Source organism: Vicugna pacos, chromosome 12 (assembly GCF_048564905.1).
Source record: "Vicugna pacos chromosome 12, VicPac4, whole genome shotgun sequence".
NCBI classification, from domain to species: domain Eukaryota; kingdom Metazoa; phylum Chordata; class Mammalia; order Artiodactyla; family Camelidae; genus Vicugna; species Vicugna pacos.
Genome location: NC_132998.1, coordinates 32,908,282 through 33,196,639, shown reverse-complemented (window position 1 = coordinate 33,196,639; position 288,358 = coordinate 32,908,282). Strand labels below are relative to the sequence as shown.

Sequence of the window (288,358 nt, the reverse complement as noted above, 5' to 3'; positions counted from 1 at the left end):
ACACCACCAGCTTTCCTGGGCCTCCAGCTTGCAGATGGCAAACTGTGGGTCCCCATAATGGTGTGACTCAATCCTTATAATAAGTCACATGTATTATGTGTAGTAAAGATAGACAACAGATAGATAGATAGATAGACAGACAGACAGACAGACAATCCCCAATTGGTCCCATTTCTCTGGAGAACCTTGACTAATGCACTGCACGTCTGATACTTGAGTGAATAGCAAACATGGTCCTGGAACAGTAGTAAGAAATTAGGCCAGAATTTTGGTATTAGATCTGGGTGACATGCAGTTTGCACAAGAGGCTTGAGAAGGCACTTCTCAGGGCTTTCCAATATCTGGGCTTCTCCATTCTCAACAGGAGACAATCACACCATTAAATCTCTCAGGAGGGAGTTGGGGGAACTCCAGAAGTTCTGCTCACCCTACAGCCTCCAAGTTGGAAGCCTTCTCATGTACTGTGCTGAAAACTCTGCCATTTGTTCTTAGCTCAGGAGGGTGTAGCTTGTAGCAGGTATGTGCCAGTGTGCATACCAACTTCAGGACAGGTTCCATGCCTGTCTTTTTGACTGAAGGAGATCTAGCTCTGAGCCAGGCCTGGTAGATCTGAAGGGAATGGGCACTACTTCTGTGAGAAGTCGTAAACAGGTATTTTCTGCTTCTGTCTCTTTAGCAGGGATCTTGTCCATTCCCCAAGAAGCTGTGTCCCACTTCCTTGAGGCCAGACAAGAATCTGGGGGTAGATAGGGTTTCTCTCTCTCTCCCCTTCCCCCTTCCCTTCCCTTTCCTTTCCCTTCCATCCTTCCCTCCTTCCTTTCTTTCTACATTCAAATTTATTTTTGTTTTGGGTACCCATAAAAATTTTCCTGAACTGGACCTGATCTGAGGCCTAAAATATGCGAAACTCTTACCCAAGCAAATAAGAAAATCTTCTAGTGATTGAAATACACAAAGTAGTATCTGATGTTTATAAAATAATGAAAATATATACTACTTTTGTTAATAAAATGTCTCGGTAGATTAGAATTTTGAAGTAGCTATTCAACAATCTCCTCAGTTAGATAAGGATCTTCTTCTTTGCAATATGTAACTCGTTGTAAGAACTCTGGTCAAAAACAGAGTCAGCAAGGTCTTAGAATAGGATAACTGTTAGCTATGTCATAAAGACAGCAGTGATAGAGGACATATCTTTAAGCATAGATCCATATGGCTGGATTTGAAAGAATGTGTGTGTATATGATCTGTCTAAACTGATCTCTCCTTCTGCTCTTTGGAATTTTACCATTAGAGATTCAGTTCTTTTCCATAGATCTTGCCCAGTCTCTGCATTTAACATGTAGCTATTTCTGAAAGAACTAACATAGTGTTTAAGAAAGCATGCATATACTAGAAGTGAGATAGAAATAAGAGGCAAAATGCAACGAAGACCCATTCCCAAGGGTTTACACGAAGGTGTTTTTAATCAGGTTTGATTTTTTTTTGCAAATGAAAAGTAATTAAAGTAGGAATCTAGTAAAGGCTTCCATCAAATATTTTTAAAATGAAAAAAAATACGCATTCACAGTGATATTTGATTAGCATTTTCATTACCAAGTTTCCTTTATCCTTGTCTACAAATGTCAGCATATAAACTGGGCTTCTTTGGTTTTGCTTTCTTTCATAGCTTCATGTTTTAAGCCCAGAAAATCTGGCCATTAGAAATTTATTTTTAAATGGATTAAGTGCTCTCCCAGGAGCGATCTTTAAACTTTTCCATCTATATTTTGATAAAACTCCACATGAAGTCAATAACAAATTAGAACATAAATATTTAAGCAGCTCAAAGATAAAATGAGAGCTTCCCTCTTTCTCTCTTTTTTATGATGCTGGTAATGTGCCAAATAGAGAGGAATTAAGGGTCTTGGGGAATATGTCAAAAGCCTTTGCTTGTGCAAACAAGAAAAACCAAGCAAAAGGTCACTAATCCAAGAGAGGTTGATGTCACCTTGGAGCTGATCTCATTCACTTCAGGAATTCCTAATACTCTCAAACAATTTCTCTCCATCTTCTTTCTAGGAGATTCTGATGCAGGAGGAAGGGCACTACAATTTTTCATGTGGAGCTTTGCCCTTAATGAGGGCTTGCTATTAGAACTCTTGCTTTTTTTTTTATAAATAAATAGAATTTATTTTCAAAGGACACCTGAAGAAAAAAAGGGTTCTTGGCTTCAAAAGCAAAGCAGATGAAATAAGGAGCAGACAGAGTATCCCCCATCAAAAGAAACAAAGAATCAGTGAAATGAATATATGCTAATATATGCAAAGACGATTTCAGAGAGTGATGAACTTAAACAGATAAACCCCTGAATAAGCCACCCATTTGCTAAAAGTCACTCCAAAAAGACTGTTTACTGGGATCACATGGGCATGGAGATCGTCTATCAAGGAATGAATCTTATCTGTTCTGTGTGCCAAGATAAGATCTCATGCCAGGGAGGATTTTTCTCAGGCTTTCATGATAATTGTAGATATTTGATTGCATATCAGAATGTTTGTTCTATCTAATGAACAAAAGCACTGGATTAGTCATAGCTGGTATTATAAAAGTTGTTTTTGTTTTCAGCATGGTTTAGGCTTTAATGTTCGCGGAGTACTCAAAGAACGTTCTCAAAAGTCATGTTTGTAGCACACGCTGGTTCCCACTTTGAATGAGCTGGAAACTGACAAATTAAGCCTCTGCTTCCCCTTGACTATCAGAAGCATCTCCACTCTGCTCTGACTAACAGGCAAGTGCAGCGAACTGTCCGGGAGGCAGCAGTTTGTTCTGAATCACTTCCATTTCATTAAGGCCAGGAGAAGGCATTCAGTGTCATGTCATGTCATTAAATGTGTACTTTCAGAGGTAACTTCATGATGTTTCCATTTAGCTGAACGATAGTAACACAAGGAATACTGAGTGGGGATGCCCAGCCAATCTCTCTAATCCATCTCCACGGGAAGGTAGGATGACAAGAATGCATTCATTCATTTATTCATCCAACAAATACAGATTAAGCAAGTTTCAGGCACTAAGCTTGATGCTGCAGATATAACAACAGTCCGCAAGAGAAACACATCTCCTGACCAACTCTCCAGACACACACACCTGAGCTCATATAGTCCAGCTGTATGAAATTTGAGCAAAAACAAACACAAAGGCAATGGCTTTTGTATTCAACTGTCAATTATTAGCAAAGTAGAGAGTCAGTGTCTGCCTCATAGAAACCAGCATGTTAGCACCGAGAGAAAACATTAGGACCACCTCTGTCACAGGAGATGATGAAACAGGATCAGAAAGCTTAAAGATCTCAAGTGAGTATTTGAGCGGTAAAGTCGAGACTCGAACTCAGACTTTCTACTCTTCATCTGTGGCTTCTACTCTACCCCTTGGGGCCTCCTTCTGCTACCTCTCACTATTCTGTGTTTACTCCAGAGAAAGAGAAAGTCTAATTTTTGAATGATGTCTACACAGATTACACCACGATGTAGTTAATGATAAAAGCAAGACTTCAATACATGCATATTTTAAATAACACATTAGGCTTATCACTGCTGATATCTTTAATTATGCCAAGGCAAAACTGGAGACAGTCTAATGGGAAATACAGATTACTTGTTAAAATTATTAACAGAGTTAATGTGCTTACATTTGTTTACGTGTACTGGAATCAGCTCAGATATTTGACTGCAGTGACAATATGTGTAAAGATCAATTAAAAGTCATAGAGATGAGATATTGGATTTCCAGACCTTAATAGGATTTCATCTGCACTTGCTATATTACGTTATACAATTATAATTGAGCTTCCATCAAAGCACAGAATCTGTCACCTCGCCAATTTATTTTCCAAGCACTAATGAAACTTACCTCCTGTTGAGAATGCTTTCAAAAGCATAACCCTGAGGAAGAGGAGTGACACACGAGGTGTTACGCTTCTATTTACTTAGCAAACCTGGGCAAAAAGTTGGACATAAGTAAAATGAATTTGACAGTTTTAGGAGGGTCCTCAGTAGCTGTTTGTCCATATTATGAAGAGCACCTAAGTGCTTTCAGAAGGAATCATAAACAACACAAATAACTCGTGCTCACTTTAAGCCCTAACATCAGATTGATTCTCTGCATCTTTATTGTAAGGTAGTCAACATAGAGGCAGAATTGATACAATATTTTCCTCTGGACCTTTCTTAATTGTATCTCTCAACTTGCTATCATGCATTGAATCATAAAACAAATGTCTCCATGAAAGAACTTAGGGGGATCACTTTTGCTTGAAAAAATGGGAATTCTCTTTTCAATTTCATTCAGAGAAGCAAAGACGGTATCTAGAGACCGCAGTGCAGTGCAGCTGTAAGACAGCAAATACCTGGAACAACAGAGCAATGGTGATCTTTGGAGAGACTCAAAGCCTCTGTAACAATAATCTTGTGCTCCTCACACTGACTTGTGATAGTGCAGCAGCAAGTGAGAGATGGACAGCTTCCCCTCGCTAGCAGGGAGCGTGATTCCTTAGAATCATTTATTCTCAGACAGTCATGAGACACTAGAGACCATGTGATGTGGACCTCAGTAAGAAACACCCCTGCCTGACAGACGTATGGTCACATTCACCTGAACACATTCAGGAATAAGGCACTCACCTCACTGAAACAACTGCCAGACAATCTGCAAAAAGTTCTTCCTTGTGCCTTGCTGGTATCTGGCTCCTTTCAACTTTACCTCTACCCTCTGAAGCCCCACAGTACAGCTCAGTTTGAGAAGCACCTACTCTGCACCCACGTGTACCCAACAGCTGCAGCAGACCCCTGGAGCTCAGCTGCCCTTTTCACCAGCACCCTGACTCCTCTTCCTCACCCCTAGGTTTGTGCTGGAGAATATTTGGACTGGGACATACTTCCCGGCCTCTCCTAATTTTCTACGATGCAAGGCAGGAGTTCAGAGAACACCTACACACAACTCATTGTCTTTGGTTAACACAGCAATTTAATAGATGCACTCTTAGCTGGTCACTCAGAGGGAGACAATAAATTTAATCAGAACATTTTTAAAGCAATACTACTCTAAATATTTGAAAATACCTCTCATGTCTCCTCTTCACTCTTCCTCTCCTGACTAAATATGCTCAATTCTCTTAATGAATCTATTCTCAGTTCTCTGAGAGAGAGTTTTTCTGAAGGTTCCCAGTCACCCCTCACATCCAGTCAGCCACAGAGTCCTGCTGATAGTCCCTCCTCCAAATCTCTCCATCCCATAGTCCTGCCTACCTCCAGGCCACTGCTATCCCTCATCAGGTGACTGCAGCCTCTGCCCATCCTCTCTGCCTTCATCCTCGCACCCTTCCAATTACTGCTATAGACTGTCACCAGTGATCTTTAATCTCACCATACCACACCCCTGCTGAAAACCCTTAATAGCTCCCGACTGCTCTGAGCATGAAGTTCAAACCCTTTACCTTTTCTAACATAAACTCTTTCTTTTTTTTTTTACTTTTTGTGACCAGTTTATTTCACTTGGAATAATGTCCTCAAGATTCATCCTTAACATCAACTCTTTATAATCTAATCTCTTCTTAACTTCTATCTTCTCATCTCTCTCCAACCTCCCCCTTGGAAATATTAGACCCAGGCATAGAAAACTCTTCAATTTCTACAACAAGCTACACTCTCTCTTGCCCCTAGGCCTTTGCTCATGCTGTTTTCTGTCCATGAAACACTCTTCCTAAGTCTTCACCAACGACGCCAACTCCCAGCTAATGCAAGCTTTTAGTCCTGGCTTCCTCAAGGGCAACTTTTCTGACACTTAGGATGCCCAGCCATGCACTCCAAGGGCACCTGGCAATTCCCCAGGCCTCGTGCTTTGAGCACATGTTTGGTCATCACTTATTATATTGCCTCTTCCTCTCTAAAACATCAGCTATCTTAGGGCAAAGCCCATGCTGTCTTGTTTACTGTTGAATCTCAGAGCTTAGCCTGGTGCCTGGCAGATAGCATATGCCTAGAAATATTTTTGAAGGAAGAGGGGGAAAGAAAGGAAGGACAGGGGACAAGGACAACTCTGAAGATAGACTCTGCCTTCTTCACCATTTTGCCCAAGGCTGACTCTGGCGACTTCCTATACCTTTATTGAGCTACCATTCTTTAAAGTTGGATTGTCAGCAAGAATTCAAGTGTTATCTATTGAATTTCAGCAGAGCTCACTTCCCTAGGTGTGCACTGTTGACGTTTAGTTTATCCTTCTCTCTCTCTTTTAATCTATTATCTAAAGGATCCTCAGAAAAGAAACATTGCCGGTAACTGATGGTTCCATTTGCCTTAAAATTTTCCCTTCAAGGCATGGGTGTACCTATGCTATCAGTGGTTGCTGAAAGTGTACCATGCACAGTTCATGGAGGGAGGGGGAACGTACTAGTTTTACCATATTTCTATGGTGAACTTAAAATGCTAAAGTGGTATGAGATACATTGTCCTGGAAATTGCTCTCAGGCTTCAGATGACTTGGACAGAATCTGGATGAGACTATGAGATTTAATAACACCGTGGTTACAACTGTAGTTTAAAGCCATAAACCACAAATGCACGTCTGACCGGAAATAAAAAGGATCTGAGCGTTACATCCTCCTAAGCGGATTCTTCCATAGAGTAATGTTGGAGAAGAGAATAGCCCCGAGCGCTTAACTTTGCAATTCAAAAGAGTTGTGACTTAGCTTCCCTTATATAACATGGGCAGCTTTTCATTATGTTTATTTGATGCAGTGTTATTGAGGCAATATTTCATATGAATAATTCATTTCTACTCCAACTTTATCTAGCAAAGTCAAAAGCAGAATCCTAAATTTCAAAACAGATCAAAGAGTTCCTTAAATAAATTGGAAATGCCTGCTTTCTGAATCTCCCTGTCTTGTCTATGCATTAAGCAAGCACTTACTATGGGCAGTTAGATACCAAAGTTATTAAATGTTCACAGCTCTCCCTGCATTTTGTTCGGCAAAGATGAATTTTTGTGCCCCAGTTTTGCACTGTTTCCTCTTGTTCTTATCCAGAAATTGAGTTCTATGAGAGCAAGTCACATCCAAGTCATTTTTTTACATATTTTTAACTTTGGTTGTACGTGCCTGACTTTCTGAGGCCATCTCGGCCCTGATTACCTTCTGTTCACTGGGCAGTTTGATGAACACAGCGGGCAGGCTGCAGTGAATAAAATAGAGCAATTACATTTGGATGCTTAAGACGGCCAGCTGCCTAGGGACGCCTCACCACAGCCTCCCCATTGTGGTTATCCTCTTTTCAGATCTTACCAAGTCATGCAAGAAAGTCATCCTTCAAAATGAATGACATCCAAAGACTTGCTCTGGCGTTATCCAGCCACGGGAGTTGCAAACAAGAGTGGAGCAGTCAGAAAGAAAAATTAAAAAAGGAGGGAAAAAAAGTATTCAGAATCACTGAATCATACCTAAGCACACTTTAAAAAAAATAGTTTTAGGTCAACAGGAGAAAAATAAAAATAATTAAAAGACCTCTTCAAGCCATTAAAGAATGCTTGCTTCATAGATGACTTGTGTTTGAAAAGGCCCCAGAGGCAGTCATTTGGCTGTCTTACTGCCTCTGAGAGGAAGATCTTCTTTCCTGGCCAGGGCAGGTAGGCATCTGGGGAAGAGTGTGGTGGAGGCAAAAAAGTATAACAAACACAAGGAGTGAGAAAAATCTAGCTCAGCCACTTACTAGCTGGGGGCCTTTGGCAACTTGCTATAAATTTCTGGGTCTCTTTAATAGAGAAATAATACTACCCACTTTATGAGATACTGCTGGAAAACATACATACATTTGTGTTTATAAAGCATCTCGTACATAGTAGGAAATGGTGACTCTCATTCAGTAACCTGGATTAAGAGCCTACTCTTCAGACTTACGCAAAGATATTCTGGCGTGGTCTACCGTTGCCCGGTCAGTACCATGTGTTGAAGATGAATGACAGTATCTGCTCCAAACATATTCCCTATCCGCTTGATCTCTGGAGTTGATATTGTTTAATTGTCTACCCAATAGCCAGTCTATCCACTGCTTCCTCTGGGTGGAGCCTGCTTCCATGCTGGAGGCTGGAAATGCCACACACTCATTTCCCAGCATTCCTTGTGGCTAAGCATAAATGACAGTTGTTGGGAACCTCTGGGAAGGGGTCTCTTCCCTGATTAAAGGAAGAAGAATGTGAGAAGAAACCCTGTTCCTGTTCTCTAACCTTCCTGTCATGTTAGGATATCCTTCAGAGCTGCTGTAGCCATCTTAAACCTTGAGGAAACAGCCCAAACAAGACTTTGACTTTGCTCATTAACATTACAGAGTCATTGAACTAACCCAGAAATTACTCAGCACCACACTCCTTATCCTGTGAGATAATGAAGTGCTTTTATCATTTAAAATATAGCCCCTCTGATTATTTATAACTGAATAATATAGCCCTTGTTTCCTTCTCTTCCCCCAGGGCACTGACTTTCTATTTTATGCTTGAGTAGTTGAGGAGAAATATACAGATGTCACTAAACATAGGTTCATCTTTATGAATAATGCTAATTAATTTTCAGAGAGGTTGAGAAACGTATCCAATGTCACACAGCCAAGAGCAGAAAAGAATAGGAACTCAGGTCTGTCTGACTCAAAGGCCAGTCTTTTCAGAACACTGCTACTATCATGTAGCTGTTAGCCAGAGCAAGAAGGAATATTTTCAGTAAGTAAAGTTCCTTTTCCTTTTCTATCTCTCCTTTCAGTTTATATTCTGAGCTGCAGAATCCCAAGACTCCCCAAGTTTGACCTTCTTAAGCAAACCCTTATTCTCAAATTTCCCCTTCTTTTTCCTCCTTTGTATCAAAATGTTCCTGTTCTGGGTTCCATTTCCTTAAGAGGCAGGAAGCCAATATATTTATAAAGTTAAAGCTATTTAATAAGTTAAGTAAATTTCTTTTCATAGGATCCTAGTTTGGAAAATCCCTTCAGTGGAAGTTTTCAGTGCCCTAGAAAGTGAGATGATCCTTTCATGTCACCTGGTCAGAGAGCTTCAGGCACAAAGGGCTGGTTCTGCCAACAGGAATTAACTGGGGTGTGAAGCATGCTTAGAATTCATTTTTCCTTAAGCAGGTACTTATTAACACCTCATTTACTATGCCAACAGTATTTGAGGTGCTAGGAATATAGCACTAAAAACAAACCAATCCTCTCCTTTCATTAAATTTAAACTCTAGCTGTGGGGGAGGGTAGAAGGGATAACTAAAAAATAAATATATAGTATTTCAAGTAGTGAAAAATGCTCTAGAGAAAAATGAAGCAGGCTACCATGGATAGATTGGTGGGGGCAGACTGTCTCATCCAGAGTGAGCAGGACACACAATATAAAGAAAAGGATGCCGACGTTAACAATATCACAATATAAAAGTCATGGGAAAGTAAAACGAGGGAGGAAAATGAAGAAGCTACAAGAAAGCTATTACCCCCTTCTTATGAAGTATGAGATCAAGAAATATTGTTAAACTTGATTGAACAAAAAAGAGGAAATTAACTGTATTACTTAAAATTACAAAGAGCTTTGGTAGGAAAACTAAAAAGTCCTGGAAGAGAAAGGGTAGGAGAAGGGATATTGTAAGTGAGCTAAATCCTCATTTTTCATTTCCCGAAGTCAATAGAAACTGCTTAATTGGGAAAATAGGTTTTCTCTCCCATGCTAACTTTCACTGATCAGTGGTGGCTGCCTGGGGCTCTCCTGAGTAGAACTTCATGCACAAGACCCAGCTCTCTGAGAAAGTGTGCTGTGATCAGTTAATTAGTGCCGGCTGCCATGGGGGCAGAGAGGATCGATGATAGCCCATATGCCAAGAACTGTCATGTCCTTGGAGCAACACCAGGTCATCTGGATATGGGATGACCCAGGGCAAGGAGGAAGCAATAGCAACAGTAAGAATAGGCTGGAAACAGAAACACAATAGTGACGGGCTTAGTGATGTGATGGATTCTTACGTCATACTTTTCTTTCGGACTGACAACAGTCTGAAGTGTACCAAGGCAATAAGCTAAAGAGTATTCTGAAAGAAAAGAGTGAGCATTACATCTTTAATGTTAAGAATTGGCTGTGTTGGGTTTTGAATTCTGCCTTTCCCAACTCTCAGAGAAGAATTTAAGCAACAGAGTTTCTAAGATATGTGCCTTCCTTGGCTGGATTGTGTCTAGTGACTCATTTAAAATCAGTGAAACGTATTTTGGGTATTGTAAACCTTCAGTGGAGAAAACTTACGATTGGTCCAATGAAGCCCTCCCTGCTGTACCAATTACCTAAACAGAGGATGCCGAGATACCAGGGTCCCAGCTGTACCATCATGCCAAATTCTGGGAACACAAAGAAAGCTTGAAATCTTGTCTCTAATTAAATCATGTGGTGCCTAGTGACTTTGCTGGCCTCCTGCTCAGCAGAAAATCATGTGAAACTCTTAGCAGGCTCCCTTGGTGGCTAATGTTTCTAATAAAGACACAACCCCCAGCCTGTCTGTGCTCCCCAGGACTGGCACCAAAGGAAGAGGACAGGAACACTTGTGATTATCAGAGGGGCACAGTCAGAGAGCTGGGTGCTCACTAAACAAAGCAACAGTGACACTTCATATTTATTTGGCACCCTAAGTCTGTCTCCACCTCAGTGAGAAGTGCCCAGAGAGGTGACTGTTGCAAAGAGCCCTACCCTAGAGTTCTCATTCACATTCCAGCTCTGATACCCTCACTTACTCATTCAACCCATGTTCTGTCCACCCCTATGCTGTGTGATAGATGACTCAGGCACTCCCACTCCAGTACCCTAGGCTCTACCAGTAGCCAGAGCACTTCAGTCTACAATGTTAATGCCAGCAGGCATGCATTCCAGCAGCTGCCCCCTCACCCTGTGCTGATAGTCCCATTGTCCATGTGGGATGATTAGAGGGGCCCAGTCCCCAAATACCTCTCCCATTTAGTCCAGGAACCTTAAAACTAGACACTTATCCTTCCAGGTTTTTTACTAAATGCCCCCATAGAAACGTCTCTGCAGAGTTATCAGCCATTAACAGCTTAGCATGATAGGTTTCTGGAGGAATGCCTACTGTGTGCCTTAAATAGACTCTATCATCATTAAAACATTCTAGCAGGGTCTAACCATTCAATATACACCCGTGCACACACAAACACAGATTTTTTGAGGACCTACTATGTGCAGGACATTTTTGCTCAGGTAGAAGATGGTTTGGCATGTGGTAGATAAAGGTGAGTCATGTATGGTCCTGATCACCATCTAGTAAGAATGATGTGACATATACATAAACAAATATAATACATTTTACAGTGAATTTATTACAGTAACAAGTACAAAGTATTACGTCTGGGATTTAGATGTGCTAGAGATCAGGCTACGACCTAGTCACTCATTCAACACTGATTTATGAAGCACAAATGGACTCACTCACATGAGAGGCTATGCAGGACCAAAGACTTTAATGTCAGAAAAAACATAGTAGGTATGGGATGCATATGCAAGTGAGGGGTAAGGAAGGAGAATATGGAGAGACTCAGAGTATTAGGTTGGAATGGGATGATGCATGAAAGGGGAAAGCGGGATATAAGATTAGAAAGCTCAAGAGGGGCCAGATCACGGAAGGTTTTGTATGTCACACTAGAGAGTCTGGACCTAACTCTACAGTCAGTAGGGGGCTATAGAAAATTTAGAGCTAGAGTTGATATAATCAAGGCTCTGCTTTCTAAAGATTAACCTGACAACAATGTATGGAAGCAATTAAACTAAAGATAGATAAGGAAGCAGAGCAATGAGGAAATTACTGAGTGTTCTAAGCAAGAGGGGACAAGGGCCTGAGCTGGAACATTTGGCGATGGAAACAGAGAGGAGGATAAATGGGTTCAGAAATAGGCACCATGAGCTCCTTCAGCCCAAGTCCTGGGTCATATTTCTACCAAGCAGACCACATAGTGCCTGGCACTGAGTAGGAACAGGATAAATGTCAGAGGTGGATAAATAGATGGATAGGGGAGAGGGAGGAACTGAAGATGATGGTGTCTGGGGTTAGATGTCTGGCACTATCTTTGGAACAGGTTTGAGAAAATGAACCATGATGGGCCCATGTTGTCAATGGAGGGAAACAGGAGATCAGAAAAGATCTGAATCATGGGGCCTGGGGCCAGCACCAGAGGCCCGGGAGTTGGCAGGGGAGAGGGGAAGGCAGGAAAGGAGAACAACAGTGACTGAGCCTAGGCTGCCTCTCACAACAGGGTGTGTAGACTTGACACCCCGCAGTTTCAGGGGTGGCTGACCCCCACCACCCTTCCCCGAGAACCATCAGGTGAAAAGGAGGTTGATAAGTATTGCACCAGGACCAGTGCTGGCAGTGAGACATGGTTACAAAGACGGAATTTGCAATCAGAGAGAATTCTGACAGGGTTGTACAGGAATCCTGATTATGCCATTCACTTAACCAGGTCACTTATGAGGAATTTCCAGGTCTTGATTTGTTCATCGATAAATAAGAGATAATCTTACCAAATAGGGTTATTCAAAGAATGGACGAGATGGCAGCAGTCAACCCAAAACTCTCACTCTCCAAAATATTCTCAGTCTGAGTCATTACTGGGAGGTAACCACCCAGCCAGGCAGCTGCATATCCCAGTCCCCGTTGTGGCCAAGTATTCCATGTATTGGACAAGAGAATGTGAGCAGAAAACACCTGTGCTTCTTCTGACCAGAATTTTCTGGTCAGAAGCATGTGAACCTTCTTTACTCATTTTTTCCCAATTAGTTGCTGGATTCAAAGGATCCTGGGTCCTGGAGGATGTGGGGCAGCACCATGGACAAGGCCTTCATAGCAAAGCATCCTGTGGAGGAAAGCTGCCCTGGGACCAGAGCTCCGGCATCACAGGGCCATGCGGACAAGAAATAGCCTTTGTGGTGTTGAACCTTGCAGTTTACTTGTGATGTCAGGCAGCCTCATGCTAACAAATGCAGCAAGAGTTAAAAGATAAATAAGAAATAAAGTATATATATAGCACTCTGTCTACTCATGGAAAGTACTCAGTAATGGTACATAGGGAAAAAAATTAGAAGGAAAAAAAAGAAAGAAATAGAGAAAGAAATAGAAATAGAGCTAGGGAGCTAGGGATGTGGGGCAGCTCTGTGGTCCGTGGGGTCTGGCTGTTCTTTCTTTTGTTTGGGGCCTAAAGCACAGGTCTTAACCTAGTAGAAGTAAAGATACCTTTGAGAATTTAAAGAGAAGAACACTTTCAAAGGAATGAATGAATGAATGGTAATTCATGGGCCTCCTGAACCCTATCTTTGCACAATACACACACACACACACTCTCACACTCACTGCTCCCCCACCCTCCACTTAGACACACACATACTCACCCACCTCCCCACCCTCAAGGCAGGTTAAATTCCTTGGCCTGGACTTTGGAGCTGCTGACAGCCTCCTACATCCCGGCCTTACAGACCATCTGCCTTACAGCCCAAGAGCCTCTTGAAAGATGTTCATAACCCAGTCTCCAGAACCTGGGACTATGTCACCTTACCTGGCAGAAGGGATTCTGCAGATGTGATTAAGTTAAGGATCTTGAGATGAGATTATCCTGGATTATCCAGGTGGACCCAGTGTAATCACAAGGGTCCCTTATAAGTGAAAAAAGGAAGCAAGAGAGTCAGACTGAGAGAAAATGTGATAATGGGAGCAAGGTCAGAGAATCAGAAAGAGATCTGAAGACACTATGCTTCTGCCTTTGAAGATGGAGGAAGGAGCCACTAGCCAAGGAATCCAGGTGTCCTACAGAAGCCAGAAAAGGCAAGGAGACAGATTCTCCTCTAGAGCTTCCAGAAGGAACAAGCCTACAAACAGCTTGATTTTAGCCCCGTGAAATGGATTTGGGACTTCTGACTTCCAGAAATGGAAGATAATAAGTGTCTGAAGCCACTGAATTTGTAATGATTTGCTATGGCAGTCGTAGGAAACTAATACGCCTCCCCAGAACTGGTCTCCATGGCCCTGCTGCTGGGCTCACCCCTGCCTTGGCTTACTGCACTCGCCACACAGTAATAAAAAAGCCACTCTGGTCCTCAACCCTTAGTCCCTGGAGCAGACAAGCAAGTCCCTGTACTGATGTTCAGAGCCTCTCCACAGCACAGCTGTCCAACTCTGTGATCCAGCCATTATCCATCACGGGCCAAACCAACCATGACGACAAACTAGATAACCACCAGCTCTATTAACCGGGAAATGACTTCTTGGCAACCTAAAGGATTTCACAGTCATCAGCTTACTAATCCATTACTGGGAAGGCTTGAGACTTTTTCTTAAGTTCTTCACTAGGTAGTCAATTAGACAGAGGCTCTCATAAGAATATACTATTTTTATTGAAACTTCTACATCCCTAGATTTGTTTCATGTGTTAAACAATATAATGGGTGAGTTTCCAAATTCACTTCATATTTTAAAAGGTTATAAAGAGCACATCATGGCACCTAGACTCACATAAAACCTCCTCAAGTGGAATCAGGCCCTCTCATCCCCCTTCCATTGCTAAAACAGGGTTGGCAAGGAAGGAGAGTGTTGCAGGCTGAATTTCGTGCCCCTGAAATTCACATGTTGAAGTCCTAAGCTCAGTGGCTCAGTGTGACTGTACTTGGAGGCAGGGTCTTCCAAGAGATAATTAAGTAAAGTGAGGTCATCCTGGTGGGCTTTAATCCAGTATGACTGGTGTCCTTGCAAGAAGAGGAGATTAAGATACAGACACACCCAGAGGGAAGATCATGTGAAGACACAGGCAGAAGACGGTCATCTACAAGCCAAGGAGAGAGGCCTCAGAGAAAACCAAATCTGCTGACACCTCGATGTTGTGCTTCCAGCCTCCAGAACCAGGAGAAAGTTAATTTCTGTTACTTAAGCCACCCAGTCTGTGACACTTCGTCCTGGCAGCCCTAGCAAACTAATACAGGGGATTCTGCTTATCTGCACCCTAGAAGTTGCCCTGAAGATTTCTTTACTAGGCAAATATTAATGGAATTAATGTACTTAGATTTTGTTTCCAAAATATTCAACTCTTTTGTAAAAGTAGCAAATTGGTATCTTATATTCTGCCAGTGCACCAATTAGGCAGAAGGAACTAACATTTTTCAAATTCCTGCTGTAAAATCAGTCATTGTAATCGGCTTTTTATGTCTGTTATCTCACTTACTCCTCCAAAAGGCATTGTTGTTTCTAAAAAAACAAAAATAAAAACAACACAAGCAAACAAAAACACAAATGAGGAAATGAAGGCTCAAATAACCTGCCCAAGGCCACATGGATGCTTTGTGAAAATTAACATCTCAATCTACAGGGCTCTCAAATTCATATGTTTACCCCAGATTTTGCACAGCCTTTCCCACACAGCTGCATGTTATTTTTGTGCTGAAAGTAGCAAGAGGTCCCAAGGAGGTATGAAGATTAATAGAGCCCTATTCTGTCGTCTTTGAGCTCGCGAGCTATTTCTGGGGAGAAGGGTAGAGTAGTCAGAGGATGAAAAAAAGAAAAGCATCCTCTTTTATGTATACATAGGAAACAAAACTCTGGCTGCCTATCGAGAGGATACGTGCATCATTTCCCCTCCCTTGGTGACACTGCTGACGCCGCGGCTGCTTGGAAGTGCGATAAACAAGTTGTAATATATTAGCAGGAACCATTGCAGGGCGCTCATATGGCTGGCAGAATTCCTGAGAAATAGTTTTTATGGCACCGATCTCCTTGGAGACCTTAAATAACGGCCTAAAATGTATGGTACAGAGATCACAGGGTTTATTACTTTAGTTTCAGCCTGGTGTTCTGCAATTTATAGTTTTCCTGATAAATTGGGATCCATTCAGCTGGTACATATTATGTGGGACAGTGGAATTGTCTCTCTTCACTGAAGAATTAGAAATGGGCAGATGCCTTGATTGGGTAATAACGATGTCAGCCCAAGCTGTGCATGTCAGACAGAGCCCGGCTGGCTGCACATCTGGGCTCATTTTAAAGAGGAACGGGCTCGCACAGTAGGACTGCACCCCTTCCTCTGTCTCCAAACGCCTTCTAATCCCAGAGGAGACAGACACTTAGGTAGAAGTGTTTTTTCACTACAACCTGGCTAAAGGCAAACAAATTCCACACATCATACTCTCTTTTGGGGAGCATGGAGGGGGGTCTCTACTAAAATATGCAAATAAAAATTGCACTTCTGAATCTAGCAATAGTGGGATGGCTTTTTATGTAGAACCTAGGAGTACACTGTTCCCTATTTTCCATGGATTAAGTTAAAGTAAAATCTGCTTTCAGTGGCTGTGGCTGCTCTGTATACACTTAATTAATTTGATGTTGTTAGAAATCAGATTTTACATGCAATGAACAAAGCACATTTCAGAGAAAGCTGTTCCTATTTCTGATTTTCAACCAGTTGATCAGTCTCTTGGCTTTAAAAAACAAACAAAAAAAACCTCTTTTTTTTTTTTTAGGAAAGGAAAGGGACATCAATTGAATTATGTTGTGTTGGTGGTGTTCTAGTTTTTAAAAAATCAAGCTAGTAGGCAGGAATAGTAACTTTTCTTTAGCTGAAAGTCTGGTATAGATTTTAGTATTTGGACACTGGAGCCCTTTCAAATCCCATCTGGCTGTTAATCTGCAAAGGATGAAGGATTTACAAAAAGGGCCTCAACTCTGAGGTGTCATTAAGTTCTATTGGGCCAATAGTTTCTGAAAATGAATTTAAACAACAAAGCTCAATAATTCTATGGACGTTGTTAGCCTGTTTCTTTGGGGGGAAAAGAGGGGGTGGGGGAGGAAGGAAATGGGTTTGGGTATGAGAGACTGGAAAAATGATTAGAAAAGAAGAAACAGCTCCCACCCACCATGAATTCTAGATTTTCCTTTGAGCTCAGAAGGTGCCCAGTTTTCTGCAGTAAGAAATGTTTTCCAATGTGTGAATGTGCTTTGGGCTCAGTTCTGGGTAACCTGCCTTCTTCCTAATGGGTCTGGTCCTGAGATAGTTAACACCCCTTTATGATGTCATTGGGCTCTCTGAAAAGGAGATGGGGCAGAGGGTGAAAGGGACGTCCAGTGTTGTAAGGAGTTGCCTCAGTTACATTAACTGATGCTGCAGAACCATTCAGAGCCAGCTCTGTTGAAGGCCCATGCCTGGTCAGGTAAAAGGTCATGAGCATCCTCACTGGAAATTTATCAAGGATCAAGCTAACTGTTTTTGGTAAATGGAAAGACAACCCAGGATGCTTACTATGGTATAACCTATGGCAAGATTCTCATTGGTCTTGTCTCCTGGAAAAGATGCATTCTGGAAATAACTCCTATGAAAGCAAAGATCTCATGTGCAGTAACCATTCAAGTAGAGAGGGAGGAGAAGGTGATGAGATGGGGAAAAAAGATGCAGTGATTGTCCCAAAGGGTCTGTCCCATGCGCCAGGCAGGAAGCACTTCCCCCAGATCCTCTCAGTCCCACAACAATCTCACAAGATAAGAATTCCGACAGTTACTGCCATTTTACTCGTGAGGAAATAGACATTTAGGCAAAATGACTCATTCCGAGACCCACAAATGCTAAATAATGGAAGCAAGGTTTGATATCAGAAGGTCTGGGTCCACTGTGAGCATTTTCACTAGTAGGATTTGCCCTTTGATGGAGAAAACTGTTACAAAGTTCACTAACAACTTAGGATCTAACCTTTGGAGCATAATTTATTCACCATTAGGGACCGCCTATAGAGTAACGTAATAGAGACACGTGGACACCAAGACCTACCAATGCGTCTACACATAAGAAAAAACCCATTCAGAGCTCAAGATTCTTAGCGCTGACAGCTAGATGATTTACGATGGCCATTTTAACTTTGCTGTGGGGCCATCAAAAGTGTAGCCACGTCTTTAAAACAGCCTCCTCTGTGATATTTTTAGTAACTTTAATAACTTAAAGAAAGGTGGGAACCCTTTCTTTTCCTTCATTCCCAGTTATCCTTCAATGGCTAATCCCTCCCTCTTGTCACAGGTTCCTTTCACCCTGAATACTTCCAATTACTGAGTTGTTAACTGGAATAAAACCACCTCACAAGCCTTCCAGGGTAAGCCAGGAGGAACAGCAATCACCGCAAGCAAGAGATGGTCTCATCTTACAAGAAAACGAATTAAAAACACACAGGATTTACACCGACTGCTTCTCAGAGGAGAGCCAGCCATCCACTGGAGCGATTCTATACTTTTTTCCTTTCTTCCTTTCTTCCTTTCTCTCTTTCTCTCTTTCTGTCTTTCTTTCAAGTAAAACTTCCAGCCATGCTTACAGAGATAGATAAGCAAAGGCCGGGAAAACCATTAACATTACAACCAACAACTTGAAGGACTAGGGGTCCTTTGAGCTCTCACGATGACGGAAAGTAGCCACTTCCTGAAGAAAAAAATAGGTGCCTTCTGTGACCAGAGACAGAGAAGATGCTGCCTGTGTTCATTAGCAGCCAAGTCTGGCCTTCCAGGCAGAGTGACGCGTCCGCTTCAGTGTGCAGCCAAGGCCCTCCCACACCTATATTCCTGGTGAGGAATTAGTTTCTTTGTCCAGGTGTGGGGAAGTAGTTTGAAAGGCCAGTTATCCCCACCTCATGTTGAAATGGGAGGAGGCCAGAGATCCATCCCCTCCTCCCCAGCAAAGCCCCTTCGTCCTGACATTCTTCAGCAGCTCCCACACTCTCCTGTGCTTTACTTGGAGGGACAGTGTGGGATGGCCCTCCCAGCCTCTGGAGATGACTCTGCTATGGATTCAGATTAGGCATTCATTCCCTCAGCAGAGATACATGTGGAGCAACTGTGATGTATCAGAAAATGTACAGATCAAACACACCAAAGACCTAGTCCCCACCATGGCAAGGAGCTCACAGACTGGTTGGAGGGAGGGATAAACAGAGGATTACCCTAAAACACAGCAAGTGCTATGACAGGGGCAGGTGTGGATTCTATGGGCACAGACAAGGAGGGGCAGTAAATCAGACCAGGGCTATGAAGAGGCACCTGGAGATGACGACTAAGTTGAGTCTCAAAAGACAAGTAGGAGCGTGTCAAGCAGAAAACGGGGCCAACAACAGACGGCCCAATCATTATTCTTAACCTAGAAAAAACGTAAGTCTGTTTAGCCCATAGGCTAAACTGTGTCCTCTCAAAATTCATACGCTCACATCCTAAATCCAGTACTTCAGAATGTGATTGTATTTGAAGATAGGGCATTTAAAAAGATAATTAAGGTAAAATGAGATCATACAGATGGGCCTAATCCAATATGACTGGTGTCTAAAGAAGAGGTGATTAGGACATAGAGGGAAAAAAACATGTGAGGAGAAGACCGTTACCTACAGGCCAAAGAGAGGCCTCAGAAGAAGGTAACCCTGCTGGCATCTTGATCTTGGGCGTCTAGTCTCCAGGACTGTGAGAAAACACATTTTTGATGTTTAAGCCGCCCAGCCTGTGTACTTTGTCATGGCAGCCCTAGCAAACTAATATACCCTCTAAGAAAGAAACTGACAAAAGATAGTACATCATGAAGGTGTTTCTTATTAAGAGCAGCAATCTTGCCTCCCTTTGTTACCGTTCTATTCTAGCAACTCCAGGATGATGCATGGCAGGTGCCCCACAAATGCCTGTTATCTGCACATGCCAAGCACACCTTGTCTCAGGACACTTGCATGTCTTGTTCCCTCTACCTGGATGTTCCCACTCTTCCATCTGCATTGCTCACTCTCACTCTTCCTCCCAATCTCAACGACTCCTCCTTACTAGAGCTTTTCCACAGCACCTACCACCTGTCATAGCATATGGCTGTTTACTGTCTGTCCCCTACACCACCTGCCCCCACTGGAATATAAACTCCAAGAGAGTAGAAACTTCATCTTTTCTGTGAAGTTGATATCTTCAGCATTTAAACAGTACCTGGCACAGAGTAAGCACCAATAAATACTTGTTGAGCAAAGAATGCCCTGTTTATACACTCACACTCTCCCCCAAAGCCATCCTAATAACTTTCACTCCAATGCTGTGTTGATCAAACCACCTGTAGTCCTAATTCAGTGATCTTGACACCAGGAGATTTCTCTGGAGAGCTTTTTTCCCCCCTTCTTTTTTTCACTTTAATAATCAGGCTCAGACAACAGACAACAGTTTGATAGGTGAGTTATAATAAATATGAAAGGGCTTCCCATTGTCCACAAGGTCAAGGCCAAATCTTTAGGATGTTATACTGTGCTATTCGTGATCAGGCTCCTGCCCTCCCTGTACCCTCATGCTCGCTGCTCTCTGCCTCCTACTTCAGGTTTTGACTCATTGAGCTACTCATGACTTACCCATACACTGACCCAATACTAAGTGGGACCTCCTCTGTGCCCGGAACAGTCATTCCCTGCACAGTGACCTTTGCATGTGCTATTTCTTCCCTTCACCAACCCCCTCCCTCTGGCTTTGCCAAGTATTCTTTCATGGGCAGAATATCAGAATGGAGATTCAGATATTGAGGCCAGAGGAAGATCAGAGAAGACCATGAGAGAAATGGATCTCTAGGTTTCTGGGGAGCTTTAGGATCGTGAAGTCTATCCACAAAGAAGGCAGAGGGAGAAGAAAGATAGCTACTTTATTTATTTTATATGGTCACTTGATATCTATTTATTACCTGCATTGTCTTTCATATCTGTCTCCATCAATGAAAATTTATTAAAAAAAAAAACAAGGGATGGTGGTGATTTAACTCAACTTGTACATTTCATCCACAACAGAGTATAAATGGGTATTTTATGAAAACTTGATTGACGTTAAATAACAGCAAGGTATCACTTTGCATTCATGAGATGGGTAAAATGCATAAAATTTGCATGATATCAAGCATTGGTAAAGTTGTGCAAAAGTGAGTCCTCTCATACACGCTGCTGGAAGTGCTGGAACCTCTTTGGAGGGCACTTGGCTCAGCAGCTCCACTTCTTGGCATTTACCCCTGAGAGACACACACATTTGTCCACAGAGGCAACTATGATGGTGTCTATGGTGGTTTTGTCATAGCCATAGACAATCTAAATGTCCATCAATACAGGAATGGCTAGATAAACTCCATGCCCATCCTATGGAATACTACATAGTCACTGAAAAACATGAGATGTATCTATTTGTACTACATGAATAGATTGTCCATGCAAACTCCATTAAGGCAAGGTTTGATTTTCTCTATCGGTTGTCCAGTGTATTCCTAACAATTTAGACCAGTGCCTGGCACCTAGCCACTACCCAATAAATACTCACTGAATAAATGGAAATTGAGTAAACAAATCACATCATGAGTATGTATCTACTTTTATATGTGATCATTGTATTAGAAAAAAGGAAAGCAACAGTATTTTCTATGAATGCTTGTATGTGTGTTAAAGCTTAGGAAAAGATCTGGAAGGATACAAACAAACTGGGAATTCACTGGGAGCAAAGTAGGGAGGGTCAATGGGGACTTTAGATTTAATGGTAATGTTTTAATCATTACAAGGAGAATATTTACTTATAATTTGACTAATAAAAAAGTTAATTAAAAAAATTTTAAATGCATGATTAAAACTATGATGCTTGCTCCTGACGGGGAGAAAAACAATTAGTCCAGTATTCTTTCATTTTCCTTTGTCTAGAAATGGGATGAGTTCCAGAACTTGAAGACAGAACCCAGTCTGCAGGTGCAAGAGAATCGGGGTCTAGCAGGGCAGGAGCCAGGCCATTTACAGGGCAGAGTGGTGTCCATGGAATTCAGTATAAGGAAATGGGCCCCAGAAATTTTACTTAGGAAGGAAAGTAAGGGATGAGGAAGAGAGATGGATCATAAAGGATTCCAAAGTAAGGACGTCTAGCATGTTGAGTTATCAGCAGGTGGACTGTTTGGGAGAAAAACCTTGCTTCAAGGGGAGATAATTAGTGGTTTTGAAAATTCTGGGCTTGAAGTGACTGTGAGATGTCCAATTGGAAATATCTGGTAGGCAGGGGGATGTTTATGGAAACAGAACAGAGGTGATGTCAATTTGAGGTTATTTGTTTAGAAAGGATAATAAAGCCATGGAATTTGAACAAGCTCTCCACTGGGGAGAGTATGAGGACTGAAGAGGAGGGGGCAGGTATCTGGTCAACAGCCACCCAGTTAGGAAATACCCAGGTATGGTGCTTCTCTAGCAGTACCTCTATCACATCACTCAAAAAGTCAAGCATTCAAATGGGACCTAATTACACTTAGAAGCTTTTGCACAGCAAAGGAAACTATAAACAAAACAAAAAGACAACCAACAGAATAGGAGAAAATATTTGCAAACGATGTGACTGACAAGGGCTTAATTTCCAAAATATACAAATAGCTCATACAGCTTCATTACAAAAAAAAAAATCAAAAAATGGGCAGAAGACCTAAATAGATATTTCTCCAAAGAAGACATACAGATGGCCAATAGGTACATGAAAAGATGCTCAGTATGGCTAAATATTAGAGAAATGCAAATCAAAACTACAATGAGGTATCACCTCACACCAATCATTTAAAAATCTACAAATAATAAATGCTGGAGAGGGTGTGGAAAAAAAGGAACCCTTCTACAAGTGTTGGTGAGAATGTAAATTGGTTCAGCCACTACAGAGAACAGTGTGCAGGTTCCTTAAAAAACTAAAAATAGAGTTACCATATGATCCAGCAATCCAATTCCTGAGCATACATCCAGAGAAAGTTCTAATTCGAAGAGAGACATGCACCCCAATGTTCATAGTAGCTCTATATACAACAGCCAAGACATGGAAGCAAACCAAATGTCCATCACCAGATAAACAGATAAAGATGCTGTGGCGTGTGTACATATGAATATTACTCAGCCATAAAAAAGAACAGAATAATGTGATTGGCAACAACATGAATGGACCTAGAGATGATCTATGAAGTGATCAAATCAGGTAAAGACAAATATCATATGATATCACTTATATGTGGAATCTAAAAAAAATGATACAAATGAACTTATTTACAAACCAGAAAGAGATTCACAGACATAGAAAACAAACTATGGTTACCAAAAGAGAAAGGGGTTGAGGGGGAAGATAAATTAGGAGTTTGGGATTAGCATATATACACCACTATATATAAAATACATAAACAATAAAGACTCACTCTATAGCACAGGGAACTGTATTCAACATCTTGCAGTGACCTATAATAGAAAAGAATCTGAAAGAGAATATATACATATATATATATCACTTTGCTGTATACCTGAAACTAACACAACATTATACATCAACTATACCTCAATTAAAAAAAAAACCTTTTAAAAAAAAAGTCAAGCATTCAGACAGTAATGCAATGACTGAACTTTAACCAGTGTAAGTCAAAAGTAAGCAACTATTAGCAAATTCATTAAAAAGAGTCCTGTTTATATCTGTGGTCAATTGCACTCAATTGCCTAGACAGAGATGCCCTTGCTTAGTAGGTCATCCCTGTCTGTAAGAGTTATGGCTTGTACGAAATGTATCAATCGTGTGTTTCCTGGGAAGGGCCTCTCCCTTCATGTAGCACAAAACTAGTTTTACTGGACCACCAGGGCAGATTTTCCACAGAGGAACATCAAATTACTACTTCCATGCCATAATTTCAGGACAAGGATTCCTCACAGGAAACATCAGATTGATGCCCAAAACTCTACTGAAAGACTGAATTCCTTCTTGTTGAGACTCTCTGTTAAAATGCATGTAACCTCGATGGCAGTGGCACCTTGGAAAGCATGCTGACTTTGGAATCAGCCCAGCTGGAAGTCAAATCCCAATTTTACTGCTTTAGCTCTTTCAGCTTGCCTCTCAAAGCCTCTGTTTACACATCTGTTAGACAGGGTAATAATGTCTCTCTGGCAGAGTTTTTATAAGAAATAAAAGAAGCAGTGGATGTAGACCACACAGCACATGAGAACCTTAGAATCGATATTTGCCACTCATCCCCTGTCCCCTCTCTACAGGAACAAAAGGGAGCAATTCCTGAAGACTAGGAGTAAGAGGGACAAGCCTGACCTACCCCATGGATTTGCTTCACCACAGATCTGCAGACAACTCTAAGTGATGACTATGCTGATAACTAATCCCTGATGAGGTAGGGCTGTGCTCTCCTGGGTCTTGCACATCACTAAAGGGAAAAAAAAATCAACCTGTCTGACAATAAGAAAGAAATACATAACTAAGCAGTATTATAGATCTTTTTCTTGGAGTCCTAGGTGTGAGAAGAGGAAGAAGAAAGAAAACAGACAAACTCTTAACTGAAAGAAGACAGTCCCAAAGCATCTCCACTCTACATTTGATCACTAACTCATTAGGCTTCTTCTCCTGCTCTTCTTGGCGAGGCCACCCAGAATGTGCTGGAAGTAGAAGGGATTAGGAAGAAAGAGGAGGGGCGAGAATGGCAATTAGAGTGGCGCCAAGAACCCAGGGCCCGCTTGCTGTCTCGCTGCACCTGCATGGTGCCAGAGCACCTGGCCTCACAGTGAAACAGCTCAGCCATCAGTATGCTCCTTCCACATGGTGCCAGACGCCTCAGTAACTGCCCAGACTTTTCATGTTGTGTTTGCATGTGTGGCTGTCAAATAACGTAGTCATTGTAGAGGGTCAGAAATAAATAAAAGATGCAGAAAAGAAAAGGATCCCCTCCTCATGTACCTTTTCCAATAACCCCTAGCAAGAAAGTGAATACACACATCCTAGTTACCCACACACCCTATTTCAGAGACATTTTAACTGGTCTTCTCAGCCTACCTTACATTTCATTACAGAACATATAGCCAAATACGTGGTGACATTATATTCACTATGATGATGACACAGAAGTTAAGAGAACAGGTTCTGGGGTCTAAACACCAACAGTCCATCCCTGCTTTGTCATTTATCAAGTTGTGTGACTCTGAGCTTGTTAGCTAATTTCTCTATACTTCAGTTTCCTCGTCTGTAAAATCGTAAAATGTGGATATTAGCACATACTTTACTATTATGACCAGTGTCATAGGTTTATTTTGAGGACTAAGGGAATAGACATAAAGCTAGTGGATCAGTAGATTCTACTATTGCAATAGCATAGATCAGGCATATAGTTAGAGTTTAGTAAATATTAGTTATTACTATTATTATTGTTAATATGAACAACAGTTTAATATCACAAATTGTGAGGGATCGTGAAAGACCATCCAATCCCTGAATTCTGAGTATCATTTTCAACTCTACTTCTCATCACTCATCATTCTATGATTAACCTTCATTTTTAGGATATTCTTGAGTTTATATATATATATGTGTGTGTGTGTGTGTATGTATATATATTTATAATTTATCTATGGCTTTTAGTAATGCTGTCAAAGCATAATACAGTGACCACATGTCCCAGATTTTTTTGGATAACCTAATTTTATTCTTTTTTCATAAGAGGTTTGATTTTCTAAATACATAGCTAAATGGGATTTAATTTTTGTATCATGGCAAGATTTCCAAATACATAATTTAAAAAAATCAAGCAGAAATCTTTTGGCCCTGACTTTTCCTTCTGAAAATGGTTATAATGAGTATGTGTAGTTTTAAAAGAATAGGTTCTAATGGTTCCCATGTTGGTAACAACACAACTAAGAATTACAAAAAAAAAAAAATGTGGTGAGGGCTTTTGACCTAGAGATTCGTTTTGTCGCCAAGGAAGCTTGTTTGCACCTTAGCCAACAGAGTGCTTTATGCAGGATGTAAGCAATTAGAGTACAACCTTTCTCATTCACACTAATGACCACAAGACCCAATGAATACATGATCTACTGACTTTGGCTTATTAGTGAGAACGTAAAAAGATGAGATGAAAAACAACAGGCTATTTTATGCATTAAAAATATGAGAAATACATCTTAGTGTTATTTGTACTTATTTTCCAATTCAGGATATTCATGCCAAAGGCATTTGAGAATCCAAAGACTCTTTAAGTAAATTTTTTGTCATCCTCGCTATTAATTAGAATGTGGAGGGGTTCACAGAAGGAGATTAAATTGGCTGTATCTCAACAGGAAATACTAGAAGAAACTGCTCTTTAGGTTTTGAGTGAGAAGTCTCCATTCCTGACTGTCATGGTGCAACTATGTGGCCTTAAACAAATCATACACTCATCTTTATGACTGGACTGAAAGATGGCTGAGCTCCTTTAGTGCTCAGCAACCTATGAATTATAAGACTGCTGAATTTTATAAAGTAAAAAAAGTTACAAACAAACAAAAAAGCTCGTGCTGGATGCAGGTATTTCAAAAGGATTTTTCTGGATTCTTCTTTTGAAATTTTGCCTGTCTCTTTGAGATTAATGGAGATTGCTTGGCCGCTTCACCTTGTTTAAACTGCATCGCTCTCTGAATAGGGCAGAAGAAAGCACAGCTCCATTCAGCCCATAGAGATCCCCTCTGCCTGCCCATGGACGTGAAGTCCCCCACACAAGAGTCATGCCCTTACAGTTTATTCAACTCAGCTAATGCACAAATGGCTCCAACTCAGAAATTTCTGGTGGAGGCTATAAAGGTGGTCTTGCCTCCCAAAACTGAAAGTCTTTTGAAGAAGAAAGATAGATAAGTTCAAAAATACTTCTGCCTCAAGACATATGATGGTAGGTTCTACAGTAAGAGGTACAAGGTATTCTGAGAGTTTTTAAAAGACAGTAATTCTAGAGGACTCTGGGGAATTCTCATGGTGAAGCTGGGATTTGAGTTAGGTTTCAAAACTGAGTTGGAGTTAGACAAGCTAAAATGGCAAGGAGGCCATTTCAGAAAGGCTGTTGTAAAGGAAAAATTCAGAGGAGGGAGGAGTAATGAGTTAAATACTACCCCCCTGCCCCAGCCACCCGCCAAGATATGTCCAAGTGCTAACCTCCAGTACCTGTGAATGTGACCTTTAGAAAGAGGGTCCTTACAGATGTGGATCTCTGTAAAGGATGTGAAGATGAGATCACCTTGAGCATTAGGATAAATCCAAGAGACAGAGAAGGAGAGGTCACATGGAGACAAAGCAAGGAAGGCCATGTAATACTGAAGGCAGGGATTAGAGCCATGCTGCCACAAGCCAAGGACAACCAGGAGTCATCAGAAGCTGGAAGAGGTAAGGAAGAATTCTTCCCTATAGCCTTCAGAGGGAGTGCAGCCCTGCCAACAGCTTGATTTTGGACTTGCAGATCCCAGAATTTTGAGAGAATAAGTTTCTGGGCTTTGTTTGTTTGTTTGTTTGTTTTTGCCACCTAGCTTGTGGTAATTTGTTATAGAAGCCCTGAGGAACAAATACAGGGGATGGTCTCAGGAATGGAATATGAGAGGTGCACCTGGCTCTCTCTGGAGTGGTGTTTTTTGGAAAGGTGGAGACTAAGGGGGAAAGGGAAAGAGAATAATGAAAGTATAAGACTTCAAAGAAAGCCACAGTGATGTGGTAAGCTCTTTGAATAGGAAATGGAGAAACACACAAACATCTGAGACATAGTAGGAGTATCAAGACTGGATAATTCTGGTTTTGTGTGAGAGAGATTCACAGGAGAAGAAGCTATTGAAAAAGTTCAAGGAAAAGTAACATGGGATTAAATGGAAGTGATGACGACAGAGTTGAGATCTAGCAGGGGCTGGGCTGAGGATTTTGTGATTAGCTAGATGCATTAGGTAGCATGAGAGAAAAGGTCAAGTGATTCTCATGGGAGTTCCAGTTTTAAGGGTTTAAACAAAGGAAGAAGAGCCAGTAAACAAGATTTGGATTCCTCCAGAGAAGGAGAAAGAGAACTAGTGGAGTACCAAAGGAGGCTGAAGATTGGAGGAGCAGGCACTGTCTAACGTTACAGACAGGTCAACAGGCTTAACAGAGAGTTTGGTGATTAGGTGGTTGAGAGTGATTTGTGAGAGCCCAGTAGCTGTGGAATAGCAGGAAGAACATAGAAATTATAAGAGAGTAAGAAATCAAATGGAAATATCAAGTATAATGTACTCCCTTAAGATTATTTTGGTACATGAGAATGTTGTAAGAGGTAGTCTGAAGTAAACAGTGTGAAGAAAAAGTCCTTTAGACTTTGATTAGGCTTTAGCATGTTAACAAGCTATCTCCAGAGAGCCCCTGCTAACCTGCAAATGATATGGGAAACACAACTGAATGGCTTTGCCAGATGAGCTGTCACTCATAAAGAGCTATCATTCAAGAAGGATGCCTAAGGGACTGAAATATAGCACAAATCTGTGTTTACCAGGAAAGTGATCAGAGCAGACCAGCTTATGTTTCAATGGAGTGTATAGCTGATGGGTCCTGGAGAGCAGGGGATAGCATGAAGCCATGGGAAAACTAGAGGTGGGAAGTGGGGATGGAAATGGGCAAACCAAATGCACCAAATGACAACTTTGCGTACTTTGCCATTCTGTCAAGGGACATCCTTTGCCTTGCGGGTCTTCCAGTCACTCAGTGATTTGTTCTGGTAATTATCTAGTAAGTATCCTCCAAAGAGAATTCAAAGCATGGGTAATAATCTGAAAGTACACACTGCCTCTGATTTCTGGGTCATTTCATATACTCAAGAGTATTTTTCAAGAGTGTTCAAGAAAGTGCAAGACAATTGCTGCCAGTCCAAGAAGATATTGTGCAAAGATCTTCACAGAGCATCAGAAACAGAGAATTGCTAAGTGGAAGGGACCAGAGGTCACCCAGCCCTGCTCTCTGCAGCAATGCGGGTCATTATCAATATGTATAACATAATACAAGCCCTCAGCTCCTCAATTCCTCCTGTTTGTTTACCACCTTAAATTTGGGGGCCCATCATGCACAAGTTTCCTGGTAGCAGAAAATAACCAGATATTTAATGACATTTATAAAGAAACATAAATAAGGTTAGAAAATCAGGATATCCAATGGTCATTCGAAAGACCCCTCAGCCTCTCCTCTTCCTATCCCAGCAACTCTGCATATGCCCTCAAAACTGGTAAGTTTATTGTAGTTTTACAATATTTTCTTCAAAATTCCACACCCATACTTAGTAGCTGAGGACTACGCAGAGGGAGGAAGTATGGAAAAACAGAAGGTCTTCGTTTTGTAGAAGATTACACAATTCATAATAATGGTTGACCTGGTTATTGTAAGGTTTGAATGAAGAACACAGATTGAAGGAGCACCTACAAGCCGAGGGTTTCATGGAACACAGGAGGTGCCTCAACCCCTGGGAATCTCTGTGAAGAAGGGATGACAAGAAAGATCCAGTGACAATGAGGTTAAGAATGGACAAAGAATGGCAACAAATATTCACCCCAAGCCCAGAAGTCAAAGACTTCCATTCACTCAACAAATAATTGCTGATGCCCTGCCATGAATTAGACCCTGGGCCAGAAAGGCAAGAACTCATTATGAATCAGGAAGAAGTCATAAGATTCAGCCCTTATTACAGTATGAATCACTTTTAATGTGACATTGCATGGCCTTCCTCAAATGTGGTAAGAATTTTCCCCAAGTTTCAGAAGTGGTGACGCATGAGGGTAGTGAAAGAGGCTATGGAACAGGTGGTGGCAATAGCCCACATGGTGGCTGGAGACAAGGAAGAGTCGAACATCTCTTAGAAGTATGTGCCTCCACTGGAAAGGCAACAAGTAGACTGTGATTTGTTGTCAAGTGAAGACTCGTTATCCAGTTGTCCCAAGCCAGGGTCCTGCATAGATCCGATGGATGGCTCCTGTATTCCCTGCACAGTGTCTCTTCTCCCTTCCTCTGCTAACAGAACCCCTATTTCCTCTAGAAAAGCCATTCCACATAACTTGGGTGAGACTAAATCTGCCTTCAGTCTGATGTTTCAGAATATTCATCTCCCTGGTTCCTGTGACCAGATTATCAGAGTCCTAGACTTTACTGTCAGAGTTCTCTTTCTGCTGCACTTGAAAGAGAGCTTGTTCAAGAGGTGGAGAGAAATATGGAGCCATAAAGACATGGTCAGGGCACTTGGATCCAGCCCTACCTGAAGCTAGAATCTACCCCTGGGCTTTTTACTTGAGACGTAGCGACTTTGAAATCAGATTTGTTACTTGAAACTGCACAAGTCATATATAACACAAAAGAAAGTATGCTCCAAATGCATTACTAAGCCAGGTTTGGTGAAAAACAATTAAGAAATAGGAGGAAAAACAATTAAGAAATAGAAGGAAATTAAAATCATAGAGTCCCATTTCCAAGCCAGCAAAATGGTGAGTCTTTTGAAAGAAAGAAGCTCTGTTTGATGCATAACCTCAAACTGCCCCTTCACCAGCAACTCGGCACAATATCAAGCTATTCTATTTATTTTTGTAATGACATTTATATGATTCATTTCTAATTACAAAAGTTACATATTTTCATCATAGAAAGTGTTGAAAAACAGAAAATGTGTTCCCACCATCTAGAGGGAAACAGCATTAAACAATTTAACATGCCTCCAACTTTTTAAATGTATATGTATCTTTTAAAATTATTCTTCCCCCTTTTAACTTATATACAACATGAACATTTTCCCAGATCAATATTTTTATGCAGCGTAACTTTAATGAAGCATAATATTCTATCAAACAGATATTCCATAATTTATTTAACAAGAACCCTGTTGCCAAAATTTGAGACTGTTCCCAATATTGTGCTGGCATACATAATATTACACACATTATAAACTTTTACATAGATCTTCATCCTCAAGATATACTCCTGGAACCTACATGCTTGCTAAAGGGTATGAAGTTTTCAAGAATTTTGATAAATGAAAATGGGATTTTTAAAAGTCACCCAAAGAACTCCTTTCCTGGCCCTTTTTGCACCACTGGGAAAGAAGATTCACTAACAAGCTACATTCCTAACATAAAAGTTTTGGGGTACATATTAGTTTCCTATTGTTGTAGTTAATATACTGCCACAAATTTCTCAGTTTACAGCAGCCATTCATTATCTCACCGTTCTCTAGGTCAGAAGTCAGGTGGGCTTGGCTGGGTGCTCTGTTTAGGGTCTTACAAGGCCAAAATGTAGGTCAGCCTGGGTTCTTATCTGGAGGCTCTAGGGGACCCTCTTGTTTCCACACTTGTTTCAGGCTCATCCTATTGTTGGCAGAATTCATTTTCTTCTCACAGTTTCCACATGACTCCCTCCAACTTCAAACCAACAACTGGAGTTCTTCTCACACTTGGAATGTCTGGCTTTTTCAGCTACATCTCTCTGACTCCAGACAAGAACATTCTCTGATTTTAAGGGCTCCTATGATTAGAATGGGCCCACCCATTAATCCAGAATCATCTCCCTCTTTTAAGATCCATAACCTTAATTACCTCAGCAAAGTCACTTTAGGCATGTAACGTGATGTATTACAGTTTCCAGGGATTAGAGTGTGAATACTTTCTGAGGTGGCTATCCTGCCTACCACAGGGTAGAGCCACAAAACTGCACTGAGGAACTTTGTATCTACCAGTCACTGGAATAGCCGTCTTCTCCACCCCACAGCAATATTTGGGGTACTAGTTCAGTCTTTTCAAGCACTTGTGGAGAGATGTTCTCTTCACACCTACTGCACACACACCAGCAAGCTCCCAATTGGTCAAAAGGATTGTCTTGTGAAACTGCAACATTTCTCGTTGCTAGGAAACCACGGTACCCATTCCCTGAGGAGCATTCTTCCCTTCAGATTTACATGCAGTGCTACACCACTGTAATAAACCACACTGGGTCATGTGCTCAGGCTGTTGCCAGTCAAAACAGAATGTAAAAACTCAAATGATTTTACATACAAATACAGACCTATGGGTGGCAAAGCTGCCCCCAAACACATGTATCGGTGTTTACATACACATAAATGTTATTGTGACCTGCTAAGTTTGTTTCCCCGCCTCCCCTTGAATCTAACTCATTTATTCCTTATTAGTTTTCTGCAAAGGTTTTCTTCTCTGTGGCTAATTTCGAAGGAAATAGTGTGAGAGTTTTCAGCAAAAGCAGTTTCCATGGTTACACTGAAATCTTACTAAAAATAGCACATGATGTAATCAGCAAAACTTTAGCTGCTAAAGTAACTAGACAAAATGGATCTGCATTTCTGTAGGAAGTTTGCTCTGTCGTCCAAGCTGTGTCTATGACACATGAAAAGAATAGTCTGAATTATTTTTAATGCCCGAGATTCCAGCTCCTTAGACACTTCTGTGGGCAGCTCCCAAGCTGTTCATGCTCTGGAATTATTTCTAACACTGTGTGAAGGAGAGAGGCAGAGAGAGATGGGGAAGAAGGGACAGGAGGGGGAGAAGGGAATGGAAGGAGATAAGTACTTACCTCCTCAATTTCTCACCATGAGATAACATCTCCCTTTTCTCAGACAGTCCCTTTAAACCCACCACCTTGTGGCATAATAATATAGGGAAAAGGTGTTACTCTCATTTGATTCATCTACACCCTCTAAATACTATTATAGCAAGCTACCTACTCCATCTTCTTCGCTTCATCTCATGGGCTTTCTCTTGAGTGACTGATTCGAGATTTGGAACCAGAAGGAACTACAAGGGGGACCCATTCATGTGATTATTTCTCCTCTGTTACTTCTGCTTGCTCCCTTTTATACAACACTGGAAGAGCACAGACACCTGAGATTTAAACATCTTCCCTCTTGCACTTGCTGTTCTTCGTCCTCATTACATTTGAACTGTCACTCTGCACAGCTGGGTCTCTGTTTCTAATATCCCTTTTCCCTACACTTCATATAATTAGAAAAGAGGATGAAGAATGGCAGTCCCACCTGCTTCCAAGGCCATCCCCCCACTCCCAAATCTTTTGAAGCTGGAAGTAAAAAAAGTGTGGCTGCATCTTCCCTGCTCGAGCACCACACTCGGTGTCACCCTGTCTGACCACAAAGCTGACTCTGGCCTCAGAGGCTGCCTGTTTGTTCTTTCTGCCAGTGTCTTCCTCAGACGCCATTCTCTCTCTTCTCCCTATAGTTGTTCAAGGGGACACTTTCAAAACAAAATTCAATCTCCAAACCAAGTTTTTCTCACTAAGTTGCCATCTAGAAAAGCCCTGGAAATAGTCCTGGTTTTCCTTTTGGAGCCAAAATAGCACTGCTTGTTTCTTGTCAGTGTGGGGACTCAGCAGAACACCATCATTTTTATTCAGAGTCCTAGCACTGGAAAGAGAAAGCTGGAAATGATTTTTAGAAGGGTATGGCCATTGTATGTGTTGGCAATTTCTTTAATGTATTTTTATATCAGGGACATTGTTAACAACTGTAGGGCCAAAAGCAACTTAAAAGTCTATAGTTATGCTAGACTGAACTAACATGACAACATTTCTTTAAAAACACTGTCTTCTTAAGAAACTGGCTTTAGAAGGGCACTTGGAGCTAACATTTTAAAATGGCTTTTTATGGCACAGCTTTAAGATTCATTTGATTCTCATTACCTCCTGCAGAACACTAACTCCTGCATATCGTCAGACATGGTACCAGACCTGGTCCAGGAACTCTCAAAGTAATACACGTAGACAGTGTAATTCAAATGTAAAGTACATTAGGTGGGAAGGAGATGCTGTGAGTTGAATGCATTTAAGTTCCTACAGTTTTATTTATTGAGCTGCTTGGATGAAGACCTTCAGTGAAGGGTTCTCATTTAAGGCCTAGTTAAATAAATCCATTTTCAAAAGAGAGGGAGGCGAGAGGAGAACAGATACGTGAGGGCTGAAGACCAATGTTACAGTGACGGTAGCCCAGGTGTGCCGCGTAGGGGGCTCGGGAGATGTACAGGGCTTCTTCCTGCAGGAGATGTTTGTATTGAGAGCAGGTGTTCAGTAGGCATTGTGCCAGAGATCTTTACTGAGTTACTGATCCCTCCAGACGCATTCTAAATCCTCCTCCCTGCTCCCTGCCCAGAGAGTGCTAGCCTGGGTGGCAGACCCTGTCAGTGGGCTCCCACACCCTCTGGCTTCCAGCTGGGTCAGTCCATAGGGAGTCCTGACAGGAGATGTGGGGTGTAGCAGTGGGAGGGGAGTGAGGTCAGGATATTTCCCTGGTCCCTTGACTGTAGGGTCTTCATGTGCTGAGTCCAGTCATTGACCTTTCCCCTGATCTCTTCAAATCTACAGCATCTCTGCTAGTAGCCCTGGGTTACTGCACTGTTTCTGGGGGTTCTCACACGCTATCCAACTCTTTGCTTTTTGTTTTTGTTCTTTGTTTTTTTAAAAAAAAAAGCCCTCTTCAAATTTATCTAATTTGCATCATCTATTGTTGGTGCTCTAATTAATCTCAGAATCTTTAGGAAATGAATCCTTGTCCCCATTCAAGCGGCTATAACAGAACACCATAGACTGGGTGGCTTATAAACAACATTCATCTCTCACAGCTCTGGAGGCAGGAAGTCTGAGACCAGGGCCCTGGCAGTCTGCTGAGAGTCCTCTTCCTGTTTCACAGACAGATGTTGTTTGCTGTGTCCTCACATGGAAGAACGGGTAAGGGGTTTCTCTGGGATCTTTTTTTTTTTCCAGTTTTATTGATAAATAAATTTATAAAATATTTAAAGTGTACAAGCTAATGATTTGACATAGATATATGTTGTGAAAGGAGTTCTGCCATTGAGTTAATTAACACATCCATGTCTCCTATATTTACCCTTTTTGGAGGGGTGGGGGAGAACACTTAAGTTCTACTTTCTTAGCAAATTTCTATTATACAATAGTGTTCTCAACTATAGTCACCATGTTTTACATTAGATCCTCAGACCTTATTCATCCTATAACTGAAAGTTTGTACTCTTTTATCAACTTCTATTTCCCCCACCCCCTGGCAACTAGTTTTCTATTCTCCATTTCTATGGGGAATAGAACCCCCTTTTTTTTTTATTCCATATATAAGTGATACCATGCAGGATTTGTCTTTCTCCCTCTGGCTCTCTTTCAATCAGCATAATGTCCTCCAGTTTCATCTATGTTGCCACAAATGACAGAATCTCCTTCTTTCTTAAGGCTGAAAAATATTCCACTGTGTGTGTGTGTGTGTGTGTGTGTGTGTGTGTGTGTGTACACCACATTTTCTTGATCTTTTATCCACTGACTGACACTTACATTATTTCCATACTTTGACTATCGTGAATAATGCTGCAATGAACATGGGAGTACAGATATCTCTTTGAGATAGTGGTTTCATTTCCTTTGGAGTTATACCCAGAAGTGGGATTGCTGGATCATATGACAGTTCTGTTTTTAATTTCTTAAGAAACTTTCATTCTGTTTTCCATAGTGGCAATACCAGTTTACATTCCTACAAACAGTGCACAGGAGTTCCCTTTTCTCCAAATCTTTGCCAACACTTGTCTCTTTTTTAAAAAAAGAAAATAATAGCCATATGATCTTTTTTCATAAAGGCACTAATCTCATTCATGAGGATTCCACCCTCATGATCAAATAACCTCCTAAAGGTCCCACCTCCTAATACCACCACATTGGAATTAGGTTTCAACACATGAATTTCGGGGGACAAACATTCAGTCTATGGCAACTCTTGACCCTTGATTATTTCATTCCTTCAGAGTGCCTTCTATGACAGGTGGAGGGGTATATATACTATATAGTATATATACACACACTTCTTCAGAATAAGGAGTCATATGAAAGGTACCAAAGTGCTATAGAGAAAGGGACACTAAGTATAATTAATAGCATTTAGAAATAAGCAGAGAAGATGAGGAGAGTGTAGAAATCAGTAGAATTCATCAGAACTAGATGTGAAATACAAAGAACTGGTTAAAGCACAGGGAAAGGAGAGTGAGGTCATCTGGACATCTAAAAAAATATTATTTCATGAGTGATTTACTTCAACATGAAGTCAAAATACTCACTTCACATTACTGTTTGTCATTTTTAGAGACATATTCCCAACGTGTTATTCCTTAAAAATAAGTTCAATGCTTTGGGACACTAAAATGCAGTGTTATTGATCAAGATGATGGTGATGATAAAAACCATCACTGTCATCCCTGCTGCCAACCATTGGGCTCTTATTCTGCTCAAGATGTGGAACCAAGCCCTTTGTATCCTTTATCCTCACAAAAGTCCCTAAAAATTGGTGTTGCTGTTGTCCCCACTGTCAGGAAAATGGAGCTAAGGAAAGCTGCAGGCTATAACATGGAAGTTAAGAACTAGAATTCCAATCCAGAGCTCCTAAATCCTTGTTGCAGTCATCTTCCAAGTGCATGTGGCTGAAGGAGAACACACAGCAGTGCTAACATGTATTACCTTAAATGACCCCAAAGCTCAAAGGTCCCTCAGCATCACTCAGCAAGCAAGTCACTCTTCCACTCTTCAATACTCACACCCAGTCTCCATGCATAAACCATCCATACACTGATTACTTCCAAATTCATATCTCTAGACCTAACCTCTTCCTAAATTCCAGTTTCAGGTATCCAGCTGTCTTCAAACCATCTCCACTTGGATCTCTAATAAATACCCTACATGTCCAACATTCCTCATGATTTCACCAGTCCCCAAAATCTGTTCCTTCCTAGAACTTCCCATCTCTGTGTCAGAATGTAGAAGTGATTATCTCATTGCTCAAGCTGAAAACATAAGGCACACTCTCATTCCTCTGTGTCCCTCTATGACCCATGGCAAGTTCTGTCTTGAATCGAATATCTTACCAGCTCCATGACTCACCACCAGAGTCCAAGGCATCATAATCTTTTGTTTAGATTATTGTAGGGGTATTTTGGGTGGTCTTCCTGCTTCCATTTTTACCTTCTCAAAGGCATTTGACCATATACTAGGCAGAATGATCTTTTCAAAATGCAAATCAGATCACAGTCATTCCTTGGATCAAAATCTCTGATTCCTCCCTAGAGCCTCCAGAAGGAAACACAGCCATGCCAAAAAACCCTAATGTTAGCCAGTAAAACTAATGTTGAACTTTGAACCGACAGAACTGTAAAAATAATAATTTGTGTTGTTTGAAGCTACTAAGCTTGTGATAATTTATTACAGCAGAAATGGAAAACCAATACATCTATACACTTATGTTCCAGGCTATACTACCTCTCCTGATTGTCCCCGTTACTCTCTTAGTGATTTGCAGCTATTCTTTTGCCAATATACTTATATAGTTATAGTTCCCTCTTTCCCAACACAAAAAACGCACATTCTCCATCTCCCATCTATATATTAACTATTAAACATGATAAGCATATTTTTGAATCAACACTGAGATGAAAACTGTAGGTATGTGTCCTAGCAATGTGACTTTGGACAAGTTACTCAACCTTTCTATGCCTCAGTGTTCCCACTTATAAAATGTGTATTATAATAATAGTTCACTGTCTCCCAGACACTTAGAAGTAGGTCACAAATACTCAGTAAGTATTAGCTACTATTATCATTAATGCATCCAATAGTACAGATTATTGGTGACAAGCCTGCTTTAGAAAACCCAAGAAGTATTATAGATCATGCACTGTTAAGCCACATTACCACCAAATTCTATACTTTTCCTTTTTTTTTTTTTTGTACTCGATAGCTTTCTCATGCTTTCAAGAATGATTTAACCTATCACCTGAGCAAGGATTTTAAGTTTGACACTACTCGGTGTGGGCAAAGATATGGGGAGATGGGCACTCTCCCACTCTTTTGTCCTGAGTGTTACATGTAAGTCTATCTTATTTTTGCTTTTCTGTATTGTTCAAACTTTATAAGTATAAATGATATTTAACATAAAAATTAAAAAACTGTTTTTATTTTGCACAAAACAAAAACAATTTAGCCTCACAGATAAAAGTTTAGTAATTATCTCTCAGCCTTATCTGAAGTGTATCTGTGGAGGAGAAAATATGACCACAGCACATTCAAAGTTCTTGTCCTCAACCCAGACCAAGGACTAATACTTAGAATTTCCAAAGAGCACAAAAAAAAAAAAAAGAAAAGAAAGAAAAAAACAAAATCCTGAGAGCTTGAGGCTGTAAATATGTATTGAGAAGTAATAATCTCTATTATATTTTTCCCACACAGAATGAGATTGTTGTAAAACTCAGTAATGTGGTTCTTTCTGGAGTGGTACAAAGAGTCCATGGGTTACACTGTAACAATGAAGAAATAGAGCAATGAAAAGGAGACATTTGGTCCAATTGTTTGAGTCAACTCTCCTCTTTTGAGTAAACCAAATTCATTAGCATGTATTATGAGGATCTGTGAGTTCTACAGCTGCTTCCTGCTTTTCAAATTTGACACTAGATAGTGCTTCTGACACATTTCTAATGAGTTCTCCCAACTTTGGGGAATTAAAAAATCAACTTTGGTGGCTAATTTAATATTATTGGGGGGAATGGACTGGGGTGTTGAATTGGTCAGCAGGAAGATTTTAAATGCTTCACTCTGTTGTTGAACTGAAGGGTATAGAGTGACCATTTTCTACTTGTTGACTTATTATTTTATTCACCCACTCATTTATATACTCAGTCATTTATTCATTTAGCAGTTACTTGCAGTCCAAACACTGTGCTAGGTGTGGCGATGCAGCAGTGGACAAGACAGACACAGTAGTTTCCTTACCCTTCATGTAAAAATGGAAAAGAAGAATCAAAATTAAAATTTCCCTGGAAATCTGTTGACAAGGACTAGTAAAGATTCCCATTGCATAGCTCCATATTCTTTGATTCTTCATATTCTTTCAACTTTATTAAAAAGAAAAGGAGACCTATACCTGTCTCCCAAAAAGGACATATGGATATGCGACAAAGTGCAGTATAAAGAGATCAGGGGCAGGCATTTTGTCCATTCATTAATTTATTCACTCTTTAAACAAAACTTTGGGGACATCTACTGTGTTCCAGGCACTTTTCTAGGTGATAGGGATACAGCAGTGAACAAAACAGATAATATGCCCATTCTACAGGAGCCTGACATTCTAGGGAAGAATGTTAACTACGCACATTTAGGAAGATTAAATACTAACATTTACCAAGAGAGTAAAAAACTTAGGGAAATAGGTCTCTGAGTGCCCTTTCTCCTCCACCCTTCCCTGTTGAAATACTGCCTTTTTGTAAAGAGTCAGCTCAGATACCAATGTTTTCCCTCCTCTATATCCGTTTTATAAATATCTTGCTTATTCAGAGCTCTACCTTGTGTTGTATTCATGTTTTAAATCCATTATATATTACAGGTCTCTTGTCCATCCTTTAACACAGCACCTAGTATTTAGCACAGACTTAATAAATTATCCTTCAATTAAGCAGATGTAAATAAAAGGATAATTGTATATCACAATGGTTAAGTTTATTTCTTCCTTTCCTAGAAGAAAGCTAGATTTGATTAATGCTACTCCAGTCCATAAGTAAAATTATTTTTATGATAGAATTTCAACTTGCTTCTATATGGTAATATTAATGTCAATTATATTTGACAAGCTTTCCCAAACTCAACAGAATCAAAACTTTTTACTTTGTTTCCAAACCTACTTCTCCTGTTGTTTTCATATCATTTAATGGCACTGAAATCCTCCCTGCTGCTCAAATTAGAAACTCTGGTCCCTCCTGACTCACCACATTCTTTTTTGGTTGTCGTTTATTTACTCTCCAATCCTCACCAACTCCTTTATGTTTTTTCTCATAAATATTATTTCATTAGTTGAATTCTTCTCTTCCCCTCAGTCCCCACTGTGACAGCCTTAGCAAGCCTAATTATGTCTTGCTTGAACCACTGAAGTGGCTTCCAGTAATCCCCGTCAACATTCCTTACAACCTTCAATTTCATCTTTCACACATTTTAGGTCATTCTCATAAAAATCTTCAGTGACGCCCAAATTACATCGTTAGAAGGTGTTTCACTGAGGAAGTGTCCTATGGTGAAATAACTTGGGGCAGCATTGGCTTAAACACACTTAAACAGGTTTCTTTGTTGCAGGACTTCTTAAGGACTTTGATACCCTATCCTGTATGGTGCGTCTCCAAGAGGAAGAAACATTTCTGAACATATTTGATTTGAGACGTTTTTTCATGAGGAACTGAGTCTAATATCATAGGTTGGCTCACTTGTTATCTGTGTTCACCTCTTAATTCTCTGTATTCCTCTATTACAGAAGTTAGAAAAATAACAATACTCATTTTCTAAACTTGCTGGCTTCCAGGGGTGCCTAAGTGACAGTTCTGGTCAATGGAAAGTAGACAGAAGCCATGGAGGGCACTCCCTTCTACCCCTTTTCCCATCTTCTCTTCCTGAGGAATGGGAGCCATCTATGGAAGAGCAAGAACACTGGAGGAGCCTGTTTCCCTAATGACATCATTGACCCATGAGCCAATCCCGGACTTCCCACAAGAAATTTAACTTCCTTTATCATTTAAGCTACTCTGTGTTGGATGTTCTGTTCCTTATAGCTGAATGCAATCCTAAGCAATTACAGAGGGAGTGATATAGCTCAGTGGAAGAGCACCTGATGAGCATGCATGAGGTCCTGGGTTCAGTCTTCAGTACCTCCATCAAAAAAATAATAAAATGGTTTAAATGATGAATTACATGCTATATGTATTTTTTTAAAAGACCACTCTAATCAATTACAAACATCTTACAGATACTGAGCACTGTTCAGGAAATAATGAAATGCAAAATACAGTTTAGATTTCTAAGTATGGCATACTGTTTTTCATCTCTCTCTCTCACTTCCAACCCTTCAATGGCACTAAAATTCTTAATAGTCCCAAATCTCTCTCCCTATGACTTTATATGATGTATATAACAAGTATGTAATTCATGTAATATGTATGTTGTTTACCAGGTCTGTCCACTATGGCACCAGAATCTTAACTGTGATCATTAGCTGTGTCCTTCTGTTTCAGATGCCTCTTTTCAGAAACATCTGTAAGCACCGTTAATGAACTAACCATAGCCATGTCTGTTGCTGTTAGTAACTACAGATTTGGGAACTTCAGAGAATACATCTTTCCTTTACTGCTCACTCTGAAAGCTATGCCTGCTACAAGTGCAAAGAAATGCTTTCTTTTCTCTCCTAAGTTAGAAGTGTTGATGCCCACTTAGACTCTGTGGCAACAGACCCTTCTGGGCTGAGCACTGCCTCAGAATGTTTTATATACATATTACATAAATGTTTAGTCAATGAATGAATAAATGACTCAACCAATAAATGATATGTAGTTGATAAGAATATGGTGCTTGCAAATTTTTCAATTTAGCCAAGAGAATTCATTCTCTTAGCAAAACTGTGTTAATCACCAAGAAGATCAGTGAAAGGACAGAACCCAATTCTAAACTGACCACATAGTCATAGCTTTATCATCACATATTAGGTAATACATATTATTTTATGAAATACAGCCGGCTCTTGAACAACAGGAGCTTGAACTGCAGAGGTCCACTTAAATGCAGATTTTTTTCGGTTAATATGCACAGTACTACATGATCCACATTCCACTGAGTCCACAGATGCAGATAAGGAGGGATGGCTATGGGACTTGAACATCAAAAGATTTTGGTATCCATGGGGGCGTCTAAAGTCAATCTCATGCCTAAAACAAGGGACAACTGTACTTATACATGAATTATAGCATAATTGTTATCAAGATGTAAAAAGTTTTTATTTACTTTGAAGAACATGTAAGTTACCCATTGAAAATAATTTTTGTTAAATCTCACTGGTAAGAAACACTCCCAAAAATAACAGTACAAGTCAAACCTCTTTCATTGTTGCCAATAATCACTTAATTTCCCACCTGCCATACAAGCGAGAAGTCCAATATTATCCTGTGTCCCTGCCAGCTGTCCAAGAACTCCTGAGAGCTTCCAAAGGTAAATCCCTTCTCCTCCTTTCCCAGGTGCACAGAGAACTCTGCGGGTCACCACCACCACAGTTCCTCATTGACTGAGTAGTGTCAATGTTAAAGTTCATCCTTACACAGTCACACAGTCCCTGGGCTCAGGTCCCCTGTAGGTGATGACATGTCCAGGGCCTGTGGCCTCATTTCCTCAGTGCTCCAAGATCGTAACTCTGGTGGACATCCTTTCAGTTCACATAATTCCCAACTGCGAGGGTACAAGTCAGCATATGGCACCTAAACTAATCCCTTCCCACCAAAGGTATGAGGTCTAAATCATCCCTATACCTAAAACCATTTTTATATCTCCCAAAGGATGAGGATGCTTCCCTGCCACCCAAAATACAAAAAAAAAAGTCTCTTTATACCCTTGTTTCCTGATCATTCCAGCCACTTTTCTTACATAACTCTACTAGAGAAGCTATTAGTGCTTCTACGGTGCCTGTCGTGGACTGAATGTGTCTCCTGCCTCCCCACATTCATTTGTTGAAATGCTAACTCCTGTTGTGCTGGGATTAGGAGGTGGAGCCCTTGGGGTGATCAGGTCATGAGGATGGAGCCCTCATGAATAGGGCTCATGCCCTCACGAAGACACCCCAGAGAGCTCCCTCACCCCTTCTGCCAGATGAGGACACTGCAGTCTGTGAGGAAGCAGGCCCTCACCAGACACCAGACCTGCCAGTGCCTTGATCTAGAACTTCTCAGCCTCCAGAACTGTGAGAAGTAAGTTTGCTGTTTATAAGCCACCTTGTCTATCTTATTGTGTTACAGCAGCCTGAACAGACTAAGTGCCAAAAGCTACCTTTCTGAGAAAAGCTAAAATCCATGATTACCACGTGATGTTAACCCTTGCATGGTCTGATCCCTAACAGGCAACTTCTGTAGGTAATGAAGTGGGGATCAGGGTGGGGGTGGGGTGTCCCAGGCATGACATTCCCCAGGTAAGACATCCAGCTACATAAAAAGGAACATAAGGCCTTTGAGGCAACTGTCTTTTATTTCCATGGAGGACAAGGGAAGGAGAAAGTAGCATATGAAGACTAAGAAGATGAGTATTTTCAACAGTGCAGAATACACAGGCACACACACATGGAGCAACACGGTAACTCTGGGCAATGTTCCCGGCTAATTGTGCTTTAAGGACTATGTATCTTTGGAGAGATGACATCAAACTTGCTGTTTAAAAACACTGGCTTATATTCTTATCAGCATCTAGTTTTCCCTGCTCAAATCTAATTTAAATTGTCTAGAAAAGAGACTGTGCAGTAAAATCCTGATATATGTCATCGCATGTGATTTGCTTGTCAGAACTTTTTTGCTTGAAAAAATAGAATTTTTTTTCAGGTAGTAAGATTCAGAATAGACTTGCCAATATTTCACCCTCTGATAAACATTGATAATTTTACTATCCACAAATAGAGTCATCAAGACAGATGCCTTTGGGTGACTGAAGTTCCTCTGTATGAAGTATTATTTACTGGCTAAAGAGTCTTCAAACTGATTCTATTTTTAAAATCTCTCATAGGTGAGTCACCATGCAGAAGCTACGGGCTATGGATGGTGAGAAGGGTGTCTTTTTCATTCTTCTAATAATGCTTTTCACAGTTAACAATATCTATTGTGCCAGAGGGAGCCTTCTTCTACAAATCTTCACAAAATATTTTCAGAACCACAAATAAAAATTAAGACTGAAATTAAGACATGTAACAAAATTCCCTTCTCTCTCTCCTCCCATCCCCTCTTGCTCTTTTTCTTCTTTCTCTCCTTTACTTATTTATTTTCTTCAATAATCTTATTCAGCTATTTCTCCCTTCAAGTTCATTAAACTCTGAAACCCTGTAGAAATTGCCTGTGGAAGTAAGAAAGGTAAGATCAGGGTTTTAGTACTGGCACTTGTATATAGTTAATTCTGGCAAACCCAAAGCTCTCAGAACACACCAGGGAAGCTCTCCATGAGTTGTGTTCTCCCTGAGGGCTGTGGCCATACTTCTAGTGCACTTTTCCTTGCTACCTGCAATCCATTTCCCCACTTCTGATACTAATCCCATCTGATACGGTTCTCTGATTGCAAGATTCAGAAACCAACTCTGCTAATTTAGGCAAAAAAGGATTTTATTTTAAATATATGGAGAAGCCCATAGATAGAGGACTTGGCTTGGAAAGGCCAGAAACCAGGGAAGCTCTGAGAATGTAGGTCCAGCACCCTGAGAACTAGCTTTTCAGGACACCATCGCTGGGGACAAATCAGCGATTCAGTCTTTTTGCAGTTTTTCTCATGACTGAAATTCCAGAGAGAGAACATCCAATTGGCTGTGCTTTAGTCTGCACCCACTCTTTGTAAGGGAAATCAAGGAGCCTCAATTCACAGTCCGTCCATATGATACCCGATGGGTAGCTTGTAGCTACTCAAAGTTGAAAAGAGGTGCTGTTACTAGGAAAAAGGGAAACGGATGCTGAAGAGCAAAAAGGGGAAAAAAAAAAGGTAAATGACACAAGTTCCAGAGGCTCTGAATGCCTCTTAGGAAGCTTTACTGTCCCATATTTCTCTGGTATTCCCCAGAGTACCTAGCCACAAAGTAAGCGCAGAACACAGAGCAGGAACTCAGTATACACATTTTACTACTTCCCTTCACCGCTCACTAGACTATTACCTCCATGACGGTGGGGACTGTATCTTTTATGTATTACTTTTATGTATCCTCAATCCCTAGCGGAGTATCCAGAATAAGGGGCCTTTAATAAATATTTGAAAAATTAATAAATGAATTTTTAGAATGACATTCTTCAGAAGTAAGCTAGAAAGAGAAAGAAAAATACCATTTGATGTCATTCATATGTGGCATCTTAAAAAAAAAAGACAAACGAACTTATTTACAAAATAGAAACAGATTCACAGACATAGAAAACAAACTTATGGTTACCGGGGTTGAGGGGAAGAGGGCAGGAAGGGATAAATTGGGAGTTAGAGTTAGTATTTGCAGATACTAACTACTATATATAAAATAGATAAACAACAAGTTTATATTGAATAGCACAGGGAACTATATTCAATATCTTGTAGTAACTTATGGTGAAAAAGAATATATGTATGTATATGTATGCTCCTATATGACTTAAGCATTATGCTGTACACCAGAAATTGACACAACATTGTAAACCAACTATACTTCAATAAATATATATATTAAAATCTCTCCAAAAATGAATTTTTCAAACTGTCCCCAATATTTAGATCAGTTTACTTTCCTTCCTCCTTGTGACTTTTTTACCTTTCTGTATTCATTTTTCTCATCTACTCATCTTTTGCTCTCCTTAACTGTAGCCTGGACCAGTTTATCAGAGACATAAACACTCTTAAGTGTCTGAATATTAGGAACATGAAAATCCACAAGAACAAGGAGTTTTGCCTGAACATCATGTTGGTGGCAGGATGGATTATTCCATCACATTTTCTATCATCTGAACAAGAGAATCTGGAATAATACATTTTCTAAAAATCAACTTGTAAGCAAATCAGAAACCCTTAACAAAAATTTGCTCTCAGCAAGTCACCACAGGCAGACCACATTCTCCATATGCTTATAACAATCTCAGGACTCAGAAAAGCGGCTTATTATAGGAGACAGTAACTTGGAAAAACCCTTTCATTGGAAATAAATACTATATAGGTCTGATATCTGAATTTCACCTTTCACGTAGCCCAGCTATGCTTTAAAAAGAAATGAGAGAGAGAGAAATAATTGTGTTCTTGACAGATCATTTAGTAGTTCAAAGTTTAATTCTATTTTGTCATTTGGAAAGATACACATTCTCAAGGAACATTCTCTCTGCAGCCTTCCAGTCACAATGAGCCTAACTAGCCTTTTGTATAATTAACAGAGTTCACTGGATGCCATCGCTGCCACTTGGCACAGCCTCTGTGTTTTGACAATGCAGCAACAATTTATGATTGGACTTGCTAACACATGGGGCAAAATCTTAGAGGGAAGGTCAAGGGAAAGTTTCATTAGATAGCCTCAGTCTTTGTCTGCCTTTTTGAAGAAAAATATTTGCCAGACAGCATGGGTTTGAGATCTCTTTACTGTATGGTGGATTGAAAAGTAAGTAAGTGGTGGGAGGAAAAGGTGAGACACCTAATATCTCAAAGTACTGGACTCTATTGGTACTTCTCAAACTTTAATGTGCATACAAGTCACTAGAGATTTTGTTAAAAATTCACATTCTGATTCAATGAGTAGGGCTGAGAGTCTGCATATCAAACAAGTTCCCACATGGAGCCACTGTAAGTAGCAAGAACCTGAATGAGTTCTGATCCACCCAGAGCATTGTCAACTGGTCTGCTTAGAACATTCTCCCTTTTGCTAAAACTTTTGACACATCTTCCTCGCACACCCCAATTTTCTTTCAAGCTTCAGACTGTGTAAATTAGCAGATACAAAGAGTTTGCTCTCCAATCCCACATTTGTTTCTGAGTTTCACATGCCACTCTCAATTTTGCATGAGCTATGAACCTAATGTTATATTATTCCAATTTGCCTCACACCTCAAATTTAATATGAATTTGAAATTCTTCATGAAAGTGTAGAACTACTTTATTCTTTTCATGATTTCTTTCCTAATAAAATCTTCACTTCTTATAAGGATAAAGGGGCACTCTCAGATATACACAGGGTATTATTTAAAGTGTTTCCTTATCTATTTATCCAAAAAAAAAAGCAAGAATAATCAGCCTGACCCATATGAAGAGTCACCATGTTTAGTTTGATTATTTTTAAATTTCAACCCACATCTACTGAAGGCAATAGAATCTCTGTTTAACTTTCGGTTCTTACATCTTTTACAACTCAGTATTATGCAGCGGTACTTTTTCATCTGTGCTCAGAAATGGAGATGGCATTCCGTCCACAGTGAACTTCTTTCCACAATGCAAAGAAGTCATTTCAAAGGCACTCATTAGCTACTGCCAGGCTCTGTGTTAACAATGGACTGAGACAAAAAACTCTGCCAGAGCTGCTGCCCTGTTAGTTCACAGCACATCCTTGGGAGATTCCCTGAGTCCTCCTGGGACCAGAATAGTTAAGTTCACAAGTCCTCCTGCCCTCTCTGCTAGAGTGGATTGATGGCTGGCTGCTTTTTTCTCCTCCAAAGATGACGTTTGTCACCAGGCAGGGGGATCAGGATTGTAATCCTTCTTAGATTCTCTTGAATTGGAGTTTACTGATATGACCTTTGCAATGATACATTTTTTTTTTAATGACTGCATGTTCCATTTCTTCAGGGGATTTGAAGTGATGAGAGCCAAGGAGCTAGCGGTGACGGGGAGGGACGCTGGATGAGGGATCTAGACTGATGGTGATGTGGTTTTTGACCTTCTAGACCAGAGATTTGTACTCTTATGACTGAAAATATCCTGTGGCTATATGGATTAACATTGCAGAGGCTAAATGGCAACCCTGAATTGCATGTAGCAGGAAACTAGGGAATTTTTCAAGTCTAACCAAGTACTGTATTGAGGACAATGAGATCATCCATAATGGCAGTCTGGCACACCATGTCAGCCCAGACGGTTTGTCTCCATTTTACACCCTCTGCCCTGAAAGCCACAGTGGGCTTATTCATGTGCCACGATGGGACATTATTCCATCAGATAAGAAGTCACGGAATGCCAGCAAGGATTGAGGAGGGGTAGACATGCTGCCCACAGATGTTTTTGACATTATAACTAGATAGCCATAAGCCAGGCAGGAGGATAAAAATCCACAACATAAACTACAAAGTGCATGCTCTTCTTCTATTTCTTGATTTTTCAGATCTGACTTTGCAGAGAAAAACACTGACATCAAGATTTAGAGTCGAGATACATTTCCAGGTACCACTCTGCCCCTAAGCATTGTGCTAGACCTCAGAAGGCCTTACAGACTCCAGAGATGGTCAGCCCAGGGGGTTTCACAGACATGCCTCTGTGCATGATCTTGGGAAATTATTGAACTGGGTTTCCTTATCTGTCAAAGAGAAAATGATTCCTATCTCACACCGGTTGTTATAAGGATTAAACAACTAGATAGATGATAGATAGATAGATAGATAGATAGATCGATCAAGAGAGATCAAGATAGATAGATATAAATATTTCTCAGGATAGTAAAGGGAGCTATTATTATTCAGAATGTTGCATTTAATTCTTAAATCAAGGAAGGTAAAATTTGTTGTGCTCACGTCTCAGTCTGTTCAGACTGCTATAAAGAAAAGCCAGAGACTATACGGCTTATGAACAACAGAATTTTATTTCTCACAGTTCTGGAGGTTGGTAGTCCGAGATCAAGGCACAGGCAGATTCAGTGTCAGGTGAAAGCCTGCCTCCTAGAGGGTTATCTTTTCACTGTGCCGTCACACAATGCAAGTAGCTAGGGAACTCTGGGGGACCTCTTTAATAAGGGCAGTAATCCCACTCATGTGGGCTCCACCCTCATAATCGAAACATCTCCCAGAGGTTCCACCTCCTAATACCATTGCATTGGCCATTAGGATTTTAACATTATGTGTTTGGGGAGCACACAAACATTCAGACCATAGCAGCCCATTTTACAAATGAGAAAACTGAGACTCAAAGAGAGAGATTGATGGGGAATTGCATTAACTCTTTCAAGCCATTTGATGCCCTGAAGTTAAGTCCAAATGAAAATAGGACACCTTCCCTTAAAAAAAAAAGGAATAAAGGACTTTGCAACAGTGTCAGAAGTTGCTGAATATTGCAGAATCCCAGCTTGGATGGTGTCCTGTAAAACTTTCCTTCTGTGGGCAATGTGTAACTTTTGCTACTCACTAAGGATTGGTTGATTTGAGGAATATAGTAAGTTAAAGGAAATTCTTGTGTGTCAGCCACTTCAAACTCTTACAAACTAGTGTGAGATAGAATAAAACTTGCTTGGAAGTGAAAAGCTCCAACATGGGAGTATAAATCACATGCCCTTCAGAGACAAAGGTGGCAATAACTACATGTGGCTGGAGAAACCCAGGAGGACTGTCATTTCTCTTTTTAGCTGTAGCCTCACCAGCTACAAATTGACAGACCAGCTGGACAAGATGGTCTCCGAAGGCCAACAGTAGCCCCAGTTGGCTATGATTTTAAGAAACACCCTGGAGGAGCATCGACTTTTCAGACCCAAGTGTGGGAAAACCCTGGTTAGGATGGGTGGAGAGTAGGGTTACGGTGAAGGTCGGGATGAGGGGCCACATGCGTGGCCTCTCCCCTCGACAGTGCAACCCACACCACCTCCCAAACGCAGCTCACATGGGTCAGCGCCCTTGTTGCACTTTTGCTCACTACTTTGCAGAAATAAGTCAAAACATCTTTCAGCCAAAAGGTGGAGATCTGTGACCTTACAGAAAAGCAAGACTATACATGACTCTGCAAGCTGAATAGTGTGGCCAAGTTCTGGCCTGGTTTGTAGTCAGGATGTAGGAAAAAACACAGGTGAAAGAGAAATTGGTAGATTAAAAGACAACCCCTGGTCAAGCAACATAGAGACAAACGGCTAACACGCCTGAACTGGCCCACTCCCGAACAGAAGCAGGAACGCTCCAGCTCACAATGCCAAATCTCTGCCTCCGCCACCCTTCAGGTATTTGGGGGACGGTTTCACTTTTATTGTGCTTGGAAACGATTCCGTGACTCAATTCTATTGTTGTTCTGTGTGTGATGAGTAATGAAACATTTTTAACAGCATCTTTTGGGCACTTTGGGCACAGCATCTTTCTCTGATTTCTCCAGCTTAATGACATTATTGTGCAGGCGTCCGGGACTGTTATGCAGATGCACTTCCTGGCTAAGCTGCTGCTTCAAGAGAAGTCATTACTTTTTGTGGGGCCCACAGGCACTGGAGAGCTGCTCTGACAAACAGCTTCCTGCGACAGTTACCTCATGAAAAATATGTTATGTGTCAAATTAACTTCGCAGTGCAGACCTCAGCTTAGCAGACCCAGGACATCTTCCTAACGGATCTTGAAAGGTACCCAGAGTTTTAATTAAAATCAAGAATGTAATTGTGCTTAGTTTACTCCTCAGAGATTACTCACAAAATAATATGAAGCGCTTGCCTTCGGTTTCTGACAGAATAAATGAAACTTGATTTGTTCCTCCCCGTAATGTTTATTACCAGGGAAACTACATTTTAATTGTTGTTGACAAATATTCTGATTTATGGGGTGCATAAAACGGAACGCCGTCTAGATAGCATGTGTCTACTTAACTTTTTCTTTGCAAAATTTTGCTCCAGGAGGCTGTGCTAGCTGTCTGTCATGGGTATTCTTTAGGCCAAAGCATATTAAAGTAAATCACCAGATTGGATCTTGACTAGTAAAAAGAACCATCTGTTAGGGAAAGATGTAAGCAGTGGGCACGAGAGAGCTGGTACTTGCCAACACAGGGAGGGCAAAAAGATCAGCTGGAAGAATGGCAGTGTCCAGGGGATTCTGTCCAGAAGCTGGTTAGATTTCCAACATCCAAATCATGCATTTTTAATTCATCATATGGCAAAAAGACAAGTCAGACACTAATTGGCACCATAAAAGAAAATTCGCACCATACCAGGAACTGTTCGGCCAGGGAGACTTTCCCATTCCACATGGAAAATTTTGTATTCTGTTTAAAGTTTTAAACTGAAACCTGAGGGTGCAGACATGGCTAAAGCATCTATTTAAATCACAGATACCATTCATAACACTCATTCATTACTAGGAAAACATTTGGTGGTAAATATGCCCATGAACTTTTTCCAAACAAAATCAGAACATAGTAAGTGGCTGGAATACAGGGAATGTTCCAATTTATATATACCTAATCTTTCACATATATTATAAACATTTAATATACTATATAATCTTTAATTTTCTTGTGTAGTATATATATAATTTCACATTTTTCTATATTTTATACATATATATATATATATTCTTTCAGGTGTTAATGACAGAAAACATTTGCCTCCATATCAACAGTGTGTTGGTTCTGATAGTGGTCATCTTTTACATGTGTGTCTTTAAGGAAACTAGAATAAGGATTGATTACTTTTACTGTTATATGTTAAAATATACATTAATATATTTGAGAACTAGTAAGTTGAACAATCTTAAGACTAGCAATATTCTTTTCACTGAGGATGGTTAAGCCTCAATAATACACAAAATTACTGTTCTGACTCCCAAGTCTTTGTCCTAGAAAAAGTAAAATGGATGTTAATGGAGGGTCCTCTTTGCCCTTAGCATGGCTGTGGGTGATTACAGACACTGCATACTTTGGTCTCGAGATTTTTCTTACAGCTCCTTTCTCAAACTTGTATCCAGACACATTTCGCTTTTACTGCATTTTTAGCTCAAAAAGCTCTTTCAGGCATAATTAAATCATTTAATGTTCCTGAGTGTTATTTCCCTCCTTAAGAAATGCAATTTTGTGTCATTTCTTTAATTTGAACTCCTACTAGTGTTTCTGCCTTGGAATGTACCTGTCTTCATGAAGTTCCTGGAGGTACATTTCCAACGCCTGGGGCTGTAAGAAATTAACCCACTATTGCCCCACTACAGGTGGGACGGGCCAGACCACTCACTACACCATCTAGTGCACTTTCTGTGGTACATTTTGAGACCTGAACATCACCGTGGGGACTTAGCCTTACATCTTAGCCAAGTTCTCCATCCCTGTCCCCTGGGAGAGAACAATGTGACAATCAAAGCTTTTCTTAGAGTTGACATTTGCAGAGTTGAAATAGGAAAAAAATGGATTTTTTCTTCTTCTTTAGCCTTGAAGTTTTTCAACTCCTATGGCAAGTATGGGAAGAAGTTAAAGAATTTTGATCACAGAGGCACAAAAGAATGGCTGGACTCAAAGGGGCCATGTGCAGAAACTGGAGGAGAATTTGGGGATAACTGCTCAATTTGGCAACTTTACCAAAAATGAAACAGTAACAAAAACAGCTGCTGTCTTAGTCAGCTTGGGCTGCCCTAGCAAAATACCACAGCCTAGGTGGCTTAAGCAACAGAAATGTATTTTCTCACAGTTCTGGAGGACAGAAGTCCAAGATCAAGGTGTCGGCAGGGCTGGTTTCTCCCAAGATCTTTCCTCGGCTTGCAGACAGTGTTTTCTCACTGTGTCCTCACGTGGCCTTTCCTCCGAGTGTGTGTGTCCCTTGTCCCCTTCCTCTTCTTACAAGGAAACCAGGCATGTTGGATTAGGGCCCACGTATATGACCTCTTTAACCTTAATTACCTCTTCAAACACCTTGTCTACAAATATAGTCATATTCTAAGGTACTAGGGGTTAGGACTTCAATGTATGAATTTTGAGGGGGCATAATTCAGTCCATACCAGCTGCAAATGATCTTAAGTGTGGAGAGAGCAGCCAGGGAGGGTAAAATTAATTAAATGTGCCCAAGATGCAGTGTCCCACTGGACAACAATAAAGAAAGGCCCATCCTTTGGACTTGAAGTATTTTATTTCTGTGCCTGAAAAGGTTACATGAAAATCTATGGAATTCACAGCCCAAGACAGTGTCTTCAAAAAAAAAAAAAAGAAAGATTCAAGAAATAGATAATCAAAGCTAAGTTACTGTTCACAGGATGTTCCTGGTTAATCTAGCCTCAAATGCATTCTAAGCCCAGTATTAGGGCATCAGATAAACCTCACAGCAGCTCTAGACTGTGAGTCCTCTGAGGCAGGGACTCTGCGTACATCCCTCACATCCCCCATGCCCAGAGAAGAACCTGACACGTTCTAGGGAGATGTGTTTCCTAAACAGAAGCAAAGCCTTTGTTAGCAGAGCAAATGAAGAGACTGTGGAGAGCCTCAAGTCCTGCTGATTTCATTAAATTAGGTGGAACTATCTGGTGTTTCTCACAAATTAGAGCTTTTTCTGCCAGAGTGGTATTTGAAATTGAATGCATGACAACTGTGAATAAAATGAAGAATTCACTTTAAAATTCAATTTATTCATTCCCAGTGTTTACTCAGAAAGTATTTGCAGAGCATATTAAGGCATTAAAAGTTTCAGAGGGATTAACAGGCCCATTGGAATGTCAGGGACCCCATGGAAATGATCTAAATATTTCCCAAAATCTCTCATTAGACTTCACACCACTTCTTTTACCTTTATATCCTTTCTTAGAGAAATATCTGACATGTGCTTTCTCTCCCCAGCTTCTATATCTCTTTATCTATTGTGCCAGATGGAAATTTCCACTAAGTTCCTAATTTTACCCCTTATTGGTTTTATTAAGTACCAGCCATTCAGCCAACTCACCCTCAGACAAATAATTATATTTTAGTAACGAATTCTGATTCTCACTTATTAGCATGGCAATAGAGGGAATCGTAAATGTTTTAGGTCTAACATACTAACTTTTCAGTTGAAGACTTAGCTGGTAAGCATGAATGCAGAGCCCATGAAAGAATCAGGCCCAGCCTTCAGACTCCAAGTGTTTTCTTAAAAGAACAGCTGGAGTAAATCTTGGCTTGACTGTCCAAGGTTTCCTTTATTTCTTCTAAATACTCAAAGCAATTTCACAAGTGTTCTCTTTTATCTTTACAACATCCCTCTGCAGAAAACCAACCTAGTTGCCTCTGGTGAATGGAAACTCTCACACAAGGCAAGGTATGTGTTTTCCTACAAGCTATGGAGTGCACAGAGCTGGGCTCCAGACCTTCACTAGCTGTAGGGGCAGATATGATATTAACAGCTTGGGATGGAACCTTCTTGAAGGTGCCTGTCATCTGCAAAGCTCCTGGCATTCTGTGGGCACTCAGTCTTCCTCAACTTGATGTGGCAATAGATTTCAAGTGAACTGAACCTCAATAAAAACCCTCTACAGTGGTTCAGGACCACTTATAAAGCAAAGCCCTCTCGTGAATATGGTCTTCATGATAGAAAATTATCGGCAGATCCACTTTTAGCAACCTAGAGATGACAGCTGGGAAGCGTCAATAACCCCTGTCTATAAGGAGCAGAACAGTGACTACTACTGAAAAGCTGGAAGAGACTTTTCTCATCCACCACAGGACTCTGTCTTCAATGCCACTGATGACCCTAGCTCTAGATGAAGTTCAAGTTAGAACCATATAAATGTAAGCACAGAATCTTAGAGTTGTAAGGAGTCTTATCCAGCATTCCATCCAACGCTTGAATTTCCTCTCTAATATCCCCCAACTGATAGTCACTCACTCTTGGCTTAAACATTTCCACTGCTGTACGGGGCATTTCTCCTTTAAACATCTCTGACAGATGAGGGACTTCTGGACATTTCATTGTCATATAATGAACAGAAATGTCTTACTCTAACTTCGACCTATCTATTCCAGTCCCACCTGGTGGACTCCCAGAAAACTGATCTAATCCTTCTACAAAACAGTACTTTCAATATTTGGTGATACTCATCTTGTCTCCTTTTCTCCCAGCTAAACAATCCCAGCTCCTCTAACCACTTTTACTAGGGCCTGGATTCTGGTTACCATCTCTCCTTGTGGTCATGCCACAGAATGCATACATTTCAATATTTACTCATTTGACAGATATTTATTGAGTGCCTACTGCATGCCATGAACTCTCCCAATAGGTCCATATATTCTTGTGTGAAGCCAAGAACTAAAAATCATGCTACAGATGTGATCTATAGTTCTGCTATCAGACAACAAAAACTTAGTCCAGTCATTTAGTGTCTTTCTGGATGAGTTTCTTCCAGAATATCATTTCCCATTAATCTGGAAGCCATACTTTTATTAATGTAACTGAAGACTACAGCAGTTTCGTTTTGTTCCTATTTTTATTTCTACCGTTGTTGTTTTTAATCAGGAAAAATGGTGGTCACTGTGGCAACAATCCCCAAATCTCCACTTCTTAATCCTTTAATGGTTTGCTTTTGCTCACTTTTTTGGTAACATGAGGCCACAGGTCAGGAGGCAAGGGCAGGGGAGGGGCTCTGCTCCACACAATCTTTGATGGGCCCAGACTTTGGCATCTCTTAGGTTCTCAGGGCGCCCCAGTGGAATGAGCCCTAAGTCAAAGGAAAAGAGAAATTATGGAGGAGGCTTAGTATGCTTAACTCTCTTAACCCAGAAGGGAAGCACATCTTCTCATGTTCTAAGGTCAAAAACCAGTCACAAGAGAGGTTGGGAAATGTAGTCTAGATGGTTTCTGTACCCAGAAAGAAGAGAGAACCTGAAGTATGTTGATTATAGCAGTGTCCACACAGCTTTTTCGGCAGCTGTCACTCACCATGGCCTTGAGAACTCATTGCCCGTTTAAACCCTAAATCTCTTACAAAAAGCCACATGAATTACATTGCCCTAAATTTGTACAGTTGATTTATTAGACTCAAGAGTAGATATTTGTTAAATTTTTGTCTGATTCAATTCAGACTATTTGTTCTGTTTGGTTTATAATCTTTATTGTCACAAGTTATATTTACCATCGCTTCCATGTTCATATCATCGTATCATCTGTAAATTCATAAAATTGTTGTTATATCCCCATTGAAGACATTAATGAAAAAGTTACACTATCTGGGGCAGAGGGCGGAGCACAGTATTGGAAACCCCCTTGGAAGGTACCAGAAATGAGTGTCCCTTGTATTTACCCTCCTTTCAATGATGAAGTGATAGAAAGAGAGAGAGAGATACATAGATATAGTCACTCTGCTAAAATGCACATCTCTTCATCATTCCCTTGCTTAAAGTCCAAAATTTATTTATTGAATGAACATTTGTTAACCTTTACTGTGGACCAGTTACCATGCTAAACTTTTGATACATTCATCTTTAATACTCAAAAGTACCTAAAAAGTAGTTACGCTTATCTTCCAGATAAAGAAACAAACTTAGGAAAATAAATCCACTCAAGCTATGCAGTTTGAAGTCAGAGTTTAAACCCTGGTGTCTACCTCCAAGCCTCCTTTTACATGGACTTCATACCCTTCATTACCTCAGTGGGTCCTCTGCTCTCCTTCCTCTCTGGGCCCTACAGGGACGGGGTTGCGGAGGGAGGGATAATCTCAGTAGGACATACCTCCATTATTCTCCAGGGACTGTTGTTATGTTCATCATCACTCATTATTTTTCCAAAATCCAATGTCAAATTAACCAAACCATGGATTTCTCCATATCCAGTAGGTCTGGCCTTTTCTCTGGATATACTTTGACTCTTTTGGCCCCTCCTGCACTCTTGAAATACCTTCTTTCCTTGGCTTCAGCGATACCCCACTCTCCTGATTTCCTTCTCTCCCTCTGGCCATTCTTCCTTTATCTTCTCCTCTACTTAGAATTAAATGTTTTTGGTCCTTAAAGTCTAGGCCCCCAGCTTCTCATCCATGCCTGTGGCTACATCACCACATACGTGCATACAAGTGCATACGTACATATGCCATTTCAGACTTTTCTCTGACCACCAGGCCCAAATATCCAGCTACTTCCTTGGCTCATCACACTCAACAGCCTAAAAAGAAACATGAGCTTCCCTGGTGAACCTGGTTTTCTTTCAGGGGTCCATTTAGCTCACTGAACAGCACCCCTATGTACACCAGAATCTGAGAATCACCTCTCTGCCCATCACCATCCTGTTGTTTTTGTCTCGTAATTATCTCTACTCACTCACTCTCCCCATCTCTGCCACTCCTATCCCAATCCAACCTTTCTGTGCCATCTCTCCTGAAGTAGCCTGCTGGCTGGTCTGCCCGCATCCATCCTGACAATCCACGCCCCACACTACAACCAGAGTGATCTTACCCTAACTTAAATCTATTTACATCTTCCTCTGCTTTAAACTCTTCAATGGCTCCTCACTGTTCCCTGACCTCTAGCCACCCTTTCTCAGGCCCCCTTAGATACCACGCTCCCTCCTGCCACAGGACATTTGTACATGTTGTCCCTTCTGCCTAAAATGCCCTTTCCCATGACCATCCCACCCCCTTACCAGAAATAAATCACATTCCTGCCTCGCTTTAGGGAAACACCACTTCTTAGGAAAGACCAGGTCAATTTCCCAGTTATATGCTCCGTTCCTCTGTAACAGTTATCATGGCTGTCATTTTACATTTGTTCCAGTGACTCTTTGATTAACATCTGTCCTCCCCACCAGACTGTAAGCTCCACAGGGGCAAGGCCAGTGTCTCCTTGTACCCTCTTTGTATTCCCATTGCCTAACAGAGTGCCTAGCACATTTCTGCTGAATAAATGAATGACCCAACCCACATGCCAGCTCTAATCATTTGATTCCCAGGAAACTGTCCCGATTTAATGAAAACGAAAATATCTGCTTCATTATTAAATTTTGTCTTCATGAGAATTCTACTGTGGGTGAGGCTGGAGCCAGCATTTCACCTAACCAGTAGGTGCATATGCATCCATGTGCATGAAATCTGTCATATTAGTGCACAGCACATGATGCAACATAAACTCCAATGCTGGAATGTTTTCCAATCATGAGCTATTAATAATTTAACAAAATTAATTCAAAACACTTCAGTCACCAGTGAAATAGAGATGAGGAGGAAATGAGGCGTGTGCCAGTCTTCCAGGGTTGAATTAAACAGTAAAACAAGTAAAAAGGGGAAAAAAGCCACCGACCTTTGTTTAAAGTGAACGTCCCTGTTTAGAATTTAATATAAGTTCTATGTTTTTCTAAAGATGTTAAAGAACAAACATCAGAGACATGGGTAAAAATCTTTGCTTTACACAGGTGAGTGATTTAACATGGTAATAGTCATTTGTCAGACCTCAGAAAAGGAAAGAAAAATAGAAGGGATTTTTTTTCTTCAGCATGAGGCAGTAATCAAGTCAAAGAAAAGCTTTCAGTAATTATTATTATTAGGAGTGATCATTAGGAGTAAAAAGTGGGACGAACAATCCACAGAGCATGGAATTAGCTCCTACCCGGAGGATCCCACAATTTTCACTAGAACAGTGTAGGGAGACAGGAGACATTTATTAGAAAAACAAGTGAGCCCCTAATGGAGCAAAGTTTTCCCCTTAAAATTTCCCTCTGGATAGGGAAGCCAGCTGAATTCCCACCCCCAGGCACCAAGAGTGAAGAGGAGAAAGATGTTGGGCAAGCTGCCACCATCATTCTCCAGACAACAGGGTGGGGAAGTCAAAACGTTAACTCTGGTCATTGAGAAACCTTGGAACGTAGACCAGTGGTCCCCAAACACTAGAGGATCACAATCACTTGAGGACTCGTTACAATGCAATGACTGGGACCCACCCCCAGGATTTCCAGTTGAGTAGGTCAAGGGTGGGCCCAGGAACTTGCACTTCTAACATGTTCACAGGTAATGCTGCTGCTGCAACTGCTGCTCTGAGGACCTCCATTTGAAAACCACATGCAAAACTTCTAATAGTATTGATTGCTTACACTGTGCTGAGACTTTTATGTATGTCATCTCACTTAATTTTTATGACAATACTGTCAAGGGGAAATAAATATCCCCATCTTACAAGGAGGAAACAGGCTGGGGCATTAGGTGACAGGCCAGCTCAATAAGTGGAAAGTACGGTCTAATTATAAAGCCCAGTCTTAACTGCTCTTCTGTACAGTCTTCTTGGCATTAGGCTGAAATTTAAGAAGCCCTCCTATAAACCAGGGCACTGTCAATTCCAAATAAATCATCATCAACCTCCTCCTGACCCGCCGAACATTAAAAATCACTAAATTGACTTTCAAAGTCTATGGCAGCAGTAAGCCCACAGACACACTGAAAGATGCTTATGGTTAAATGTTATTGGTCTGTAGTAATGCACTGTGAAAGGATAATTAAGGACACTGCATACAGCAGCTGGATGGATGTGCGAGGACATAAGGGAGAGAGAAATGGAATAAAAGAATAGAAGGCGCCAATGGAATCATGTTAGGGACTGAGAAGTGTGGATCTTACCGCGAATGAGTAACAGAGAAGACCACCAGGGAGCCATCAAGGGTCCTGGAGAAGAGACGGGGACAGTCAAAATAGAAAGAACTTAGAAATCAGAGTTCAGGTCTTGAAGAACACTGCCAAGGTGACATAATGACCAATGCAGGAACCAGGGAACGGCAGCAGGGAGGTTGTAGAAGTGCTGCTATGTCATGTAAATGAATTCTTCTTCTTCACAGTTACCGTCGTTGCTCTCCAAAGAGACCTACATCCTAGAAAATAGGCAGCAGTCAGGAGACGGGCTTTAGAGTGTAACAGTTGGTGCCTGGGTAACACTGGTTACAACACCCCTCCATACCTCAATGACTCATCCATTTAATGGAACTAATAATTCCTACCTCAAAGGGTTGTAAGAATTAAATGAGGTAATGTATGTAAAGCACTTGGTACCTGGGGCATTGTACCAGCTCAGAAGATGCTGGATCTTTTATTATTATTGCTATTGTTGCTCGGTTATTATCATCATTAATATCATCATCCTCAAGGGAAGAACAATTATTTTTAAAGGCAAGATATAATGGCTTAGATCATCTTCAGTGAAAAGTTCACGGGTATTCCTTCTGTTAATCAGAAGCTTGGCAGTTCGGGTCGTGTGGTTTCTAATGACACAGGTGTGCCTGATAGAATTAGCAAAAAGTAAGATAAAATAAATAAAGCAGCATTTGGTGCCCTACTTTTCTCCAGTACCATTTACATGTTCTCCTAATTAAATTTCTGAGTAAACTCCATTCCACAACCGTGCTGGGTTTGCTCGGATGCACTATAGAATGATTCACAGCCTCGACAGAAACTTCTCCGTTCCAAGTGCCAAATTCCTTGCTGTAGGTGCGATATCAGAATCCATTTATTATTTTACCCTCACTTAATTAATTCCACTGCCAGCTACCTGTTGATGATGGAGCTCTGTTGACAATGCTGAACAAAGTTTTAATCTAAAGAGTTTTAATAACGTGTTTACTGCTGGGTGGTCTGCCACTTTTGATTAAACTTCATGAGGATTTATAACCATCTTTCCCCCTACATGCCTGTAACCTTTAAGGGATGGCTGATAAAAAGCAGAGGTCGTGGGTTCCAAAAGCCCTTGTTCTAATAAATACGTTAGACAGCTGATCCTGAACATGCAGCTGTTTCTCATTCTTCCTCCACCCTCCCCTCACTTATTTTTTACAGCGCTTCCGAACAAGGATAAAAATTAACACAAGTAGAATTAATGGTTTAATTTTGCAAGAGAAAGGGGAGAGTTTACGATGTCTCACTGAGGGAAGGGGCTCCTGTCTTTGCCGATGACCCAAACATGTCTGCCAAGGAGAAATATGGTGTCCAGTCTCCCAATGAACTGCCACAGGAATGGATTGGCCGTGCCTTCTGGCTTGACAGGTGCAATAAATATTAATTAGTGTGCTTGGCTACAGAGGGAGTAATGATATACACTGCTCCTCTGAAGCGTTAAATTGTAGTGTTAGTCTTGATAATGCCTCATCTTCTCCATCACGGCAGGAAAACATTTTGAGTTACATGCGCCCCAGTATGGGCAAAGGAATAAAGGTTTATCTGTTGTCAGGACTTACAGGTGTGAAAAGTGGAGGTTAAGACTGATGGTGAGTTAGGCACTAGGCATTCCCTGTGTGATTGTTGCGTTCTTTTTTTAAATCAACATTTCAGGTGGCACGACCAATTTCCGAAATGTTTGCTGTTGTTACGGGATAAAGCAAGACATTCTGCTATTGTCAAGATATTTGATTACACTGGAAATGGATTTGAAAACTCCTTATCTGAAACAACCACCGCAAATATGCATAAATATTAGAGGAACTGTGTTTATTAGATTATGGGGGAGTAGGTATTTTATGATGTTGGACTGAATTATTAGGATGTTCCTGAGTGTTTGTGAAGAAGTACTTATAACAGCCTGGGAGCTAAAGATGGCTGTATTTGGGAACTAAAGATAAAACCTGCTCTTAAAATTCAGCTCTGATCACAAACAAAAAAGCAGGCGAGGAAGCCGTGATAAGAAAATTAACATTAGCACTGATTCTAGGCTTGCAACAAAACGTGTTTTTGAAATGGGTATGTTTAGTTGTTTACACCTGAAGTTACAGCAAAACAACAGCATTTTACCAAGAAAAGAGGCTCTAATTAAATACTGATATTTTCCAAATCCTTAATTATAATGGCTTACTGTTCTGCCCAAGGGCTTCTCTAGGAGCTAATTTACTGGAATATTACCATTTACACTTTTTTCATTTGCTGAAGATCTTGCTCCCTCGTGAATTGTCTTTTTTAGTTTGTTGTAACTTCATTTGGCATTCTCTTTCTGGGAATGTTTCCTATACCCTGTATAGGAAAGACTAGCAAGAAATTTGGCAAACAAAGTTTCATTCTGGGTGGAATTCTTCCCCCTCCTGCATGGCTTAAATGTGTTGATATCTGTTTCTGTACTGCAGCTGCAAAGAAATGGTTTTTGGCAATGCAAATGCATACATGTTTCTTATTCTCTCCTGGAGCTCTGGTTCTAGCAGCATATCCCCAAGCAAGCATTTATAGAGCTACAGCAAGCACAGGGAAGCAGCACCCAATGGGCACTGAAATATTAACTAATGATGAGTTGCCCTGAGTCAGCAGGTACCTGGGGCTTAGGGCCAGACCACTTCTGCAAATGTATGCCAGGCAATCTCCCAGGACACAGGCAGCTGCAGTCAATGGGACATGACTTCTCCCTATTCCCTCCTCCCCACAACACTCCCACCTGCTTTCCCAAAGAGAAGCAGAGTCCATCTTCCCCCCATGTCCTTGAAAAAGATTTAGCTACCTTCTGAAGGTGGGTTCCACAACTACAGTCCTCTATGTTTATTGCCTACAAGATCCTAAAGCAGAGATCACTGTGTATAGATAGCTGATAGGAAGTAGGAACTAATATGTGAATGTCACCTCTTGTCCCCAACATAAAGTCAGACCCTAGAACTTCATCCTTGGCAGGCTGGACCAAGAGGTGAACAGGGAGGGCAATGGGGTAAGAGCAGGCCATATTCTCTAGCCTCAAGTAATAATATGCCCCTGGACTAGAAGGTTCTCTTTAGGGGTTATGAAAAAATTCATAGAAATGACCAAGATTCTGTCATTAAAATACAGATAATTAATGAGGTCCTTGAAGAAGATTAGAAGATGGATACTATGGTCCCGTTATTAAACACTGGTGTGTGTTTGCTACCTACTTTGAAAAATTTTCAAAGTTCAGTCCCCTCAACCAAATCAAGGTATTTATTTCCAAAGTCAAACCAGGAGATAGTATTCAGGAATGCACTGGTCCCATGAAAATTAAAAGTCTACCAACCAAATATTAAGAAAAGTATATCAAAAATTGAGCAAGCTTTGATCTTTTCCTTTGAGTTCCAGTAATTCCTTAAAACTCTCTTCCACACATAAGAAGCCATCTCTGCTCTAGTCCTGAGCTATGACCTAATGATTGGAATTACCAAGCTCCCCCTAGGCATGGTTAAGAGACTCAAACAGAAAAATGTCTAGTTAGATGCAATTATGCATTTTCCCATAAGAACAGAAAAGCTCCTATTGAAACCTCTAAAAATATATATCTCAGAAGCCTAAATAGGGGGGATTTTAAATTAAAATGCTAATAATTTGGAACCAGACAGATCTGGGTTTAAACGTGGGATTCATCACACATCAAGGAGATATGTGGTCCTTGGTAAGTTGCTTGAGCCTCAGTTTCCTCATCTGTAAATTAAGTTCAGTGGTACTTCTCTCAAGGGGCCATTCGGAGGATCAAATGAGTCTATGTTTATAGTGTCTGGCACAGTGCTTAGTGCTAATGCATAGATGCTACTCATAGCAGTTACATGATAATAGTAAATACTATAATTATTGCCATTAAATTAAATTTCAGAACCTTCATCATGACCCTGCATTGACAGATGCCTTTCCATAGTCATCATAGCTTGTGGTAGGGAGCAATACAGCTGCAAGAAGATTCCATGCCCCAATCCCCAATCCAAGGCTGTGAATCTGATGAGACATCACACCCATGAATATGTTACAATCAGTATATTTAAAGGACTAATCAATTGACTTTAAAATAGAGTATCATAGATAATCCAAAGCAGGTCCAATAAAAATCATACAAGCCCTTAAAAGCAAAGGCAGTCAAGACAGAGAACTGAAATCTGAGAAGGACTTAACCTGTTGTTGCTGGCTTGAAGATAGAAGGCGTGTGTGAGAAAGAAATGAATTCTGCCAACCACCAGCGAGGCCTCCCAAGTTCCCAGATAAGAAGTGCATCATGACCAACATCCTGATTTCAGCCTTAGGAGACACTAAGCAGAAAACTCAGCTGTGCCCAGACTTCTGACCCATAGAAACTGTGGGATAATAAACGGATGTTGTTTTAGGCACCTAAGTTTGTGGTCACGTGTTAGGGCAGTAATGGAAACTACTATAGCCATCTGTCCCTTATTATAAGAGACAGTTTTTGAACATGCCATCATCTTTCTACCTCAGGGCCTTTGCAAAGGCTGATTCCTCCATCTATGAGCTCTTTCCCCAACTCTTCACCCAGCTAACACTGTTTATGCATACTTGGTGTCAGGTCAAATTTTACCACTTCATAGAAGCAGTCTTTGACTTTCTAAAGGGGATCCCACTGCTACCTCCCCCCCACCATTTAGACTCTCTTTCAAGACCCTATTGGCCTCTTCCCAAGCTTTTGTCAGAGTTTGTAATTATTTTGTCTTTTTTCTCATTCATTTTTCTCTACTTGTCTGTAAATGCAGCACATACCATGACCCAATAAATAGTTACTGAATGAACATGGTTTAATACTCTATCGCACTTGATCTTTATGAATTGTATCTGCTTCCATGAGGTATTATTATCCCCATTTTACAGATGTGGAACCTGAAAAGTACAGAGATTGAGTAATGTTCCCAGGACCACACAGCCCTTAAGTGATTCAGCCTGAGCATGACCCCAAAGTGATTGTTCTCAGTCTCCAAGCTTTCATGCCCCTCTGATGTAAGGTCTACAGATAGGAAAATATAACATCAGAGCAAGCCAACAGATTTCATTCCCCCAAACTCAGATTTTTGGAGTGCTCTGAGATGTAACAGACCCTTACATTCAAACCTTCACCTCAAGCCACAGCGACTGAGGCATGGTCTCTGTATCAGTGTCAGGGCTGCCAAAACAAAATGAGTGGCTTAACACAACAGAAATTTATTATCTCACAGTTCTGGAGGCTAGAAGTCTGAAATCAAAGTGCCAGCAGGGCCGTGTTCCCTCCAAGACCTGATGGGGAGAGTCCTTCCTTGCCTCCTGCTAGATTCCGGTGGATGCTACGATCCTTGGTGTTCCTTGGCTTGTAGCTCCCTCACTCCAGCACTCCCTCTGTCTTCACGTGGCATGCTCCCCTTGTGTATCTGTTTCCAAATTTCCCCTTTTTATAAAGACATATAAGTCATACTGGATCAAAGGACCACCCTGGTCTAGTATGACCTCATCATTACTTAACTAATGACACCTGTAAAGACCCTATTTCCAAAGAAGGTACATTCTCAGGTACTGAAGATTAGGATTTTGACATATGAATTTGGGGGCCACAATTCCACCACTAACAATCTTCATACTACAAATATGTGATTTTGATGTTTATCTCTATGTCTGTGCAGGTCCTACTCCTCTCTGCTGATGCGCAGCTCCTTGTTACCCGGGTAGACCACAGTGGCTGAGGTCAGAGGCTGCCACTGCTGCCACGGTGGCTGCGACAGGAGGGAGCAATTAGAGAAAAGCCTTGTTTGTGAAAGCCGAGCTCTGCCGCCTCATTACTTTCTCCCCCACTTCCTGCTTCCTCCTTGCTCTCTGGTCAGGCTCTTGGGTGGTCATTTACGGGAAAGCACGTAATAGGCATGATTCACTGTGAAAGTGTGATCACTGTCTTGGACATTTGATTTTTGTAAATGAGAGTTTTACAAAAGCATCTGCGGTTGACTCCTTTCTTGATGATTCTAACTGGAGACAAAAATAGAAACATGTACAGCAACCACCAAAATTAATGGCGCCAGATTATTAAAACACTAAAATGCCCGCTCCTGACACTGCAGCCAGTCATGACTCATATATGTTTTATTGTACTAGCAAGAGACCACCGCACAGCTTGAAGTGTGACTTCGAGGTCACTGAACATGGGGAATTCTCCAACTGTTTCACAGCTACCACAGGGTATGTCTGCAGAGCCTGCATATTTGCAGGGGGAGAAAAAAAATCTGTTTTAAAATTAGCCAGTCAAAAATTTCCAATAATAGAAAAATTGTGAGACGAAACCCATAAAATACGCTTTAGGGCATCTACTATCTATTGGATATATTGGGACTGGAGCAAAGGACCCCTGGCTTTTAGTAAAATAAGTGTTGCATTTCTTAAGCTGTTTGTTCTCACTCATCTCAGGCTTCCCGATAGCCCATGGTTACTAAAAGGAAAGCAGTAAGAATAAAACATTCTAATAATCAAACCACACTGCTGTTCATGAAGTCCTGGCATTCTGGGTCACATGTTCCAAAATAATAATTAGATATTTGCTACTGGTATGGCTTGGAAACAGGAAAAGACAATGGACTCTCTGCAATACAGGGACAGGCATTAACCCGTTAGTGCCTGGATGCTGGAGGAGGTTTGAGGCGTCCAGAAGACGGATGTCCAAGAAGGGGCACTCGAGGGACAAAGGATCATATTTACCAACTGATCAATTGTACCCGTGAGAACCAGGTACAGCCCAACACTGCAAATTTATATCCCAAAGCTCGCCTTGGATGTAAGTATCTGTAGACACACTTTACCATAAAGGATATTGGTTGGTATTTTCTTGGGGGTACAATGTGAGGTTCTCCCAGCTATCCCTTGCTATGTCCCTCTAAGGTCCTATTAAGCCACTGAATTGTGGCATTGTTTTACCTGAGCCTCAGCTGTCCGTATGAGGGGAGTCTTGCTGAGTCAGAGGAGTCCCTATGTCACTAGACGGTTAGCCCCTATTCACAAAAGGTGGTGTTTCCCAGACATTTCCAATACAAGATGTGGCGTTTTTACAGGAAGCACTAATTTTACAGGAAATAAATATATTCAAAGACACTCATACAGATTTTCTGCTCAATAGATGATGCTTACTTTAAACATAGCTTCAGACATTCCCCCAGGTAATTTCCCACTATACCTTGTGATATAGCTGTCACAGGTCAAAATGGAATAATGGTTCATTACTGTAGTAAAAAAAACAATAGTTGGAAAATCCATAAACTGTTTCTCTGTAAGCTTAAAGGAAGAAAACAGATAGCCATGAGAATAATCCATATTCTTTAATTAGTTGTCAACAACTGAAGCTCAAATCTCACATTTAAATAAAATCTGAATTTCCAGATTGGCTTTAAAAATTGATGACCTGGCCACCCTGGACCTGCCTTCCCACATTACAGCAGTCAGGAAGGGCTGGCCCAGTGGTCAGCCCCAATTCACCACAATCCCCACCTACTTGACTCATTTCCATTACCCGCCTGACCTCTGTGGGCACTTGATTATGTCTGCTATTGCCAAGGCCAATTTCCTTCTGTAAGGAAAGGCCTCTTTATTGATTAAAACTTTTCAGAACATTAACCTGAATTTTCTTATTCTTGGTCACTGCATGTGAAATTCAATACTCAAACTATCCCAAAACATCCTCAATTGCTATTCAAGTCAGATGCACTTACTTAAATAAGCAATTAGCCTTGGCAATAAAAGCCTGAAAAGAAATGAAGTTCTTCCCTAGATGATGCCATTAGTCAGTGTCCAAGTGTCGATGTGTAGCAAATATTGTGCCAGTTCTGGTACCAAGGAGGTTGAAGACAGGAGCGTCTAATGTTTCAGAAAACTCAAAAGGGGCAGAAGGTGAGGTTGGCTGAGAAGTGGTAAATGAATCTACTAAATGTCTGCTGTGTATACAGTGCTCTACTAGGCAGGCTGTGAGCTTGGGAGGAGGGGTAGAAAATTGAGACAATGGACCCCCATTTTCTTGGGAGTACAATGTGAGGTTCTCCCAGCTGTCCCTTGCTATAGCCCCCCAAGGTCCTATTAAGCCACTGATCTGCGGCATTGTTTTACCAGGACCTTGGCTGTCCATGTGAGGAGAGTCTTGCTGAGTCAGAGGAGTACCTATGTCACTAGCTGGTTAGCTGGTTTTCTTGGGGGTACAATTTGAGGTTCTCCCAGTTGTCCCTTGCTACGACCTTAAATATATGAATGGTTAATAATATATAATGTGCATATATGTGAATATGAATATGCATTTATACATATATATTCATATATGTATATATATGATATATGACTTGCCACTGGTTGGGAAATCAAAATAACCATAAAATACATCTGTAAATCAATGGCTGGTATTTAGGGTACTAGTATAACTTAAATATTACAGCCTTAATATTTTATAAATAGGAAAAGCAAATTCCCTGTGTTACATAGAGTCTCTTCATAGAAGGTTGGTAGACTGTCAAATATATGCATAAACATGCTGGAAAAAATTCAAAAATATATAGTCATTTTTACCTCTTTGCTCAGAATAAATTAGTGCTGCCTATAGAGTTTCATCTATGAAACTTGACTTAGGTTTGCCAACAGGGAAAAGATGGCTCAGTTGAAAGGCAATACATATTTTACCATTGTCTACAGTAAAAGGAAAATGAAGGCTTTGTAGAAATCACTCATATGTTCTCATCTTCCTCCTCCTTCCCTAGATCCCAGTACTTTTCCTACCGTGGAAGGTAGGAAAATCAAGATCCAGCACATGTCCTCCCCTTGGGAAGTCTCAAGCCATGAACTGGAGCTGAGTTGACTGACTGCTCTTTCCCTTTGACAAAAGCTACTTAATCTCCAAATATATTGCTTGAGAGAAAAAACTTTAAAGAATAAAAACTAATTTTCAAACACTTTTCTTTCACAATTAAGCACAGACTTGACTGAAACAGAAGCTCTTGCTAAATCTGAATGGCTGAAAAACCCCACATTTGACTCAGTTGTTCTGTAACAGAGTAGGGATAGGTAAGTTGATGTACACTTACATGCCTTAATTTAATAAATAAATATTTATTGAGTACCTACTGTGTGCTAGATACTAGGGGTATAAAAAATGCAGCCCCAGACTTAAAAGGACTCAGTCCATCAACATTCATGATGTCTGATGAAGAATAAGATATCATAAATGCTATAGTAACAGTATGTACAAAATACTATGGGAGTATTTCAGAAAGAGGCATAGTGAATCTGTCAGTTAGCTACTGCTGCATAATAATGCACCCCAAACTTGGACACAAAATTCCAACCATTAATAATTTCTCACATGTATAGGAGTCAGCTGAATGATTCTACTGATCTTGGCTTGGCTCAATTATGTATCTGCAGTCAGATGCTGGATGGCCAGTCCAGGGTAGCCTTGTCTGGGTCAACCTGGGTTATGACTTGGCTTTGTTTCATGTGTCTCATTTCCAGTAGGACCCCCTGTACATGTTCTCAGAGAAAATGCAGAGGATCAAGCAGGAAAAAAAAAAAGCCAAAATTGACATATGGCTTTTTTAAGCCTCTGCTTGAGTGACTTTTTACTGTCCCTTTAGCCTAACCAAGTCACAAGAACAAGCCTAGTGTCAGTTTGAGAAGAAATCATCAAGTAACTGAACAAAGGATATGGACACAAGAGGACATTTAATTAGGGTCATTGATAAAAATTGCTCTACCCAGTGGAGAAAGAAGAAAGCATATGTGGAGGTGACTTTGTAGAATGAATAGAATATTTTAAAGTGTAGACAGGGAAAGGGTATTTTAGGTGTAAGAAAAACAGATGAACAGTTTCTTCACTGCAAAGGAGAGACTGGCAGAAAGAGAGAAACTGAAAGCTAAGGAACCAGTTAGGAGCTGCTACAGGTGCATATGCAAAAAATAATTAAAATAAAATAAGGACTAGAGCCAAGATGGCAGCAGCAGAGAAGGCAAGAAAGGAAGGGATTGAGAGGCATCATGAGAGCAGAATCTACACGAACGAATGGATATAAGAGCTGGGCAAGAGACAAGACTCAAATGTGAACTGAAGTATGTGTGATGAACATCTGAGTTGATGACACTGTTAGTAACAGATCATCAAAGAGAAGCAAGTTTGGGGGCAAAGAGAGAGAATGAGCTCTGGTTTTGTCATGTTCATTTAGAGGTACCTGCAACAGTAGAGAGATCTGCCATATAAAGAAGAAAATTTTCAAAGATTAATGAGCACTGCTGAGGGCAGCTGTGATAAATTGGAAAAAACCATGATTATGGAGCTGGAACTGCTGGAGTCCCAGCTTTTCCCCTTATTAATTGTGTGAAAATATGAGAATAAAGCAGAGAAGAAAATGTGGTAACACAGGGGGTTACCAATTGTTCATTTACTGATATGTTTTAAATCCTTATCTTGCTTTTGCTTTAGTGCTGCCTCTTCCTCCAGTCTACATCTTCTGTTCATTTTATAAAATCAGCCATGCCTACAAAATTCTTCAGGAGGAAAAAAACTCAGTGTATCCAGAGGGATATGCATTTCACCTACAGGTTTCATAAACCACTTGAGATTTTTTTATTATCAATAAGCTCTGTTCAGATAAGCTTACTGCTAAAACTTTGAGTTACTGTAATTTAAAAAAAAAACCTTAGCTGTTTTGCATTTATATTGATTTACTTTTGCATTATTGTTATTTCATCAGGAAAAAATTGACTCAAATAACTTTTAGATATGATTTCCAAAAGGTGACTGAGTTCATAAACATGACTGGATTGGATTTGGATACCAAAAAGTTTTCCAGTGAAACATAACGTACAATTTTATGTTGAAAATGTATGGCAAAGTAGAGGGTCGTTATACCAAAACTGACTCCACAGACTGCCTTCAGGAGTGTATCTACTACAAAAATTCAGCTTAACGCTAAAGTGTAGAGGGCACAGAATTACTAAGAAGCCTTTGAAATAACCAAGTCTAGGCAGGCCAAACATATTTCTGATGGGACTGAACTTAAGCTGGATTTGTGGGAGTAGAGAGACGTAGACTGAACGAGAGAGAGAGGACAGTGCAGAACTGGCAAGGAAGATGGTCTATTATATGCTGTATACTCAGCAAGCATTAGCAGCTGGAATAAAGAGCTGAGTTGAGGGCAGAATCCTGAGACCTTTGAAAGCTCCCTAAACCTATAGATGAAGATCAGACTCATTTGTTTAGCCTTCATGGCCTTCCTAGACCCATCCCACTCCTCTCCAGCCTCCTCTACTCCAGCTAGATGGGTCCACCTCAATCTCCTATCAGCCTGCCAGACTTCAGAACTATTAGCCCAGATTGAGAGTATGGTTCTCAGTGCTTGGCTGTGTGTTAGTGTCGACCTGTGAAGTTTTGTCAGCCTTGCTGTTTGTTTTTAATGTATCTGTCCGTCCTCCCCCAAAAAAGAGAGGACAGATATATTAAATGCCTTGGCATCAGCACCCAGGTCTAATGCAAGTTTGTGGAGACACTGGTAAAGAAAATCAACATTTGTTTTGAGGGTGATTTTAATGAGTCTGATAATGATTGACACCTCCCTACAGAAACATGATACGAAGGTCACAAAGAGAGACACGCATTTGTCCTCCCGGTGGCAGATTAATGACTTTTTGAAAGCTGCTGTCTTCAAGAGCCTTCAAGAAGTATCACAGCCAGACACAACTGAGGAATAGAAGTCAGCGATTCTCCCCAGTCTCTCAGCATCCTCCAGATAGGCGGCTTGGTCTGTAAGTCAGCTACACTCACAAAAGGGACTTCAGCTTCTGTTGTTCTCCCTTTTAAAACATCCAGCATGAGAACAGCCTTGAAAGCAGGGGAAACAGCCCAAGTTGGTTGCCAAATAGTCTGCATGTGGGCGCTAGCTGTTTACCGGAGTTGTTAGGAACACAAGCTGCAAAGGGAGTGCAAGGACAGCTCCTCTCCTTGGAGGGAGGGTATTGTTGAAGGCTTCCCACTCTACCCCCTGGTTCAGTGATTCCAGAAGGGCTCACAGAACTCAGAAAAGCTGTTATATGCACTGCCATGGTTAACTACAGAGAAAGGACACAGGTTAAAATCAGGAGAGAGACCAGGCACAAGCTTCCAGCTCTCCTTTCCCAGTGGAGTTATAGGGATAGCACTTAATTCTCCCAGAAACAACGTGTGACAACACCTATACAGTATTGCCAATCAGGGGAGTTCACCAACTCTTAGTGTCTAAGGTTTTACTGAGGGTCAGCCATATAGGCATGGAGCACCCTTGTGGCTGACGTTTGTCTCTCAGCCTCCAGGACTCTAGAGGTCAAACTGATACCACATGTCCCAGACCCCCACCATAAATCACACCGTTAGTATAAGCCATCCAGTGTGGTTCAAGGCCACAGGTAAACAATGACACTCTTGTCAAGTATCCTATTCTAAGGTCTCAGAGGTTCTCTCTCAGGACCCAGCGAAAGGCCAGACCTTTCTTTGGGGTGTGTGTGTGTGTGTGTGTGTGTTCTGCTTGTGTTTTCATAAAGGAAAAGAAGTACTTCTCTGGGACCTCACATTCCTTACTCTTAGAATGAAGGATAAAACTGAAGTGCAATCATCCATGTCTTTGAGGTCTTGATTTTAGGTCTATAAAGCACAATACTTTTCAATCCCACATATAACAGAAGAGTATAATGTATATGCTGAGAAACAAGAATGAAAGCCTAAGTCTTTCAACATTTTCTGTGCGAATTAACCTTCTGCTAAACATTCTGAAAAGTCAAGAAACAGTTTTTAGCCTTGAAATAGTCTTGGTTTTCAGTATTTTCTTTCCCTCTTCCATACTCTTGGCTATCAGATATTTTTTTAAACATGTATTTACCAAAATATCCAGTGTTGAAGTTTTGAGAGGCCTCAAATGCAAGTCAGAACATCTTAATACAATTCTCCTAAAGAGAGACTAACATAATGTACACAAGAAATCCTCTCCCTCCGATTATACCCTGTCCATGAACTCTCTCTGTTGTTTGGGTTTTTTTTTTAAAACAAAACTCTTATCTATTTTTTTGCTGCCTACTTTAAAGTATTTGCACATTAAATCTGTGGTCTTGGATCCATGTTGGTTTCTTTGTGTCTGTATTTAATACTTTCACCAAAGGGCAAGAGCAGCTTCTAGATATGCTAAGAATCCTATCATTTTATGGATTGAGAGGAAAACAATCTGCAACTCTCAGAGAACTAAACAAAAATCAGAAGTTCGTGCTGAACCTGAGAGTCTCCCACACTGTACCCAGGCTTGTGCCAAATTTGTACAGGTGTACACCACATGAACAAATGAACAAATGTGATTATGAGAGCACTCAGGATGCACCTGAGTCCGTAATGCATCTCTCCCAAAGTGGACTTGTGCATCTGTTATGAGCTTGAAGTATTTGTTTACTTGCCAGTAAAAAGCTACTTAAACTGCTAAACTTGTACTCTATCAGGTCTTATGGTTTTGAAAAGAAAGAAAAAAAAATGATAAGATGACATGACAGGAGTGTCACGGTGTGCTTGATGTGAAGGGAATACAAAGCCCAGCAGAAGAGACACAAGATCTGAGGTGTCCCAACTCTCAAAATATTATGGTGATTAGATTGCCCTCCTTTTGTTCTAGGAATGCATTGCTACTTGGGAGGAATGTTGAATTGCAAAGGTTATTTAATGTGGCTTTATAATAAGGTTTGTTAAGGGCAAAAAAAAATGTTTATTTGGAAAATAATCATGGGCAGGATGTTCCCCACTCCAGACCCTGGATGTTTGTAAAGATATCCTCTTTATGTAGTCCTTACCCTCCTTCTCAGCAACACTCATGCCCTAGATGCTTGCTCCTCTCCCTACTTTGCAGTTTCCTAAACCTGATTTTTTGTCATAAACCTCTCCAATTTTTCATTCACTTAACAAATTTTTTAATGCCTTATCACTCCCTGCCCACACAGAGCTTAAATTCAAACTGGGCAAAACAGATGATTAACGTAATATATGTGCAATTTAATTATGTTAGAAGGTGCTAAGAGCTTTAGAGAAAAATAAACAAGGTGAAAAATATGTGAAAGTGACAGAGGGCTGAACCAAAACCTTCCTGTGTTCCTTCTGTTTTTCTTATATTTCTCAGCTGTTCTGATACACTGATTCAGCTTGATTTGTTGCTGGGAGAAAGCAATTTTTTTTTCTTTCTCCTTTGCTTTCCCACTAGTGTGTACAATGTGCCAATAATAACTAATATTTGAATGAAGCCTTCATAATTATTATTTCTTTTAATTCTCAAAACAATCTGTTCGAAGAAAACAACCCTCAGAAAAGTGAATAGCTTGGTTAAGGTCAAACAGCTGCTAAATAGCAAATAGGAATCTTGAATCCAGATTCTTTGAAACCAAGTTGCATGGACTTTTGTATACACAGTCACTCTCACTGTTTGACACACAAAAGAAAAGCTAAAGGTACGAATATCAGGCCAGGTGGTGGAGAGAATATCTCAGCTAAATGGCAAAAGAATCATTCATAAAGGCATGAGGTAAACCGTTCTGGTGGATACTCCAGGTGCTCAAGTAATCATTCGACAATGTTTATCGAGTGTCTATTATGAGCTAGGTGCTAAGAGTCATCTGCATACATGGTAGATTTAACTCAATATACAGTGTCAAGCTGAGGCATGAATGTTTTAAACAAGAATAAGATATCATATTAATGATTGTCTTATGGGCCTATTAACTTTAATAGAGATCTAGGGAAAAAGTTACTAATAGACGGAGAAAAAGAAGAAATAACATAGGAAGTGTAAATAAACTAAATTTAGAACTAAGGGCAGAATTAAGTGTTAAATCAGAAAGTGCTCCCATTACCTTAATAGTAAGTTCAGTAGGGTGAAGTCAGGCAATAGCATTAATCACTGTAAATTCTTTTTTAAAAACCTTAAAGAGAGACATTGTGGGAAACAGCTATGGTGTAATGGACCAAGCACAAGATTTAAGACTTTCCAGTCCTCACTCTGTCATTTAGCAGTTTTGTGACCTTTATCTATAAAATGAAGTTAATAATCCTTACCCATCGGGGTTGGGATTTCATAAGGTCACACATGTGTATGTGGCACCAAGTGAGCATTTTTGTCAGAACTCTTGCAACTGCAGGCGACAGAAATGCAACTCCAAACATTATTTACTGGCTTGCATGAATAAAATAAAATGCAGTGCTAGGGCTTTAAGTATGTCTAGAGGCAAGAATTCCACTGCTGGCACCAGGAGCCCAGCTCTCTCCATCTCTTGGCTATGCTCTCATTTGTGCTAACTGCATCCTCAGGTTGGCTCTTCCCTTGAGGGAACAAAATGGTGGCTGGCAGCTCCAAACATAAATCTTCACAGTTACAGAGCTTTTTCACCATAATTCCACCCAAAGTTTTAACAGTGCTCTCTCTGGCCTGGACTGGACCACAGGGCTACCTCTAAACCAACCGTTACCTTGGACAAGGCAATTTACTGCCCTGATCTGCCTGGTTTGGGCCATATGCCTTGTTTTGGAGCCAGAGATAAAGTTAGCCCCAAATGACCTACAGACACTAAGGGAGAGAAAGATAATGTCCCAGAGGAAACCCATAATGCTGTTGTAAGAAAGGAGACACTATAAAATGACAAAAAACAAACTAAACCCAATAGTATAGAGGTTCAGTTAGTATTTGTTGCATCTGTATCAGTTGCATTTGGGTATCATGTCTCTGAATAGACCAGAAACAGAGTATAGAACCCAGTCCCTGTGCTAATTATGTTTTCAAAATAATGTTTCTTCTGCAAGAAAATGCAATAATAAAAATACCACTGTTTTCTTTGAGCACAGAGAGCCCACTCAAATAGCCTTGTGCTTCAGGAAAAAAAAATCATCGCTATGAAAAATGCATTTCTTGCTTGGCTCATGAGCTGGGGAAGAGGATATTGAAATATTAATATTTAGTGCATGCACGTAGAAATGACCCTGTATGCATAAATATGCCTTAGCATCTCCATTTATACCTACATCAAGGAAAAAATTAAATTATGACATACTGCTGTGAAAAAATGAAATGAAACACCAGACATATATTAAACTTAAAGAACAGAAATGAACCCACAACTCAAGAAAATCTGGAATCTCAGATACTCCGCTTTCCTTAATATAGATCTCTGTGCTCTTCTCTGTTTCTATTGACTAGTTGTGAACTGAGTGATATACAAAATTAATAGCTTTTTACATGTTGCTTTGCCCAAAGAACTTGAAAAAGCAAGTCTCTCCCAGCTTAAGTACAACATGTTTCTCTACCACCCAATTCCTCCCTCTCTTCACAACCACGATTCTAGAAAAGGCAGTCTACACTAGCTGTCTCTTCTTTTTCACTCCTGCCCCCATTCACACACTAGTTCATGAAAAACTGGTTTCTGTCTCTACCACATAGGAACTGCCCTCACTAATGAGCTTTTCCCAAATCCAACAGGTCCTTTCCCATCCTTATTTTATTATGTATCTATTATGTTCTCTCTTCTGGAAACTCTCCTTTCTCGATTTCCGTTTCACCAATCTCTCCTAATTTTCTGCCTACTTCTTTGGGTGCTGCATTTCAGTCTCCTTCACAGCTCCCTTTCCTCTGTCTACCTTTTAAATATGACTTCCCTGTGTTGGTTCTTACTCCACATAATCTCCCATAGTCCTATGTCTTCACTTTCCCTTTATACGCTGGAGGCTCCCAGATCTTTATCTCAATCCGAGATCTTTGTCTTTATCAAACTGCCCCTGGACATCTCCAGTGGTCTGTCCTATGCTTGGGAAAAGAGGACTAGGGGAAGATCCCAGAGAAACAGCAATATCTAACAGATGTACGGAGGAAGAAGAACGCTCAGGGCTCAGAGATGTACGAAAACCAGGGGTGAGTGATCTCCTGGCAGCCGAACCAGAAAGATTTTTTGAAAGAAGAAAGGGCGTAAAAGTATTATATGCAAGATCAAGTGCCATGAGGACTGAAGACTACCCTTTTAAATTAATACCTAAAAGTCATCTGGGCAAGAGACATTTCAGTGGTTAGGCATAAGCTAAACTGTGCTGGGTTATAAGCCCGTATATTTTTTCTCTCTAACTATGTTCATGTATTATTCTGATTTAAAATAAAATTTAGAAAAGTTAACAAAGTAAAATTTAGTAACAAATATAACCACAAAACATTTTAACTAATTAATTAATTAAATATCATCTCACTTAAAAAGAAGTAAGCCAAGTAGAAAAGCAAATATAGAGAACATGAGCCATTGTTTTAAGAACTTGACTGAGGTGGGTAGAAATAGTTAATTGCAGATGAGGGGTAACAAAGTGCTTCTTTATTGGATTGATTGAAGGGGTGCTCATTTTTAAGCCAGGAGAAAATGTGAGGCTCTTTATTAAAGGGGGAAAAACCAATACGGAATTAGAAGCGGGAAATCCAGGAATTGGAGAGGGAGGGGGAGATTGTAATGCTGGATAAACTTCCAACCACCTCCACTGGGTTCTGTCAAGAGCACAGCTTCGCATGGGCTTCACCCGGTTTCACTTCCAACGCCTTCAGTAATTCTCTGTTAAGCACAGGTTAAAATTTAATCCTCAGCCTTGCATTTAAATGCTCTCCCATATTACATCCCAGAAGTCTTACTCAAAATAATGCTGGGGGCCTTTCCTTACCTCTTTGTTGTCTCTCTGCTTATAGATAAACTCATCTATTTCTTAAGACCTAGTTCAAGTTCCTCTTAGTTTTCCCCAACTTCCTCAGTTCACAGCAATCACTCCCTATAGAGAACTTCCATGGCATTTATATGGTTCTTCATTTTTCCTGACTTGTATAATTATTTACCCAATTATGTACACATTCCTGTGTACAATCAGTCATAAACCCATAAAGAGTTTTGCCCCTCCAGCATCTGGAGAATCCCCAGCTTTGACTGTGGGGCCCTTGTATTAGGGGCAATTACAACAGAGTGGTTTTGTAAAAGCATTGGCAAAGGCTGACATTGACTCTATGGAGTTCAGTAGGGAGCAGCAGGAGCCAGATAAGACATAAGACAGAAAAGGGGAATGCACAATTCTAGGAAGATCAAAGCCATTCAAATAAATATTTATTGAGCAACTACTATGAAGAGGGTATTGCCCTAGATACGAAAGATACAGCAGTGAACAAAGCAGAACTCTGCCCTCATGGAGCTTACAGTCTGGAAGAGCAGACACGTAATTTCAACTGTGACATGTGGAAGAAAAAGGAAAGAGTAATATGAGAGAGTACCATATCCTGTATATTCCTGGTGGCTTGAGCACAGCCTGTTACACAGCGGGCACCCCCTGCCTGAAACGAGGGAGAAGAGAAAGGAAGGAAAGTGAAGGGGAGGGCAAGGAAGGAGAAAGGAGAAGGGACATTAGCTAGGGATCAGATTACCTCCTATGTCATTGATGGTATAAATATTGATGGATTCACAAAACGGATATTTATTAAGTACCTACTGTATGTGAGATACTGAGATGGAGTTATTTTCTATTTCTTACAGGTTGGTGGTGAAAACAAAAAGAAACTTTTGAACTACGCAACTTCTAGAATCTTTTGCTTGCTTCTCTAACACCATGGACCTCAGTCATCAGCTCCATATAGCAGGGTCCTTCCTACCCACATTAGTTGTGCACAGATGTTTGTTGGGTTGAACAGCTAAGATGAGTTTTCTCAAAGAATCCTAAGTAAAGCAGATGATTTATAGCCACTTCGTAACTTCAAATTTTCTTGTTTGTGAGGCAAAAGGGTATATGTCTCTCTTGTTTCTAAAAAAGACAAGAATTGAGGATACTTCATGAATATCCAAATCCTGAGAAAGGAAAGGATCAGAAGTGAGAGACACCTCAATTGAGCAGCTGCTGGTACAGTCAGCTGCCATCTCAACACAGGAAACTGCTTCACGTGTCACATTATTTGTCATTTTAATGCAATAACAGAACCGCAAGATTACTAAGTTAAATTTATGTAAATTGTGTTTTGGAAGTTACTAGAGCAGACTGTGGGGGCTGTTTGTACTCAGTCTGCTAATGAAAGGACCCATTTCACCCACAGAACATCAAATGAAGGAAATACTTTGCTGTACTTCCTCTGGACTATTTTGAAGATGTAAAGGATTCTGTTAAGAATGTTCCCCCAAAAGTTTTAATTTGGAAGAGATGAGGAGGAGAGAGAAGTCTGTGTTCAACCACTGTCAAAGAGGCCACCTTGGAAGCTGGGAACATTCCCTTCATTTTATTGTCTTTTCAGCAAGGCTGGTGGTATTTTTGTTCCCAACGGATTAATCTATCAAACCCCCAATGTTTTCAGGGAACCACAGACTACTCAGGCAATCCTTATGAGGATGATGTTCCTGCATCATGAGTCTAACATTCATTTCTGTAGATGGCAGCATGACTAATGACAAGGCTTTGCATTTCTATAACAATTTACAGTTTCCAGGCCACTTTCACATTCATCATCTCATTTGAGTCTCATGACAACCCTGTGAGGTCTGGAGGGCAGGAATTATTGCTCATATTTCAAACGAGGAAGAGGAACTCAAGGCTCAGAGGGGGTGTCACCTCCCCAACTTAGCAAATAATGAAGTCATGACTCTAACGTAGACCTTCTGATACTGATTTCAGTGTTTTTATCCACAGCAAATGTCCCAGTGTTCTTTCCATAGAAAATTTCCCAATTTTTTTCCTGAAGAACCATGTGCATTTCTGAGCAAATGATATATGTGTGTGTGTGTGTTCTTTTTTTCTTTTATCGGCTGAGGTTCAGAACAGGAGACAGAAACCACTCTAAGCAGAAAAGGAATTTAATATGAGAAACTGGCTGATTACAAAATTTTTGGAAGGGCTGGAGGAGCAGAAGTCAGGTGCTGCCCCAGGCTATTCCACTCAAGAGTCCATCACTGTCTCCACGATACCGGAGTCTAGAAGCAGCTACTGTCACATGACAAAGCCAAAACTGCCTGTAAATAATATTGTCCCTATTACCTTGTTTCTCAGCATCAGCATCAGCAGGAAACTTGCCCGCATCTCACTTTCACTTCCCAAATTTCATAGGAATGCATGTGATTGGCAGAACTGAATTCTCAACCAGAAACTGCAGTTGCAAGGGAGTCTGGGGAATGTAGTTTTTAGAATGGGGATGAGCCCACCAATCATAGTTTGAATCATAACCCTTTTAAAAATGCATGGTACTCATCAACATTTTAAGGCTATTTTTTAAAAAATCCTACAGTAAAGGAAACATTAAACTTTAACCCTGCTAAACTCAGCTTTTTCCAAAATTATTTGACCATGCAACTTCTTATCCAGCAGCCCTTCATTAAGCTAAACATGCTGAGGAAAACTCTGCACTGCAGCAAGCTGGGGGCAGCCATAAAGCCACATATACATATGGGCCTCAGTGTGTCAATCAAGCAACCTATAAACATAAAATCAGTGAGCATCTGCTGCGGGCACTATGGTGGCCACTGGGGCAGCTCCATAAGCCAATCCCAGGCAATGCAACAAAGGTGAGGCGAAATCCCTTCCCTTGGAATAGTTAGTGTAGTTGAGAAAACACCCCTTTAGGCCTGGGCCCCCAGAATTTAAGATGCCAGAATTAACACTAAGTTAAGGAAATGAGTTAAGACTAATAACTGCTGATACAACATTATAAAACAATTATAAATCAATAAAAATGTTAAAAATTAAATTAAATTAAATTAAATTTTTAAAAAGAGACAAAGAAAAAAAAAAAGACTAATGACTGCTATAGGACGGAAATCATGACCCATCTTTGAAGATCAAATCTAGCCAGCAATCTGAGTTTTCAAAAGTAACTGAATATTGTTAAGTGAGTCAAGTACTCTCTGTTGACAGGCCCCCACCACTCTCTATTGACTCATATCTGCCCAAGTCATAAAATTATGTTTCTCTTTGGCATCTGTAGGTATCTGAGTTTGATGCATACAGGTAGACACATGCAGGTGAGAAGACTTTGTGGAAAAGGTGGGATTTGAAGGCTGAGTGGGACAGCATCCTCAGCAGCACTTCCCCAGACTTCTGAGAGAATATTCATGTTACCTACACTAGTGGGCAGGATATGGTTCAAGAATAACCCCAGATTCAGCCACAGAGGCCTCGCTGAGCACTCTGGAAACAAGTCTCTGCCTCTTTGCAGTGGAGAAATTTCTAGTGAGAACAGAATATATGAGGCAGGCCTCAACTGTGATTTAGGGAAGAGACGGCATCTCTCCCTAAAGCAAAGAGGGTACAGAAGAGGAAGCCAACATATCCCGTCTCATTTATGAGGGAGAGAGAAAACACATGCTACATAATGGCTGTTGCATCTCATTATTTTAGTGGGGTTTCCACCATGAACTAAGCATCTTTTCTGCATCCAGACTCAACTTTAAAGTGGCTTAAGTGCAATACTGAAAATACAATTCCCATGCACTCAAATTTGGAAATCTTATCCTGTAACAATTTGGGATTTTTTTCTCCCCTCATCCCCACCCCACCCCACCCCACTTATTTATATTGAAGAAACCTAATACTCACAGTCTGTTTTTTCTAATGTTTTCAAAAAGAAATTCCTTTCAGGAGGACTTTTAAAAGCCCTAAGAGCATCAATTAGGGAATATAAAAATGAAGGGTTTTTTTTGTTTAAAGATAGTAGCATTACTCAGGGCCATTAAAACTGGGTTTGGGAAACTGTAGACAAACTGGAATGAATGAAAAATACTTCAATTTCCAAAGAGATCACTTTTGGATAAGAAACTACTCACTGTAAACATTATATAGCTGGTTTTATACCATAAACATCAGTTGAAAACCAACCATGCCATCCATCATCTTCAAAATGGATAGTTGGTATCCATTCTGAAAGAAACACACTTTTGACTCATTACCAACTTCCTGGAAGCTGAATTAACGTTGCTTTCCCTATTACAGCAAACATGCGTGCATGTCACCCACAAAGGATACCCCCAAGGCACTCAGTAAGCAAAGGGAAGAGTTGGGACCAGGATGTGGAACTCTGGCTTCCTGGCCTATGTGGAACACACCAAAACCAACACCCCTCAGATACCAGCTGGTTGTTAAGTCCGTAAATATTCACTGAGTACCTACTAGGCACCAAGCACTGATGCAGGCACTGGGAATATAGCAGTGTATAAAACAGATGTCTCTCTACCATCATGGAGTTTACAATCTAGTGGGGAAGTAGAATGAGATGTGAACAATCAGATGAATACACCATTTTAAGGGATAGAGGGCAATGGGGGAGGCAGAATTCTATCAAGAGAGGGTTACAGGGATAGCCTCTTTGAAAAACTCACATTTGAGCTAAGATCTAAAGGGCTGAACTTTCTGAGAAGAGGCCACAGTGAAGGCAGAGGCACTGCAGTGGAAACAGTGGGCTGTCTGAAGGGTGACGTGTTTGAAGTGAGTGAAGCAGATAAGAAAAGAAGGTGATGAGGCCAGAGACGGGCCCCCTGGTGAAGAGCTCCAGCTTCATTCTGGGGGCAATGAGAAACCACTGAACGACTTTGTATTAGTCAGCTTGGGCTGCCATAACAAAATGCCACACACTAGGGGGCTTAAACAACACATATTTACTCCTCACAGTTGGAAGCTGGAAAGTCCAGGATCAAGCTGCCAGCCAGTTTGGTTTCTGGTGACGACCCTCTCTCTGATTTGTAGACCACCACTTTCTTGTGTATGCGCATGTGGCCTTTCTGTGGGTGTTCATGTGGAGAGAGAACACATTCTCTGGTCTCTTTTCTTATAAGGACATTAATCCCATTGGATCTGAAACCCATCCTTTTGGCCACATATAACATTAATTATTTCCACAAAGACTCCATCTCCAAATACAGTCACTTTGGGGGATTAGGGTTTCAACATATGAATCTGGATGAGACACAAAATTCAGTCTATAACAGGTTTAAGTAAGGAAATAACAACCTATCTTGTTCCTTTTTTAATGGAGGTACTGGGGATTGAACCTAGGACCTCGTGCATGCTAAGCACGCACTCTACCACTGAGCTATACCTCCCAACCCAATTTCATTTTCTAAAGGTCATCTTGACTACTGTGTGGACTGTGGCTCATTAGGAAAAACAGAAGAAGCAGAGGGACCATGAGTCCTGAAGAGAGAAAACCATGACTTAGACAAAGTTGGTGGTGGTGTCGCAAATTTAAAAAAAAAAAAAGTAGAAAAGAATTGGGTAATCAAATATTTTTTAAAACTTGCTTAATATTTGGAGAAAATGAGTAAGATCTGGGATATAAAGTAGGAAAGTTAGAGCAGGAGGCAACAAATTATCCACTTTTAAACAGACATTACTTAAGTCATTTAAGGAAAGAGAGAACCTGCATGGGTCCCCACGTGGTAACACTGCAGAATTGTTTTGATCATTAGTCTGCTTTCTTGTATTATCATTGTGATTCATAGTTAAAGGAAAAATTCAGGAAGGTTGCAAGGTTCAGTTAAGATAGGCAATTAAATGCACAAATGTTCATTAGAATATGTATTAAGTTCCTATTGGTATGTAACAAATTTCTACAAAATTAGCAGCTTAAAACAATACCCGTTTGTTCTCTCACCATTTCTGAGACTCAGAAGTCCTCGCATAGCTCAGCTGGGTCCTTTGCAAAGAGTTTCATAAATCTTCAAACAAGATGCCAGCTGGGCTGGGTTCCTGTCTGGACCTCAGAGTTTTCACTCGAAGTCACACAGCTGTAGGCAGAATTCAATCCCTCGCAGTTGTATGACTAAGGGCCCTGTTGTTTTGCTGGTTGCCATCTGAGGGCCACGTTCACCCCTACAAGCCACCATAGATCTTCTTTTAAGAGCCCTTCAAATTAAGTTAGGCTCACCAATAATCTCCCTCTTGGTTAACTAAACTAGTTAGTGAGCTTGGTTACATTTTCAGGCCCCTTTTACCACATAGCACAACATAATCACAGTAGTGATATCTCATCATAGTTACAGGTTCCAACAACACTCAACAAGAGGGAACTGTACAAGGGTCAAGGTATCATGGGATGGGACATCTTACCTTGCCTACCAAAGAATATCACCAAATCTGGGAAACTTGTGTAAAGACTTCCCATTATCACAACCTCTTGTCATGCAATTCCTCATAATATATTCTGTTGCAAATCACAGAGGCTGAAACAGAAAAAAATCAACATACTGGCTGGAAAATGAACCTGTTTAAAATGATCATGCTTGCAAAGGGCCAGCTTCTCGGCTGGTCCATGATGGCTCTTTCAGTCCATCTCAATGTCTTCCATATTGCTTTTTGTCAGAAGGTATCTTAAGAAGCCAATTTCTTCTAACTTGGGTTCTTTTCTAGAGAGTGCTGCTCTCGAACTTCTGAATATCTGTCCTTCAATAAAGCAGCAAAAACACATCTCCTTGTAAAAAGGGACAATCCTCCTTCCTAACTGCTCTAGGGCTAGATTGGCTGACCTGAACAGCAAACATACAGACAACCAGCAGCTCACCAAGGAGCACTTTAGAAAATCTAAGAAGGAAACCTGAAATAGGGAAAGGTGACAAAAGATGAACTAGAGAATCCAGAAAATTATTTATGGAGGGTGACAGGAATATGACGATGTGTGCAATAAGGAGCCAGGAGCTGGGCTAACCAACTTTTTCACAGCCTTTCCATCAAAAATGTCAAAACTGAAACTGAGCTTCTGCAGCATAGGATGGACATACTTTCTACCTCATCTGCAGCATGTCAGGACCCCCAGGAGCATACTTTGAAAACTGCTTTTATAGAGAGTGAGGGGCGGAAAGTGTTGGATGTTTAACTGGAAATCTATGGAAGATATTTTAGGCTTGTAAAGATGGGGCATCCAAGCAAAGAAACTGTAAGAAAAGGCAAGAAGAAGAAAGTGAGCAAGCTGTGTCTGGAAGGGAGAAGAAAAGGGAGTAACTGGGAGCATGGAGAGAGAGGTCTGAATTCACATTAAGTTCAAGTTATGCAGGGGCTTAAGGACGTGAATCTCCCTTGAATCCCCATTCCCCTATCAAGAATTTGGTCTCGATCCTTTGAGTCACAGATATCCACTGAAAGGTTGTAAACAGGGGAGTGACACTATGAATACAATGATTTAAGACAATACTTGTGATAATAATGTTTGATGGATTGGTACAAGGAGAAATAAAGGGTAGAGGACCAGTTAGGATGCTACTGCAATAGTCCAGGTGTGAGGTGGTGACGGTCTGTAACGGAGTGGTCATGTTGAGGAGGAAAAGGATGAGGACTATAAAAGGAAGGAATTGGGAGGCACTGACAGAGTTGATTGATTATAAAGTGTGAAGTGGCATAAGAAGTCAAATCCTAAATTTTAAGCCAAGTGATAAGCAGAATGGAGGTAAAATTTGGGCAGAGATGGGAAATTTACAAGAATAGTCTCTGTCTTGTACTTCTTTCATAAACTTAGGTCACCTGACACACACCTCTAATAATCATATGATAGGTACTCCAAATTCTTCTTGGATGAATGGATACAGGAAGGAAGGAAAGGAAGGAGGAAGGGTGCTGTTTACAGATCCACAGGGCTTGAAACCACTGCTGTCTTCCAACAACACCTATACCCATACCATTCCACACATATTGATCTCCCAGGAGTTATTTCTAGGCTCTTGGGGCCACAGAAATCTGTTCTGAGAAAAATTTTCAAATATTCCTGAATAGTTTACTCTGCAGCCTGAGATATCAAAGGAAGGTGCGCAGAAGCCTCCTGGCTTGTCACCACCCTGATGCACGCAGCCCACTGAAGGCCACAGCAGGAATGTCGCTGATGCTTTGCTCTGTCCCACTCTGTTGCCCACACCCTCTGTGGCTTCACAAGAGTCCTGAGTCCTGCAGTGGTTCAACTGGACCAGAGGGAAGAAAGAGACGGAGGAGTGTGTCAGCACAGACAAGAGCTTCTCCAGTCAGGGGGTGCTGAAGCAGAGCTACAAGGGGGAGCTGGGGTCAGGGGAATAGATGGTCACTGTTAGAACAACCTGCTTTTAAAAAGCAAAAGAAACAAGAAAGGCTATTGATCTTTTAAGAAAAAGGAACAAAAAGATGGGAAATAATGGGAGGGGGTGGAATCGTTTCTTAACAAAAGAAAACCATCCCCTCCTTATTTTGAGGAAGATGGTCTTATGTAGGCTGTAGTCAGAACTTGTTCATAGTCCCAGTAAAATTATCCAGACCCCAGGTCTAGAAATTAGAATGTAAAGGTAGGAATCTGTGGGTGGGGTGATTATCTTGGATCTAATTGTTGACCACTTCACAACCCCTAATGAGAGCTTCAGGGCATGTCTATAGTGTGTAGGAGGTGATCCGCTGGTCATTTGTTTTCCTCAGTCAAGTCTGTGTCAGCTAAATTTAGCCAGAGATTAATTAATCCTGCTCAAGGGGCTGGGAAACGCTACATAAATCTCACAGATCTCATAAATCTCATAGATCTATCTCATTCCTCCATAGTCTTCCCTCCGTTCACACAGGATTCCAAAAACTTTTTCAAGTCCCTATATTTCCTCATCCAACACTGCCATCACCCAGGCTCCAAGCTACTGGTGTTGCTCATGGCATTAACTCGAATCCAGTCAGGAGAACCAAGCCCAAGGTGTGATTAAAGGGAATTTAATGTAGGGAGCTCATTAGAAAGATGCTGAGAGCCAAACGGAATGATGATGAACTCAGAGATTAGCAACAGCGGGAAGCCAGTATTGCCTCCAAGACCAGAGGAACTGAGGGAAGAGATGGCACTGCTAAAGGTGAAGAGCTAGAGAAGCCCGGTAGAAACAGGAACCATGAAGAAAAGTGTGCTGCAGGATCCAGGCCCACAGACAATGGAACTGTCCAATGGGTCTGTCCAGGGAGCTGTCCCGGGACAGCTGACACCAAAAAGGACTAACATTGCTCGGAATATTCCACAAAGAAGAGAGAGACAAGAGGAAACATTCTAGCTCCCCCAATTCCTCTAGCTCTGCCATCTCCCTCCACTGCCTCCAAGTGGTTCACCCCACCCAAAAGCAAGTTGGCCAGAGAGTTTGGGAAATATGCTTTGTTTTGCACAGGAAGGGTGGAGAATGGATTTGAGAACGAACACGTAAGTGATAGACAGGTCAATCACCTCCCAAATGATCTCCTGGCTTTTATTTTTGCCTCTCTCCCATTCTTTCTCTACACGGAGATCTCTATAAATTGATTTTCATCACTTCTACCTTTCGAGCAGCTTTCTGTTGCTTCCCAGGGTAACACCTGAACTCCCTACCATGGTCTACAGGGCCCTGTGTGGTCCTGCTTCTGCCAGTCTTCCCAGCTGCATTTCAAGTCATTCTCCTGCTCACCTACCAAGCCCCAACCCTAAGTGCTGTCTTCTAAGCCCCTGTAACGTGCCAAACGGCAGGGTCTTTGCACCTGTCCTTCCGTCTGTCTGGAAATACCTATTCTCCTTGCTTTGGCTAAATCCTATTCATCCTGTAAGTCTCAGATTAAGTGTCATTTCTTCAAAGAGGCTTTGCTGAGCTTTCCCCATTTCAATGAGATGCAATGTTCAGAGTCTTAATCAATCCCTATGCTTTTCCTTCAGGGCACTTCACATAATTTATAAGTATATATTTACTTATGTCTCCATTTTTTAAAATACCTGCTCTTCACCTATCTAGAAACTCAACAACAGTATGTATCTTGCTGAGCTTTGTCCCTCGGGTAGCTGCTGCATCTAACACCATGCCTGGCGTTAAACTCCTCATTAAAGAAGGACAGCAGGATGCTGTGGTGGGAGCACATTATTTAATTTGTATGTTTGTCCAAGATCCACCCAGTCTCCCTTCTGACCCTGCATTTAGAAACCCCGGAACCATCCCTGGATAAATTCTCCCCAACAGTAAATAGGTGTGCAAACCTGCTGTTGCTAAACTGAGCTTCGAGGACACATTTTTTGACTTCTGTGTTTAGAAGGACAAAAAGTTTATTGTGTCCTTTGGAGAATAACTCTTGCTGAGAAAACAGGAGAATTCTGAGGCCGCCAGTTACCTTCTCATGACAACATGTGGAAAAGCTTCTCCCTTTTTATTTCCCGTCAACATTGTAGCTTGTCCTTATTTTTTTGTGTGTGTATGTGGCTGTGATTCTGTCATGCTTTGTAACGTTCATTTAATAGCACAAGGATATCACAGTATGTTTATATTACTCACAAAAGACCGTACCATTCTTTCTGGATGTGTAGCACATTTTTTAAAAAGCTCTTTTAAGTAGGTTTTGTTTTTCATGCAGGAAAGGCTACCGGTGTAATGCAAGTCAAGGACACATCCATGGTTGTAACCATGGCCCCTCCTTGTGGTAAAACACATGCAGTGACTCCAAATGCCATCTCTATTTTTTCCTTTCTATCTAACCTTTACCAGCAAACCAACAGAGGAGCACAGTCCCCAGGCAATATCAGTCTGGAATTTTAGCCAGGGTGTTGCTACATTCCTTCAAGTTTCCTTATCACCCTACCCAAAGCATTTTCTTAATGGGGCACACCTCAAGCCTTTTAAATTCTGGCTCGTTATTTTCCATCCTACCAAGCTAAGTGTGTTATTAATGACAACAACAAAAAATTAAGTATGGTGTGCACACTAATCTAAAATTTTGAGTTGGCAATTAGTTGGAGCGAAATGCAATTAGATGTTTTCCTTCAAGTCCTAATTTACATGCTGGAAAACATGGGCAGCTTTCACAAGTAATTGAAAAAATAAGCCGTGCTTTCTGTGTTTGTGTGCAAATACAAAGCTTCCCTACACACCTGCCTTTGCCTAAATAGAATAGAGTCCCAGGGGTCTTCTTGCTTTATGATCATTGAGATATACAGCAGAAAAGAAACTGATCAACCTTTAGGTGAAAATGTGTTTTCTCTCCATTGTGGAAGCTTGTGTTAATTGGCATTGACTCACCCCAGGGAGAGCTGGGGTGTATAAACTAAGTCCGACAGTCTCTCCATATAACCCCATGAGGCGAACTAAGGCTCTTCAGAGCCTTAGCACCCCTTTTTGCATACTTAGAGTAACAGCTAATGCAATTCAATCTATTAAATATTTCATGGGCATCTACCTTATGCTACTGTTAGGAGCCCTGGAGGGTACAAATTGAATAAGATACTGTTGACATCAAGAGATTACTGTCTAGTAGAAGAGATGAAGCACAGACACAAATGCTATCACGAGACGGGCTTCGCAGGAGATTGAGCATGGAGTGACCAAGCAGTAACACCCGGGGGGCTGCACCTCCACATCTCCTGAGGAATGATGAGGAGTGGGGGCGTCTAGGCTGTACCATGCCAGTGCTCCAGTGGAGAATTTGGTTTCAGCTCAGATCCCACTCAAGAAGTTACTTTAATAGCACAAGGACATGGTGGGAGGACTTTCCACCTCTGCAGAAAAGTAAAGCACAGAAAGGGAAAAATAGGGTGATTTTGTAGCGTCTAAGAGTAAACGAAAAATAAGGACTATGGGTTTTCTGCAAATAGCATTAAGGGCTCTGAGAGAAGAAAGCAACATTTTCCTGCAGATGTCAAAACAACAAGGGACACACAGAAAGAACCCAGGAGCTAGTAAAACTTGGATGATACAAAGAGGAAAAAATATCCAGCACAGAACAGAAAACTTTTGGTTGGACACACTACTGAGTGGTTTATCAATTCCTTAGCGAGGATAAAATTGGCCAACATCAGGATCCACCCATGTATAATGAATAATTCCTTCTTTATAAATAATTTTGCCTGCCAACTCCACATAGTTCTCATTAGTACAGGTTCAGCTATTTTTTACTTATTTATATTCAATAATAATTCAAGGCAGCTAACATTTTATTATCCTCATAAAGTCCCAAGATAAACAGCACCTTTTAGACATTGTCATATATACATGGAAATCTAAACTGAGTGGATCCCACCTGATTGCAATGCTCAGAGTTGTAAAACCACACAAGTAACACACTGCGTTGAATTTTGTGAAGACTTTGTTGTGCTTAAGTGTGCTGCAGATTACAAAAATGCAAAGTGTTGCCAAATGCTGCAGTCAAGACATAAACAAAGAAAATAAGTAATTCCAGTTGGGGGGACCAGGGACCAGGGACCAGGGACCAGGGAGAGCCTAGTAGGGAAGCAACACTTAAACGATGGATGGGAAGGCAGGGAAAGAGGCATTTCTGATATGAGAATGACTTGTGCAAAGGTGTGGAGGTAGGAAATTACCTGGCGGTATGCACAGTAGAAAAGAAGAAAACAGAGGAATGCTTCACCAATTATGTTCTCGTTTTTTAAGTCTTTGCTCTTTTTACATAGAGGGAATATTTTCAAGATAGCACAGTACCTATTTCCCGATGACAGATAACGAGATGCTAATGGAGCCAGCCTCACACCAGATGGAAAAGGTCCGCCAGCACAAATTTATGAGTTATGGAAGGAATTGAGAGAGAACAATTCTTCTTAAAAATATCCTCACACCCTTATACTCAGGTTCACCTTAAATTTCTCCAACGGGAGCAAAATCTTTCATTTTACAATTGGCAACAGTGCTTTAAAGGGAAATGCTCTTAGAAAGGACAACAGAGGGGGCTGTCATTTCCCATGAAAGAGTAGATAGTATTACTGTCTGTTGTGTGTGACCAGTTTAGCTGGAGAAGGAAGAAGGCGACAACATAATGAAACTGAAAGCCTGAAACAGGGACCAGGTTAAGGTCCAGGTTTGAGTTAGGAAACAAGCAGGGTGAATAGGTCCAGAAGGTCAGTAGTAAGAACGACTAGCGTGGCTGACTTCATACTTACGTGGGAAACAGTTCTAGGTGCAGAGACGTTCCTTAAATGCCTACCTGAACAGGGCTGGGCAAATTTAGTCCCTGCATTTTAGTACAGCTCTCTAATTTTTTTTCCTATAAAATCCAGCACAAAGATGTCCAAAGATCTCAAAATTGCTTCCACGTTCCTTGCTGCCATTCCAGGTTTCAGTATGATCTTTTCATTCTATAAGGAAGACCAAAACTACAGACTGCTGAACAATTATCTAAAGGAGAACTCCATTTTTTTAACATTTTTTATTGATTTATAATCATTTTACAATGTTGTGTCAAATTCCAGTGTTCAGCACAATTTTTCAGTCATTCATGGACATATACACACTCATTGTCACATTTTTTCCTCTGGGATTTATCATAATATTTTGTGTATATTTCCCTGTGCTATACAGTGTAATCTTGTTTATCTAGTCTACAATTTTGAAATCCCACTCTATCCCTTCCCACCCTCTACCCCCCTGGTAACCACAAGTCTGTATTCTCTGTCCATGAGTCTTTAGATTCCACATATGAGTGATCTCATATGGTATTTTTCTTTCTCTTTCTGGCTTACTTCACTTAGAATGACATTCTCTAGGAGCATCCATGTTGCTGCAAATGGCGTTATGTTGTCAGTTTTTATGGCTGAGTAGTATTCCATTGTATAAATATACCACCTCTTCTTTATCCAGTCACCTGTTGATGGACATTTAGGCTGTTTCCATGTTTTGGCTATTGTAAATAGTGCTGCTATGAACATTGGGGTGCAGGTGTCACCCTGAAGTAGATTTCCTTCTGGGTACAAGCCCAGGAGTGGGATTCCTGGGTCATATGGTAAGTCTATTCCTAGTCTTTTGAGGAATCTCCACACTGTTTTCCATAGTGGCTGCACCAAACTGCATTCCCACCAGCAGTGTAGGAGGGTTCCCCTTTCTCCACAGCCTCTCCAGCATTTGTCATTTGTGGATTTTTGAATGACGGCCATTCTGACTGGTGTGAGGTGATACCTCATTGTAGTTTTGATTTGCATTTCTCTGATAATTAGTGATATTGAACATTTTTTCATGTGCTTTTTGATCATTTGTATGTCTTCCTTGGAGAATTGCTGTTTAGGTCTTCTGCCCATTTTGGATTGGGTTGTTTATTTTTTTCTTATTGAGTCGTATGAGCTGCTTATATATTTTGGAGATCAAGCCTTTGTCGGTTTCACTTGCAAAAATTTTCTCCCATTCCGTAGGTTTTCTTCTTGTTTTATTTCTGGTTTCCTTTGCTCTGCAGAAGCTTGTAAGTTTCATTAGGTCCCATTTGTTTATTCTTGCTTTTATTTCTTCTAGGAGAAAATTTTTGAAATGTATGTCAGATAATGTTTTGCCTATGTTTTCCTCTAGGAGGTTTATTGTATCTTGTCTCATGTTTAAGTCTTTAATCCATTTTGAGTTGATTTTTGTATATGGTGTAAGGGTGTGTTCTAGCTTCATTGTTTTACATGCTGCTGTCCAGTTTTCCTAACACCATTTGCTGAAGAGACTGTCTTTATTCCATTGTATATTCTTGCCTCCTTTGTCGAAGATTAGTTGACCAAAGGTTTGTGGGTTCATTTCTGGGCTCTCTATTCTGTTCCATTGGTCCATATGTCTGTTTTGGTACCAATACCATGCTGTCTTGATGACTGTAGCTCTATAGTATTGTCTGAAGTCTGGGAGAGTTATTCCTCCAGCCTCTTTCTTTCTCTTCAGTAATGCTTTAGCAATTCTAGGTCTTTGATGGTTCCATATAAGTTTTATTATGATTTGTCCTAGTTCTGTGAAATATGTCCTGGGTAATTGGATAGGGATTGCATTAAATCTGTAGATTGCCTTGGGCAGTGTGACCATTTTAACAATATTGATTCTTCCAATCCAAGAGCATGGAATATCTGTCCATTTTTTAAAGTCTTCCTTAATTTCCTTCATCAATGGTTTATAGTTTTCTGTGTATAATTCTTTCACCTCCTTGCTTAGATTTATTCCCAGATATTTTATTATTTTGGGTGCTATTTTAAAGGGGATTGTTTCTTTACTTTCTTTTTCTGTTGATTTATCGTTAGTGTAAAGAAATGCAACTAATTTTTGAACATTAATTTTGTAACCTGCTACCTTGCTGAATTCTTCAATCAGCTCTAGTACCTTTTGTGTGGACCTTTTAGGGTTTTCTATATATAGTAACATGTCATCAGCATATAATGACACTTTTACCTCTTCTTTTCCAATTTGGATCCCTTTTATTTCTTTCTCTTGCCTGATTGCTGTGGCTAGGACTTCCAGGACTATATTGAATAGGAGTGGTGATAGTGGGCATCCTTGTCTTGTCCCAGATTTTAGTGGGAAGCTTTTGAGTTTTTCACCGTTGAGAACTATGCTGGCTGTAGGTTTGTCATATATAGCTTTTATTATGTTGAGATATGTTCCCTCTATACCCACTTTGGCGAGAGTTTTTATCATAAATGGGTGTTGAATTTTATCAAATGCTTTTTCTGCATTGATTGAGATGATCATGTGGTTTTTGTCCTTTCTCTTGTTGATGTGATGTATTACATTGATTGATTTGCGTATGTTGAACCAGCCTTGTGTCCCTGGGATGAACCCCACTTGGTCATGATGTATAATCTTTTTTATGTGTTGTTGGATTCTATTTGCTAAAATTTTGGTGAGGATTTTGGCGTCTATGTTCATCAGTGATATTGGCCTATAATTCTCTTTTTTTGTAGTGTCTTTGCCTGGTTTTGGTATCAGGGTGATGGTGGCTTCATAGAATGAGTTTAGGAGTATTCCCTCCTTTTCAATCGTCTGGAAGAGTTTGAGAAGGACTGGTATGAGTGCTTCTTTGTATGTTTGGTAGAATTCCCCGGTGAAGCCGTCCGGTCCTGGACTTTTATTTGTAGGGAGGTTTTTAATTGCTATTTCTATTTCCTTTCTAGTGATCGGTTTGTTCAAGTGTTCAGTTTCTTCTTGATTCAGTTTTGGTGGACAGTATGTTTCCAGAAACTTGTCCATCTCCTCTAGGTTATCCAGTTTGGTTCCATATAGTTTTTCATAATATTCTCGTATGATGTTCTGTATTTCTATTTTGTTTGTTGTAATTTCTCCATTTTCCTTTCTTATTTTGCTAATTTGTGCTCTCTCTTTTTTCTTCTTTGTGAGTTTGGCCAGAGGTTTGTCGATTTTATTTACTTTTTCGAAAAACCAGCTTTTGGTTTGGTTGATTTTTTCTATGGTCTTGTTAATCTCTATTGTATTTAATTCCTCTCTGATCTTTATTATTTCCTTCCTTCTGCTGCTTTTTGGGGCTTTTTGTTCTTCTTTTTCTAATTGATTCAGGTGGTGGGTTAACTTGTTTATTTGAGATTGTTCTTCTTTTTTGAGGAAGGCCTGTATCGCTATAAACTTCCCTCTTAGCACTGCCTTTGCTGTGTCCCATAGGTTTTGAGTGGTTGTGCTTTCATTATCATTTGTCTCAAGGTATTTTTTAATTTCAGCTTTGATTTCCAAGGAGAACTCCATTTTTAAACATGGACTTATTTTAATTTTTTTTCAATATGCAGAGGTAACACATGCTGAGGTTTGGAAGAGAGAGAGCTGCCACAGAAATTAAGAAAATGCAGGACCACTGCTTAATGCCAGCATAGAAAGGGCTTCTAAACAGGAGTGGCATGATTGGAGACGGGCACCCTTTTCATGGGAGAGGGAATATAGGTTGATAAAATCAAGAGTTGCTTTTAAAAAGAGAGCATCACTAAATGGACAGGGGAGCGTGGGAGCTGTCAACTACAGTCCCACACTCTGTAGGAGACCTAAGGAGGGATCACAGGTGATTAGCAGTGTTTTGAGCTAACTGACTCTCCCAAGTAAGGTTAAGCTTAGCAAGAAGACCCCTGCCAGACTATCACTCCAGCTTTGATCTGTGCTCAGTAAGCAGCTGGCATCGTGACCCTTTATCAAAAGCATTTGTGAGTGGATGAAAAGATAAAATGGAAGACAGTAGGTAAGAACTATCCAGGTGTCCATGGTTAATTGCATTAAGCCTCACTTGTCTGTCTGTGCACAGTATGGGGTCTTTTTTTTTCTTTGTATATGAGCATCATCGGCACAGAGCGAAGGCCAGGGAGGTCCACACTTCCCTCATCAGTGATGTGGAGATTTACTTATTTCCAGACATCAACTGCACTGTACTGTTACACTGTCACCACATTCTCTTATGTTCTCTGCTGGAAATGCCTTTTAATAATGACCAACTATTCTAATAGGATGATTCCTAGTTTGTTTTAAATTCATTCAAATTTAAAATCAACAAGCAGTTGAGAACTACCAAAAGTCTCAATTAGGGTAATGTTTTTTTAAAAAAAGATAGATAATTTCAAGAAAAAATACGGGAGTTAAAATCCACAGGAGTTGGTTATTAATTGGATTCAGTTGAGAACGATGGGGCTATGAATTGGGTGACTGAATAGAGGATGGTGCCACCAACTGAGGTGGGAAATTGACTACCTGACGAACTCAAGGTGCCTAAGGGACACTGTATTAATAAAGATCAAGCTCTACTATGGCAACAAATAGCCCCCAGATTTCAGTGGCTTAACAAACATTTATTCCTTGCTCAATTACAGCCCACAGTTTGGGCAGCTCTCCCAGGAAGCTCTCCTTCAAGAAATGACTTCAAAATGCAGGCTTCTCCCATATTGTGACTCTGCCATCTTGGGGAACTTTGCTTCTAGCCCTGTGGATAGGAGAGTGAGGGACTGGTGCATATCATTTCCACTCACATCAGTCTATAGGCTAGGACTCATTCATTTGATCCCAAGTTAAATGCAGGAGAGGCTAGCAATTATAGTCTTCCTGTGTTCCCAGAAAGAGGGACAGGGTAGGATATGCATCTAGCCTGTTTCTGCCATAGACACTTAAGCAATAACAGACTAGGCAGCTGAATAATCCAGTCTAGGGCGAGAGAGGCACAAGTCAGAGATGGAGCTGTAACTTCGGATGTAACCAATTGCTTCAACCTAGAAAAATCTACCAGACGAACCAAGAAGAGCATGTATCATGAGAAAAGAAAGGAAATCTGAGTAATATCAAGTTTTAAAGAACCAGAGAAGGAAGAGACACAGAGAAAGATGGCCAATGTAGAAACTCACCAGGGACAAGGTGAGGAACACGAAGTAGAAAAAAGAATTTTCTTCTAGTATTTAAGAGATGTATTCAGCATTCACTGAAGTGAAGCTGGGTAAGAGTGAAGGGACCATACTTACAGAGCCAAAAATGTTAGCTCATTCTGACAAAGAATTTTTATTCTTTCTGAATACTAGAAGAGTGTTGGGATTTGTGGTTTGGTTGCTGGGACATTAAAAATTTCTAGGATTCTCTCAGTTGTATTAATAGAAACAATATTAAGATTTCAAGAAAACACATCCAGAACTGTTGGCATCTACATAATAGAAGATAAACTGGGCCAGTAGGCATCTGAAATGGCTCCTAATTCTGACTCCGGTGGTCAGGATGAAGGCCACTTAGTCTCTCTCAATGTCAGCCCCCAAGTCTCTGAATGTGGAGATGCACTTCCAATAACAGCAATAACAGGTAACACTCATTATTCACAATAATAAGAGCTCACGATGCACCAGACCCTATGCTAAATCCTCTTCACACGGTATCTCATTTATTCAGTCCTATTCATTTCAATCCTACGAAGGACAAAATGCGAGAATATTCATTTTACAGATGGGGAGACAGAGACTGGTAGAAGTTAAGTAAGTTGCCCCTGATCACACACATGTGAAATTTAGGTACAGGCAGATAGAAATATAGGCTCAGAGAGGACCCCACACAAGATGATGCTGCCAAACTTTTTTCATTTATTCGGAAAATACATAATGAGTGCTTCAGAAGCATTGTCCCTGCTCTCAAAGAGTATTTTTCCAAGAAATGGGAAGCCAAGCACGGAGGTCTTTAACTTTCAAACCCAGGCCAGGGAGCTAACTGGGAGCTCTGCTCTCCTCAACATGCACTTCCTCACCCAGGCTCTAAGTGGGATAAATTTCAAATCCAGAGTCTGATGGGCCCTTGATACACTTGAAAAGGTGGTTTTCCATTTTTAAGAAAGTGATTCCCCCATCCTTGTTAGCCAAGCAGTTTAGTAATTAGGTTCTTTATCACTTTGTCAAAAATAGAGCAAGAAGAGCTAAACAAAGCTAGACTTCAATGACCTGTATTCCATCAATATGAAGAAAATTAATAAGGTGACCCAATTTTTAAATCCCTTCCAAGGTAAAGAGCTCAATCTTTTCATGTAACAAAACAACAAAAAAAGCATTTTTATTTTAAACCTATCTACTTATCAATTTACATAGTATAATATTCTTATTATAATAAACCATAGAATTTAATGTATTCTATGAGATTATGAATATGATCGTGTAATGCAAATTATCAGGGAAAAACTGCAATGTCATAATAAACTAAACTAGTTTGCTATTTTACTTTTTAATTTCAATTTAAGTGCATTCTTTATTCCCCTATAATTGTCAGTAAAATTAAATTCTCTTTTCCAATTAGACTAAAATCAAAATGTTTAGCTGTTGAGCCTCTCTGAGCTCTCTATAAATCTCCTTTAACAGGTAAAATAAAAGCCATATCTGGCACTCTATCAGTCTCCAACAGTGTTATTACACATTGTACACAATAAAAAGATGGTGACATTTTTTTTTAATTTTCAAAGCCCAACTCCAGAAAAGATGCCTCACTAATGATTTTTTTTCCCTACCACTATGAATAAACCTATGAAGCCAAGACATTTTACTGCTATACCCTCCCGGGCCTAGCCCACAGCCCGAGTCATAGTACATATTCAAGATATAGTTGTTGAATGATCTGAATAGATAAAAACATATTATTTACTAAGGACAGAGCAGTGAACAAGACACAGAAAGTCCCTGCTATCAAGAAGCGTATTTTTGTGTAGTGAAGGATGGAAAATGCAAACAAGTGAACAAAATAATTTATTTTGGCAAGAGATCACAGCTACTAGTATACTTTCAACCAAAAACAAAAAAATAGTCCTTATTTATACCATTGGAGGTCATCCTCTTCAACTGAAGGAACGTCTGCAAGAATAAACATGGTATGATAGAGGTGAGAATCCCACCAGCCAGTTCTGTCTACTGAGGCCTGATAATCCACCTTGACCTGCCTTGCAATCTGTTCTTTAATAAACAGATGCCCCACACCACCCCGACTCCAACAAAGCAACTGCTAAAATAGCCTGGAGATGTCTGGATGTTGCTAGTCTCTTATACAAGGCTGGAGAATCCTCCAAGGCAAAACTTAATTTCAGTTATTCTGCAAGGCAGAAATTAAAGACTGATTTTATCTAGGTCTACAGATGTAAAATTGCAATGGTTCACTTAAGAATGCTGTTCTGGGTTAGATGTATATATGTCCATCTCAAATGTTTTGCACACATAGCTTTAACTTGCCCCCATTTGACTGAAAGTAAGCACAGTGGCCCTAGGTAAAACTGAAAGTCTAGGTAAGTCTGTCTTAGATGTCAAGCCTCTGCTTTCTGTACGCTGGTATATTATACTCACATACTCACTGTATCCATCAGGGTTTGTGCAGGAAGATGGAAACCACTCTAGGTATTTCAAGTAGACTGTATTTTAATTCAGAGAATTAGGTGTTTCCAAAATCACTGAAGCCAGGCTTGAGGAATGATAAGCAATGAGCTCAAGTAAAACACCAAAGGACATAATTGTGGGGGTGGAAGGAGGAAGGTTCAGATTTTGAAATTTAATTTTTAAATATAGCCTGAATAAAGTAGCCCTTGGTTTCTCAAAGAATAAAAATTTCCTATCAAAAAGTCTTTTCTAAGACTAGGAATAGACTTACCATATGACCCAGGAATCCCACTCCTGGGCTTGTATCCAGAAGGAAATCTACTTCAGGGTGACACCTGCACTCCAATGTTCATAGCAGCACTATTTACAATAGCCAAAACATGGAAACAGCCTAAATGTCCATCAATAGGTGACTGGATAAAGAAGAGGTGGTATATTTATACAATGGAATACTACTCAGCCATAAAAACCGACAACATAACGCCATTTGCAGCAACATGGATGCTCCTAGAGAATGTCATCCTAAGTGAAGTAAGCCAGAAAGAGAAAGAAAAATACCATATGAGATCGCTCATATGTGGAATCTAAAGACTCATGGACAGAGAATACAGACTTGTGGTTACCAGGGGGGTAGAGGGTGGGAAGGGATAGACTGGGATTTCAAAATTGTAGAATAGATAAACAAGATTACACTGTATATAGCACAGGGAAATATACACAAAATGTTATGATAAATCCCAGAGAAAAAAATGTGACAATGAGTGTGTATATGTCCATGAATGACTAAAAAATTGTGCTGAACACTGGAATTTGACACAACATTGTAAAATGATTATAAATCAATAAAAAATGTTAAAAAAAAGTCTTTTCTAAAGCTCTTTGCCTTTCTAAGGAATTCTGGCTTCAAAAGCAAATTTCTAAATTTAAGCCTTATTTGGTACACGAGCAAAATCTTTACCATTCCATGGGAAATAACTATTTACTCCAAAAATATTATTTGTAATTTGCAGATGGGAGAAGTAAAGCTAATATCCAACATTAAGAGGATATTTTTAAGTGGAAGAAACTTTCCAAAGGTCAAAGATAATACAGTAATTCCAAACTTTGTCTTTTCTTAGCATTTTATGTAGGTCTAGGTACTTCGGGTGGGTCTGTACTGTCTCTTCTTATCTTTTGTAAGCTTCTAGCATCAAATCTATTCTATTTCTCTATTTTTGTTTGTAATAAGTATTGATGGTTTCCAATTCTCTTTGAAGCTCTGCCCACACTGGCATTCCCCGCCATTACAAAAACCTATGGCAGGCCTTTCTTCCAGAGCTGCACAAAGGATCTGTCTCTCTTCACATTTTCACATGGTGCTTGGCCCTGACTGGCTAAGAATGCGGCCATCTCCACAGATGTGGAAGCAAAGCCTCTGTAAGGGCTGTAACACTCTCTGTGCCTTTTCCTAAGTCAAAATAAAGAAAACATCTGAGCAGCTCCTCTTAGTGCCTTGACTGTGTATTGTCCCCAGAAGAATTGGTTACCCATTAAGCAGAAGAGTGGTTTTACACCTGTCACTTGGTTTTTCTGTTTTCTTTGCTCAGTATTAAATACATTCAGGGGATGGGAACATAGCAGACCATCCCTCTAGGACAGTGGTTCCCAGACTTTTTGATCTGGGTCCTACTTTGACAGAGGAAAAGACCCTATGACATGCCTATCCTTAGCATTTTCACAAAAGAACAATGCAAATTAGGAATTAGAGAAGAACCAAATGACATTTAAAATAACAACACAGGAATTTTCCAGAAAGACCAATCAAAGGCAAAGCTTTAAAGAGTCTATTTATTCATTTATGTAACAGGAGCAACTGGATACCATGACTCATCCAAGACCACAGTGGTAAGACACTGCTAACAAAGCATCTTGTCTACAGTCTCAGAAATTCCACCCAAACGCCTATAAATATGCAAGGCTAGAGTTTTGTAATAATGGTAAACATGACGTAACTACTAGAGTTTTTACTGTTGTTGTTGTTGTTGTTGTTATTATTATTATTATTATTATTATTATTATTATTATATTTCAAGCAACAAAAACAAAAACCAAGTAACTTCAACAAAAATGATCCAAAGGGAAGGAGGGAATTTATTGAAACAGAAATGAAACAGAAAGAACAGGAACCAGGCAATGCCAGTGATACACAGCAATGTCTGTGATAAACAGTCTGTTTAGCAACCTGCTGTCAGGGAGAATAAGATGGAATCATTTGCATTTTGGCTGACTACACAAATGAGTGAAATTTCCGGAAGACATTGTCCAACCAGCGTAGCTCAGGTCACATGCTTACCCACTGGCCAGTGGAAGGCAGGGCACTGTGATTGACAGTACCATCAAGTAGAAGGAGGAATTGAGGCTATGACAGTAAAAATACAGATACCACAGGTGCACAGGTATACATGGTTGTGTCCCTTCAAAATATCTTTGTTGAAGAACTAACCACCACCCACCCCATGTGATTATATTTGGAGATAAGACCTTTAAAGAAGTAATTAATTAAGGTTAAACGAAATCACACAGTGGTGCTCTAATCCAACAAGACTAAGTGTCCTTCTAAGAAAAGGAAGCGACACGAGGAATGCGAACACACACAGAGGAAAGGCCACATGAGGACACAGAGAGAAGACGGCTACCTGAAAGCCAAGGAGAGAGGCCTTAGGAAAAACCAAGCCTGCCAATACCTCAATCTTGAACTTCCAGCCTCTAGAACTGTAAGAAATAAATTTATATTGTTTAAGCCACCAGGTTTGAGGTAGTGTGTTATGGTAGCCCTACAGATTAATATACTCTTGAAATATTTTTTAATGTTGTCTAGAATGTCTTAATGAAGTTTCGATAAAAACTGATGAGAAGACAAACCTCTTTTGATCATGTCATGGCCCCACAGCCCTGCAGAAGTTTCAGGGCCACGTTCTTCAAGCTGACTTTCTCCTGGCAACTGACTCAACGTTACTTTCGTTTAAACCATAGCACATCTTATAAACAAAATAAGATGAATTGTTGACAGTTATCACCACAGTCATTTTCCTCAAAGGTGCTTACAGCCTGAATGAGACTTTCACAGCACGAGTATAAAATACACACTAATTTAATTCCATTCAGTAAACAAATACTACTTACTATGTTTGCTATATACTAAACTAGCCTCTGATAACATGGAGAAAAATGAGATCTAGTCTCTGACTTCAAGGAGGTCAGAGTGGAATGGAGGAGACAATGTGAAAAAGTAATTAAAGTCCACTGTAATATTTATCTAAGGTGTTAACAGCACCATGTTTTTCAAACTTGAGTATTATTATTATCCTACACAGGTGCAAGAAATGATGCCAGAGGATATTCAAATTCATAGTATAATCATGGCTCATTACCCTGTAACATCAATTATATTTGAAAACTTGGGGACTCAAATTAAGTTATTTAACTATTTTATCTTTTAAAATTACTGGTCTATAATGTAAAATTCAAGTTGGAATGGCAGACCCTTGGATCTACTATCATTCACTTTATCTTGTTATTGGAGCTCCTTGGATGGAAATTTTTTTAAACACTGAGAAAGACCCAAAGCCTTCATTCCCTCCTTCCCCCACTTCTCTCTATATACTGATTATGCAAAGTTTATGCTTTTTAATCTTTATGGAATTAATGAGTATAATACTCTGTTGGCTTTTAATGATGTTACCCTCAATTGATTTTTTTCTGTAATTCAATGTCTCTTGAAAGAAAAAAAATTCCCCCTGCCCTACTACATCAAGGTCCCGAAAAGAATATTAAAAATACATATGTAGATGAACATTCAAATCCCATTGAAAATGTACAGAAACTTATTTGCAGTATTTAGTTTTTAACAGAGAAAAAAACTCACTATCAGAGATACCTATCATATTTATCTAAGTATCTAATAAGCATCTCACCTACCAAGATAAAATAAATTTGGCTAGCATCTAAATGCACTTAGATACCTTCGCAGTCCAAGGGCAAGTAGAAAATTATTTCAAAGGAAATAAATAACAGGATTTTCTATCTAAAGTCATACTTTTGCCATACTTATGAATTATTTCTTCAAAGTACATCTTAAACTATTTCAAAGTTAAAATAGTTTCTTCTGAAACAAAGAACTTACTAAAGAGTAAAAGATATCAAACTGAACAAGGAGAAACACTCTTTTTTGAGCCATCTCTCCCATTGTGCATAATCCCTAGTTGATCTCACGATATTCTACATTTCCAAGTCCGAAAGTCAGTCAATAGACAGATACTTACTAAGTATTACTTGGGTGCAGGGGCTGGTTTTGCACAGTGTGGGGAAATAAGAAAAGAAATAGAAGACATGGTCCCAGACCTGTAAGAGGTTCAATTGGAAGATTAGAACCCACCCTCTGCTTTTTAGAGTCTCTAATGGCAAAATTCTTTCCAAGTTGCCTCAACATCAGATCATATCTTTGACTCTCAGTGGAAAGCAGGTTAATGGAGTTCCCAAGAACCAACCAAGGCAAATCTGAGTAAACCAACAGGGTTACAGTTGACATGATCTCAACATCCAACTTCCTTCTGAACAATGAGAGTTCCATTAATTAACTTAAGGGAAAAGATACATCACACTGTTTACAGTTTACATTTTTATATTCTTCACATTTATTAAATTCAGAAAATTTTCCCAGGAACTCTTCTTTGTTTGTAGATATGAAACGGCAAAGAGAATTAACCTCTTTCTTTACATTTTTCTTTTCATGACTCTTTCATCTTTGTTATTACCTCAGCTTGCTTTTCTGACATCATCTAACATTGTTTTCTTTCTGCCACTGAGTTTTAAAAATACCAAAGGAAGTGAACAACCTGAAAACACAAAGGAAAAACATAACCTGAAAAAGTAGGAGACTTCTTTAAAATGAACCCAATACTCTTAGGTACAATTTAGCCATATGACATGAGTAATGGAACGTTTTTTGCTGTGGAACACACCAGTAATCATGAATTGGTCCTTTTTTTAGAAAAATACTGGCATAAAGCTCCCCAAATAAATTAATGTTCCAATCTTTATTGACTCATGGGCAAAAAGTAAGTTACTGCACAATGACTGTTGGTGTATGTCTGTGTGTTGTGTTGTTTATTTGTTTTGTATGGAAGTGAGTGATATTATAGATTCTAAGGTTGAACCAAGATGACTGTGGAACAAGGGAAGATAAAGAAGCATATGAAGGGAAGAGAAATAAGAAATGGGCCATGTTTTTAAGATCAGGTTTTGTTTATCATATTACATCATTAAAGAGTCTCCTACAAGGCAAGACATATTTGGAGACAGGAATATTATAATCTCAAGGAAACAGTAAACTGTGATGTATCAAACATTCCCTCCTCTCTATATTTTAGGTCATTTTTATACAATATGAAAATAAATGCAGTGAATTCTATTGGGGGCAACCCTATGAACAGATTCACAGAACACAAATTGTCACAAGGCTAGAATAAACAGCAATAGAATGAACAGCAATAACCTGGTATATACATAGATCAATGGAAAAAAATTGAGAACCCAGAAATAAATCCACACATATGTGATCAATTACTTTATGACAAAGGAACCAAGAGTTTACAATAGAAAAAAGACAGCCTCTTCAATAAATGGTGCTGGGAAAACTGGACAGCCACATGCAAAAGAATGAAAATTAATCACTATCTTATACCACACACACACAAAATAACTCAAAATGGATTAAAAACCTAAATGTAAGACCTGAAACCATAAAAATTCTAGAAGAAAATATAGGCAGTGTGCTCTCTGACATCAGTCTTAGCAATGTAGTTCTAGATATGTCTCCTCAGCAAGGGAAACAAAAGCAAAAATAAACAAATGGGACTCCATCAAACTCAAAAGCTTCTGCAGAGCAAAGGAAACCATCAACAAAATGAAAAGACAACCTACCAAATTGGAGAAGATACTTGCAAATGATATATCCAACAATGGGTTAATATCCAAAATACATATATATGCAACTCAACAACAACCAAAATAAAAAACAAACAAACAAAACAGAACAACCAACTTAAAAATGGGCAGAGAAGCTGAATAAGACATTTTTCCAAAGAAGACATACAAATGGCCAACAGGCACATGAAAAGATGTTCAACTTCACTAATTATTAGGGAAATGCAAATCAAACCTACAAATGAGATATCAACTCACACCTGTCAGAATGGCTATTATCAAAAAGGCAAGAAATAACAAGTGTTGGATAGGATATGGAAAAAAAGAACCCTCAGACACTGTTGGTGGGAATGCAAATTGGTACAGCCAGTATGAAAACCGTATAAAGAGTCCTCAAAAAATCAAGAAGAGAGCTACTCTATGATCCAGTTATCCCACTTCTGGGTTTTTATTCAAAGAACACAAAAACACTAATTCAAAGAGATACAAGGACCCCTATGTTCATAGCAGCATTATTTACAATAGTCAAGATAAGACAGCTACCTTAGTGTCCATTATGGATAAGTGGATAAAGAAGATGTGTTATATATATTTACAACAGAATAGTACTCAACAATAAAAAAAAAAAGATGAAATCTTGCCATTTGCAACAACATGGACAGATCTGGAGGGGATTATGATAAATGGAATAAATCAGATAGAGAATGACAAATATCATACAATTTCACTTATATGTGGAGTCTAAAATAAATAAATAAACAAGTGAAACAAACCAAACAAAATGAAAACAAACACATGGATACAGAGAACAAAATAGTGGTTACCAGAGAGGAAAAGAGGGAGGGCAAAATGGGTAAAGGTGGTCAACTGTATGGTGATAGATGGAAACTAAATTTTTGGTGGTGAACATGGTGTATACAGAAGTCAAAATATAATATTGTACACATAAAACATATATGTTTTAAACCAATCTTATCTCAATTAAAAAAAGATACTAGTGTACAAAACTGTAAAACTTTTTTCAGAATTCTCTCTCTCTCTTAAAGCATCCACTCATTATTTGGAACGCTTATAGCAACAGTGTCAGGGAAACTTACTGTGTAAATTTGATCCTAGACTGAGTGAAGATCTCTACTAATCTTGGAAAGGTTATTTAACCACATACTGTTTTTTTTTCTGTGAAGATGAAATATGTCATGGCATGTAAAGTCCTTAATTTTACATACTAATTGCTCATGTTACAGAGAGAGACAAGGAGAGAGAGGCAGATGATAGATGACAGGAGAGAGAGTTTTCTCCTCTTTATTCAATGTTTACTTTCAAAATAAAGTACATGGAGTTATACTACATGGAATCAAAAAGATGTTGCCACATGTGTGAAGTCATAGCTTAAATTTGGGGACTTTAAAACCTTACAGGTGTTGGTTAACTTAGTAATTATGCCTGAAAATCCTGTTGAGTAGAAATGCTAATTGTCTTCTCTTTGTTCTTAGATTAGGGCAGCCTCATTCTACAGCAGCTGAAACTTATAATTTGAAATCAGCAACTTTTATTGTTCTGAGCACTTATTTTTTAAATCAAATTCACATTTTGGTTGGGTAAGTTCCTAGCAGTGATATAGACAAAGTCTTAATGTATTACAACTGTCAGGAATAAATAATTTATGTACAATTTACAGCAAAAGGATCTAGATAAATACTTTTGCATCCAGTCATTAGAGAATAACTAGTACCAGATTTGCTTCCTGCTAAAAACAACTCTAAACCTGGACAAAGTCTACAAGGCAACTGCCTGAAGACACTGAACAGCGGACAGCACAAGGCTATTTTCTTTGAGAGAAGGGAAACACACAAAGTGAGGCCAAGTGGAGACTGGCGATCTCACTGAGCCGAGGAAGAAATGATTGGAGTTCCAGTTGGCTAAAGTGATTGAAATTGGCAGGGCAGGATAATGGGAAGAGGAAGCCACATAAAAAAGGGAGGCTCAGAAGCAAGATGAGGATTCATTGTAGATTCTTGGCCAAGGTACAGGTTGTGCAGGGTAAGAGTTCATAGGCCTAGAAAAGATTGCCTGCTTAGAGGATGAACCATGATTTTTAAGAGATAATTTAGAGGAAGATTTTAAGGAGACCTCTGAATGGAGATAACAGAGATCATGCAGGGCTAGCCAGCCAAAACAGAAATACTGTGCTGAGTACCTTGGGCACTCAGTTTAAATCCTAGAAAGGTAATGCATTAGGAGTAAGCATCAGACCATTGAGAAAGGACCGCACCCTATGATTAGCACAAAACTGAAACAGACTCAACCTAACAATAAAATCAAGTCTAGTAGGACCAAAAGGATTAGCCGGTAGTTTGACTGCCTGCCAAAATAAAGGTCAGCGCCTACTAAAGGAAGACATTATAATGCAGAGTCCCTAAAATGTATCATCTTCGACGTCTGGTATAAAATCAAATCCTACTAGACATGTGAATGAGTAGGGAAATGTGACCCATAATCAAGAAAAAAAAATGTAGTCAACAGAAATAGATCCCAAGATGACCCTGCTGATAGAACTAGCAGACAAGAACTTTAAACCAGCTATTACAAGTATGCTCTAGGACTTACAGGAACTTACAATAAGTGAGAAGTGAGAAGATGAGAAATCTTGAAAGACAAGTGTAAGTTACACTATTATGTATATGTATACATATGTGTATATGTGTATATATATAAATCCAAACATAACTAACAGAATTGAAAAGAAAAACATCTGAAATGAAAATTTCACTGGATGGACTTAAGAAGAAATTGGAGCTGGCAGAAAAAGAAAGGATTAGTGAATTTGAAAACAAATCAATAGAATTTATCCAATCTGGAGGACAGAGAGTGAGGGAGAAAAATGAGAGAGACTGTGGGACAATATCAAACATACATGTAATTTGAGTCTCAGAAGACAGAAAATGATGTAGGGAAAAATTTTGAAGATGCAATGGCTCAGAATATTCCAAATGGGTTAAACACGTCTACTTACATATACAGGAAGCTCAAGTTTCATAGCTGAATAAATTTTGGACCTCTTCTTATTTCTAAACCAAGATACAATTAGTTTTACTTAAAAATTCTCTTCATTATCCTAGTACCTAATGTTGCTTTTTTCAAACTGTGCATGGTTATAATAGAATAACCTTCAGGATGTTCAAAAATTTTCCTTTGATATCACTTTTCAGTACTTAAAGTCTAGAACAAAGCTTTTCTTTGTAAAATACACGCCACTACACAAATATAAATTGTTGGAGTCTCTGACACATCCATCCCAGTATCAGTATGCAGACTAAGAAAACCATCCTGCAGTCCCTGTGAAATGCAAAGTTATTTGAAAGTTGAGGTGTTGCCTTCTTCAAGGTAACTGCAAAGAAAAAAGTAACCTCCTCTATGCCACACATTTTCAGCAAGCTGGAAAGGAACAAACTCCCTTTAGTCTTCCGGCTATGAATTCAGTTCAAGAGATCTTACTCCCTCCCTAAAAGTAAAATGTATCCACAAAAGCTCTCTTATCCACCCCATCTCTACAAAATAAAATGTTCACAAGTGTCTTTAAATTGCATGTATAGTTGGAGGTATACAGAATCTAATGCACCTAAAATTGTAAAACTTCAGCTTCCATCTTGCAAAGGCCCAGAGGCAAACATCAAACTCATTTATTAGTCCACGGCAGAGCAGACTCCACCTGACCTGAAATTCTGACTATGACCACTACAGTCACTGCCTGCCTTTATAAAAACATTTAACAGACCGCATCTCTTCTTTCCAATTATAAAGTTTATTTTACCATTAAATTTTTATACATTAAGTTTGATGACTTTTTAAAATCTATCCCATACAAATATCATTTTGCCATCAAACCAAAAATAATCTCCTGAAGATATTCAGGCAAAATAAAGATTCATAAAGTCAGTGAGACCTGAAACTATTATTGTGTGTGGAATATATAAAGTCAAACTTATATTATTCATTTTCAAATTAAGGGACAAGAAAGGGCTGGATACATCCCCAACAGACTTGAGTTCATCCCTAACAAGCATATGGGAGGGTGGAGTACACTCCAGTGATAAAACATCTCTTAAATTTGCTATATTCGTCTTCATAGTGCCATATTCCTCCCCTTTGTATATATCACAGTTTCGGTTTTACCTTTATTTATGGTCATATGATAAAGTCTTTCTCACTTACTAGATTTTGGTGTGACTTTTCTCATCATTGTACTTGCAACAAGTAGCATAGTGCCTGGTACATAGAAAGCCCTCAGTAAACTTTTGTAGAATGAAAGAATGATACCCTCCTCCTACCACATTCTCTAGAGATCTTCCTTCATTGAATCCTTCCATGAAGCCCTTGGGCTTTGTATTAGTTCTCCAGGAAAACAAAACTAGTATTTTATAAATAGATATATGTATTAGGATACTTATTATAAGAATTGGTTCATAGGATTATAGAAGCTGAAAAGTCCCATAATTTGCTGTTTGCAAGCTGGAAAGCCAGTGGAATAATTCAGTCCCAGTCCAAAGGCTTGAGAACCTGGGGGCCACTGATGTTAAGTACCAGAGTCTAGGAGCTCTGATGTCCCAGGGCAAGAAAAGATGGTTGTTCTGGCTCATGAAAAGAGAGGAGAAATTCACCTTCAAGAAAAGAGAGGGCAAATTCACCTTCTTTCACCTTTCTGTTCTATCAGCCCCTCAATGGATTGGACAACATCCACCCACATTGCTAAGGGTAGATCTTTTTACTCAGTCTACTGAATCAAATGCTATTCTCTTCCAGAAAAACTGTCACAAACATACCCAGAAATAGCCATCACTAAACTAACCATCACAGGCCTCCACTGTGACTCCTCTACTCACAGATAAAAGTATTTCAGGTCAGGAAACCATCAAGGGATTACAGAAGGTAAACAATTTAGAAAGCACTTTAACCAACACTTGGCCTTATATACTCAGCATTATTGTAATCCATTGTAGAGCTAAGGAAACGGAGGCTGAGAGAGATCAAAAGGACTTCTAGTACAGTTGTAACTTAAACTCCCCAGTTCAGTTCTCTCTTCATGACACCACAGTTGTGGGTTGAGGACAACAACTAGATTAGTAACCTGGGCTGGCAGAAGGAGTCATCGGCTTGGGGCAGATCATGAAAATGCAGCCATGGGTATTTAGTGTAATTGCCTGTATGAACGATGCTGGGGAACAGAACAGACTTGGTATTTCAGACAGCCAACAGGACCCTGCATCTAGGATTAAACGGGTCTCTTTCAAAATTCATTTAAACTTTTTCACTAACAACTTGGCCTTTAAAGGAGTTACACATGTTAATTTTTTAACTTGCATAAATTAGAGGAAAAACTTACAATATTCTCTTTAACTCCAGGATTATCCTAAACCAGGACAAAGAATGTAAAACTTCATCACATCTGGCTAAATTTTTAAGATTTCAAGAGCACATTTCCTGGGATTTGCTTGGCTATGCACTTCCATGCTTCTCTAATATGCTTGTGTAACTATTACACGAATTTATTGATTTTGCAGGATTCATATTCTCTGCAATTTCTCATTGATTAGTCCGGGGTTGATTTTATCGAAGGCTAAACAAGGGCCTTGAGGAATTGAAGAAGCACAAAAATGAATGCAATTCTGAATTTCTCTGTATCTACTAAGTCTCGTGTGGAAACTTTGCTAGCATTGGTGAGTGGAACTTCCTAAGTACCAGCACAAAGCAAGGAAGCTTCTGGCAATTTTAAGAAAAATGTTTAAGTTCAATAATAAAAGTTTACTGAAAGCACCTCTGATTTTCTTTTCCTGCCCCTTTTTATGGGCTACTCGCTTTGTTATAACACCATGTTAATGAGGCCAAAATGTCAGGCTCCATCTCTGTAGTGACAAACTGCGCCCCTAACCTCAGGGAGCTTCCCTGGTAGATGAAAACAGGAAGGCTATTTTCACAATACAGGAAAAATAATTTCAGGCCCTGAGCACTGAGACTGGCATCACCTTCATTTATACAAAACAGCAAATTGTTCCCCTCCGTCAAGAAAGAAAAACCCAAAGGAAATTATTAGCATCACAAAAGAAATGAGACTGAAAAAAAAAAAATTAGAAGGTCCAAAAATGATTAGCAGGAAACCATACCCATGGTTCAGAAGATGTAAATTTTCAGCCATTTGGTTTGAGATGCCCCAGTGATTATGTGGCATAAATGTGCTAAATAGTCCAGGTTGCACATCGAGTAATTAAAATCTGATTAATTCTTATCAGGTTAGCAAAGGGTGCTGCTTTTTACTCCCCCCACAAACAAACTGGCAATGCACCTGAACATTAAATTTAATTTGTCATTTTGCACATTTCACTGGCTCTATTGTAATACACTTAGAAGCACATTTGCCACTCCGTCCTTTTTTGACATCAGTTCTCCCTACACTATGTACATTGGGTAAATACTAAAATGTAGATAGAACAAAGTACTTTTAAAATTCTCTCATTTAGGAACATCACAATGGACTAATTGTGATTCAAGATATCAACATTGCTTCTTGTCAGTTGCTACCAGCAGAAAATAATGAATTGTGAATGAACAAATTACTGTTTAAACAGCAATACTTTTGATAATTAGCAGATATACTGCGGGATAGATATGGGGGAGAAAATCTGAAAAGGGAAAAAAGGGATTTAAATTTAAATAGAATTTCTTTTAATGTTTCCCCCATTGTACAAACGTCCATCTTTAATTCATATTACAGCAAGTAATTTGTAATGCTGCATCAAAATAGATATGCAAAGAGGATATGCATTTGAATTTTAAATCTGATCCCTAAGTTTGAATTTAATATCATGCCCTGAGTCCTGTATGTGGAATGGGAATTTTGAATCTGTTTTGAATGTCACAAGGATCAGCAATCATGCATGGTGTTATCATTGTTCATTATCTATCATGACTTGTGAAAGGAACATAAAATGGCATTAATCATTATTTTCTACTACTAATAATATACTTTCAATGCAAATTTCACCATTTTCTAAATAATCTGGCAGCAGGAAATTCTTCTGCTTGATCGCACTGGCAAACCACTCCCTCTCCTTTATTCTGGATTTGCAGCTGGAAACCTTGGTGACTGATAAAATGTACCCCCTCGAAGGGAAGATTCAGATCTTACAACATTAAAGACCTTAAACATTAAAACTGAAGTCTTGACCTCAAGGCCAAATCATAAAATCATCGGGCCCCAAGGGACCTCCGGAGTCATCAAATCCAGCCCCTCACTTGTCAGATAGGGAAACAAAGGCCCACTTGGTAACCTGACTTGCCCAAGGACACCCAGCTAGTTAAATGGAAACCAGCGCTCTGGATTTCAGGTTGACTGTTCCTCCCAGTTCACACATGAGTGGAATAACATCATCTCTAGGAGCAAAGGTTTCGGGATCAAACAGATCCAAGTTTGCATTCTGATTCTGCCTATTTTTTGTTTTAATTTCTTCATCTGAAAAATGTAGAAGGAGGTCATTGTGAGGATTAAACCTTACCTTGTACAGGAAGGACTCAGCTCTAGGTCTGGCAAAAAGTGAATGTTTAATAAATATGAACAATGGATATTATTATTAACGCATGTTGCCTAAACAATTTTTGTTTGCATGACTAAAAAACATGTTTCTCACTTCCCTCCCCCCCAAAAACAAGATAAAGTATATTTATGTAGAGAGAGTGGAACAAGTGAACTTTGCTGACATCTGTTAAACCCTGGTGACAACAAACCAGACCCCATGCATAACCACATGCAAGGAAAGCTGCCACAGGATGATAGGATGACAGTTTTCAGTTCCCCTACGTGGGTATAGCAGTTTATAAACCAAAAAGCATCATCGTGTTTCAACATTAAACAACCTTGTGAGATAGGTAAAGAAAACTCTCTTAGATCCATTTAACAGAGGAGCAAATGGAGGCTCAGAAAGGTAATAAATGACTTGCCTTAGATTACACAGTTGGTAAGGATGCTAAGGGTGACGATTAGACTCAAGACCAGTGTTCTGTTTCATCAACAGGGAAAAACAAGAGATTTAAAGAAGCCAACATTACTTACTGCAAGTCAGATCTTCTCCAACGTGTCTTTGACAGCCTGTAAAATGATCCTAGTGACCTTATCAGTCTGCCCATCCAACTCCCAACATACACCTGTCCCCTTTAGCACAACTGGAAAGTGAGCAGACACTGTGACAGAATAAGAGAAGGGAGCTGGTGGTCTTTACACAGTCCAGTGGTGTGTGTGTGTGCGCGCGCGCGTGCACACACATATGTAAGTAGTCAAGGAGGAGGGGAGAGAGAAAAAAAGAGAGAGTTAACTAGTGAGGCTAATTGCTTAACCAGAAAAAAATCAGCTTATCAGTGCCAGGACAAAGGTCTTAGGTGCTGCTAAGTAGCCACAGCCTAAAGGTCAGAGCTGGACTAAGGGGCCGTTGTGGCAGCTGCCGATCTAGAAGGAGCCCTAGACCCTCATGAGAGGTGGAGACAAGTGCATTTAACAGAACTGTCTCTAGTGAGAACCCAGTATGTGCTGAATGATTTGAGAAGCTGTTGAGAGCTGGGACTTAACAAGGGTCCTGCTCCAGTGACACTGCGTCGGTCTGGACTTCTGGGCTTTGAATAAGGTGGCCAAATATTTTATCCTCTCAATCTGGGCACTTCTGAGAGTGAAACAATTATGCTGGGGCAATCGGCAGTTAAACTAGGGCCTGTCCCAAAATGAGGATGTATGCTCACCCCACTTTTAAGTGTTAGAAGTCAAATCAAACTGGCTTAAGCAAAATGACATTTATTGGTGCCATTTGTTTGAAAAGTCCAGTGGCAAGTCTGGCTTCAACATTGCCATGACCCAGTAATGTCTCCAGGACTCAATCTCTCTCACTCCATCTCTCTGTTTTGTTTTCCCTCTATCAGGCAGGCCCAGTCCCCACAGTGGCCCTGGCTTACATCCTGCATCCTAGCAACATCAGCCTCTCTTTCCCATCCCTCTCTACCGAAGTCCAAGAAAAGTTTCTTTGGTCCACTTGGGTCTGTGTCATAAGGTGACTTCTGGACTTGAGGATAAGAGAGAGGAAGAGTGGTCATCCACCCAAACCACCTGGACCAAGCTTGGTCAAGGTATGATTTCCCAATGGAAAAGCAAGACATAAATTTGCAAAAAGGAGAATTATGCTGGGTAGGTAAAACTAATAATGTTCACTAACTCCAGGACTTTTCTTCAGCTAATAATAGTAGATAACAGTTATGTAAGATCCCTGTGTGCTAGGACCCATGTTAATGGCTCTATATGGACCACGCCATTTAAATTTCAAGACAGTTCTCTAAGCTGGAAACTTTATTATAAGCATATTATAGATGAGGTAACTGAGATACATAGAAAATTAAGTAACTTGCCCAAGTTCACAAGCCACGGCATGAAAAAGCCAAGATTGGAAGCCAGGCAGTCAGACTCCACAGCCCGTGCTCTGAGCTTTCCAGGGCACCATTCCATGCAGAGTGTGGCAAGCACATTTACTTAGATTGCTTGGAATAATAGGGGAGAGGTTTAGAGTGGATTACAAGGAAGAACCTAAGGCCAGTCAAGAAAAGCATCCTCTCTATTGATTTACAGCCCAAAAGTCCCGATACAAATTACTTCAGTACCTGACAGAGTCCCGAGGCCTTGAAGTCAGCCAGCTTCTTGGGATAAGCATGGGAAGCAGCTTTATCAGTCTGGCTTCATCTGTGTCTCTAAAATCGCAGCAGGGAAGTCTCTCATCACAACTGAGAGGGTATGCTCCAACAGTGGGTCCTATGAATTTAAAAAGTCTGTCATTAACAAACAGCAACAAAAATTTAGTCTCAAAGAATGGAGGAAAAGGGGGAGGGGTGTTTGCAGACTACTTCTTTTACAGCAAAGAATTTCTAATTATAGTTATGCAAAAGGGATTTTAAAGATTCCAGATTGGTTTTGTCAGTGCAAAGCATTACTTAGAGACTTTTAATGCAAGTGTATTTAAATATATTTGGCCATATTTACTTGCATATTCCTAAATTAGATCTGAATAACTAGCTGATAGATACATAGTACAAAACACCTTGTTTGAAAGAGGAAAATTGTTCAATCTATCTTCCTTTATAACTGAGCCTCTCCGCAGCCTTGATTTATTGGTGTGGCTCAGGAAATTTGTCCCGCATAGAGTTGTAGGGAATCACTTTCATTTGTATGCTAACTGCTTTTGATTTTTTTTTAAGCATCGTCAGTGGCCTTGATGATTGATTTTCAGTATTGCTAAACTAGTTCGTCTTATACATATCCCCCAGTAGGAAAGAGATTAGCTTAGCAGACAGTACACTTCGTGGCACAAAGAAAGTTCTGGCTCGTTCCATTGACATTTGAAAGTTTTCAAGGAACATGCCACACATGAACATGCCTCGTGGGCTTTTGAAGGAAAGATTATAGCATCAACGAAAAAAAGGAGGTAATTCTTTAATGAAATGACATAGATACTCACAGTAAAGGTACACATAATAGCCAAACAATTACTCAAGAATTTAGTCTCTTGGGGTTAGGACTCCAGGGTTTGAATCTTAGCCTCACCACTTACCAGTTATGTGACCCTAGGCAAGTTACTTAACCTATCTAAATCTTCATTTCCATGCCTCAAAATTAGACCCACTGGCAATATCAATAACATTGAGTTGTTTGAGGATTAAATAAAATGATGCATGCGTAACACATTAGGCATGGTTGTTGGCTCATAGGAAGCCCTCAAAAAATATTAGCTATTGCTGCTGCTGCTTCTGCTGCTGCTGTTAGAGCTGCAAAGGAAATAAGCACAAAGATACCTCTCTGGCCGCCAGATACCTAGTAATTTAAGGGGAACTGACTTCAGAGTCACTCAGACAAGATCAACAATTTCCATTTAGCCCATAGTGATTTCTCTGCACATGGTCTAGAATTTGTTCTTTTGATTATCAACCCACATTTGTCACAATGTCCCAGTCAAAGAATGAGGTAGGATCATTATTCCAAGACGCTTTTAATTAAAACAGCAGTAAATTTTCATTCCTTTCAGTTTTCCTTCTTCCTGGCCCATTTCATATCCAATCATATATCATAACCTGACCATATAAACGAGGCCTTTGCCCTTCACATTGCCTTTCTGTATCTTTTGCCCCCCACAATACCAATTCTCCTCCAAAAGCCTTGTAGTATTACTAGTTGTAACTTGGCAAAATCTGAGAGTGGGCTTCACATTGCATTTGAGGCAAGTGCCAGGCAGTGTATTTTCCATCCTTGTCCCCTGGCCCCCAGAGAAAATAGAACGGTATGATACGTAATGGAAATTCCTGTGGTCTCTGCCCCACTCCATGCTCTTTTCTCTGATGACACCACTGGCTGTGCCTTTGGGAAGTCCCTCTAGCCCACTGCACACAGTTACAGTGACGCTGTCAGTTCAGGTGCCTACTTCTTCTGGACAAAGAATGGACCTAAGACCTGTATTCGTTTCCTAAGGGTACTGAAACAAATTACCACAAACGTGGTGGCTCAAGATAACAAAAACATATTATCTCACAGTTTAGGAGAACCCCAGTCCAAAATCAAGCTGTCAGCAGGGTTGGTTTTTTCTGGAGGCTCCAAGGGAGAAACTGTCGCATGTCTCCTTTCCAACTCACTGCCAATCCTTAGTGTTCCTCATCTTGCAGACGCATCACTCCAATCTCTGCTTCCATTTCACATCACTTCCTTCTCTGTGTTTCTGTGTCTCCTTCTTTTCTGCTTTCATAAGGATACTCTCATCAGATGCAGGACCCACCCTAATTTAGTATGGCCTCATTTTCACCCTTACCTTAATTACATCTGTAAAAACCCTTATTCTAAAAAAATCACATGTTCTGAGGTACTGGGTGGACATTAATTTTGAGGAGATGCTATTTAATCCATTCCATGACCCAAGACAGGCCAATCCAACTCCCTTTCCCTAGAAAACCAAAAGAACTGAAACTATCTGCAACACATTCACTCCACCAGTAGAATCCTGAAGAGACTGCCTACTAGCTTCTGTTACCTACATCCCAGAAGCTTCTCTGGTCTCCAGCGTTGCATAGCTGAGCTATTCAGAGTCTCCTTCATTCTTCACATTAGTCAGCACCCTAGCAATAAATTCCCATGCAGCTTAACAACCAGGTGGAGTCAGGTTCTGCTACTAGAAACCAAAGAAGTCTAAAGCAGAGACTACAATGTCTGAACCAACGTCCTAAAATGTAGAAATAAAAACAATGAATGTCAAGGCCTTATTTTTACACTGTCCTCTGATTAAGCCATCCTTCAGTCACAACTCCTCCACCCATCTAACTTAAGAGTATTTTATTTCTGGAATCTCTACCTGCTCATCGTAGCCATTTTTCTAGAAGTCTTAGAAGTTTATGTAAGTGTGTAAGTGATAGTTCCCGGCATCCTTCCAAATCCTAAAAATGCTGACAGACTGACTACGAAGTTATCTTATAATCCTAGGGCAGACTAATTAAATCCTACACATTGACATTTTTGGCTAAAAAATGATAACTACACTAATTAGCCCATTAGAAAATGTTCGTATCTCATTGTGCCAAATGAGAGGGGATCCCTTATAATTGTTCCTACAGGATTGCAAGTGACTGCTGGGGACGCAATCTAATTGCAGGAAACGTCATTATCTCCCTAGACCCATCACCCACTTAACTACCGGAGAGGTCCCACCCCAACAGTGAGGAGGAGCCATGGCTGGATGGGTTTCCTAGAATCATGGCTCATTACCACTGCATTCCAAAGTTTTTAGGAACATAATGAGTCTTTGAAAGTGAAATGAATGTAGCCTCTGACTTCCTACCAGATCCCACACTGTCTCAGGACACAAGGAAGCCAAAATGCTAACAAACTAGTACAGAGTGAACAATTAAAACATTGCAAACTTTTGAAGACACTGTGGAAGCTACATTGCATGTTTATGAAGAACATCTGGAGCTTTCAGGAAAGCATTTATCTAAGTAAAATCCCTAAGGATTTACTAAATGTCAGGCAGAGAAATTAAAATGTCAGTATAAAGCAGATAGGTCAAAACTGAATTAATAACACTGAGGCAGATTACTCAATTGAATACAATTTAACTAATCTTTGTGGACTCCTACTAGGTGCCTGACACTGTAGTAGGCCCAGCAGGGAATCAAAGATGAGACAGAAGAGGCTGTGGCCCCCAGAAAGTTTATAATCCAATAAGAAGGATAAGAGAAGAATGAGAACTCCAGAAACACAAGGCGGAAGAATGCTATAAGAAAATGCTAAAGGAAAAAGGATTATGTCACTTACAAAGATCAGGGAAGGCTTTCATAGAGTTAAGTAAAAATAGGGATGGTCCTTGGCTGACAGATATGCAGAAAAGATTAACCAGATAGAGAATCAATCCAAACAAAATCAAAGAAATAGGAAAATTTATGGTATGTTCAGAGGACAGAAATTAGCTTTTCTGAGATAAAGGACTCAGTAAAGAGAGAGACACGGCTGGAAAGTAGGTTGGAGCTACTCCAGGGAGAGTCTTATACATTGGTGCACAGTCTTTTCATTCATGAAGGGCAATGGGGAGTCATTGAAGTTTTTTGCAAGGAAGCAGTCCATTCAGCCCTAGCTTTAGAAGGACTCATATGGAGGCAATGCAAATGATAAACGGGAGCCACAGAGACCAATCAATTGGGAATCTAATTCGGTTTTAAGCAGAAGAGTTTGGAGGAAAAAATAGGAAGGAGGGCAGGAAGACACACGTGCAAAAGATAGGACAATGTCCAAACCAAGAATAGACGTTCTCAGGACCCTGGCTGCATGGTAGCCTCTTATGAGTAAATGTATTAAAACACTGAATGCCAGGGCCCAGACAAAACCAGTGACATCAGAACTTCTGTGGTGGGGCCCAGGTATTGGGATGTTCAAAAAGCTCACCAGGTGATTCCAATACACAGATAGTACTGGCACTCACTTACTCTTCAAAGAATAGTCCAGGGACCAGCAGGCTGAGCATCACCTGAGAGTGTGTTGGAAATGCAGGCTCTCAGATCACTCTACTCAGATCATGCACACTAACAAGATGCCCAGGAAATATGCCCTTGCACATTTAAAATAGAGAAGCACAAACAAGAGCTTCTGGGACAGGCCCTGAGACACTGCAAGTCGAATTAGTGCCCCACTGAAGCCAGCGCAGGTCCACAGACTACACTTGAGAATATATTAGAAATGCAAACTCTGTGCATGGCGAGGCCATTCACTGGGTTTCTGCTGAGTTCCTGAGATCCAGTTTTCTGCCATTCACTCTGTGTCCTAATGTCAGACCTCATCCCCATCTCTGCAATCTGTTACCAGCGCTTCAAAGGTATCAAGACCAGTTTGGCTCTTCCTCAAGAAGCTAAACATAGAATTACCATATGACTCAGCAATTCCACTCCTAGGTATTTACTCAAAGCAGAGACTCAAATGGACACCTGTACACCAGTGTTCACAGCAGCAGCATTCACAATAACCGAAAGATAGGAACAGCCTGAATATCCATTAATAGATGAATGGATAAACAAAATGAGCAAATTATGGCATATTTTATATATTTTATACACATATAATTCAGCCTTAAAAGATCAAATAAATTCTGATACATTCTACAACATGGATGAACCTTGAAAACATTATGCTATGTGAGATAACCCAGACACAAAAGGGCAAATATTGTATAATTCCACTTATATGAAACATCAAATACAGGCAAAATCATAGACAAAGAAAGCAGATTACAGATTATCAAAGGCTAGAGGGAAAAGAAAATGGGAAGTTACTGCTTAATGATTACAGAGTTTCTGTTTAGGGTGATGAAAAGGTTTTGGAAATAGATAGTGATGATGGTTACACAACATTGTGAATATGATTAATGCTGCTGAACTGCACATTTTAAAAATGGTTAAAATGGCAAATTTTACATTATATATATATTTTCCCACAATTAAAAAGAAAAATAATTCATCCCCACCATTTAATTAAGGGTTCTGAGCCTCCTGCCCCTGGTCCCTGGATCTACACCTTACTTCTGGACTACTCTCATTTCCCCAAATGGGAAACTCCCTGGGCTGCAACCTAAACTCACACTGACACCAAGGAGATAGTCGTAATTGTACCCAGAAGACTTAAATCGAAACTTTTGGCCTTTAATCCCACTCTCCAGGGTAGTTGGGTTGTTATATTCCCTTCAATGTCTTGTGGGACCTCTGGTCTCTCTGCCAGGAAGGCTGCACTGTCCATTTCACTCCAAACAGTCCCAAAGTGGTCTGAGTTCCTCACCCCCACCTTCTTAGAGGGTACTCACAATGCTCAGAATCCCAGCTTTGTGACTTTATTAAACACACACACACACATTCTCAGAGAAGGGAAACACTTCTCAGAGAAGGGAAAAAGTCCATCCCATAAAGCATTAGGATGCTCTTAATGCCCAGCAGCATGAGAGCTAAAATGACCAAGATGAATGGGGTGAAAACATGAGTCTCATCATGCACATTCTCTCCTTGAAACTGAGATGGTCCAGCTTAATGCTTGGTACAACAACAAATTGTTCTGGGCAGACTCTCCAGAGTAATCCAAGATTCCTGAGTCCCTTTACAGAAATTGTCTACTGTGGTGACTTAATTTCATGTTTTTAGTTTTAAGGAGAAGGGATTTGGATAAGTGTTCTAATGTAGTAATTAGCAGTTACATTAATAGCATAGATTTCCTATCATGTTGTCCCATTATTCTAATTATATTTCTCTTTAAACAACTTTGCAGATGGCAATCTTCTACTTAGAGGAGTCTGATACTCTGAATATACTCCCCTCTCTACTGTCCATTCAAATTGGTAATGAGTCCTGTGCTATTTAACCTCACATCACAAATTTTTTAAAATCATTCCAAAGAGCCCTGGGTCAATGCCCTCTCCTGAGTAACTACCTCCAGGACCCAGAACCAACATCACAGTAATCAAAGCAGGTGGTCATTTGGCAGTGTTCTCTACACAAACAGCTCCTTAACATCCCACTAATATTCCTTAAGTCTTACCCTTGAAGAGCCCTTTTGAGAGATCTTTGGGGATTTTCAGTCTTCAATGGTTGCTGAAAAGAGCAAGCAACAACCTGGAGAGAATAGTACTTAACAAGAGCCTATAAGACACACTAAACACTCTTAGGTTAGAGCTAACACTTATTCTATGTTTCACGCACTATGATAAGAGCCTTACTTATATTAACTCATTTAATTCCCCCCAAAACCTCTATAAGGTAGGTAAATTATCATCCCCATTTTACAGATGAAGAAACTGAAGCTCATCCAAGATCATCTAGCAAATAAGGAACACAGCCAGGATTCAAACCCAAGCAGGGTGGCTTTAGGATATGCACTCTTAACCTCTCCTGTTCTGCTCTCTGATGCATTTCTTTTTCAGTTATCTTATGAGGCAAGCGTTTTATATTTGTATGGACAGATAAAGCTAATGACCAGAGAGGTTAAATAACTTAGCGAAAGTCATACAGTTAGTAAATACCCAGTTATGATGGACACCCAGGTATTTCTGACTCCAGAGACTTACTCTTCTCCCTACCCAAGAATAATATATCACAACATCCAAACAGGACGGCTATTTAGGAGAAAGACCTAAATAACCAGGAAAGAAAATATAAGGTAATAGGCTACATGGTCTACTAAATAAGGGAAAGAATGGCAGATAGGTTTGGCAAAGCCTACTAGCTGATTAACAAACCTATTTCCTCTTCTCCCTAGGCACACACTGCTTTTTCCAGCATCTTTTGTAATCAAATGTGACCAACTGACTGAGTTTTGGCCAGTGAAATGTGGGCCAAAGTCTTGTAGCACAGTCCTCCCACTTTCTTTCCTCACATCCTGACTGAATGGAGAGTCCCCATAAACCTAGAGCAGGGAGGAGCCACAAGAGTGAAGGAGTCTGGGTTCCTGATTGACCATGTGAAGGCTGCCCAACCAGAAACAAACTCAAAGGATTGTGGCAATAAGAAGTACGCTTGTACCATGTCAAGCCACAGAGATTTCAAATTTATGCCTCACATATAACTAGTGTTATATTAACAAATACAACCGTTGTATGTTGTCATCAAAAACTTAAATGTATGTCATTGATTTACAGTTGGGTTTTGAGTATAAGAGAAATAAACAACTAACTAAGGTTGGAAAGCTGGAGATCGTGTGATATGTACCTACAAAACATTTGGTAAAATTGTCCCTGCAGTAACTAGGAAAGCAGCTCACGTGCCTACTGGCTTTCACTCCAACTGAAATGGGCTGCCATTTGCAAGTTGTGAGTAGCAGAGTGACAAGATATGACCTTATTAAGTGGATTGCCTCTGGCTGCTGTGTTGACAGTAGGCTAGGGGTCAAGGATAGAACGACAGCCAGTTCAGAGGCTACTTCCACTAACTACAAAGAGTGAATTCTTGGGATGAAGGCTCTCCTACCACAGTCTGATGATGCTTCGTTCTCCTAAAGAATGTTTCTGAGCCACCAGGCCAAAGTTTACTACCACTGGTTCTGAGAACACTGTTATTTCTGATCAATAACTGCTTTCAAAAGCAAATTCAGTATGGAAAAATGACATGTATCACAGTATACACTTCTTTCTTTGTTAAAGTTTTCTTTCAGATGGTCTTAATTTTCTTTCTTGTGATCTTATTTACATTAAAAAGAAATGGATGGTCAATTAAATAACTGGACACAGATGTCCAATTTATTTAAAGGATATTTAAATACCTATTTTTATTGACTATAAAATTGTGATGTCAAACCAACAACATAACGCCATTTGCAGCAACATGGATGTTCCTGGAGAATGTCATTCTAAGTGAAATAAGCCAGAAAGAGAAAGAAAAATACCATATGAGATCACTCATATGTGGAATCTAAAAAAAAAGAAAAAAAGAAAAACATAAATACAGGATAGAAACAGACTCATAGACATAGAGTACAGACTTGTGGTTGCCAGGGGGGCGGGGGGTGGGAAGGGACAGACTGGGATTTCAAAATGTAGAATAGATAAACAAGATTATACTGTATAGCACAGGGAAATATATACAAGATCTTATGGTAGCTCACAGAGAAAAACAATGTGACAATGAATATATGTATGTTCATGTATAACTGAAAAATTGTGCTCTACACTGGAATTTGACACAATATTGTAAAATGACTATAGCTCAATTTTAAAAAAAGGTAAAAAAAAAAAGAAAAAATTGTGATGTCTCTAAATTTTCGGATGCATGGAAACAGAAATAATCTTTAGGAATCTGCCAACTGCAAAAGGGGCTGAGAGATTTAAACTTGGCCTTCCTGAGGTAGTCATACACAGTTCACTGATACTCCGCAGGGCATACGCAGGAAGCCCATAAAGCCAGGTACTAGGGAAAAAAAACACCTTCAGTGCTTCAGTTTAACATCTCTCTGTCCCATCCTCAGGTAAGCCCATAAAACATGTTTCTCCCCGGATATAATACATGCTTTCCAGTTACAAATGGCTGCATCACGTTCACTGTATCTCTGCCTGTGGTTGTGATCACATACTAGTAAAATCCTAAGAAATTCTCAGGGGCAGGAATGGGGTACTTGGAAGACTATGAAGAAGGAGGAATTCTAGCACGGGATTTAGCCTTCATTTATACCCAAATTCTGATCTAGCCAGTAATTAGAGAGCAACCACAGCAACCGATGCACTAGATTCTCCTTAACTGTCTAAGCCTGAGGACCAGGCTTATGTGTCCACAACTTGTTTCTGAGCCATGTCATTACCGACACTTTCATCTTAGAAGTTCACACTTTTGTGGTTTGTTTTGGAGTTGTTTGAAAATTCTTTTAAGACTAGAGTGGATGGCCAGGGAGCCACTGTTTCCCTCAAATGGAGGGAAGAAAGATTCTCTTCCAAGTCAGTATTCAGATACCATATGCTCTCATCCGTGATGAAAGATCCCTTGAAGATGCTGAGAAGGAAAAGGCAAACCCACTGTTTTCTTGTTTGCTGACCATCATTCAAAGGTAGGGTTAGTGGTTACTGAAATAAACTGTGGGAAAAATATCAAAATAAACTTATTACACTAGGAACCAACCATTACAGCCAAGGAAATAATACAATAAATCCTTTGAAATGAAGAAATGTAGCAAGAGGCACTTGAAAACTGAGAGGTGTTTTGTCACTAAATTGCAGTATTAATAGTGCTTTGATGCTCCTTGCTAAATTGTATAGTTCTGAAACTCAAAACGAATATTAAGAAAATCATACTTATTTTATACAATTCGTTAGCAGAAAGGAAGAAAATAAGATGATGTTTTAAAACAATAAATCTCCTTTATAACTAACTGTGAATCTGATGATATTGGAAGAGGGAAGCAAATTGAAAGGGAAAGGATGTTTCTAAACTGCATTATAATCTTGGATGTAAATGAACTATTATCTCATCAGTAGTGGATAAGTCCTATTTGGAATGCAATGCTGAATGCTGGCAATATTCCTTCTCTGATAATGATAGGAAACTAGAAATTACAAAAGAGGTTTTGGTCCCTCCTCCTCCCCCTCCTCCTCCTCTCCTCCCCCTCCTCCCCCTCCTCCCCCTCCTCCTCCTCCTCCTCATTTGTTTGTTTTGTTTTGTTTTGTTTGTTATTAGCAGGATGCTGGTGTCATTTCTACATACCTGTAATTTTTTTTTTTTACCATTTTTCTTCCCTACAGATATAGCCATAGATCCCAACTGATGCAATGCCACTTAAATTTAAGCTATTTAGTAAGTACAACGAATTCAAAGAGTCAGAAGGAAACTGGATGCTCACAGCACACTTGTCCACAGGCAAGGTTTAACTGATCACTGGCACCATTTTCAGACTCTCATTAATGCTTGCCTGGTATTCTAAATGTCTGTTTACCCAATCTCATCTTAATTTGTTAAAGGAAGTTGAAGTCATGACTCAGCTATAATGTGGCAGCATTTGAGTATTAAACAAAAATGCAAATCTAGCAATACATCCCTAATGAGATGTAGCCAGCTCGTTTTTCTTCGTATCATTTCTAATTCAGTCTCTTTGGTTTGAGGGAGCATTTCTGTGGCACATGGTCACATTTAAACTTTATTTTATTACTACTAAGCTACTCCCACATTATTAGTCAACTTGAAGGCCTAATTCTGAAATCTGTTGGCTTAAAGACATGTGTTAACAACTTGGGGAAATATCTTTTTTTCCAGGCAACTACTGCACTGAAAGGGGAGAAATGTCTGGGCTATTCTAAAACCCAGTTTTGTCTGTGCACAAACGTGACTGCTAGGTTTCAGAGTTCCCAGTGTCTTTAGACATATGTAATGAGTCCGCGTCATCTGTCTTAATCTTTTATTCTAAACGATGCATGATTCTGTCATTAACCAGACAGAGGATCTCCTGAGGGGTATCTAGTTGTCTTAATTTGGGTCTTGAGTGAAGGTGGTATTAGGAAGGTGATCTCAGGAAACACCATGATCAAGTGGGGAGAACAAGAAGGGAAAGGAAGGATGGAAGACTGGTGAAATGAGGGATTACTCTGTGGGCAACTGAGACTCTATTCCACAGGGACTCTGAGCAGTTGTGCAGAAAACCTTGGAACAGCTGAAAGGCAAGGAAACAGGGTACTAACCTTTCTGTTTCTAAACCTCAGTGGTTGAGGGCTGCTTCTGGGGCATGAACTCCTGAGCACTTCCAGCCTGCCCTGTGCCCTAACTAAACACTCTTCAGCAGCCAGAGAACACCCTGGGTCAGAGAGCTGCAGAAAGCCACCAGCAGGTAAAGGAACTTCCAAGTTGGTGTCTCCAGGAGGGCATATGGGCAGGGAGTGCCAACAAATGCCGCAGCTCTGTAAAGCAGGATGCTGACAGACTTGGCCCGAATCTGTAGGAGAGCAAAACTTGCCACCCCAAAATGTGTCTTTTCGGCATGTGGATTATTTAGAGCTGAAACAGTCAAGGCCCAAATGACTCAGGAAGAAAGTCTGTCCATGTAACTACCTAAAAAAATTTAGTTATAGGGCCTGAAACTGTACGTAAAATGTTGACCAAGTTAAATTGATTTTGCCTCCTTAAATAAGTTGTTGATTAGTCAAACCTTGAGTTATTTTACAGAAACAGCATTGCACATGCGTAAGATGGGAATCCACGTCTCCAGGATAACCCTGGAACCACGGAGCTCCAGTCTATGGAACTCAAAGAATAGCAATGTTGCCACCAGAGCCTTTTACAAAGACAAAAAGCCCTTTAATAAGGAATTCTGGCTTCCAGCAGCACAACAGCTATTCTAGAATAGCCAGTCCACTTCCAAGTTTGAAAATCCCCTAATCCCTAAAATTTCTGCTCCAAACTTTGGACTAGGGAAACATATTTGAGCCGTGGCTAGGAAGGCTAGTTGACCTCCCAATAAAGCTTTCTTTTCTTAAAAGTTGGTGCCATAGTATTGGTTTCTGTGCATGCCAGGCAGTGAGCCGTTGCTCCACAACAGGCCTGTTCCTGGCACAGAGCTATCATCAGAGATATCTGCAAATACGGGCTAGGTGTGGTGGGGGGAACAGGGCCTAGAGATCAGAGTCCTCTCTGTGTCCCAGTGTCTCAGGTAGCCCAGCAAATATGTTTCCTAAAGAGTTGCTTTTCTATCTCCATGTGAATTGCCTCCCTCCCCCTTGAGGTCCCAAACCACTGTCCCCAACATCATCTTTTGTCTTTAGCTGAAGATGGTATTTAAAGTGAGGGTTTCAGCCATCTTGGCGAATTACATAGTTTTCCTGGGTTTCTCCACTGTATGCATGTTATTAAACTTTTGTTTGACTTTTTTCCTATTAATCTGTCTCATGTCAATTTAATTCTTAGACTAGCCACAAGAACCTAGAAGAACGGAAAGAAAATTTCTTCCTCCCCAACAAATCCCTGCTTCCCCTTTACTCACAGTGTGATTTGGACATACAACTTGAGATCTTTGAACCTCACTTTTCTAAATAATGGGGTTTGTGATGTTGATGTCTCAGGGTGACAACAGGTATTCAGTATAACGATGTGATATTGTATGTAAACTCCCAGCACAGGACTCAGCACGCAGTAGTTGCTCAATAAACGCTAGTTGTGATGATTATAATCTTCCTTAATTATAATGTGCAATAAATACTCTCCAAACCATAGCACCTCCTTGTAGAGTAGGATGGCCCTGCCCATACTCATTCACCCCCATGATGGGTAGTCAAGGACAGGAAGCAGCAGGACTCCCTTAGTCTCCACTGAATCACTTCTTAGCACATTTCTCAGACATAATACATTTCCTTACATTGTGTGATGGACACAGGCAGGCAATTCTGTGAGAAACTCCAGCAGCCAAGCAGGGTATGCAACAGAGAAATCGACCCTCATCTAAACTCCCCATAATACTCACCAGAATCCCATATTACACTCAAAAGAAAAGTCATGTGATAAAGTCTGTGAGCTGTAGATATTGATGTAATCTAAGGGAGATACTGACTCTGATTTCTAGTATCTTTAACTCTGAGACCCACTCTTGCCCCTATCCCTCTAGCAAAGCAATCCTCTTGGGCTAATGGTACCAAAGTCATCTTTGTCCCAACCCCTAACAGTTGAACCTACAAAGTGAAAGAGACGTAACAGTAGCTGCCATCAGATAGTCCTAGCTGTTAAGAGGAACACTGCTTCCAAGTTTTTAGCTAATGTCTGTTGATTTTTATAATGCCTAGCTTTTCATATTCTAGTCCTACTTACTTTGTTTTCCCTCTCCATTTAAACACTAGTTGTTTTTTTTTTTATAGTAGAAAAAAAACAACAAATTCATGCCCCTAAGGTTACTCTGTAGCAAAACAATGTCTCCCTGGATCTGGGTTCTATTACCACTTGTAAAGTGTCAATAAAGCCCTCAACTCTATAGACCATCAGGAGACATGGCCCTCACTCCTCTTTGTATACATGGCTAAATATCCCTAAACTATTCCTCCCAACTCTGTACTTACAAATATACGTCCCAAGGAAGAATCAGAAATGAGAGCGTTATGCTGTCTTCTATCCCTGTGAGCACTGTAAGCCCTACTCCTGACGTTTCAGAGGAACCACAGGACTGGAGGAAGGAAAGAAAGAGGGGATGAAACAGAGAACCGTAGCATCCATGAGTTTACTGCATTGCACATTCATCTGCATTGAAGTCAACCAGCTTTCCGTTGCGCTGGGTACCTAAATAGTATACTTATTTACACGTATTTTTTACATAGAAAGACTGAGGTGAGAGAATTGTTTATATGGCCCTCAACCTTACGAAAGGAAATGAATAGTTAATGAAAATCTACCCACTTGGTAAATTTCCCTATCTCATTCCGATGTGGCCGCGTATCTGGATGGCAGGCTGAATTATAAAATAGTTAATGCTCTGGTCTGATGCGGCGGTGCCTATTGAATTGTTGCCTCCATAAACTTTTTATGTGTTGCGCTGTAGAAGTTAACCAATTAAAAAGTTTTTCCAATTTGAATCCTCCACATAAAGTATCTTCTACAAGGAGATCAACATCTCAAAATGCCTTTGACTGCTTGGCGAGCTAAAACTTTATTCAAATTGGCTTTGTAAGATCTTAAAATAAACATTCCTGTGATGTTTTGCTCTTACGTTCTTACTAAATGAGTATTTGGACATCATTAAACAAGAACACTTGCTGAACTTTTTTGCTCTGTCTTTTGTAAAATGAAATTTCAGGACAGACTTTTTAATTTGCTTGGGGCCTCCTTTTTATTAAATTTGTTTGTATCTCTAACTATTCTATTCTGACCTCCCTGGCATCAATGTAAAGAAATGCTTTGAGAAAAAGCTGATAGTTATGTTTTATGAAAGCCAAAGTTCTCTTTGCAAATTAAAATTACATTCCACTTTGCTGAACACTAAGAAAATCGGCTTTGGAAAATTACCTCAGCCCTAAAGACTGGGCTGCCACTTACCAGTCAAACCCCTGTTCCTTTAATGCGCATCTGTGAGCAAACACGCTTGGCTCTGACTCACGCTGGACTAAACAAAATCTCATTAATAGACTTGGCCTAAGAAGCACTTGAAAAGACAGCTAATCGTGTTCTACATGATGGGAAATGTCACACAAAATCAGAATGGAGGTGAATTTTTGGAAAATTCACTGGAAAATCGGAGGACTGCACCCTCTTCCAAAAAATAGTTTAGAATGTTTCAAAGCTAGTAGTCCAACTGTTCCCACCACTCAACTGAAGTTATTAACAAGCCATTTCTATGATGAGGACCAGAAGAAATAAGAAAGAGGGGAAGGTGGCAGCTTGCTTTTAACAGGGAAAAAAGAGGCAGTAGCAATGGTCTGTGCACTCTGGTGGGCACTGAAGTTATGGATGTGAATGGGAAACCAACCCTGCCTTCCAGGGGCTTGTAGTTTAGAAGGGAGACAGATCGACAAAATGAAATGACACAAAAATGAAATTATAAAACAGAATAAGCATTGCTTGAATTGAGACCAAAGCAAGCAAAGAAGTTCTATAAGCCAGCCAGGAGGAGTCAGCATTTTACAGAGGGTGTTGAGTTGAGGCTTCAAGAATGAATAATCCAGAAGACAATGTGGGAAGGACACTGCAGGCTGAAGGAACAGTGTTTGCACATTCAGTATTGCCAGAGCAGAAGTCAAGAGGCTAGAGGGAAGGCGTGAGCCTAGGCAGGTAACACAAAGCCACTTCAAGTAGGACCTTGAATGCTTTGGAAAGAAACGTGAATTTAGTTCTGCAGTTAGTCTAGAGCCAGTTAAGTTTATTGTGCAGAGAAACAGCATGATTATATCTAATTATTAGAAAAGTCTCTCTGCTCACAGTACAGAAGAGAGATTTGAGAGTTGTAAGAACATAATCAGGCCGACTTCTGGGAAGGACAGGATCCCTACCATAAATATAGCGGTGTACTGCATGGGCCACTCTTTTAACATTCCTCAGTAGAGGTCTACATATAGCAAGAAACTAAACTAAAAACAAAACTTTATGAGGGGGCCAGCAGGTCTAAGTTAAGGCTCTCTGCTGGTCCAGCTTACATGTGAGAATAAATTGTAGAATTTAGACTTTCTACCAATTCATATAAACATATTTAAGTCAAGTTCTTATAAGTTTTGGACAGCTGTGAATCAAAGGTTATAGTCCCTGGCACTTTCCTGGCACAGATAGTTTTCTCGAAGCCCATTAAGAACATGCACATGCTCTAACTTCAGAGCCATGCTTTCTGTGACAGACTTCACCTTCCCAGTCATTTGAGACTGTGATTCAGTATGCTTCAAGACATTTAAAATGGTGAACTCTGGATTTCCTTCCCTGTCAAATCCTAATTATCCAAGTGTTGTCTTGCCTTTATCCAATCTCAACTTCTGAAGAATTCCATTAGTCCAACTTACTTTCCTTGAGCACTTTTGGCAAGAAAAACATGAGGAGGTAAAGTTCAGACTAGTACATGTCCCTGTTTATCTGCTGAGGGAAAGTAGGTGAGGAAGAATTTAGAACCTCCATGGCACTTAAATACAGATGCTGCACTAGCTGCATTTTCACTACTCAGGTTATATTGTGGGTCTTTCTAGTAACATAATGTCTAGGACATTGGGTAGTTTACATGCAGTAGCTGTGTAGAAGCTCAAAGAGGCTAATTAGCACCTTGTAAGCAGCAGCTGGAATTACTGTCCAGATCTTCCTGAAGCTGAAGCCTACATGGCCATTCTGCAATCTTGGAAATAACTCTCCTTTCTAATTTAGTTTTGGCTTTCATTTAGGAATACAATTGAACTTCATCAAAAATATAATGTGACCAAAGAATGGATTCAAACTTCTCGGATACATCCCCATACCCAACTTTCCAAAGCTTGGGAACATACCAAGCTTTCCGGTGTTCATATTTTTCATGTTTTTTCGGTTTTTCTTGAAAGAAGTCAATTATTATACCACTTTCTTATTTAAAGGGTTGGGCTTTATGTGTGTTATGACAGTTAAATATTCCATCTTCTTATAACTTAATATAAAAACCAATAAATGGAGGTATGAATTTTCACAATTTCACATGAGAATGCATCTGCCTTTGGTTTTATCAATTTATATGTGGTTATTTCTTATCGTAAATAGGTTTTGAGCTGTCAGGATGATCCTTTTCTTCCCACATTTTCCCGAACAAAAATTTCGCACAGAGCTGTATCTATACCCCTAAGAAGCATGAAAAATACAGGTTTCTTGACAAGGAAGAAAACATGATAATTGATGACTAAAATAGGCTGCCCTTCTCTGGAGGTTTTTAATTACCACCTTTCATTTACGTAACACTTGAAGCTCTTCCAAGAGCTTTCAGGTACATTATCACATTTGTTCCTCAGTACAACCCTGCAAGGAGAGACAGCATATATTACAATCATCACTTTCAAGAATAAGCCACGAAGAATGAGAGAGGTGAAGTGATTTCACGAGGTCACACAGCTTGTTATGGATGGAGCTGGTGATAGAACTCAGGATGCCTAATACTTAATCAGATATTCTTTCTACCACACCTTCCATAATTTCACTGGCTAGAAAGATCTGGTACTACTCCTCTTAAAGATCTAAGGAATGTACTGCTGATGGCAAAATTAGTGTTGTATATTTTTTTATGAACATTTGTTATCTTTCCATTGGACACCTCAAAAATCTATGATTTAGTTATAAAAGAGACAAGGGGTGGGACTGTGGGCATCCATTCCAGCAAAGCCTATTGGCTTTGGAGTCAACTCAACTACTTGCTAGCTAAGCCTCTGTAAGCCTCATTTTCATGGCTTCAGGCTTTCAAAATAAGCCTGAAAATAGTACCTAACTCATGAAGTTATTGTGAGGATTGGAAGAAATCATGCATTTAAGGCACTTAGCATCATGCTGGCACATAGTAAGTGTTCAGTTAATGGTTGCTGTTATTTTTAGGGTTACTGTTGTTGTCACCATCGTTGTCATTATTATTATTATAGGTCATGATGATTGTAATTCTGAATTCTGTGGGTAAGAAGCTCCAAATACTGCCAAGATATCATTTGGGGGTTATATTGGCCCATACTTTTCTGGCTGTGACTCAAATAATGAGGTTTGCAATTTCATTGACTGGATGTGCTAATTAGAAGCTTTTTAAAGATTTCTCCTGTCCACTGAGGACACTAAATAATCTCCACATGGGTCAAGCTCTGTAATCACCCCTTTTGCCTCACTGATTGTGCCAGTCAGCAGTTACAGCCATGATGGAAGATCTATGGTGAATAGAACAAAGGGTCTAAAGTCTCGAAATTGAGTTTTTCGGAGGTCTGGTTCATTCTTTCATCACACCCAATACTCAACTTTCATCTACGTGATAATTAAATAATAGGACATTTTCTTAACCAGCACCCTGCCCATTTTTAAATACATCTTTTATTAGATGGCAGAGCTTATAAAATATTCATCAACACAAGCTATTACAGTTTTTTTTCTCTGCTGACCTAACCTCAGAGCTGCTCAAGTAGAAATTAGATTTTTTTTGTTAACTTGCTGAAACTGCATTTGCTAGATTTCCTAAGAAGCAGGAAAAAAGTAATTCCATAGGATTAATAAAGGCAACGCACATTCTTATTCCAAATAGACACACAAAAGGGGAGCAGAAATGCTATTCAGTGAGGATAATTGATATTGTAGCACAGCGTTCTGCCTAAGCTCATTGTATTTTGAATAGGTGCACCAGTTCTTTGAATCCCTATCAAGAATAGCTTGTGTGGCTCTCACATCTTACCTTGAATTAAAGAAGACTTTTAAGGACCATGTGAAATATAAGATGCTTGCGATGTTAATCAGCAAAAATAGACATCTGATTGCACTTTCAAAAAGAACAAGAAAGAGATTTTGTGGTTTTATAGATTTTGCTCCTAACTTGAAAGTAGGAAAACCTAATCATTGCTCTTGATCTGTTCTTTGCTCAACTCATATACATATCCTCTATTCTTTCCAATCTCTCTTCTTCCCTTTGTACTTTCTGTACCTTTATTTCTGTCTTAATTAAAAAGTTCCAGTAAGGTTACTGGTTTCTTACTGAAAGTCTTGCTTGTTCTTCTGTGATGATTATAATGCCAGGACCTCAAAGTATCCTCTCCAGAATCCCAGGTCTTACTTAGGCAACCTGGTTTTGAGGTAACTTTGCTGCAGACACTCAGAGACCCTTTTGATGAGGATTGTTCTGTCAAAACACTAAAAATAGACTAAAATATTCAACTTCATCAAGCAAATCTCTGCTGTTAAAAAGCAGCCCACCCTCCATGGCACTCCTCACGCATACCATGACATGAGACCAAGTGAAGTTTCCCTTTTTTAATTAGGTTTAAATTCTTCTCATTAGAAAAGAAGGAAATCTGCTTAGCATTTACATCACTGAAGGGAAGGTAACTTTTAGCCACACAGCAGAGCTTGAAACAACCATCCCTCCTCTCATGTTAACAATTACTACAAAATTTTTTTGCAGAGATGTGTTTCCTGCCCACTCACACTAATTTTATGATAATTGAAATTTATGCTATTAATATTAAGAAAACTGAACCATGTGAAATGACAATGTAATATGGTATTATCCTACTAGTAAGTTTTCCGTTTGTAGTTTAAGGTCCTCAGGGCCAAATGCCAATAACCTGCTTGAAACATTTCTATCTCTGAAGTAACCTTAGCAACAAGTAGTGTTAACTGTGGGGTCCACAGACAGACATCTGGCAGATTCCTGCTCCAAGGCCCCTCAAGCGTCCAGCTGCTGCCCTTTAAAGATAACAAAGAACATTCCTTTCTTAATATCTACCTGCCTTAGTTGAACTAACTACTCTAGACAATGATCAACCTTACAATGACCAGAAGCCTACCCACCAGGACCAGTCACAAGCTCCTACCAGAGTCACAAATCCCTACCCTTTCACAACGCCCTTTCTTCCCTGTTCCCTCAACTTCAACCAATCAGAGAATTGTGCACGAGCTGACCACACACCCTGTGAGCCCTTTGTGCCCGATGTTGCATCAGCATAAGCAGTAAAAGATCACCTTCTCTTATAAAAGATCTCAGCAACCAACCCTTCAGGCACACAAATACCTCTCACTTCTGGCCCGCTGTTGCCTATAGCAGTGTACGTAATAAACACCTTTCCTATTTTTCATCTTTTGTCTCCAGTAAATTCTTTCACAACCCAAGTGTTGGCATGTCAAATCCCACAACATTAAAGAGTGGTAGTTTCACTGACATAGTTTCTGTGTGATTAGAATGTGTTTATCTTAGGTTTCAGATAAAATGAAAGTGATGGCAACTTTCATGCCCTCTTGGTAAAGCTTTACTTTCCCATTTCTGCCTCCTGTTCTCATGTCACTTTCTTATCCTTTCCCCTTTGGAACCTTCAGAAATGGAGAATCCATGTCAGTGGTTTCCACTCCCATGGTTACCCAGATTTTAGGAAAGCTTCAGACTTGCTACACTAGGTAGAAAATCCAGATGCCCTCCAAGCATTAGCTTAGTTTCATCACCATAGGCAACCTAAAGCAATGAGTAGAGCTGAAGAGATAACTCCCCTTCTGAATAAAGCCCATACATGTGGGCCTGTCATGCTCCATAAGACCTCTGAACTCCACACATCCATCTGGTTCAGATGACGTCTTGAGACCCAGCTCAAGACCCAAGGCCATCAACTATGATACTCAAGAGGAGACTACTACCCTGCCCGCCATCAACCATGTCTGCCCTGAGAAGAATGCTCTGACTGGAAACATACATGGAACAGAGATAAGGAAGGAGCTGGTACCATCTGCTTCTTTTTTTCTACTGTGTTCAATAATTAGGCTTCTCTTCACTCCACTTAATTTTTATGTACTGGTGTTAATCTCTCACCACATAGCTGAGATGGAATTCAATTCTACTTACTATATTTACTACAGTATTTACTGAACTTTTTGTTTTTATATTTTAACATTTTGGAATTCTTGAAATGCCTAAAAATCAGTACGTACATTTATTGTGGTATGTCTTTCTTTTCTAAAACTCTGCTACTAAATCAAGAACTGTTTTAAAATCTGCATAATTTGAAAATCACTGAAATCAGGTTCTTCCTCTGGGTGACTTCAGAACCATCTAGATCAACACTCAAATCATACCTTTGGGAATTGACCTAGATTTTTAAGTCTTCCATGATTGTCCGATGAAGTCACTTGCTATAAATTCAGTCTCACTTTTGGATTCTGTGGCCAATGCAGATCCCCCACTCTCCCAAATTTTAACACATACAGGCCATCCTTACAGTCCAGTAAGTGTAACTGAGCTCTTATCTTGTCTCCCTTCTTTTAGCAATGTTCTCCCACCACCACCTGCTTATTCTGTGGTTCCTGTAAGTCAATAAATGTACCTCATCTCTGCTGAGTATCCACCAGGTGTCCAGTGTTCTGCTATGTGTTTTCAGTCACAGAAAAAAAAGAGAGACTTTACTGAATTTTGCAGTATTTACATTTATTTTTGATGTTTCTCCTGTTTTCACTTTGAATTGATGTGGCACAGGGTATTATAATCTCTACAGCACTTACGTCCTCTTAAGAATGTAAGTTTTACCCCATCTTTTGCTTCCTACCAGATCTGCATGGCATCCCAAGCTACTGGTTTCTTGGGGCACTCACCATTACCTATATCATGGCCAGGGCAACCTCTCTGACCTTGGCTTGGGCTTTCTCCTATTTCCTGCAGATGACAACTGCCTTGTCCTTTGCTCTGCTCTTTGAGGTCTGTTGGATGTTCAGGGCCCACACTGGTCATTTTACCTTAGTACCTTCTACATAGTAAGTATTCCATAATTTGTAGCAATTACTAACTATTATTATTAGGTGACTTGCCCAAAGACTGAGAGCAAGTGGGTGACATAATTCTAAGCCACTAACTTGCTCTGCTTCATTTCCAGAGCTGACCTAATGGTGTGGATCTGTTGTCCATAGCAGAAAGCTCTCTATCCTGGAGCTCTCTGATCATTACACAAGATGAACTTTGGAAGGGCCAACTCTGGGTCTCCCTTCCCTTTCTCAGGAAAAAAGTGGTCATGGGAGAGAGTAATTAAACTTATGTTGTATTGGTTATCCTGAGAAAAACTTGGATCTACTGGAAGAAACAGAAAGTGACTCAGGAAAATAAAAATGTTCTAATCATCTATGCTATATGACAATGGAACAGACCATTGCATAAGAAGACAAGTCCCCTATCACTGAAGGTGTTCAAGCTAGAATAGATATTGTAAAGGGCTAAGAATTGACAGCCTGATCTTTAAGCTTCTTTCCAACCCTGAGATTCTAAAGATTAGGAAACAAGGCAGCCTTTCAGAGTTTATTCATTCATTCAGCATTACCTATCAAAGAATACAGTATGACTCCAAGTTGTGGTTTGATTTTGAGACATCAAACGCACTTTTTTTAAACCACTATAGAGGAGAAACCATGGAGTTTCTGTCTCAAGCACCAGAAATTAAACTATGATTCATATAGTTTTAAAGAACAAAAGGGCTTTTCTCTGGACGGCCAAAGAATGAAAATCTAGGAAGTTCATTGTTGATTTATTTGTTTCTGAAGTGACTGACAGTAAGTTCGATTTATGAACTACAACTATTTTCTACATTAGCCTTCTTTTATGACTTTTGATCACAAACTTTGGTATCTTTACAAATCTTCAGGTGGGTAAAGACAGATTATTTAGTAAAATAGCTTAGCCAGGGAATTCATCTATTTTTATATTGTACAGCAGGAAATACTTAAAATTGTCATTTATGATAGAAGAGATAAATAATTCAACTTAATCCAACCTGGGTATTTCTCCTTAGTTAATTAGTCAACTCAACAAGGCTTTCTGTTTAGCTCACTGGGTCTGAAACAGAGCTTCCACAACAGAACAAAAAAGAATTTTCATCATATTTTCCAAAATTAAGTACTTTAAGGGCTAAAAGATTTGCACTGTATTTTTCTTTCATGGAAAGCTAACTTCATTATTAAAGGGATAATCAGATTTCTAATTTCATATCTTCTGTTTTCAAAGAAGGGGCTTGTGGCAGAGGCTATCACTGTATTTGGAGATCCCTCCCTCCTTTCTTCATAAATACTAGAATCTCTGAGCTTCATCTGGATCCTTGGCCACCAAGAATGAGGTTTACTTCCCAGCCTTCCTTGAAGCTAGATGTGGCCATATGACTAATTCTGTCTAATAGGATGTGAGAGAAAATGATGTGTCCAACTTCCAACTTGTGACTTGAAGGAAAGGGTCATGCCAACCTACTCCCCTTGTCCTCTTGTCACTGACTAGACTGCCAGGAGCTCACACTACAAGATACAAGTCATGAGTAAGGAGAGCAGAGTGTTAGGGAGGAAAAATTTTCCTTCTACTATTCTAGGTTCTTCCGGCTAGACTAAGAATTCAGTTGACAAAAGACAGATTAACAGGAGAAAAATCAAAGTTTAATAGCATATATATATGAGCGGGACCCAGGAGAACTGAGTAACACATCAAAATGGTTGAAGCCATCACCTAAAATACAATCTTCAGCTAAAGACAAAAGAGGATTCGGGGGAACGTCAAAGTGGAAGTCATCAATTCACATGGAGATGAAAATGTTTACCAAATGTTTGCTGGGTCACACAGAAACAATGGGACACAGAGAGGAATTTTAATAAACAGACTTTGCTAAGTTCTTCCCTGTCTGCCACACCTAGTTCATACTATACTGTAGTTATCTATAGTGATCGGTCCCTTCCTGGAACAGGTCCTCTACCTAAATTCTTTTAGGCAGTTAGGAGGAAGGTCAAAGTTCTTCCTGAGTATTTTGGGCCTTGATTGTTTTTAGCTTGAAATAATCCCCATGCCAAAGAGATACATTTTGGGGTGGCAAATTTTGCTCCTCTACAAGAACAACAAACCAAAGTCCCTACAATTACCTACCTACTGGGTCTTATGTGATCTGGCCATGTATAAGCTCTCTGGCCTCAGCTCCCACTACTCTCCCATACCTCACTCTACTGTAGCCACACTGGCCTCTCTGCTGTGCCTGGACAATGCAGACACAGGGACTTTGTACTTACTGACACTCCTTCCCTAGATCTCCACATGGCTCACTCCCTCACTCTCCAGGTCTTTACTCAAAAACCACCTTTCCAGTGAGATATTCTCTGACCACCTTCTCTAGAATGTCAACAGCATCCACTTCCCCCAACATTTCCTGCTCCCCATTCTCGCTTAATCTTTCCCCCTAACACTCATCACTACATAGCATGCTAAACATGTTACTTTTCATCATGAAAAATTGCCTGGTCACTTCCACTAGACCATCAGCTCCGTAAGGACAGAGATTTCCTGTTTTGTTCAGAATAATGCTTGGCACATAGCAGGTGCCTAATGGATCTTTGTTGAATGAAGGAAAGGGATAGAAGGAGCCCAGATCCCTGACCCTGAGAAGCAGCCATGTCACCTTAAGCTCAGAGAAAAGTAAATCACTTTTTTTAAGTTCATTATTACATTCTCCCTGTGTTACAGCAGCCAAACCAACACTCAACTAATGCAGAGATAGTAATTCTCTCCTCAGCAGAGGTGAAATACTTCCCAACAGTGGCATCATCCTCAACTCCCAGGTGGTGCTCTTCTGAAAGGGGTTACACTGGTCAGCTAAGACAGACAGAGCCCACTCCTCACGGAGTTTACATTCGAACAAGGAGGAAAACATTAATCACATAACTGTACCAGCAAATAACGAGTTGCAAGCAAGTGAGATAAAAGAGAGGTGCCAATGAGAACCAATACAGGGAAGACTTGACCTGGTCAGGGAGCCTTGAGGAATAGACACATGGAGGGCTGATATGTGAAGGATGAGGATGTCTTTCTTCAGGAACGAGAGGGAATAATCTTCCAGGCAGAGAACAGAGTATATGCCAAGTCTTTGTGCTCCAAGGAAGTATGGCAAATATGAGACTAAGAGAAGCCTGTTTGGCTACAGCAGACAATGGGGTAAGGGGCAGGATGTTGTCTGAAGGAGCCCAAGAGGTAAGAGCTAAGGAGTTTTGATTTCTTATCACAAACAATGCAAGCCCAAGCTGTGCTTTAGGCAGAAGGATGGGTGTATGAGTGATAGCTCCCTCCTGGCTTTCAGAAACATCTCTGGAAACTTAGTGCCTCTTTCCAGCAGTCACTCCCCAGTCTCCCCAGAGATGAGGAAACCTGTGGAATGGGAGTCTTGCTCCTGTTACAGCTCTTTTATTCGGTGCCTCACAAATTAGTTGCAAGAACTTGCCCTGGAGACAAAAGGATGTAAATGCAGACGATGTGGAATTGTAATAACATAAACATTATGAAACAATGCAAACCAGTTGGGCACCCCGTGGAGAAATAATCCCCGTGCTCCTTTCCGAATTGTCTTTATGGAAATTTCATAAAATTTGCCATTATTAAAACTGAGTAGCAATTATTTCTTTCTTTGGTTCATCAGTTGTGGGAGGAAAATTAATTGCGTTCTCCTTCTTTTCTGGAGTTCATCAGATAGGAATGAGGCAACAAGGACTGACAGGACTGGGGCCTCTGTTGATGGAAAAAAGGCAGGAGAGCGTGTGGGACGTTATCACAGATGTGGCTTTAGAGGTGGGAGCAGTTAAGAGAGTAGTCGTGGCAGATGCGGCCGCGCTAACAAGTGTGCTCAGGAAGCTGAAGTCATTACGGTCTGTTGACATAACATTTGCCAGCTTCACAGGGGCCATCATTGTAAATTAGATTTAATATTGATCAGGCCGTTCACAAGCAGGGCCAGGAGAAAACTGGACACAGAGTTCTTAGTCAAAATTGGCTCTTAAGATTCTGCTTTCTAATTACCATAGGAGAACAGAAATCCGGGGCCTGTCTGGCTGACCCAGCAAGGCAATAATGGCTCTCCTGTTCCCTGAGGGCCATGCAGAAGTGACAGCAATTTCCACTGTCTTTCCATCCTCCCTCCCAGGTCGGTTCTGCTGTGTAGCAGCGGCGGAGAGAAGAAGGGTGAGAGGTGGGCTGTGGCAAAGGAGGCGGGAGGTTTTCAGGGTACAGGCTGTGTTTCTCTTCTCAGTCATCACCTCAGAAAGTTGAGAAACTTTTTAGAGAAACTGGGTTTTCCCTTAGTCTAGTTTTTAAAATAAGCAATGTTTTTTAACTTAAGTCTGGATTAGGAGTTTGGAGAAATTGCCAGAAATATCTCCCACCACCACTGTCCTAGCTCAATCCTTCGAAGCAGCATGGCAGGACCAGCCTGGATTTGAATCCTGACCTTGGTACTCTGCACTGTCTGACCTTCAGCAGATGACTTGACATCTCTGAACTTCACTTCCTTCTTCTATAACATAGAAATCACGACACCACCTACCTCAAAGGGTGAAGACTGAATGGGAAGATGTATATTTTTCAGTATTATTATCATTACATGCTTACTCTTGCCCTTGCTCGGATATGGCTTGCCTTAGTAGACAATAATATTAGTGCTAATAATAGTAACAATAGAAGCATGACTTCTAATTCCTTACTTTAAAAACGATAACTGGCCAGAACAATTCCAAGACAAGTATCAGAAAGCAGCCCCCTGGCCATTTGAAACATCTGACCTTCTCTCTAACAACTCCAGCTCCAATCCAGAGGCTTTCAGAATCCTTAAACTTCAAGTTTCTCTTTTTTATATCCCTCCCCTGTGAGCTTCAGGTGGACATAATACTTCTCTAGGTTTATCCTCACCTTTCGTGGACTTCCCAGGCAAGGAACTTAACTAGAATCAGAGATCATGTCTCATTTATCTTTGGATCTCTGATACCTCACACAGAACTTAGCCTGTAAAAGCAGGGCCAGAACTAGGGTGAAGCAAGGGAGGTTCCTTGGACATAAAAATCTAAGGCTGCAATCACTCTCAGGCACCAGCTTTACAATTTCACGACCCTAAGAGTGAGCACTTTCTTAAGTTTTGTGCCCTAGGAGCCTCACTTGCGTCTCCAGGGCCCTAGCCCTGCTTATAAGAGGTGCTTTATCAAGATGACATGAATAAATGAATGAATTAAGAAAAGGCTCTCCCTTGGAAGGGATAGACTGGGATTTCAAAATTGTAGAATAGATAAACAAGATTACACTGTATAGCACAGGGAAATATACACAAAATGTTATGATAAATCACAGAGAAAAAAATGTGACGAGTGTGTATATGTCCATGAATGACTGAAAAATTGTGCTGAACACTGGAATTTGACACAACACTGTAAAATGATTATGAATCAATAAAAAATGTAAAAAAAAAAGGCTCTCCCAACTGTTCTATAATCCAAACTCCCAGCCCCGGACCCCCAGATGTTACTGCATCTTTACTGGCCTACATACACATGGGAAGAGAAGATTTTGAGACAAGAAAGAGTTTAGGCATCTGCTCTGCCAGTAATAAATGCAAAAATACCCATTTTTAAAAATCGAAACAGCAGTCCCAGGTTTATGTCACCTGCAAAGAGTTCTTCCTCTAAGTTTCATGGAGTTATTGGTCTGCAGAATTAATTGCAAAACTCAAGTCCAACCAGAAACATCTGCTGCCTTTAAGTAAAAAGCTAACCAAGGAACCGAAAGAAAACAGGTTCTCAGGGGCCTCAGCTCCCCATTTATTAATTTACAAAGCCTGCTTCCTCCTGCTCCCTCGAACAATTTCCAGAGAGTCAGGCAGGTCTATCATCTCTGTGGGATTTTATTCTTTGTCCCCTGAGGACCATTTCTTGCACAACTGATACCTTTCCATAGAAAAAAATTTTTTATTTCCCTTTGATTGTAATCTCTCATCCAGTTTTAGACTCTGCCTTCAACTCCAAGAGCTTTCTTCCCTTGAAGCCATAAGACTCCCCAGTCCATCCTTCCCACTTCTCATTTTAGTGAGTTTATCTACTCTTGGACACCAAACTGCAGCTGTGAAATGTTTATGGAGGAAGATCACGCACTAAAAATGTTCAGAATTTTATCATAAGTACAATGCACATGATAAAACATGCATATAAGAAAAAGCATCCAGATGATGACAAACCACTAAAATCTCAACCATTCATTGTGCATTCACTATGTGCCAAACCTTCCTTCACTTCATCCTGCTACTAATTAACTCAGTTTTCTCTCCTATAAAATGTACTGTGTGAACTTATTTAAGTTACCTTATTCAAATTTGAAGGCATCTATTGCAGTGCTACCCAGGTTGCTGAAGCTCTGAGGAGCCCAGGGCCTGACTTAGTTACACACTGGAGTGGTTATCTGTCATTGTTTCCTACCCAGCATCCATTCCCTGTTTTCTGGAAACACTGCCCCAATTTTCATTTGGAAACCACCTCTCCTCCTCTCCCAGACCATATGCATGGGGTGGGACTGACTCTTCTGGTTTCAGAGATGGGTACAGATCACAGATCTGGCCAACCGAAATGGTGCACATCTTAGCCCCTGTGAGTGCCCATGTGTGGGCATGCAGTAAAGCCAGAGTGATAGAATGCAGACCCAGATCAGTGAACGGAAAAGTGATTCCTTTTCTGCACAGGATGGCCCCTAGCTGGGAGTTAACTGAGTTACTGACTGGTCACTTCACTTCCATGCAGGAAGCCCTGCCTACAGAAGGTAGACCTGGAGCTGGGCAGAAAGATTCCTGAACACCTCCTGTGTGCTTCTGAAGCCATCTATGCCAGAAGTTGGACTCTGGAGTTACATATATCAATTTGTTTTCACTTAAGCCAGGGCGAAGGGGTGGAATAGATCCCATCCCTTTTCTGGCAGAAAACATCAGGTTTCTGACAATTTCCTCCTGATGGAACTGACCTGCATTTAAGAAACCAAGTCTTTTTGTCCTCCAGTTAAATACCTGAGTGGCAAGAAAGAGGGCCCAAAGACAGGGGTGTTTTATTTTGCACTCCAGAACAGTGGACATTAGGTGAGCTGCACCTTCACACCCAGGAGCTGCAGAGGCTAATGAAAGCTGAAATGAGCCAGGAGCTGGCGTGCTGGGCAAAGGGAAATGAATGAATTTGGGAGAGTGGCTGCTGCAGGGAGCCTCTCACAAGCAGCCACCTCTAATTGTATGAGCAATAATGCTGGCACTACAGGGGGGCTGGAGGCTTGGCAGAAGTCGAATATTGCCTAAATGAGACGGCACCAAGTTTTTAAACTTCTCTCTTGGTCATAAGACCTGACTGGCCCAAAGACAGAAGCATTTACATAAATGCTCAGCCCATAGAGCAGATTCCATGAGAAAGTTCTGGAAGCACCACAGTAACTACCCGCACAATAGTACTATTAAAGGACCTGCAGGCAGACATAGCTCAACATTCTCTGATGTGTTTAGCAGATTTCTGGGTTCTATTTAGGTCTTCCTCTAAATGTTCATCTTTTCTTTCTCTTTGCTTCTTCAAACTGATGCATCTCCTGCTGAACAGTGTTAGGGAGAGGTAATGTTGGATCAAATAACACATTTTTAATGATGTGAAACAAAGCTTTAATCACCATAGTTATTTACAAAATAATGTCTTCCTTGCATTTGGTTTAATAGCACTTTGCCCACAGCTTTCATCAAAACAACTACCCATCTGACTTATTGGAAGATTATATTAAATGTCAGAAGAGCTCCCTAGACTCATAAAGTGCTTCGTGGCCAATCAGGATTTTAATTTTGGATGGGGAAATAATAAATACAATAATTATTGAACACTGTGACATTATATGATAAAGATACCCACTTCCCCTGAATTATCAATTTCACATTGGCATAAAAAATAGGTTAGTGACAATTTAATCCCACATCTGGTAACCTTTAAATAACGTTGTAACACTTTGCAGCTTTGTCATTAAAATGTCATCAGCCTTCTCTCTGAAAGAAATGATACCTAAATGCTCCATTTTAGAACTGTCTCCAAAGTTTGCTAATGTTTAATATCTGGTAACAAATATAGAGGAGCATAAAAGACCTAGACCAGGCAACTTTGTCAAAAGTAATTTTTAAAATAGTCCCGTTATAATTTACCACGTGAGAGAGATTAGGTAGAGTTAAAAAGTCATGGAACCATGATATGCACTGTGTCCATGGGGAAACCAGCTCATGTATTCACTCCTGGTGGGTAGATGCCAGTACTAAGGGTGTCAATTGGCTGAATCCACCAAGATTTCAAATCCACATCCCTTCCTACTCAACAATTCTACTTCTAGAATCCCAGTCTACAGAAATATCTATATATAGGCACAAAAGACTGTTCATTACAGCATTGTTTGTAATATCAACCATATCTAAAACCGTAAACAACCTAAATTTCCTTTAAAAGAGGCATGCTTAAATAAATTGGTACACTTGCATAATGATGTGTGATGTAGCCACTAAAAAGGAATGATTTACCAAATGTACTGACCTAGTGAGTTCTTCATGCTGTACTGTTTTTTTTTGTCTATTTTTTTTCACATTCTTTTGAGTAATAGTCATTTTACAATGTTGTGTCAAATTCTAGTGTAGAGCACAATTTTTCAGTTATACATAAACATATATATATTCATTGTCACATTTTTTATCTTTGCTATGAGTTACCACAAGGTCTTGTATGTATTTCCCTGTGCTATACAGTATAACCTTGTTTATCTAATCTGTATTTTAAAATCCCAGTCTATCCCTTCCCACCCCCCGCCCCCTTGGCAACCACAAGTTGATATTCTATGTCTATGAGTCTGTTTCTGTTTTGTATTTATGTTTGTTTTTTTTTTTTTAGATTCCACATGAGTGATCTCATATGGTATTTTTCTTTCTCTTTCTGGCTTACTTCACTTAGAATGACATTCTCCAGGAATATCCATGTTGCTGCAGACAGCATTATGTTGTCAGTTTTTGTGGCTGAATAGTATTTCATTGTATAAATATACCACATCTTCTTTATCTAGTCATCTGTTGATGGACATTGAGGCTGTTTATATGTCTTGACTATTGTAAATAGTGCTGCTATGAACACTGGGATGCAGGTGTCATTTTGAAGTAGGGTTCCTTCTGGATATATGCCCAGGAGCAGGATTCCTGAGTCATATGGTAAGTCTATTCCTAGTCTTTTGAGGAATCTCCATACTGTTTTCCACAGTGGCTTTCCTTGCTTCCCTCTCCCACTCTTAATGATTTAGTTGTCTTCTTTTACAATTTTGTTTATTCTATTTGGAATTCATGGCAGTTATTTCCTTTCCAGTTATGAATTTCTCATTTTTGTAGCATCCTGCTGCTTTTCTATTTAGAGTAGACCTGTCAATATTACTTTTAGCATGGGTTTAGTGTTGCTAAACTCTTTTAGTTTTTGCTTGTCTGTGAAGTTCTTTACCTCTCCTTCTATTCTAAAGGATAGCCTTGCTGGATAGAGTATCCTAGGCTGCATCTTTTTTTCATGCAGGACTTTGAATATATCTTGCCACTCCTTCTGGCCTGTAGTGTTTGTGTAGAGAAATCAGCTGAGAGCCTTATGGGGGTTCCCTTGTAACTCACTCTGTTTTTCTCTTGCTGCCTTTAGGATCATTTCTTTATCCTTCACTCTGGCCATCATGATTATATGTCCTGGGTGGATCTGTTTGGGTTCTTCCTGTTTGGGACCCTCTGAGCCTCCTGTACTTGGATATCTGATTCCTTCTTTAGGTTTGGGAAGTTTTCAGTCATGATTTCTTCAAATACCTTTTCAACCCCTTTGTTCTTTCTTCCTTTTCTGGAACCCCTATTATGCATAGATTGGCATGCTGTATATTATCCCATAGGTCCTTTATATTGTTTTCATTGTTTTTTATTTGTTTTTCTCTCAGCTGTTCTGCTTGGGTGCTTTCTGTTGTCCTGTCTTCTAGGTCACTTATTCATTCCTCTGCATTATCTAGCCTGCTTTGTACAGCCTTTAGGTCAGGTCTCATCTCAGCAAATGAGTTTACTAATTCTACTTGGTTCTTCTTTATAGCTTCTATTTCATTTTTGACATATTTTTTAATCTCTAAACACTATTTCTTTTAGTTCCTTCAGTACTTTGATCAGCCCCTTTTTGAAATCTTGATCTAGTAGGCTATCAGTGTCTATTTCCTTGATCGTGATTTCAGGGGATTTCTCTTGATCTTTTAATTGGGAGTGGTTCCTCTGCTTCTTCATATTGCTCATATTTCTCTGGCACTGTGGCTTAAGGAGTATCAGTTATCTAGTTCTCCTGGAGACGGTGTGCTCTTCATGATTTTATCGAGAGGTCTTTGTGTCTTCGCCCTGTTTTGTGAACTCAGCTTGCTGTTTCCAGAGGCCCTCTGATGGCGCCCTTGTCTGTGCTGCTCCCAGTGGCTTTCAGCTAGCAGATCGCGCCCCCTCCCAATACTGGGTCAGGTGCTGAGCTCTTTCCCAGTGGGTGGGTGGGTCACTCCCCCTCCCAATGCCTCGGAGTGGCGCCCTGAAGGCAGGCTCGGGGAAGACCACAGAACCGCCCCACCCCTGCTCTGTGCCAAATCTCAGCTCCTTGTTTGTCTTGGCGGCGCGAGTTTTCTGAGGTGGCAGGGCAGAAAGATCCTATCTGCCTCGGGCTGTAAACAAGTCTCAGTCTTGCCTAGGAGGTTGCAGAGCCGGGTGCGGATTCAGGGCTCAGCCCTGCCCCTGCCTGGGCGCTGAGCACAGGAAGAGATGGCAGCTGTGGCTGCGCCCTGCCTCTCTTCTCGCAAGAAGCGCCAGTAATGGCAGCACCGGTCTGAGGAGACAAAGGCTATGGCGCCCCTCCCCCCAGGGCACACTAGCCTTGTTGCTTTGCTTTTTTCACCATTTATGGGGGACCAAGGTTGTTCTACTCCATATCCCCTCCCAGCCACAGCATGCAGCACCCTGTAGTTCCCTGGGGCTGCCTCAGTGCAGCCGCCCCAGTCCTCCACCCAGCTTGGGTGACCTGGCCCGGCCCTAGCTGCCGGCTCGCATCTCGCGGAGACCCTCCGTGCCTGTTTAACTCAGTTCTGTCAGTCAAGGGGTGCTCGGGGCAGATCTGAGCCTCAGAGGTTCCCCCTCCATCCTGCTGGCCTCTCCGTTGGAGAGGGGAGACCCAGCGAACAAGCACCAGTCCTCTTTTGCCACTCCCTCCCCACGGGATCCGTCCCACACTGTTTTGCTTTTTCTTCTTTTTTCCTTTTTTCCTACCAGATTTTTGGCTTGTTTGTCTTTCAACGAGGGCGATGTTCTGCTGGTGTTCAGCAGGTGCTCTGGTTGGCTGAGTAGGTCCGTAGATGTGAGTTTTGGTCTATTTGTGGGAGAGGGTGAGCTACAAGCGTCCTTCTACTCCGCCATCTTGCTTCTCTCTCCCGTGCTGTACTGTTAACACGCCACATATTGACCTATTAGGAAATCTTCCTGGACTCATTCAGAGTATAACCAGAATCCAGCCACTTCTCACCACCTCCCAGGCTGCCACTCTGACTCAGGCCACCACCATGTCTCCCCTAAATAACTGCAGTCACCTCCAAACAGGCCTCCCGCTTCTACTTTTTCAGACTTTCTATTTCTCAACCAAGCAGAGTCCTCAGGGCCTTTGTAATGGCTGTTCCCTCTGCCTGGAACGCTCTTCCTCAGATACCCACATGCTCACTCCTTCACCTCCTTCAAGTCTTTGTTCAAATCCACCTTCTCAATAAGGCCCACTTTGACCACCATGTGTAAAATTGCAAAGTGTCATCCCCCAGCACTTCTAATCCCATTTCCCTTTTTCTTTTCTCCACAGCACTTCTCTTCTAATCTACCACATAATTTACTTATCTGCTCTATCAGCCACTTACTGTCTACCTTCCCCTCTCCCTGCTAGAATGTAAACACCAAAAGTGCAAGGATCTTTGTGTTTTGCTCACTGATGTATCCCAAAGGCCTGAAACAGTACCTGGCACATAGAACATGCTCGATAAATATTTGCTGAACAAATGAATGGATGGACATAATAAAATCATGTTAATATTAACAATGATTTACAAAGCACTGATCTCCTTATAAGCACTAAACTAAGCACTATACATATATTATGTCATTTAATCCTTACTTCAATGCTAAGGAAAGCAAGAAGGGCAGGAGAAGGGGTAAGTACTATAATTCCTATTCTGTAGCTGAAGAAAACTGAAAACCAGTGGGTTAATAACCCACCGACTTTACTTTCTTATAAGCAGCAGAATAAATGATCCATCTGTCAAGCCATCTTTCTTAGGCATCTCAAAGTAAACTGCAGACATTGAACAAACACAGGCATTATACAGATATAGTTTCTAAACTGATCACAGACTTGCAAGGTGGATGCTATATCCCCATTTTACAGATGAGGAAACTGAGACTCAAGGAGGTTGAATAGCTCAGCTAATGCGGTAACACAGGCTGAGTGGGGATTCCAGTCCAGGTGTGCTCAATGCCAATGCTCACATTCCTTCCACTATTAACACACATGCTGCTCTTGGCCAATAGGTTAATACTGAAGAATAGACAGGGAGTTGATAAGTAGCTCTGTTCTTCTCTGAAGGGAGCTGTTTCCCTTTCCTATTTCCTCTGCATCTGCAAGCTGGATATCCAGTGATGTGCTGATAAATGTTTACCAATCAGCTCTTTGGATGGAGGTGGGGAGAAGGGGTAAGACTTGATGTGCATCATTTGCCAATTTATGAGATATAAATACTCCTACCATAGCCAGTCTCAAGCCACCACCTGCCATCAGGTTGCAAGCTCTTGTGAGCAGGTGCAAGCTGGCTCCAGCAGAGCACTGCAGATTTTCAGTCTTATACTGCAATGACAAGCACCACTAGCCCTTATGACCAGCACTAAATTCAGGATCAAAGCCAGTGCCTGTACCCAGTGCTCAGTAAATATGAGTGGTGGTGGTGAGGATAAAGATCTCACCTCAATAGCACATCTGAATAATGAATACAGGACACTATATATAACACACTTGTATAAAGCAAACTTCTCCACAAAAAGTAACTGAATCCTGCTCTCCATGTAACATCTAGCCCTTAGTCCATTATTCCTTCTTTCCTTTTTCTTTCTGCCCCTCCTGGCACTGTTAACCATCCCTTTGTTTGGCAAGAACACTCATGGTGTGCCTGACACTAGAGAATATGATACTTTATGTGTGTTGAGGCTGTACATCACATAAAAGACAGACACTCTGCCCTGAGAAGCTTGCCTTTTCTCTTCCTTCTTGAGCTTCCGTCTTTGGCTCACCTTCAAAGCATTTCGGAGAGCCGCCCCGGACAAGGCTCTGCTTGTTTCTTTTCATCAGGACATCATGCCACCCGAAAGCCTGATTCTTTTTATCTCTGTGCTGCTCCTCCCCGACTGCTGTCTACCTTCTTCACCCAAATTTCCCTCTGCATCCTTTCCCCAGGGGCCTCCCACACCTAAGATAATGTCCCTGACCCCATCACCTAAAGCCCCCTGTCTTCCAGCCCCAGCTGAGTCCATGTGCACCAACTTTGGTAGGTCAGTTCAGTTATACAGACAGGTTTTTCTGAATTGAATCCCTTTATTTCCCCCTTCCCCACCTCATCCTACCTCTCACCCTACCCCCCCCCGCCATATTCTTGCCCCATGCAAGTCTGTAGTACAAATAACAATCATTGCTAACAGAATCAGCATGAACAAAGTCTGACACTTAACAACTTCAAAGCATTTTTTATAGTATGGCAAATCCCATTACTATGCAACAAAGAATAGCTAATTGTTAAGAATTAATAATGAGAAATAAGTATAGATAATGGTTTAGCTGACACTGTCATATTTTAATACACTATGCTCTGAAATATTTGCTCCTTTGAGTTGCGAATGTGCTATTTTTGTCACTAATAGGCCTACAGAAGCCTCGTGGAAATGAGAAGTTTCCTCAAAGAAAGTAAAGCATTCTGAGATTCCTGTGATAAGGGGAAGGGGTCAGTGTGCCTGCAGTTTCTGTGCTTCATTAAAATTCTGCTTCCGTACTGCATAATGTGAGTAATATTAATTTTCTAAACATTCGTGTACAGCAGCTGCTAACTAATTTCCATAACAGTGTTCCTATTCTACAGGCATTTTAAAAAGGGGAAAGGAGATGACTACTGACTGTCTGCCAGGAAGAAAGGCTCATCCTAACCCACTTCTGCATCATTCCAAAGCAAAAGGAGGACCACATTAGGAATGCTGACGCCCCACTTACGAGGATGTCTGAGATGGGACAAGCTGCCTGGGACCCAGGGCTGACATACCTGGAATGAGCCGTGGGCTCATTCACAGGGTCACATCGTTCCTCTAAACACTTGCATGATGGCCCAGTTCATGTGACCTAGACTGGCCAATAATCTAGGCATGTCTGCAGCCCCAGTCATACAGAGCACCAGCTGCTTCCCCACCCCTCCTGGTCCAGGCCACTGAAGTCCCAGGGAGACAGGTTACAGTTACAGCTGCCCCTTGCTTTCAGGGCCTTGCCCTCGGGGCTTCCTCCATCCTGCCTCCTCCAGAAAACACTGGGATGCCCAGGCTCACAGTAAGAATATAATTCCAAGTGTTTTAGTTATATACAGGCACAGACTGGACTTCTGTTTTCTATCAAGATGAAGAACAGCTAGTGTCATGAACCTGAACAATTAAATCTCCCTTTACTCTCTCTAGCAGTCCTGTCTTTTTGGCTATATCATCCAACTTTGCATTCTTTAACCTTTGCAACCCAACCCATTTTCATCTTCATACTCTAACCCAAATTTGCCTCTCTAACCCTACCTTCCACTCCTTTCCAAGTGCAAGCAAACCCACCACGTCTGTCTACCTGACCACTCCCTCAAATAAACCACGTCAAGTCACTCTTCCAAGACTTTTCTTGAGCTGTCATCCCCAGCTAGATAGCCACTGCCTTCAATCCCAGTAAAATATTTCATCTTTTTCTAATCTCACAAAGTTAATCACCTCCATTTTCAAACTGTCCTCAGCTTTTTGTCTATACCTACCAACTTAGCACTTGTCAGGATGTTGGTTGGTTGGTGGATTGGCTGGTTGGTCAGTTATATGCAGGACTGTTTCCTTTGCATCTGTGTGACCCTTGGAACACATGAGGCTAGGTTGTACCCATCTTTATACGTGCTGTGCTCATAACATCATAGGCACTCAACAAATCCTTGTTGAATGGAATTTACTCTCAAAGTGAGCCTGCACAGAATATGTAAAATCAAGTAACCATAAAATTTGTCAAGTCATATACATGCACAATTAGAGTCAGCTTAGGGAAAACTAAAGAAACTTTGCTCCTATTCTGTAAGTCTCCCATCCAAAAAATGGCTTCTGTATACTGATCAGTTACCATCCATCGAGATTAGCAAGTGTATTAAGCAGGGTGTTCCAGAGAAACAGAACCAATAGAGTATGTGTATGTCTATATCTGATAAGAGATTTTTTGTAAGGAATTGTCTCGTGCAATTATGCAGACTGAGAAGCCAAATGATCTGCCACCTGCTAGCTGGAGACCCAGGAAAACCAGTGGTGTAATTACAGTCTGAGTCTGAGGGCCTGACAATTGGAGAACTGATGGTATAGATTCCTGCCCAAGTCTGAAGATCTGAGAACCAAGAGAACCCATGGTGTAAATCACAGTTCAAAGTCAGGAGAAGACCAATACCCAGCTCAAGCTGTCAGAAAGAAAGAGAGTGAATTCTTCCTTCCTTCACCTTCTTGTTCTATTCAGGCCCTCAACAGATTGGATGATGCCCACCCACAGAGGGGCAGGCACCTGCTTTACTCACTCTACCAATTTAAATACAAATCTCATCCAGAAACATACCCAGAAATATTTAGCCAAATACCTGGGCACCCCACGATCTAGTCGAGTTGACACATAGAATTAATCATCACAGTGTTTTATGTAGGTCAATAGTAACCCTCACCAACAATCCTATGAAATACATATTATTATTGTTGTCCCATTTTACAAACTATGAATTGAAGAATCGAAGAGGTAAAGTCATTTGACCTAAGCTGCACAGCTAGTGAGGGACTCAAATCTGAGCCCGGGTGGCTACAAAGTCTGTGTATGTGCCATCCCATCTACTGACCCTCAGCACAAAAAGGCTACCCCTGCTACCTCACTACACACAGCGGTCCAAAGGGAGAACCAGGAAAACAGCTAGCAGAGGGGCTATTCCCCTCCATGTGATCTGCTTCTCAGGGCGGTGTGGACAGAGCTGCTGGAGCCCAACCACTGTAGACGAATGTTGAATGAACACTGCTGCTGCAGAAAGGCCATCATGGAGGTTCATACAAGGCTCGCCCGATCCCAGGAGAAGTGGCATCTATTTTCATACTGGACATTTTCCCCTGTTCTCTCCTCTGCCTTCCTGACCCCTCCTCCACCCTCTTGAGTTGGCCCCACTATTCTCATTCTGCTCCCTATTATTGTGAAATTGTCCTTCCCCCTTTCATATTTCAGTGCTCACACAGCCAGTCCCCAGAGTCACTGCCTTCTCAGAAACTGTCAGAATCATCCAAGATGCAAAATGGAAACAATAAACCAAAATGAGAATGCAACCCACAAGTGAAAACTCCATATGTGAGAATAGTCAGAAATGCAAAATTACGGTTCTCAATTCTGCTATCACTGAGGATTCTATAATTAATTTTTTTTGCCTTAATTCTAAATGTGGTGCTGGCCTCCACACACAACAAAATGGGCAGGAACATTCTGCAAACAATCTCCCCTTGAAAGCCAAAGAAGGAACTGAAGATGCATTCATCTTAACATTAGAGCTTCAAAGTCATCAAGAGTCACAAGACTAAGTCCTGAGTAATACAAGTTAGAGATGGACTCCACAGTCATTTGGTGAAATGACCGTCAGTCTTGACCATTAACTGAGAGGTGACGGATTATTTTATTTTCTATTTGACTGCCTTTTTGGAATACATAGAATTTAAATACCAATCCAAAAAGCATTTAAAGTATGAGTGGAAAAGAGTCAAGAGCTAAAGCCCCTGAACAGCTAGATTCAAAAGATCAGGTATTTGCTTGGCGAAAAAGGTACCTATATGTTTGCTGAATGAACAAATAAATTTAGAGTAAAAAAAAAAACTTTTAAAAATTATTTTAGTTTTATAAGTTACATTTAAAATTTTTAAATATAAATTTAAATTTTTAATATAAGTTAAATTATAAATTTTATTTAGTGTTTAAAATGTAACCAGTTACTTCAGTAACATTTTTCAGAATCTTGCAGTAGTAGCGTTTATTAAGTAGTCATAAATACCTAGACAGAGCAACATTAAGATGACAACTAAATATGTTCTTTAAATTCTGCTCAACAAAAGGCTTTTGAGAATTTACTGTGTCCCCAGGGCCTCACACAAGACTCTGGGGACTACTAAAGTAAGTTGGAAGTGATCCCTGCCATCAGGATGACCATCTGGTGACAGTCACTCAACCAGGTGTGGTGGCAATCCCTCTTGGGTGACCAAAGGAACAGTCCCTGCCCAAAACTGTATCCCCATCACCCCTCACAGGGCTTTAAATTTCACATTAAAAATTAATTCTTTCAGGTCTTGAAGGTTATTTGAATCTCTTAGCAAAGGTTAAATACTCCTGGGATGGGTAACTTCTTAAGCCATGATCACTTGAGATTGAGCCCAAGCACTAGATCAGGGCTAGCAGAGAGTATGCTACACAGAGAGGACAGAGGAGCAATGAAGAAAGGGTTTCAGGACTGAAGACGTGGAGAAAGGAGGCACCCAAGAGCATAATTGATTTATTTTATTGGCAATTTCCTCATTTTTCCCATGTCCTATCCACTTGAGTCTGGCACAGAAAATTCATACAAGACTGCATCAGCATCGTACACCCTCAAATCCTCTGAAATGCCTTCTCCAGTTCCTCGTCACTGAGTTTCTGGGCTCAACACCTGCATTTCCTATCCTAAGCCAGTTGTAGTAACAGACCACGCTCACTGAGTGTTTAATCTGTGCCAGCCAGTATCCTAAGAGCTTTACAGGAATTATCTCATTTAATCCTCACAACTATTCTATTGCACAGGTGAGAAATCTGAGGGTCAGGGAAGTTAAGTAACTTGTTATTATCATCTAGCTTTAAATTACACAAGCCAGGATTTTAATATAAGTGCAACTCCAGACCCCAGGTTCTTAATCTCATTACTATAACACCTCATAACTTAGGCTGAAATCATTACAATAACCCTATTAGACAGACCTAAGAAGCAAGGGTCCCATCCTAACCTGGATTCAAGGTCCAGTTCAACTGAGGGACCTTGGACCTTAGCGTAGTCATCTATAAAATAAATAAACTCTCATGCGAGGTAATGTGAGGATCAGATAGTTGATGAAGAAAATGGCCAGAGTAAGTTTTCCATAAATAGCAGCTGTTAAGTCACTTCCACTGCAGCTTTGTTTTGGTAATGCTCTTGTTGGCCTCTAGGGATCGCTCAAGCCTCCACTCCCTGTCTCTCACATTATGGAGCTGTCAGTGTTCAGTCTGTGCATTCAAATCTCCCGGGGATAAACACATACATATTTACATACATATATGTGTGCATATGTGTACATATATGCATGTGTGTATATATACAAGTACCTGTCCAGGGGTGGGACCTGGACATGTATTTTTCATAGACAACCAAGTGACTCTAATGTATAGCAGGGTTGAAAGCCACAGCAAACAAAAAACTGCTAGAAAGGGCAAAGGACTTTTTGGAGTTGAAGCAGCAAGGAAATGGAGGTTTCTGTGCAAGAAGTAGTTAAAAGTTCTAGTGCCCAAGTGACAAGATTCTAAGTTCAGAATCTGTTGTTTGGACACCTCCATTTTAGATTCTCCCTCTTTTAGGAGCCTTCCCTTGGTTCATTAGTGAAAGTCCTAGTCATACACCTGGCCCTGGACTCTTGAGCTTGACTCTGCCCACTAGGGGCCACCTGCCCACAGCCTAGCTTCCTTGACAAGAGGCCTTGATGACCACCAGGACACGCCCCTGTCCTTGGTGCTATCTTCAGCTAGCCCCAGGTCAGGAGTTGAGGCAGTCCTCAGGTGCCATGCCCTCCCGCACCACGGAGACCTTCCAGATCAGCCCCAGCATGCAGGAAGATACCCCACTTCTAGCCACCCCACAAGCATGACAGGACCAGATCAGTCCTGCTTCAAGTAAAGTCCCCTTTAAATCCTGGGCTAAGATAAGACTCCTGGAACCAGGATCTCTTTCCCCAAAAGCAAAAATAAACACATATTAGACTTTGTTGACGACTACTGCAGGCTAATCATATAGTCACAATCCAAACTCCTGTCTTTGTTCACCCTGAGTTCAGTTCATAAGGCTATTAGTCTATCCCAGATGGGCCTGCTGCCCTCTTAATGCAGAATTCAAATATTCCCACCCCTGCTCCCTCTCCAGATTTTTCAGTTCTTGTTCATTATTTTCCCAAACTATGAAAGACCCACAGAGGAAAGCATGCTCACTACCAACTTCTGCTCTGAATTTGGAATCCAAGCAGTTAATGAATTACCTGGATGTAAGTAAGAGCCTCACATTTTTTTTCCATAAGAGGTGAAATGGCCGCATTTACTCATACACTTATCACTCAAAGGGGGCTGAGTACATATTCACCAAACTTGGCAGCATTTCACTCTGAGACTGAAAACAAACATGATAAATTTCTCCTCCAGAGATAATTTTGGTGATGTGTATAGGCCACCGAAAATGAGAATGTTATGACTTTAGTGCTGTGATAATATATGGCAGTAATTATATTAACAAGGGAAATTACATCCCTTTTCAGCAATTTCAGTTCATACCACCCACAAGAACAGTGGGCAGAAGCAAAAATGCTGAAATGCACTAGTAAAATAGGGGGAGCAATATTTGCTGAATTTAGAACCTACTTTGATCGCTTTTTTAAATGTACTGAGCTCCTACTATGTGCCAAGCACCCTGTGAGCACAGTGGGGAATGAATCCAACATAGCCTCTGACCTTAAGATGCTTACCATGTAATAAAGGAAATGACATGCACATAAGTCACTGTCATGCCAGGTAGGAAGTGGGAAATGACAAAAGAGAGGTAGAGGTGGAGCTCTATGGGGATTGAAAAGAGGAAGCTACTACTTCCAGATGAAGCTATGAAGCAGCTCTGGCCAGCCCAGAAAGCAATCAGACACCCAGGAGGTGACGGGTAAGTAGCACTCCACAATTTTTCAGCATCAAGATAAACTGCAGCCAATTAACACTGGAAATTCTGCCCACTGACCTGGTCCTAGAGAGTACCCAACAGACTGTTCCACTGCTGGATGACCATGAAAGCAAACCCCACATCCCATGGCTCCAGAAATCCTCTGAAAAGTCTTTTACCAAGAACTTATAAATGTGTGGATTAATGAACTATAAATAGGGATTAAATGCATGAGTAAAACTCCACAATTCATTCTGAAATTTTATTGGAACCAAATTTGAGATACTTGCTCTGTTTACCTCTACCAATTCAATTAGCTTTCGTTTTGTTTCTCCCGTGTGCAAGAAGGTATAGGGGATTCCAAGAGAAATAAGGCATAGCCAGGCTCTTGGGATCTCATATAAGAAAGGGAGACATACAAAATAATTGCAAAGATGAACTGCTGTTTTATCAACATGGTCTGGTGAAAAGGATATATGGTTTCAGATTAGACTTGAGCTGAATTCCTACTTTGCAGCCTACCAACTCTATGACCTAAAAAATAATTATTAACTCTCTCTCTAAGGTAACATTCCTTTACCTGTAAACTGTTCAAATCATAGGGCTGTGGTAAGAATTAACTAGTGTAAAATCATGAAAGCATTTTGTCTAATGCCTACAAATGTCTAATGAATCTGTCGAACGAGGTGAGTCAGAAAACTGGGATGTGTCAGAAGGTAGTGATAAAGAAAAACATAAAGTTACCCTCAAAGAAAGAGCTCATCTTGAAGTTGGAGGGACTAGGAAGTCTTTATGAAAGAGGGTATCACTAGAGCAGGACCTTGGAGGATAAGTAGGGATTTGTCAGTATGTATGTAATACACTTTGGCTGGCAGAGGTGGGGTGAACAGGGATGCACTGAGATATACTGTTGGAAGGCTAAGAATTTTATCTGTGAAAACACCTGACTGACAGATTCACTCTACACAAATCAGTAATTTAACACACATAGCCTCCCAAATACCAACCCACGTAATCAAAAACCCAGCAGTGCCCAGGGCCAAGAACTGACACGTGGCGCAGAAGGCAATTCTTCAAGAACACAGAAAAAAAGACATCTTCAAAAAGTCAATATAACACTGATACCACAATTTTTTTAAATTTCAAACAAAAGACTATATGAATATTGACGTTAAAATGCTATATATAATACATTGGGAATCAGAATTCAGAAACATAATAAAGGGATAAAATAACACACTTCAATGGAGTTTACTCTGGGATTGCAAGAAATTCTGGGACTAAATGCTAGGAAATCTATTTATAAAATTACTTAAAAAGGAAAAAAAGAAATATATCATCATATCCACGAGTGCTAAGGTCACTTAATAAAATGTAGTATCAATTCCTAAGTTTAAAAAATATATAAAACACAAATAGATACTTCATTAATATGGTATATATGTAAATATATGAATCAACCTAAAAGTTATCATAATTAATGGAGAAATATTCGAAGATTCCCATTAAAGTCTGGTACAAGTTCACTTGTGCCACTAATATTTCATATCACCCTAGAGCACCTCTATAGTTAATAAAATTTGGTAACTGAAAGAAGAGAGAAAGAACATAAAGGAGAAAGTAAAATTGTCATGATTTGTTAAAAAGATGACTGCCTAGAAAACCAAGATTAACTGAGAAACTATTCTCTTACTGTTTGTAACATAAAGAATTCAATAAGGTAATGCTCAAAAAAGTAACATACAGAAAGAAATAGCCTACATGTATATACGTAACAATAAGAAGAAAATAGTTGAAGGAAAGACACTTATTTACAAAATAACAAAAATGTAAAATATCTATGTACAAACTTAGTAAGAAATGTGTAGCATCAATATAAAACAATTTTAAAGTGCTTTTTAAAAGTCCCACAAAACATGATTTAAACTAATGGAAAGACATTCCACATTCTTGACACAAAGTCTTATCATCATAAAGATAGAAATTTTCATCAAGTTAGCTTAAAAATTTACACAAACACAAAAATCTACCAAGGAGATTTATTTTGGAACTAAAATAACTTATTCTAAAGTTCATAACAAAAAAAAAAGACAAGAATAGTAGAAATGTCTAGTGGAAAAACTTTATGTGAGATTAGCCCTTCCAAATATTAAAATGTATACTAAAGCTGCAATAATTAAATGCTATGGTACTCGATAGCACAGGGAACTATATTCAATATCTTGTAGCAATCTATAATGGAAAAGAATATGAAAACGAATATATGTATGTATTTGTATGACTGAACTATCAAGCTGTACAGCAGAAACTGGCACATTGTAAACTGACTATACTTCAATAAGAAAATAACGATATGGTACAAACCATAACATGAACGTGCAGATAAAATAAACAGGTTGGAAACCCCTGAAAACGACTCAAATGCATATTGAAATTTATATATCCTGAAGATGATATTTCAAATCAGTGGGAAAAGATAAAATATTAAATAAATACTATTAGGACAACAGACTACCCATCCGAGGAAAATATTGAATACCTACCTTAAGACATCCAAAAAAATAGATTCCAAATAGATCCAAGAGTTAAAGATGAAAATAAAACTTTAAAAGAATTAGAAGTAAAGATGGCGAGGTATTTATTTTTTACTTTTATTATCTTCAAGTGGGGAAGGCCTCTGAAGTATTATTTTTAAAATCCTAGGAGTCATAAATTATTAATACTTTTGACTACATAAGAATATTTTAAATCTCTGCATGGAATAGGACAAAAACAAACAACCTGTAAAAAACTTTTGCAACTCATAATAAAACAAAAACATAATTTTCCTAATAAATGAAAAGTACCTATAAATCAATACACAAAAGATTAATAACCCCATAGAAAAATGGGCAAAGGATATGAACAGTTTTTACTACTCAGAAAATATGAATAGCAATGTAAATATATGAAGAGCTGTTCACCTGACCCATAATAAGAGAAATGTAAATTCAAACTACAGCTAGGTATTATTTTTCACCTAACGTTTAGCAAAGATTACTAATGTTTGATAAAACAGCCATTTTTTCACATTTCTGAAGAGACTTGTAAATTGCCACCTTAGATACAAATGGATTTTCAAGGAATTCATCTTGCAGACATAAATAGAGTATATTCAGAGATAATCACCTCAGTATGAAATCTTTGACCTGGGCAAAAAAAAAAAAAGGTTCCTTTGGATGGTTTAAGAAGCCACTACTTATCACATCCACCCAGCGGATATATAAGGAGTGCTAGAACACCTTTGACACACAGGATCTTGTACTTAGCACAGCATAATGCAAATTGTAACTTTTGACGTGTTAACTCAGATTCCCAAGGAAAAGCTCCACATTTTTTGCCCTGTCTTCAAAAATGAAAGGCAACTCTATCCAAATATGGTAGAAATTTGTGGGTCATGTCAGCTTCAGAAATGACCACTGCTTTGGGGAACAGAAGGATGTGGGCTGCAAAAGAATTTACATGCAAGCAAAGACTAACTTCTCAGGTGTTCCTCTCAGACAGCAGGAATGTGGTACAGTCTTGCATTCTTTTATTTACAATAAAGCTACATTTCTTGCTTCATGTGCTTTGTTTATTTTAATGTTTGAATTGTACACAGGCATCCACAGCAGTAATCTCCAGAATGATACACAAGAAATCGGTAGCAACAACCACCTCTGGAAAATGAAACCTTGAGTGCAGAATTCTATTCACTTTCCAGAGCCCATACAGCTCTTGTAAAAACAGGTTCATGTCGATTTTTTCACATTGCTCTGGAAAGACAGCTTTGTTCTATGGAGTAGACAGCAGATTCGCTTCTCTAAATGGTCAGCATCCATTACTGTTATGGCATCCACTAAAGTCAAGCTTGTGCCCAGTTCCAAATTCACACTTCATGAAGAGAAAGAGGAACTGTATTTTACCTCCCTTATTGTTTATTTTTATGGTGCCCTGTCTTTAGTAAGAAATTTTTTTACACAATTGTAGTAAAATGTAATAGACTTGACTGAAAATTGATGAAACTTTCCAAAAACAATTCTCCCTTCCACATTTTTTTCCTTTTTACTCCACTTCCTATGACTTATTTAAAACACTTCGCTTTTTAAAAGATGACATTATCACATTCGTCTCAATTCCATCATCTTTTCAACTCCCTCATCCTTTAGGCACTGTGCTTTTGTATCCTTTTATTTTCAAATTCTTTTCATGTCTTCTCCCTTTTGTTTTATTTTCATGGGAGCTTTTATTGTCATCTCAGTCTTTATGTTTAGGCTTCTACATTGAGGCCTGACCCAACAGTGAGGAAATGAATAGAGAAAGTATCATGGCCATGCTGCAGTGGAAGAGGCAGACAGGTGCAAAGGAGGAGGAAAAAGAAAATGAAAAGAAAAAGACTAGATGAAGACTGGATTATTTTTTCAGTCTCCAAGGTGTGATATCTTTGAAGATGAAAAATAATGACATTCACACAGGCATGTGTGACTTGCAGAACAAAGAAATGTGGAGAAAACCAGTTTCCTTTATTTAGAAGCTTGGTTCAATGTCCAATAGAATGAGTCAAATTTACTTTGAAGGCATGAGTAAGAGTATCACCCTAAAGAAAGTCAAATTTGACAAGTGAATTTGGTCTCTATCTTGAAACCAACTTACTAGTAAATAAAATTCAGAAATCTGCTTGAAGCTTCTTAATGCTGATTTAGACACAGCAAGTCCATGCTCCTTCAAGATGTCCAAAGCAAGATATCTATTTGATAAATCAGTAAGAATGGCCACAGTATGATTCTCAGACAGAAAGGTCGACAATTGATATTAGAAATTTTGACAGATAGTTTTTCCTATCTCTATTTAACAAGCACTTTCACATTTCAGATCTATCTGTTTACACACCCTCTCTGCTTGTAGCTCATCCTGGTTTGATTCCTCTTTCACTTGTCTGTCTTCCCACTGGTACTGCCTGACTCTTCAGTCCAGATATAATTCTACGCCGACTACCCCATAACCCCTGAAGCTCCTACAGACCAAAAATGAACAATTAAAATAAGATACAGATCTTTACTAAACGGGAACATGTATATTTTATAAAGTTTCTATAGCCTTTGCAGTGAACTAAACTAAATCTGAACATTTCATCCCACAAAAGCATTAAGAGAAAAAGTGATGCATGTCCGTGCGTCTGTGCATGTGTAAGTGTGATTGCTTAAGTGTGTGTATGTGAGTGTACATGAGTGTGTGAATGCTTCTAAACATGTCTGTAGATATGTCTGTCTGTGTGCAAGTATGTGTGAGTATCTGTGTGTCTGTCATGAAGAGGTACGAGGAGGAAAAATCAGTAAATCAGACCATTTTTTATCTACCTGGACACTAAATGTCTAGTTACTCGCAAATATGTATGATTAATTTTTTATTTAAGAAATGAAAATCTGGACATTAAACATATATAGCAAATGTGAATGATTTTGGCTTTGCCTTAAACTCTTTTTTTTTTCATTTACTCCTTTTCCTTTCCTTGTCTGCTAGCTTTCACCCTCATTTTTGCTTTTCCTATCCAGTGTTTCCTAGTTCTGTTCAGTTTAATTTACCCAAATGTCATACCCAATAAGTTGCTGAATTTCCACTCCATTCCTACTGAATTATTGTATTACTTTTAAATAACTTGTGTCTGCTCTTGATTCTTCCATCTGCTTCTCTTCCTCTTTACTTTCTCATCAGGAAGCATGGCTCTAGGTTAGGGACACTGGCCCAGCACCCCTGATTTTCCATTTTTGAACCACTGACACCAAGTTCATCATCCTTTAAGACGCTCTATGAAAAAGCTGGCCCCAGGCAAATTCGTAAAGTAGGTCAGATGTGTGAGTGCCACCACACACACGTTTAGTAGTTTCCCATCCATGTTTGTCACTCTCTGCAGGGGTACCCCACACTAGACCTTCCGGTTTTTTCCCTTTAACTCCCATCCTTCAAAAAGTACACATCCTTTTCCCCATTACATCATTTCTAGGAGAAACCCAGTAGGAAAACGCCATCAAAATATTAGACATAGACAATAAAAATTTAACTTTTCATCCTCTACAGAATAAGTTTCAAGATTCATGCTTCTGTTGCAATGTTCTATTGCTAATGCAGGCATGTGGGGCAGCACCAGAAAGGTAACCAGCTGTAACTGATCTGAGGCACTTGTAAGCAGAGCTGGCTGCTCTCTTAAACTCTAGAATCTGAAGGCGTTTTTTTAAAAAGAAAGGAAACTTACATTTCCCAACTTTTTACTTTATGTCAGACACAAACTAAATTTCATGCCCATTTTAATCAATGAAAAGCTAGGATACTGCCCAAGGTGAAAAAAATCATATGGCTATAAGAAGTAGAGATGCCAGGTATAAGCCAACAGCAAAACCCAATGCTCTGCCCACTAGACCATTGTGCTGCTTGGGCCCAGAATCATGGACTGATAGCTTTCCTCTATTTTCAGGTCCCAACCATGCATCATACATTAAGTGAGCACCTGTTATGGGTCAAAATAAAGCTGGAAGTGAGAAACATCTTGGAGTGGATGGTGAACTGTTTACAAGAGCACAAGTCTGGAGCAGGGATACAACCTAAGAAGGACCATTTGGGACATTGCTTTGAAGGATGTGTAGTAAATGCCATAGAACTCCAGCTTGGCATCAAAGACACTGGGACAGCTTTAAGGGTTCTAAGCAAGGGAATGAGATAGGCAGAGTTGAGTTCTAGATTCATCATTCTAGAACAAGATACAAGCTTTGAGAGGGACAAACTTGAAGTAGGGTGACTAGCTGGGAAGCTCCATTGCTGTTACCCACGCAAGAGATGAAAGCGGGTTTAAATAAAGGCAATGGAGGAGGGGAGAGAGGAATCTATATTCAGGAGGTAAAACCAGTAGAACTTGGTGATCGTTTGGATATAAAGAGGAGAGGAAAGAAAGAAATCGAAGATGCCCATTTTTCCCTTTGTATTTGTTCCATAGTGCCACATTCTTCTAACTCAAAGAGAACTATTGTAATAAACAGGGGTGCCTTAGGACAGATTCCCAAACTGAATTTATTAATGTTTGGGCCTGGCAAAGTTATGCTTAACCTGACAAGTAATACATTTGGCAAGCATAGTTTATGACCAGAAAATATCGTATCCACACAATTAAAGTATAATTTAGCCTTAAGGAAGAGTTAGAATTCTCTTCTGGAAAATCATTTTTTTCTACCTCAAGAGGTGTTCCTGACAGAGACAGTCTTCATAATTCTTGGTTATGTTTACAGAAAGTTGATTTTAGAAATCATCCTAAAGACAGATATTTCTATAGTAAATGTTCCTAGCTATCATCTTTGGAAGGAGTAATTTGATGAGTGGTACTGTGTTGAATTGTATTATAATTGGTTTCTTCAAATACTGTTTATTACCTACATAAAGGGGAAAAAAAAGAAATCATAAACTAATGGCTAGGTGATCTGCTTGGTGCAAAAGTGATGGCAGAACGGGGTTAAATAGTGTTTATGGAGAGATAACAGGGAATGATGAGCTCTCAAGTTTTGATGTTTATTAAAGAGTTTATTGGAATCTCATAGAGCAGTAAAAAATGATCTAATAAAACAAATAAGATTAAGCAGTGCCACTAAACAAAATTATAATAAAACTCCAGGAGAGTAGATGTAAACCATTTTTTTTAATTCTTGTAAAAATCATATTAATATTTTCAAATCTTATAAAGAGTTTTGGAATTAGGACCCTGTTTGAAAATGGGCATAACCATTCAAATTATGTTTCATGTAATTTATGAGTTCACTTAATGGACTGTTTAGCTACATTAGCTAAGTTTTTAAAGGAAATAACTTTTCTGGCATGAGATAAGTGGAAAATCACTGAAAATCAATCAACAAATAAATGGTGTATGTTGCAGAGTTTTGTTGGAAAATGAAAACCAAGTAAACAAGCTTGAGTTGAAGGGAAGAGGTGAGGGCTGGGTTAGAAAAAACCAATCTCCTGAAGGAAGAAAGATCTGCTGAAGGAAGTTATTAGACCTTAAGAGATGTTTCCAGCAGCCTCCTTCCTTGCCTATCTTTCTAAAAGGAGTAAATGGCTACAGTAAATACAGGCAGATGGGCCAAAAACAGCCTCCAGGGATGCCTGAATCTCACGTGGTCTGGGAACAGTAAAATGACTATTTTGGCCAAAACAAGGTCCTAGGTAACAAAGCAACCAGCCTGAAAGAGCTAGATGGACAAGAATCAGGCATATCTCTCAAGATTTTTAAAGACTCTGGATTTCTGAACCTGTTTCTGGGTGGGGAAGGGTCTTTGTGGACTGGATGTTTCTGTCCCTGGAAAAATTCATTTACTGAAAACCTAACCCCAACAGGATAGTTTGAGAAGGTGGAGGCTTTAGGAGGCAATTAGGTAATTAGATGAGACTGAAACCCCCATAATGGAATTAATGCCCTTTTAGGAAAAGAAAAAGACTATAGCTCTCTCTGTCTACTGTGTGAGGATACACCAAGAAAGCAGTCATCTATCAACCAGGAAGAGGATCCCCACCCTCCTGGCACCTTGATCTCAGACTACTGGCCTCCAGAACTATGAAAAATAAATGTCTGTTGTTTACACCTCCCAGTCTATGGTATCCTGTTACAGTAGCCCAAAATGACAAAGACAAAGGGCAATTCCAAGGGTGACACATGGGTCTTGCAATTGGTGCAGATAAATACTTAGACTGAAGTTCCTAACTGCTATCCAGAGTTTGAGCTTTGAGTTTTTATTGCTGAGCTTCTTGACACCCAAGAGAAATGAGAAATATGAGTAAATTATGTGATTCAAATCTTTAAAGAAAAGTAATATATGCCAGTTCTTCTAGATACCAACAAAAATTTAAAGAACTATATTTTTGTCCTTATCCCATGGAAACTGTTCAACATAAGACACAATAATTCCTATGCTAGTTTTGTAAAAAATAAAGATGGAATTTCCATGATTTCTTCTTGTTTCAACTCTTAATAAAACTTTTTATCTTAATATTATCATTAGTCTTTGCTATGTTTATATATTCATATTTCCTGTTGGACTAGCTTTCCTGCCAGGACAGGGTCTGTGACTTATGACAGAAACCAAGTTCCTAGCAGAGTGGCTCATGCAAGGGCTTCACAAATGTCTGCTTAATCAAGAGTAAATAATACAGTAGAATTATTTTTGATGGAGAGAGGGTACCAACCTAAACTAATACCCTCCAGATACATGAACTTCCGGGCTCTGTCTCAGTCAGCTTGAGCTGCTTTGACAAAATACCATAGACTGGGTGACTTAAACAACAGACATTTATTTCTCATTGGAGGCTGGGAAGTCTAAGATCAAGGTACCAGCCAATTTAGTTCTTGGAGAGGGCCCTCTTCTGGCTACTTTCTCACTGTAAATTCATGTGATGGAGAGAGGAAGCTCTAGTGTCTCTTCCTCTTCTTATAAGGACACTAATCCCAACACAGGTTCCATCCTCATGACCTCATCTAAACCTAATCAACTTCCAAAGGCCCACCTCCTAATACCATCATACTGAGGGGTTGAGCTTCAGCCTATGAATGTTGGGAAGACTCAAACCTTCAGTCCATAACAGGATCTAACTTGAACTATTGATAAAACCTGAACCACCTCAACTCTCCTAAGCACACAGTTTCCTTAACACACACTAAACAGAAGTTCATTATATCTACAATTTCTTCTCTAGATACTTCTCTAGATCCCTATTTTGCAACAGGGCTATGAGAATCTCCATACATTTATAGATTTTTTTAATGGATCTTTGGTTCAATTACAAAATAAGATTTGTTCCATCAGGGCAAAAGCATCTAAGTATCATAGAAATATAGCCCAATCTCAAATGGAATGTTTGGTTGTGTAAAAGAATCCATTTTCAAACTTTTGTCAGTTACACAGCATGGACACTGACTAATCAAAATGGATACCAGCTGTAAAGAAATGCTATAATCATCTTGGGTGTGTGCCAGGGAAATATCCGTGAGTTATCAATGAGTTTAAAACTCAAAGTACTCAACAGACGGTGAATAAATAAATTAGTGATTAATTAACTGTGATTTTATTCATACAGAGCTTTCTAGAAGTGGCAGCTGTAAGAAGATTCTTGATAATCTAAGGTCTTTGCTCAGGAAAAACTGATTTTTTTCACTATGGAAGCTACTTAGCCAACAAACTTATATGAGTAATTTGAACCTCAAAAAGGTGTTCAGATTTCCCCAATATGATTAAATGTTGGGACTAATGAGACAGTGACAATATTTTCTTTATACAAACAATTTTACAATTATACAGGACAGTGGCATCTAATGACTGCTACCAACACAAAATCACTGGGCAGCCAGCTTCTATTTTATGCAGCAAGGTTAGCAATTACTCTGTAACACTTAATTTCCTGTTGCTAATGCTTTCCCAGAAGCACTTAAGCATGATGGCCTTATGAATATAGCTATTAGTGGAACTACGTTTGGTATTTGGATTCTTTTGGAAATCTGATAAAGATAATATTCCTCCAAAGGTTACTGCCAGATTACAAGTCATTTTATCAACAGACCTAAGTTTCAGCCAGCTGTCATTAAGAGTGTCTCATTAGCCAGTGAAGGACTTTGTAGCTGGGTCAGGGCCACGGAAGTCTGGGGCAAGGTTGCTAAGGTAACGAATCTGTCCAAAGACTTCTCTCAGCATCAACCTTTCATCTTGTTAAAATTATATAAGCAAAACACTGTGAGGAGAATGCTAATAGACCAAATGACAGAAACAACTGCATGAAGATATTTTTAAGCTTTGTAGGTGTGTTTTTAAGCTCCTTTATAAAGATACAATAGTATGTGTTGGTTTAGAGATGTTCATGGAAATGAGCTAAATCATCCTGCATCCGTAACATTGTTTACATTAGCATGTGAAATATGTGGCTCTACAAAGCAGAATTTAATATAACGATACACATTGATTGAGTGCCTGCTTGGTACTTGAATTTATTTTTCACTGTAACATTTGAGTCTGAGGAGAATTAAACTCTAAAGAAAGCGAAGCTTAACATGCCTTCCAAAGGGTCCATACTCGTAGAGAAACTTCAATTCTTATGTTAGGGAGTGTTGGCTAGGTGAAGTGAGGCTTTTGTATTAAAAACATAGGATATCAAAGACTAATGGGGTCATGTCTAAAGCATACAAGAGACAAATTGAAGGGCTCTCTCTGGACTAAGATGGGACAATTTGAATTTTACAAAGAATAATAATGACAATGGATTGAAAATATAAAAATCCATGAGTTCATACTGATACAAAACCTCATTCACCAAAAACAAACCTCATTCACCACTATTAGGAGTTGCTAAGGCCACCAAATCATTACTGAATTTAATGAATAATAGGAAAGAATGAAGCATATGCCTTGCCTTTCCTGCATGTATTGTATTTCTATATAACCAAATAGCTGATAAAAATTACTTTTTAAAAAATAATTCCAGATAGTAATCGCAGAAGAAATAAAAGGATTAAAAAATCACCACTTCGCAACTCTTCATGACATGGTGGATCTAGACAACGTATATCAACGAATGCCAAAACTGTTAGATGAAATGTTGGTGCGGAACCTAATGATGGAGTGACTTTGTTGACAACTTCCGAACTCACTAATCAATCACAGCATCATTGAAGATGGGAGAACCAGACATGAGGTGCCTCATAATGTAATGCAATCGGAAGTACACATATCACCTATGAAATAGCCTTGTCTAGGAATATTGACTGAACCGGAATCTAACTGACCCTCTAGTTCTAACTGCAAGGAACTGAGGAAGTAGTTTTTAAAAACCAGAATCCAAAAATTGGGACATTTTAAAGGCAAATTACCCAGCTTCTCCAACAAATCAATTATGTGAAAAGAAAGCAGGGAGGGCAGATGCTTTAGAATAAAAGAGTCCTCAGAGACATAACAGTCAAACACAACGGGGAGGCCCTTTGTTGGATTCTGCGTTGACCAAATCAAATGTAAAACAACGTCTCTGAGAAAATTAGAAGAAATTTAATGTCATTAGATAATATTTGTTGGTGATGTTGTGAAAGATTCTAAGAAGTTAGAGGTGCATACTAAAGGATTTACAGATGAAATAAAATGTTGTCAGAAACTTGCTGTAAAATGCCAGGGAAGAATGTGGGGAAGTTGGATAAAACACACTGGCAAAATGTTTACGATTGTTGACATTCTGAAAACAAAAACACCTGTGGAAAACTGGATGCCTGAATTACAGTGTTGGAACTGACTGACTTAATATTTTTTCTTAATTTCAACACTGAGAGAACCAGCAGCACCTGTCTGTTGCTTATATAAAGTATTCTTAACTTACTTCCAGCAAGAGTCCACATTGAATGGAATCAGCCAAACCACCAAGTTTAAAAGTATATTTATCCCAGCCTTTATTCTGAAAGAAGACAGCATATCAGTTCCTAAGGATAATCTGAACTCTGAAATTTATCCTTAACTTAAAATATGAACAAAGGAAGAATTTGATACATCAAAAACACTGTCATCAGATAAGGTTAAATGACTGGTAACTCAGAAGTACATACTGTCTAGCCACCAGAGGTAACCTCTGAAGATTCTAAGCTTTCTGCTAATTTGGGCTGCTACCAAGTAACTGAGGCTGCTTCTTTACCAAGCCAGACACCCAGGTTTCTGTCAACAACATGAAAAACTGAAAGAGGAAAGACTAGAACTACATGGTCACTCTTCCTATTAAGATAAACTGAAATTACAAAATAAATATGCGTGAGATATTAATTAGGACAAAAGAACTTTTAAAAGAATTAAGGAGTCACTTATAACGTGACAGTGATAATATATAAAGAGTTCCTACAAATCAATAAAGAGATGAACACTCCAACAGAAAAATGGGCAGAGGACACAAAATCAATTAAGAGAAATATAAATGGCCAATAGACATTTTAAAAATCATTATTAAACATTTAAAAATCAACCTGAATAATAATTGATGCATGCAAATTCAGACAAGGAAATACCACTTTTGCCTATCAGATTGGCAAATGTTTTCAATGATAAACAGTATTGACATGTTTTAGGAAGCAGTAATAAAACTTGGTTCAACGTTTCTGAAGGTCAACCTGCCAATATGTATAAACATCATTATCTTTGAATCAACAATTCTACTTCCTGGAATTAGTCCAAAGGAAATACTTATGGATATGGACAAAGATTTAGGTAGAAGAAAGTCCACTCCAGTGATGTTTATAAAAGTAAAAATTGTAAATAACCTAGATATCCAATAATAGGAATAGGTTAAATAAATTACGATAAATACATGAAATAGAACACTACGTTGTCACGAGCTATGTTGTCATAACACTATCCAGATAAATATGAAAATGTTCAGAAATCTGTTTATATTATACTGTTAAGTGTAAAATAGGGCTATTGAAGTACTATGTGTTATATGCACATATATATATGCAAAATATTTACTAATAAAATGTACCTCAAAATAGTAACCAATACTTGCTTTAATTAATGAGATTGTAATTATTTTTATTATCTTCCTTTTATTAGTCAATACTCTCTTAAATCTGTGCACTGAACATGTAAGAATAAGAGCTATTTTTTAAGAGTGAAAAGAAAGAACTTTCTAAGCACTAACTTCTACTACTCCAACTGTGCTCAATTGTTCTTTCACTCAGTCTGGGTTTATTGTACCCTATTTCCTCACTGATGGAACATAAGAGGGAAGCCATAGCCCTGCCATTTCTACCTGCTGGCTCCACCAAGAGCCCTAGGGAGATGACTTACTGGTAGCTGACCACTAAGTGTGGAAAGCCCTTATCACTCAAGTTGCTAAACTTAGCATTTCATTTTACCTCACCACTGTTCCAGCAGTACCAACACTCTGTCGTTATTCCTTGGTTAAAACTAAAACTCAAACAACATGGAGACCCCATGCCCTTCTCTTCCCTGTCAATGGTCCCCTATCAGAAATATCCTGCCACCAAAAGGCTCATTCATCTAGCCTCACTTCCATCCCAACAAATGCTTAATCTACTGGTGACAATTTTTCCGTAACTTTATGCTCCTATTTGCAGGGCAAATCTGTATTACTTCTTACCTGTATCTGTTTGAGGTTCTCAAAGGCATAATGTCTTTTATTTTCTCCTTTGGTAAATTTCCTTTAAATATCAGAGCTTAATAAATAATTTTTAAATGTAGAAAATAATTGTTTTGTCATTGAAGGTGATCCTATTTCCAAATTAAGACATAATTTTCAACGTCTATTCTTATAATAAAAAAGTGATTAAGGTCATAGAAATCAGTTAAATTGAATATTGTACAAAGTAGATTAGAGAAATTTAATCATTGCCTTCTGGGATCTTACAATTTCAGGCAAATCACTCACATTTGCATAGTGTGAGTGTACAATTTCATAAACCCATTCAATAAGCATTGTTGAGTATGTACTAATGGCCAGGGACACCCCTTCCAACAAAGCCCTGAGGGTACAAATATGTGTAGGTGTAGACACTAGTTGAGGAGCTTGTGAATTAGTCAAAAGCATAGACATGTAAGTAAGTATTACAATCCAATGAATGGATTATATAATAATGGAATTTTGTTCAGGGTATCTTGTGTCCCCCATAGGGACAACTAAAGAGTCACTTAATAGTCACTGAAGGAAAGTTTCTCAAATGAGATGTTACTCCAGCTATTGGTAGGTAATAATAAATAATAAAGTGTTTCCTAAACCCTGCAAGACTAGGTTAAACTGAATTCAACATGCTTCTTTGCTGTATAACTCATCAGAGCTTTTAATGTCTTATGTTTATTGTGAACTCCCAAGGATGAATTTCCAAGGATTTGCATTGTGAATTTCTAAGGACACACTTGCACTTCCCAAGCTTATTTGACTACAAAACCCTTTCTTCAGAGATCATCTTGATCAAGAGTTTTAGAGTTCACAAAGTGCTTTTCCATGAGGTATGATTTCATGTGCCCAAGACTGCAAGCTTCTTGTGAGGAGGAACTGAAGACATCCGTCAGATCAGGAAATGAGAATGCATCTTACTCATCTTTATACTCCAGAGTCCAGTATAGCATTCAACACAAAAAAGATACTCAATAAATGGTTGCTATATTTGTGACTTACTGCACCTTCTCAGCTGAGCCACCACAGCCCAGAGGGAGTAGTTCAAGCATGTATTATCTACATTTTACAGAAGAGAAAATACAGCCCAGGGTCATTAAGTTACTCAACCAAGATCATAGAGTGAGCTAGTGATACAAACAGGACTGGAAACCAGATCCACTCCAAGTCCAGCGCCCCTTTTCTTATACTTGTATGATCATACCTTTTGGATTTTCTGGGTAGTCTTAATTTCAGATACTCTGTTTCAATTTTAAACAAGGCCAAGTAACATCCTGGTTCTTTTGTTTGGGAAATAGCTTCCATAACCACAACTTTTAATGTTTTACAGACACAAAAAAATAAATGTCTACCTAATAAATATAATAAGTGAAATCTACATGATATTGAGTATGAGTTATTAAACAAGAATGGACTTGAGCTACAGGCTGATTATTCTGGGGGAGGGAACATTTACAATGATGGGAAAGTCCATTTTCAGTTCAGAATCCAGGAAGAAACAGCCACAGCCTGGCAAAGATGCTGGGAGGTTCCTCCTGCATAGACATCACCCAGAGAGAGAAGATGCCCTTGAGAACTGGATGTGGGTCCCTCAGAGACACCACAGCACAAAGCAATGCCAGCCATTCCACAGCTAACAAGCCTGGTAGCCCACCAAGACTGCATGTTGTGAGAGCATATAAACAAAGATGACACCAAAATGGATCAGCAAATTTTCTGTAGCAAGAGGTCTCCTAAGCAGCACAGACTTCATGGGATAGTGAGAGATGGTCCCCATCAGACCAGCCCTAGTACTGTTTGCTCAGCTGCACAAGTTCAGGGTTATTGCCAGCCCTTTAGTGAGCAGGACAGAGGTGGCCATCAGAATGGCCTCTGTTCTGGAGGTAGACACACTCTGAGTCAGAACTTTGCCTCTGCTGTGATACCTTGCCAAGTGAATTTATCTCTATAAACCTTCATCTATAAAATGGGAATGATAATTTTAGTTTCCTCACAGGATGACTGTGGTTTATATGAGATAAAAGGATCAAATGCTTACCAGAGGACTTAGAACACGTTGAGTGTTCAATATTTTTATTATAAAAGGATGTTATTTTAATTAGTAATTCTATTATCATAACATATCACATACATAAGGCTATGCAATTATCGCCATACTGAATGTAGCTCAGTCATCCTCAGTCCTTCTGTCTTCTCCTGAAAGTTCCTAGTTTAAGACTTTCCCAGGGATCAATAGAGAAATTAAATTAAGGGAACCTTATCTATATATCATAGTCATCAACTAGGGACCCAGAATGGGGAAAACCATGGAAGTAGCCTTCTTAAAGAATGCTGTCTCAACAGGGCTCCCTTCTATGTGGGAATCCCCAAACTATGAGTCAGTACTAGTCCAGACGACCAAGCCTTCAAATAGATCAGAGACAGCACAGTTGGAATAAAGCAGACAGCATCTCTCAGCTATTCCTCTCAGTCAAGATCATCTTGTTCTTTGAGCACAGTTACAAAACCAGTAAGAGAGTGGGTCATATCTAGGGCTAGGATAACAACACAGGTTTCTTGGCCCACAAGGCTTTGTTTATATTACATGCAGTATTTCTTCATTTTAGTTTATCTGGATAGAAACCCCTGATAAAATTTTCAAAAGAAGAATGAAGGTAACAGGTTGATAAGCATAGCCTTGATCAGTCAGCATCTAATTCCTGCTGGGACTCTTCAGACTAAGCCATGGATTGACTAATAAGCACCCCTTCCTGTCTCATGCAATGGCTCGCATGCATCACAGAGTTATTTGCAAGTTAATATATATTAAAATCACATATGTGACACAACACTGTAAAATGATTATGAATCAATAAAAAATGTAAAAAAAAATCACATATGCCCACACACATTACTTCTGTGTGTCAGGACCTCAAGAGATAATATATCTATCTTCATTTGTGACAGTGTATGCACCCATAGTTCATAAATGGTGATAAATGAATTGTCATGCCATCCCAATGATATAATATACTTATCTCCTATTCTTGCCATATTAATACATGTTCATTTCAGCCGCAGTCAAATCTTTAAAATGAGTGATCCAACATCTGCCTCCTATTGGCAACCACAAAAGAATGCTAATTTCGCCTCTCAACACCCAGTATAATTTGTTTGGTATGTAAATCAACAGCAGAAGAGAGGAACCAAAAAAGTAATAGTAATTTCAACTCATAATGCCTCTCTAATATACTAAGATAAATTGAGATGGAAAATGTTTACTTGGTTTCTATTTCAATAAATCCAGGAAGAGATCGCCCTGGGCAGCTGACCCACCCCCCAATTCGTGGCCCACCCCAGTGGGGAGAACTGCTCTGGTAGATGAATGGGCCTGTGAGCTGTTTTTAAACCAGTCTAATTGATGTGTTTATCACTTTAGCGTCTGCCTGTATTAAGTGATTATTCATTAATAATTGCCATTCTTGCCTTGCTTTCTACAGCCAACTTTCCATTTTTCAGAGGCTAATGGTAGTTCATAACGTAACCCTGCCAATAGCTTTTTAAAGAGTATGTAATATCTTTCAGCCACTTCACAGCCCTTCAGCACCTGTACTTGGTGATGGCTGACAGAAGGAGGTACAGCCTGAGGTGGCTAAACCTTGAGACTGAAAGGAAACTTGAAGGTCGTGGCCTCCACACTGCCCCCCACACTCTCCTCCACCACTCCCTGATTCCTCGACCCACACTCTCAGCCTCCCTCCCTCACGTCTCCCTTCTATCTCTCAAAGCTTTTCAGTTTGTTTGACTGGTGAAAATGATATTTAGGACTGAAGAAATAAAACAGCTAAAATGAGGAGTTGCATAAAGAGTAAATCCTATTAACTAGTTCTCACTAAGAAAGATGACAGCATTAAGTTTTTCGAATCATGCATCATATGCATATAAAAATTTAAAGCACACACCTATGTATAAATATGTTCTATATATATAGGACTTTATACATTGTACATATTTAAAATGATGCCAAAAGGAGATAAAGATGGTAATAGATATTCTATTTTTTTCTTTTCACATGCACCCAGCTTGGAAACCACAGACCCAGATAAGTCACTCCCCTTCATGAGCATTTCCCAGATCCCAAATGGTCCAGTTTACCCCTTTTGGCAGTGTCTTGTCAAGAGACCCTCAGAAGTACTCCTCTTGGTCAGAGTTCTGTGGGCTCAGCATGTATTTTGTTTAATCCCTTGTTTACCTAAGGCTTGCATTCAGAGGTTATGTTCTGTTTTTAGTAAGTTTAGGAGTAAAACTTCCTTGGAAAACAAGAGTCAAACCTTCTGAAACTATGTACAAGTTAAAAATGAGTATTTTCTCAATCACTTCTCCATTTGTGATGAACAGGTAGCTCTGGGATGCAGCCAGGGCCAACTTGAGGGCTTCATCAAAAGCAAACAAAGAACAGGTGAGGCTTCTCACAGGGGTGGTCTCAGGGGCAGGCGTCTGCACAATTCTCAGAGAAAAGAACGCTGGAGGGAAATACTGAACTGACAAAGTCGGTGATTTATAATCTCTCATTCCCTTAAAATGACTCTCGTTATTCTTGGGAGCTTACACTCTGAAGCGAGCTGTAATGGGCCACTGGGCTAAAAATGAAGTGCAGATTTATTTCTATAATCACCACCAGCTAAACCCTTCCCTAGGAAACAACTAACTTGGCTTTTAAAGTGCTAGGATACCTTTAGAATGCTTGAGATTTATCTTTGGGATTGAGTGCTTGTGTTGCTATGGGAAATTCTAACTATTTGAGTTGTAGATACCCCAATCAGTGTGCTGGGGAGCTTGGAAAGACAACAAAGGAGTGAGTTCTGCTTCCCTTCCCCATTCTGTTCTAAGAAAATTCTTGTGCCTAAGAGATAGTAAGTAAATAGCAATTACAAACACATCAGACACTGAGCTAAGAGACTACCTGATACAGCCTCTGTCCAGGAGACCAAATAAGTTCAGCCTCAATGTAAATTTAAATTCTGAAATTGAATTTGATTCACAGTAGGCCCCTACACTTGTGGCTCTTGGCTGGAGGCGGGGTACGTCCCTTGCTATTCAAAGAATCACTGGATCTAGAAAATACTCAGATATAATTATATAACCATGAACCTCAGAGTTAAGGTAAAAGGTATACACACACGAAAGAAATTTTTTTAAGTAAATAAGGCCAAAAAGACCCTTAGTGTAATGTTAGCTCAGAGCGTAGTATACGATACTGCTCTCACTCTTGGACACAGGTGATCGAACAGCTACTGCCGTTCTCATTAACGCCTCTTGGCAGACGTCTTAACTCATAATGAATTTATTTATTGCCTACATGCATGCATATATCCTTTTCCTGACTTCCTTCTTCCTCATCTTTAAGAATCTTTCCAAGTCTTGACTTTGTACAATAGCAAAAGTATTTCAAGCAGTCTCTGAAAGTGAAAATTACAAATCTCCACTTGTGGAATTAAATTGATGTTCACAGCATAATCCAAAAATCAGAGAATTTTAGAGCTGGAAAGATTCTGAGGGAGCATTTACACCTGTCTTCATACACAAAAACAACGAAGCCCAGTGGGAATAAGCAGGTGGCCCAAAGTCACCCAAGCAGTCAGTGGCAGAGCTGGGAGTAAAATCCAGTTCTTCTAGCTCTGCTGTGATGCCTCTTTAAAATACTTTAAAGAGTTAGAGACCCTGAGGAATGAGAGAAAAAGAAAGATATTTCTTTGCTTTGAATGGGTCAAATGTCTGAGCAGGTCAGAAACTGTTTCCAACATCTAGAGCCTTAGCCCATAATGAGATAGACTGCCAGTATTTGCTGGAAAATGGCCTCTTCGCTCACTGGCCAATTAATTTTTTAATGATTTATGATGATTCTCAAAGAAAATGCTTTTCCTGCAAGGGGAATTAATATGCTGAACTTAAAATATTTGCACTAATTACTAAAGGTCAAAGTGGGATTGTGCAAAGACATTAATCAGAGAGCCCAAGGGAATGGGAATACATTGGACAAATAATGTGAAGCTCTGATCAAAATATTGAGGAGGGTGCACTTTTTTGCTCTGTGATTACAAACTGGAGCAAGGACATCCTTAAATCTAGACCACGGGGCTCATGATGACATACAAATAATAATCATAACATCAAAACCCCTCAATGGATCTGAATGCCCTTAAAAAACTTAAAAGTCAGTTTTTAACATGATAGATAAGGCTCTTCCTAATCTGATACCACCATGCTCATCACTTTCTACCATTGTTTTCTTCTATCCATCCACACTGCCCTTCTTTCAGTTCTTCAGACTTGCCATGCCTCTAGAACCGTCCATTTGTTGTTTTTCCTGACTAGAGCACCTCCTCTTCTGACAATCCCACCCACCTCCTTTCATCTGGATAAACCTTATTCACCCTTTAGATCACATTAGGCGTCATGCTCTATGTAGAAAGGTTGCACTACTCACCCCAACTCTTCTCTCTATTGGATTCACACACTTTGTCCTGTGACTTTGCAGTTTCTCCCACTCATAGATAAGAGAATATTTTCTACTCCTTAAGTTTTGAGTTTCACCGTGTGACTTTCTTTGGCCAATGGACTGAGGCAGAAGTAACAATGTGCCAGTTCTGGTCATAGGCCTTACAAGGCCTCACATATTTCCACCGGCCTTCTTTGGTTTTGCTGTAGTTTAAGCATACTTGGACTAGCCTGCTGATCCCAGAAGGAGGATCAGAGACATGTAGAGCAGAGCCACCAAGGCAAGCTTCATCAACGAAGTCCAGACCAGATCAGCTATTCCCCAGGTGACCCATGGACATATAAGCAAGTCCAGAAAAGATCTGCAGAGCTCTTTAGCCTAAGTGAGCCAACCTGAAGATATCTGAGAAATAACAAATGATTGCTGTCTTAAATCACTAAATTTGGGGGTGGTCTGTTCTACAGCAACAGTATTTTTTCCAACATTGTAGTTATCAAACCTTATTACAATCCCTGGATTAATTTCCTCTTTCTTGAGGATTGCATATTCCAACACAAATGAAACTATGCCCATATTAATACATTATTTCAAGTTTTAGTACAGTCTGCTAGTACACAATAGATACCCATTAAATAAGTGGTTGTAGAATGAATTCCTTATCATTGCAAAAGTTTCTCTTCCATTCTTCAGTCTCTTTCTAGCCCTGACTACACTTTTCAAGGACCTCCCACAGTAGGTACAGCATTTTAACCTGACAGTCATCTCACAAAGTAAATTATGCTTATTAGATCACATGCTAGACAGAATTATTATGAATACAAGGCCCTATTTTGCTCATCTATTATTGTTTATCTCCTTGTTGTTTTATAATCTGTATTAAACAGACGGATGAACATATACAAATAAAACATATTCTTACATTTGGCATCACATTCTATATTCCTCCAAATTTCTTCAACCTGTATAAATTAAATTCAAAGTCCATCTTTGAATACATCCAAACCTGTTAGGAATTAAGATCCTGTTCTTCTGTAAATGGTTTTTGGAAACCTGAATACAGTGGTGAAAATTGCACTTAAATAGTCATCAAAGAGCCCATCTCAGGCACCTGTTGCCACATGGTGCTTTGGAAAAGGGAGAGATGCAGGGAATTTCACAATATTTTGTTAATCCCTTATGCCTTTATATCACTTCCCAAATCCTCACTTGTGGCATTGTCAAGGACTCAAGTACCATGAACTAAGAGAAAACAGAGCTTTGATTCATTTAGCCCATTTTGTAACTTATTTTTTAATTATTGTGGTAACCATGTTAAGGTACTTAATATCATTGAACTGTACACTCATTTAACCCATCTTTGTTGCTATATGATCCCAAAGTCCTTAACCTCTAGGATCTGTAAGATAAAAGAAACTGATTATGTTTGAGAGGATCACTACTGCTCTCCACAACTGGAGAACTACACTTTCTCATCTATAGTCTCTACTCTGTGGTCTGCCTCTCATAGTAGAGGGGTGTGAAAGTAAAGTACCCTTTGTATTAGAACATTCCAATCAATTATGAAGGGTAAAAATCTCTTGAGAAAACAAACAGCCCCAGGTGTGAGCTGAAGAGAAAAACCACTAACAGATCACCTCATGAGCCAGCTCTCCCATTAAAAGATCAACACATCCTTAACATTTTTCAAAAAGGAAGGCCTCATTCTTTAAAAAGTAGTGTTATGAGGCCTAGATTCTTACAAAAAAGCCTAATATTTTCTTGGAACATAAATGTAAGTCTAAAGGGGAGTGGAAATTCCATCCCTTGGGAAAACAGCTGCCCCTCTTGAACTCATTGAACTGGTTCTTTTAATTCATGACCAATGAGACTACAAAGACATTCGATAGGGAACAAACTTGTCCCATGTGCTCGGGCTCACCACCTTGGACACAACTCACCTGTGGACACAGAGTCACCTACAGAACATGGGGAAGTGGTTCTGACTCTGTTGTTCTGGACCTGGCATCTCCATTTTAAACAAGCCCCCGACCTCTGTCAGTCAGATGTAGGTGGTCTGTAGACAATGATTTAAAGATGTCTCCATCCCTTTCATGAAACCAAAACAAACTAGAGGCAAAAGGAATCTTTCTTCTTCCCCAGGCCCCCGGGGATCTTATGTGGGACCTGGGAACAATAATGACAACTATGTCACAGTGTGAGTGTGAGGACTGCCCAGCCAACTGAAGGTTCTTCACAAACATGAGCTATTATTAGGATGTGGCCTTTCATGCATGGTTCATTCCTGAGGTATAAACAAGCCACCAACCTTTCCAACCCTATGTGTGAGAAGGTTAAAAAAAACTTGGACTTAAGATCTATTTTCCCCTCCCTCCTTTGCCTTGTGAATTCCTGCTTTTTAAAGATTCTTTTTAAATAATGTCTTTTCCATGAGTCTTTTCCTCACATACAGCTGGCCTCCTCTTCTTTCTGAGGCGACCTGAGCAGTCACACTTTCCTCCACCACACCACTTGTTCCTTGGCACTGGAATACTTTGCTGACTCATCTGTCTCCTCACCGAATTGTGACTAGCTTCAGAACAGGGTCCATTATTCTTCTAAATAAATACTTCTGGGTATTGATCTGCGCCTCCCAGTTACCCAATATAGTGCCTGGTACCCACCCATAGGTGCTCAGTAAATCTTTTGGGAACAGAGAAGAAACAGAAAGGAACACTTAGACTAAGAGCATGAATATGAAGATGGGTCTGGCATGCCAAAGGAAAGCAAGTTGAAAAGTCCAAGCAGGGGAGCCAGTCTGTGTCCAGAATGTAAAGAAGGGCACAGACCAATGTAGGGTCTTGGCATGCAGCTGGAAGGGCGTAGTGGTTAAGGCTGTGGGCTCTGGAGTCAGAAGCCTACCTGAGCTTGGATCTAAGCTTCACCCCTTACCAGCTGTGTGACCTTCAACAAGTTAGCCATAGATGAGCCTTAGTTTCCTCATGTACAAAAAGGGTATAATAACACTGATACCTTCATAAGATTTATGTGAGGATTAAATGAAGTAAGTAATAATACGAACTACATGCCTAGCACATAGCTAAGTGTTTAATAAATATTAACTGTTGTTATGGTTGTTATTACTAACAGTCAAAATTACAGGCTTTATAGTCAGACTTGAATTGAAATCCATGTTCTAGCTCCTATTAGTTTGTGTGACCTTAGGCAAATTAGTTAAATTTTGTAAACCCCAGTTTCTTCACCTACCTGATAATACCTGTCAGGAAAATCATAAATAAAAAATGTTAGCAGCATGATGACTGGCACCTATTAAAAATTTTTTTTCTCCAAAAGGGTCATTATCATTAAGGCAGGAGAGTTCCCACACAAAGCTCAAATGCAGGAAGGGACAGAGTGGAATCCAGACAGATTTGAGCAGTGTTAGGAGGTCAGGCCAAGGAAATGGTGTGACAGGTCTATTGAAAGAGGCCAGGTTGCCTTCTACTCTGCTTAATGCATGTAGATAAGGACCTAGGTGACTGTCATATCCCAAAGTGAGGCAAGACTTTGGGGATGTGACATCCTCCCCCACACTGCAGGTTGGGCATCCTTTGCATTCCCACAGCTCATTGTGTCTCCTTTATCTTGTCTTCAACTTAGAAGTATTTATATGGGTATCAACAACATGTCTCATCGCCCTTGTTGTCCCTACTGCCTGGCATATTTAAGGAACCCAATAATGTTTTTTGAATTGGTACTGACAATAGAACAGCACTGGTAGATGGCTGGTTGCTCTTAAAAGAGTCTCAATTCCAACACTTGCAGTCTGTAAGCCCTCAATGTATTTGTTAACATCCATAGTCACATGTACTGTTTTTTGCTTTAAAAATTGTGGAATTATCTTGCACCAACTACAAAGTAAACTGGTTTAAAGTCCTCAACCTTAGATTGTGTAAAATTCCTGAGGTCCACAAACCTAAGAGAAAGGTCAAACTGCCTTCCATCCCCCCCCTTCCTATCCCAACCCCCTTCTCCCCCAACAAAATTTCTACAAAATCTTATTAGTAGTAAGTCAACTATTAAAAATTGTTATTTTTAAAAAATAAAGTTTTATAATCAATTTTCCCAAATAAGATGGGGAAAAAAGCTACATGGTGTTTCTTAATCATATATACACACACTAAGAAAACTTAGCTCCTAATCTTAGTTAAGTTGATCTCTGTGTTTCAAAAACTCAATTTGCAGCCTGGGAAAGTGATATTTATTTGAAGGAGCTTATTGCCAAAAGTGAATCATAAATCTGCTGGCTGTTGAGACTTCAAGGCAGGTAGAACAGAGGCAATTATTAGTCTGAATGTTCCACTGACAATATGAAATCTTTGTCTTTCAAAGCATTTGTTTAAGTAAGAAAAAGTTTGCCCAGCCTGAAGAACGTTCTATTGTGGGAAATGAAACTTCTGAAACCTCCAAAGCTTATTTATATATTTGCTAGGCTTCTCTCTGCCAACTTTCTCCTCTCCCAGAGCGTCCGTTAATGCTAAGAAAAGCCTCCGAAAAGCACACATTATAAGCAGAGAAAAATCTTAATGAATGTAATATATTTGGCAAATCTGTTTTATCTACCAAAGAGATTTCCTTCCTCTCTTCATCACTCATCTCTTTTGTTTTGTTTTTTAATGTTTTTCTCCTTGATTCATCCTTGGGAGTTGATTTTTCTCTCATTTCAAAAAATGAAAAATAAAAATAGAAACCTGAACAATCTCTTTACTTTCATTCTGTTGCTATCATTTTCTATTTCTTCCTACCTACTTAATTTCCTTCCTTTTGGGAAACTCTGGGGAAGGTTGGGGGTGGGGTGGCAATAGTACAGGGAAACTTAACAGCCCTGTGCTAACTTCCCTTCTATAGCTCAACGAAAGAAGCATCCATTGCAAAACTCAGGTCCCAACTATGCACATGTGTACTGTGCACTTTATAGATGGTCCTTGGCCAATGTGCGTGCCAAGATCACCTCCCCCTGCCACCCGGTATGCTCCTTCCCTCAGCTGGGGTGTGCTCAGGAATTGCTAAACCATCTTAATACAGACCTGAACAGTCCCACATCAGCTGTCAGCTGCAGAAGGAGGTTTTCTTCATCATGTAAGGCATTCCAAATTCAAAAGATTTAGGAGTTATCTGGATAATCTGCTCCTAACATTAGTGAGGGTAAATACGAGTTGAATGCATTTGTCTGTCTCGTACATAATTTGATTTCTCCTTCCTATTGAAGCTGTGCTACCTGGAGCACACCTGTGAACTGAGATCCTCTTAACACCTTGCTAATCGGAGCATGGTGCCTGGGCTGGTGGCATCAGCATCTTCCAGGAGTTTGTTAGAAATGTAGCATCTCAGACCCTATCCCCTGACCTGCCAAATCAGAAACTTCATTTTAACAGCATCTCCAGGTGGCTCACATGTACATCAAGGTTAGAGGAGCTCTGTTAAGCATACAAGACATCTGGAGTTTGGGCTGGAGAAGTGATGGGGCTGCATTGCTAAGCTTGCTGCTTCTGCTGTGCCACACCCACTACAAGCACGTTTGTACCTCTCGGGTGTCTCCAGGCCCTCCAACCCTTTTCAGTCTCTAATTTTCTTCACCTCTCCACCCTTTGCACCCCTCACCTCTGCACTGGACTGCTAAGGCCTTGGTCTCCGGGGCTGTGGGTGCCCCTGGTGTGTGGGCTGGCCACCCTCCTCCCTTCCTGCTGGGTCTGCCCGTACCTGTGTGAGCTGTTATCACAGAGACTGATGACTTGACATTTACAGTTCCTTTCCCAGAGAGGAGCACAAGACATTTCATGAAAGCTGCACATAATCCTCCTCAATCCTCTGTAGAATGGAGAGGGAGAGCTGCATTTTAAAATAATCCCATTTGATTCATTCCCACCTATATGCTATACTCTCCCCTTCTCAAGGAGGAGGAAAGCAAATAACTAAAGACGCACCGCCCTTGAGGGAAGTGTGTGTGTGTGTGTGTGTGTGTGTGTGTGTGTGTGTGTGTGTGCGCGCGCGCGCATGCACGCGTGTGCACATGTGCATGCACAGCGCATACATGTAACATTTCTGATTTTCAAAAAGGCTTCTGGCTTAAGCAACTTCAGATTCTTCATAGGACTTCTGACTCTCTGACGATAGGCACTTGTCTGAGTATTCCTCTCCCCATTCTGCAAACCTGTCTGTCTACCGGAAGCTCATAACCTCAAGCACCCATATTCCCAAGGGTGCTCAGGCTGGAGACCACGTGTGATCAATGTGTCCCTAGAGATTTGTTTCAGCTTCACACTGAAGACATAACCCCAAACCACATCCTTAGCGTTTCAGCAGATATTCTCCACACCAAGGCAATATAAGATAAGCACTTCTCCAAACACATACCCCTGCATTTTAGTTCCTCTTTTTTTCTGGGTCTCTCATATCCCCCAGCAGCCTTCAGCATTAAGCCCTTCACTTGGAATCATCAGTTCTTCCTTTCTTTCCTTTTAGGCAGACAAGAACGTGGCAGGCAGCCTCTGGCTGATGCAAATGCAGCGAACGTCTCCCAGACGTCAAGGGTTGCAATCAGTTTGTTGTGGTTCTGTTCCCCTGAATAGCCTGACACAGTCCTGAATAACCTGTCAAGCTCATCTGCTTGACACTCTACACCTCAGCCCTGTGAGGAGAGCAGGGTCCGGAAGCTTCCAAAGGGATCACATCTCCTGTCGGGTTATTGTTGGGCATCACATCTCCTCCCAGCAGCACTTGTAAGACATGTCAGACGGTGTGGTTCCTGATACGTGGTGTTAGACCTCCAGTTTTTAAAATATCTCCAAGAACAAAAAGAAAGAGTCTCATCCACCTTCTATGTTACCACAGTTGCAGACATTTTATGTTAGCCTCCTAGGAAGCGGGAGTAAGAGATGGAAGTGGGCAGCTAAGGGAGAGGACTGGACCTCCCACAGGGGTGCCCACCACTGCTGTCACGGAATGGAGCACTGGGTCCTCTGAAAGTCTCTGGGGCGGCCCTGTAGGAACACAGCAGGGCCCCTCAAACTCATCCCTCAGCTGTACAGATGTGCGAACTCTCAGACCCCAGCTTCTCTCAGGAAGTCCCCACCTATCATCAGACTGAGATAAGAGTCTTTTCTCCTAGCCACGGAATGAAACACGGCCTCTCAGAAATGAATCTTTTTAATTTAAGATTCCATTTAGATTAAAGCTAGTTAATTCAGCTAAAACAGACACCACAGGGATGTGTTATGAACAAGGAGCAATAAGCCATTTGCTTTACTGAGTTCTAGAAGGGATGCATAACTTACACTCTGGCCTAGTAGGTGACTTTTCTGTGAGTCTCAGGGGTTTGGAGAAAAATCCAATTTGAATATTTTAAGATCCTTAGAAGGATCTGGTTGGTAACAGGGAGTGACATGCTTTCTACAGATTAACTCATATGGAAAATAAGACCCGTATAAGTGACCCCCTTGCATATTTCTGGAATGGTCTCAAAATGGAATGTCCTTCTCTCACAGCTCATTTTGTAACACCATTCTTTAAATCTACTAAAGAAAAGAACAAAATATAGGAATGGACCTCATTTCAGTCCTTCGTCCTAATTCTGCCCATATTTAGAAACTATCAGATTGGCTGGCACACAATCCTTAGGTTATCACTATTTCTGTTCTGTGAAACAAATATTTGCTGTCCATATTGAGTGCTTGGGGCCACCATGGAGGATACCAAAGTGTGACACTCAGTTTACTACACAAGATTGTAATCCACATAGAGCCAGGCTAGTCTTTTCTCACCTAGAAGTCAGCCTTAGCTTGGAGTCTCAGTCAAAGAAATACAGTCAAAAGTACCCAAGAAGCAATTTATATCTATATTGAAATCTATTAAAAAATCACCCAAAGAGATCCCATTTATAACACACAGCAAAGCTGACTGAAACCAGCTTTTCAAATCACTTTTTACATATATTATTTGTGTGTGCATTTATATGCTTTGCACCTGCCCCCAGAAATTCGCTTCTCCTTTGCCAAGCTTCCAAAATGTCTCAAACTCAACTCCCGCAAGACATCTTCTCTGTCTCCCTCCCCAGTGCCTGTAGCTAATACTTTTGTCTTTGTCAGCAGCTCTCTGATACTTCCAATGTAAAGCTGGCTGGCCTCTGCCATCTTCTCCCACAATCAGTAAGTGATTGTCCCAGGAGCCCACCTGGTGAGACACTAGGAGAGAGAGGCGGGAAGAGGTGCAGGGTGCTTCTCCTCAGCAAACTGAGGAGGGGAAGATGCTATGAATATTTAAAGGATGTTCATTTTCCTATCAGGAAGGAACTGTTTAACAAATACTAATTGAATACTTATTTTATGGGCTACACACCACTGAATATGAAGTTTATTGATAAAACAGACCTGGTCCCTGCCCTCAAGGAGCTTATTATCTATAGGGGGAGCAATCAGTAAGTGAATAATTACTATTATGATGAGTCCTGCAGCCACCAGCAGGGTGCAACTCTAATCCAGATGTCACTTAAGATGTAGATTAAAGCTGTCAAATTCCATTCCATACCCAGTGATTACATCCAGAGCCGTCCTCAAGATGCCTGCAAAATTCCCAAGGAGATGAAGATGCGGAAATGAGGTATATTTTCCTACCTCTGCTGAATTCTCTCTCATTCCCTGCCTCTTCTGAATTCTCTCTCATTTCCTGCCTCTGCAGAATTATTCTTGTTCTCTTCTCTGTGCTTGGAGGTCAATCCTTTATCTCCCTAATTCCCTACTCAAGCAACAAGGGAACAAAGCCTGTGATATGTAGCAAAACTTTCGCTGAAGTTTTCTGGGTCACCTCCAAAGAGTTACAATTCTGCATGACACAGCAAATAACTTAAAACTACATATTAGTCATCTCATCTTAACAGTCTCTTTGGCCACCATGACATGGGATTTCTCACTGGCCTCCCTACTTCAATTAGCACCTAGTCATTGACCATCTTGCTGCTGCTGTTGGGTAAGTGCATACACACACACAATTGTCAAAATAATTCCAAATTCGTCTCACACTGTCATGCACAGAAATTCAGTTCTCTCCAACCCTCCAATCATATCCAAAGTCAGCTCTAGGCACTTGGATAGCTGAAACCTTCAGTTAGAGGAGCAAAAGGGCTGGCTGTATGTTAAAAGCAAAAAGAACCACAAATTTATAGTCTTTCCTCTAATAGGATCTAGCCTCCTTTATTAAGTGACAAAAAGAATTATGCCAACACTGAGAGATATAAAAGTTGTCCCTTTCTGTGTAATAAGATTAGACCGAAAACTCTCTAAGACCCACTAGACTATAAGTTCCAAAAAAGCAAGGACAGTGTCTGCCTTATTCTCTGCTGTATCTAATATCTAGCTATCTCAACAAATGTTTTGAATAATTTATTAAAAATCCTGTTCAGTACTGACATTCTGTAATTCTTTAATATTTGCAATTCTTTTATCTATTTTTATTTTTTATCATACTTCTCTCACATTTGGAGGACATGTAGAAGAAAAGCTTTAGTCAAAAGAGTTAAAACATTAAATCTATATAATTATTACTACATTAGGTAGGATTATTTCAGCTACAAATAACTGAAGAACCACTTCAAAAGGCTTAAATGATAAATAAATTTATTATTTCACATAATCCGAAGTTCAAAGATGAGGTCATCCCAGGGCTAATCAATTTTGCATCTTGGTAACATTATGGATATCCAGGTTCTTTCAACTTTCTACTCTGCCATCCTTAGTGAGAACATCTTATAGCTGCAAAATGGCTATATCCACACCAAATATCATATGTTGGTGTGGCTATTGCCCACAAAACAAAGTCCTTCTCTGTGTCCTTCACCAGGAACAAAGATAACCTTCCCAGAAGCCACATCATAGACTTTAGCTCATATCTCACTGGCCAAAACCGTATTACCTGCTTAGTCCTAAACCAGTCAATGGAAAGGGGAATGGAATAACCATGGCTGCCTAAGACTAACCAGAATTCAGCTCTTGGAGTTAAGACAGCAGTCTCAAAAAAACCTAAAGTCCCTGAAGAACATGGTCACTCCTTGCCTGAACAAAACTGGAGTTCTGTTAGCAAGGATATACGAAGGAGTGTCTGTTGGGTAGTCAACCAACAGTATATGCCATATTTACTATCATTTAAAAAAAAAGCCATTCTGAATGCAATCAGAATTATTTTGAATGGGGAACTAATTCCAAGTGAAGGAAATGTTTTTAAGATTGAGTTAGTGATTAACCCAAAATTGTCAATACTGATGTATTAATCTCTTTTTCTACAAAATGTTCATTGTATTTTGTGTCCAAAGTAATTGGAGTATTACAAATAAAAATTGTCAATGCCTTCTTTATTTTGATTATTTAGGATTCCTGTTTTAACTGAAACTTTTCAGAAGGCTGTATTACCACTCTTGATGTCATGACAGTGAAACAAAGAAAAACCACATGCAACAGATTACACCAAAATTTAGAAGCTGTTATTCACTTCAGATGAACCCATCCTCTTAGAAATATTCATTATGTTGCGGAAGTTTCTCTCCTGGATACCAAACAAGAACACACAAAAGCTAGTCATTAATGTTAGTGACCACAGAAAACCATGATAGACACTAGGGCTGTAAGTGCAAAGTGTTGGGCCATGTAGTTGAGATCCACAGAGAAAGATAGAACACTCTTTTTCATCTCGCCTGCCCTTGATAAGTCAAAGATTCTTTTAGATGTAAGTGATAAAAATCTGACTTAAACAGAACAAGACTTTTATTGACTTATCAGGACATTCTCTGTGAATCTCCATAGAAAGAAAACTTCTTTCTAATTTAAGTTTGGTATCATCTTCTTTGAGGATTTTTTTTTTTGAAACAGCAGAAAGTTTAAAGGCTTCCTACTTGCTTGCCAAATAGCACAGCATGATAAATCTTACAGCACCCAAATTACCATCAGCAGCATCCCAGTAACTCACATCTGCTTGTGGAGTTCCCTTTACAATCAATCAGGTGTATTGAAAAGGTCTTTGTGATGCAGAAGGGAACAAAAGTCACCTGTGTTTTTCAGTTTACTCTAATTTGTACACAAGATATAATTTGCTACACTGCAGGTCTCTTGCTCAAAGAGATTCAAAACAACAAAAGTAAAAATAATCACTGCTATTCTGAGAGTGAGACAAGTGATAGGGAATCTAGCTGTGATCAGCTGGGAGTTACATTAAATCTAAACCATACATAAGAGCAAAAATGTTTAGTGGAGAAAAGGTCTTAAAATTTATCCACTGTAACCTCTCACTTAATAGATGAAGACATGAGGTCAGTGGCCTTGTAGTTAACATAGCCAGTTGGACATGTAAATTGACCTTCATTCCCTTCTTAATCCCAACTAGACTGTCAGTAAGAGTACTAAAGACATAAACCCACTAGGCAAAAGAGAACAAGAGAGGAGATACATAGTCGATGGGAGACCACAGGGGAGTGGATGAGAGTTGGTCATCAACTTAACATCCAATGAAGTCTAGAAACTCAGTAGCTCCAGATGGACAATTCAATAATGAGAAAAACCTACTTATGCCTCTAAACCCCAGAAAGGTATGGGAATTAGTGACACCTGGTACCTCTGAAGAGTTGAGGGATGGGAATGAAGATCCAGAGGATTGGCTGAAAGTCAGGATAAGAAGCCAGAAAAATCTCCTAAGTTGCCTTCCCAACTCTACTTAGCCAAGAGATTGTTCATCCTCCACTGTGGCAGAAGGTTAGAGGGTTTCCACTCCAGAAACACTGAACCAGGGAAGTTTCATACTAGGGCAGTGGAAGGAGGGGTGAGGCACAACAGGTGAATTATACTGAATTAGTAATGATGACTATGATGATAGTAAAAATAGTTATAATGTACTGAACACTTGTTTTAAACACTGTAGGCACTTTATAGGCATTGATTCACTTAATCCTAAAAACCACACATATCCCCTACTTTTTGAAAGTTCGCTTTATGCTACGTCACTTTTCGTGAAAGACTTACATTAGTATCTGATTTTTGCTAACTGAAGGAAATCAAACAGTATTTTTCACTTTACAAAATATACAGTAAATATCAAAAATAGCATTCAGCGTTTGCTTTGCAGAAAACCATTGCAGAGGCAACTGGCACTCTGAGAAACAAGAATGGCACCACCAAGCTCCTTCCCCGGGAACTATACTCAGCATCTCAGTATCGAGCCGCCATAGCTTTGAACTATGTCTGTGAGCATGTGTGCTTTATCTCAATTTATTCTGTGCATCCGTTAGCAAAATGTGCCCTAAGGTAATTGTTTCTTCACCTCACACCATTTCAGTTAATGAAAGGTTTCAGAGGAATGCTCTACTTTTGGATACCAGGGGAAATCTGTATCCTATAAAGTAGGTACTACTAGTGCCCTAATTTTAGAGATGATGAAACAGGTCAAACAAGTCACAAGGAAGTCACAAGTGACAGAACTTTGAAACATGCCAGTCTGACTTCAGTGTCCAATTATTAACCACTGTAAAGGGGACTATCATCCCCTGGTCATGATTTCTAGAAATCCCTCATTCAGATGTACAGCTGCAACAGTAAATTTGAGTGTTCTTCCTTAGAGAAGAATCACAGAGAAAAGACCTACATAGGTCCTGCCTGATCCAAGTTACCAGCCACCTGACCCACCAAGCACCCAGAGCTTTTATTCAACGACCTAGAACCTTACAACTGCACACAGACAGACATCATGTATTTCAGGAAAGTCTCTGACATGAAAAAGAGGAACCAAAACAAATTGGAAAATGGAATTCAGAAAAATCAAAAAAAAAATAGAACATCTCAAAGAAATAAGAAAAAATATTATATCCAAGAAACAAATGCAGAATGCTATCTTTAAAGGGAAAAAATTTTATTTTAAATATAAAAATCATAAATTAAAGCTGAAGAAATTAGAAAATAAGTAAATGTAAATAAATAAGAAAAACTAAGAAAGGTGTATAATCAATCTACGATTCTAATATCTTATCTTTCTATTCTTATTTTTTGTTGAAGTATAGTCATTTTACGTTAGTTTCAGTTGTATAGCAAAATGATTCAGTTATACACATACATACATACATACATACATACATACATACATATATATATTTTCAGTTTATTTTCCATTATGGCTCATTATAAGAAATTGAATATAACTCCCTATGCTATACAGTAGATCACTGCTGTTTATCTATTTTATATATAGTAATGTATTGTTAGGAGTTCTAAAAAGGAAAAACATATAGAGAAAAGAGAGGGGAGAAAATTATCAAAGAAATAATACAAGAAAATTTCTCAGAACTGAAAAAAATGAAAAGGGCTATTAAATGTCCAACACAGTGAACAACAAAAGCAATTCCAAGGTACATTATTAATTTCAGAATATCAGGGATAAAGAGAAGGTCCAAAAAACTTCATAGAGGACAAAGAAAACATGTACAAATAATTAGAAATCAGAACAACATTAGATTTCTCAAGAGGAACTCTATAAGTTAGTAGACTGGGGAGAAATAACTTCATAATTCTGAGGGAAAATGATTTGTAAACTAGCTTTGGCCAATTCTCCAACCTCTCCTGCTCTGCCCTGCCCTGCCCAATCTAATTTGCAACTGACTTCTAATCCAGAAGGAATTAAGTAAATTTCCAGGGGCACATGGACTGGCCTGCACTGGACATGGTTGGGGTGGCTGCAGCAAACAATACTGTAATCCCACCACTACTGCTGTCATCATTTCAGGGACTCCAACCTGGGCAACTTTTCTGTGGCTTTCTCTATGGCAATCTTACTTATTTGTTGCAAACCCAGACTATTCCACCTTTATGATAGGTTTCCAAAGTCTGATCTTTTGGAGCTAGTAAATTAATTTATATATGTGTTTTCTATTGGCTGCTATAACCAATTATCACTAATTTATTGATATAGAACAACACAAGTTTGTTATCTCACAGTTCTGTAGGTCAGAAATCCAGGCAGACTAGACTGGTTTCTCTGCTACTGGTCTCACAGGCTGATATCAAGGTATAGGCGAACCTGAGCTCTTAGCTGGAGGCTCTAGGGGAGAATCTGCTTCCAGATGCATTCACATTATTGGTAGAATTCAGTTCCTTGTGGAGGTAGGGCTAAGGTTTTTCTTGCAGACTGTCAGCCAGAAACTTCTCTCAGTTCCTAGAGGTCTCCCTTCATTCTTTGGACATAGCCCTCTACATCTCAGGGCCACATCAAGTCCTTCTCACACTTGGAATCTCACTGATTTCTCCTGCTGCTGCATCTCTTCTGCCTCCAGACAGAGAAAATTCTCTGCTTTTAAGGGCTCTTGCAATTAGACCAAGCCCATTCCAATAATCCAGGGTGATTAACCTATTTTAAGGTCCATAATCTTAAATACATCTGCAAAACCCCTTCTGCCATGTTACGTGACTGATTCACAAGTTCCAGGATTGGAACGTGGATATCTTGGGGGAACTATTCTGCCTACCACAATTTCTAAAGAAAAAAAACTCAGTTTATTATGGCAGTAGATAAATCTATTTTTTCCCTGATCCCTGGCTGGAATAGGAACATTTGTAATTTCATATGTATCTGATAAGACCAGCAATTACTACTAGAAGAAAATTTGAATGCCTACTATGTGAAAGCACTGTGGTAGACCTTGGGAATTCAAAAGTGATTATACACAGAATCCACTCTCAAGATGCTCACAATCCAGCAGAGGAGATAGAAAAATAATCATAAACATATGTGGAAAATTCAGTGTAGGATAAACTCAACATCTTTAAAAGCATAGTAATGGGGCACCAGCCCAGCCTCAGAGATGGGGTGCAGTTTCTTGAACGAAATTACACTGAATTGAACTTTCAAAAATAAGCAGGAGTCAACCTGAAAAGGGTATGTGAATTGGGAAGGCAGAGAAGGAAAAAAAGCAGAAAAAATACAAATACAAATATATTTATATATAATATATACAACACACACACACACACAGGCACAATTTTAGAATACAAAATGAACAACTGGAAAGCAGGAATTTTCTCTTATAAACAAACATTGTAGTTCCTAAAAAATGATGTGAATGTTAAAGAAACTATACATCTAATAATTTGATAATACATTATAGTCATACATGCTACTGACATTTTCTGAACAATTGAATACATGTCATTTAATATTTCATCATCCCTGTGAGGTTAGAAAACACATATTGTTATTTCCATTTTATGGATGTGAAATATAGAATTCAGAGGAATTAGGGACTTTATCAGAGATGACCCACCTGCCACCTGATGGGACTCAGATCAGAAATCAAGCCATCCAGATCCAGTTAGAAAGTTCAGTTCTTATTTCACTACAGGGCACCACCTCTACTCTGCAAAGTTTTCTGTTCAATTTATTTAGTTCTTTGCCTCATCTTTAAAATGGATGTGATTATAATTATGGACTTATGAAACACCAGAAAGACAGCAATTGATTTTTACTGCCTTTGAGCTTACTGCACAAAATAGGAACAAAATTATACCTGTACTCAGACATTACTGCTTTGTTGATTTTCATGTTTCCCAAAATGAATAATTTTTTGTTGTTCTACCACAGTCATTAAAAGAGATAGAAGATCTGATCTGTAGAAACACTGTGACTGTCACAGGGAAGCCTCCTGGAGGAGCTGCGGGCTATTGATATTCTCTCCTCAAGCCGGAAACAGTCTCCAGAGATCCATGAGAAACACAGAATCACAACAAAGACTGGAAAACAAATTGATGGAATCAGAGACGGCTACAGACCTGTAACAGTTTTTCACGCTGATGCCATTTCAGTTTGAATCATCCTTTAGTTTTGCAAATTGATGGGGAAAAAATCTAGTTTTATTTCAACATGTTTAACGTTTCAGTTAAAGACCAAAGAGTAGGTTTCTACACTCAAAATGGTTCCTTTTGGATGCTTTGTTAAAAATCACAAAGCTCCTTCCCCAAAAGAGGCCCATTTGTTACACTGCAACATTAGGCACAAACTCAAAGGAGAATGCGTGACTTTGTACGAAGGTTTTAATATTTTCATAAAGATTCTCTCTTCGGCTCCTCAAGCATTTGCCTTTCATTTTGTTTTATTGAATTAGGCTGCAAAGCACTCGAGCATGAAGCTCTTTGTCATCTCTAACCAGGCTTACATTGATTCCACGTATCCATATGCCTCGTCCTAATATATTAATCTATACATCCATTTCACTGAAAAAGAGAACTCCTAATTTATTATGTAAAAGGATAAGCCTCCTCCATAGCCCATTTGCATGCAGGTATGCTTAAAAGTAGATTTGTTTCCTCAGACTTAAAGCTGACTCCTGTAATGGCATTAAACCAAGGGAAAAATGAAATTATATTGTGATTTTTATGGTGGGTTATACTACAACCATGACAAAAGCAGGCTGAAATCACAGCTTTTATTTCTTTAAATATAAGCAAAATTTAATACAAAGAACTCTAGGCCAGTATGAGCAAAACTCTGCACACACACACCCTCAAAAATGCAAATCGCACTATTAATTCACCACCTGCTACTCATTTGAGTCAGGCTGCCCATAGCCCAAGCAGAGGATTTCCGAGGTGGTGAAGGGCTTTATACAAGTGGCTGAAAAAATATTTTCCTCCTAAGTATTAATTACTCTTCCAAACATTAATGAGAGAAATGTATAAAATAAGCAATAAGACAATCAACAATCTCAGAGTCAGAAGAACTTAGCTATTGTTTATAACACATTATCAGCTTAACCTTTCTCTAATGTTCTTGAATTTGAAGCAAGATAACTAATATGTACTGAAAGCCCTCTCCTTAGTCATAGAAAGTTTTCAGGTATGTTTTTAAGCTTCTCTTTCACCTTATTCTGATTCAGAGGCATCTTTTCTACTAAGAAGGGTGGTTACCTGGTTTGTCCATTCTATAAATATTCATTGAGTGCCTTCTCTGCACCAGATACTATTCTGGGTGTTGGCAGCATAAAAACGAGCAAGTCAGATGAGATCCCTGCTGTCATGGGAGATGAACAGCAAACACGTGAATATATTAGAAAACTTCAAAAGCAGTAAGGGCTTTGAAGAAAATTCAGTATGAAAATGTAAAGACACTGGCTGATGGAGCAACATCGGATCTGGGTAGACAGCAAAGACCAGAGCTAAGACCAGAATGACAAGAGTCAATCACATGGAGTTCAGGAAAGAGTAGTCCAGGTGGGGCAACAGCAAGTGCAAAGGCCTGAGCTGGAAATGAGAACCAAGGCTGGGTTACTGCAGCTGGAAAAGGAAAGCAATCCCTCCTACTCTCATGGACCCTCTGTGCAGTAGAGCCCAGGAATAGAGGTGAAAATTTCCATTTCTGTCCTCAAAGAGTTCAGTCTAGTAGAAAAGACAGACAAACAACTTGAATATAATGCAATAAGTGCTGTGATAGCAGTGTGCGCATGGTGCTATGGGACAGGAGAGAACAGATCAGGCAGCATCATGGAACCAGTTGTAATTCAGGTGCCAGCCAACCTGGGTTTTCACACTGTATCAACCATTAACTAGCATGAACCCTGGCAGGTGAAAGTTATTCATATATTCATGCACTCACTCAACAAATATTGAGGGGGTGTAATATTTCAGGACTATGCTAGGTGTAGGGACTCTACATCAGTTAGGGTGCTTTTGGTTGCTAGGAACAGAAAGTCAACTCAAAAATCTCAAAATGGCTTAAACAAAAGAAGAGCTTTCTTGATTTACATAACTGACAAGGAGTTTGACTTCCAGTACAGGCTTGTCCAAGTGCTCAAACAATAAAGCTAAGTCCATCTCAACCTCAGAAGTACAAGACTGTGGGCCTTCTATTATAGATAACTAGCTTACAGTTGGCACTCAATTAAAGTGATTTTGCTCTTTGTAATTGCATCTTGTCTCTCAGTTTGAGTCCTGTAATTGGTCCTACATCTTAAAGGGACTGAACTGTGTTCAACATTTGGTATTCGATGATCCCGCGGATATTTGCTGCTGACAACGACGCTGCTATCTCCATGTCTAGTGTATAGTCAGATGCATATGTGTTCCTAACTACTTTTATTTTTAATAGAAATTTGATGAGGAAAGTTCTCAGATTTTCCAAAACATGCATCGTGAAATAACTCACTGTCCCAGAATTGTGCTCAAACCTTAACTCATTTTAAGATAGGTTGGCTGAAGTATGAGTTTTGTCCACACTTATATTTGTTAAATATAAAAATCAATAATGCCACCACTCTGCACATTTATCTAATGTAATAATCAATACCAATACCTTTCCTGATATTTACTTAATATAATAATCAATAACAATACTGTTTGTTTATTTGATGCCATTGATCAAGGAAGAAAACCAGATCCATGAGATTTACCCACCCTATACACATTCAGACTGGGTCATCCTCTACTATTACCTCCCTTCTTTTTCCTACTTTCCACTCTCTAGACCCAAACAGAGAGAGCATCCTTCTTCTCCTTGCTATGGAAGGCAATGGTCAGTAAATTAGCATTTTTTGTGAGGTATAGTCAACATTGATGAAGCCTCTCTCCACGCTATTCTAAGTACTATATAATATGATTTATCCTTGTAATTGCTAGTGTAATACCAGCTGCTGCAACAGATAAGCCCCAAGATCCCACTGGCTTAGTACATAATAAGTTGGTTAAGTTGGTAAGTTGGTTGCTTACCATGTAACTGTGGTTATTTCTGGTTGATCAAATACTTCTATATAATACTTCAAAGACCTAGGCTTTTTCCATATTACAGCCCCACCTTTTCCTAGAACCTCACAATCCTCTGCATTCAGACAGCATACATGAAAAGAGCATGGAAGACCATGTGTAGGATGTTTTAATAAGTCAGACCTGGAAGTAGTATTCATCATTTCTGCCTAGATTCCTTTGGCTAGAACTCAGTCCACATCTAACTGCAAAGCAAGCTGAGAATATGGTCTGGCTATATGCCCAGGAAGAATGGATGGATCTGATAAACAGTCTCTGCTGCTAACCCATCCTTGAGTTGCTTATAATTCAAAAAGGAAGACAAAATGAAACAAGTGAAGTATTATATACATAATGAAAAGGGAGAAACAATCAAGACTGAATTAGTCAGTGTTTCTAAGGAGAAAATTTAAAAACGGGTAGATTTGGAGATAAATATGAAGATCCTTCCCAAGAAGTAAAACAATACAATATAAGCAAAAGCAGGGGTAGAGATAGGCATGCATTGGGCAGGGGAATATAAGGGCCCATCTGACAACTGTACAGAGTCTGTGCCAAAAAGTAGAAAACAACATACCTAGCTAAGGAGACTAGGATGAAACTACCCTGACTAGGACCACTGATTCTGCCACCTTTAACACGTTTGCATTGCGTTAGGATTCCTCTGATCCAGCCAAAGAGCTCAGTGTACTTTACCATCTTTTTCTAAGTAATCTCTAAATCCCAGTTGACATTTCAGGTTTGAGTGGAAAATGTTGACATTACCTAGAGGGTATTCCTCACTAATTTTGAGTTTCTCAAAGAACAAAGAAAAAACAAATAGCAAATTCTAGGAGACCATGATTAACCTAAGTAACCATCTCACTTGTGAATTAAACTACAAGTCTTTGAATACAACAAAGCTAAGAAGTCACTGAGAATCAGACGCTCCAGTTAAGGATACACAGGAGTAGAGAATTAAATATCTTAAGCATGGATATGAGATTACAACAAATTTAAAGTAGAAATTAAAAGCCAGCAGTTCTCTCTTTGGGTTAACCCCTAAGTGCCCACAGAATTAGGAGGACCAGAGCTCTAATGAAATCCACCCTACAAAAGAGGAAGTTTCTAAAGTTAATTCACATGTGGTCCTAATAGAAGTCCTTATGGGTATGTGTTTCTGAACCTTTTAGGGAGGATTCTCTGGTTGTCATGGGAACACATCTTTGCCCTAACCTGTTCTGATACTTGCTCCAATATTCCAATGTACTTCAACATTCACCTTGATAAATTAAGAACTACATCTTCAACTTCAACATGTTTTGTAATCCATGATATAGTGCACAAATCAGAACAGTCCTGTCCCTTTGTGGAAATTTTAAGGCAGTGGTTATTTACCTTTAAGGAATTTTGAATTTTGAAAATCCAAAGGAAGCTATGGCTACTATCTGCCCCAGAAAAAACTCACATAAGCATAGAAGTGATTTCAATTATATGTGAGGGAGACATTCCAAAGAACCTCTTATAATTTAAAATTCCCGTTTTTCAGCAACAATTTCCCATAGGAAAACCATAGACTCCTATGGGGCAGCATCACACACTAGTAAAGACTATCTGCTTCCTATACCAACTCAAATTTCTCCATTTACAGATCAGAAAAGTGAGGCATGGAGACGTGAGGCAACTCATCATCGTCCACCTATAGGAAGTGACAGAGCAGGAAGAAGTGACCAAGTAGTCTACGTCCAAAGAACTTGCTCATACATACAACCACAGTGAGATACTGCTGTCCCCGATCCTCTGATCTAATATATGTCCCTTTCATTTTAAAAAAACAGAAACTGTTCTATCCATGTTTCTGACGCTAGCCCTTAAAGGGTTGAATACTGCATATTGCTAGTAGTCCATCTCCCTCCCATGCCCTTTGATCAGGTTACCAATGAGCTTTAACTTCACACATCCTTAGGAAGAATTCCTTACTTTCAAAAACTTAGGTGGATGTACCAGTTGCTGTGCCTCCTCTCTCCTAAGCTCAAGCCAGGCTACTTGGTTTCTTCTAATGCAAACTATTGAACAATCAATAATGGAGGTCCCATATGTCTTTATTTTTAATCTCCCTGACTTTTAGGCCATGCATCAAGACAAAGTCCTCCTAGACCTAGTATTGTTTCATATACTCCACAAACTGTCACAGGAACAGCAGCATTTTCCTCTTAATTTGCTACAGCTCTGGAGTCCTTAAGGTTTGCAGGTAGACATACTACTGGTCAGAGAAAGACTGTAAGTTTCAAAATTATATTCCAAGTTCCTTCAGTCCAAGTTAATAAAAATCTCCTTTAGTTTTTAGTTTAAACTTCTTCATCTCGATTTTATCTGAGGCTAAAGCCCAGGGTCGTATCTAACTAAACGGACGGACAAATATTTCAGTTGCTTTACTTATTTTCTGTAATCTTAAGCAATCTAACACCTCACACTTGATTATGTAAACTGAGTTATAATTCACAATAAAACATTACTTAACACTTTCTAAATTTAATCCAAATGCCTATGTTTTAAATGTTATATTTATGGACAATTTCCTCCTCAACTCTCCAGAGAGGCATTATGGCTGATAGGTGACTTTATGTAACTCCAGATTGGATATCTAGCTTCAACTACAAGTGGAGGCTTAAGATTTTTTTCACTCCACCACTATCTCTGTCAGAACTTCTCAATCTATTCCAAATAAACACATATTAAAGTAAAAACATTGTTCTCACTGTTTAGTTCAAAAGAAAGACCGTATCAAATTTCCATCAGCCTACACCCAACCTATTCCAAATAAACATACGTATCTAAGAAAAATGTTGTGTTTGCTATGCAAATTGCAAATGGAACTATAATATTGATCCCTTAACAAGTTATACCACATGTAAGATAGAAATTTTGTTGCTCTTATTGGTATCAAACACTGTCAAAACAACTCTATGGCTCAATTCCATATTTTTCTTACCTAAAGTATTGAGGGTGGGACCTAAATTTAGACATTATTTAAGTGGTGTAAAAATTTGTAGCCATGAGATTGACATATAAACTAGTCTAGAATCACTGAAGAACACAGACCCCCTAGCAAAGATTTGGGTAAAAGTGCCCCATAGAGATGCCTCCTCAACTCAAAGCTCAAACAAGACTTCCCCAAGAGACAACTCCAACTGAAGATGAAGAGCTCATAACCCAAAATTGTAAAACACATGGAAACTCACAGTCCTGAGAGAGAAAGCAAACACAATAAATGAGAGGATTTACAGCTGGAAGAATTCAAGTAATAGAGCAATCTAAAATAAAATCTTTAAAATAAGCATGCTAATAAGGTTCTATAAGGTAAAAGCAGAAAAGTATTAACAAGAAAAAACCAAGACACTGTGGGGAAAAAAAAAACAGGAAGACTTGAGAAAGAAAAGAAGATTCTAGAAATGAAAACCTTACTCATTGAAATAATCAATTGATGGCTTAAACAAAAGACTAGACATAACTGAAAAAGAAATTAGTGAGCTGGAAGGTGAAGAACTAAGGCAATTACTCTGAACATTAAAAAAAATTAATTAAGAAATACAAAGGATAGAATGAGAAGCGTTAGTACACATATAATAGGGGCTGCAGAAAGAGGGAAAAGGTAATGAGAAAGAAGCAACATTCAAAGAGATAACAGTGAAGATGTTTCCCGAAATGAATAAAGGCATGAGTCGTTACATTTTAAAGAATATAATGAGTTCTTTGCAGAATTTTTTTTAATAATGCAACATAGTGAAACTTTTAGAGAAACTAAAATAAAGACAATAAAGCTACCTGGAAAAAAATGACTGTTCACCTGCAAATAAACAACAATCAGGCTGACAACAGGCTTGTCATCTGCAAAAACAGGTTCCAGAAAACAAAGGAATAACATGTTTAGTGTTCTGAGTAAAATAATTGTCAAGCTAGAATTCTCTGCTCAGTGAAACTAACATTGAGAAGATTGAGAGTAAAATAAAGACATTTTTAGACACACAAAGAATAAAGGAGTTTGGTACTTGTGGTCAAGTGGTCCAACTCGCCCCCCAACAGAAAGAACCACTAAAAACTAAATGAGCAAAAAGCAAAAGAATCAAAGATGGAGTGGAATACAAGAAGCAACGGTTTAAAGAAAAAAGAACTCTTGGTTTTTATTTGCAAATATAAATAAATATAGACTTTATAAAATAATAATAATTATAGTAAATAATATTGAGAGATTGTCAAAAACACAGTGGAGCTAAAATATGAGAATAACAGTAACATGGAAGATGGGATTGGTTCAGGGGAAAACTACAGCGTTCTAAGTTTCTTGCTTTTTCAGGAAAATGTTGGAAGGAAAATAAACCAAATAGCACAAGGGAGAAAAGGTTATGCCATAGTTGTGTTTGGTTATGAATTGGAGTAAGGTAGTTAAGATTCCTTTTTCCTAAAGCGTCTGACAATAAGATTATGTTCTCCAATGAGATTAATAAAATTGCTTTAAAGATGTCTTTCAAATATTTTTTCCTCTCATTAAAAATGATTATGATTTTTCTAGAAACTGAAAGAGAATGGCTTTGATCCAGAACTGAACAAAGTTAACCTGTTTCCTCCTTACCTGTTTGTGACCTAGTTCATGCAGAATTAATTGTGCTACTCAGTTTCCAAGATTGATATTTGTTTCTATGAGTTTCTATGAGCTCTGAAATCCTCCATCAAAGTAGATAAATTATCTCAGTAATTCCATATACCTTACAAACTGAAAATAAAAACATTTTCCTTAAGAATTTAAAGCCTTAAAAAGCCCCCAAGAATAGCATTTTTTATATTCACCTAAATTTTTTTCTCAAGTATCCCTTTCATTTTTCCTGGGGGAAATTCCATAGATAATAAATGCTAACTATAATTAATGAATAAATAATTATCAGGATCAGTGCCCTGATCACCAAGGAACTGACTTGGAAAGTCACCTGCAGAATCTACACACATTTAAGGAAAAAAAGCCCATCTATAAAAATTATATGTTAGGGATTTATTACACTAACTAGCCGCTGTTGCCTCAAAGAATGATTTTTACTCAAACGCAAGTTGCTAAAAACTTAACTTTGCTTTTTTATTTCGTGCTTTTGAGAGACTAAATTGCAAATCACAAGACAGTTATTAAGGTCTGAAAGGAAAATATTTAGATTAAATATGCTCACATTCAAGAATCATTGTAATTGGTCCATTAAACAGCAGCATTGCAGTGGGGTCTACATTTTTATTTGCTTCATTACTTAAAACTAAATAACAGTTCACAGTGGTTAAAGATTCTACAGTTTACATTGTTGATGTTGAAATTTAGCTTTATATCAACTCACTGGCAATTTATTCTATTTGTTTAATACTGATTAAGCAATAGTAGTTTAGCTAAACTCTCTGCTTTTAAATCAAGTTTTTTAAAAAGGAAATTTGGAAAGAATCCAATGAAGAAGGTTTTATATAAATCAAAATAGAATGGGTTATTAGCAATAACAAACAATTCGAAAATCTCAATAAAAACAAGGGTTTATTTCTTCTTTGTGCTACATGTTCATTGCTGGTTGGACATGAATCTTCCCCTCCTCCACCTCTACTTCACTTTAGGACCTAGAATGACAGAAACACTTTCTATCTGAGATAACATAGACCTCCACAGCAGGGAGAAAAAAAAATGGCAAACCATGAGATGCAGCTACAAGCTTCTATTAGAAGTGCCACACATCACTTCCACTCTTATTATCCAGAGCAAGTCACATCACCAAGCCTTCCTCATCAAGAAGGAAAATGTGTAATCCTCCCACAGGAAGAGACACCACATAAGGGGCACCAAAATAAACAGTAGGCTGTCATACAATACACCATAGTAACCGTGCTAATATTTTCCATAAAAATCAGGAAAGAATCACTTCAATACACTATTGCTTTTCCATGGCAAAATTGGTCCTGTTTCTTCACTGAAGAGAAAAAGTGACTCTCACTTAAGAAAAAAAATTCCAGATAAATTACATTTATTGAACTGAATCATCAGACAGTACGAAAAAGAATGAAAAATGTTATTCTCACCTGAAAAACAAAATTTAGTCCAAGATTACAAAAATTAAATTGTCTTCTGACTTCCTACTCAACAAGGAAGTTGTCCACTGTAACAGAGAGCCTTAAAAAACATGATCATTTATGAAAAGAAACTTTCCATTGAAGTCTTCTAAGGGCATTTAACCAAAAGAAGCTTACATTTCAGTTTCATTCTGCATAAGGGATGGAGAATATGCTTAAGAGGCAGAGGCTAAAAAAGTGAAGTTTAAACTAATTTTGACAATTTAACACTACCAAAATCAATGGCCACCTCAGGCACACTTATGATTTGTACTTCAAAAATCTTGGGAGGTTTTAGAAAGCTAACAGTATTCATTTTAAGTCTTAAAAATGTTTTGGTGTTGAGGACAGTATTAAGAAACCTCCAAATTGTAGAACAACTTGTCAGTATTTGAGTCTGACCTTTTTTGATTTTATTCAAGGAAGTAAATTTTATCACAGCAGTTATTTGATGTGATTATTAGAACAAGATTACATTAGAAGCCACATGAAGCCATATCCTTTGTTTGCTTAACTGTCAATAATGCTTTGCCATAAGTAGCTTTGTACATTTGGGGACCACTGAGATACCCATTTTTTTTATGACTATGTGCCTAAAGTTAAATCCATGTGAACCTAAGAGGGCTTCCTAATGTTTGGATTCAGAAGAATATATAAAAACATTTAGCACTGTAATCACAGTAAAGATCCGTAATTAAAATAAGTTCAAATGTGACACGCTCAAGCCCATTCATTCAATAAACATTGTTTGAATCCCATTAACAATCAATTCTGTTCATTCTTTTAACAAATTTAACATCAGCCATATCAGCTTTCCCCCCAGAGTGCATCCTGTAAATTGGTAGTTCTGTATGATTTAACTGATGGCTATATGACAAATAGATTCTATAATCAAATGAGTTTGAGAAACACTTGAGTTAAACAAAAATAAAATGTTTGTTTATTGAAAAGTTCTCACAGCTTTTAAAAGACCAATGTATATCAAGAATCTCCAACAGACAAGTGAAGCTTGGGGCTACACTTTCCAAATTTATTTGATCTCTGAATCTCTTTTTATTTTTTGAAGCCATCAACAGTGGGCTCTTGTTTCATGGAGCACACTTCAGCAAGTTCTGAATTATTCAGTCCTCTGTCGATGGACATTTAAGTTGTTTCCATGTCTTGGCTATCGTATCTATGAACATTGAGGCGCATACATCTTTTCAAATTTGAGTTCTCTCTGGATATATGCCCAGGAGTGGGATTGCTGGATCACATGGTAAGTCTATGTATATGTATGGCTGGGACATTATGCTGTACACCAGACACTGACACATTTTAATTGACTATACTTTGATTTAAAAAAGGAAAAAAATAAAATAGTCAAATGAGAGGGGAAAAAGTTCTGAATTAGACTTTCAGATGATGTCTAAATTAGACTGTTATTGTAAATATTATGTAGAGTTAATGCTTTAGTCACAACATCTGTTCAAAATTACTAAATCACTCCATTTAGGCAAAAAATGACTAATTATAAAGTAATGGCCATTACACAGCTGATTCAACCATAACACTGCAGATTTCCTTTTCTCCATCATCTTAAGACCAAATTTAAAGAACTTTTCACAGTGTGATCAATTGCTTCATTATCAGGAATGTATGAATAGAAGGGAAAGTGAGAAGGACAAATTAATCAGTGAATGGTTTCACTACCTATATATCATTTTTTACCATCCTAACATATAGAACCAGCCAATGCAAACCCAATCTCAGAGGTCCCTTCAATGACAAAGAAATAATATAAATAAATGGCAAGAAGCAGCAGTTTTCCCAGAAAACCAATCTGGCTGGAACAGGAGTTGCTCACATTTTGTGAGAAGGAGCCAAACTTGATTTCCCTTCTAGGGTCAAAGGAGTCAACAGGATTGAGATGCTGATAGTGAAGAACGTAAGAGCAGAGCATCAGCAGCCCCCTTAGCTCAGGAGAGAAGGAACTGATGTCAGCTGACTTACCTTCTTTACCAGTGGGAGGTATGGTATAAAAGGAAAACTTGATGGAAGGAAGACACTGATGACACAATGTCTCTAGTTAATGATGTTATAGAATTGTCAAGGCTTATCAGCCACCAAACCCAAATACCTTCTCAATGAACCCTACCTTGATCACTCCATTAATACTGCAACCTGTCCCCCACCACCACCACCAGGCCCATCTTGCCCCTGGAACTCCCACTCACCTTGTCCTACATTTTTCTGTCATTCTTTTCAAAATCTAACACATATAATTTGCATATTTACGATGCTTAATAATTATTGTCTGTTTCCCCCACTAATTTAAGCTATACAATGACAGCACAAACATTTGCTGAATTAACAAAGTTAATTAGAGAAAAATAAATTCTCAGAACTTTGGTCCTAGGAAGCATCCCCTACAGGACTTCTGAAGATGTCCTTCCCAATAGAGCCTGTCTTTGCCTGCACATTCCCCCAGGAGGGGGAAGAAGATGGGGAGACAGCTGATATTCGCTCCACAGTCCACTTGCCAGTGCTGAATCCATTGCCTGCTACTACCCTTACCTTTCCATTACTTATCATCTTTAATTGAAAATGATTAGAAAGACAAGAAGAGCAGAAGTCCCTCTTCTGACGATATTCCCTAAAATCTATGAAGCTGAAGAACACAGTGCAGAAGCTTCCTAACTGAACACCCTGCATTTTTTACCTCCCTTCAGTCTAGTCTCAACACAGCAGCCAGGGTATCCTTTGAAAGTCAGATCACAACACTTCTCAGTTCAAATGGCCCCCTATTTCCCTCAAACTAAAAACCAAAGCCTTCTATACTATATGTCTGGCCCCCATTCCCTCTCAGACCTCACTTCCAATTACTATTCCCACCACCTGACTCCACTCCTACCTCCTCACTGTTTCTCAAACATGACAAACATGCTCCCACCCCAGGGCCTTTTCACAAGCTATTCCTTTGGCCATGAATGTTCTTCTCTCAGCAGATATCCACATGGCTCAAACCGTCACCTACTTCAAATTTTTGCTCAAGGGCCACCTTGTCAGGGAGGCCTTCTGTAACCACCATATACTGACACCTTGTCCCCCGCTTGTCTCCACTATGTGCCTGCTGTCTCTTATCCTGTTCCACTACCTTCTTATTTGTTATGTATAACTCACTTATAGCACATAATTTACTTATCATGTTTATTGTTCTAACTCCCCACTAGATTTTTAAAAAAAAAAATTTTCAGAAGGGCAGAGTAACTCATAGAGTGAAATGCCTTGTATAGCCAATAAATAGAGGACATTATTATGCATGGTGGAAGCTTCCAGAAGCAGAATATGGATGCAAATGAGGAGGCATACACTCTGAGGAGGTAGGTGGTATTATGTTGGGAGATTGGAAATGCAGAAAGAATGTACTCAGCTCTCCTGCATCTCTGAGTATGTATACGTAAAACCAACATATATTAAGAATAAAAATGGACATAACTTACCCAAAGTGATTCCACTAGACAATGGATTTGATGAATAACGCAGGCAATAATTAAAGTGGGAGACCAGTATAATGCCTCAAAGGTGTGAAAGTTGCACTCTTCATGTTGGTTGATAGGCACTATAAAGTATTTTTTCTTTCTAATACTTCAGAATCAACTATGGTATCTCAAGATTATCAGGTTGTCTCCATTTCATACATTCTAGCATGTCATTAGAATGACTTTGCACTTGCCACTTCTTCCCTGTGTCTGTTAGTTAGACTGGCTTTGGCAGCAAGGAAAGGCCATATGGTGACCATCCATATGGATGGGCTGGCTGGGTTTTAGAATCTTATTCCCTATTGATGTTCCTGTTGTGCGAACAGAATAACTTCTATTTAGAGTGAAAGATGTAGGATCCCAGCCTTGTATGTTGTATCAGTTAGAAAATGTGTTCAAGTATGAGTAGCATAGACCTGAAAAGCAGGGCCTTTAAAAAATTAGGAGTGATACAGCTCCACGACCTAATTATAGACCTTCTCTCTTTCTTCTCTGCCTTCTATCTTCTCTGGCTTGTGACTTCCTTCCTCAAGCTTGCCTCATATTCACAAAGTGGCCACTGGAACTCCAGCCAGCATTTCTTCATTCCGAGCAGGAAGACAGGAACAAAGGAAGCATAACACATGAGCCATTGCCCTCTTTGTAAGGTGCTTTACCAGAAGACCCATCCAATAACTTCCCCTTACATCTCACTGACTAGAACTGAGTCAAATACCCCTCCCATTTTCCAGGCAGGCTGTGAAATCAGGCATATTTCAGCAAAGCATGATGCTGCTCTAATAAAATCAGGGTTGTATATCCAAAAAAAAAGGAGAGAGAGTGGATACTGGCTAAGTATCTAGCACTCTCTTGTCCAGATAAATACTTGATTTCTTCAATAAACTGAAAAATTGAAAAACACAATTGTCATAGCTTGCTAATGATTTTCTAGTTACTTTTGCAAAAACCTAGAAATTAAAATCCTTCCCTTAGTTCTCCAAATGGTGGTTTATAGAGATCACCTATTAAAAAAAAAGACAATCTTTATATTGGTGTCTACCCTACCTCACCAAGACTCTTGTTTAGCTTTTGCTGACTGGGCCTCCTTTTGTTTGACTACATAGGTGATTCCAATTATTCTTCACTGGGCTCTGTAGGAGGAAACACTTCTCAGAACACTGTCATTAGGATCATCATTGCTGTTGCAATGCTCCAGGATCAGAAGTCCCCTTGTCTAGCCAAGAACCCTGGCCGCCTCTTCCCCTACAAAAAACATACTGTAGAATTGATATTTGGGGAGCCATATTTGTTTTTCACTTAGGAAACTCTCTAAGAATCCTTTAAGCACTCATTAGCTCTTTCAGGTCACCAGGGTACATTCTGGTACATAGTCAATCAGAGTTGTTGGTCAATAACTTCTGTGGGTACCATTCCAAGGACACTAATTTACTAAATGGTCCCTCAGTTGTCTGAAAGAGTTATACAGTTTCAGAAAGTGCCCAACTTACTTTCATGCAGTGGCTCAACTACAAAGAAGTTCTGGAGGCAAAAAAAGCATTATAGAATTCCTGTTGTTGCTAATTATCTTCTAACACTACTTGAGGAATGGGAAAGTATGGAAGTCAACAATTTGTGCTAAAGACCAAGTGTGCAGCCACTTGGGACAGAGCCATGAAAAACACACATGCATACACCTACCCTACGTCTTCCCCTTGCTTCCCAGTCCAAAGCTTCCCCTTTGTTCTCTAAAAAAAAAATAGGATCCACATTCACTGCAAGAAAGAGAAGCCTTTTGTTTTTGATCTGAATTTTTTTCCTTCTTCATGGAGATGGCTCCATGGAGCTTTCAACTTCTCAGATATCATCTATTCTGGCCACACAGTCGTGAGGGGACGACAGCCAAGGAATCTGTGGTGTCAGATAAAAATAGCATAAATGCAAATGCAAAGGCATCACAGAGGGGAGGAACATGAAGTTCTGTCTCCCCAAGAAGGAATAAACAAGATGCTGGACCTGGAAGGAGCAGTTACAACAAAATGACATGGGCCTCTGTGGACAGAGTGTAGCCCAGAGTCTCAGCTGGTCATGTCGGTAGTTCCCAAAGGCTGCACATCCTCACATCTCTCTTGTCACTCCCACTGAGACCTTTTGGAAAAGAAGGCCAAATCACCCTTCATCAGGATATGCTGATTCAGACAGACAGCTAAGCCAAGACGGCTTTAGTGAACACATTCCATGGGATGAAATGAGTTCCCCTGTGGTCTGCTGCCCTGTTGCTGTTAAACTGAAACCAGAGGAGCTCAGAGTTGCTAAGAGATTGTCACACTGCTGCAGGAAGAATTTACCCGATTAGCGCCCTCAGGCAAGTAGTGCTGAATCTGTCAGTATTCAAAATTGTGTCATTTTTTCAGCTAATTCTTTATTCTAGCCTATATGGAGTACAGCCATCTCTCTGCACTGACAGAGTGGGCATTTATAGCACTGTAAGATATGAGTAAAGGCAAAGATTGGCTACCAGAGGTGTGGGTTCAAGGGCTGAATAAGGAATAAGACAAACTGTCAGAACTGGGACTGTGGACAGTTCCAGGGATAGACAGAAAAAGCATCTCTTAGGAGGTGAACCAAGGCAAAGGTAGGAATGAGGACACGTCCCTAGAAACTAAGAGTAATGATCGCTGGAGTCTGAAATTTGCCAAACAGCCCAACAGTAAGCTTGCACTAGGAATAAAGTTCCAAGGTAATGTCAGGGCTGAACCAAAATGCAGCATGTATGTTGCTCAGTTTGCCTTGCCCCGTCTCAGCTAATCAGAAAATCAACACCCATGGCCCCAGTTGATGGTGCAGGTAGCTATGTAGCCTCACACACCTTTGCCACAGCTCACTGGATCAGAGGAATATCTGACTCAAACGCAGTCAAACTATCATCTGCATAGTGACCATCTGATTCTCTCTCGAGAATTTAAAATAAAAGAAACACTGATTGCAGCTTGTCAGATAGTGCTGGGCACTAGATCTCCAGCATCATAGACAGTTGGGGCCAGAATCAGTGCCACAATAACCCCAAGTCACTTGCAAGCCAGAGTCTCAGGGAAGCCTCTGAAGGAAACCAGTGTGGAAAAGAACAAAGGTAGCAAAGATGAGAGATCATGTGATCCCAGAAGGAAAAAGAAATAAAAGAAAGTAGCTATCTGACAGTAGTTCCTAAGAAGTCGAGAGGTAATCCTTCAATCAGGTTCTCTGAGATCCCCTGCATCATCATAAGCTAATTGAAAACCTTGATCCTGCAAAGCACCCCACATTCTGCATACACCCCATTGTTGTAATGGGTCACTTGCTCCAAACTGATTCTTTGCCTTGCAAAACAAAGAACAGACTTACTCAGAAAGAATGTATTACCGTAAAGATACCTATGGACTTGTCCAGAACCAGAGAAACTTCTGAGAACCAAGACAGACTAGGGGTCAGCTCCTGTCTGTCTGATTCTCTCAGAGCCTTCAGTCTCTCTCTGATGGCACCTCTGTCCCTCTCTGTGCCCTGCTCCCTTCTCTTCTCTATACTGATTGGTTTATTCTTTCCCTCCACTCTACGTAACTTTCCTCTCCTTCAAAGATTCCGCTCCTTCATAGCTTTTGCTTCTTCATAACTTCAGCCTGCTGGGACCCTTCGTGGCCCTACCTTACCTCATAGCTTCTCTTTATAGATTCCTTCTGCTTCAGAGACCACTGCTAAGTGTATTTTCTAGCTCAACTTCAAAAGAGGGAATATGATGAGCCCTGCTCACTCTTTTGTACCAGGTCATGGTCCAGCCAGCCTCTGGTTTAACTATTCTTGGAACAAAGCCCACCCCTTCTACAGCCAGCCCCAGCCAGTAGGGTAAAGCCTCACAATATACAACACAGCAATCTAGGCCTGCCCATTTGGAAGGAGCTCTGAGCAAGGCAGACACTGTGGCAAGTATGTTTTATATACTAACCCTACCTTGCTACAAATATCCTTGTACCCCTGTTTTCCAAGAAACAATTAATTATGTGATAAAGCAATTGATCTTGTGAGATTAATAATTACATTTTTTTAATTTTCTTCTTTTCCTTTTCAAAAGTTTCCAACTTTTTCATGAGGAATATGTCCCACTTTTATAATCAAGACTATTGCATTAAGTATTAAGAAAACAGATATAACATCATTTGTACAACAAATATATATTGTGCATCAACCATGTACCAGGCTATATGCTAAACACTGCAGATACAGCAGTGAAAAGGAAAAGAACTTCTTGTCATGGAACTTGGGTGACCACATAATGTATCAGCCAAATCAGGACACTTTTGAGGGTGAAAAGGATTTCTATTAATAATCAGACAAGGACAAAACTGAGAGTGTAGACATATGGTGAATGTTTCCATTTATGCGTGCCAGCTAACATTTTAACCTTCTTCCATATTTGAGCAGAGGACTAAGGCTTTCACTCTCCTCTCAAAAATTAATTTCTAAAATCAGGAAATTCAGAGAATATTCCAGGCAGGTACTGAGGGCAAGGAAGCCTTTGACAGTCCTTTAAATCTCAGTATCCTCATTCTACACTTTGGAAAACATCTAGGGTTCCAGCTCAACCAGGAAGGGTAAGGAAAGGGAAGAGTGAGGTGGGCGGTTAAGAGGGGAAACTCTAACTATTGATCACTTACCATGTGCCAGCTACAAGCCTGGGTACTTTTCATAGGTAATTAAAATTAATTTCATGACAACGCTGTGATGTGGGTTTTATTTAACCCATTCTCCTAATGAAAAAAACAAAGCAAAACAAAATACAAAAAACAAGGCTCAGAGAGTTAATTAAGTTGCCCAAGGTAACATATCCAGTGTTGCGACTAAAATTTGAACCCAGCTCTAGCTAACTCCACTACATCAAGCCACCTCTCAAAAATTAAATTTGAGAACTTAATGCACTGAAACATTATAACTAGTTTCCCCTTAAGTAAGTATGAATAGTGATGGAGCTGTCATTAAAAGTCAAGTTATAGTGGTCATTTATTCCATATCATCAGTGTTTCAGCTTACACCAAGCAGAAATGTAGAAAATAAGCTTAACTGATGCTGCTTCTTGGAGTATTTCTCATGGTCCCTATGTATGTGAATTTGCTTTGTAATTTGAAAATGAGATTTTTGAAGGCAATTAAAGGAAAACTTCTGAAGAGTACAGTTAGCTCAGGGAAAAACACCCAATATGCTGAAAAGCATTTGGAACTAATCTTCCTATCAGTTGGGTCAAAAGGGAATAATTCCATTGATACCAGATTGGTTAGAGAGATATGTCAAATTCTGTTTTGACAAATAGCATCACAACTCAAATCTCCATTACTTTAATGGGATTTGACCTGCATCAATTTCTTCAAAGCATGAAAGTGGAAAAAAGTAGATTTTGCTGGAAGAGTTTTGCAATGCTTAGGCTTCTCCAATTGTTATAGTCTATACTTATTGCCAAATGAAAAGCATTTTGGATCAAAAAGTCATAGGAGCAAAAAAAACAAATTTAATAAAATTACCTGTAAAATGTTCTTCACTGCCCTATGTTAGTAAATTCATTTAGAGACTAACATTTAAAAAAAAGTCAAAACATATAAAAACAGGACAGAAAATCATAGTGCATCTGTGATTTGTTTCATCTCTGCTTCAGATCAAAATCATACATTTTGAACTAAATGTCTTTGGATACTGCAGTTGGAAGACCCTTCTAAAATAGAAAGTTATTTCTTATCCTAAGAGCTCTTGTGAAACAAAAGTGCTTCCTAATGACATATTTTGGAAAGGCTGAAATTAAAGTTCAAACTTTTGCCCTTATTATACTTAAAATCGGAGAGATGGGGAGATAGAAGAATAGAGTTTGATGAGGAAAGGAACTTTCTTTAGGATTTGAATGTGTGGGTTCAGTAGATAAATAGAAGTAGGGTAATTTCGTTCAATGTAAAAGGAAAACAAGATCCTTTGGTCCCAAATAAGTAACTGATGCATCAATTACAGAACTTGCACTGTTCTTCACCTTTGGCTCTCAAGGCTGCAGTTCAAACCAGTATCTTAAAATACTTAAGTCTTTATTTTCCTTCAGTTTCTTCCATTAGCTGAAAAATGCAATCTTCTTTCATGTTGTGTGGCTGATAACAAAAACTGGCTAGCACAAGAATGCCCCGCTGAATTCACAGTCAGCTCTGCAGAGCTTAATTGTATAGAAATAAATGCAACTACTTACTGTCTCGCTGAATTATGGATTTTAGAAAACTGTTTAATAAGGAGGAAAACACTTAAGACAGCTTCTATTGAGTTCTGCAAACACAGAAAACTAACATGAAACAGGAACAAATAACAAATTTTGCTGGGAAAGTTATACTGTAATTTTATGACCATTTAGAAGCCTAGGTATCTTCACAAGGACAAATACCATAATTATCTATACATTAGTAATCTTAGACCTGTATGATTATATTTTAAATGGTCAAATCTTCCTTTACCTGCAACTTTGATTTTAAGTTTTTGATACTTCTGTGTTATTTATTTAGTTTCTAGAATCTACAAAAAAATAACAAACCCTCCAAATGTTTGCCACTTCCTCTCCTGCAATTGTTCAATAGTTCAGAAGACTGGAATATCACCAGAATCACTAAATGTAAATTCCTCAGTGGAAGGTGACCTCTTAAGGCCTAAAATGTATTCATTTTTATATCTTCCAGTGCATTTAGCAAAGTTACAAGCCCAAAGCAGGCCCTCACAATTTGTATTCTAATTGATTTGAACTTATATGGTAAACCCAAAGACTCAAAGACTTATGTTTATTAGTTATTTTTAAATTGTTTATTTATTGATTTGCTGAGAACCCACCAAATGTCATTCAAGGTGAGTAGAGTAAACCAAACATAGTCTTCACACTGCAGCAGCTCCCAGTCTAGTGCAAAGGAAACAAATAAGGAGACCAGAAATCATAACACTGTATGATAAACACCAAACATGATAGAATCATAGGAGAGAAGCACCTGACTTACTCAGAGGATGCAGAGCTTTGGTAGAAAGTAAAATCTAAGCTCAAACTATAAGCACAAGCAGTGAAAAAGGAGAGGACAGAGATTCTGGGCAGGAAAAGCATATTGCAAAGCTGAAGACACAAGAGAAAAACCACGTATTGGGAACTTCAAACAGCTCAGTACGACAGGCATATAGACTGTGTGGTAGGTAGGGGAAGAGACAAGACTACAACTGTGAGCCAGTGGGGCTCTTTGGAGAGTTTTCGGCACCAGGCAAACCCATTCTTTACATACAACCTTGAAATAATAAATTTTGATACTTCTGTGTTCTTTCCCATTGCAAAGAGTTGGCTCTTATCCTAGACCCCAACAAAGAGTCATTACTAGGGCCAAGAGAAACAAAAGAGAATATACTTTAAAATCAGCAGCTATTCTTCAAGTCCAGATGGTTATAGCATATGCACACAAACTATACTTCTTTTTCTACTTCCACTGTCTCCTCCTTCCCCTCCCTAAATCCTCACTAGATTCTGATCCTAAGCATAGAAAGTCATCCTAAGAAAGCAGGGAAGATGAGTAAGGAGAGAACGGTGTAAAAGGATATTAATTCTGAAAAGGTAAATGCCATGATTACAAATATCATCGTTTGATGATCATCATGACAAATATTAAAATAGCTAAACAGCATCAAAAATATTCCCATCATGACCAGTTTTTAATGACCAATATAAAGTGACCAAACACAGAATTTGGAAGAGATACACATGTCAGCTCCAACACATCACTGAAAAGAAAGTGCAATTAGATCTTACTCCATTTTCTGTTTTGGAAATGACACACATCTCACGCACAGACACACACACACACACACACACACACACACACACACACACGCCTGCAAGCCACTTCATTCACAGTCCATTGGTCAGGGTTAGTCACATTAGCTTTCCTAACTGTGAGGGTATCCAGAACGAGAAAACTGGATATTGCTGAGCACAGTAATGTTCTCGACAAAACCCAATCCTTGGGCATTTTCTTTCATACCTGGCAAATCTATCATTGAATTTTCCTAAACAAAGACTATTCTCATAAAAGAAATTCTACCACTAGTTTCAATAATCATTTATTCTCTTATTTTATATATATATATATGATACTTAGATATAAAGAGAAAAGTATAATTATTTCTGAGTGATGAGTTTAGAAATCTTTAATTTTCTTTTGACTAATCTGTACTTTCTAATTTTCTAAACACTGATTGCTTTTATAATAAAAAAATATATTTTATGTTTAATATATGTGAGTGTCTTTCTTGAATAATTCCTGCAAATTCTGCTTATTTTGACACTAAGAAGGGGGAGGCCAAATACATAATCACTTGGTTGTCAATTTTTTGCTCACTCCCAGCACCTATGGCAATCTTCTCTTATCTTTAGAAGTTTCTCTTCCATTTTGCCTTAGAAACCTTACTTGGCAATGACTGGCAAATTTCCTTGAAATCTAGATTTTCTTTCTAAGTTTCCCTTCCCAGTCAAACACCACAGTGTCCTCCAGATCAATGTGCCTCAGGCAAATCTAATTAATGTCTTCTACGTCCTCCCGCAGCCACCAGTTACTGTCAGAATATGGAAATATGGAAACCATTCAAAGAAAATATTTTTTCTTGATTTACTCCAATAAATTGTCTGAAGAAGAATACTTCAAAAAATTTGGTAGTCATTTCTTTGATTTTCATTTTCCATCTCATTCCCATGATCTGAAATTTAATCCTCAGGGTACATAAGAAGATTTTCTCCATCTATGAAATAGGGTTGAGAGGACCACTCAACTGGAAAAAAAAAATACCCTAAATGAGCAATGTGGGTGAGTGTACTTATAAAATCGAAGGCTTTATACAAAGTTATTATAAATTATTGCCTACATTCCCTGTGCTGTATATTACATTCCTGTAACTTATTCATTTTACACATAATAGTTTTTAACCTCTTAATCATCCTTGCCCATTTTGCCCCTCCCCCCATTTCCTCACCCAACTGGTAACCACTAATTTATTCTCTGTATCTCTGAGTCTGTTTCTGTTTTGTTATATTTGTTCATTTGCTTTATTTCTTAGATTCCATATGTAAATGAAACAATACAGTATTTGTCTTTCTCTGACTTATTTCTAGGCATAATAACCTCTACGTCCATCTAGACTGTCACAAATGGTAAAATTTCCATTCTTTTTTATGGCTGAGTAATATTTATATATATATATACATACACACACACCCCACATCCATTCTTCATCCATTCACTTGTTGATGGACACTTAGATTGCTCCCATATCTTGACTATTGTAAGTAATGCTTCTATGAGCATCAGGGTGCATATATCTTTGTATAGAATATAATCTATACAAACATTGAATTACCATGTTATATACCTAAAACTAAAATAATATTATAAGTCAACTATATTTCATTTTTTTACAAAATGAAGAAACTGACAGTTTTCTAAAGTGGTTGTAGCATTTACACTCCCATTAGCAATATATGAGTGTCCATGGCTCCAGAGCCATTCTGATGAGTACATAGTGGTAGCTCACTGTGGTCTCAATATGTGTTTATAGAATAAGCTACTGGTCCTCTACAATAAATACCAAGCAAATCTTGGTAAAAATGATGTTAAAATAGCTATACTAGTGTATTATGATAACAAGGGTTAACAATGTTGTCAGTTAATCAGTTACCTATATATATTAATAAACGAGAATAACCTAAAAAAACCCTAAGGCTCTAAATAAATATAAGGCATCATTTCTACACTGTAGCACGTCTAATACTCATTTGTACTTAGTATACATGAGTTTTCTCGGAAAGGTTGTTACTTGTGCACAAATTTCTATTTATTTTAATATCATCCTTCAGCATAATGCATTTATTGATTGCCTTTAGTACTGGATTAATAAAGATTTGCATCTACATTTTTAACCTGGAATAAATTAATAACAGTCTCTCTTTAATTGTTTTTTCAAAGTGGATTCTAGAACAGCAAATGCATAAATCCAAATTATTCTCTTGAAGGTAAAAGTAAAGCATGAGGATACATTCATAACCATTTTAGAGGCTGTCTGACACAACTTTATTGCCACTGCAATGTTCCCCTACCTATCAGGTAACCATATCCCAGCACTGAGTGTTTTGTCAGATAATAGAGGAATATTCATCGAATTGAAAAGGGCTAGAGAATGACATTAGATTACAACTTTTATATACAGGAGAAGTACATCATAGCAGTGCCTTTTCTTCTTTTTATCTGCTTCCCCTTTCCCTTCAGGCAAAAATATAAATGAAAAATGCCTCTACCTTCAATCAAATACCAAAGATAAAATGCCGATTGCTTGCTTGACTGCTTACAATGGAGGTATAACAAATGTTAATCTATTTCTGCAGCCAACAGAGGGGGGAAGCTGGAAAGGGGAGAAAGGGATTAGAAGAGCTTTTCCTCGGTGGCATTTTTGAGACTTCAAAATGCTCTTAGAAGCTACTTAACAACAAAATCAGTTGATCCCATTGTTGTGGCTCAGAATTCTGTTTCAGTACATCGCAGCTGAGTGAGGAGGCCAAGGTGCTGGAGTGGCATTAATGCATTGCCCATGGATAATTCCAAAAACCTTTTAATTATAGCACTTTACAGAAGCCTTATGAAAATCCTCTGACCTGCCACAAGACCTGTGTCTCTGAGTCCAGGCCCACCATGGAGAAAATCAAAGCCCAGATCACCATCTCAGAGGATCCCACCTAGTTTTTTTCTAAAACTCTAACTCTGCCCAGCCTCCACCTCCCACCCACCCATGCTCTGGTTTCACCCCTTGTCTGTAGTGGGTACGTAGAGATGCTGTCCCCAACATCATGGGTTCCCTATGGCTCCCTGTTGTGCTGTTAATGTTTCTGGTCTTACTCCTTTGCTGCAGCCACCAATGCCCAGACTTGAACATTAACACCCCCTGGGGCAACCCTGACCTATCACCATCACCACTACTAAGGGTTCAGATCCTGCTTAGCTGCTGGAGAAGAGAAGAAGAAGAGGAGAAAGGTGAGAGAGAGCATCTTTCCTCCCTTCCTGTGATGGTTAATTTTACATGTCAGCTTGACTAGTCTGTGGTACCGAGTTGTTTGCTCACACACCAGTCTAGATGAAAGTATTATTTAGACTGACATTTAAGTCAGTAGACCCTGAGTAAATCAAATTGCCCTCCATGATGTGGGTGGCCCTCATTCAATAGTTGAAGGCCTTCGGAGGAAAAGGCTGAGGTTCCCTGAAGAGGAAGGAATTTGCCTCCACATTGCCTTCAGACTCAAGACTGCAAAATCAACTCCTGCTGGATTTCCAGCCTGATGGGCTGTCCTGAAGATTCTAAACTTGTAGACACCTCTGGACATGTGTCTGTAACCATTATATATTTATGATGGTTGAGCCTCAATACAGACAGGGGTTTCCCTTAAGCTTTCAAAAAGGTAAGAGGTCCCCCATGGGTATTATAAGATCAAACTGTGCATGATTCCATTTACCTGCCTCCATGGAACAAGAGTAGTTTGGACAAGAGAACAGATCCAAATTCTACCTTGAGGCTTTTCATTCTTTCTAGCTCTTTGCTTTGAATACTGAGTTGTTCTCTGTAGGCATAAATCAAAACTCTGGTATCATCTTCTAACTTCTTCTCTAGTCACTCAGAGTCATGACTCACCAAACCAGGTTGAGTCTTCCTGATCCACATCCTTTCCATGTGAACTTAGGGTGTTTTATCACCCTTCATTTTCTGAGAGTCAGAATCAATTTCTCACACACTTTGTTCCTCACCTTTCTCCATCCTCTCTTCACTGTTTTCCCTATGGTTAGTCTCTCTCCAATACTGGATTTGACCTGAAATATTCCAACAATTGCATTTTCCTTCTATTTCACACTTGCTCTCTAAACCAAATTTCAACATATTTCTTCTCCATTCACTGTATTCTGTTTTTTCCGCCCTCTTATGCCGTGAGTTCATGGACAATCTGGGAAAATTTGAATTACAAGCAGCTAATTCGCTTATCTACCTCATCTATACTTATTATCTTTACTCACATAAACAGGGCACCAAAATTCTCTGGGAAATCAGTTCTGCTACTTTCAAAGTATAAGAAAGAAATTGTGTAAGATTCCTTGAGAGATTTAAAGTCATCATCATGATAACTTGGAAATAACCAACTACAAACTGCTCCACAGAGGCCAAAGACTCAGCTAATTACCACTGCTTAATTAATCCTAGAAACTCTAACTGAATGCCCAACTGCACTGTGAAAATAATCCCTAAATAACCAAAAGGTCTTCGAGAAGCCAAGAGACTAGCACTTGGGCCTGCCTGTAAAAACAGAGATTGAATTCCTCTCTCCTGGTTTTTCCTTCTTGTTTACTGCAAAGTTGGTTACTCCTAAGAAAAAAGGGAAGGAAAATGTTCTCTGAACAGAGGACCTTTGCCCAAAAATGAGACTCTCCTAGAGAGTGAGCCACACTTCCTGGAGAAGATATAGCAGCTCATGAATCATGAAACAGAAAGAATAATCTGCAGGTAACTTGGCCCCAGAAGGAAGGATACCCTCAGTAATTACCCTGACAAAAGGTATGGAGGTGCCCTGACAAGGCTAAAAATAGAGTCTACTGTCCAGCCATGTAAAACAATGTTTAAGAAAGCAAGATATAGAGATGACTTGAATTCAAATCTTGACTTCCTATTTACTAGATGTGTCACCTGGCTGAGCTTATCTAAACCTCAGTGTCTTTATCTGTTAAGTGGGCATAATCATAGGATTGTGGTGAGGATTACATATCATCTAAATTAAGTACTAATTAAATAAGTTATACATGGTAAATGCTTTTAAAATGTCATGACTGATTATTAGGTATAAAGGATCCCATTAACAGTTATCCCATGCATCAACCAGTTCCAACTCCTGCTGAATAATTTGGGAAAAAAATCGCACCATCTTAAAAAGTCTTGGATTATGAGATACTTCTTAAAGACCAAGCAAAAAACTGAAAGAACTGATGAGTAGCATTAATGTTTTTATCCCAAGTAATGGTAAGAAATGTGAAAGATAAAAGAGGAATCAGAGTCCAGGAAGTAAAGCAGCTTATTATTATTAGACAGTGTCAGAGAATAGGTTTTGGCTTCTTGAATGACAGTTTAAGGTCCCAGAACAACAGACACCTGCCTAGGGATAGAACTGGTATGTAGGAAAATCCACTGTCTATCAGTAGGAATATGAAACAAATGGGTGGTCTATTCATATAATGGAATACTACTCACAATTTTTTTTTAAAAGTAAGTACTAAACACGTAACACATTGATGAACTGCAAAAACAACATGAGTGAAAGAAGCCAAGTACAAAAGTATATACTGCATGATTCTATTTTTATGAAGTTCTAGAAGAGACAAAACCAATCTAATGATGACAGAAAACCAGTGGTTGTCTCTGTGATGGAGTGGGAGGGCAGGAACTGACAGGAAGAAGCAATTTGGGGAGTGATGAAAATGTACATCCTGTCTTGGTGGTAGTTTATCAAAACTCATTGAACTCAATTGTGTGTTTTTTACTATAGCTTAATTATCACTCAATTAGAAACAATATAATGGGAGCAAAATAAATACGTTTCAGATTAACAAAGACTGAGATTGAAAGAACTTACCATTCACAGGCCCTCTCTGAAAAACGTACTCAAGGATGTTCCTCATAAACAAGAAAATTAAGTGAGGAGTTGAAAAAAATTAGAGCAAAGAATCAAAGAAACTAGGGAACCATCAACTGTATAAAAGAACGCCAAAAAATATTCATTAATCCTATGTGTGTGTGTTTCACAGGTAGAATTAAATACTACAAAATAAAAACATGAAAAGCAGGAGCTACTGCTTTTTCATGAAATGAACAGGGATATTGATTAAATTTAGACTTTTTAGGGCAAGTATGCATGCAAAAAAGGAATGAAAACACCTAAAAAGATATAATAGTATATAACGTCTGGAGTAGAAGGGGATATCCGAAGGCAACAGGGATAAAGAACACTCAATGAATCTAATAGACACCATCAAACACAGGCACAAGCACACACATACACACACACACAAGACAGAGAATGAAGAATCAAAGAAATATGTGGTAATTATAAAGTACAAAATAAAATGGTGGAAATAGAGACCGATAATGACAAAAATATACAAAAATATAATGGTTTTTAAAAATATATAGTCTCCAATTATATACTGCTTCCAAGAGGCACACCTAAACACTATGCCAAAAAGATCACAAGTAAAAAAGTGCAAAATTATACAATGGGCAAATACTAGTGAAAATAAAATTGACACAGTCATATTAAATTAGGCAAAAATACATTTACAGGAGACAACATGTCATTAAAAATATTACTATGCAGTAATAAAGTGAATAATTTTTTTCTAAAAGATATAAAAATCTTGAATCTGTATACACTTCATAACATAGCTTCAAAATACATAAAGCAAAAATGAAAAACTCACAAGTGAATAAATTCATAATCATTAGGGGAAGATTTTAACATCTTGCACTAACTGCTGTATAAAAAGTTAATAAACTTTACCAATGGACTGCAATATATATCCTATGCCAAAAATTAAATAATACATTTTATTTTCAATCACACATGAATGATTTACCAAAATTTGACTGGTTACTTGTCTACAAAGCAAGATTCAAATTCAAAACATTCTGTAACATACACACCACATTTTGTGACCAAAGAACTATAATATTAGAAATCAATAGTATAAAAATAAAACTTAAAACCATTTTAGGAAATTCTAAAATATCTCATAAATAATTTATAAGACCACAAATAAATCATAAAGAAAATTATCACTATTCAGACCTGAATGGCAATAAAAGTACTACATATCAAAGTTGACGTATGCAACTATCAATATTCAGTACAAAGGGGCAATTGTAGCCGTAAATACATAGATTAGATAAGAAGAAAAATCAAAAGATTATGACATTAGCATCTAGTTCAACAAAATACAAAATGAAAAAATAGTAAACCCAAGTGAAGGAGTAGAAGAAAGGAAATAAAAACTAGAAGGGCAGTAATTCATCATATAGAAACAAAGAACAAAACAAAGCAGGTCAACAGAACCAAAGCCTGGGTTTTTGCAAAGACCATAAACAAGGCAATCCTTTGGCAAGACTGAATAAGAAAAAGAACTCAGGTACAAATTAGCCATACTAGACATGAAATATATATATAATTACAGATACATTCAACATTTAAACCATCTTAAGAGAATGCTTAAATAATTTGATGTCAACAAACCTGAAACCTAGAAAGCCATATATTTTTCAAAAAAGAACTTTGAATTACCAAACTCTCTTATAAAAAATACAGAAAATCTGAACAGACATGATTTTTAAAGAAGTTGAATCACCAATTAAAAACCTATGCCCTCCCTACCCTGCAAAAAGAAGGGCCACAATGATTGTACAGGTAGATGCCAAACCTGCAAGGAACAAATATTTCCTAACTTATGTAAATGTTACCAAGCATACAGAAAGAGGAAACGCTCCCTAACTTATTATAGGAGGCTATGCAACCTTAGTGCCCAAACCAGAGAAGGAGGATGCAAAAAACGAAGACTGCAAGTCAGAATCACTCATGAACATAGATGTAAAAGTCTTAAATAATTTATTAGCAACTAAATGCAGTGAAGTATTTAAAAATAAATACTCCATGACCAAGTAAGGCTTATTTCAAGAATGCAAGGATGATTTAGTATTAGAAAATCAATGAAAGTAATCACACAATTCTAACAAGATAAAAGGAGAAACCCCAGGTAATAATTTCAAAAGATGAAGATAGAGAACAGACAAAATTCAACATCGACACAAGTGAAAACTTTTAGCAACCGGGACTGGAGGGGAACTTTACTTGATAAAGGGTATCTACCCAAAAAACTTCAACAAATATCATACTGAATAGTAAAATGTTAAAAGCACTCCATTTTAAGGAATAAGGATGCCCTTTAGTATTGCTTGTATTCAACATTTTCCTAAATGTACTAACCAAAGCAAAAATAGATAAAGAGTGAACAGGAAGAGTCAAAACTGTCGTTATTCACAGGTGATACGATTGCATGGAAAAATCTATGAGATTATATAAAAAACTATTAAAAGTAATAAGAGCTTGGTGGATACAAAATAATATACAAAAATCAATAACATCTCTATACACCAGCAATATCCAATTAAACAATACAATTTAAACATCACATCAATCACAGTAGCAACAAAAATATAAGGTACACAAGAACATAGCTGACAAAAGACATTCATTAATATTATAGAAACAGTGTAAAATTTTATTGAAGAATATAAATTTTTAAAACCTAAAAAAAATGGAAAATGCAGCATATTAATGAATAAGAAAGACTCAATATTTTAAAGATAACAATTCTTTCCAAATTAATCTGTAAAGCGAATGCATTCCAGTCAAATCTTCCTAGAAGGTTTTTCGTAGATCTCATCAAGCTGATGCTAAAATTCCCACAGAACAACAGAGGGGCAAAGAAGAACCAGGACAATTTTGAAGAAAAATCAGAATCTTGAAGGGGAATGCACTTTAGAAGATATGAAGATTTATTATGAAAATGAATATATGTGTGTATATGTATGACTGAAATATGCTGTACACCAGAAACTGACACAACGTTGTAAACCAACTATCCTTCAGTTTGAAAAAAAGATATAAAGTCAGATCACAGGATAAGGTGAGAGAGTGTGCAACTGGAACAGAGCAGGAGCCTGGAAACACACTGGGCTTATGTACTAGAAATTAGTATGTGACTAAAGAGGCTGTAAAATTAGTGGGGAAAGTATGATCTATTTTTTTCACAATATAAGTAAAATACTTTTTCAATGGTTAATCTATTAACACAAATTGATGGCAAGTGTGTGGGAAATGGAAACTCACAAGTGCCCTCACAGGAAGACAAAATACCTAGTAAGTAGAGAGTGATGCACACACTTTTGACTTGGCAAGTCCCACCTTTGGTTTCTACCCTAAAGGAAACTTGGCACATGCATACAGGGAGAGATGTATAAAAACATGCATAGTACTATTTCTCAAAAGAAGCAAACCGGAACAAAGTGCTTATCAGAACAGACTATAAAATGAGGTTTATTCACAGAATGGAACACTTTAAGCTCTTACAATGAACTAAATCTTGATACAATGCTGATGGGAAAAAGAAAATTGCAAAATGATTTGCACAATAGATACAGATTTGTCATTTAAGTAAACTTTTTAATTTTTTACATAAAATTTCAACTTTTTAAACACATGAAACAATCCTCCGTGTTAGTAAAACTTAAAAAGCAAGTATGGGAAATGATCCCCACTCACCTCAGGATGAGGTGAATATATAAAATGTGAACCTCTGGTAATTCTGGGTGATGGGCCATGGTGCCGGATAAGTTATTCTCTGTACTTATTTGTATGTTTGAAATGGGTGAGACTAAGCCGCTGAAGATGTAAGCTAACACTTGTCTGTAAAGATGTGACTGAGAAGATCTGAGAAGACCTAAGTTCAGTTAAGGTAAAATGGAGGTGAACACAGGTGGGCAGAATGGAAGGGTAACTGAGTGAATTGGGTTTAGAGAGGGGAGAATAGAGAGCAGGAATTTGACAGGGGTCCAGGGGTCCTGTGCAGAGAAGAGCAGCACAGAGTGCTACCCTTTTTTCTGGAAAAGAGATAATTCATTGGCCCCCACTTTATGAACATTTATGACCTCATAAACCACTTCATCAAAATTCTTTCCCTCCCTTTTCTCAACTCCATGAGTAGTTAACCACCTCTAGTATTAATCCAGCTTCCCAGGTGTCCTAACACTCTGCTACAGATCATCTGGACAGCATTCACTGGAAAAGAAGATTCCTGCCATTGACAGTGTGATGAAGCAATTATGGCTTGGCCTTTGGATTAGGATACAGAAATCCTGGAACTCAGATCCTGCTCTATCTGTAGCTGCGTGATACTGGGCAAGTTAACTAACCTTTCTGGGCCTCTTTATTCATCTTCAAAATGGGCATAACAAGAACACTTGGTTCACTGGGTAATTTTGAAGTTTAAACAATATGATATGTGCAAAGAGGTTAGTATATTGCCAATCAGAGAAAATGTTAAACAGACCAGCAACATCTGTACTACCTGGGAACTTGCTAGAAATAAAATTCTCAGCCCTGCCCCAGACCTACTGAATCGAAACTACAGGGGAGAAGCTCAGCAGTCTGTGTTTTTTTTTTTAACAAGTCCTCCAAGCCCTCCAGGCCATTCTGATGGAATAAAAGCTGGGTTCATACCACCCCAAAAGCTGAGGTCAGTTAGACTCCCCTCCATGGGCTGCACGGAGGAGGGGTGGACACATGAACAAAAATAACATACTTTTAAGAAAAAGGAAGGGGGATGTTAGGTCAGAAGCCACATGTGTGCTAACATTCCCTGAGTGTTTACTATAAACCATTAGGTTGACCACTTTGTGAATACTATGCAACAACCACCAAAGCAGGCAGTATTTTTACACACATAATAGATGCAAAAATTGAAGCTCAGAAGGTTAATGCAATTTGCCCAAGGTCATACTGACAGAGCCGGATTCCCATCCAGCTAGCCTTCAGAAATTGCCTTCTAAACCATGCTATTACATGGGCTTGTTTTTCTTTTCAAAGTTTCTCTACTTGCAAAATGGAGAACTAGCTCCACATCCCTGGTGACCCCCATGCCACCTGGAGGAAGCCAGCTGTCCCAGCTGACATCTGTATCTAGCCTCACTTTACAGATAAGGAACCAGATAGGGATGATGCTAAGAGAAGCTAAAATACTTCCTGAAGCCACTGAATCTGTTGGCACCACAACCAGAACTCAAAACCGAGTTTTCTTAGAATAAAAGAAGATTTATTATATCTGTTAAAGGTACATATGTCCTAGCACTTAGAGAGATTTACTTCCTTTTTTATACTTCACTTAATTTGTTGTTAAATCTATAGTTTTAAAAAATTGAGATAGTAGCAACTTCTTGACTAGAGTATAATGTTGAAGAGAAAAGATCCTAAACAAGCAGTTTCACTTAGAGAGGAAAGGTCCTCTTTCTCCTTCATAAACCCTCTAAAAATTGCCATCTGTGCTGTGGTAGCAGCTGTTCCATTCTCATGTTTGACTCCATGGGGAGTCAACTAATTTTTGCTCCTTTTTTAAAAATTGGAAATCAGTGTCAAATCAGGTGATGGAGAAAACCAATGAAGTCCTTTTGTTCATATTCCCTTGTTATGGGGCACAAACACTTCCCTTCACCAGCACTGATCTGCTAGTAGCCAACTGTCTGCATTTCTTACATTGGCATACAAGATCCGTCAAGTACTCTTAGCCTGGCATAGACTGGGCTTGTTTTAGACTAGAAAAAAGAAATCAATATTTCTTTCTAAAAGTTTTACTCGGGGCAGTATTCAGAAGCCTTCTATTTCTGCCGCTTTGGTCAAAATGACTGAAAGATTCAGTATGAGACATTCACTCTATTCTCCTAAGTTGCTGCCCTGAGTTCTTTAATTGAACAGAATGGGCAAAGTTAGGGCTCTCAGTCAGACACAGAAAGAGTCAGCAGAATGACTGCTTCTTCTCAAATTATCGCCCTCTGCCATTTGGGTACCTAATTTGCCATCAGATCATTTTCAAGCTTCATGACACTATCTTTCATCTTTTCACCTTCTTCGTGGTAGACTGAAAGATGGGTTCCAATGCTTCACCCCTCCCTTGCCACGGCTGCACCATGGCCAGAATGTATTTCCTGCCTTTAATGTTGGGCTCTACTATGTGAATTGCTTTCATCAGTGGCAGAGGAAGGAATTGACAGCCCAAAACCAAGACGTGAATTTTTCTGATTGCCATCTTGTTCCTCTGCTCTTGCCATAGGAAGAACTAGCCCCACTGACTGGAGCTAGATGGTTGCTCCAGGGAGGATTAGAGACATGTGGAGCCGATCTAAACAAGACCTGCAGTGAGAAGCAGAACCACCCCCAGACACTGCAACCTGACAGCTGACGCCCAGCTGAACCCAGCCCAAATGAGCTGACCTCCACCTAACTTCCATCCATGAGCTAACTAGGTGCTTACTGTTGTATGCTACTAAGATTTCACGCTGCATTATGTAACAATAGTTAACTAGAACAGTCTTTTAAAAGAAAATCAGACAGCTACATGCATAAATAAGCCTATAAGAAAACATGATTGCTTTTGAAACACACATACAAAAACGGTCAGATCCATGAATTTATCCCTTTTGAAGGCCATACATTTACTCTTTTGGTATTGCCTTCTTCCAAAACAAGTTTGACCAAATGCTTTTAGAAATTGCTTTCTTAATCTATAGCACAGATTTTGGATTATACTCAGTAATAGCAACCCTATGTACTTTGAAAAAGCTTTGATTTTTTTTTAAGCTAAAAGGCATAGTGGGTATTTGAATTTCTTCAGAATCAACCAGAATTAATTTCATGTTTAGTCCAGAGAAATAATATTTAGAAAGTTTAGAAAATTCAAATAAAATGCTTCATCCTCATCCTCAAATTCACAACCATAACTCAACTATTGTTTTGGTGTGATCAATTTCTTCTTTCCTCAAGAGCGTATGTTGTTCTAATGTGTCACAAAAGCTCTTTCCTAAAAAGAGATGGGTTTCTTGTAAGTTTGCAATGTGAAACCTGAACTGAAAATAAGTGTTTGGTAGCAACTGGAATCATTTTGAAAACATCTCCAGCTATGTATCTTTTATATATGTTCTGCTTTATTTACACTAATTAGAGTTTCCAAAGTGTGTGCCAATAAAATTGCCATTCATGCATCTCTGTCGACACAAAGAGACAGTGCCTGTTTGATGAAATTTTTACTGAAAGGATTCTCTACTTTAAGCCAATTTCAGATGACCATTCCACGAAAGCTACACTGAGACGTGTACATGAGTTTTAACCCCTGCTACCTGGCTTTAAGGCTTTGGTCTATCAAAAGCAACATATTCCTTCAACAAAGCAATCTCCCTACTTGGTGAAAACTTCTGATGTCAGTAAAAATCTAGAATTTGGATGGGGTACAACTTCTGACACAGTCACTTATTTAGTGCCACTACACCATGGTTCTTCCAGATCATGGCCATATTTCTGTGCAGAAAGTCACCAATTCTTTGCTTCCAATTCTAAGGAGTGACACTAATGCCCAAAGACGAGTCATAATAAACAAATATGACAAGCTATATTTCACAAAATAACTTTATTTTGCACCCAGTGGAACTTCTTATGGAAATGAAGTAGTGATGAGCCTTTACGTATAACTAAATGTTTTCTTCTCACTTTCTTTATCCTAATCTTTGCATAGAGCTGTAATTATGGTATTCCCAAAAACTTCTTTCCTTTTTTTAAAATATTTGTTCCTAAGTATATAACTATATATATTTAACAACTGCATAGTATTCCACAATTAAAGACATCACATTTATTTAGTCATTCTCTTACAGTTCAATATTTAGTTTTGGAGTTTTTTAAATAAATCATAATGAAAGTAACCTATCTGTGCATATAAATTTCCCCTTCCATATTAGTTTCTTGTGAAAGATTCCTAGACATGGAACTATTAAATCACCAGTTGTGAACATTTTTAGGGCACTTCGTATATAGTGTAGTGCTATTTTCTCGAAGGTTACATACACCATTTTCACTGGAATAAAGAATACTATTTTCACCACAGTGTTGCAAGTATTAGGTATTACCATTTATAAACCATTTTTGCTGATATAATAGGCAAGCAAGTTACCTCTTTATATTTTCAAAAAAGCATTTATTTGATTACAAGGCAGATTGAATACTTTCCATGTTTATTTGTAGTGTTATAGCATATTTATTTGCTAGTCATCTTTTCATGGAGGGTTTTTTTTTTTGGCTAGTTTTATATTTAGTAAAGAAAAGACGCCTGCTAACGAATCAGTGATTTGCTGGGGGTGGGGAGACGGGGGAAGACAAACCTCAAAATAAAAGAGGTTGTAAAGAATCATCTTTACCGATAAATACATTGATGATGTTCTCACCCACAAAATGTCCTTTGAAAATTGTGGGCTAAGGGATAAGAGGGAAAATTGTGTTAAACACATAGAACATGCTAGACCTAACTGACAAACTGGAGATAAACAATGCACGTGGAGTAAATAATAGCAACATGAGACTTTTCAAACCCCTCAAAAGTGACACTGTGGAGCAAGTGGCAAAGAGTAAAAGCTGTGGCTGAACTTGATCTGTGCTAAGAACCTCCCCTGGGGCACGCAGCGCATCGATTCTCAAGAGAGCCTGGGCCTTACAAAGTTAAACTCATGTCCACATTTGGGAATGCTGACACTGAGTGGTGTCCTTGGACCCTCAAACAGATATGACACCTTTGAGGACAATGAGAAGGATGCTTGGGGGCCACATAGTGGAGTGGTTAAGGGATGAAGATTTGCCTTTGATCTCTACAACCCCCTAGCTGTGTGACCTTGAAAACATGCCTTCCTCTCTGTAACCCTCAGTTCCACACATGCAACTTGACTATCTGCACTTGTCCTGAAAGACTGTGAGAATTTAACAGGACAATGCTCAGAAATTGCTTAGTTCAGTGCCCAACTCAGATTTAGCTCTCAGTAAATCTGACTTACTGAGCGATTATTATTAATCGCCTGTAAAAGAAACTTGCACATGGGTAATATTTTAGGCTTCTTTAAAAGACTAAATGAGACTAAGAATAGGGAGTTACTTATAGCCATATTTGCCAGGTCTGACCATGCACCTCTGATATGGTTAAGTTGCCCAGCCAGCACCCAATAAGAACAGATCCGTGGCCATTCAAGATTATTCCCAGCCTGTTTTGAGTTTCACAACAATGAGTTATAATTTAGCATTATTCCATTAATGTGAGTGTAATAATTTAATTAATATGAGTTATTAAGAAAAATCTTGATTACCTGCTAGGTGCTATTGTGCCAAGCCCTAAATTATATACTATAATAACACTGTAAGATGAATATTATTACTATTCCGATGTGGGAGAATGACTAAAAGATTCTTTTTACCAGCTGGCATCAGAGGGCCTCTTATGCAGGGGACTGCCTTGCATAATGGCTACTTTCATAAAAGATAGATAGTATACATCCTTTTCGCCTTTTCCTATATCTCTTTTCCTTCTTTCTTCAGCTTGGAACTTGAAATAATGGCTGGAATTCCAACTGGGGCCATGCAGATGGGGAACACACCCTAGAGAGAGTAGATGGAAAAGCTGGAAGCAGCCTGAATCCCAGGTGTTAGAGCCATCATGTCAACCCTGGACTGTCCATCACTGGACTTTACTGGGAGAGAGACAAGAATTCCCCCTTTCTGAGTTATTATTTTCAAGTCTCTAATCCTAACTTATAGGAGAAGACATTGGACTTTACCTAGAAGCCAGACTTATTTAGGGTCAAAAAATAGGATGCTCTCAGCTGACATCTGGGTCACAACTATTTCAAAGACAGGGAAACAGAGAGTCAAAGAGATTAAGTGACCTACCCAAAGCTAGACACGTGGCAGAACTAAATCTGGGACAGAGTTTACTAGTTTAAACCCTATGTCCTAACTTATTCCTTCTCTCCTGATTCCTGCCTCTTCCTGGTTGATGACACTAACACTGTTTCCTGAACACTGAACTTGTCCCCCTTCTCAGCTGTGATCTGCAGCCTCACTCTTCCTTCCCTCCATTGATGGTCAGCCTCCAGGCCCTCAAGAAAACTGACCCTTTCCCCACTCCATTTGAGACTATCACCCTTAACTCTCACCCAGAGTAAAGGATTATGACTGGTATCCCTCCCTAAAGCTCCCCAGTAACAAGGAATTAAGACATTAATTCAGCCATACTTTCCATAGGACTTTTATTAAAACTAGGCACGAATGCATTTATTTTCTTCAAGATGAGTCACAGTGAGATTCAAGAAGAATTTCTAAAAACATGAGGATAATACATTCAAATCAGTTATTATTAAAGGAAGCTAAAGGTGTTTAGGGTATGTCCTTCAACCTCCTGAGATCGTTATCAGGGAAAAACATGCCCTTTCAAAACAGACTCTAGAATGCTACTGTGAGAGAGAAAATGTTAAGCTGGCCTGACCCTTTTGGCATTTCTTTGGATCAAGTCTAATAAATTCGTTCTTAAAATAATTTTTCTATTATGAAAGTAGCTCCTGTTCATTATGGAATAACTGTAAAATAAAGAAGGATTACAACTCAATAAAAATTATTGTTAATATTTTGGTGTTTTCAACTTGCAGTGTCTTTGCTTCATATGTTTTAAATACTTGCAATCATATGGCATATCAAAATTTATAGAGTGATTTGTTAATAGTAACTTTTTATTTTTCAAGTTATGAATACAAACTGCAAAATATTTGGGAAACAGAACTATGAATACATAAAATCACCCAGAACATCTACGCCCAGAGAAAATTAATGAAAAGCATTTGTGTTTGTCCCCTCCTCCAGCCTTCATGGTATATATATTTTACATGATTGAAATCAAACTGTAGAGGTTATATTTAAAGCAAATTCAGCACAAAAACACCCAGGTACTGTATAGACAATGCAAAGACTCTTTCCTTTGGAAACCCAATGTCTAAGGTCATTAACATGAATTTTAAAGAAGCAGAACATCACCTCTCACATTCCTTGGCAAAGAAAATGGCTAATACATTGCTCTTTGTAACTCTGATTTTGTGAAAGGAAAAAAATATAATTTATTTAGTAATTTTTCTGGCACAGTATCGCCAGCATGTAAATAGTTTTGTCATTCTTAGTAAGTGCTTGCAGAATAACACCAATTATCATTTCAAGTGATTTTCAAACATGACAACAACGTCCATCTGAATCATGGTGGGAAGAATGTGGCCCAGAAAAACACATTTCCTAGTGCTATAAAAAGAGCAAAAACAAATATAAAGAGCTAAGACACCCACTGCCTTAATCAGCTCAGGCTCCCGTAACAAAATATCATAGACTGGGTGGCTTAAACATTTATTTCTCACAGTTCTGGAGGCTGAGAAGTCCAAGATCAAGACCCCAGCAGATTTGGTGTCTGGTGAGGGTCCATTTTCTGGCTCATAGATGTCTGTCCTCACTGTCCTCATATGATGGAAGAGGCAAGAGAACTCACCAGGGCTTCCTTTATAAGGGCACTAATTCCATTCATGAAAGCCACATCCTCATGACCTAATCAGTTTCCGAAGGCCACGCCTCTTAATACCATCATATTGGGGATTAGGGTTCAATACATGCATTTGAGGGTGGGGGACACATTCAGTCCATGGTACCCACTTTCTCCCTTTTCATCTTTTCTCCTCATACTGTTCACTAATACATCTGCATGTACTCTCAGAGGACATAACTTCTTGCTACATCTGTGTTTTCTCCTTCCCACTTCCTGCCCCCAGAGTTTTCTAGAGTCTCCCTCCTCTGAATAGATGAAGACAGATGAGGGAACTCTAACTCACACCATAGATACATACAGAGGTGCAACTGAAACCCTGGCAAGGTTCCTCAAGAGAGTAACAACTCTGGAATTACATTCGTAATGAGACCAAAAAAGCCATGTAATAACTGCCTGCCCTGTATAGTCAGCCCATTATATCATAATGCATATAAAATCACAGCCTTAGAGCAGCATTTTTAAAGAAGCAAAGCCCAGGAGTTTCTAATCTTCCCCCTTCTCCTTCAAATATTAAAGAGTATCCACAGGAACTTATTAAAACTCCCAGGAGTGCCTCCCTCCACTTCCTCAAAAGAGGGTTCTCTATCTCTCATCTCTACCACCATCCCTACCAGCCTGGTGCCTCAAAGGCCTCTTTCCTCCTTGGCCTCAAGAAACAAGCTGTTGGTACTCCTGTCTCCCACTAGACCCCAGGGGAGTTGTCATTTTTCTAGGCTGCTGAATGTTATTCTCTTGATAATGCACCTAAAGTTTCTGGTCTTTTCTTAGAAGAAGGGGAGAGGAGCTAAGAGGACAAGGGGAAGTGAAATAAAGCTCTGGCTTCCACCCTAGAGTCTAATATGGTCCAGGACTGAGTGATCTAGGAGGAATGAGATGCTGGTGGTATATAGAGAGGAAACCAGTGAGACTGAAGTGCAAAGCACCACCACTCCAGGGATATAGTCAAGTGCAAAGCACACTTCTAAAACATGTCCATCCTTCTCAAGTTCTAAAACTTTGCCCAAGAGCCGGGACTGGGGGACACCAGAGGACAAGCTCATTACAGATGCACAGTTCACACAAAGGGTATGTGAGAACATGTATCATGCTGGAAAGATACCCCATGGTTTTTGATTAGAAGAATTAATAGTGTTAAAATGGCCAAACTACCCAAAGCAATCTACAAATTTAATGTGATCCCCATCAAATTACCCACGACATTTTTCACAGAACTAGAACAAATAATCCTAAAATTTATATGGAATCACAAAAGACCCAGATTTGCCAAACCAATACTGAAGAAAAAGAACAAAGCTGGAGGAATAACCCTCCCAGACTTCAGACAATACTACAGAGCTATAGGAATCAAAACAGCAGTGATGTTGGCACAAAAACAGACATATGGGTCAATGGAACATAACAGAGAGCCCAGAAATAAACCCACACACTTAATGGTCAATTAATCTTTAACAAAGGAGGCAAGAATATGCAATGGAGTAAAGATAGTCTCTCCAGAAAGTGATGTTGGGAAAACTGAATGTAAATTAATGAAGTTAGAACACTCTCTCACACCATACACAAAAATAAACTCAAAATGGCTTAAAGACTTAAATATAAGATAAGACATGATAAATCTCCTAGAAGAAAACATAGGGAAAACATTCTTTGACATAAATCTTAGCAATTTCCTCCTAGGGTAGTCTATAGAGGCAATAGAAATAAAAGGAAAAATCAACAAGTGGGACCTAATTAAACTGATAAGCTTTTGCACAGCAAAGGAAACCATAAACAAAACAAAATGACAACCTATGAAGTAGGAGGAAATATTTGCAAATGATGTGACTGACAAAGGTTTAATTTCCAGAATGTATGAACAACTTATACAAATTAATAATAAAAAAAATCCAAAAATGGGCAGAAGACCTAAACAAGCAATTCTCCAATGAAGACATACAGATGGCCAAAAACACAAGAAACAATACTCAAAATTCCTAATTTTCAGAGAAATGCAAATCAAAACTACAATGAGATACCACCTCACAACAGTCAGAATGGCCGTCATTAAAAAGTCCACAAACTATAAATGCTAGAGAGGATGTGGAGAAAAGGGAACCCTTCTACACTGTTGGTGGCAATGTAGTTTGGTGCAGCCATTAAGGAAAACAGTATGGAGAGTCCTCAAAAGACTAAAAATAGACTTACCCTAGGATTCAGCAATCCCACTCCTGGGCATACATCTGGAGGGAATGCTAATTCAAAAGATAAATGCACCCAAGGGTCACAGCAGCACTATTTTCAATAGCCAAGATGGAAACAACCAAAATGTCCATCAATAGATGATTGGATAAAGAAGTTGTAGGATATATATACAATGGAATACTACTCAGCCATAAAAAAAGAATAAAATAATGCCATTTGCAACAACATGGATGGACCTGGGGATCGTCATTCTACGTGAAGTAAGAAAGAGAAAGAAAAATACCACATGATATCACTCATATGTGGAATCTAAAAAAAAAAAGACACAAATGAATTTATTTACAAAACAGAAACAGTCTCACAGACATAGAAAACAAACTTACGGTTACCAGAGGAGGAAGGTAGTGGGAAGGGATAAACTGGGGGATTGAGATTTGCAGATACTAACTACTGTATATAAAATAGATAAACAACAAGTTTATACTATATAGCACAGGGAACCATATTCAACATTTTATAGTAACCTATAATGAAAAAGAATATGAAAACAAATATACACATGTATATGTATGGCTGAAACTTTACACTGTACTCTGGAAACTGACACAACATTATAAACTGACTATACTTCAATTAAAAAAAAAATCACACTGGAGATGTCGCACTAACAACCTCCACCAGCCCTCCACACCTCCACTTCCTCCTCAACTGCCACCACCAGCACCAGCACCACCTGCACCACGACCTACGTGCATGTTAGTATCTTTTCCCCATTTTTTTTTCCAGGAAAAATGATGTAAGACCTTCTGCCAAAGTCTATTCCTCTCCTGTTTTTTAATTTTCAATGTACCTTTGGTTTTTTTTAAACATTCTTTATTGATTTATAATCATTTTACAATGTTGTGTCAAATTATCTTTTCCATTTTTAAAGAAATTTTTAGAATATGACAAATACAGAGAATAAAAGTCCCACTGAGAATAGATCATTGTTAGCATATTGTCATGTGTTTTATTTGGAGTCTTCTTTATGATTTTATTTATGCTGAGTGGGTAAGACATTCACATGGTTCAAAATATAAAAGGTAAGAGAGGATATATATCTCCCCTCCACTGTTGCCCGGACAACCTGTGCAAGTTCTCTGCCCCCAGAGGTTACTATTCTTCAACTATTTTTTTAAAAAAAAGAAATAAAACATTATAGATATAGTTGAAGTCCTTTTTTTCCCATTCTCCTTCAGTGCTCCCAAGAGGTAATCATTATGATGAATTTGATGCATTCTTCCAATGCCTTTTTATGGTTTTTACATACATATGCATGTATTTGTGAACCACAGAGAGTTTTGTGCTGTGTGCTTTTTGTAATTCCCATCAATGATTTCATACCTTTAAGCACTACTCTATGGTGCCAGTTCACTCCTTTTAACTGATACATGATATTCTAGTGTATGATTACACTATGTTTTATTCACCCATTTTTCTGTTGATAGATAGGAAATTTTTTCCTATTTTTCAATAATATAAACAATGCTACCACTTTGATGTCTTCTAAATTAAAATAATCTTTAGGGCCATTTCTCCCCTAGATGAATCAAAATAATCCCCAAGATAAATTCAAAATAATCAAGTCAAAAACCTAAGAGGATATTTCATGAAAACTAATAAGCTAATTCTGAAGTTCATCTAGAAGAGAAAACATGAATGGGAAAATACTGCTTGGGGAAAAAAAAGGCAGGGAAAACTGTCCTTTAGTTTTATAATCTGCTTTGTTTCTTTCACTTTGTATATTATGCATGGGAGAGGAGGGATCAGCTGGGTGAGTCTAAAAAAGAAGAGGAGATTCTTCTTTCCCTGGAGGCTGTTCTCTCTAGATGGGGTACTGGAAATGGTACAGCCATCCAGCTACCAGCCTGAGAGGGAAGCTAACAAAGCAAGGTCCAAAGAAAAAGAATCAAGAGAAACTAAACCAGATCTTGAAATACCCCATTTGGGATCAGCTCTACCTCTGCACTTTTTACTTGGATAATGCCTTCAGTGGTGTACTTTAACTTAAAGGAGCAGGGGAGAGGGGAGGATTACCCTATTTGTAGCTGAAAATATAGTGACTGATACCCTTTAAAACAATGCCTAATTTAATCAATACTGGACTGTTGGATTTTTCCAGTGATTTTCAATTTTTTGGCATTCCTCTCCCCTCAAAAAATACTGCAAGGAATATCCCTGAGGCTAAATTCCTGTGTAAGTCTATGATAATTTTCTGAGGATAGGTTTCTAAAAATTTCTACTCAAGTGGAATTACTCAACCCAGAATATGGGGGTAAAAAGAGGTTCGTTAGATAGAAAACAATATAACAAATACTAATTCAGGAAAGAAAAAATATGAAAAATCAGAATAATCTCTGAATCCTAACCCTGTACCATGTCTCTTGCTTCAGTTACTATTTCCAGAGGATGAGGACATCTCCCTGCCCTAGACCCAAAGGCCTCTATTGAATTTGCTGCCAACAAAATAACAATTAACAACAAAAGTAATGATAATACTTAACATTAATTAAGCATTTATTCTGTGTAGGAAGATATTCACACATTATCTCATTTAATCTCCATAACAACCTTATTAAGAATTAAGAGCCTCATAAGAACCTGTTATTCTTCTCATTTTTTAAATAAGAGAACAAGGCTTAGGGAGAGTTAGTGACTTGTATGAGACCAAACTGCTACATAAAAGAGCCAGGGGACCAACCTGTATTTTACTGCTCACATTCCTGCTTCTCTGACCTTCTCCCAGAGTCTCTGCTGAGAGTTCAACTTTCAGATCTTTCCACCCAAGTTTCCTAGCTTTATTGCGTGTTCTTTTAGTTAACATTTAATTAATTAATTAATTATATAAATATAAATATAAATATAAATATAAATTTATTATATATATAGTATATATAATTCCAAAAACTAAATGCCAGGGTTGCCAGGAATGAGGCAGGTAAACAGAGCAGCCTAACCTGCTCCCTAGTCACTCCAGAGGTGGAGGCTCACCTGGAGGGATGACATGGTGATGGTGGAGCTGAGCAAGGGGAAACGTCTTCCAGTGATGCTCCTGTATCACCACCATCATGATTCTTCCTCCTCTTTCAGAACTAAGTCAAAAGCCTCAGCAAATGCTACCAGCAGATCTCCTGTTACAGACACTGTTACTGCTTCCTGAGCACCCATCCCTCCCTCCTTCTTCCTCCCCAACGCTCATTTTCACTGGAGACCCATGTGATTCCAATGAATGTGGTTTCACTCCCAGTCTGAAGGGTATCACCATGATTTCAGCTAAGACCTATGTGAAGTGAGTGATTCAGAGACAGGCCATGGCCTAAGCTATTCCAATTAGACTGACCCTTGAGCAAAAAGCCTTAATAGTCCCCTCAGCTTGACAAACCTTCAGATAGGCCTCCTGACTCTAGGCCCCTGATCTCCCTTTTTTTAGAACATTTACTTTAGAAGATTTTCCATTTTCAGAAGATGTAATTCCTCTACAACTCAGGAATGTTCTTCTGGATGGACGTGGGAGCCATCCCTTTGAAAAGTAATGATCAAGAAGGATAAAGCCCCTATCTCCCTACTCCCAGGAAGGTAGGAATCTAACTGATAATTAGCAAACAGATGGCCCAATTGCATTGACCAACCTCCCTATTAATGTCCTCCAGTATTTTTCCACCAGCTCACCCCTGTGCTTAGAACTTCTCCCACCTTTTGTTTCAGAAGAATTGAGTTCAATCTCTCTCCCTTATTGCAACTTCTCTTTGACTCTTAGCACTCTTCCTGGGACTACGAAGATGGAGACAACTTCCCACTAGATGGGAATGAGGAAGCATAGGGTCATGGTGGCCACTAATAGCCATCTTGGTATCTAGAGGCAAGCCAGCCTTGGGATGAAGCCGACATCATCGTGGAAGGAAGACAGTGCAAAGATATAGGGGGAAAAAGTCTAATGCCTTAAGGATATCACTGATATACCAGAATAAGTCTTTCCCCAAACCTGTCTCCCTCTCAACTTTTCAAATATGTGAACTAATAAATTCCCTTTATTGTTCGGCCAACTTGGGTTACTGGTTTTGTTAATTGCAATCAAAAGTCTTCTAACTGGTAGCTCTCTTGTCTGGAGCATTCCAGCACAAAACTTGGATCACAATCTCCCAATAACAGCAATGCTAATACTTACATAGCACTTCCTATATGTCAGGCACTGTCTTATGCACTTTATGCATTTTTAATTTATTTAACCCTAACAAAAGCCCTATGTGGTAGTTGAGATTTTTTTAAGCCCATTTTAGAAATAAGGAAAGTGAGGCACAAAAACAGGTTAAATAATTTTGCCAGAGCCAGCAGATGGCAGAGCCAAGATTCAAGTCCAGATGAATCCTCAGGCTCTAACATTCTTGGTCATAACCGGGTGCCAGCAGCTCACCCACTGCTGTCCTGGGTTCCCTCATTAAGGGAGTCTAAAAGCGTCATACGAGACTAGGGAAATTGGGAGTGGGATGTGGGTGCAGAATATGCAGGTGTTCATTTCCACTTATTTTTTAGGAAACTGAAGGTACACACATCAGTTCTCATTATCCCCAAATCCAGTTGAGAATTTGACTCTGTCACTCTCCCAAGTTACTAATGAAACTTCTTCTGCCAGGTTATTTCTCAACCACTGACAGTGGCTGTCTATGGCTGGGTCGATATTTTCATGTCTATTCATAATCCTGCGTGTCAGGATCACTGAAAAATAAATGCCAGGAGTTTTATTTCATGTTCTAGCTGATGCTTTGATTTTAGACACAAAGTCTAAAGTCTATCTCCCAGGTATTATGTGTGTGGAATTCAAGAGGTGTAAATTTACGTAGAATTTATTCACACAAACATGGAAGTATCCCCAACTATTGTCCTTTTTGAAGCAAAGCAGCCTGTGCATCATCTTTGTTTTGCTGAGGTGGCTGTGGAAGCTTCAACCAATGACACATGGGTTTCTTTATCTTCAGGCCAAATACTCTTAAATTTTTTATTAAGACAGAAAAAAAGAAAAACCAGAGTGCTGCAGAAATTCTCTTTGCTATCAGGAGCTTGTGATGTTTTAGATTAATAATAATCTTTAATGTAACTAAATGGACACTGTTGCTTTATTACTTTATCTCTTCCTCTCTTTGGCATTTTGCTGCTGCTGTTGTTTTTCTGTTTATTAATTCGACCATGAAAAGGGCTCAAGAAGGAAAAGAAAAAAGAAGAAAAAGGTGGACAGTACCTCCAAGTACAAAGACCAGCTATTGGGAAATCAGTTCATAGTAAGTATAAGTGTTAAGATGTGATGTTTGGATATGCGTATTTCAAAGTGAACTGGAAATATTTCCTTGGTGCCAGGGTGGGGTTGGAGTAGGGGGAGGTTCCTGATATTCTTGTCCTACACAGACAATTCTCAGAATGGTCTGTTGAATTAATCAGTTCACTGCAAAAATACACAATTTAGCCACAAATACATATCACAATCTTATTTTCTGTTTAGTGATATGTGCTTCCACCTTTTCACACTTATAATTATTTCCTTTTTTGTTTATTTTGATTTATTGAGATATAATTGATATATAACAATTATTTCTTTATCATTTTATCACAAGCTTTCTCCCTGTATACCTCCATTTTAAATGAATCTGGGATCTATCTGGTAAATATAGATTTATTTTGTACCATGAGGGGAAAAACCCAAAATATCACTTCTCAGAGCCTTCCTTTACTTTCCATATTTATATACATGCCAAACAGAAATGGACATAAAGTGAGACCAATTATTCAATGCTGCTAAATACTAAGTTCTAAACAAGATACCTAACATTCATTACCTCATTTAAACCTATGAAAGTTCATGAAATGTTAACCATCCCATTGTAAAGAGGAAGGAACTGAAGAAACTTAAGTTCTACTGCAGTGAGTAACAGACATAGGCTTGTAACCCTTCTTATTGATGCACTTTCTGCTCCCATCTCTTCTGGAACAACTAGAAAACAAACATAGAATGCGCCAACAATTTCAGCGCAATGGACAAGCCAGTACGAGATAATTTTCAGATAGCCATAGAATACAAGTATATTTGCAAAACTGGAATTTACTGAACTTCCAGTATCACATATGTTAATACAGTAGCTAATAGGAATAGGAATATAACCATTGTTATAGAAAGACAGTTGACAAAGACCTGATGCTTTAAATCTAATTACTAAAAATTTACAGACAGGAAGACTGACAAGTCTGCTTCATGTATCAGCTTAAATATGCGCACCACCAGCCAGAGTGGAGCACCAAAACTGACAACACAGACCCAAGATGCCAACAGACGAAACGTTTCCAAACAGGACCAGGACACTACGGTATTTTATTAATACCAGAAATCAAGGAGAGTGCTTTTACTACTATTGCTAATAGTGATCAGATCCAATTGACAATTGTTCTAAAATTCTCGTGCCTGAAAGAGGGACAGTGTAAGCAGCATGAACTCTTCCTGAACAGTTTTATTTCTGTTTGATTTTCTGAACAAGTTTCATTACATATTAAAAAAGTAATATGTTTTAAACCTACAGTGCTGAATATAAAATTTATCACAAACCCTTCACTAACTTACTAAGAAATATGCTTGAAAGCCTAATTCTTCCACAGATAAATTGGAGATGAAGATATGTGCCTTTCATTTATTCCTCCAAAGCTTTGTAAGCTGCTGGAAGGGACTGTGCAGGGATGTACATATGTCAGAGACCATTTTGTACCATGACTGACTGGTGGCCAAAGAAGACTCCAGACTTTTCTACAATTCATCTTCAAGAAGCTTCAACAGTTCATAGATACACATTCCTGATTCCCTTTTATGGAAAATGCATCCTTTTCAAGGTCAACTCCAGATATATTAGCCTTGTGCTTCTCATTGGTTTTTTGACACATCCTCATGAGTCACTCGCACACTTTCAGAGTGTAAGCCTTGGAGAAAGAGGCTTTGTTTTGTTTTATGCAAAACCTTTGACTCCTGTAATGTGCAGTTCACACCTTTAGTGTCAAATAAATGACAAATAATCATAGTTAGAGGCAATAACACTTTCAGATGTGAAGTTTTACAACGATCCCCATTTTCCTTGAGCTGCTAAAATCATTAAATTTATGACATTGGTGGATTAGTGGGAACTGTATGCCTCAGCTCTATTTACTTAATTTTTGAATTGACTGGAACGTGCTTTTAATGTGGAAATCGTATTATGGTGTTCAAATATCTTGTGCTCTGAACAAGATTATTAGCTGCAGAAACCAAATGGGATTTTATCCCTTGTCATCGTCCTCTATTTTCCTTGACATGTTCATCCCATCTATTGGCAAACCAAATTTGATGTCAGAATTTGCTCCAAAATACCAACATGTTTTGTAATTGCAAAGCTAACACCTATGAATAATAAAATTGCAAACAAGCAGAGCACCATCAAAAATTCAAGATGATTATTTTTTAATGATTGTATTACTCCCTGTATGCGATAGTATACAAGGCATGGGGCATTGCCTTTCTCAAGATTGAATTCTAGTGAATTTCTGAGCCTGAGGACCATAAGGGCAGAGGCAATATTTCTTTTCCATCAATCTAACAGTAACAGTAATTCATGTTTTGGATAGCAGCAAGTTAGGTAAGAGAGAAGGATTCCTAGTTCACTCCTCATCTTCCCTCAAACACTTTAAAGCTAACTACATGAACACTGCATGAGGAATGAAATATCCTTTGCCTTCAGTGCTAGTTCAGGGGGTGTGAAGACAGAATTCCAATTCTAGTCCTGTCATTGATCTCTTGGACTTATTAACATACCCTCTCAAATCTATCTCAATTTAAATTTATCCTAGAACCACGAGATGATAAAGACCACCTACGAGTCTAACTCCCTTACTTTTAAAGGAAGGAAGCAAGGCTCAGTTAGCTTAAGGGACTAGCTCAGAACCCTCTTCTTTGATTCTACAAATTTTGTTTGAGTGCAGACCCATCCCAATGCTACACAGCAGGCCTCCAGCTTCACCTCAGGATCCACTTTCTTGATCCCAAACTACCCGCTCTGACCCAGTTCAAGCTCCACATCCAATTCTCTTTCAACCCATAGCCCTTTCCTCTTATCTCATTTCCTTCAACTCCAACAGCAGAACTACTTCCCTTTGAGGTGCTCTGTACAACTGCAAATATCCTGAGAGGTGTGATGCTTTATAATCCAACAATGCCAACCATCTATTGAATGCCTTTTATGCTCCAGACACTATATCAGGCATGCTTTTTAAGCACACTTGCATTTACTCTTCACAACACTGTAAGATTGGAACCATTGCACAGATGTGAAACCTGAAGGTCAGAGAGCATAATTAACTTGCATAAGGTCACTCAGCTGGTAAGTAATACAACCACAATTTGTACCTACCTCTCTGCCTAGTATTCTTAACCACCGTGCTTAATTTCCTCCTAAAGCATCTGGTCATTCATTCAACATACATTTTCCAACATCACATATATGCTGGGCATAGGGCTGGAAGAACAGGGAATGCAGGGATAAAAGAACAACTTGGGGCATTGGAGGAAGCTGTGACACTTGAGATCCTGAACTATTTGTCCCCGAAGTAGTGATGCAGTTCCTGAGCCCAGTCACACCACGGAGCTCACAAAGAGGCAGATCCCAGGACTGTTCCAAGGTAACAATCAGACATGATCTGAAGAGGGCATGCATTCAAGTCTTCATATACTCAGGTGACTCTACAAATTCCAAATATCTCTTTCTGAATTTCCCCCCAGCCCTAGCTGCTATTCCCCTGTAGCTCCTCAATTTGCAGAAGTTGCAGGCTCTCTTCGCCAGGGTCTGTAAGGCTAAGGAAAATATGATTCCTGCCCCCCACCTCACACCTGCATTCCTAGTCTGGATGTTCAGCGATTCGTTCATCTGTCTATTTTTATTTGTTGTGCACTCACACTCTGTGGGTATTTTATAAATCGCTAATATTTGCAGAATTTGGTTCTCTGACTGCTTCCCCACCTCTTTCCTCATTCCCTGACTGCCAGTGTAGTGGCTGTTCTTCCCCTCATATTTGAATGTTGGCTCAAGCTTCCTCTTTAAAATTACTTCTGCTGTCAGCTCATTTAGTGGCATTGCTCATCCACAGGTTTGGGGTATGCTTTTTTTTTTGTTTCGTTCCTCAACAAAGCTTTGAAGATAGGGTTCCAGGCTGATTACGCTGTGTTCTGGTCATTTGCCACTTGCATCTTGAATGCATTTCATCAATCATATGCTTTTCCTACTCCCTCGTCATCTCCACAGATTTGTTAAGTGTTCTGTGATGGGCTATATGAGATGGGGTGAGGGTTGAGGACAGGAGTGAACCTCGCCTTTAGTTCTGATTTCTCATTTGAGTTTCCACATTTGTCTTAGGTGAGTTCGATGAGCTTGGGGAAAACAGCAACAAAGCAACTAAGTATCCATGAGATATAAGCGAAGCCAAACACTTAAACTCTACAAAGATGAATTATATTTTTTAAAAAATCAGATAATTTACTCATAGCAAGAAATTAAAAAGCTGAATAGAAACAAACAGTGAAGGGTGAGAAGGAAATGCTCACAGCTAAATTACCCTTCAGGTAAAGAGATATAATCCTCCTGCCAGGCCTAGAAGAGGGGGCATTCATGCCAGAGCTCAAATTTAAATCCCGACAGCCCTGTATGTGCCTTTGGCCCATTATTCTCTTTCCTGTATTCAGTTATCAGTTCTTTCTTCATTGCAATAAATGTTTGGATACATTCAACCAGAGGCTTTTTGGATGATGAGCACATTTCTACAAAGCAGAAAAAATAAATGTGATTTAGCTGCTGCCTATTTCCAGAACCCCATATGGCTGCTTTTAGAAGGGGCTGTCCACCTCTGGAGGGCAGCTTCCCATTTGAAAGAGTGCACAGCTCATTCCGAGACCAGCTTTCTAAATCAATTACAAAATGCCAATCTCATTCTGTCGCTCATTTCACCTGGTAAGAAAAGAAAGGGGGAAATTTTTAATGACTCTGGAAACCATATGCATAAAAGCTATAACCCAGCAAATAATTTTCTTTTCTTTTTTTTGGCAGATGACTCTGGTAATTAAGGTAAACTACTAATAACCCTTTCCAAAGTGCAGGATAAAGTGTTCCCAAACATACTGAGAGGAATCATATTGAGTGGTTTGAAGTCCAAACAGATCCTTAGAGGAGCCCTGCTAAGAACCAAAAAAACCCCAAAAACTGGCCAGAAGGGAAAAAATAAACCTAGAGAAGTCAAAACCTGAGTTTGCATCAAAGTTTTAATTTGTATGATGCATTCTCTGCTGCACCCTTATATGATAATTTGCTTGTGTTCCAGTTCTTCTCAAAAGTTGATATAAATTTGACTAATCCTTTTTTAAAGCAGGCATGTTAAATGAACGCACTTGCCAAAGAGTCTTGAGCAGTGGTTGGCAAACTTTTGCTGTAAAGGGCCAGACAGTCAATATTTTCAGCTTTACTGGCCATATTGTCTCTCTGGCAACTATCAACTCTGCCGTTATAATGAGAAAGCAGCCATACACAACAAACAGTAAACACATGACTGGTCTCTGTTCCAATTAAACTTTATTTATAAAAAACAGAGTAGGCCATATGTGGCATGGAGGCTGTAGTTTCCTGATCCCTGCTCTTGGGAATAAGGTAGCAGGGTATGACCCAGAGCAAGCCAGCCACTTCCTCTTCCCAGGGTATAGAATTCCTGCTTCCTGTATGTGCCACCTGGGGAAGATGAACTCAGTCTTATGGGGAAAACAGCCCATTTTGGAAGTCTAGACTTCCTGAGCCTACTGACAGCTATGACACATCACAGCATTATTTTGTCTCTCGCTCATTTACAATGAGTCACCACTTGATCTGCAAGATACGCTACTTCAACGATAATGTTGAAAGCCCACTAATACTAGTCACAGCAAGAAGCCGCCCCTAAAACTAAGGGGAGGAAATTACATTACAGCTTTAATTTCAGACTATAAACTAGAATGACTATATATCAGATGGTTTTTAATGCTGCCTTTGGTACCAACACAAACAAGAATGATCACTTTGGAGAACACTGTCTGGAGTTTTGAATCAGGAGACTTAAACAGATATATCTGCAATGTAGAGGAAAAGACATGAGTGGTGGACTTAGACAAACCTAGATTCTAACCTCTGCTGTCATTTACTACCACCCATGGAAACTGGTGAGTTGTTCAACCTCTCTGAGTTTATTTCCCTGATTGCAATGATTGCAATAAGTCCTGCCCTGGCTCTCTCTCTCTACCTCAAAGGATTATTAGCTAAGAATTAGGGTATTGGGGACAGAGGGCTGTGAAATGAAGTAATGGCTAAGGAACACTTCTGTCCATTGAACAGTGTTCCTCACACAGGACAGGTTATAATTTTTGAGACTGGAATCAGCCATTAGACTTGAGAGTTCCTCCACTTCCACTGCATCAATTTGTGCCTCTGGTATGATCCTTAAAGTATATTTGCCCATTAAAAATCTATTTGGTCTCATGGATTAAGTTCACTGACAAGCAACCTGATGACCTGGCAATGGTTCTGAGACATACTGGAACTCAGTCTACCTGTACCACTTCTTATCTTCAGCTCTTAGGGCATAAATCACTGAATAACTCTAGAGGTAGAAAAAACAGGCAGGCTGATGATGCAGGTTCAATGAGGGGGTCACCTCTTCCCCTATTCTGAACTCTCCTATCTTTCTTTTATATTCTATCTTGGAAATCTGCAGAATGGTGCACTCCACCATTCTCTTGGTGACTGACATCCCCAGGCCAGCTTTCTCACAAGGAAATTTTTCCCCTCAACTGGAGATGTCCCCTTGTCTTGATATTTTCATCTCTCCTGATTATAAAAAATGTTTTTTAAAACACTGTGCCTTTGCAATGGTCAGAGGCAACTGGTCAGTCTGAGATAGGCCCAGGGGATGAAGTAGCATTTATCAAAAGCATCTGTAGAGAAGAAACTGTAATTTAAATGGGGTGACCAGTGGGGATACCAACCCTGCTCCTGGATAATAAAACTAAATATTGTCAAGGTCTCTGTTTCTTACCCAACTACCATCATTTCTATAATTTATATAATTCCCAAGCAATATGTTAATGCAGGGAGAGTATTTTGTCTTACATACCTTGACAAGACTATTCTAAAGTTCATGTGGAAGAATAAGCAGATGGAACCAGTTGAGGAAAGTTTTCAAATGACGAGTGATGAATAGGTGCTTGACTTAACAATTCTAATTTTAAAACTGTGACACTTACATATGAAATCAAAATTGAAATCCAAATCAATAGGAATAGTTTCACACTGAAACAGGTTCCACTATATTTATGGTAAAGTATCAAAGATGTATAGTAAAGGTACACCTTAAACTTATACAGTGCTGTATGTCAGCTACATCACAACAAAACTGGAAGATTAAATAAATACATATATACATACATAGCCAAAAGAAAAGACATATGGTAAAGGTAAAGGGTAAAGATTAAGAAAGAGCTACCTCCTATAGGAAGCCTTCCTTGGTTATCTAAGTTCTGATTTAAATGTCCATATTTGGTAATTATATAGTATCCTGTGGATGTTTCTTTTTTCATATATATTGAAGTATGCCATATAGTTGTGTACAGAACTCTCCCATAAGGGTACAGCTCAATGAATTTTCACAAAGTTAACACACCTAAGTAGCCAGCACTCAGGTCAAGAAATAAATCACTGTCAGAATGTCAGAAGCCCCCTCAGTCCCCTTCCAGGGATCATCCCCACCTCCAGAACCAACGTCTCTTGATGGTCACTACTACTCTGACTTCTAATAAAGAGGCTGGTTTTGCCTATCTTGGAACTCTCTATAAATGGACTTATATAGTGCATACTCTTTTGTGCCTGCCTTCTTTGGTTCAGTATTATTTTTCTAAGATTTATCCATGTTGTTGGAATTCATGTTTTCTCACTGCTGTTCAGTATTCCATTAAGGGGATATACCATGATATATTTTTCCAGTTTATCACAGATCATACTTATCTTGTTTCGATTTGGGGTTTATGTGCTACTAAGTAAATTCTTGTACAAGTCTTTTGGTTGAACATATATGCACATTTCTGCTGGTCTATGCCTGGTGATGGAGGTACTGGGTCCTAAGGTACGTGTACTTGTATCCTGAGTAGACAATGCTGAGCAGCTTTCCATAGTGACTGTACCAATTTGCATGCCCACCAGCAGTGTATGAGGGCTTCCTTTGCTCCATATCCTCACCAACTCTTGGTATTGTCTGTTTCACTTTACCCATTCTGATGGGGTTCTAGGCGTACATCTAAAAGTACCCTGTTTATACAATGGAATACTACTCAGCCATAAAAACCGACAACATAATGCCATTTGCAGCAACATGGATGATCCTAGAGAATGTCATTCTAAGTGAAGTAAGCCAGAAAGAGAAAGAAAAATACCATATGAGATCGCTCATATGTGGAATCTAAAAAACAAAAACAAACAAAAACAAAGCATAAATACAGGACAGAAATAGACTCATGGACAGAGAATACAGACTTGTGGTTACCGGGGGGGGGGGGGTAGAGGGTGGGAAGGGATAGACTGGGATTTCAAAATTGTAGAATAGAAAACAAGATTACACTGTATAGCACAGGGAAATATACACAAAATGTTATGATAAATCACAGAGAAAAAAATGTGACAATGAGTGTGTATATGTCCATGAATGACTGAAAAATTGTGCTGAACACTGGAATTTGACACAACACTGTAAAATGATTATGAATCAATAAAAAATGTAAAAAAAAAAAAGTACCCTGTCATAGTTTATCTGGTTACTTGTCTGTCTCTCTCATGAGTTTGCAGGAATCCATTCTATAAAGTTAAGAAACCAAGGCCCAGAGAGGTTGAGAGATATGCCCAAGGTCACAACTTATAATTATTCTTTACAGCACAGAAGTCCCTAATGGGCAATCTTCACAGGACAAGGGAATACAAACTGTCTTCTTTAAAAGAATTGAAAAAACTACTTCCAGATAATTAATACCACTTGCTTGTATTGCCACAGAGTTACTCAGGCACACGTGTGCAGGTGTGTGCACATACATGCGTGCATGCACACGCACACACACACACATATTTAGCATTTCTAGATGGAAAGTTTAATTTGGAAGCACACTGCTATTAGTTAAATGATCCTGCAACCAACAGCCACGCATCTCTCCCTTATCTCCCTTTGGTTAAATGTTTTGAAATGAGTTTCAAATGGGGTTGGCTCAAATGACAGCTCTTCATTTCACCTTGTTTCTGCAGATGCCATTTGTGGGAATGTTTTATGGTTCCATTAATTACCCGCGTCAATAGGTTACTTTATTGTTTCTAGAGAAGTAGAGTCATAAATGTAAATATTGAGGCAGCAAATTGCCTCAGCTAACTAAAATTAGGAGTTCTTACTATATGAGCCATTGCATATATTTAGAATTTGTATTATTTAGGCCATTACTAATATCCTAAAATATTTTTCAGGCACAGATCAATGTGTGGAAGAGTTGAGGCATATGCTGTTCTTTAAAAGCAGCCCGGAAATCCAAAAGATGTGGATTTGAATCCCAGACAACACTCAACTTCTCTGGACCTTGGTTTTCTCATCTCTGAAATGGGAGATTATAATACTAGCCAGCTGCCAGTGTCACTGGCAAAGCCTATTAACAATTCTTGGGAAATAAAAATAGAACCGGGGTAATAAAATAAAGACTAACCTTTTGTTTTCCTTTGTGCTTAGTCTTGTTTCACTTGCTCACAGGAGGCCGTGTACAGAGGCCTTGCCCCCCGTGCTTCAGACTAGAGTTCTTAGTGCAAAATGGCTGCGCCAACACCTCAACTCGGTGGGCCGTGTGTGGAGACGGGGCCCAACACCGGGATCTGGAGCGTGAGCAGTACCCTGAGAACACTGGGCCCCCTCCCCGCCCACAAGAACTCTGTGAGGCAGCCCCACCCCCAGCTGATGGAGGAGGGCACAGACTCTAGAGCACAATCTCATGCCTCTCCTTTTTTCGATCAAGGAGTAAAGCTTTCCTCTGCTTCTGAACCAAACTCCATCTTGTTCTATAGGCTCGAATGGCATCAGGCAGGAGGATCCTTGCTGGGGACTGACCTGGGAGGGTCAGTAACACTGATGTTATTTGAGGTTAAGTAGACTATTACATAAAAAGACCTGACAATCATATACGCACAATTACTGCCTATTGATGATTGAGAGCTGAGGAATTCTGTCACACGACGAATACCATAAAGACCAGATAGCACAATGGCTGAGAGGTGAAGTTCTGGAGCCATGTTGCCTGGGCACATATTATGACTTTACCAGTTCCTAGCTTCAGCTTCTGTGTCCATAAATGGGTGGCAATAGTGCCAGTGTCACAGTGTTGTGAAGACTGATGACATAACCTGTGAAGCCCGCTTAGAACAGAACTTGACACACAGTTGAGTGAACAGGAAACATTAGCGGCAAACAGATATGGGCTGGTCTTGAAGACGATCAGGTACGTTTACCTTAATGACCAGATAATGTGGAAATAAGGCTGATTTCCTCTGGTGCACGTCACTTGTCCCAACCCGGTTGACACCCCTCCAAGTCTAATATTTCTCCTGCTATGTTCCTCGAAATAGAAAATAAATGCCTTAATTATTAATAAAAATGGGATGTTTCTCTCCTAAGTGTCAGTAAAATGATTTTTTTTTTCCTGAGAAAGAAAATACTCAGCCCTCCTGGCAAATCCTGGCATCAGAGCCTTGCTGTGCTCAGCGTGAGGGGCTCGGCGCTTGCTAGGAGCCTCCGTGTGTACGTGCCTCAGCAGCTCTGAGCACAGCGAGGGCCTCAGCACCTCAGGCGGGCGGTGGAGAGGGGCAGCTCCACATCCTGACACAGGCCAGTGCCCACCACAGAGCCCTTACACAAAGGGTGCCAGAGAGGATGGCCTCTCAGGTCATGGCCACCAAGACGGTGCTTCACACAGGAACATGGCCCCAGCACACCACAACCGTGCTCCAAAAGGAATGCCTCAATGCCAGCCTTGGGAGAAAAATTTGGATTTTTAAATCAGTCTGGCCTGGGTTCAGATCCCAGCTCCACCATTTAAAACAGCATGATCCAGGGCAGGTTATTTACCCTCTCTGAGCATGTCTCATCGTCTGTAAAGAATACTTAACATAAGACTCAATCATGAAGAATAAACAAGATAAAGTGGGTTTGTAAAGCACTTCTGCCAGAAGCTGGCATGTAGCAGCTATGATTATAATCTTCCAAACCTCAGCACTAATGTACGTGGGATCTTTCCGCATGTGACCTCTACAAGAGCCATGAAAGAAATGGGAGGCTCCTGCAAAGAGCATGGACTGCCTTTTATCTTCTGCTCTTTGGAATACGGGAGCAATTGGCTATTTCAGTCCTGAAGGGCCTCACGTGATCAGACCCTCCGTCAACGTAGGCTGCAGGCCACAGGCCAAGAAGGCAGTGCCTCTCTTCACATAGCTTAATTACCTTTCATCTTTGCTTACAAACCAGCCACGTTTCTTTTCTTATAGAAGTTTGCTAAAAATGTCAAGAAGCAGCCAACACACTTCGATACTTCGACCTTTTTCAACCACTTCCCCTACAGGAGCAGGCTCAGGAGACACGTGGTCTCACTTCCAAGGCTGTCATAGACAACAGTTTGCTAAATGTTTCACCATATTGTAAGAAGGGTCACCAAATTCCCAAACTGCTACCTCTTCATTCCTGCTGCCCAACTCTTGACACCTGCCCAGGAAGCCAAGATCACACACTGTTAGGGTTTTTACAATAGTGGTTTATTCCCAGTTCCAATTCTATATTTAAAGAGATTCAGATTTCAGCTACTCTAATATATCAGGAACTGAAACTGGGTGCAAGCTCTGAAATCCGACAGCCTGGTTGCAATCCAGACTCTACAATTTACTACTGCATGACCTTGGATACGTAACTTAAGTTCTCTGAGCCTCAGTTTATTCATCTGTAAAACAAAGATGGTAATCATATTACCCTCTTCATAGGATTGTTGTGAGCATTAAATGAGTTGATATTATATAAAGCCATGTTTGCCAGGCATGTGATAAGCTCTCAGTAAATGTTAGCTCTCATTATTATTAAACATCTAGTTGTTCTGAGCGTTGTGATAGTTACTGGGAAGGTCACAGGTAACAGGCTATAAACGTTGTCCTTGCTCTCATGGAGTTTACAGTATAGAAGCAAACATATCAAATATATGATTATACAGATTATTATTTATATTGCAAGAATGACAAATGCTATGAAGATGTTCCAGGTTGTTTACATCTTTGGTACACTGGGACTTCTTAACTGAAAAGAGATTTGCTGAGGTGATCTAATGCATAGAACAGTACTTGTAACATTCTGCATGGAAAGTAAGCCTAGAAAAAGTTAACTCTGCTCACTTATTCCACTTTATATAATAATGCTTTAAAGTAGTTTGCATTGCATTTTAACATCTCTATAAAGGTAGGATGGTATTGCAATTAACAACAGCCTCAGCAATTAGACTGCCTCAGTTCAAATTCAAGCTCTACCATGGACCGGCTCTGTGACTTCAGATACTTTCCATACCTCTCTGTGCTTTGGTTCCTCATCTGTAAAATGGACATGATAATACTTCCACCATGCTATTGGGAAGGTAACTAATTTGGTTGATATCCATAAACTACAATGCTTAACATATAGTAAGGCTTCGATAAAGAGTAGCTCCTGTTATTATGTCATTTGAACTTCTCAACAGCCCTACAGGGGTAGTTATTGCTTCCATTTTACAGATAAGGAAAGAGACTCCAAGAAATAAGCCAGGAATTCATAAAGCTAGAACTCAAAATCAGATCTCCTGGCTCTATATCAATGGTGATTTCCTGTACTCCCAAAAGTCTCTCAATTGGGGGGAAAAGAGTTCTCTTTGAAAAGTCAACACATAAAGATGTAGGTTAAAGTGTCTCATGAAGAGGGATGGCATTGTGGCATATAACTGAGCAATCCAGCAAAAGAAAAAAAAAAGCCAAAGATTTTACTTTAAAATATAAATGAGTAGCAAATTAGCTGACTTAAAATGAGAAGGGTTAAGAATATTTCCTTGCATAATTAAATCTCTAAAGATTTGCTTAGAGTACCATAGTTTACATCAGGTTAAAACAAAAGATCACATTAGCCATTGCACAAGCTTATATTCAAGTACTTTATCCACACAGCAACATTAATAAGTCAGTTTTAGAGCGACTATCAAACTGTTACTATAGGATATCAGGAGAAGGACTTTCAGGGGGTCAAGATTTTTAATGCAATACACACAATAAGCCTATGTTTATTCCACTATTGGCACTCATCTAGGAATTATTTTGTATTTTTCATTTTTTTAATTGGGGTGAAATATACATAACATCAAATTTATCATCTTAATCATTTCAAATGTCCAGTTCAGTGGCACTGAGTACATTCATACTGTTGTGCAACAATCACCACCATTCACTTCCAGAACCCTTTCCATCTTGCAAAACTGAAAATTTGTACCCATTAAATAATAGATCCCCACTCCTCCCTCAGAAACATAACTTTTAAATCCATCAAGTTTTTTAATCCGGATCATTTCCTTTGAACTACTTAGTTTTGGTTTTTAAAAATATTTTTTTTACTACAATTTAAAAGCTTCTCAAGAATCCAAATATGATCCCATTCATTCTAATTAGAAAGTCATATTTAGTCACGTCAAGTGTCTGGAGATTCTCCCCATTTAATGCTGTGCATAGCCCCACCCAGATTTTGACTTTAGAGTCACCAACAGAACACAGCTGTTTGTAGATCCAGACTGGGTGACAAGGCGGAGGTTTCTAGAATCCACCCTAGGAAGAGTTTGTCACTTGATATCAGTCCCATTTTCACTGAAACAGAATAAAGGAGAGGAAGTTTCCTGCGTACACAAAACCCAGTGACTTATCTGGTCAGTTTGGGAGAATGTGCTGGTCACCTCGGCCCATACCCCACAACTATGCCTTCAAACGCGTTTGCCACAAGCGGCTGAAAATTCCAGTTGTTATCAGAGCCCTCAAAGAGACTTCATAACATCCAGTTCAACAGATAACAAGTTAGAAAGAGACACTATTCTTTGCAAATGACAATGAATTTTTCATCTCGGGCTTCTGATGTGTAGGGACATTTATATAGAAGGAAACGTTTTTATTACAGCTAATCAAAGAAGAGAGGCTTTTTTAAAAAGAAAAATTTATCAGGAGCTTCTTCAGGACAAATGGTGCAACCTGGGGCTTTGTTCCTGGAGATAATATGTCTCTGAGGACGATGGAAACTGCCGTGGGATTGTCTGATTGACCTCTCCCCACTGGCACAAGGCAGCCCTTTACAAATGGGCTCCAGCCTGCTGTGGAGGTGGCGATGAAAACAGTCAATCACCTCACATTTATTTGGCCTCGTGTGGTTCCCCCGGGTATCATTTCTTTGCTCTGAGCTTTGTAGATGCTGCCATTCTGCTTGCTAATGACATTAACACAAGTGTTGTGTCTCATCTGTGAGCAGTGGCCATTTTTAGCAAAAGCGCTTGGTTTGGAAAACTCAAAATTCACTAAATACGCACATGCAAAGGGTTCTCTTAGAACAAACTATCTGTAATAGAGTTGACTTTAAAAAGAACTGCAATGGAAATATCTGTACGTGTGTGTGCATGTGCACACATGTGTGGTTGTTTGAGGGGGAAATCATGGAAATCTACAATTACAAAAAGCAGATATAAGGGGAAAAAATTTAGCTGTGTTCTTACACTTTAGAAGGTCAACTTTACCCCTGTAATTATATTAATATTCTGTCGAGTGTGGTGTGTGTATTTCATCCCATGAGCCCTGTTTATTGCTTACATATCCAGCACTTCAAAGCCAGTACCTTTTCTTAAGGAAATCAGGTCAGGGCTCAGGGTTAGCCTGACCAGCTTGCCTCTCGGGTGAAGCTGGCCCTCTCAAGCCTTGGCCACAGTCATTTTTTCCTGACTGCTGGCCTCAATTTAGTGAAAATAAAAACATCAGAAGCATCTCAGTTCAGGCAACGCTTCTTGTGAAATGTTCGCTTTAATGACACTATAATGCCACGTCCCTCCCTCAGTGTGCCATTTCATTGTGAGACTTAATCTAAGGCAAAAAAATATATAATAAAAGATGTCTGGCTTGGGTGCAGGTGCTTCTTTGTCAGAGTGACTTCCTGGGGCAGGGGGAGTGATCCACAGTAGTAGGGGCTTATGCATAAAGGCTGAGCTGCCCAGGGTCTGGGCGCATGTTTTTGCGTGACTCCAGAGGTTTGCTGTTTCTGTGTGTGTGTTCTGTATAGTCCTATACATATGGATCCCAGTGTTAAGACAGAAAAGAATATATACATACATAGAGAGAAAGGGAGAAAGAGAAGTGAATGTGTCAGGGAGCCCTGAGGTAACATGTGCACACAGTGGTATGTGTGTGTGCCTGTGCATGTATGGTGGAGTGGGAAGTGTCTGCATGAGTGAGTGGTCTGTATGTATGTGGTGTACATGTGTGGTGTATGTGCAATCTGTCAAAGTATGTGTGTGTGCATGTTGTGTGTGTTCACGAGGAATATTCATGTGTGTACACATGCAGGGGACGTGATGTGGGACTGCATATATGATGTATGTGTTTGCGTACATTGTGTGTAGTGTGTGGGTGTGTACGGTGTGTGTCTATGCATGTAATATAGGTGTGGGTTCACAGTTTGTGCATATGATGTGGGTGTGTTTGCACATGGTACATGTGCATGCATGTGGTAGTATGTATGCAGGTAGTAGGTGTGTGAACACATAAATACACACTCACATGTCCATGTATATGTACATATATAATGTGCAGAGTCCTTTACAGACCGTGGGATTCGAGTGTGCTCATTATACAAAAGTGTCTCATATTAATGGGTACATGTGGCCAACTGGGCTGCCGGTGACCCTATACACTGTGCATGGAGCCAACCATTGTTATTCAAAGGAAAGGACAAATCACTAAACCTAAGTGTCAAGCCACAGTGGTCATTCGGTTTGGTAAATATTTTTGAAGAAGGGAGAGAAGAGCGAAAAGTAATCCAAAGAATTTCAAAATTAGGATTTTTTTTTATTTTGACATGGATGTTAGACTTTTAAGGAATGATACTAATTAATCATACCTCTTCCTTGATGAGTTCTGAACCCATTGAGGAGATGGACTCAGAACAGCAGACCTGAAATGATCAGCTTTACTTTCAAAAAAGTCTTCCTTGATGAACTTGCCTTGACCTCTGACAGAACTGACTTGCCAAAAAGAACCTCAGGTTTCCCTCCAAAGGGCACAGCCTTCCTGCTGAGTTTATGGTCTAGAGAGGCTGGACTTTCACACATCATGACCCTCTTCCCAGCCAGGGAAGAAGATGGAAAAAAGGATAGAGGCTTTCTTCCCAAGTTTTCTATTCTTCCACAAGGTGGAAATTCCTACTTTGCAGATAAAGGAAAAAAAAAAAAACCTTTATATCCCCATCTAATAGAAGAAAGAACTGAGGCACAAAGACAGTGAGTAATTTGTCTAAGGTCACTCAACTCCTAAGCGAAGAGGTTGGGATTTGAGCCTAGGCAGTTAAGGTCTTAAATTATGCTCTTAATTACCAGCCACACCACTAGAATGTGTACTATGCATTGCATGTGTGCATTTTTAATTTATGTAAATAGCGTGGTGTAAACGGCAGTGCTGATTGAAAGAAGAAAGAAACTGAGACTTATAGCAGTTCTTAACTCATAAGATAGTTATCAGAATTAAATAATAACTTGTAAAGGGCTTGGAACAGAACCTGGCACATAGTAAGTTCTACACAAGAGTTATGTATTATTATATTTTTTAAAAACACAAAGAAGAACTACATCTGAAACACATTAGAATTACTGTTTATAAGGAATGGAAGGGGGACAGAATAAAAAGGAATAAATTCAGACAAAGAAGTCTTGCATGAAACAGTGATGCTTATTTGCCTTGTACTCAGAAGTATGATTAATTTAATCCTCTCCAGTTTACATTTTAAAAAAGAAAAAAACACAAGAATTTACTAACCAAGCTGTTATCAACCACTTGCCTTACTGAGTTGTAAATGATTATTTGTAGGTCAAGTTTGTGGTAAGTCAACTATTCAAAGTTGAAAAAGCTCACTCTGAAATTAGAATCAAAGTATACTTAAGCTGTGAATGCAGCTAAACCCAGTTCACCCCAATACCCATTCTGAGCCAACATAGCCACCAGGTAATAAATAAACGAATGTTTATTAAGTGTTTACTATGTGAAAGACACCGAATTGGCTATAATGAATCAAAAGAAAGTCATTAATGTAATTTTTTAAAATATAAAATACTGTTTAAGGGCCAGATGAGCAAAACCAACTACAGCTGTGAAGCCATTTTCAACTACTAGCAGCTGGAGTACCAGAAAAAAAAGTCTTCATAGGAGAAGTGGGAAATGGAATTAACCCCATCAGCTGCTTGAATAACTTCTAGTGGATCTCCTTATTACAGAAACAATCTAACTGTCCATCAATGGATGAAAGGATAAAGGAAATGTGATGGATGGATGGATGGATGGATGGATAGAAAGAAAGAAAGATACAAACAAACAATAGAACATTATTCAGCCATAAAAAAGAAGAGGATCTTACCATTTGCAACAACATGAATGGACCTTGAGGGCACTGTGTTAAGTAAAATAAGTGAAAGAAAGACAAATACTATATGATCTCATATGTGAAGCCTTTAAAAAACAACAAAAACAAAAACAAAAACCTGAGCTCATAGATACAGAGAACAGATTGGTAGTTGCCAGAGGTAGGGGCTGAGGGGTGACTGAAATGGGTGAAGCAGGTCAAAAGTTACAGACCTCCAGTTACAAAATAAATAAGTCATGGGGATATAATATACAACATGGTAACTATAGTTAATAATATTGTATTGCATGTAAGAACGCTGCTAAAAGAATAGATCTTAAAAGTTCTCATTGCAAGAAAAATATAACTATGTATGGTGATGGATGTTAACTAGACTTACTGTGGCAACCATTTCACAGTATACACAAATATCAAATCATTATGTTATATACCTAAAATTAATATAATGTTGTATGTCAAAAACTAATATAATGCTATACATCAATTTTACCTCAATTTTAAAATTTTTAATAAAATAAAATAATTTTTTAAAGAGATGCTTAAGCTACAAACTAGCCAAGAGCTACACAGAAAGGGAAGACTCATGTAACAAAATAATTTCAACTGACTTTAGACTCCAGATTAACTAACACCTCCTGGTATCTGGTACTACAATTAAGATGGGTTCATTCTCTAAGAGGTGAACCAGCAATGCACCATGGACAGCAGATAAACATGAAGGAAACTAGTATTCCAGAGATTGGGGGAGGGGGAAGTTTTTACACTAAGTTCTTCTGAATCTTATCAAAATATTAATAATTACTAAACTATCAGTAATAAGATGCAAATGCAAAGTGATAGAATTACACTGTGGGTAGACTCCTAATTTTTAAAATGCATGTTTCAGTACAAACATGAAATATACACATGTATGATTCTTGCACTATCACAAATGATCCTAGATCTAGTTTAAAGAGAAGTTTTGTTATTGTATGATTACTCTCATCAGGATTCTTAGCAATTCTAGACTGACTTGGTCCAAAATGATGCAGAAATTTAGAAATCAGTAACCTGTGCACACTGACACGGTGTCTTCTTCATTAGTGAAAATGTGGAATCAAAGCTTTGACTTGGCCAGCCTTGTATTGGAAACCAACAGGCTTGGTTGTTTTCCTTCTTTATTTCGATAGGATGGCATTTTTTAAATAAGTTCTTGTGAGGAACTCATATTCCCTTTGGGCCTTGACTTTGTCTCCTAAAATAGGTCTCTTTAAAGCCATGTCTTTATCAGGATTAGATTTTGCTGCAAGTGACAAAAAGCCCAAACAACAGTGGCTTTGAAACAACAGAAGTGTATTCTCTTTCCAATGAACATTAGCAGTCCAGCACTCAGTTGGTAGCTCCACAGTCATAAAGGATCCAGACTTCTCCATCCTTTAATAAGGCCCACACCTCGGAGCCCAGACGACTGCTCCATGGAGTTCCAGCCATCACATCAACACTCCGGGCAGCAAAGGAGGAAGGGAAGGGAGCACATAACCTTTTTCAAGAAAACATTCCTCAGATGGCACACCCCGCTTCCCCTTAAGGCCTGTTATACAATGCCACAACTCCTACAAAGGAGGCTGGAAAATGAAGTCATTAGTCCAAGCAGCCATGGGTCCGCCTAACAATAAGGGATTCTATTACAGAAGGAAAAAAGGGGAATGGATTCAGAAAATAATCAGCAAACTCAGCCACACTAGTCATGAGTAAAACAATCATTTTTATTTTTATGTATTCATTTCCCATCTTAGGATAACTATTCTGGTATACTATATATTTTCCAAACGTTTTTCTATCACTAGGCGAATGAAAAAGGAAGATAATATTCGACTCTTTCTAGTATTCAATTGGACACTGTGTTGGTGATTTCACATTTGTTATCTCACAACAAGAAATTATCCTCATTTGGGGAAAGTAAGATTCGCAGCATTGATATATGAAATAAGAGCATTTAAGCTTAAAGCCCCTCCTAGTTTTCTCCCATATTAAATGTATTCAACTAAATTATTTTCCTCCTTAGAATTTATCAAAAACCCCTATTCAACTCTCCTGCTGACCAAGACCTCTTTTCCAAAGCACCAGGAAATAAATCAGATTCTGCTGTGCATCCGTGGAAAGGTGATTTACCAACATTTGCAGTGTGGAACAGAATTTCTCAAATGTTTCCATCCTTGTTTTAAGTCATGAATTCATGTTCTTCGTGCCCCCATCATTAACTAGATGCTTTGCTTCACTGTGTGCAGTTCAGAAGTACCACGTAATGTTACCACTGCCTCTCGTGCTGTACAGCATTGGAATGCACTCACTTGGCTTCCACCCCAGAGAAACACCCAGCTTTCAGGATGTGATCCTGCAATCCCTGCTTCCTCTCCACGCTGGAATATGTGTCATCTGTATCACTGGGAATTTCAAGGCAATTGAATTCATAATTGTAGCAGAAGATATTTACTGAATGCTTCATATGTGCCAATGATGTGGAAATGATCTACGAGGTAGAGAGGACTGCTATAATTATTATTATCCCCATTTTATGGATGAAAACACAGGACCTTAGCAAGGCTTAGTAGCATGCCCCAGTTCTCATAATTAATATGCAGAAGAGCTGAGGGTTGAACTTGCCTCTCTTTGACCAAATAGCTCATACTCTTAAGCTGCCTACAAGGAACCAGGTACCACCTGAGGTGTTGACAGCACAGCAGGTGTGCCAGAGTCAGTCCCTGTCTCGAAGAATCACAGTCCAGCAATATCTTCCATTGCACTGTACTGTGACAAGTTCTAGGACTGCCTAAGCCCCACTGTTGTTGATGCCAACAGAGCAGAGTAGCTAACCCCAGAATCAGAATTAAAGACTCTCTGTTGTTGCCTGTCTTTTATGTGTTCAGCATCCCTCTACCTGGGGATCAGACTCTCATACAGCTTTGCATCCTTAGTTCCTAACACAATCCCTGACATATAATAAGTGGTCATGAAGTGACCCACACTATAGAACCAGCTTGTACAACCCAGAGTGAAGAGTGGGTACCTTGACAAATAAGGCAATTGAGGACTAAATCCACACTTTCTATGTGAGATGTTACCCACTCAGATATACACCTATTTCATTTTTCACCTAGTGGTATTAGAAAACACGTAAACTAGTTGGACAGAAAAATCCCATAGTGAGCAGCAGCTGGACTGTTCCTAATCCCTGGGGCAGCACCTAGCAGAGTGAGGACAGACATTGACCATGTGACTGAGGAAGCAGCAACAAGGTAGGTTTCTGAGCAGCGGGGGAGACCTGGAGTGCTCAGGACTAAAGTTGTTTCCTTTCCCAAAAATGTCTGTCAACTGTCCAGCAGCAGAGATGAAGACATTATGCAATGACCCAAATGGACACTTGAGAGAACTGGAGGACAGGTCACTTCAGTAGCAAATTGGAACAGAAATAGCCAAAGCGGTAGAAATACAATTGATCAACTGATGAAGTCACATAACTTTAGGTCTACACAATGAGCAATTTCAGACAGAGAAACAGAATTCTCTGCAGTTGCAAAGTCAACCTGAGTACAAAAAAAAAAAAAATGAACGTGTTTAAATCAGCATGGAAATCAGATCGGTGTGGAATATGAAAGAATTACCAGAGCCCAGAGAAAATACATGTGACCAGTGTGGAAAGAAATGAAGGCCAATCAAACAAGAACAAGCAAAGCCTGTTTATTCAGTGCTTGCTCCAGCAAGGGAGTCAGCCACTGCCACTTACATCTGGCAGACCCAAGGCAGGCAGAGGAGTGGAAAAGCTTTACAGTGGAAAATAGAGGAGGCTTCAGGGATGCCCTGATTGGAGGCTGCCGGCATGAGGAGGCTAATCGAAGAGGGACAGCCTATGTGATTGATAATGGATGCATATTTCGCTTTCTCTTGTTAATCCTAAATTGGAAGTGGGGACAAAGATTAGGGAAGCTGGCAGTTATTAAGTGGGGCCACTGGGGGCCAATTTTTCCAGAGGTTATTATTTGGCTTCTTGGACAACTTGCTAGAGATGGTGGCCTGACTTCCTGCAAATCTGACTTAGATAGCAGGCTGGTTTCCCAGGCTGGCTAGTGTTGGTAATGGGTTGGTTTCCTGGGCTGGTTGCTGCAGATTGTGGGTCAGAGTTCTATTTTTATATATAGTCTGGCCATTTTTTGTTTGTATATTCCATCTCTCACTGGGGAAACAAGTTTAGAAAAATCCAGCGCAGGACTGACATCAATGTACTGTGAGCAGGCCCGGGTCCACCCACCACTTTCAGGTGTGTGACTTGCACCAAGTTGCTTGACCTCCTTAACCTTCAGTTTCCTCATCTGCAAAATGGAGATATTGCTTAAGAGTTTGATGAGGATTAAATGAAATAGGGCACATAGAGTGCTTAGCGTAGTGCCTGGAATACGAGGAGTAGCCAATTGATGTTAGCTGCTATTAATGCTGTTAATATTATCATTAGCTTTTTTTACCTAGCCTAATCCAGGAACTTAACCAGGTAAAGGGGATGAAATTCCGAAGGACACCATTCCAGGGAAAATCCTATGGAAAGGTTTAATAGGATATGAAGAATATACTGGGTTATCTATATGATAACAAAAAGATTAACTGGGAAAAGAATGTGAATCCCCCCACCCTCTGAGAAGAATACTATCAGAGAGTTGCCTTTGATGTCTTATGTTTGCTATCTTATGATTGATAACTAATCTGCCTATAAGTAAATTTACTCAGGAGTCACATAACAACAATATGAAAAAAACAAAAAGTACAGGGGAGGTAAAAACAGTCTGTAAACTTGTGAGACAAGACAACCAAAGAATACAACATAATAAGAATCTCATGACATCTCCTGAGGTAGGCACTATCATTATGCCTATTTTACAGACAAGAAAACGCAGGCAGAAATGGGTTAGTAACCTGACAGTCATAATTAGAGTCAAGGAGAAAGATTAGCAGCTAAGTAGAAACTTGCAGCAAAAAAAGCCTGGATGGCTCTATTAAAAACATACCACAGAAATAGAGGTTTAGGTACAAATGAACTTAGAGTGTGGAACAAAAAAGTTTATAACACCAAGTTGTCTTTTCAAAATGTCCCCATATTATGAAATGCCAGCATCTTCCATTTTAGCACTTACAGAACCACTGTATTTGGTTATATCTGCTTCCCACATTTTGCCTTAAGTTTCTCTTTTTGTACTTTCCAATGGGGAGAAAAACGCCTGAAAGGGGCAAATTATTCTTTTTGCAACAGGACTTAAACTTCCCCCCTCTCAGCCTTGGCCTCCAAGGTCCCAAGGACCTCTTCTAAGCAGCCAACACCAGGCAGGCTTTGGTTCAAAGAGCCTGAGTTTGTATTGTAAGAAAAGAAGAGGAGCAGCCAGTAAAAATGTTTGGTTGATTTAACGAGGCAGTTTGTACTTTCTGGAATGTACAAGTTGTTAATAAATTGCATTTCTTCCCTTTTTATAGAGTACATTCCTAGTGTGGTGTTTTGGTTTATGTTTTATGATAGGTGCTATAGTTTCAGCGTTTGAATATGGGTTTCATTAATCCTTAATCTGTGCCTCTACCAGAAGGAACGGAGTCTTGTAGACTTTGCGCACAGTGCCCTCTCCTGGATGAAGTCAGGTCTCCTTTCCTGATCTGCAAAGCTTATAGACAATGATATGGATGAAAAAGACAAGGGGAGGCTCTGGAGGCCCCGGATAGGGGGGGTTGTTGATATCTCCTGGGGGTGTGACGAGGGGTGCCCAAGGTGGTTGGCAAGACCCAGGCCCAGTCCCATCCCAGTGAAAGGAGAGTGAGCCCTGCACTTTCATGGCTATAAAGAAAAAAAGAAAAGAAAAGCCAAGGAGAGGATGTGATCTCTGTCCGGACCCAGAAGTCTAAACACCTGACAAGGAGTTGGATGGATGAATTTAATCTCACCTCAGATTGGCGCAGGGACTCAAACAGAACCTTGATGGGCTTCAAGAAAAAAATACCACATACTTAATAGTTAGAATGACTCCTGGAAATTAGATCCTGTTCATCTACCAAATTTGTTTAGCTCCATCAAAGCAACTGAGTTAGACCAAATTTAAGGGATGCTTTTTAAAGTGTTAGCCTGGAACTTGAGGAAATAGCGGTTTCTCTATGAAGAATAAGGAAGGGGTATGTGATCATTGGTGCTGTTCACCGATATTTCTGGCTCTCATTTCTGGGCACAGATGAAGATTACCCTTCCTGTACCTCCATGAAGTTAGATGTGGCCATGAGGCTCACTGTGGCCAATTAAGTGTGGGTGGAAGTTAAGCCTTAAAAAATTGGTGCAAGATTCGCCACCTTTCCTTCTTTTTTCTACCACAGGATGGGCAAATACAGCCCACAGACCAAATCCAGCCCACTGCCAATTTTTATAAAGTTTTATCAGAACACATTAATGCCCAACCCTGTAGGTATAGTCTATGGCTGTTTGTGCACTGTAACAGCAGAGTTGAGTAGCTGCAACACGGACCATATGGCCCACAAAACTCAAAATATTTACCATCTGGCCCTTTTCAGAAAAAGAAGTTTGCCAACCCGCACTCCCAATGGTGAGGGTCCCTAAAAGAAAACATCGTGGAGCACAGCTCATGCTGGACAAGACGAACACGCGGCATGAGAATAAAATAAATCCTGGCTGATACACAGGGTGAAAAAAAAAAAGGCCTCTAACAAAAATAGAAAAAGAGAATGTATACCCAGAATCTAAAACATCTTGAAAGAAGCTCTCCAAATATTAATGATGGAAAATATGCAAATTCAGTGTCATTAACATTATTCTTTTAACCAGGTGGGGAATAAGCATGATCCCCAAATGCAAATGAGGTCGTTATCAGGTAAGCCAGACAAGTGTGATATTTTTCCCCTAAAATCAAAATGAATTAATTTCTGTATCTAAGGAAGGCCAGCCAGCTCTAATCAGACACTAGTTTGTTTTATGAGAGGACTAAAGAGGCTCATTATAGCAAATCCCATGCATGCTGATAAATTCCCAAACTTGGACTCTCATAAAACTGAGGAACACACTTCCCATTGCCTTCCGTGCTTCTTCTGAATCACTGAGCCAGAGGCAGCCGCCTGATTTGTGACCTTCAGCCGTCCCCCATCCCTCGTAGATCATTTCTGTCCAATAGAGCCTTAAAATTGTCATCATTTTCTTTACTTCGACATTTGAAAGAAATGTTAAAGATTGATCCACCACTGGGTTGGTTATTTTGAAACTTCTCCCAGCTGGCTAAGAAGGAAGTCGTCGTAAATAAATGCAGTTTTCCTGTTCGTTTTAAACGGTAGCAATCACAACAATTTCAGCAATACAGAGACGAAGGGAGGGGAGGGAAAGAGAGAACTGAATAAATGGTCCACAGGCAATGCATAAGACCCCTAGGGAATCAGAGTAAAGCTCTTCCCAGTTCCCTCTCATGGAAAGTTGTAACCACTTAGTTATCAGGAGCTTGGAAGAAAAGGAGCACTTCCTGCCCATGTTTTCTATCAGCCTTGACGTCACATCTGGTTAAGTCTAATAGCTCCTCTGTGTCCCAAGGCAAGATGCTGAACACTGAAGAGGTGCTGCTCCTTGTTGATCCAGCAGCAGTTTACAGGTGGTTCCACTGGACCCTGGTTGAAATAGCAGGTATCCCACAAGATCACTGCAGATAAATAGGGAGGTTCCATCTGTGGCCCTAGGAATCAATTCATCTGAAACTGGGAGTGGGACAGAGGAGGAGGCAGGAATGACGTACTCAGTCTCAGGGGTCAGCCTCTGTGCGTGCTGTAAAGCAGCTCCAACGCCCTGACCCTGGGTTTGTGCTGCTCATAACTGTTTCATCCAAATTCGGTTCAGAATGGAACTTCTTCTCATTAGTACAGAACTCCACACTCCCTTGGGCTATGATAAGTGTTCTCTTACAGGCCCAAAAACTAAGGAGAAAGAAAGGAAGGGTTGGGTTTTTTTCCCCCTTTTGCCATTAGTGCCAGCCTTCTCTATAAGCCTGTCTGGCTCCTTCCAGTCTATTCCAGGACAAGTAGAAATGAGCTTCCCAACCCCCGCAGGGCAGGTAGGACTCATAAGAACGGAAATAGAGCTGGGGGCCTTGGTTGAGGTAGTCTGAATGGAGTCCAGCATTTTGGTTTTGCCTTTTGCCTAGGGTTGCTTGTCAAGATCGCAGACAATTTGTGACTGGGGCAGCTGCTGACCACACTGGAAAACAGAAGTTCAAAATGGCCTCACTAAATTAAAGGTGAGATCCAAAGCCACCAGCAAATGAGGATTAACAGAGGATCCCTACTGCATCTTAGATTAAGGGTAAAACAATAAAACTACCCAAGTACAAATAGCATATGAAAGTGCTGGCTATGAGTGTGCATGGGAGAGGAAGATCTAAAGGTCTTAGTGGACAAGCTCATTGAGCCAGCAAGGTAATAGAAATGTTAAACAAGAATATGAAAGACAGAAATTATGAAACAATCTTCACAGATTCATAAGTTCTTTTATTCAACCACCTTTACTGAGCGCCTACTAGATGTCATGCATTGTGCTAGGACCTAGAACAAGAGTCAATAACCCAGAACCCACAAGCTCTCAAATCTGGCCTACCACTTGTTTTTGCATGGCCCCTGAGCTAAGGATGATTTTCACACTTCTATAGCATAAAACATTAAAAAGGAGTATTGGCCTTTCAGAGACAACAGCTGTTCCAAGAATGAAGTACAATGCCTCTTGGCCTGAAATGCCTAAAATATTTACTATTTGGCTCTTTTCCAAAAAAAAAAAAAAGTTTGCTGACCCCTAATCTAGGAGTACAAAGTTGAATACGAAATAATCCCTGCCCTCAAGGAACTCACAGTTTGACATGAACTCAATGAGTAGTATCACAGCATTTTGCCCCTTCCTGGCTTCACAACTCAGAAGCAAGACAGAAAATAGGAAGAAGGCTCATGGAAAGTTATAAAGATTAATGAAAGAAGGGAGAAAGAATTTATGAGAAAAATTTAAAAGAATTTGGATAATTTATTCTCGAGAAAAGGAGACTATGGGGAGACTTAAGAATAGTCTTCAAATATTTGAGGGGATATTATTAAGCAAAAGGCTTTTCCATTGTGGACATAAAGATTAATAGAATGTAGGCTAAAAATTTTTATTACAGAGATGGAAGGATTTCCTGGAAGGCTTTTAAACTTCTACAATGAATTGAGAAATCCATTTTCTTTAATCCTCCAAAACTAGTGTCTTTTCTCATGTCTGGGAGCTATTAAGCATTGTTTGAGTGTTGCCTGAACTACAGGTAGAGGTGGACTAAACATCCATGTCCAAGCCAGCTCTCTGATTCTTCCATTCAGAAGACTGGGATTTTCAGAAGGAAAAAGTCTCTTGCTCCCTCTGGGTCTCAATTTCCCCTTCTTGCAAAATGAGAGCCTGATATGCTCTGAGTATGATTTCTTGGGCTGAAACTTTGAAATGGTTCAGCAGCCAAGGAAAGCAAAAGAGCTTCAATAGTCTCATCTCATGAGAGAGGGGGCAACAGATGCTGTTTTGGTCTTCATGTGAATAGAGAAATTTAGACTCAATATCTGTTTTAATCCAAAGATAACCACCAGTTGGGAAAAAAAGTAGAATATGTTTACTAGAAGAAAAAGACCAAAGAAAACTTAAATAAATGACTAAAGATTCTAAAGGCACAAAAGGGGAAATGTCAAAGAGGCATGCACAAAGAAAGATATAGAATGAGAAGATAAAAATAAGAACTGACATTCCACAACCACAGTCAACATGATGGGGTGATAAACTCCTCCTGAGATGTACTCTTAGATTAGATCCAAATTCAAAATTCAACTATATGCTGTTTACAAGAGAACCACTGAAAGCAAAATGGCTCCCAAGTATAAAAAATACAGGGTTCAATATGGACCTTGGTTCATGATATGCATGCTTAAGTTTTTAGGGGTGAAGTGCACTGACGGCTGCAAGTGGCCATGGAATTCATCAAATAAAAAAATAGACTGATGGATGGATAGAGAGATGGATGGCTAGATACGTGAAAAAGGAAATATAGGAAAATACAAAACACAGAAGCTAGGATGTGAATACATGGATGTGTACTGAACAGTTCTGTATGTTTGAATTTTTATAATCAAAACTTAGGGGAAAAAAATAAACAGTTGACCAAAAGTAAACCAAACAAGTACAAAGAGTAAGATTTCATTTTTTTTGTGCACTCTATAGATGCATATAGAAAAAGAAAGCTTTTTAAAAGAAGTGATATTTGAAGTAGGCAGAATCTGAGTTATTTGGGCTTCTTTGCCCTACTCTTTTTATGACTTCGATAATAATTCCAAGGTCCATACCAGGAGGTCAACTCATTTTACTGTGCTCTGTGCCTCTTTCCAAATGTGACCATCCCTTGCTTTTTAGGGAAGATCATAAAGCAGCACAGTTTAGAGACAGTTTTTAGGAACTGGTGCTTATTAGAGGCTTCTTTCTTTATGCTGCTTTACATCAAGAACTCTCCATCAGTAGGACATTGGTCTTAGAATCAAATGAGGTGTAACTTCACCCCAGTTTCATCACATTGTAGCCACAGGCATCTTATTTAAACACTGGCCTTTGGTCAAAAAGAGATGTAACACTGGATATGTTATATACTACTCATTATGACATAACTACATCTCCACTCAAATTTCTAATAATCTGACACTTAACACGTTAAAACCAGCACTGCTGATTTTTCACCTCAAATCTGCTTCTCTCACAGTTTCCCCATCTTAAATGGGGAGGTTTCTCAGGCCAAAATCCTTGGAGCCATCTCTCTTCCCTCTCTCTTCTACCTCATATATATGATGCAAATCCTGCTGGCTCAACCTTCAAACGATACCCAGAATCAGACTGATTTCACCACCTCCAATGCTATATCTCAGGTGCCAGCCATTATTGTTTCTTTTCCGGGTTATTGCAACAGCCTTGGATCTGGTTTCCTGGCTTCAACCCTTCAGCTCTGTAGTTTAGCCTCAACACATTAGCCAGACTGATCTTTTAAAATTATGTCTGATCATGTCACTTCCCTGCTCAGAACTCTTCAGAGGAGCGCCATCTCAATCAGAGTAAAACCCAAAGTCCTCCAGAGGCTTAGGAGGTTTCTCAGTGGCTGTCTCTGAGACCCCATCTTCCCCTTTCCCCCATCACGCACTCAGCACCAGCCACACCAGCCTCCTTGCTGCTCCTTGAACTTGTCAAGCACATGCCAATCCCAGAGCGTTTGCTCTTCTCTCTGCCTGAAACTCTCCTCTCCCTGATACTGATTTACTCCATCCCATCCTTCACATCGCTGCAAAAATATCCACCCTATTTATTGACCGTCCCGGCACAACCATGTGACATAACGACACCCCACCGCCACCACCACACTCCCTACTATGTTCACTCTGCTTTTTTTTTTCCATAGCACTATCGTTCTCCAGCATGTGACATACTTCCTTCTTTCCTACTGTCTGTCCCCCTGCCCCGGGTACAGAAGCTCCAAAAGGCCAAGAGACTTCGTTTCGGTCTCTACCGGAGGCTCAGAACTAGAACGGTACGTGGTACTTGTTTTCTCCTCAGTAAATATTTGTTGAAGGCACATAAAAATGCTCTGAATATTATAAAGCCCTCAACACATGCGGTGTGACATTATTACTTACACAGGTAGGCCAAGGGAGAGTCTGTTTAAAAAAAAAAAAAATCCCCAGTTCATTTTTCTCCTCAATTTATGCTCTTTGCTACACATAAAGAAATTGTTTTGTCTACTTACAGATTAGAAACGGCCAAACTTGGTCATGTGACACCCGGGGTGTTACTCAAAATCGTTAACAACCTAGAACCCCTCAGAATGGACACAGTGACCAACTGTCACCCCGGCAAAGCCCATTAACAATTCTAACGAAATAAAAATAGAAACAATAGTAATCTGGGTAATAAAATAAAGTCTAACCTTTTCTTCCCTTTGTGCTTAGTCTCATTTCACCTGCTCACAGGAGCCGCGAGTGGAGGCCTCTCCTCAAGCTCTTCAGACTAGAGTTCTTGGTGCGAAGCAGCTGCGCGGCTCCTCAGCTCTCGCTGCACACTAGCGCCGCCGCCCGCGACACCCGGGCCAAGATGGCGGCGGCAGGCCGTGCGCAGAGGCGCTGCGCCCGGCACTGCGGTCTGCAGCCCGAGCAGCACGGCTGCCCCCACCCTCGAGAACTCCGCTCCCGCGCTGTGCCAAGAACCCGTAAAGCAGCCTGGCGAACGGCCTGTCGGGAGAGCGTGGGCTCGAGCGAGAGCTCGCACCTCTCCAATCTCTGATCAAAGAGTAAAGCTTTCCTTTGCTCCTGAACTGAATTTGGTCTGTTTCGACTGGCGCGAGTGACACTGGGCAGAAGGACCCTTGTTGGAGACCGACGTGGGAGGGTCGGGAACACAATCAAAATAAAACAGCGGAAAAGACTGTGTACCAGAGGAACACCAGCCTGGGGAAACTTAGGATCAATGACTATTCTACTACACTGTTATCTTTAAAAACGTGTAGAGAAATAATCATTGAATTAGGAATCAAAAAAACCTGGGTTCACTGCCACTGAACTCCAACTCAGTTTCTCAGCCTCAGCAGTCGTTGATGTGGGGGCTGTCCTGTGCATTGTAGGGTACTTAGCAGCACCCCTGGCCTCCACCCACGAGCAGCATTTCCTCTCACTTATGACAACCAAATATGTCTGCAGACATTGCTAAATGTCTCCTGGGTGTTGAGAACCACTATTCCAACTCCTAGCTATGGAAACAAATAAATTAGTAAACCTCTATGGGGTTTAATTTCCTTGTTTGTAAAAGAGGACCTGTAATACCTACCACACAGGATAGCTTTAAGGACTAAAAGAAATAATACATACAACAAGTACTTAGCAAATTTTACCATATTACTATTTTTGTATCTATTCATTTATACTCCTGACAAATAAGCTATTTATCTTGCTCTAATAAAATGACTTTGCTTATGTAGGCTACATTGATGATGGGCGTACTGCATTTCTACAATCATAAAGTTGAGATTTTTCGTGCCTTATCAGGTCACACCTGCAACACACAAATTATCTCCAAATCCATTCCCTGGTTGGTTTCTCCCCTTAAAGAGCATGCCCTTTAAAGACTGCATTCAGGGACAGTCTGCTCACACATGGTTAATTTTACGGGCTGTTTATCTACAGCAGGATTTACTTGAGTCTGTCTTGGTAAATGTAATGAAGCCTGGGTGTTCTTTCATGGGGAGGTGAGGTGAGGCTAGTGAGAGCAGAGCAAAGTCTTAGGCTAGTTTCGGAAATGTCATTTCAGAATCTCTTAAATTGGAAAACTTCTAGACAGTTCTAAAAGAAGAGCTCCGGTAAACAAACTCATCACAACAAATAAGACAGAAAACCCACATCTGCTCTTTGGAGGCAGAGAATAGTGCAACCTTTGGTGTGGATTCTATGTTGAAAACTATTAATCACCTGGTCTGCCAATTTTTCAATCCCCTCAAGGACTAGACAACTGCATTGTGCAGTAGACTATATCCATGGTGATATTAATTTACATCTTTCTCTAGTGAAAAGATTTAAATGGCTGGTAGGATTCTCGGAGGGATGGATAGAATTGCCGTCATTTTACAAATGAAGAGAGACAGAGAGGTTTGGTACTCTGTGCAAGGTCACACAGATAATCACTGACAGAGACAATATTTGACCTCAAGTCAGCTAGCTTTGAATCTCAGCTCCTTTCTGCACTGCAATATGTCAGCATTCTTGGAGTTCATTACCCCTTTCCCCACAGAGAGCAATGGCAAGAAATATCAGTGGGTTTTAATAGCATCAGCACCTTTACAAAACGAGAAGCCCAAAACACTGAGAAAAGAAGTTGGGTTAATGACAGGAAACACCATCAGCTCTCTCTGGAGCGACTGTTGGTGAAGGAACACAGGCAAGAGCTTATGCACCTGGACGTTCAGGGAGATTCATACATTCTCTTTGAATTGTTAAGGTGCTGAACCCTATGCCCACAGGTACTTAGCTAATTTTACCATATTACTATTTTTGTATCTGCCAGGTGGGATGCATGCTATGGAAACTTCCTCCACCAGGGGTGGTATTCAATATACGTACACCTAATTCAGCAGAGGTACTACCCAATGAGAGCAGATACTGACCTCAGAGACCTCCTGCTACACAAACCCCTCTTTAGTTGGTTGATCATGGAGCAGTCAGTGGGGGAGGGAGGGGGGTGGTTCCTTGATGTGTGGACACTCAGAGGGGCTTGTGATGACTACTTACCCACTAGAACAGGAAATTTTCAATATTTTAATAACTTACCCAGCCATTCGGCCCTGCTCCATATTTCCTAGATATGTGACCTTACATGAATTATGTAACCCTCCCAAGCCTTTATTTCATTTATTTATAAAATGAAGATGATGATAACAGTGCTGCTTACCACCCAAAATCGTGAGGATTAAAAGAGATGCAAGTAAAGTGCTATGCACTGTTCCTGGCATGCATTAAATGCACAATAACTATTAGTACTCATTATTTTTAAAGGAGAAAGCTTGAAATATAAAACATATCACTTATATTTGGTAAAAATGAACCTGAGTCTCCTATATTAGATGTCACTGTTGCCTAAGGTCAGACAAACATGGGGTAGTCTGCCCCCTCACTGAATCATGACGTCCAACCCTGGTAATTGAGTCAACTTGATTCCCTTTCGGTTCTATTCCAGGCACTGGTACTAATTTTGTCTCCAAATAAGACAAACAGGGTGACCTCTTTGTCAACAGGGTGCCTTATGGACTCAATCAAGATTCATTCTGTTTCTACCAGCGGCTGAGCCCCCCCATCTGGCATCTCAAGTTTTCTACTGCAAAGCCTCAATCTTCCCAGAGGTTACACAGAGTTTCACACACCAGCCCCAAGTGGCTAGGTTTCCTGTCCCTCAAGGCTGGTCACCAGTTCCCTGATCCCTGTCCCTAGCTGTCCCAATGCTCACTGCCAATTTGATCGGAACTCAGCTTCAAAGCTGTGTGAGTCTCAGGCAAGCATATTTTCCAGATCTTGGATCCTCAGTAGACCCTGGATTAAAAGGCTCAGGAATCCCACATGTTCTTCCCTTGGACCCAGGGATCCAACGGATCTTCTAAACATCCTCTGTGCCAACCCTGGATATGCTCCTACACTTGGCCCCTGTCTTTGGCTGATCAAGGCTTCAGGCAGTAAAGCATCGTGGTTATGAACACAGTGCTGGAGCTGCACAAAGGAGGGTTCAAATCCCAGGTCTACCACTTACTAACTCAATGTCTTCAGCAATTATTTATGCTTTCTAAACCAAATTTATAAAATGGAGATAAAAATGAATACTTCTCTAAATGTCCATCAATAGGTGACTGGATAAAGAAGATGTGGTATATTTATACAATGGAATACTACTCAGCCATAAAAACCGACAACATAACGCCATTTGCAGCAACATGGATGCTCCTAGAGAATGTCATTCTAAGTGAATTAAGCCAGAAAGAGAAAGAAAAATACCATATGAGATCGCTCATATGTGGAATCTAAAGACCCATGGACAGAGAATACAGACTTGTGGTTACCGGGGGGGTAGAGGGTGGGAAGGGATAGACTGGGATTTCAAAATTGTAGAATAGATAAACAAGATTACACTGTATAGCACAGGGAAATATACACAAAATGCTATGATAAATCACAGAGAAAAAAATGTGACAATGAGTGTGTATATGTCCATGAATGACTGAAAAATTGTGCTGAACACTGGAATTTGACACAACATTGTAAAATGATTATAAATCAATAAAAAATGTTAAAAAAAATGAATACTTCTCAAGTTGCTGTAAGGTGGAAAGAGGTAAATTAGGCTTAGTTCCATAGTTGGCACAGAGAAGCATTCCACAAATAGTCTTATTTTGGATGGAAAGTCTCCTCCCTCTCTCCACTGCAACTTAATGTCTGGCCATTTTTTACCTATTTAAACTAGATCCTTAACAAAACTACTCAAAAGCCTGGACAGCTGTTCATACCAATATTTTTAGGTCTCTGAATCAAAATGATCCAAAACTGAATTTGGACATACACTGTTTTTAATATTTGTTTGTACAACTTCATTCCTGCAACAAATATATAGTGAGCATCCATCAGGTGCCCAGGCCTGAGCCGTGTGAAAAGACAGAACCGATACTTGTCCTCATGGAGGTTACAGCTCTGTTCCCCAACCAGAATTAAGGGGCTTTCTTTCGTGGAAATCTCCTTACTAATCCAGGACAGTGTCTAGCACAGTGCTGGCTTGAGAAATAATTCTTTTGCTGGTATTTATTTACATTTTCCAACATTTTCGATGGGAGGCTATTACCCTTCTAATTTTAAAATGCATTAAATATTAAAAATACTGGCTGACGCTCTGAGAAGTGTATGAAAGTAGTGTCAGGCCACTTTATGAAGCAGGAAAGTCCTGGCCGTCCCACTGCAACGGCGTCGGCCCATCCCAGGTAAGCTCCTGAGTTAACAGCCACTGCTGGCTCTTCATCTCCTGCTCAAAGTCCATTTTCTTTGCCTAATTACTCTAATTACTTTGCCATTTTTTTAGGCCTGAACCACCCAGTATTGCAAAATAAATACTGTGTTTAAAATCCAACCAATTTCCTCTGGAAGTTTAGAACAGACACCAGTTACTTTATCTGGATTCTTTAAACAACCACCAGCAAAAACTCCAATTGCTACCATCAGTCTTTTAGAAAAGCAAAGAAACTTCTCTCTTTGAGAGTTGCTACGTATGATGCCACTCTGTTTTAAAGGGTCTTAGATAAGTCTTCAATTTTGTGAAGTTTAGAGATTAATAATACCTTTGGGGGAAAAGTGCTGAAAGGTAGGCAGGTCTTGTCACAGGAAAAGAAAAGAATCTTTCCTGCTTTGCTGTGATTAGCTGTATAAATTGTAGTGCGAGTTCCAGAGCCAAATGAATTAGTATGCATCCCACCCAGAGTTCTTTATTTGTTGAAGTAAAATGCTTACAATCTTTGCTTGGGGGAGAAAAAGAGGGTATGTCATTGACTGAATATGAATTAATCAGTACTTTATGGACAGAACCCATAATTTTAAAGCAGGGAAAAAAGGCAAGACATTTATCAGGGTTCCCACTCAGCAATCTCCCTCTGTCATTGCTAATAAATCTTTTATGAAATGGAGTTTTGCAATCTTTGCAGGAACATTTCCTCCCCCCACCAACCTTTCCTTGGAAGACAAAAATAAGTTAACATTCATCTTTGATATTTTCTCTTCCCTTCCCTATTTGAATTTCCTGTACTCAGAAAATCTCCGAAGCTCTTTCTTTTCAAAGCTTTTTACCCAAATTTATAAGTTCAAGACCTCTTTCATCAGTAGAAATAATCCATACTAACCTTCTCCCAAGAGATTAGAGGCAAGAAGCTGAGTTTCACGTGAGAAAAACAATATTTTAGTAAGTATAATACCCCAGGCCTGCTAAACGATCAATGTTTATAGATGGAGTGACACAGTCTGTAGACTAAAGGAGTTTGGAGATAGATAAGAGGATAATTAAAGGCTACGACATTCCAGTTCTAATGCTTTATAATTTTCTTATAACTACTCATAGAAACAAGATTCTGCTGAATTATAAACAGCCTTCCAATAACCTCACGATGCCCTGATTTAATTAGGATTTTATGCTCCTAGTTGAAGGTTAGGTTCATTACTTGTGAAATACGCCACTGGATGTCTGGATTAAGATTTTAAGAGAACCCTAAACGTGGAGTAGCACGTAGCCAGTTTCTAGCCGCTTAAATCGTGCAAACAGACGTGTGATCATTCTCCTGGAGGTTGGTAACTTTTTATTTTTAGCCACAAATCCATAGGCCATCTCTCTTGGTTAGGAATGGGGCCTGATGGCCGGTCGAAAGCTTAAAAAGGTACATGACTGAGAAACAAGTTGTTAAGAGGCTATAATGAAGGGCTGGCGGGAGGGGGGTAGGATGCCCATAATGATTTTGCCATTCAGAGCGCATTCCATTTTACAGCTTTTGGATTTATTTATAACAACAGGTGGTGGTATTTGTGGGGAATTGCTTGTTTTTTCATTTGAGAAGGGCAGCTCCATACATCTGCTAGAAGGCGAAACAAAACCTTTTCCAAACACCATTTTCCTCTCTTTCTGCATCACCATTAGGAAGCAAGAATTTGTAGCAAAAGGCCACCCTGCCATTATTTCTTCCTGATGACACTCATTTAGCAGCCATTAAAATGCAAATAGAACTATGATTTTTAGATCACAAAATTAACATTAACGGTTGGATGATTGATTAAAGGTCATGGCAACGGTATAACTTAATTTCTTAGATAATTGTGTTCAGTTTTCTGCAGACTGTTTGGGTTTCTGAATTAATTTTATCTGTTGTTGAACACTGACAGGTGCAGTAATTGGCAGCGCTCCTTGGGGCTCATTTCTTCCTAACCGCGCCCTCTCGTCTTCCTCGAAGCCATCGTCTAAAACACAGAAGAGAAGGACAAACCAGCCAGTGCAGAACCAGCGGACTCGCGAGTCTGGGCCAGGTCACTGGAGGGGTTGTTACAGACCTGGAATGCTCCAAATAGAACTCCATTCCATAGCTAATGAGTTTCCCCCTAAGAACTTTCTGCATCGGGCTCACGAAGGGGAGAAGGGGGGTAAAAGTAACCCCTGGCCCTCCCCTGGGGCTCAGGCTAGCCTCTTCTGAGTCCAGGTTGAAGGATCCTGTCTCAGATCCATTTTTCTTTAATGGAGGCAATAAGCCATAAAGAAATGTAATATTAAACCACCAGCATTTCATTTCACCTCTATACGGGAGAGTTCAGGCAGTGACCTAGTAAACTGAGATAAGAAGTGGCCAGAGATTTGGTCTATCTGCTCTGCTCCTCAAACATCAAAAAAATCAAACATATATGGTGCTTACCTCACAGGCTAAATACTTTCTTTAATCCCAATAATACGAAATGTATTGTAGTCAGGAATTCATGGGAAAAGCACCATAGCATTGAGAGAGTTGAATTTAACTTTATTATTATTATTATTATTATTATTATTATTATTATCATTATCATCATCATCATCATCATCATCATCATCATCATCATCTCTTAAAGTACTTTCTCCTGGAAGTTTCATAGGACTTTGTTTAATCATGATGGATTCTATTTTGCAAACCTCTGTCCATCAGCTGCTGGACTCTAGCTCAAATCAAGCAACGCCCCTTAATAGCTGAGCTACCGAGTGCTTATTAACAGGGGACTTTGATGACGTCATCCTGGCACAGCTTCCTCGATGTAAACAAATTCACTCTTAGATCAAAACAACTTGAACTCCCCCTCTCTTCCTGAGCGCTACCTAAGGAGGAGGCAGCCGTCTCCTAATCTGCATCACGCCGCCCTCAGACCCCTCGTGTAGCCCAAAATGGCCAAAAAGAGGACAAAGAAGTTCATCCGGCACCAGTCAGACCGGTATGTCAAAATTAAGCAGAACTTGTGGAAACCCAGAAGCACTGACAATAGGGTGCGCAGGAGACTCAAGGGCCAGATCCTGATGTCCAGCATCGGTTACCAGAGCAACAGGAAAACAAAGCGCGTGCTGCCCAGCGGCCCCCGGAAGTTCCTGGTCCACAACGTCACAGAGCTTGAAGTGCTGCTGGGGTGCAGCAAATCCTACCGCACTGAGATTGCTCACGTCTCCTCCAAGAACCGCAAAGCCACTGTGGAAAGAGCAGCCCAGCTGGCCATTAGAGTCACCAGTCCCAAAGCCAGGCTACACAACGAACAAAACGAATAGACAGCTCGTGTGTATATTGTATTTGTGTTAATGAAACTCAAAAAAAAAAAAAACTTAAGTCAAACTTAAGTGGGTTTGAAATCGTAACAGACCAATACAGAAGGTCAAACCCTGCTCATCAGGATTTAATTCAACACAAGTATTGATTCGACAAATACATATTGAGCACCTACAATATATATGCCAGGCTCTGGTCCAGGGTCTGGGGATACTCTAATAAAGAGGATAGACGATCCCTTCAGAATGCAGCCTCTGATGAGATACAGGGAAGGGAGAAGAAGCAATGAACAGTACTTAAAAGTAAGCTGAGCATTACAAAAGAGAAAGGAAAAAGTGAAAAGGTTGTATTTGAGCTTGTAGCTTTGTATTCCCAGTGCCTTTTACAGTACATACTAGGTCCTAAATTAATGTTTATTGAAACCATCAATCTCTTTATTGATGAATCAGTAGGATATACGGATATAATTCTAGGAAGCCCTAGAAGAGTCCATGGAAGAAATAGGACTTGCTGGCTATTGTCAGTTCATGAAGATACATACTGTGCTTCCCCTGCCCCAGGGCCTTTGTACATGCCACTTATACTGTGTGATAATACCTCCTCTCCTATATGCCTGGTTAATGTCCACTAGTACTTCAAACCTCAGTCCAATGGCCAGGACCACAGAGAAGGCACTCCTGACCTCCTCGTCCTTTCCCCAACCCAGATCAGGTCCAGATCCAGTCTGGATATACAGATCCAGTTAGGTTCCCACAAACTCCAATGCTCCACCCTCTGCATGGCCCACATCACACAATTTATGCTGATTCGGATGATTATTAGATGGATGTGTCTCTCCCCACTTTGGACTCTAGGTTCCGTGAAGGTCTAACAATGTATGTTTTGCATCGTTGCATCCATTGTAGGCCCTCAATAAATAGCTGTTAAATGCATAGATGGAGTTTGCTGTGTGGGTCTTTAAAAATGGCAAGAATCTGAACAGGCAAAGAAGAAGAGCAAACACAGAGTGTGGAAAGAATGCAGAGTGGGCCCCAGGGGGCTGTGCAGGGTGGATGCAAAACATTTCACCAGCTGTCCGACTGGGCTCAGACCACACAGAGCAGATGGTTCAAGGCTGGTGCTCCCTACCTGGGTTAACCCCTTTGTTCCTGGGTTGTGGAAGGGTGGGCAGATCCCAGGCAAAGGTAAACCTGGGACGGGGTGGGGAGGGGGGGAAGGTTGCTTCTCGGGGCAGTAGCTAGCCACCAACATTTTACAAGCTGCAGATTCAGAGAATAAATACCAGCTGACTGAGAGCAATCTCAGAGGTGAAGAGGGCCCCCTGGAGGGCTATCCCCCTATGAAATAAATATTAGGAAGATAAGCTAACTTATAAGAAGCCTTAAAATTCAGGCACAAGCTTTTGATCTCAAGTTCAGCAAGCAACATAGAAAGTCACTGTAGATCCCTAAGAAAGGGAGAAATGATGAAAGGCATATTTTTAGGAGGACTGATTACAACATTCCGGCCAGATGCTGTGCTGGGTACTGGAGAGCTAAAGATGATACACAGACATTAGGCTTTGCCAAAACAAAGTTTCCCGTTTTACAATGTTCAGAGGAGAGTCTGAATTTCCCCAGGAGTTAAGGTCTCCATTTTCAACTGCCATAAGCTGGTCTGAGCGGTTTCCTCTTCTGGTCTCTGAGCTCCCTAAAAGCAGTTCCTTATATTCTTAGTAAAGAGGATGGTGTCTAGCCCTTGGTAAATGTTCGTTGAATGGACAAATGAATGAATGAATAGCTTTCTTCAAAACAAAAATATAAAAAGTAGCTTCCAAGTCTGTGCTACTATGAAAATCCTCTCTCCCCTGCAATTCTTTCTTAAGCAAGTTTCCCCAACTAAAGCTTGTCTTTTATCAGCTTTGCCAAAACCAAAGACAGCCTAAGTCTTTCCCTTCCTTGTCTGCAGTCTAAAAGAGCTCCATCTCTGGGTGAGATTGCCTGGCCCTCTCTGAATCCAACCCAGTCTCCCTTCTTGGCAAACACTAGCTTGGTAAGCTGTATTTCATGAAGTTAACCGGGCTCATTACAGAGAACATATTTCCAGGAGGGATGTTCATTTCTTCCTCATACAAAAACCAAAAATCAATATCATAAATTCAGGAAATCTCCCTTAAATGTCTCCCCCATCATCACTCTCCCCTGTGCTATGGGTAAATACCATTATGAGAGGTTAGCTGTATTTCTACTGGGCAGTATGATATTGAGGTGACTGCAGGACAGGTCACACTGCTGAAGTAAGGAGTATTGGCTGAGATGTTATTCCTTAAGGTATTTTGTGACATTGGAATCCCATCAAATCGAGCTGAATGTACCTTTAACTTATAAACAAGACCCAGTTCCAATCTTCAGCCTGCTTAGAACACACTGAACTTGGATGATGACCTATAGATTTTCAACCTGAGTTAGAGGTAGATAAAAGGAAGCAGCTTTCTAGGGCATGTTTGCATCTCAATATATTCCTTTGCTCAAATGTGTAATAAATACCAACTGCACACGTTGTATGAGAAATACATACAAACGTGGGGACAGAGGTACCAATTTTGCAGGAATTTCCAGTCCAAGTAAGCAAATAGAGTTTAAACTAAGACTTAGTCTTAATTTCAATATGTACACATCAGACCCTAGTAAATTCCTATGCAGAAATGTGAAATCTCCCAGCAATGTTTTCCCTACCACCTTTCGAGAGTCCCTTAACCTCATGCAGCCCTGGAGGGGAAGAACACAGCTTCATTTTAGGAGTAAACAAGAATCTAATTTTAGAAATCCTCCAAGATGTTGACCTTTGTGTAGGGATCTGTCAGCCACCCAGGGTCTTGGATGGGTTATTATAAATTAAAATCGAATACCCCTTCCTTCTCTCTGGATCTGTAATGCCCCATTCAATCAGCAACGTCCAGCTTATGTGTGCAATTCAGCTCCAAGAGGTAGACTGCAAAATTTAGTGACTTTAACATCCCAAGGGCATAGGCAAAATTAATTAAGGCCTTGCCGCTAAATATTAGCCCTTCTTGAATCCTCCCCCCCAAGTTTATTTCTAATTATCTCCCATTGAGGCATGTCCTCAATGAGTCAAAAATTTTATTAGATTTTTAGGAGCCTATCTCCTGACAGCTTCAAAGGATTTTTATATTTTAGCATAGCTGATTCCTTCTAATACACTTCCAACTCTTAAGTAATCTCTGTCCCGAATCATATTATAAAACTGTAAAGTGAGAAGGGTCCTTCGAGGTCACCTAGCCCAGTTCCATCTGATTACAGTCAAGGAAACTGAGGCCTAAGGAAGTCAGGTATCTTGAAAAATATGAATAAGTTAATGCTGCAGAAACCTGATGTTACAGAGACTTACTGTTAGATCCTATCAAGACCAAACTGGATATGGTCCAAGAATCAAGGCTTACGTATTTTGAGTTTGAAGATATCCCATCAAAAGGTTATCCTACACTCCAATCATCCTACATAAAGTCTCCCTCATCAACAAGCCCATCATTCACTCAGAGCTTCCAACTGACCTTTCAATGCCTGCTTCTTTAACGTGGACAAACAAACAGCCACCAAACGTAGGAGCAGAGAGTCCATGATTAGAGACACTAAAGCAAACTACAAGCAAAACAGAAGAAAAGGAACCTAGAGACAACAGAAGATCTGGGAAACAAGAAGATCTCAAAAAAAAATATCCTCACATAAAACATGATGCTATGAAAAGGAATTAAGGAACAAGAAAGAGAACTTAGACATTAAAAATATGAAAGCAAAAAAAAAAACCTTAATAAGGAGTTTGGACAATCAAACCCAAAAACCTCACAGAAAGGAAAACAAGAAGATCAAGAGAGGAAAATTTGGCCAAATACTAAGAATGTTAGTGGGGAGCAGGCCGTGGTTAATTCAGAAAGTCTGCCCTGCAATCAACAGGAGTTCCAGGAATTCAGGACAGAGAAAGTTGAGGGAAGGGAACTATCAGAGGCATAAAAGAAGAACATTTCTCAGGACTTGCAGGATCGAAGTCTGCATGAGAGAGCTTTCTGGGTCCCCCATGCCATGGTACAGCTGTGTGGAGCTCCAGAAGGCCAGAGATAAAGAGGAGCTAGGGAGAGCCTTTGAGAAGAGAAGGAGAGTTTTCTTTGAAGGACCAGTAATCAGGATGGCTTTGCACTTCTAGACATCGGAAATAAAAAAAATGATGGAATAAGGCCTCCAAAATCCTGCATAGTGTTTGAAGCCTAGCACTGTATTCCAACCCAGTGATGAATCAAATGTGAGGATGGAATATTGACAATTTCATGCTGACAAGGTTTAGAGCACATATTTCCTATGCATTATTTCCTAGGAAGTTACTGAAGGGTTGGGCTGTAAAAAAGAGGCAGGAAAATTGAGAGAAAAACATGGCATTCAGGAAAGGGAACCAACAGAGGAGAACAGTACAGGAAAGTTTAAAGGGGAAATCTGTGAAGCAGGCCATGGAAGGAACCGGCTGGACAGAGGACTAAAGAGGGCAGTTTCCAGGACAGAAAAGTTAGGATCTGCTGATTACCTGCTGAAGTGGGGAAAGGGAGGCACTGGGCTGCCTGCACAACAGCCAGTTCCCTCTTTGTCCATGCTTCTAGGTACTCTTTGGGCTGCAGTCTGCCCAGCTCTCAAGATGAAGTGGGATCGGCCTAAAACAATCATGCAATCCCATTCCCAAATGTCAATAATTCATCTAATACAGACATGTGACCCGTTCTGGCTTATGAGATATAAATGCAGGACTTCAGGGGAATTCTAAGAATTCACTCTCTGGTAAAAGAGAGGTGAAGGCCCAGTTTTGACTCCCACCATCTTCCTTCCTGCTCTTGCCTGTCTGGTATGAGGCCATGACCCTTGGACTGCAGCGGTCATCTTGGGACCACCCAAGAGATAAGGCCAACATGCTGAGGATGGCAGAGGAAAAAGGGAGAGCCAGCTCTAAGCCACCCTGGAGCCACCTACTGCCATGATTCTTATTACCTTAGATAATTACACGTTTTTGTTATTTAAGCTACTGTTTGTTGGATGCTCTGTTACTTGAGGCCAAAAGCGTCTTAACTGTTATGGAAAATATCATAGACAGGCTTTGGCAGATATGTCAGAACACTTGTTTTGAAAAAAATAGTGGGGAGGGTATAGCTCAAATGGTAGAGTGCATGCTTAGCATGCACGAGGTCCTGTGTTCAATTCCCAGTATCCCTATTTAAAAAAAAAAAACTAATAAATAAACAAATAGACCTAATGACCTTCACAACATTGTAAACTGACTATACTTCAATAAAAATATATTTTAAAAAAATTAACAGTAACTACACTGAAATCTGAGCAAATGAAAAAGAGACAATCATTTATTCCACAAAGAATGGCCCATAAACTTATGAAAATATTTCAGCCTCACAAGTGAAAAGGAAACACAAATTGAAATCATATTTAGATGACATTTTACGCCCTTGCTATTGGAAAAAATATTAATAACAGTCTGATTGTTTCAGGAAAACCCTCATACAGTGCTGGTGGGTATTTAATTATTTCAACCACTTTGTAGAACAATTTGACAATACCTACTAAAATTGCCAATGCTTATATACCAAAATTCAGCGTATTTAAAGAAACTCTTCCACATTTGCCCAAGAAGACAATTATGAGAATATTCTTTAAAGCATCGTTTATAATGGCAAAAAATGGATAAAAATGCAATTTTGTTTGCTACTAGAAACATAGATTCATACAGTGTGTTATAGTCATGCAATGAAACACCATACATTAGGTTTAAAAGCCAGTTACATGTATCAACATGGATAAATCTCAAAAGCAAATACTGAGGGGAAAAGTAGGTACAAAAGGCTAAATAAAGTATTATGCCATTTACAGCAAGTTTAAAAACATAGCAACACTACATATCATTTAAGAATACATTATAACATAAGTAAAAAATAATTCACAGAATGACAGGCAGCAACTTCAGGATCATGGTTATTCTAAAGAAGTGAGGAAAGAGAAGGAGAACCAGAATGAGATTAGGAAGAGAAACCCAAAGGATTTTCACCTGTATCTGTAATGCTTCGTTTTATGCCCAAAACAACTACGGCAAAATGTTAGGTTATGACTAAGTGAGATAATAGGAATCTGGGTGTTAGGGTATTTTTTCTATAACCACTGCTTGAATTTTTCATACTGTAATCATAGTGCCCTAACTGGCACAGTAATCTGTCCATAGTCAAAATAATGTTAAAATTGGTTATTAAATGAACTAAAAATTGTCATATAAAAATACTAATAGAAAGAAAATAAGAGGCATGAGAATTCTAACAGAAGATAAGTAGAAAATTTATAAAAATTTTAAACTAAGAAAAAATTTAAGCTTATTATTTAGAAATAAAAGCAGTGAATACCAAGAGAAGCTTTCAAAGTTGAAGCCATTGGCTCTGGCAAGTAGGTAGGGAGAGGCTAGAAGAGGGAATGTTACTGTTACTGACAGAAGACTGAAGACATGTGTGTTATTCTAGTTCTTTAAAAGAAAGCAGACTCAGTGATTTTTGCAGTCAATTTCCATCAAAATTATTAATATGGTTATAAATTATGAGCACTTGGAAAAAGAAGCAGTGATAACCAGGTTTCCTGAAGAATTTACTAAGATAAGTTTAGTCCGTTTTGCCCCAGAATCAGAGACTCGTGGAGCTAGCGTTCAGGGTCATTTGGGGTAATCAGGAAGACAGTATCAGTCCATCACTGAGCATCTGAATGGCAGCAGTCAGCAATGAATGGGCTGGGGAATGCATACAGTGGGAGGAGACAGAGGGAAGGGGATTATGAGTGGCCAGGACAAACAGTCCATGGACAAGGGGCAGGTGTGTTGTTGAGACCTAGCACAGAGGAGGCCCTGATGGGAGGATAAATGGGAAGGCAAGAGAAGATCTGATCAAGAAGGCAAGTTAGAAACACACATCTCAAAGGGAGCCAAGGTAGACTTAGTAAACGTCTGCTGGTGTTTGCTCAGCTGGGCAGAACAAGAGTCAGGAGCGACTGTCAACAGCAGGAACAGTCATTCCAGAAGTGATGCTGAGTCATGCAGGGAAGGAACAAATATCAGAACCAGAGAATGCCAAGATTTCTGAAGATATGGGAACTCAGGGACCTGACAAACCTTCCAAATGACTTCCTCTTCTCCCAACATGGTTTTCACTAAGCTGTTCATATATACAATACGTCTCCTCCCCAAAACCCCTCCGAATCTCAAAAGCACTCTCTGGGCCATGTTCCTACTGCAATGGTCCTAAAACAGCCAACATACTGCTTTCCATTATGAAGAACAGCTAGAGTAGATGGTTTGGCTTCTACCACTTATTAACTCTGACTTTGAGCAACTATTTATCCTCTCTGTGCCCCAGTTTCCTCAACTGTAAAATGGGTATAATATGAGCACCTACCTCATAAGGTAATGTACTTATCAAAGGGCTTGGCACATAGTAATCACTCAATAAATCTCAACAGTTACCATCATTTGTTCTGGAAGCCAGACCTCAAAAAATTACATATGTCACCAGGGACATGCTCAGAGAAAAGCAAGCAGGCTGGCAAAGGAACATGAAACCAACTCAAGTGAAGAACACTGGAAGAAAATTAAGATCCTTATTACAACTTGTTTAGTTGAATCCTTGACGCCAAAGAAGTAAACAGTTTTGGAGAGAGAGTAAAGAGTAAAGACAAGTAGCGTAGCTTAAGCAGCTCTTCTCCTCCGGGCACCGTGGGAAACGCTCTGTGGCAAATCCTATCAGTTTCTATTCCAGGTACTACTACTGAGCAAAAAGTTATCTCCAAAATTTAGTAGTTTAAAGCCATTACCATTGAATCATGCTCACAGATTCTATGAGTCAGGAATTCATACAGGTTGGTCTGTACTACGTGATGCTGGGGCCCCAACAGTGGGGAACTGGAACCATCCTAAGCCTTCTTCACTCACGTGTCGGGACCTGAGCTGAAGTAACTGGAAGACCAGCACCACCGACCAAAGTCCCTACATGTGGCCTCCTGTGTGTCACTGGGCTTTTTCACAGCATGGCAGCCTCAGGGGAGTCCAACTTCTCACAAGGCATCTCAAGGCTCCAGGTGCAGGTGTTCCAGGAAACAAGGTGGAAGATGCATGGCTTTTTATGACCCAGCCTCGGAAGTCACATAGCATCACTTTTGCTGTACTCCAGTGGTCACAAATGAGGTTTGAGGGGAAAGAACGTAGATTCCACTTCATAAAGGGAGAAGTGTCAATGAGTTTGTGAACATGACTTAAAAACCACACAGTTATCTACTTAACGTTTGTTCCCATTTCTTCCTTGCTGCAATGGACAGAATGCCTGCTCCCCCGCCAAATTCATATGTTGAAATGCCGATCCCCAATATGATGGTGTTAGGTGGAGCCTTTGGGAGGTGATCATGTCATAAGGATGGAGTCTTCATGCATAGAATTAGTCCCTTATAAAAGGAACCCCAGAGAGCTCCCTTGCCCTCTTTCCACCATGTGAGGATACAGCAAGAAGACAGCCATCTATGAACCTGGAAGTGGGCCCTCACTAGTCATCAGATCTACTGGTTCCTTGATCTTGGACTTCCCAACCCCTGGAACTGTAAGAAATAAATATTTGTTGTTTAAGCCACCAAGTATATGGTACTTTCTTACAGCAGCCCATATGTGACTAAGAACTACAAAACTGCAATTTTGTTCAGAGTAGCAGTGTGCCCAGCTCAAGGTAATGAACCATAATAATCCTATCCGTTTTTGCGAGTAATTTGTTATGCCAGGTTCCCTTAAAACTAAGAGTAGTCATGTGACCCAGCTTCAACCAATGAGTCCTAAGGAAAAATCTTAGGGGGGGGGGGCTTCTAGAAAGTGTTTTACTTCCTAATAAAAGAGTCAGATCTGGCCATTACAGAAACCCCCCCTTTTATGCTTTCCTTGAATGCACATGTAATGCTTGGAGCTGTGGCAGCCATCTTGTGACCATTCAACAGCAAGCATGAGAATGAAAAGCCAATATACCAAAGGATGGTAGTAAAGAAGATATAAAGAGATCGCATCATTGAGCAATTGAACAAAAGCCAGCAGCCACCCACCAGCAGATTTCTTGTTATGCAGGAAAAATTAATTCCAATTGCTTAAGCCAATATTAGTCAGGTTTCTTTTACTTGCATTCCCAGGTGATACAAACTCATAATTTTATTAAAGCATCATAATAAGTGAATTAGGCATTATTCGTTTAGGCTTTATTATCCCCATTTTACAGGTTGAAACTTGCGTAACTTTTCTAAGGTCTCAGAGCTAGAGGGTGATGCTAGATTTTGGACCCAGGGATAATTGCAAAGCCTGGGGTTTTTCCTCTTCTCCCCTTGCAATCCACAGTATGTCCCTTGAACCAGCAGGGTTGGCATCACCTGGGAGCTTGTTAGAGATCCGGAATCTCTGGCCCTATCTCATATCCATCAGATCAAAATGTGCAATTTAACAAGATCCACAGTCTTGCCTAGATGGCTCTAGGGGGGTAAAATGGGGGCCACTGATTGAAACCTACAGGAGGCCAAAAGAAAATTTCAGCTCAAAGAAAATGAGAAAAAGTTAATGATTAAAACTATCAGGAAGGAAAGCATTTGCTTGTGATGCAGTGAGTTCCCCATCACTGGGTGTATTCAACATCAATGGAACACCCCCTTGCTAGGGATGCTATGGAGGTAATCTTGAGACCTTTCCATTCCAGTGAGCATTCTCACTGACCTTTCCAGTGCCTGAAATTACACCATTATAGACAGCCCTGGACATTAAAGTCCTGTCTAATAAATATCATTTGAAGTCACTGATGTCTCACATAGTAAAGTTTGCAGTGTTCTGTGTGTAGGCAGGGTAAGTGGTAATGCTGGGAGATGGGGAGAAGACAGTCTGGGGCAGGATACTGGGCCCCTGAAGACCATCTCTCAGGAGGCAACCCAGCTGGGAGCAGAAGAGCACAGAGGCTGAGCATCTGAACCCAGGGCAGCAGGTAAGGGAAGTGCCCTCAAGGCCTTAGCTATCAGTGGCCCCGGATGCAAAATTTGCAGATGCCTTTGCTCCAAGCAGATGCCGCCAGCCATTGGGTTTGAGGCTTCCCTCATCTTCCCAAGCAGTTGCAGAATCCCTGCCTGAGCCCCAGGCAAAAGCTGCAAGCTGGAGCAGGCTTTAGGAAATGTACATATGTAACCACATTCTCACCCTTTTGAATTTAATTCCACAGTATAATTAAGCACATAAACTGCTCATGCACGGCTATAATACGAGCTGTCGGTTCAATCTGGAAGTGTGCGTTAAACAAATCCAAGTGAGGAACAACAATCTCTGAGCCTTAAGCCTGGGGAGGAGCCACATGCCAGCGCCACAAAAATGAACATTTTGTGGGACACACTGCCACCCAGTGGCCACAAGGGAGATTGTCGAGACTTGGAAGCACAAAGTAAACTGTGCCTTAAGAGTCCTTGGACCTCCAGTGCTTGGCAAATTCTCATAAATGTTTTGAACCAAATACCTGTCGGGCTCAAAAGCCTCAGGATGATGGCAGAAGCTCTGTTCAGGGGGCCACAGACCAGTGTCAAAACAGACAGAAGAAATAGCTTTTGTTGAAATTTGCATCAAAGGATGCTTCCTTCCCTCCTACCTCCCTTCATCCCTTCTACTTTTCTTCCCTCTTTCCCTCTCTCCTTCCCTCCATCCCTTAACTGCTATATGATGGGATCAAGAGCTACCCAAAGGGGACAGAGGCTTTACACCCATCTTTACTACACAACATAAAAACAGCTAGAGCAGGAGTGGAGTGTCCACACTGCAGCTGGACAACAAGGAACCTGATGGCGGCAGTCAGGAAATCATTACTTCTATTTTGGCCTGTTTATTAAGGGATTTGAGTTCATATTTTGTTTGTATATGAACATTTCTGTGTTTATTGGTAAAGTATCAGAAATATGATTTATACTGTAGTCCTGGAAGACCACATGTGGTCACCATTTGAGCCACGGTACACACTAAAGCCTGACGTTTTGAGATCTTTTCTGGTAAAACTCTCTCCTTTGCTTGATGCAAGCTGCAGGGAGGATGTTACCCTTTGTTCTAAAACATAGCACATTTTCATAGGTTCAAGAGTAAGTCACCAAACCCTGGCCACTGTTCCCGATAGAACCCTTCCTTCTCGCTTCTCTCTGTGGCATCTACGTTCACAAAGGGTCCTTTCAGAAGTTATCTGAAGCTTTTCAAAACTTTCTCCCATCACAATTCATCTAGGAAACTATTTTCTCCCAGGGAGAAATTTTGTTAAATCAGGTATGAATCACAAATGAGGACGATTTAAAAAAAAAAAAACATAAAGACATTCTGGGGAGAAAGGAGGAGCAGGGGAGTCTTTGCTGGGAAAGTATTTAAATTAAGGTTTTCATTTACACTACCAATGAGTCCAGAATGGAAGCTATCACCACCATGAGAGCAGGCTATATCTGTGTAGTAGTATTTTTACATTCATCTTCCTTTTCTGAGAAGATTCATTATACACACACACACACACACACACACACACACACATATACACCTCTATCTACCGTAAAAACTCTTCTTTTACTTCAGGGAGTTCACAGCTAACCCTCTCTGTGAAGCTCTTCCTGCTGGCCCATTAGGCAGCCCAAAGTACCCCTCCTCTCCTGTAGTGGACTGAATGTTTGTGTCCTTTCAAAATTCCTACGTTGAAACCCTGATCCTAATGTGACAGTGTCAGGAGGCGAGGCCTTTGGGAGGTGATTAGGTCATGAGGGTGGAGCCTTAATGAAGGAGGCCAGAGAGCTCACTGGGAAACAGTGAGCTGTAGGGACACAGCAAGAAGATGGCTATCTGAGGGGAGAGAGTACAGCTCAGTGGTAGAGCATGTGTTTGGCATGCATGAGGTCCTGGGTTCAATCCCCAGCATCTCCATTAAAAAAATTTTTTAAATAAACTTAATTACTTCCCCTGCAAAATAAAAGAAAAAAAAAGAAGACAGATTTCTGCAAACCCAGAAGAGAGTCCTCACCAGAACCTGACCTTGTTGGCACCCTGATCTCAGACTTCCAGCCTCTAGCACTGGAGGAAGTAAATAGTTGTTTATGCTGCCCCCACTGCGGTCATTTCTTACAACAGCCCACACTGACCAAGAAACCCCCTCTACTCCCTAGCACACCTCATAACTACATTTTGGTTGCCTCACTAGTCTGTAAGCTTCTTGAGGTGAGGAATGATGTGAAAGAATAATCACTCCTCTTTGGAGTTTAGAGAATAATCAAAATGATTCTAGAGAATTATTAAGCCAATCACAGGCTCACAGCTCTACCCAAATACTGCACTGGATGTGATTTATTGAATTGAAAACCAAATCTTATAAATACATTGTCCTCTCAGATACATGCTTGTGACTATTGTCTAGGAAAGGAAAAATACCCATCCGTGGTGCCCTTGGAGAATTTACAAAGACAATGATAAAAGAGCCTTCTTTTAAAAATGAGAGGGGTTCATCTTTCACCAGCTGATCCTAGAGGATTTCATTTTTAACCCTCATAGAGCTCTTATCCTATATTACCTTGCAGTGTCGGTTTTCAGGCTATGTACAAGCTCCTTGAGGGCAGGGCCCAACCCTCCTTCTAAAATGTATCAGTGGTTCTTAATCTTTTTTGAGACATGAGTTTAAGAGAAGCCAATAAATAACGCCTGTCTTCCCCTTTTGAATTCCAAATCAAGTGAGAAATAAGGTACCAGCATCACGGAGATTATAATAACAATTATTAGTAACACTGTGCTCTAGGAAGTACACAGACGTGTTAAGTCATCTGATAGTATTCGGATAGGAAACCAAGGGACATGAATTTGAATCATTTGTCCATGGTCATGTCACTAGTCAAGCGGCAGAACGAGGACTGGTACCCGGCAGTGGTGCCAGGGCTCAACTCGTAACCACCATGCTACACTGCCCCCAAAAGCCTAACATGCTCATGATGCCAACTGGAGAATGAGCCTTCGTTCTGTGGCCAAATGAACTTCCATTTCCTAAACCATCCCTTGAACTTTATCTTCCTCAACTGCACACCACTCCTTGCAAGGGCAGACCCTTTCCTTCAATGGAGAGCCAACAAGAATGTGCCTTCTTCCCGGGATCAGCTACATAATTTGCAAAGACCATTGCAAAATGAAAATGCAGGGCCCCTTGTTCAAAAATTGTTAATAATTTCCAAATGGCAGCAGCAGAACACTAACCCAAGCACAGAGCCCTTCTGAGCACGGGGACCTGGGCAAGTGTATTCATTGCCCACCTACGAAGCTGGCCCTGCCTCTGCAGCTGGTAGAGTCCAACGAGAGAGACGCCCAGGAGGCTAGAGACGTGCGCACTCAGACCCCCTAACCAGAGAAGTTGCTCTGGGGAGGAGTAAGCCAGATTCCTGAGAAAGTGGGAGATGGGACTAGTCTCCCCACACTCTATCCTGCTGAGAAGTAGAATGGAAATGCCTTCCTTCTCCTCAACAGAAAATGAGGAGTAGGGAAGAAACAAGCCACCTATGAGGGACCTCTTCTGAGAAATGGTGAAGGTTACGCATATGCACACTATATTCTGCACACACGTTCATGGGCTCCACAAACCGCCTTGAACAGTGTCTCAGTCCACTCAGGCTACTACAGCAAAATACCACAGGCGGAGCGGCTTAAACAACAGACGTGGAGGCTGGGAAACCCAAGATCAAAGTGCCCTCCGACTCCGTGTCTGGTGAGGGGCTGCTTCCTGGTTCGCAGATGGCTGCCATCTCATTGCAGCTTCTCATGGCTAGGAGAGAGGGAGGGAGCAACCCCTCTGGTGTCTCTTCTCGTCCCTCCTGGATGGGGGGGGGTCCCACCTTCATGACCCCACTTAAACCTAATCACCTCCCAAAGGCTCCACCTCCAAACACCATCACCTTGGGGGTCGGGACTTCAACATATGAATTTTAGGGGACAACAAATATTCAGTCCATAGCAGGTGCATCTCTGCAAATCCACTGCCCTAAACATCGAAGCAGATGGGAACGGGTACACACATATATACACACACCTATATATATGCACTCAGACAAGTACATCCATAGGTATATATACTTTAGACACAGACATATACATACATATATACACATACAGATACATATGGAAGACGCCCCCTCAAGAAGAGCCCTTCCAGCTCTCAAATTAGTCTTCCTGAAACTTCCATCCCAGCAGAGCTCCACCTGGCTCAGAGTGAGTCAGCTCAGCCTCTTCCCCAGGTAAAGGTCAAAACGCATCTATTGTGCACAGGAA

At 39.7% G+C, this 288,358-nt stretch overlaps 4 long non-coding RNA genes across 6 annotated transcripts; 2 read left to right on the top strand and 2 right to left on the bottom strand.

Moving 5' to 3' along the window:
* The first annotated feature begins 17,134 nt into the window (after positions 1 to 17,134).
* Positions 17,135 to 18,241, top strand: LOC140700459 (uncharacterized). Its single transcript, XR_012078852.1, has 2 exons — positions 17,135 to 17,229; positions 18,084 to 18,241. It is a non-coding gene; the product is annotated as an uncharacterized lncRNA (long non-coding RNA).
* Positions 18,242 to 54,642: 36,401 nt separating this feature from the next.
* Positions 54,643 to 266,287, bottom strand: LOC140700203 (uncharacterized). Of its 3 annotated transcripts, XR_012078518.1 has the most exons (5): positions 181,716 to 182,139; positions 181,062 to 181,169; positions 177,263 to 177,378; positions 113,053 to 113,200; positions 54,643 to 54,940 (listed from the first exon to the last, which is right to left on the bottom strand). It is a non-coding gene; the product is annotated as an uncharacterized lncRNA (long non-coding RNA). The 3 variants fall into 3 exon arrangements; XR_012078519.1 differs by lacking the exons at positions 177,263 to 177,378; positions 181,716 to 182,139 and adding an exon at positions 266,075 to 266,287; XR_012078517.1 differs by lacking the exon at positions 177,263 to 177,378.
* On the bottom strand, positions 174,155 to 175,721 carry LOC140700205 (uncharacterized). Its single transcript, XR_012078521.1, has 2 exons — positions 175,314 to 175,721; positions 174,155 to 174,547 (listed from the first exon to the last, which is right to left on the bottom strand). It is a non-coding gene; the product is annotated as an uncharacterized lncRNA (long non-coding RNA).
* Positions 221,594 to 224,675, top strand: LOC140700458 (uncharacterized). Its single transcript, XR_012078851.1, has 2 exons — positions 221,594 to 221,803; positions 223,728 to 224,675. It is a non-coding gene; the product is annotated as an uncharacterized lncRNA (long non-coding RNA).
* Positions 266,288 to 288,358: the final 22,071 nt, after the last annotated feature.